Below are 288,358 nucleotides of genomic sequence, written 5' to 3'. Positions count from 1 at the left end.
CCATCATTAATGTATCTATAGCTGTCTCCCTCCACTCTGTTTCTAGGTTGAATGATCTCAGAGAGTCAGCTTGTCTTCAGGAAGAATGGGGTCTATTAGACTAGCCAGGTAGCATCCATGTGCTGACATGTCATTTCCCAGTGTGTATTCTGAGAACAAGCTTCTCAAGATGCTCAGGTGAAAAATTATCCAAAGCTTCTGGAAAACTGTAGACTTTGTCCCTTCTTAAGATTCACAATGAATATTTACATTTTCCCAACTGGTTTGATCTTGGGACCTATTTATTAAGTGGTTTTTATTACTATACCAAACATCTTATATTCTATAGAACATCTTTTGGAAAGAGTAGAGTTTATGCATTTGAAATCTTATTAATGTCTATGTTTTAGGTAACTCCACAAAGTGCTGAAGTGGGCTTTCTGAATTTATTAGCTCCAATAGCTTAAAATTTATTTCTTCTGCTCTACATTTCTGAATGAAAGGAGTGCTGTTTTCACCATATACACAGTTTTCACTGATGAAATATACCCCTGAAATATATACTCTGTTGTCCTTCTCAGTACCAGCACTCTGAAAGTCTACCCTACCCTCTTTCTTTAGCCAGATAACTTCCACTCATCTTTTAAGACCGTTCAGTCATCACTTCTTTTGCATCCTGTGGGATGTCTCACCTTCTCTACTTCCCACCAGCCCTAAACTCTCTCCTCCCCTAGGATGGATCAAGTGTCCCTCATCCACACTTATCTCCACCATTCAGCAAATAAAGGTAAATAGATACTTCTTTATTACTTGCTTGGTGCTTAGAACTTGAAGGTAATTCAACAAATGCTTGGGACTAAATCTCCAAATAATATATTTGCTCTTGAAGGACAAGTAACATTTTACTCATATTTCTTATTCTAGCACCATGCAAGAAGATAGTAGCTATCCAATAAATATATTAATTTCAAAAATACTTTTTGTGTATATTCTATACATATCCAGCTCCTCACATATGCACAAGAGTCAAAATATTAACTTCCTGGATAAATTAATTTATATATTAATAGAAAAGGATTGGGATAGGGGAAGGTGAATCTTCTAGTATAATAAGTGAATTTGAGAAAATATGAAATGTTCATCCTCCTGACATTATTCCACTTTTGCTAATTAGTTCAAAAGAAATTTTTGTTATGAAGTAGGAGAGGAGGAAGGAGACCATTTTTCTAGCCACTGTCCTATGCTTTAAATCTGGATTAGGCTTCTTCTAAAGCTATAATACCGAGAAGGCCAACCTGTGTGCCAAAGGGCCTCTAAAGCTAAACACTGTGGGGTTCTACATGCTATAAGCATTTCCAGCACTCTGGACAGCTGCATTTTTCGTCCACATTTTCAAAGTAGAATTTGTACTATGTCCTGCCTGTGCAGAGGACAACCTAGGGGACTGCAGGCAAATTAATTCACAAAGAGCACTAAAAATTGTTACACAAGGCAATTTGATTGTTTCATCTCTCATGTGACTTTGACGTGTCCATTTGAGAGACACAATTATAATTAACCTTAAAACAGAACTCTAGAGGCCTCCAGATCTGAGTCGAGGAAAACCATATAGCGCTGATGTTGAGAGAACAATCACACAGCATAAGCTCAGTCACTCACCAGCTGTGTGATTTGCAAGAAGGTCCTCAGCTTCACTAAGCATGTATTTCCCAGTCTGAAAAATGGTCATTTGTGGTTAAAATTAATTGAAATGGTGTAAAGTCTTCAGACATTTATTTCTATAGAACCATCTCCCCTATCCCATAATTTGAGCAGTAGAGGATGGAGGTCTGCAAATTGTTGCTTTCTCTCCATGAAGCTCAAATTAAGGTATCCAGCAACCCATGGCATTCAAAAGCATTGTATCTAAAAGAACTGCTAAACTTAAGTTTTAAAGAATTGACAGAAGCCTATTGGGATACAAAACACCAGCCATTCTTAGCTGCAAGTCAGTCATTTACCACCGGCTGGGTGAAACTTCAGGCAATGGACTATTTTTCCCAGGGTACTTCTCCCTTCACCTATTCTTCCTTTCTCTTCCATGTTTATGGGAGAGGGGAGATGGTTCTATAGAAATAAATGCAATAAAAGTATTTAATAGGGAAGCATTTGCTATCTTATTTTCTGAGTTGCTTTCGTTCTCATTTGCATTTGTCTTAGAGAACACTGGCCATCACTTTCTTTTTTTTTTTTTTTAAAGATTTTATTTATTTATTTGACAGAGAGAGAACACAAGTAGGCAGAGAGGCAGGCAGAGAGAGAGGAGGAAGCAGGCTCCCTGCTGAGCAGAGAGCCCGATGCGGGACTCGATCCCAGGACCCTGAGACCATGACCTGAGCCGAAGGCAGCGGCTTAACCCACTGAGCCACCCAGGCGCCCTGGCCATCACTTTCTTGAGCTGGTTTTATAACAATAGTATTAACATCAACAAATTACAATTTACTATTGCTTAAAGACTTCTATACCATTCTCAGTCTCTCATGAGACTGAGCCCTGTGTCAGGACTTGCGTTCTTCATGGAGTCTGCTTAAAACTCTCTTCCTCTCCCTCTGCCCCTCCTCACTGCTCTCTCTCTCTCTCTTTCTCTCTCTCTCTCTCAAATAAGTAGATAAATCTTTACCAAAAAAATGTTTCTGACCTATATCATTTTCCTCCTCTCCGAAGAACTTCTCTTAGCATTTCTTGTTCCGCAGAACTACTGGCAACAAATTCCCTTAATTTTTGTTGTCTCAGAAAATTTTTATTTCTTTTTTACTTTTGAAGGATAATTTTGCTGGAAATAGATTTTTAGTTAATGTTTTTTTTCATACTTGCTTGCATGGTTTCTGAAGAGAAGTCTGATGTAATTCTTATTCTTGTCCCTCTGTAGGCATTCCTCCTCACCCCCAGCTTCATTCAAGATTTTCTCCTTGTCTCTGATTTTCTGAAGTTTGAATAAAATATGCCTAAATGTAGATTTTTAAATATTTGCCTACTTAGTGTTCTCCAGGTTTCCTGGATATGTGGATTGGTGTATGTCATTAATTTTGGAAAATTCTCAACCATTACTTAAAGTATTTTTTTCTGTTCCTTTCCTTCTTCTCTTTTTTATATTCTCATTACACATTTGTTCTACATTTTTTAATTGTCCCACAATTCATGAATGCTCTGTTCTGTTTCTTTCACTATTTTTTTTCTCTTTGCTTTTAAATTTCTATTGATCTATCTTTGAGTTCACTGATTCGTCCCTTGGCTATGTCTAGTCCAATTATGAGCCCCTCAAATTTATTCTGCGTTTCTGTAACAGTGTTTCTGATTTCTGCTGTTTTCTTTGGATTTCTTTTTTTCAGAGTGTTTCTCTCTCCACTTACGTTACTTACTTATATTTGCATGTTGTCCACTTTTCCTCATGAAGCGCTTATTTTATTAATTATAGCTATTTTAAATTTCCAGTTTGAAAATTGCAAAATCTCTGCCTTATCTGAGTCTGGTTCTAATGGCTCTATCTGTTTGGGCTGTGCTTTTTTGTTTTTAGCATGTCTTTTAAATTTTCATTAAAACCTGGACACAATGTTCTCAGTAAAAGGATCTATGTAAATAGGCCGTGAGCAGACGGTTTTATGTTTGCCTGGCTAGGAGTTGAGCTGTGTTTGCTATTTGCTGTAGCTGTAAGTGTTAAAGGCCAAAATTTCATCGGTGTCCACTTTTTTTTTTTTAATCCCTCACGCCTTTGTGTTTTCCTTGAAATTTCTTAAAATAGGACTAAGGCTTATAGTTTTCCCTTTGCAATCTTTTGTGCAGGAGCATTATTGAGGTGGTGGTAAGGAGTGGGGTGAGGAGAAGTGTTCTATAGTCTCAATCTTTTAGTAATCCTATGCCCCTGGGCTTTGACCTTCACAGGTGCTTCTCTGCCACTTCCCATCTCTGCTTAGGTGAGACAGGAGGACTAGAGGAAATTGGAGTTCAATAATTCTCTCCTCCCAGTACTGTCAGTCTCTGGTAAAACCCAAAGTGGTTAGGTTCTCGTGAAATAATTTCCTTTGAGGGTAGGCTTGTGTTAAGAAGTACAAAATGCTCGCGGCATATTTCAGAGTCGTTAATTCTCCTTTCCCTAAAGGAAGCTTCCTGATCTTCAGTCAGAGCGCCTGATGGGATTCATAGAGGTAACTCATGGAAGGGTGGGGCCCCTAAGACTCCAGTCCTAATTTTTAACTCTCCATCATTGTGCATATTGATCTTCCAGGAATTTGTTTATTATAATTTAACTTTTCCTACCTTGGTTGACTCCAGCAGCCAGCTTTTCCAGGGCTTTTGTTCCCAGAAAGCTGTGATTCTCTGTATTCACCTGTCACCAATTTGGGAGGCATTGGTCAACCTTGTGACACAACTCTTGGATGAATCTAAGAAAAAGTCATTGGTGTTCTATTTATTCAGCTTTATTCTTCTTGGAAGTGAGGACTTCCAAGTTGGAAAACAGAAGCCTCATTTAGTTTTCAAGGTATTTTTTTCTCTAAGACAAATAAGAACACACACATTTTTGTACATGTGTACTTTTGATGTACCTGTGCCTGGTTTTCCATTACCAAAAGAGTAGAATAACTGAATACTAAGATACAGTAATTTTCTTTAAATTTTAATTCCAATGCAGTTAATACACAGTGTTATATTCATTTTAGGTGTGTAATTAGTGATTTGACAATTCCATATATTACTCAGTGCTCATCAAAATAGGTGTACTTTTCATCCCCATCACTTATTTCACCCATCCCAACAGCCAATTATCCTGTGATAACCATCTATTTATTCTCTATAGTTGAGTCTGGATTTTTGTTTGTTCTTTAAAGATTTTGTTTACTTGACAGAGAGCACAGATGGGGGAACAGCAGGCAGAGGCAGAACGGAGAGGGAGAAGCAGGCTCCCTGCCAAGCAAGGAGCACAATGTGGGGATCATGACCTGAGTCAAAGGCAGACATTTAACCAACTGAGCCACCCAGGTGCCCAAGAGTATTTTTTGTCTCTTTTTTCCCCTTTGTTCATTTATATTGTTTCTTAAATTACCATGTACCAGTGAAATCATATGGTATTTATTTCTTTCTGGCTGACTTATTTTACTTAGCATTATATACTCTAGATCCATCTATGTTGTTACAAATGGCAATATTTCATTCTTTTTTATCCCTGAATAATATGTAATTGTATGTATATACCACGCCTTCTTTATTAATTCATCTACCAAGGCACACTTCCATAATTTTGCTATCGTAAATAATGCTCCAATAAACATAGGTGTGCATAGATCCTTTCAAGTTAGGGTTTTCATATTCTTTGGATAAATACCAGAAGTGGAATTATGGATCAAAGGTAGTTCTATTTTTAATTTTTTAAGTAACCTTCATACTATCTTTCACAGTGGCTATACCAGTTTACATTCCTCCTAACAGTAGATGAGCGCACTTTTCTCTCCATATCCTTGCCAACACCATTTTTTATTTTTTGACGTTAGCCATCTGACAGGTGTGAGGTGTAATTATGATTTTGATTTGCATTTCCCTGATGATGAGTGATGTTGAGCATCTTGTCACGTATCTGTTAGCCCTTTGGATGTCGTCTTTGGAGAAATGGCTTTTTCTGTCTTCTGCCCATTTTAAGTTGGATTATTTGGTGTTGAGTTGTATAGTTCTTTGTATATTTTGGATACTAAGCCTTTATCAGATATGTCATTTGCAAATATCTTTACCTATTCAGTAGGTTATCTTTCAGTTGTATTGTTTCCTTTGCTGTGTAGTTTTTTTGTTTGTTTGTTTCGATGTAGTCCCAATACTTTATTTTGCTTTTGCTTCCCTTGCCTCAGGAGACATATCTAGAAAAAAAGTTGCAATGGCCAATATCAGATAAATTATTGCCTATGTTCTCTTCTAGGGTTTTTATGGTTTCAGATCTCACAAATAGGTCTTTCCTCCATTTTGAGTTTATTTTTGTGTATGGTGTAAGAAAGTGGTCCAGTTTCATTCTTTTGCATGTAGCTGTCCAGTTTTCCAAAAACTATTTGTTGAAGAGGCTATCTTTTTTCATTGCATCTTGTTGCCTCCTTTGTCATACATTAGTTGACCATATAATTATAGATTTATTTCTAGGCTTTCCATTCTGTTCTATTGATCCTCTCTGTTTTTGTGCCAGTGCCATACTATTTTGATGACTACAGCTTTGTAATATAGCTTGACACTGGAATAGTGTTACCTCCAGCTTTGTTTTATTTATTTATTTTTTTCATGATTGCTTTGATTATTTGGGGTCTGTAGGAATTCCAAACAAATTTTAGGTTTGTTTGTTCTAGTTCTGTGAAAAATGCTGTTGGCATTGTGATAGAAATTGCATTAAATCTCTAGATTGCTTTGGGTGGTATGGACATTTTAACAATATTTGTTCTTCCAATCCATAAGCATGGAATGACTTCCATTTGTTTCTGTTTTCTTTTATTTCTTTCATCAGTGTTTTATAGTTCTCAGTACAGGTTTTTGAACTCCTTGGTTAAGTTTATTCCTAGGTATTTTATTAATTTGGGGCAATTGTAAATAGGGTCGTTTTCCTAATTTCTCTTTCGATTCATCACCAGTATATAGAAATGCAGTGGATAGCTGCATATTGATTTTTTTTTTTTTATCCTGCAACTTTACTGAGTTCATTTATCTGTTCTAATAGGTTTTTTTGGTGACATCTTTAGGGTTTTCTATATATAGTATCATGTCCTCTGTTAAATGGTGGAAGTTCTATTTCTTCCTCACCAATTATATACCTCTTATTTCTTTTTGTTGTCTGATTGCTTGGGTATAACTTCCGGTACTATGTTGAATGAGTGGTGAGAATGCACATACTTCTGTTGTTCCTGACCTTAGAGGGAAATCTTTCTGTTTTTCACCATTGAGTATGAGGTAAGAGATGTATTTTTCATTTATAGACTTTTCTGAGATATGTTTCCTGTAAACCTACAAGCTTTCTATCATGATTGGCTATATTTTTTCAAATGTTTTTCTGCATCTATTAAGTTGATCATATAATTTGTGTTCTTTCTCTTATTGATGTGATGTATCATGTTGTTTGATTTGCAAGAATTGAAATATGTGGTAGAATTCATTTATGAATCCCACTGGTTCTGAACTTTTGTTTGTTGGGAATTTCTTAATTACTTATTCTTTCATTGCTGGAAATTGATATATTCCAATTTTCTATCTCTTCCTGATTTAGTTTAGGGAGCTTATATGTTTCTAGAAATTTACCCACTTCTTCTAGGTTGTCCAATGTCCACGCATGTAATTTTTCATAATATTCTTTTATAATCCTTTGTATTTCTGTGGTGTTGGTTATTTCTTCTCTTTCATTCTGATTTTCTTTCTCTCTCTTTCTCATCTCTCTGTATTTCTATCTGTCTCTCCCTCTTTCATTCTTTCTATCTTTTTGTGTGTGTGTGTGATGAATCTGGCTAAAGTTTTATCAATTTTGTTGAACTTTTCAAAGAAACAGCTCCTGGTTTCATTGATCTGTGCTATCATTTTCTTTGTTTCTTTGTTTGTTTGTTTGTTTTCAGTTTCTATTTTGTTTATTTCTAGTCTCTTCTTGACAGTTTCCTTTCTTCTACTTGTTTTCAATTTTGTTCTTCTTTTTCTAAATTGTAAGATTAGGTTGTTTATTTGAGATTTTTCTTGCTTCTTGAGGTATGCCTGTCTTGCTATAAACTTCCCTTTCAGAACGTCTTTTGCTGCATCCTAAAGATTTTGGACCATTGTGTTTTCATTTTCTTTGTGTCCATGTAATTTTTTATTTCCTCTTTGATTTCTTGGTTGATTCATTCATTGTTTCATAGCATGTTATTTAACCTTGATATGTCTGTGCTCTTTTTAGATTTTTTTCTTGTGATTGATTTCTAGTTTCATAGCATTATGGTCAGGAAATATGCATGGTATGACTGATATTTTTTAATTTGTTGAGACTTATTTTGTGGGCTAATATGTGACATATTCTGGAGAATATTCTATGTGCACTTGTAAAGAATGTGTATTCTGCTGTTTTAGCATGAAATGTTCTGAGTCTATCTGTTAAATCCATCAATCCAATGTGTGATTCAGTTCCCTGTTTCTATGTTGAATTTCTGTTTGGATGAGCTCTCCAGTGATGTAAGTGGGGGTGTTAAATCCCTCTACTGTAATAATTGTTTTATTATCGATTACTACCTTTATGTTTGTTATTAATCATATTATGAATTTGTTTATTTTTGTGTTGAGTGCATAAATATTTACATTTGCTATACCTTCTTGTTGGGTTTTCCTTTATATTATCAAGTACTGCCCTATTTTGTCTCTTATTATCATCTTTGTCTTATTTTTTTTAAAGATTTTATTTATTTATTTGACAAACAGAGATCACAAGTAGGCAGAATGGCAGGCAGAAAGAGAGGGGGAAGCAGGCTCCCTGTGGAGCAGAGAGCCTGATGCGGGGCTCAATCCCAGGACCCTGGGATCATGACCTGAGCCAAAGGCAGAGGTTTAACCCACTGAGCCACCCAGGCGCCCCATCATCTTTGTTTTAAAGTCTGTTTCATTCAATATAAGATTCTCTACTGCAACTTTCTTTTCACACTTATTTGCATGATGAATATTTGTCCATCCTTTACTTTCAATTTGTGTGTATCTTTAGGTATATGAAATGAGTCTCTTGTAGCCAGCATGTAAGTGTTTTTTTCTTTGTTATCCATTCCATCATCCTATGTCTTTTAATTGATGCATTTAGTTTATTTACATTCACAATAATTATTTGCAGGTATGTACTTACTGCCATTTTGTTGCTTGTTTTATGGTTGTTTTTATAGATCATCTTTGTTCCTTTCTTCCTTGTTCTCTTCTCTCACAATAACTTGCCTCTCTTTAGTGATTTACTTGGATTATTCTCTCCTTACTTTTTGTATGTCTATTACTTTTTTGATTTTGCATTACCAAGAGGTTTGTATATAACACCTGCATATAGCAGTCTAGCTTAAGTTGATGTTTGCTTAAGTTTGAACCCATTTTTGCCTTATCTCCCTGTCACATTTTAGGTATTTAATGCTGTACTTTACATCTTTTTCTTTTGTGAGTCCTTTGATTAATTTTAACAAATAAGCTCACTTTTACTGCTTTTGTGCTTCCTGCTTTTCTTAACTTATGATTTTTCTTTCCCACTAGAAGAGTCACCTTCAACATTTCTTCTTGGATTGTTTTAGTGTCATGAACTCATTCAATTTATATCTAGGAAATTCTTTATTTCTCCTTCTATTCTGAATGATAGCTTTGCTGGACACACTATTTTAAGTTGCAAGGTGTTTTTTTTTTTCTTTTGTCAGCATTTTGAATATATCATACCATTCATTTCTGGCTTGCATATTTTCTGCTGAAAAATCAGGCTTATGGGGGCACCTGGGTGGCTCAGTCATTAAGCATCTGCCTTCGGCTAAGTTCGTGATCCCAGGGTCCTGGGCTGGAGCCCTGCATCGGGTTCCCTGCTCAGCAGGGAACCCACTTCTCTCTCTCCTCCCCACTCCTGCTCCCTCTCACTATCTGTATCTCTCTCAAATAAATAAATAAACTTTTTAAAAAAAAATCAGGCTGACAACTTAACAGGGTTTCCATTGTATGGAACTGTTATCTCTTGCTGCTTTAAAAAATTCTCTCTTTACTACTACCTTTTAGCAGTTTTTTTTTTTATATAATTTTTTTTTATTTTTATAAACATATATTTTTATCCCCAGGGGTACAGGTCTGTGAATCACCAGGTTTACACACTTCACAGCACTCACCAAATCACATGCCCTCCCCAATGTCCATAATCCCAACCCCTTCTCCCAAACCCCCTCCCCTCGGCAACCCTCAGTTTGTTTTGTGAGATTAAGAGTCACTTATGGTTTGTCTCCCTCCCAATCCCATCTTGTTTCATTTATTCTTCTTCTACCCACTTAAGCCTCCATGTTGCATCACCACTTCCTCATATCAGGGAGATCATATGATAGTTGTCTTTCTCTGCTTGACTTATTTCGCTAAGCATGATACGCTCTAGCAGTTTTAATTACTGTGTGTCTTGGTGTGGACCTCTTTTGGTTGATTTATTGAGCCATCTCTGTGCCTTCTCAGTCTGGATTTCTATTTCCATCCCCATATTCAGGAAGTTTTCAGCTATTATTTCCTCAAATGAATTTTCTGCCCCCTTTTCTCTCTCTTCTCCTTCTGGGATCTCTCTAATGTTAATGTCATTATGCTTCATGGCATCACTGGATTCCCTGTCTATTCTCACTTTGCCTAAATTCTTTTTTTTTCACCTGTTCAGTTTGCTTATTTTCCATCACACTGTCCTGAGGCCATTAATTCATTCTTCTGCTTCCTCTAGTCTGGTATTTATTCTATCTAGTGTACTTTGAAGTCCATTTATTGTGCTCTTCATTTCTGATTGGTTCTCCTTTATCTGTTTGGTGAGACACTGATGTCCTCCACTCTTTATCTTTATCTTTATCTTTATCTATATCTTTATCTTTATCTTTATCTGTTTGGTGAGACACTGTTGTCCTCCACTCTTTTCTCAAACCCAGTATCTTCATGGTCATTACTTTAAATTCTCTATCAGGCATATTACCCATCCCTATTTCATTTAGTTCTCTTGCTGTGATTTTGTACTCTTCTTTGATGTTTTTTCTGTCTCCTCATTTTATCTAACTCTCTATGCATGTATCTAGGTATTAAGAAAGTTAGCTATGTCTCCTTCTCTTAAAAGTAGTGTCCTTATGAAGAAGAGGTCCTATGGTGCTCTTCAGTGTCCTGTCCCTTGTCCACCAGAACCTGGCACTTCAGGTGTGTTTCCTATATGTGTTACATGTACCCTGATGTTATGGCTGAGCCATTTTTCCTTTAGTCCAGTTGTCTGTAATGGCTCTCTTTGCTTGTTGTGGGCAGGTTTCAGTCAGTAGGCTAGTCTGGGGCCACCTTGGGCTGAAGTTGAGTCAGCCCAGTTGTTTGTCAGAGATGTAATAGCACGCAATTGCAGAGTGTTTTCCCTTGAGAAGCTTTCATTGGTGGGTGGGGCTACATTCAGACCAGCTGTTTGCTACCAGCCCACTTCTGGGTTGGGTGGTCTTACTGTTGTGTGTAGTTATCTTTCACTCTCCCTTGAGCAGGACTCAGTATGGAGTGGTGCTGGCTCTTGTCAAGGCTGCTTGCACATTTCCAGTTTTGTGATACTGCTTTGGTTGGTCTCTGGCCAAGAGTGCATTGGAGGAGACGAATCTGTGGTGTGCATGGAAGCAGGATGCATGCTGATTTGCAAGGTCTTCACATTTGTTTTCTAGGGGAGGGTATCTGCAGTGCTGGGACAGAGGCCCACCTGGATGGAGGGAATGGGGCACACTGTTAATCAAGTTAAGTAGTGAAGTGGCTGTGTGTTTATGCTGGGAGACATGGGGACTGAAATGGTGCCTGCCATTTCCTTTGTTCCTGCAGGATTCTGCCAGTGACCTAATCCCTCTAGGACATGCTCTGAGATGAGTAAACAACTCTCTCACCCATATGCCTCACATGTTTTTCAAGCTGTTACTTCTATGCTGTATCTTGTAGGACTATTTAGTGTGTTGTCTCTTTAAGGGTAGGGATGATTTCCTATGGACCTCCCACCTCTCCCAGAGCCAGGCCCCCTAATTTTTTAAAATCCCAGGCTAAAGTCCCACTGATTATAAGTACTTATAAAATTTGGCCCTTCTGGTTTTCAAAGCCAAATATTATGGTGATTTGTCTTGCCCCTTCAGGTTCCCCAGTGTGAGGGCCTGTTTCTCTCTCCTCTCTTTACCCATGGCATCCCTTCCAGCTGGCGATAATCCCAAGGGACTATTTAGGAACCGTGTCTCTGCCCTTCCTATGCTCTTCCATGTGGCCTCTCTTCTACAGTTAGTTTAGTGGGGTTTGTTTTGCCAGACTTGGAGTCATTTTCTGTGCTATTTACATTGATGCAAGTGTTATTTAGTATTATCTATGGGTTTAGGTGTGCTTAGGGTCCTCTACTCTTATCATCTTCCCAGGTATCCCAGGGTATGCTAATTTTTAGATCTAGTATACACCACCAAACTCAGTGTGCTTCCTCCTGTAGCAAATGAGTTGTTGCTCTGCATCCATGTGAACACTGAGGGACTGTCAGTCTCTTCAATTTTAGCTAGTGTTCTATGTGTGGTGGTGCCTCATTATTGTGATTTTCATTTGCTCTGATATATTTATTAATGAAAGTAAATACCACTTACATACTTTCTTTTGTAAGTTACCCTCTCAGATCTTCTATTCCTTTTTCTCTTAGATCATTTGACTTTTTCTTATTAAGTTTTAGGAGGTTTTTACATATTCTGAATGTGAGACCTTTGTCAGTTGTATATGTTGCATATATTTACTCACACTGTCACTTGCCTCTTCACTCCACGATGGCATCTTTGATTTAAAAATCCTTGATTTGAATGTAGTCTAGTCTATCAATCTCCTCCTTTATATGTATTGCTTTTTATAATCTGTCCAAGAAGTAATTTCTAGGGTGCTTGTGCGGTTAAATTATTTAAGTATCCAACTTGTGAATTCAGTTTAGGTCATGGTCTCAGGGTTGAGATCAAGCCCTACATTGGACTCTGCACTCAGCACTCTGACTTTAGATCTGCTTGGGATTCTCTCTCTCCCTCTGCCCCTCCTCACCTCATGCCTCTCTCTCTCCCAAAATAAATAAAATCTTTTTTAAAAAAGCATCCAACTCTGGGTTTTGGCTCAGGTCATGATCTCAGAGTCATGAGATTGAGCCCTGTGTGGGTTCCACATGCTTAATAGGGAGTCTACTTCTCTCCCTCTGGCCCTTCCTTTTTCCAAATAAGTAGATAAATCTTAAAAAAAAAAAAAAAAAAAAAAAAGGAAGAGATCATTTTCTACCTCTCCTACCTCAAGTTCATAAAAATAATTTATCTTATGAAATATTTATTTTTTACAATTCCAAGCTAATTCTTTCAGGAATAGATTTTTGTAAGTCGTATAAAACAGATCTCAAGATTTACCTTTTACATATGCTGTACAATTGACATAGCACTATCACTAATTTTTATCACTAACCTTTAGTACTTCCTTTGTCATAGATGATGTGTCCTCTTATGCATGGGTTGTTTTTGGACACACCTTTTCTATTGGTTTATTTTCTTTTCTTGTTTCACTCTTACTGTCTTCTTATAGCTTTATATTAAGTTTTGTATCTATATAATACTTTCTTTCATTTAATTCTTCTTTAAGAATGTCATTTCTTGGCCTTTTGCAAATCATACCAAATTTATAGTCAGATTATCAACTTCCATTTTTAAAACCTTGCTGGGATTTTGATTTATTTAGTGTTAATTTTTGACTGGATTTTATTATATTTTAATTATAATTATAATGTAACATAGATTAACATAGATGGTGGGAGTAGGATTGCTAAATATCAGAAAGAGGGGGCAGTATTTTATATAATCTTTTAAATATTAGCATAACCTGACAGAAGAAAGACCTTTCAGTAAAGTTTATAGCGGGTAATTGCAAAAGATTTGTAAGCATATGCATCCAATCAAGATTGTGGATCAGTCTGACATCTTATGGGAATCTCTCAATCCTAGCAAGGACAGATGGAGCTCTTGATTGTTTGTGCAGAAATAAACGATGGAAAGGTTCTCAAAATTTGCAAGAATCTATACATATATTCTCAATGGGTCCAGAAGTCTCAAAAAGGTTTTTAAATGTTTTGTTTAGGTAATCATCTAAAAAAATTGAGATCAACATATTCTGGGCCTTCTAGATGGCCTTTGTTTTGATAACCAAGTTGTTTTATTTCTATGCACAAAATTACACATAAGAAAACCCAGAGAATGAAACATAAATTTCTTGATGAATTCATTTCAAAAGTGACAGAAACCTGTAAGCTTCAACTCACCTGGTTGACTTGAAATGACTACTGTATGAGGGCTTTAAGTTGTCTGAGGGCTTACTTTTCTGCATCAGTAAGCTATAAAATCACATCATATTTTAATAATAGTTGACATTATTTTAAAATATGAGGATAGATTATTGTAATAAAAGTGAATATGACTTTAGAAAAATCTATCCTGGTTTTATAAATTTACTTGTATTTGGGCTTTGTTACCTGAAGCTAGTTTCTGGGACTTGTTTTTAAGTGAATCCCCTGGGGGAAGGGGAGCAGGGCAGTATAAGGATTAGACAACAAGGTTTTTGTTTAACCCCAATGAAAGCCTCTTACTAAAATATAAAAATATAAAATAGGTCCTTACAAATATGAGCACAGTATGAGATTTGACTTTAGGGCTTAATATTCTTTTTGGAGGGGGAATGATGTGGTCCATTTCTGTTGACCCTGACTTGAGTTTCACAGTTCTGAGTAACTGTGTCTTCTCCCAGGAATACAGACATTTTCAATGCCAGGGAGGGAGTGGTAAACATGGAGGAATATTAGACTTATTCTCCAGAAATCTCCTGCTTGATATTCCACTGCTGGCAACATGTATTTTCTGGTACTGAGATTAACAGCAGGAAGGAGCACTCCATGCATGAGCCTAAGCTTCTGGGGTTTTAATGGGTTGCAGGAAACTTCGTTGTGAGCAGTAATGAATCTGCTGGAAATCAGAGCTGGAATTAAGACAGATTCTTTACCATTGGCCTGGTGTGGAATAACTTGGAGGTACACTTGCTGAGGCAATAATGAGTCTTTAGTAATGCAAACTGGTAACTGCTCAAGGCTACTGGGTCTGAGATTTATAATCCTACATCACTGAGTTTTTGAAAGCTTAAAATCAAGCCAATAATTAAGATGTTGACTACTAATATTTGTTGAGAGATTTTTGGTTTTGTTTTACTTTCTTTTTAATCAGGAGAAGTGATAGTAGGGGTAGAAGGAAAAGAAAGAAACCCTAATGAGCATCAGAGTCATTAATTTTGAAAATATCCCATGGGATTATTCTGACTCACAATTTTGGTTAAAATTGGAGACAGATTGACACTTTTAAAGTTCAGATTTCTATTTTGGTTGCTTAAGGTTATTCATTTATACTTTAATTAGAAAACTGTGGTAGAGTACTCTGTAGGACTTAGTTTTAAACCCTCCTTCCATCATTTGCCCTACTCCTCATTCTAAAAAAAAAAAGGGGGGAAATGGGTCTATTGAATATATATTATTTATGATCCATGAGAGCAGGGACTGTATCTTCCATATTCACTGCTGATTTCAAAGCTTAGTATAGCGTCCAACACATACTTAGTTCTCAATAAATATCAATTAAATGAATTTCTACCTTCCAGATTACCTTGCTTCCAACTTCTAAATCACATACTAAGAGCTTCACATAATGGCAGCTCTGGTAAGTTTCACACCAGTTTTCCTTGTGGTGTGACATTTATTTTTAGGCACCAACTCATTTATTTATATTTAAGTTAATGAAAACAAATGAAATGACAAGTGAAAATAACGTGTTATAGACCCATTTAATCAGTGTTTCAATTATATCAGCCATTCTTAATTTTTTAAGACAATTTCTAGAGCAGTTTTAGGTTTAAAGCAAATATGAAAGAAAGGTACAGAGATTTCCCTTCTACCCCTTGCCCTCCCCACATTATCAACGTCTCCCCACCCAGATTAGTACATTGGTTACAACTGAGAACCCCAAATCATTACCACTCAAAGTCCACAGTTTACATTAGGGTTCACTCTTGGTGTATGTTCTGGGGGTTTGGACAAATGTATAATGACATGTATTTACCACTGTAGTATCATACAGCATTGTTTCACTACCCTAAAATCCTGGTAATTCACCTATTCATCTGTCCCCCAACTCCTGGCAACCACTTATCTTTTTTACTGTCTCCACAATTTTGCTTTATCCAAAATATCCTTACAATAATACAGTGTATAGTCTTTTCATATTGGCTTTTTCACTTAGTGATATGCATTTAACTTTCCTCTGTGACTTTTCATAGCTTGATATCTCATTTCTTTTTAGTGCTGAACAATATTCCACTGTTTGGATGTATCATAGTTTATCCATTCACCCACTGAAGAACATTTTAGTTGCTTCTGAGTTTTGGTAATTATGAATAATGTTGCTATAAACATTTAAGTACAGGTTTGTGTGGGTATAAATTTCCAAATGCTTTGAGTAAATATCAAGTAATGTAATGACTAGGTTGTGTGATAAGATTATGGAATATGTTCAGTTTGAAAAAAACAAAAAACAAACACCAAATAATTATTCAAAGTGAATCCACTGTTTTGTATTCCCACCAGAATAAAGAATTCCTGTTGCTCCACAGCCTTGCCAGCCTTTGCTGTTGTCAATGGTCCAGATTTTGGCCTTTCTAGTAGGTGTATAGTGGTATCTTGTTGTTATAATTCACATTTTCTGATGACATATGATGTGCAGCATTTATATCATGTGTATTTGCCATTTATATCTTTTCTTTGGTGAGTGTCTGTTAAGGTCATTGGTCTATTTTCAGTCTCTCCCTTTTTTTTAAGATTTTATTTATTCATTTTACAGAGAGAGATCACACGTAGGCTGAGAGTCAAGAGAGAGAGGAGGAGGAAGCAGGCTCCCTGCTGAGCAGAGAGCCTGATGTGGGACTTGATCTCAGGACCCTGAGATCACGACCTGAGCCGAAGGCAGAGGCTTAACCCACTGAGCCTCCCAGGAGCCTATTTTTGTTTGTTTGTTCATTTGTTTGTTATTATCCTCTTGAGTTTTAGGGTCTTTTAAAAAAGAGTTCTTTATATATTTTGGATAATATCTTTATCAGGTCTATCTTTTATAAATATTTTCTCTAAATCTATAGTTTCCTGTTTCATTCTTTCAAAAATATCTTCCATAGATAGACCAGAAATTAATTCTATTTCATCTTTGATTCCTTTCATCAGAATTTTTGTGTTTCTTCATGTCGATTTTGTACTTTTTATATATTTATATCTAAATATTTCATTTTTGAGGTTTCTAATGTAAAGTATGTTGTATTTTCAGGTTCAAATTTCACCTGTTAGTTGCTGCTGGTATATAGGAAAGCTATTGACTTATGTACATCAATATTATATCTTAAAACCTTATAATAGTCATTAATTAGTTCCAGAATTTTTTATGGATCCATTTGGATTTTTTACATAGATAATAATGCCAAACAAGACATTTTTATTTCTTCCTTCCCTGTCTATATACTTTTAATTTCCTTTCATTATTATATTGCATTAGCTAATACTTCGAGTGCAGTATTGAAAAAGAATAGTGAGAGGGGATATCCCTGCCTTATTCCTGATCTTAGTGGGAAAGCTTCTTGTTTCTCATCATTAAGTATAATATTAGCTGTAGAGTTTTTTAAATAGATATTCTTTATCAAGTTGAGGAAATTCCCCTCTATTCCTAGTTTACAGGGAGTTTTTATCATGAATGGGTATTGGATTTTGCCAAATACTTTTTTTTTTATATGGTCATGTGATTTTATTTAGCCTGTTGCTGTGCAGTATTACATTAATTGATTTTCAGATGATAAACCAACCTTGCATACCTGTAATAAATCCCCTTTGGTCATGGTTTGTATTTGGCCCAGCATGTGATCTATCTTGATTAATGTTCCATATGAGCTTGAGAAGAATGTTTATCTGCTGTTAGATGAAATAGTCTATGGATGTCCATTATAGCCTGGTGATCAATAACAATGTTGATTTCACTTATGTCCTTACTGATTTTCTGCCTGCTAGATCTATCCATTTCTGATAAAGGGGTGCTGAAGTCTCCAACTATAATTATGTATTCATCTATTTCTCTTAGCACTTCTACCAGTTTTTGCCTCATAAATTTTGGCCTCATATATTTTGATGATCGTTTATTAAGTTCACACACACTAAGAACTGTTATGTTTCCTTGGAGAGTGATTTCCCTTGTTTGAAGTTTGCTCAGTCTAATATTAGTATTACAATCTTCACTTCCTTCTGATCAATATTAGCAGTAAATATGTTTCTTTATTCACTTACTTTTAAATTATGTATGTCTTTATGTTTTAAAGTTATTCTCTTATGGGGTGCCTGGGTGGCTCTGTTGTTGGGTATCTGCCTTTGGTTCAGGTCGTGGTCCTGGGGTCCTGGGATTGAGCCCCACATAGGCTCTCTGCTCAGCGGAAAGCTTGCTTTTCCCTCTCCCACTCCCCCTGCTTATGTTCCCTCTCTCGCTGTGTCTCTCTCTGTCAAATAAACAAATAAATAAAATCTTTAAAAAAAATAAATAAAGTTGTTTTCTTACATACAGCATATAATTGAGGGTTTTTTTTATCCATTCTGACAATCTTTTTATTGTCATATTTAGATGATTAACATTCAAGGTGATTACTGACATAACTGGATTAATATTTACCATGTTACTGTTTTCTATCTGTTGCCCCAATTTTTTCTATTTTTGTCTTCCACTCTTTTTCTGTGATGTTGTTTTTAATTAAGCATTTTTCCTTTATTCCAAGTTATCACTTTTCTTAACATATTAGCTATATTTTCTTTTAGTTTTTTTTTTTTAGTGGTTGCCATAGAATTTGCAATATTCATTTACAGCTAATCAAAGATGACTTTCAAATAACACCATACAGTTTCACAGATAATGTAAGTAACTTATAACAATAAAATAAACCTAATTTGTCCTTCCCATATTTTTTCAGTGCTTTAATTCACTGTCTTTTGTATAAGCATATATAAGCATATATTGTATGTTAGATATAGAATCAAGTATATACCATCAAATGCATTGTTGTATTTTGAACAAACTGTTATATATTTGGTCATATAATGAGTAGTAAATAAGCCACAGAGATCTAATGCACAATATAATGAACATAGACAATATTGTACTCAAATTAAGTAATCTAATAAATAGCACTACAATGGCAATCATATTACAATATGTAAGTGTGTCAAAGTAACATGCTGTACACCTTAAATTTCACAATATGTCATATTTATTTTTTTAAATAAAGAAAAACAAAAAAATTTGTTTAATTTTTATTTATTCCTTCTCTAATACTTTCTCTTCTTTATGTAGATCTGAGTTTTTGATACCCATAATTTTCCTTCTTTCTATAGAATTTATTTTAATAAATGTTTCTTGAAATGTGAGTCTATGGGCAATAAAGTCCCTCAATTTTTGTTGCAAAAGCCTTTATTTTTCATTTATGAAGTATAATTTTGTAATATGCCAAATCCTATGTTGGTGGTGTTTTCTCTCAAGCCTTAGATATTTCACCTCACCGTCTTCCTACTTTTGTGATTGCTGAAAAGAAGTTGGACATAATTATTTTATCTTTGTCTTCAGTAGACAAGGTACTTTCTTCTCTGTCTTGTTTGAGGATTTTATCTTTGACTTTTTTATAGTTTGAAAATGATATGCTTAGGTGTAGTGTATGAGGTTTTTTAGTTTGGTTGGTTTGGGTTTGGGTTTGTATTTATCCTGCTTGTTCTCTGAGCTTCCTGGATATGTAGTTTGATGTGCGACATTAATTTGGAAAAGTTCTCAGTCATTGTTGCTTCAGTTTCATTTCTGCTCCTTTCTCTCTTATCCTTTGGTATTCCCATTGCACATATGTTACATCTTTAATGGTTGTCTCACGTTTCTTGGATATTCTGTTCTGTTTTTTCATTCTTGGTTCCCATATTTATTTTACTCATGGAGGTTTTTATTTTTACCTCCTCAAGCTCCATGTGCAGTCCTTTAATGAAACCCAAAAGTCACTCTTTGTTTCTGTCACTGTTACTATCTTTGGCATTGATTTTTTTCTTAGGATTTCAATCTCTCTGCCTACATTGCCTATCTGTTCTTGTATGCTGTCTAATTTATGTATTGGAGCCCTTAGCATATTAATCATAGTTGTTTTTTTATTACATTTTTTAAAATTCCAGTATATTTACCATACAGTGTTATATTAGTTTCAGGTGTACAATAAAATGATTCCAAAATTCTATATATTACTCACTGCTCATCGTGATAACTGTACTCTTAATCCTGGTCACCAACTCCACCCATCTCCCACCCACCTTCCTTCTGGTAACCTTCAGTTTGTTCTATATTAAAAGTCTTTTTTTTTTTTTTGGTTTGTCCCCTTTTCTTTGATCATTTGTTTCATTTCTTAAATTCTACATACAAGTGAATTCATGTATTTGTCTTTCTCTGACTTATTTCACTTAACATTATACTTTTTAGATTCCTTCATGTTTTTGTAAGTGGCAAGTTTTTATTCTTTTTATGGATGAGTAATACTACATTCTATTATATAGATATATAGATAATGTAATATATATATATATATATATATATATATATATATATATATATCCCACTTCCTTAGATGTTCATCTATTAATGAATACTTGGATTGTTTCCATAATTTAGCTATAATAAATAATGCTACCATAAACATAGGGTACATATATCTTAGCAAATTAGTATTTTCATATTCTTTGGGGAAAATACCCAGGAGTGGGATTACTGGATCATATGATAATTCTATTTGTAATTAAAAAAAATATATATTTTATTTATTTATTTATTTGTCAGAAAGAGAGAGAGAAAGCACACAAGCAGGCAGAGAGGCAGGCAGAGGTGGAGAGAGAGGAAGGCTCCCCGCCAAGCAAGGAGCCCAATGAGGGACTTGATCCCCGGACCCCAGGATCATGACCTGAGCCAAAGGCAGCTGCTTAACCCACTGAGCAACACAGATGTCCCTATTTTTAATTTTTTTGAGAAAATTTCATTCTGTTTTCCCCAGTGGCTGTACCAGTTTACATTCCCACCAAGGGTGCATGAGGTTTCCTTTTTCTCCCCATCTTCACCAACACTTATTTTTTAGGTTTTGATGTTTGCCATTCTGACAAGTATGAGTTGATATCTCATTGTAGTTTTAATTTGCATTTCCTTGAGTGTAGGTGATAATGAACATTTTTTCATGTGTCTGGTGGCCATCTGAGTGTCTTCTTTGGGGAAATGCATGTTCATGTCTTCTGCCCTTTTATAAATTGGAATGTTTGGGTTTTGGGTGTTGACTCTTATAAGGTCTTTATATATTTTGAATACTAATCCTTTATCAAATAAGTCATTTCCAGATACCTACTCCCATTTACTAGGTTGTCTTTTAGTTTTATTGATTGTTTACTTCACTGCAAGTAAAGCTTTTTATTTTGATATAGTTCCAATAGTTTATTTTTGCTTTTGTTTCCCTTTGCCCAAGAGACATATCTGGAAAAATGTTGTTATGGCCAATGTCAAAAAAGTTACTGCCCATGTTTACTGTAGGATTTTTATGGTTTCAATTTTGCATTTAGGTCTTTAATCCATTTCAAAAATATTATTATATATGGTGTAAGGAACAGGTCCACTTTTATTCGTTTGCATGTAGCTGTCCAGTTTTCTCAAAACGATTTGTTGAAACTTTTTTCCCCATGGCAATGTCTTGCCTCCTTTGTTGAAGATTAATTGAGCATATAGTCATGTATTTAATTTGGGGCTTTCTATTCTGTTCCATAGGTCTGTTTTTATACCAGTACTATACTGTTTGGATGACTATAGCTTTGTAATATAGCTTAAAATCTGCAATCCTCCAGTTTTATTTTACTTTTTCATAATTTCTTTGGCTGTTCCAAACAAATTTTAGTATTGCTGGGGGGCCTGGATGGCTCAGTTGGCTAAATGTCTGCCTTCGGCTCAGTCATGATCCTAGGGTCCTGGATTCAATCCCTGTATTGGGCTCCCTGCTCAGCAGGAGTCTTCTTGTCCCTCTACTCTCCCCTACCACTTGTGCTCTCTCTCTGTCTCTCTCTCTCAAATAAATAAAATCTTTTTACAAAATGTTGTTGGTATTTTGGTAGGAACTATATTAAATCTGTAGATTAATTTGGGTAGTGTGAACATTTTAACAATATTGGATTTCTCTTAATCCATGAACATGAAATGACTTTTCCTTGGTGTTTTCAATTTTTTTCATCACTGTTTATAGTTTTCAGAGTATAGGTCTTTTACCTCCTTGCTTAAGTTTATTCCTAGATATTTTATTGTTTGGGGGCAATTATAAATTGGATTTTTTATTAATTTCTCTTTTATCCAATTTCATTGCTGGAAATTGGTCTGTTGAAATTTTCTACTTCCTTCTGCTTCAGTTTCAGGAGGTTATATGTTTCCAAGGATTTATCCTTTTCTTTTAGGTTGCCCAATTTATTGGCATATAATTTTTCATAGTAATCCCATATAATCCCTTGTGTTTCCATGGCATTAGCTGTTATTTCTCGTTGTTCATTTCAAATTTGTTTATCTCCTAGTTTCACTGATCTCTTCTATTGGCTTTTTGTAGTTTATATTTGTTTATTTCTGCTTTAATCTTTATTATTTCCTTCTTTCTACTCTTTTGGGTTTTGCCTGGACTTTTTCTAGATCCTTTAGGTGTTAAGGTGAGGTGTTTGTTTGTTTGTTTGTTTGTTTGTTTAGTTTTTCTTGCTTCTGGAGGTATGCCTGCACTGCTATCATCTTCCCTCTCAGAACATCTTTTGTAACATCAAAGAATTTGGATCATTGTGCTTTCATTTTCATCTGTCTCCATGTATTTTTTTTTAACTTCCTCTTTGATGTCTTGGTTGACCCATTCATTGTATTTGTATTCTTTCCAGATTTTTTATTGTGCTTGATTTCTATAGTGTCATAGTGGTGTGGTCAAAAGGTGCATAGCAAAATTTCAGTCTTTTATAATTTGTTGAGACTTGTTTTATGGCCTAACTTGTCCTCTCTTCTAGAGAGTATAATATGGGCACCTTAAAGAATGTGTATTCTGCTGTTTTTAAGTGGAATGTCTTGAATATATATGTTAAATCTTCTAGTTCTATGTGTCATACAAAGCTATGTTTCCTTGATGATTTTCTATTTAGATGATCTATCCATTGATGTAAATGGAGTGTTAAGGTCCCCTAGTATTGTATTGGTATTGATTACTTCCATTAAGTGTGTTATTAGCTGCTTTATGTATTTGGGTGCTCCCATGTTGGCTGCATAAATATTTACAATTGTTAGAGCTCTTTGTTGGATTTGTTCCCTTTATGGTTATATAGTGTCCTTCTTTGTCTCTTGTTACCATCTTTGTTTTAAAGTCTATTTTGCCTGATATAAGTTTGGCTATCCAGGCTTTTATTTCATTTCCATTTGCATGATAAATACTTTTCCTTCTCTTCCCTGTCAATCTGCATGTGCTCAGAAATGGGACTCCTATAGACAGCATATAGATGGTTGTTTTCTTTCTTATCCATGCCATCACCCTTCATCTCTTGATTGGGTCATTTAGTTTATTTACATTCAAAGTAATTATTGATAGGTATGTACTTACTGCCATTTTGTTACTTGTTTTATGGTTGTTTGTGTAGTTCTCTCTTCCATTCTTCTCTTGCTCTTTTCTCTCACAGTTTTCTGGCTTTGTTTCATGATGTATTTAGATCCTTTCACACTATGTTTTTGCATTTCTATTACTAATTTTTGATTCTCAGTTACCATTAGGTTTATACTTAACATTTCATGCATACAGCAGTCTATATTAAATTGATGGTCACTTAAGATCGAAGCCATTCTTTACTTCTTTCCCCACCCCATAAATTTCAGGTATATGGTTTCAGATTTTACACCCTTTTAATTGATGAATCCTTCCACTGATAATTACAGATTCACTTAATTTTATTTGTTTTTTTTTCTTCCTACTTTTCTTATTCTTACTTTTGGTCTTTCCTTTCTACTCAAATGGTCCCCTTTAACATTTCTTATAGAGTGGCCTTAGTGATGATGAGTTCCTTTAACTCTTTATTTATATTTTTATTCCAAATGATAGCCTTGATGGATAAAGTATTTTTGATTGCAGGTTTTTTTCCCTGTCAGCACTTTGAATATATGGTGCCAATTTCTTCTGGTCTATAAAATTTCTGCTGAAAAATTAGCTGATAGTCTTATGGGATTTTCTTGTCCATAACTGTTTTCTCCTGCTGCTTTAAAAATCCTCTCTTTATCACTACTTTTTGTTATTTCAATTACTATGTGTCTGGTGTGGACATCCTTGGGTTGATTTTGTTGGTGGCCCTCTGTGCCTCCGTGATCTGGATATCTATTTCCTTCCCCATAATCAGGAAACTTTCAGCTATTATTTCTTCAGATATACTTTCTGCTCTCTTTTCTCTCTCTTCTCCTTCTGGGGCCTCTATAATGCTAATGCTATTACACTTGATGGTGTCACTTATTTCCCTTCATCTATTTTCATTTATTATAATTCTTTTTTCTCTCTCCTGTTCAGCTTCATTCCTTTCTATTATTCTGCCCTTCAGATTACTGATCCATTCCTCTACTTCCTCTAGTCTACTATTTATTCCCTAGCATATTTTTAATTTTACTTAAGATGTTCGTCTCTGACTTGTTCTTTTTTATGTGGACCTCTTTGAAGTCCTCCATTCTCTTTTCTTTTTATGACAATTATTTTAAATTCTGTATCAGGTGTATTACTAATCTCCACTTTGTTTAGCTCTCTTGCTGTGATTTTGTCATGTTCTTTCATTTGGAACATTTTTTTCCCCATTTCTTCGTTTTGTCTAACACTCTGTGTCTGTTTCCAGGTATTAAAAAGTCAGCTACATCTCTTGCTCTTGAACGTAGTGGCCTTATGAAGAAGAGGTCCTGTCATGTCCTGTAGTGCTCTGTCCCTTGTTCACCAAAAACTAGCACTTTAGGTTTTTCTCCTTTGCGTGTTGTATGTACTCTTTTGGTGTGGCTGAGCCACGTTTGCCTTCAGTCCAGGTTTCTATAATGGTTCTCTTTGCCTGTTGTATGCAGTGTTTGGTCCCTGTGTTGTTAGTGGGTTAGTGTGGAACCACCTTAAAATCATGTTGTCAGACCAGGCATTTGCTAAAGATGCAGTAACATCAAACTGCAGGGTGCTTTGCCTGTGTTTTCCCCTGAGAAGTTTTTATTGGTGGATGGGGCCTGTAGTCATACCAGATGTCTGCCCCTAGCTCATTGCTGGGTCCACAGTGGAACTGGTGTGTGTGGTTATCTTCTCCTCTTCCCAAGGGAGGAATCACTTTAGAGTGGTGCTGCCTGCTGTTGGGCCGCTTGCACACTGCTAGGCTTGTAACACTGCTTTTGATGTTTTGATGGTCTCCAGCCAAGGGTGTATTGTTGCGAGCAGGCCTGCAGAATGTGGGGGCAGGACACATGGTGCCAGCAAGGTTAGAGCTGGCCTGCTGTGGGACAGGACCTGCAGCTACCTGGGAAAATTCCTGGGGAGTCAGTTTGGGATGGAAGGTACGGTTTCACAGAACAGTGTGTGGACAAGGCATACTGTTTGCAAGCTAGGTCTACAGTCTTAATGCTATGCCAGTTCCGTCAGGTGTCCCTGTATTTAGGCTGGGGTGCAAGAGAGCAAAATGGTACCTGCCAGCTGTTTTGTTCTTGGTGAAGTCTCCCCAAAATCCTTGCCCTCCAGCACATGCTCTAAGATTAAGAAATAATCAATCAATCAATCAATCAATCTTCCTGTGTACTCTAGGCATTCTTCAAACTGCTACTTCTGTGCTGTATCACAGGAGCGGTGTTTGTTGTGCTATCTTTGGCTCTCTTAGAACCAAGCTGCTGATTTTTAAAGTTCCAGGTGGAACTGATTGTTTGCCCACTCTGGTTTTCAAAGCCAAATATTATGCTGATTTGTTTTCCCAGTCTGGATTGCCCATGCCTGGGATACCTGGTGTGGGTCTGTTCCTCTCCCCTCACTGAGCCCACAGCATCCCTCCCTCCTGCAGACAATCTCACGGGTCCATTTGGCTCCCGACTATGTCTCTGGCCTTCCTATTGTCTTGAATGTGGGCTCTTCTCTACATTTAGCTGTGGGGATTCTCTTTTGCTAGTCTTCAGATCATTTTCTGGATTATTTACACTGATGCTGGTGTTTTCTAGTTGTATACAGGGGATGAAGGGTTAGGTTAGGAACTTCCTACTCTGAAGTCTTCTCCTGATGTCCAATCCTCATTGTTTTAAATTCCCTGTCTGAAAATTCCAACATCCCTGTCATGTCCAGTTCTGGTGCTTGCTCTTTCTCTTCAATCTGTGTTTATTGCCTTTTAATATGCCTTGTAATTTTCTCTTGATTACTGGATATGATGTGCTCGGGGAAATGAACAACAGTAAGTAGGCCTTTGGTAATGTAGTCGTAGTTCTAGTGAGAGGGAAGCATTCTCTAGTGCAATGGTTAGGTCTCAGTCCTTTAGTGTGCTTGTGCCTCTGGACTGTGAACTTCACAACTGATTCTGGTTTTTAATTTTTTATTTTATTTTATTTTTTTTAACTCCACAAAGGCTGAAGCTGGGTATTTTCTTCCTTAGGTCAGATAGGCTCAGAGAAAATCCCAGCAGGTTAGGCTCTACTTAACTAGTTTTTTTCCCAAAGATAGACCACGTTAAGAAGAGTAGAGTCGGGGGAGGAGTCAAGAAGTAGCAGGCTGAGACTACTTCAGCTAGCCGGAGATCAGCTAGATAGCTTATCTAAAGATTGCAAACACCTGAAAATCCAACGGCAGATCGAAGAGAAGAAGAACAGCAATTCTGGAAACAGAAAAACAACCACTTTCTGAAAGGTAGGACCGGCGGAGAAGTGAATCCAAAGGACGGGAAGATAGACCCCGGGGGGGGGGGGGGAGGGGCCGGCTCCCGGCAAGCGGCGGAGCAACCGCGCACAAAATCAGGACTTTTAAAAGTCTGTTCCGCTGAGGGACATCGCTCCAGAGGCTAAACCGGGAAACCGGGGCGAAGCCCATGCGGGGTCAGCGTGGCCTCAGGTCCCACAGGGTCACCGAAGGATCGGGGGTGTCTGAGTGTCGCAGAGCTTGCGGGTATTGGAACCGGAAAGCCGGCTACAGAGACAGAGCCGACAGTAAGCTCGCAGCTTGGTGTAACCTTGAAACGATGGCAGGCTCGGTGAGCTCGGAGCGCGGCCAGAGGTCAGGCAGACGGGAGTAACTGGTCGCTGTTCTCTGAGGGCACACTGAGGAGTGGGGCCCTGGGCTCTCGGCTTCTCCGGGCCAGAGACCAGGAGGCCGCCATTTGTATTCCCGTCCTCCGGAACTCTACCGAAAGTGCTCAGGGAACAAAAGCTCCTGCAAGCAAACCTGAGCGGATTACTCACCCCGGACCCTGATAAGGGAGGTGCAATTCCGACTGGGGCAAAGACACTTGAGAATGACTACAACAGGCCCCTCCCCCAGAAGATCAACAACCAAGTTCACCTACCAAGGAGTGTGGTTTCAATACCAAGGAGAGCAGCAGAATTCCAGAGGAGGAGAAAGCAAAGCACGGAACTCATGGCTTTTTCCCTGTGATTTTTTTTTTAGTTTTGCAGTTAATTTAATTTTTTTCTTTTTCTTGTTTTTTTTTCTCGCCTTCTGGTTAAATTTTTTTTTAACTTTTACCTTTTTCTTTTTTAATGTATTTTAACTAGTTTATCTACTATATATATTTTTTCTTTTTTATATTTTTCTTATTTGTTTTCTTAATTCTTTTCTTTTCCTTTTTTTTCCTTTCTTCCTATTTGAACCTCTTTTTATCCCCTTTCTCCTCCCTCACGATTTGGGATCTCTTCTAATTTGGTTAAAGCATATTTTCCTGGGGTTGTTGCCACCCTTTTAGTATTTTACTTGCTCCTTCATATACTCTTATCTGGACAAAATGACAAGACGGAAAAATTCAACACAAAAAAAAGAACAAGAGGCAGTACCGAAGGCTAGGGACCTAATCAATACAGACATTGGTAATATGTCAAATCTAGAGTTCAGAATGACAATTCTCAAGGTTCTAGCCGGGCTCGAAAAAGGCATGGAAGATATTAGAGAAACCCTCTCGAGAGATATAAAAGCCCTTTCTGGAGAAATAAAAGAACTAAAATCTAACCAAGTTGAAATCAAAAAAGCTATTAATGAGGTGCAATCAAAAATGGAGGCTCTCACTGCTAGGATAAATGAGGCAGAAGAATTAGTGATATAGAAGACCAAATGACAGAGAATAAAGAAGCTGAGCAAAAGAGGGACAAACAGCTACTGGACCACGAGGGGAGAATTCGAGAGATAAGTGACACCTTAAGACAAAACAACATTAGAATAGTTGGGATTCCAGAAGAAGAAGAAAGAGAGAGGGGAGCAGAAGGTATACTGGAGAGAATTATTGGGGAGAATTTCCCCAATATGGCAAAGGGAACGAGCATCAAAATTCAGGAGGTTCAGAGAATGCCCCTCAAAATCAATAAGAATAGGCCCACACCCCGTCACCTAATAGTAAAATTTACAAATCTCAGTGACAAAGCGAAAATCCTGAAAGCAGCCCGGGAAAAGAAGTCTGTAACATACAATGGTAAAAATATTCGATTGGCAGCTGACTTATCCACAGGGACCTGGCAGGCCAGAAAGAGCTGGCATGATATTTTCAGAGCACTAAATGAGAAAAACATGCAGCCAAGAATACTATATCCAGCTAGGCTATCATTGAAAATAGAAGGAAAGATTAAAAGCTTCCAGGACAAACAAAAACTGAAAGAATTTGCAAACACCAAACCAGCTCTACAGGAAATCTTGAAAGGGGTCCTCTAAGCAAAGAGAGAGCCTACAAGTGGTAGATCAGAAAGGAACAGAGACCATATACAATAACAGTCACCTTACAGGAAATACAATGGCACTAAATTCATATCTCTCAATAGTTACCCTGAATGTGAATGGGCTAAATGCCCCTGTCAAAAGACACAGGGTATCAGAATGGATAAAAAAACAAAACCCATCTATATGTTGCCTCCAAGAAACTCATTTTAAGCCCGAAGACACCTCCAGATTTAAAGTGAGGGGGTGGAAAAGAATTTACCATGCTAATGGACATCAGAAGAAAGCAGGAGTGGCAATCCTTATATCAGATCAATTAGATTTTAAGCCAAAGACTACAATAAGAGATGAGGAAGGACACTATATCATACTCAAAGGGTCTGTCCAACAAGAAGATTTAACAATTTTAAATATCTATGCCCCCAACGTGGAAGCAGCCAACTATATAAACCAATTAATAACAAAATCAAAGAAACACATCAACAATAATACAATAGTAGTAGGGAACTTTAACACTCCCCTCACTGAAATGGACAGATCATCCAAGCAAAAGATCAGCAAGAAAATAAAGGCCTTAAACGACACACTGGACCAGATGGACATCACAGATATATTCAGAACATTTCATCCCAAAGCAACAGAATACACATTCTTCTCTAGTGCACATGGAACATTCTCCAGAATAGATCACATCCTCGGTCCTAAATCAGGACTCAACCGGTATCAAAAGATTGGGATCATTCCCTGCATATTTTCAGACCACAATGCTCTAAAGCTAGAACTCAACCACAAAAGGAAGTTTGAAAAGAACCAAAATACATGGAGACTAAACAGTATCCTTCTAAAGAATGAATGGGTCAACCAGGAAATTAAAGAAGAATTGAAAAAAATCATGGAAACAAATGATAATGAAAATACAACGGTTCAAAATCTGTGGGACACAACAAAGGCAGTTCTGAGAGGAAAATATATAGCAGTTCAAGCCTTTCTCAAGAAACAAGAAAGGTCTCAGGTACACAACCTAACCCTACACCTAAAGGAGCTGGAGAAAGAACAAGAAAGAAACCCTAAGCCCAGCAGGAGAAGAGAAATCATAAAGATCAGAGCAGAAATCAATGAAATAGAAACCAAAAAAACAATAGAACAAATCAACGAAACTAGGAGCTGGTTCTTTGAAAGAATTAATAAAATTGATAAACCCCTGGCCCGACTTATCAAAAAGAAAAGAGAAAGGACCCAAATAAATAAAATCATGAATGAAAGAGGAGAGATCACAACTAACACCAAAGAAATACAAACTATTATAAGAACATACTATGAGCAACTCTACGCCAATAAATTTGACAATCTGGAAGAAATGGATGCATTCCTAGAAACATATAAACTACAACTGAACCAGGAAGAAATAGAAAGCCTGAACAGACCCATAACCAGTAAGGAGATTGAAACAGTCATTAAAAATCTCCAAACAAACAAAAGCCCAGGGCCAGACGGCTTCCCGGGGGAATTATACCAAACATTTAAAGAACTAATTCCTATTCTCCTGAAACTGTTCCAAAAAATAGAAATGGAAGGAAAACTTCCAAACTCATTTTATGAGGCCAGCATCACCTTGATCCCAAAACCAGACAAGGATCCCACCAAAAAAGAGAGCTATAGACCAATATCCTTGATGAACACAGATGCGAAAATACTCAACAAAATACTAGCCAATAGGATTCAGCAGTACATTAAAAGGATTATTCACCACGACCAAGTGGGATATATTCCAGGGCTGCAAGGTTGGTTCTACATCCGCAAATCAGTCAATGTGATACAACACATCAATAAAAGAAAGAACAAGAACCATATGATACTCTCAGTAGATGCTGAAAAAGCATTTGACAAAGTACAGCATCCCTTCCTGATCAAAGCTCTTCAAAGTGTAGGGATAGAGGGCACATACCTCAATATCATCTAAGCCATCTATGAAAAACCCACCGCAATTATCATTCTCAATGGAGAAAAACTGAAAGCTTTTCCGCTAAGGTCAGGAACATGGCAGGGATGTCCATTATCACCACTGCTATTCAACATAGTACTAGAGGTCCTAGCTTCAGCAATCAGACAACAAAAGGAAATTAAAGGCATCCAAATCGGCAAAGAAGAAGTCAAATTATCACTCTTCGCAGATGATATGATACTATATGTGGAAAACCCAAAAGACTCCACTCCAAAACTGCTAGAACTTATAAATTAAAAAAAAAGAAGAGTAGAGTCTTCTGGCATATTTCCAAATAACTCCTTTCCCCTCTCCCTGCCATAAACATGAAGGGAATTTACTGTGATATTTCCTGTGAGCACCACTCAAGCTCCTGACGGTAAGATCACAAAAGTGTGGCAGTCACCTTTGACTGGCTTCCCCTAATGCCTTTAATTCTCAGATTTGTACAGGCCTAGCCTCCAGCAATTTACCAACACACTCAGATTTTCTGACCCTATTACTTGTTCCTTGGGAGGTTTCTACTCCAGTATATTGTAATTCTCTATCTGTCTAATTTTGTTGGAAACAGTTTGCCCCAAGACCTTAATCCTCTTAAAGATCCAAAAAAAAGTGTAGATTTTTCAGTTTGTTCAGTTTTATATCTGTTGTTAAGATAAAGTGGTGACCCTCTAATTTCCTTACATACCAATCCAGAAACCATAACCACCCTTAATTTTTAAGCCTAAATAATTCTAATAAAACATACTTTGGCAATATGTTTATACATTCCATAAACCTGATGTGTCTGTTAATTCAGCCCTTTTGGGATTAACCCAAACATTTGGAATAGGTCAAAAAGACTGAGACAAAGAGACAGTTTCTTATTATGAGGAGATGATGTGCTTCAGGGTAGGCTTTGAATGGAACCCTTCTTGCAGTGATCATCTAACTTTTTAGTTTCACTTTCTGCCTCTGTTCAATGAAGGAGGAGAAGCTCCCAGTGGTGTAACTTGAGCTCATTTCACACTCTTAGGACCTCTAAGAAGCTGGATCATACCTTCTCACGATTATAACTCATAAAGGAAGTGCTTGTCCAGAAGGCAGCTAATTTACAGCACCTTAGTAGGTGGGCATAAACAAGATCTCCATGCAGCAGGAAGGAGAGTAGCTATCTGAAGAAAACTGATCCTGTGAAATTTGGTTTGGTTTGAGTTTAGGCTTGTAGAGAACATCAGCACTTGCACTTCTAGGCAGGAGCATGAAGTAGGCAGAGAGAGTAGTGATAGAAATAATGGCTCATGACAAGCTGGGAATAAGTAGCGACTAAAGCAGTGGCTCTATAACAGTAGTTCCAGCTCTGGCAGCAGTGTATGCCTGTTCATGAGAAGACAGCTAGGAGCTGTTTAATCACAGAGCTGCTATCAGAGGCTGTACATGGCACTCTCCTCACATGACCTTCCTTTCTGGCCCCATATAGCTGTTTCAGATCTTTATTCCTCCTATCTTCTTAGCTAACCTGGAGGAGGCTAATTAGCACATGTGTAAATAAGTAAGGACTTCTTCTGGCTCTAATATTCTAGAATTATTCTGAGCACAGTAGAAACACATTAATTCAGATAATTTGTTCCAAATTTCTAATTATTCCATTTGGACTAAGCTGCAGTTTATTTTTTTTTTCAGCAAAATTTTATTATAGATAGCTCAAATTGAAAAGAAAGGGGGTAGAGGGATTATTAAAATCTTTAAGGAGACAAACTTAATTTAATATGTTAAAACTATTTGATCTGAGATATATATCAGAAACTATCTTAGAAATATATATATATATATATCTCAGATAAAATAGTTTTATATGAGATAGATAAAACTATTTTATCTGAGATATATATATGGAACTTGCATCTAACAGATTAAAAATGGATAGGGAAAACAGACAAATCAACAAATATATTGTTGTGATAAATGCTGAGAGAGAGGTGTATACATGGTGTGTTAACAAAAAGAAGAATACCTCAGGTACACTAGGGTTGGGAACCCAGGGAGAGAGAGACTCCCTGGAAATTACAGAGTGTGGAGGATAAAACAACACACCTTCTGTGTGCTTCTTTCTCATTACCCTTCTAACGCATTAACAGCGCTTCTGATACCAGGTGTGTGTGTGTGTGTGTCCCAAACCAAACAATTCTCTGCAATGCCTGTCGGATATCTTAAAGTTTAATTCAATTTTAATACTAGTTGGAATTAATGTAGACCCCACAAGTTAAGGGCTAATTTCCACAAGACTTCACCTAACTTCAACTTGTCAATTGCAAGTAATAGGTCCCCAGGTTACCCATAGCTTAGCTACAAATCAGAGGTTCCCATGATTTCCCCCCTTAAATTCAACTATTTCCTAGAAAAACTCACTAAACTCAAGAAAACTCTTACTTGCATTTATTATGTTTATTAGAAATACAGTATATGATTAACAATGTAGATAAGCAGCCAGATGAAGAGCTCCATAAGACAAGGTCTGAAAGGGTCCTGAGCACAGGAGCTTCTATCCCTGTGGAGTTGAGTACTCTCCCAACATATGGTTTTGTACACCAACCTGGAAGCTCCCTGAATCCCATACCTTTGGGATTTTTATGGAGACTTCATCACATAGGTATGATTAATTGTTAAATCAATTTTGAGCCCCTCTTCTGTTCCTTGGGGTTGGGGCTTGGGCTAAAAGTTCAAAGCATCTTCCTGGCAACCAGTCGTCATCCAGGAGCCAGAAAATTCCAAAGGATTTAGGAGCTCTGTGTAAGGAACCAGTGCCAAAAACCAAATATTAGAACAAATGCTCCTAGTGCTCTTATCACTTGGGAAATTACAATGGTTTCAGGAACTCTCTGCCAGGAACCATAGCCAGAGGCCAATATATATATTTTATATTATTTCACATGTTGGCCGAGGTTTGATGGTTGAATCTAGGTGTCTAGATGAAGAGGAGAGGGCAAGAACACCACGAAAAGCATTTACAGACAACCACAAATAGTACCATGGAAATGGAGACCATATGGCAGTAATATTGGAGGGCATAATCAATTCTCATTATTCATGATAGTTATATACTTTAAACTTGTGAGCAGTGAACTAGGGAACACTGAATTATTAATTTGTGGTGTGGGTCACAGAATATAGGGTTAAGTTTCTGTGAGTCTCTGGTCAAAACATATTTATCAACTGAAACACAATTGGTGCTACATAGGTTTGTTTGCCAGAATTCTTGTAAAACAAGCTGGTCACATCAGTGTTGAAAGTCTGTCCTTACACATAACACTTTTCTTGTACAGCACTTATCAGGTACTTTTAAAATTTTTCTGAAGCCTCCAGATTCCTTTGGCCACACTGACTCTGGCCTTTATAAAAAAAAAAAAAAAAGAAAGAAAGAAAGAAAGAAAAGAGAAAAAGAAAGAAATGGTATTCTGTTCAACTTAGCTGCTTGAAGTCCTAGCCAGAGCAACTAAATAAGAAAATAATAATAATAATAATAATAATGGCATCAATAGAACTCATACAGCAATTCAGTAATGTGGCAGGATACAAAGTCAATGTACAGAAATCAGTGGCTTTCTTATACACTAACAATGAAAATACAGAAAGGGAAATTAGAGAATCGATTCCATTTACTATAGCACCAAGAACCATAAGATACCTGGGAATAAACCTAACCAAAGAGGTAAAGGATCTGTATTCGAGGAACTATAGAACACTCATGAAAGAAATTGAAGACACAAAATGATGGAAGACCATTCCATGCTCGTGGATTGGAAGAATAAATATTGTTAAAATGTCTATACTGCCTAGAGCAATCTATACTTTTAATGCCATTCCAAACAAAATTCCCCCGGTATTTTTCAATGAGCTGGAGCAAATAATCCAAAAATTTGTATGAAATCAGAAGATATCTTCAATTGCTAAGGAAATGTTGAAAAACAAAAATAAAACTGACAGCATCACGTTACCTGATTTCAAGCTTTACTACAAAGCTGTGATCACCAAGACAGCATGGTACTGGCATAAAAACAGACACATAGATCAGTGGAACAGAGTGGAGAGCCCAGATATGGACCCTCAACTCTAAAGTAAAATAATCTTTGAAAAAGCAGGAAAAAATATACAGTGGAAAGAAGACAGTCTCTTCAATAAATGGTCCTGGGAAAACTGGACAGCTATATGCAGAAGAATGAAACTCGACCATTCTCTTACACCATACACAAAGATAAACTCAAAATGGATAAAAGACCTCAACGTGAGACAGGAATCCATCAGAATCCTAGAGGAGAACATGGGCAGTAATCTCTTTGATATCAGCCACAGCAACTTCTTTCAAGATATGTCTCCAAAGACAAAGGAAACAAAAGCAAAAATGAACTTTTGGGACTTCATTGAGATAAAAAGCTTCTGCACAGCAAAGGAAACAGTCAAGAAAACAAAGAGGCACCCCACAGAATGGGAGAAGATATTTGCAAATGACAGTACAGACAAAAGGTTGATATCCAGGATCTATAATGAACTCCTCAAACTCAACACACATGAAACAGGCAAACATATCAAAAAATGGGCAGAAGATATGAACAGACACTTCTCCAATCAAGACATACAAATGATTATCAGACACATGAAAAAATGTTCATCATCACTAGCCCTCAGGGAGATTCAAATTAAAACCACATTGAGATACCACCTTACACCAGTTAGAATGGCCAAAATTAGCAAGACAGAAAACAATGTGGGTTTTAGAGGATGTGAAGAAAGAGGAACCCTCTTACACTGTTGGTGGGAATGCAAGTTGGTGCAGCCACTTTGGAGAACAGTATGGAGGTTCCTCAAGAAATTAAAAATAGAGCTTCCCTATGACCCTGCCATTTCACTCCTGGGTATTTACCCCAAAGATACAGATGTAGTGAAAAGAAGGGCCATTTGTACCCCAATGTTCATAGCAGCAATGGCCACAGTCACCAAACTGTGGAAGGAACTAAGATGCCCTTCAACAGACAAATGGATAAGGAAGATGTGGTCCATATACATGATGGAGTATTATGCCTCCATCAGGAAGGATGAATACCCAACTTTTGTAGCAACATGGACGGGACTGGAAGGGATTATGCTAAGTGAAATAAGTCAAGCAGAGAGAGTCAATTATCATATGGTTTCACTTATTTGCGGAGCATTACAAATAACATTGGAGGATATGGGGAGATGGAGAGGAGAAAGGAGTTGAGGGAAATTGGAAGGGGAGGTGAACCATGAGAGACTATGGACTCTGGAAAACAACTGGGGGGTTTTGAAAGGGTGGGGGGTGGGAGGTTGGTAGAACCAGGTGGTGGGTATTGGGGAGGGCACAGATTGCATGAAACACTGGCTGTGGTGCAAAAACAATGACTACTGTTATGCTGAAAACAAATTTAAAAAATAATAAGGGCATCAAAATTGTAAAGGAAGATGTAAATTTCTTTCTGTCTGCAGATGACATGACTTTATACACATAGAAAACCTTGGAAATTCTACAAAGAAACTGTTAGAATAAGTGAATTCAACAAAGTTGTAAGATACAAAATCAGCACACAAATATCAATAGAGTTTCTATATATTAACAATGAACAATCTAAAAAAGGTGTTAAGAAAACTCATTTATGAAGGGTACCTCTGTGTCACAGTCAATTGAGCATCTCAGTCTTGTTTTTGGCTCAAGTCATGCTCTCAGGGTCCTGGAATGAGCCCCATGTTCAGCTCCACACTCAGTGGGAAGTCTGCTTGAAAGATTCTCTCCCTCCGCTCCATCCCCCAGTCTCTCAAATAAACAAGTAGATCTTAAAAAGTAAGATGTCTCATTTACAATAGCATCAGAACGAATAAAATACTCAGAATATAAATATAACCAAGAAGCTGAAAGGCTTATATTTTGAAGTCTATAAAATGTTGCTGGAAGAGGTCAAAGACATAAACAACTGAAAAGACACGCCTTGTTCATGGATTGGAAGGCTTAACATTTTTAAGACGTCAATGCCACCCAAAGTGATCCACAAGTTTAATGTAATCCCTATCAAAGTCCCCCCCCAAAATTAGAAAAATCCATCCTAAATTCATTTAGAATCTCAAAGGATTCTATATCACTAACTGAAACAATCTTAAAAATTGGACAAGTTGGAAGTCTCGTGCTTCATGATTTCAAACTTATTACAAATCTGCAATGATCAAATGAGCATCATAATGACCTAAAAACAAATGGTAGCTCAATGGAATAGAAATCCCAGAGAGAAACTCATGCATATATGGTCAAATGATCTTCAGGCAGGATACCAAATTTATTCAATGGGGAAACATGCTACAATGTGGATGAACCTTGAGGCCATTATGCTATGTAAAATAAACCAGACACAAAAGGACAAATATTATATGATCCTACTTATGGGCAATACCTAGAATAGTCAAATTCTTAGAGACAGAAAGTAGAATAGTGGTTACCAGGGCTGGGGATGAATGAGGAGTTACTGTTTAATGGTTAGAGTTTCCCTTTGAGAAGATGGAAAAGTTCTTGAAATAATGGCGGTGATGGTTGCACTATATATATATATATATACTTACACACACACATATATACACATATATATATATTTGAGTGTATATATATTTGAGCTTTTTAAAAATTTTGTATACACACACACACATACACACATATATACAAAATAAAAAATACACACACAATTGTCTATATACACTTAGAACATTGTTAATGAGAATTTATATGCATAGATCGTCTATTGTTAATACTATGTAATGCTGTCTGCTACATGAAGAAAAAAAAGTAAAGTTATGAATCCCAAAATTATATTTTAGAATATTCTGTTACCTTGTTTAAAAAAATAAACATTTCATATTTTGGCTTTCTTTTTCAAAAATTCCAAATTTTAAAAATAGTGAACATTTACACAGTATTAAATCTCCCATAAATTATAATCAATCTATTCCACATATTATATGAGATAGGCTAACAGGTTAATATATATAGAAAGATATTTACTTCCCTTCCCATCATCAGCTGCAAAATATTTGAAGAGCATATATCTAAATACCTTTGCAACTCTGTAAAATCTTTATTTGCCCTATTTGCTGAATTTCAGTCTTCACAAATACACTGAAAAAGGAAAAGCCAGTCCCAACTTGCTTCTTCATGCTAGATTCAGAATTGAATTTTTTTCTTTCTAATATAGTAGAAGACTCTCATTAGTACACAAAACTATTATTGAAATATTGAATGATAATCCCCTCTTAAGACATCAGAAAAAGAAGCCAATTCAACGTGAATTTAATATCAAAATATCCTGAAATTGAACCAAAATCTCATTCTAAGCCTGTACTATATAACTAATGATGTTGAAAACCTGATGATGGTTTGTTGTTTGATTTTTTTGTTCCTTCACCATTGTTATTTTTATTCTGTGATAGATTTTGCTATACTCCCACACAGACCAATTTCCAGTGTCATTTCTAATCAACCAAACTCAAGTTAGGAAAACTTATAATAAGGTTTTTATTCTTGGGATTTCACAATAAGACCTAAGACAAAAAACTGAGAACAGAAAGTTAACTCTTACTCATGCAACCTGACTGGGCATTAAAACATTTAGACATCCTTGAATATTTGCATTAAACATGAGTTTGATATAGAAATAGTTAATTAGTAAAAAAAATTTTCAGCAATACAGAGTTAATTATGCTACTTTATATAGACAAATTAGAGCCATAGGAGGTGTCAACCAACTTTCTCAACATCTCAATAACACAATAATATAGATGCAATCACTTCCATACAATGTTATCCTTAGCTCATAAAAATAAGTTATCTTTCAGCATTTTTTTCTCTTCCATCTTTTCTGGAGATGGTTGAATGTACAAAAGATTAAGAATATGTAGCAGAAATCAATAATTATTCATTTAAGACAATTTGGGAAAAAGGGTACATCCTTCCTCATACCATACAAAATCGATTGTCAATAACTGAAAGATTTAATAACAAAATGAAATTATAAAGACATTGTAAGAAATAAATATTATTGCATTGAGAAATGTCTAAGTACTGAAAGTAGAAATTATGAAAAATAAAACATGGGGTAAGAAAAAAAAAAAGTAAAAACAAAAGAAATAGAAAACCTGTAAAAAATCTGAATGAAGGGCGCCTGGGTGACTCAGTGGGTTAAAGCCTCTGCCTTCAGCTCAGGTCATGATCCCAGGGTTCTGGGATCGAGCCCCGCATCGGGCTCTCTGCTCGGTGGGGAGCCGGCTTCCTCCTCTCTCTCTGCCTGCTTCTCAGCCTACTTGTGATCTCTGTCTGTCAAATAAATAAATAAAATATTTTAAAAAAATCTGAATGAGGCTAGCTGAAATATAAAAGTTGGGAAGCAAAAATCTTAATCCTTTAGTTTATAATTTGTCCAATTCAGATAGTGAAGGGATGGAATAGCCAAAGGACTAGAAGTCAAGCCAGTGGTTGACTTGGTCCACTAGTCCGTAGACCTAATTTTTCTCTCTCCTGTGACAAGTACGTCACTCCAAAAATTACTAGATTTGGATGTTGTACCCTAGGGATATTAACACCAATAATGGCCTTTTCCTGTCATAATTATGTGCTCCCCATGCAAGCTTATAATTAGAATATGACTTTCCTATAAATATCTACTTACAGGGAAAGACTGTGTTGTTACAGTGATACAAGTTTTCTGGTATATTCAGTAACCAGATATTATTCATTTATTTATTCATTCATTAAATAAGCCCAGAACATATCATATGCCCTGGGCACAGCCCTAAGATTATTAATTTAAATAAACATAAAAGAATTCCTATATGACAACAAAGGAATAAGGATCTTGCTTTTTGCTTAGTTTTTCTTTTTTTTTTTTTTAAGATTTATTTATTTATTTTAGAAAGAGAGAGTGTGCTCTAGTGAGGTGGAGGGGAAGGGCAGAAAAAGGCACTTGCTGAGTATGGAAGCTGATGTGGGGATGGATCCCAGGACCATGAGATCATGACTTGAGCCAAAATCAAGAGTCAACCACTTAACTGACTGAGCCAACCAGGTGCTCCATGCCTTGCTTTTTAAATAATTCACTCCATCCTCCAAATTGTTTCAACATGCATAACCATATATAAATTACATATTTGTGACCTTCTATGTGAATAACATACAGTACATATTGTAAAAATATTTTTAAGAAAATCAAATTCCAGGATGACCTGTTGTGCCTTCCATTTTCTTCCTATGAGTAATCCATCTGTATGTCTTTGGAGAAATGTCTGCTCATGGCTTCTGCCTATTTTGATCCATTTAATTAGATTATGAGGGGGTTTTGTTTGTTTTGTTTTGTTTTGTTTTGGGGGGCTTGACATTGAGTTGTATAAGTTTTTTATGTATTTTGGGTACTATTCCTTTATTGGATATATCATTTGTGAATATCTTTTCCAATTCAGTAAGTTGTCCCTGTTTTGTTGATTCTTTCTTTCGCAATGCAGAAACTTTTTATTTTTATAAAGTGCCAATAGTTTATTTTTGTTTTTGTTTCTCTTGCCTCAGGAGACTTACCTGGGAAAATGTTGCTATGGAAAATGTCAGGGAAATTATTGACTGTGCTCTCTTTAAGGATTTTTATGGTTTCAGGTCTCAGATTTAGGTCTTCACTCCATTTTGAGATTATTTATTTATTTATTTTTAGTTTTTTGTTTTTTTGTATGATGTGAGAAAATAATCCAGTTCCATTCTTTTGCAACTAGCTCTCCCATTTTCTTAACACCTTTTATAGAAGAGGCTATCTTTTTTCCATTGTGTATTCTTGTCTCCTTTATCAAAGTTTAATTGACCACATAATCATGGGTTTATTTGTGGGGTATCTGTTCTGTTCTATAGATCTGTGTGTCTATTTTTGTGCCAGTACTATATTGTTTTGATAACTGCATCTTTGTACTGTATCTTGATATCTGGAATTATGATAGTTTCAGTTTTGTACTTCTCTTTCAAGACATCTCTGGCTTTGCAGGGTCTTTTGTGATTCCATACAAATTTTAAGATGATTTGTTCTAGTTCTGTGAAAAATGCTGTTGGTATTTTGATAGTGATTGCATTAAATGTGTAGATTGCTTTGGGTTGTATGGACATTTTAACAAAATTTGTCTTGCAATCTATGAGCATGGAATATCTTTCCATTTTTTGTGTCATCTTTAACTTCTTTCAGTGATGTTTCATGGTTCTCAGAGTACAGGTCTTTCACCTCTTGGGGAAGTTTGTTTGTTAGTATTTTATTATTTTTGGTATAATTGTAAATGGAATTGTTTTCTTAATTTTTTTCTGCTACTTCATTATAAGTGAATAGAAAGGCAACAGATTTCTGTACATTGATTTTGTATCCTGCAACCTTAATGAATCCATTTATTGGTTGTAGTCGCTTTTTGGCGGTGTCCAGGGTTTTCAGTATATTATCACGCCATCTGCAAATGAAAGTTTTACTTCTCTCTTACCAATTTGGATGACTTTTATTTCTTTTTGTTGTGTGGTTGCTATGGCTAGGATTTCCAGTACCATGTTGAATAAAACTGCTCAGAGTGAATATCTTTGCCTTATTCTTGACCATGAGGGAAAAGTTCTCATTTTTTTCACCATTGAGTATGACATTAGTTGTGGGTTGTTCATTTAAAGCTTTTATTATGTTGAGGGATGTTCCCTCTAAACCTACTTTGTTGAGGGTTTTTATCATGAATTAGTGTAGTACTGGGTCAAATGCATTTTTCTCATTTGTCAAAATGACTATATGGTTCTTACTCTTCTCTTACTGATGTGATGTATCAGGTTGATTGATTTGCAAATATTGGACAACCTTTTTTTTAAGATTTTTTTATTTATTTGACAGAGAGAGATAGTGAGAGCAGGAACACAGCAGGGGGACTGGGAGAGGAAGAAGCAGGCTTCCTGCAGGGAACCTCGTGTGGGGCTCAATCCAATGAAACAATTTCATTGTTCCCAGGGTCCTGGGATCATGACGTGAGCTGAAGGCAAACACTTAACAATTGAGCCACCCAGGTACTCCTTCTATTGGGCAACACTTGCATCCCAGGAATAAATCCGACATGATCATAGTGAATGATTTTTTTTAATGAGTTGTTAGATTTGGTTTGCTAGTGTTTTGTTGAGAATTTTTGCATCTATGTTCATCAGAGATATTGGTCTATAGTTCTTTTCTTTTGTAGTGTCTTCACCTGGTTTTCGTGTCAGGGTAATGCTGGCCTCATAGAATGAATTTGGAGATTTTCCATTCTCTTCTATTTTTTGGTAATAGTTTGAAAAGAATAGGTATTAACTTTTCTTTAAGTGTTTGGTAAAACTCACCTATGATGTCATCTGGTCCTAGACTTTTGTTTGGGGGAGGTCTTTTTTAAAATTTTTATTTTCCTAATTACTGATTCAATTTCTTTGTTCATAATCAGTCTGCTAGAGTTTTTTATTTCTTCTTGATTCAGTTATGAGAAGTAATATTTTTTAAGAATTTATCCATTTCTTCTAGGTTGTCCAATTTTTTAACATATAATTTTTCATAATATTGTCACACCTTTGTTTTTCTGTGGTGTTGATTGTTATGTCTCCTCTTTCATTTCTGATTTTGAGTCCTATTTCTCTCTCTCTCTTTCTCTTTCTCTCATTCCAATGGGTTTGACTAGTAGTTTATCAGGTTTTTTTTTATGCTCTCCAAGAACCAGCTACTGATTTCATTTATCTCTTCCAATGTTTTATTTGTTCGTTTTTAACTTCCATTTCACTTATCTCTGCTTCAATCTTTTTTTCAATCTCTGCTTTTAATCTTTTTTAATATTCATCCTTCTGCTGGTTTTGGTTTTTTTTTCCCCCTAGCTTCTTTAGGTTTAAGGTTAGGTTAATTATTTGAAATTTTTCTCACTTCTTGAGGTAGTCCTCTAAACTTGCTTTAAAATTCCCTTTTGGAATAGCTTTTGCTGCTTCCAAAAGATTCCAGGCTATTGTGTTTCTTTCTCATTCATATTAATGTATTTTTAAACTTTCTCTTTGATTTCTTGGTTGACCTTTCCTTGTTTAGTTTTATGTTATTTAACCCAGTTGTATGTGTGTACTTTCCAGAGTTTTCTTATAGTTGATTTCTGAGTTCATAGCACTGTGGTCAGAAAAGATGCATGGTATGATTTCAGTCCTTTTTAATTTTTGGAGACTTGTTTTATGGTCTAATGCATGATCTATTCTGGAGAATATTCGATGTGTACTTGAAAAGAATGTATATGCTGCTATTTTAGGATGGAATGTTCTGAATATACCAATTAGATACATCTGGTCAAATGTGTGATTCAAAGCCATTGTTTCCTCATTGATTTTCTCTTTGAATGATCTCTCCATTAATGTAAGTAGACTGTTAAAGTCCCATATTATTTTGTATCCACATTGATTACTTCCTTTATGTTTGTTATTAATTGCTTTATGTATTTGAAGGCTCCATTGGTGGGTGCATAAATACTTATAATTGTTATATCTTCTTGTTGAATTATTTCCTTTATGGTTATATAGTGTCCTTCTTTGTAACTTGTTATAGTCTTTGTTTTCAACGTCTATTTTGTCTGGAAGAATCCTGTAGATGACAGAAAAGTAGGGGAACTGTGTTTCATCCGGTCTCTTGAATTTACCTAGATATCTAACAGATCATTCAGAATATCTGTAAATTCAACCTGAGATCTAAGGAAAGAATTGCTACCATTCTACAAATAGAAAAGAGACCACTTTTTGCAGAGGAAGAAGGTACAGAGACATGAATTTGAGGGGATATATAAACCACAGCGGGGAGGGAGCCCCTGGAAGTAGGCCACTGCAAAGGGATATAGCAGCAGTACACAAAATCAGAACTTTTAGAAGTCTGCTTCCATGAGGGACATCGCTGGCTGAAATATGCTCAGGCAATGAAGCAGGGCAGACTCTTAAGCAGTGTGGTCTCAGGACCCCCAGGGTCACAGAAAGAATGGGGATGCCTGAGGACAGCAGAGTGCCCAAGTGTTGGAGCAGAGAATCCAACTATAATTAGCGAGCTCCAGAGTGGCTTCTCAGCTATGTGTTTCAATAAACTGTGAACCCCAGCACAATCAGGAAACCACTCTCCAAGCAGGGACCCAAAAAAGAACAACCGCTATGAGACCTGCCTCCTTTTCCCGGGAGGAGTGGCACAGGTCAGAAAAAGATAAGGCAAAGGCTCCCCAAACAGGCTTTGTTGAGGCAACTCTCCTTCCCCTCGGAGGATTGGTGTGGGTAAACACAACAGGAGTCTGGGGAGTTTGAAGCATATGCAAGAGTCTGATTGTCTTTCCCTGAAGGTGCACTGAGAGGTAGGGGACATGATCCTTCAGCTCTGGGGCTGGAGATTGGAGTAGCACCATTATTTTTTATTTTTTTTGTTCACCCTATAAAGCAGCAGGAAAAGACAAATAGAGCAATCCAAATGGGTTTACACTGAGCCAAGCCCCTGGCAAGGAATGGTGCAATTCCATCCAGGCAAAGACACCTGAGAATCAGTGCAAAATCCCTCTTCCCCAGAAGACCATCAGGATCCTCAGGGGAATATCAAATTAATAGATCCCTCAAAACCTAAAAACTCTTGTGCAAATAGTATATAGTATATAGAATTGGGGTTTTGGGCACGAGTGTTTAATCCTTCAGTTTAAGATTTATCTTTTTCCTTTTCAACTAGTTTTTTTATTTTATCAACTCTTTGTTTTTAAGTCTTTTTAAAATTCCATTTGTCCATTTTCACTTTATAGATATATACTTCATTTTTTGCTTCCTTTCACTGTATACAATTTTATTTTTGTTATATATAAATTTTGCTTTCTTTACAATTCTAAGATTCAGTGTCTTCTAACAAACAGGACAAAATACACACAGGGCAAGTGGATTACCCTGTTTTGTCCACCTGTGTCCACCTCACCTGTGAGATTATATTCTTTTTTTTCTACTTTTTTTGTTTTTCTATTCTTTTTTGTTTTCTGGACTCTTCAGATTTGTCTAGTGTGTATTTCACTTGATATTTTTTATTTTGTTCTCCCACTAATCCTTTCTTCTCTGGGAAAATTCACTAGAAGAAAGAAACCACAACAAAAGAAAGAACCAGAAATAATACTTTCTGCCACAGATCTTACCAATATGGACATAAGTGAAATGTCAGAGCTGGCATTAAAGATATCGGTTATAAAGTTACTAGCTCTCTTGAAAAAAAAAACATAAAAGACTTTAGAGAATATCTTAGTGCAGAAATTTAAAAATGCTTTAACTGAGATGTGGTCTAAAATGGCTGCTCTAATAGCTAGGGTAAATGAGGCAGAAGAGAGAGTCAGTGACATAGGAGACAAGACAGTTGAAAGAAAGGCAGCTGAGGAAGAGAGAGAAAAACAATTAATGGACCATAAGGGGAGGCTTTGAGAGATCAGTGATACCATAAAGTGCAACAATATTAGAATTATTGGGGTTCCCAGAGAAAGAAGAAAGAGAGAGAGAGAGAGAGAATGTACATTTGAGCAAATCATAGCTGAAAACTTCCCTAATCTGGGGAAGGAAATGTGCATTCAAGTTCAAGAAGTAAAAGGAATGTCCCCTGAAATCAACAAAAATAGATCAACACCCTGCCCCATAATAGTGAAGCTTGCAAATTTCAGAGATAAAGAGAAAATCCTGAATGAAGTTCAAGGCAGGAGTTCCTTAAACTACAATAGTAGAAACATTAGACTGGCAACAGACCTGTCCACAGAGACCTGGTAGACCAGAAAGGACTAGCATGATATATTCAGAGTACTACATAAGAAAAACATGCAGCCAAGAATACTTCATCTATCAAGGCTGCCATTCAGGATGGAAGGAGGGATAACGTTTTCAGGACAAAGAGAAACTAAAACAATTGTGATCACTAAACCAGCCCTGCAAGAGATTAAAGAGGATCCTGTAAGTGAAGAAAGAGCCCAAAAGTAGCATAGACCAGAAAGAAACAGAGATAATCTACAGGGACTTTACAGATAATACAATGGCACTAAATTCATTTATGTCAGTAGTTACTCTGAATATAAGTAGGCTAAATGCTCCAACCAAAAGACAGAGGATATCAGATTGAATAAAAAAGCAAGAACCATCCATATGCTGCATACAAGAGACTCATTTTAGACCTAAAACACCACCAGATTGAAAGTGAGGGGGTCGAGAAACATTTACCATGCTAATGAACGTTAAAGAAAGCTGAAGTGGAATCCTTATATCAGACAGATCAGGTTTTAAACCAAAGATGATAATAGAAGATGAGGAAGGACAGTATATCATACTTAAAGGGTCCATCCAACAAGAAGATCTAACAATTATAAATATTTATACTCCTAATTTGGAAACAGCCAATTACATAAACCAATTAATAACCAAATTAAAGCAACAGATTGTTAATTATACAATAATAGTAGGGGACTTCTACACCCCACTCACAGCAAAGGACAATCATCTAAGCAGAAGATCAACAAGGAAGTAAGGGCTTTGAATGACAATGACACACTGGACCAGGTGGAATTCACGGATATATACAGAGCATTCAATCCTAAAACAACAGAAAACACATTCTTCTTGAGTGCACATGGAACATATTTCAGAACATACCACATACTGGGTCAAAAATAAGGTCTCAATGGGTACCAAAAGATTGGGATTATTCCCAGTAATTTTCAAACTACAATCTTTTAGAACTCGAACTCAATCACAAGAGGAAATTTGGAAGAAACTTAAACACTTAGAGGTTAAAGAGCATCTTACTAAAGAATGAATGGGTCAATCAGGAAATTAAAGAATAATTTAAAAAATTCATGGAAACAAATGAAAATGAAAACACAACTGTCCAAAACCTTTGGGACACAGAAAAGGTGGTCCTAAGGGGGAAATATATAACCATCCAAGCCTTTCTCAAAAAATTAAATAAGTCTCAAATACACAATCTAACCTTATACCTAAAGAAACTGGAGAAAAAACAACAAATAAAGCTTAAACCAAGCAGAAGAGAAATAATAAAGATTAGAGCAGAAATCAATGAAACAGAAACCAAAAGAAGAGTAGAACATATCAACAAAACTAGAAGCTGATTCTTTGAAAGAATTAATAGGATCAATAAACCCCTCACCAGATTTATTTAAAAGAAAAGAGAAAGGACCCAAATTAATAAATTGAAAATTAATAAATTGAAAAATGAAAGAGGAGAGATCATGATCAATATCAAGGAAATACAAACAATTGTAAGAACATATTTTGAGTTACTATATGCCCACAAATTAAGCAACCTGAGAGAAATGGATACATTCCTGGAGACTTATAAACTACCAGAACTCTAAGAGGAAGAAACAGATAACCTGAACAAACCCACACCAGCAAGGAAATTGAAGCAGTGATAAAATAATCTCCCAACACCTGAGTCCAGATCTGGATGGCTTTCCAAACATTTAAAGAAGAACTAATACCTACTCTTCTGAACTTTTTCCAAAAGATAGAAACAGAAAGAAAATTTCCAAAGTCTTTCTATGAGGCCAGAATTACCTTGATCCCAAATCCAAAGAACTCACCAAAAAGAATTACACACCAACATCCCTGATGAGCATGGGTGCCAAAATTCTCACCAAGATATTAGTAAGGTCCGGGGGAACAAGATGGCGGGGAAGTAGCAGGTGGCGCCTTTTAAACCTGTACCCTAAAGTGAGCTGATTACCAACCAAAGAACTCTGATCACCCATGAAATCAGCCTGAGATCAGAATTATACACGTCTGGATCTCTACAGGGGCAGAAGACGCCAGTGGGCAGGTAAAGCGGAGTGGGACCGGCGGACTGATAACGGAAGATAAACAGAAGGGGAAGGGAGCCACCAGAGGTGACTGGTTGGAAAATAATACTCCTAATATGAGCGAGAGTGCCCTGCGTCTTGGGACCAGCATTAAATTGGAGACTGGTTGAAAGTACTTCAAAAGAGCAAAGGATTGAGGGGAGGATATTGTGGGAATCGGGGCTGCTGGGGACAGGGACTTAAGTCCCCGGTCCCAGGACAGCCTCCCCTGGCGCTGAGCCAGAGAGAATGCGGCAGAGAAACCAGGTCTTGGTCCCTAAGCCACCAGCGTGCCCGAGAAGGCATGGAGTTAGGCTCCTGTGAGGGGATGGGAGCCTCGCCAGACAACAGAATATGCAAGCCCTGCTATAGAGCCTGAGATGCGTGCACCCCTCATCCTCCCCTGAGAGAGGTACACAAAGGCCCAGCCGGCGCTCTTTGATCCACACCATTGTTTCAGAGCCTAAGATGCACGCCCCAAACTCTCCCCTGAAAGAGGTGCATGAAGGCCCAGCCTGGTGCTTTCGGATCTGCGCCCCATTCTCAGAGCCTGAAATGCGTGCGTGACCCACAGCCTCCCCTAAAAGAGGTGCGCGCAAGCCGGCTGCTCTTAGACCCAGGAAGACCAGGTACTCCCAGCCCGGGCCAGTGGGAAAATCTCAGTGTGCAATCACTGCTTGGAACCTCTCTGGTGGTCTGGAGCTGCCCAGACAGCAGCTGCTGCCATGGTTTTGGGTACAAGCAAAAGATCCTATGTCCCCAGGGACCGCGACTTGGAACCTGCACTGCCAGCCGCCAAGGGGGAACTTATTTGGGCTCTGTAGCCAGACTGAGGTATCTCTCTGAGAGGGAGGTCAGGGTGCAGTTTGTTTTCCTCTAAAACTACAAAAACCATCAAAAGCGGTCAAGGTGAGAGAAAAAAAAAACAAAGTGAACAAACATAAAAACCGCCAGAGAACAAAAGCCTGAAAAAAACCAGTTTCCTCAGAGTCTACACCCCTGAGGAGAGTGGGGGGACTTAACTCAGGGAACATCATTGACTGAAAACCCACGTGGCAGGCCCATCCCCCAGAAAACCAACCAAGAAAGGGAAAAAAAAAAGACTACAAGAGAATAACCACGACTACTTCATAGGACTTTTATTTTTAACTCGTTCCCACTATTCTGATTCATTTTTATATATATAGATAGATAGATAAATTTTCAACCTATTTACCATCACAGTGAGCTGTCCAGTACATCAAATTCCATAATAACCTTCTAACATGAACTTTTTGATACATACACCTGTGTTTTTCTTTTGGATTTCTATTTTTTGATATTTTTTTTAAATTTTAGTTTAGTTTAGTTTATTCCTTTTTATTTTTATTTTCTAATATTCATATAGAGTTAAGCTTCAAAGTAATCCCCTTTCCCCAGTGAATACTACCCCTATAGGTTAACCAAATTTTAATCCCCCCTTTATCTTAGGAAAGTTGAGTCCTTTAACAAAGATATCAAGATACATCCAGGAAGAATCAAAATAACCTTCCTCGCCCACAATGAGAATTTATAACCACTCTCCCATCTTTTTCTTCCACCAGTATTCTGTGTTTTTGTGTTTGTCCTAGTAGTATATAAATCTTACAATTGGGGTTCTTTTTGACGAGGTTCTTCCTTTATTTGCATATATATATTTTTTCTCTTGTCATATACTTTTATCTGTCTTTTATCCATTTTGAGTTTATCTTTGTGTACATTAAAAGAGAATGGTCGAGTTTCATTCTTCTACGTATAACTCTCAATGTGAATGGCCTAAATGCGCCCATAAAATGGCACAGGGTTGCAGATTGGATAAAACGACAGGACCCATCCATATGTTGTCTACAATAGACCCATTTTGAACCTAAAGATAGACCCAGACTGAAAGTGAAGGGATGGAGAAGCATCTTTCATGCCAATTGGCCTCAAAAGAAGGCTGGGGTAGCGATTCTCATATCAGACAAATTAAATTTTAAACTAAAGACTGTAGTCAGAGATACAGAAGGACATTACATCATTCGTAAAAGGACTATCCACCAAGATGATCTAACAATTGTAAATATCTATGCCCCCAATATAGGAGCAGCCAATTACATAAGAAAACTGTTAATCAAAACAAAGAGTCATATTGATCTGAATACATTAACAGTAGGAGATCTTAACACGCCTCTCTCAGAAAGAGACAGATCATCGAAGCAGAAAATCAATAAAGAAACAAGAGCATTGCATGACACACTGGACCAGATAGACCTCATAGATATATACAGAACATTCCACCCTAAAACAACAGAATACTCATTCTTCTCAAGTGCACATGGAACCTTCTTAAGAATAGACCACATACTGGGTCACAAATCAGGACTCAACCGATAACAAAAGACTGAGATTATTCCCTGCATATTCTTAGATCACAATGCTTTGAAACTGGAGCTCAATCACAAGGAAAAGTTCTGAAGGAACTCAAACACCTGGAAGCTAAAGACCACCTTGCTTAAGAATGCTTGGATCAACCAGGAGATCAAAGAAGAACTGAAACAATTCATGGAAACCAACAAGAATGAAGACACTTCAGTCCAAATCCTATCAGATACAGCAAAGGCGGTACTAAGGGGGAAATACATAGCCATCCAAGCCTCTCTCAAAAATTGAAAAATCCAGAACACAGCAGCTGTCTCTACACCTTAAAGAACTGGAGAATCAACAACAAATCAAACCAACTCCACACATAAGAAGGGAAATCATCAAGATTAGAGCTGATATCAATGAAGTAGAAACCAGAGATACAGTAAATGTATCAATGAAACTAGAAGCTGGTTTTTTGAAAGAATCAATAAGATTGATAAACCATTGGCCAACCTAATCCAAAATAAAAGAGAGAAATCCCAAATTCATAAAATTATGAATGAAAAGGGAGAGATCACAACTAACACCAAGGAAGTAGAAGCAATCCTCAGACGTTATTATTAAGTTATATGCCAATAAGCTAAAAAACCTAGATGAAATGGATGCATTCTTGGAAAACTATAAACTCCCAAAATTGAACCAGGAAGAAACTAACAACCTGAATAGACCGATATCTCATAACGAGATTGAAGCTGTGATCAAAAACTTCCCAAAAAACAAGAGCCCAGGACATGATGGATTCGCTGGGGAATTTTACCAAACTTTCAAAGAAGAAATAACACCTATTCTCCTAAAGCTGTTTCAAAAATTTGAAGCAGAAGGAAAACTTCCAGACTCCTTCTATGAAGCCAGCATCACCCTGATCCCCAAACCAGGCAAAGACCCTACCAAAAAGGAGTATTTCAGACCAATATCACTGATGAATATGGATGTTAAGATTCTCAACAAGATCCTAGCAAACAGGATCCAACAGCACATTAAAAAGATTATCCACCACGACCAGGTGGGATTCATTCCTGGGCTACAAGGATGGTTCAACATTCGCAAATCAATCAATGTGATAGAACAAATTAATATGAGAAAAGAGAAGAACCACATGGTCCTCTCGATTGATGCAGGAAAAGCATTTGGCAAAATCCAGCATCCATTCATGATTAAAACGCTTCAAAGTATAGGGATAGAGGGTACATTCCTGAACTTCATCAAATCTATCTATGAAAGACCCACAGCAAATATCATCCTCAGTGGGAAAAAGCTTGCAGCCTTCCCATTGAGATCCTAGCAACAGCAATCAGACAACAAAGAGAAATAAAAGGTATCCAAATTGGCAATGAAGAAGTCAAGCTCTCTCTATTCACAGATGACATGATTCTTTATATGGAAAACCCAAAAGACTTCACCCCCAAACTACTAGAACTCATACAGCAATTCAGCAACGTGACAGGATACAAAGTCAATGTACAGAAATCAGTGGCTTTCTTATACACTAACAATGAAAATACAAAAAGGGAAATTAGAGAATCGATTCCATATACTATAGCACCAAGAACCATAAGATACCTGGGAATAAACCTAACCAAAGAGGTAAAGGATCTGTATTCGAGAAACTACAGAACACTCATGAAAGAAATTGAAGAAGACACAAAAAGATGGAAGACCATTCCATGCTCTTGGATTGGAAGAATAAACATTGTTAAAATGTCTCTACTGCCTAGAGCAATTTATACTTTTAATGCCATTCCGATCAAAATTCCACCGGTATTCTTCAAATAGCTGGAGCAAATAATCCAAAAATTTGTATGGAATCAGAAGAGACCCCAAATCGCTAAGGAAATGTTGAAAAACAAAATAAAACAAAAATAAAAACATCATGTTACCTGATTTCAAGCTTTACTACAAAGCTGTGATCACCAAGACAGCATGGTACTGGCATAAAAACAGACACATAGATCAGTGGAACAGAGTGGAGAGATCAGATATGGACCCTCATCTCTATGGTCAATTAATCTTCAACAAAACAGGGAAAAATATACAGTGGAAAGAAGACAGTCTCTTCAATAAATGGTGCTGGGAAAACTGGACAGCTATATCTAGAAGAATGAAACTCGACCATTCTCTTACAATGTACACAAAGATAAACTCAAAATGGATAAAAGACCTCAACGTGAGACAGGAATTCATCAGAATCCTAGAGGAGAACATAGGCAGTAATCTCTTCGATATCAGCCACAGCAATTTCTTTCAAGATATGTCTCCAAAGGCAAAGGAAACAAAAGCGAAAATAAACTTTTGGGACTTCATCAAAATCAAAAGCTTCTGCACAGCAAAGGAAGCAGTCAAAAAAACAAAGAGGCAACCCACGGAATGGGGGAAGATATTTGCAAATGACAGTACAGACAAAAGGTTGATATCCAGGATCTATAATGAACTCCTCAAACTCAACACACACGAAACAGGCAAACATATCAAAAAATGGGAAGAAGATATGAACAGACACTTCTCCAATCAAGACATACAAATGGCTATCAGACACATGCAAAAATGTTCATCATCATTAGCCCTCAGGGAGATTCAAATTAAAACCACATTGAGATATTACCTTACACCAGTTAGAATGGCCAAAATTAACAAAACAGGAAACAACATGTGTTGGAGAGGATGTGGAGAAAGGGGAACCCTCTTACACTGTTGGTGGGAATGCAAGTTGGTGCAGCCTCTTTGGAGAACAGTGTGGAGATTCCTCAAGAAATTAAAAATAGAGTTTCCCTATGACCCTGCCATTTCACTCCTGGGTATTTACCCCAAAGATACAGATGTAGTGAAAAGAAGGGCCATTTGTACCCCAATGTTCATAGCAGCAATGGCCACGGTCACCAAACTGTGGAAGGAACTAAGATGCCCTTCAACAGACAAATGGATAAGGAAGATGTGGTCCATATACATGATGGAGTATTATGCCTCCATCAGAAAGGATGAATACCCAACTTTTGTAGCAACATGGACTGGACTGGAAGAGATGATGCTGAGTGAAATAAGTCAAGCAGAGAGAGTCAACTATCATATGGTTTCACCTATTTGTGGAGCATAACAAATATCATGGAGGACAAGGGGTGTTAGAGAGGAGAAGGGAGTTGGGGTAAATTGGAAGGGGAGGTGAATCATGAGAGACTATGGACTCTGAAAAACAATCTGAGGGGTTTGAAGTGGCGGGGGCATGGGAGGTCGGGGTACCAGGTGGTGGGTATTATAGAGGGCACGGATTGCATGGAGCACTGGGTGTGGTGTAAAAATGATGAATACTGTTTTTCTGAAAATAAATAAATCAATTTAATTAAAAAAAAAGAAAGATACAAATTGCTGCAATTTTATAAAATTGGCAGGAAATCTGTAAGAAAAGATCTAGGAAATCTCAGAATTTAGTGCAAAATGACCAAGAGGTATGAGCCAATACACAAAAGATGAGAAAAGAGGTTAAGTCTAATCCATACAGAATTGTGTATGTTTGAAAGAATGAGTAGAGAATATTCAAAGAAATTACAGGAAGATGTGTTCCCAGAGATAAAGAAAGTAAGTTCACAGCCATGAACTCAAAATGGTCACAGACCTAAGTTGATGAGCCGAAATGACCATTCAAGAAGATGCGCAGGAGAAAATGGTCAGGACTTTGCATTAGGTGAAGAGTTCTCAGTCACTACAGTAAGAACAAAACATGTAAGAGAAAAACATAAGATGACCATGTTTTTTTTGCATCAAACTTTACCACTGAGAAAAGGAACAGAGAAGTCACTGATAAGGAGATGATATTTGCGGATTAAATACCCAAAGAGGACTCCCATTGCAAGACATAAGAGTACTTTGAACTCACTGAATGGGCAGAAGGAACACACTGTTAATAAAAAGGCAGTATAAGACTCAGATACACATGTTACCGAAGAAGACACATGCATGGTTCATAAGCACAGACAAAGGTCATCAATGTTACTAGTCCGCAGGGCAGCACATGTGAAACCAGGGACCATTTTACACCAACAAGTGCGTTCTGATCAAAAGACAATACCAAGTGTTCCTGAGAACATGGAGAAAGTGGACCCTCCTAGATTGCTAGGAGGAACGAAAATGAAAGAGCCACATTGGAAGCCACTTTGAGAGTTCTTAAGAGTTCAACACAAGCTTCCCATAGACCCAGCAATTCCACAACCAGACATCTTTCTTAGAGAAACAAGAACATTTGTTGACTCAAGCCTGGTTCAGAAACCTTTGGGACAGCATGACTCACAAAAGGAAAAACCTGACAGCAACACCAGCCACTGACTGGTGAATGAACAAAAGGTGGTCCATCTGGACCGTGGAATTCTACTCGGCAACAACAGGAGAGAAATCTGACTGAAGCTACAGCATGGAGGACCCTGAAAAGCATGCTACATGAAAGAAGCCAGTCACCAAGGTCTCATTCGATTTATGTACAACGTCTGGAAAGGAGCCATGTATAGAGACAGAAAGCAGATCAGCATTGCTTGGGGCTGGAGAAGAGAGTGAAAATTGTCTGCAAAGGGGCTGGAGGAGGTGTGGGGAGGAGAAGAAAGTCTCTAAAACAAACTAGGGTCCTATCTGAACAACGCTGTCATTGTAGGGAAACCCTTACAATGGGTGAAACTCTTATATGTAAATTTCACCTAAAAAAAAAAAAGAAAAAGAAAGAAAGAAGGTGACAGTCCCACCTCAGTGTGTCCTGGGGTCCCCAGGAAAACACTGGCTGTTGAGGTGCCACATCCTGGGTCTAGCAGTTGGTGATTTAGAGCCTGATGTCTGAGGTCACAGCCAGAGTGAGGGATTCAGGGCCTGTGTCTTCAGCCTCTGGCCCCCGCAGTTCCCCTGGACTCCACAAGAGGGCAGATGACTTAAGGGGGAAGACCTCCAGGTGGCACAAATAGATCAGGGGGCAGGAGGCAAAGAGCGGGGAACCAGCTCCCTGGAGATTTGGGGAGGAAGTGAGGGCTGTAGAACACATGAAAGCAGCTGGCATGATCTGGAAAGATTTTTTTTTAAATATTTATTTATAAATTTATTTATATATTTATTTATCTGACAGAGAGAGAGAGAGAGACCAAGCAGAGGATGCCGCAGAAGGAGAGGGAGAAGCCGGTTTGGGGAGACAGATGGGGGCTCCATCCCAGGACTCTGGGATCATGACCTGAGCTGAAGGCAGACGTTTAACCTACTCAGTTTCCCAGGTGCCCCTGGATAGATTTGAAGTAGGTTTGGTCTGCTGTTTAGGCTCTACCCATCAACTTTTAGGTTAACAGCCAAAGACATAATGACATAATTGATGCTCTTCCTGCACTGGCACTGAGGCTCCCCTACCCCCATCAGAATAGGGAAAAGAGCCCGTGCTGCTATTAAAATTCTTCTAAGTTTAAATGGAACATTTTGGGCTGGTTTAGAGGGAACCTCCCCATTTCTGGCCATCTATATATGGCCAGCTTCTGGGCGCTGAGCCATATCTGCAGGGACTTAGAAGGGGCACCCTGGTCCTTCACATTGGAGCTGGGCTTGTGAAGAAGGGTTCCTGCTAATCTGTATTTCCCTGGCCTGGGCTGAGCATCCTCATCCAAGATCAGGTGCTGCAGTGACCTAAAGTGGGCAACCTCCTGTGTGTCACTGCTTCTCTCTGGCAGAGTCTGAAGGAGGCCCATGGTAGAGGTGGACGGAGAGGCAGGGATAGAATTCTACACTCTGTTAGAAGGCCGTCCACAGTGAAGATTTAAAGAAAAATATTAAGACGATAGATGTCAGATTATATACTTGGTGATACAGTAACAGCTCTGCGTGGTGACAGAAGGTAGCTTACACTTGTAGTGAATATAACATAATTTGTAGAGTTGTCCAATCCCTATCTTGTCATGTGAAGCTGATGTCACATGGTGTATCCACTATAAATCAAGTTTTTAAATAACCTGAAGGTGAGGGGAAACATTTGAAAAAGAAGCAATAAAACTACAGTTGACTGGGGAACAACACGGGTTTGAATTGTACTGAACAATGTAGGTCCACTTAAGGGGTGATTTCTTTTCTTACAAATATAGTATGGTACTGTCAACGTATTTTCTCTTCCTCGTGATTTTCTCAATGACATTTTCTTTACACTAACTCACTGAATTGAAAGAATAAGGTATGTAATACAAACAACATTAAATATGTGTTAGTCAACTGTTTTTGTTATCTGTAAGGCTGTTACACTAAGTACACCCACAAACACCCCACCTACTAGAGTCTATAACTTAAATCGGCCCAGTTGCAGGATATAAGATGGACAAAATCAAGTGTTTCTAAACCCTGGCAGTGAACAATCGGAAAAGGAAATTAAGAAAACAATTCCATTTATAACAGCACCCACCAGAATAGTATCTAGGAATAATTGACTCAAGGAGGCACAAAACCTGTACACTGAAAACTACAAAACATTGCTGCGTGAGATTAAAGAAAACCTAAACAAGTGGAAAGACATCCCGTGTTCACCGATTGGAAGGACTGAAGTGGCTGAGAAGGCAACAACATGTGGCTAAGAAGGCAACACCATGATCCGCAGATTCCGTGGGATTCCTATCAAACTTTTTTCTTCTGCCTTCCCTATAGCACTTTGCAATACATTTCCTCTCAGACATTGTGGTTTCTTTCTTTCTTTCTTTCTTTCTTTCTTTCTTTCTTTCTTTCTTTCTTTCTTTCTTCTTTCTTTTTTAATATTTTTTTATTTATTTGACAGACAGAAATCACAAGTAGGAAGAGAGGCAGGGGGAGAAAGCTCTCTGCTCAGCAGAGAGCCCGATGCCAGGCTCGATCCCAGGATGCTGGACACTGGGATCCTCACCTGAGTCGAAGGCAGAGGCTTTAACCCACTGAGCCACCCAGGCACCCCAAACACTGTGGTTTTCATCTCTTAAACTGAGATTGGGGGTTTGTTTTGTTTTGTTTTGTTTTACATTTTCCATGTATCTGCTGAGTGTTTTGAACTGATGGGATGCAGTTATAACAAACGCTTTCTTGTCCTCTGGTGATTCTCACCTTGGTGTCAGCTCTGGGTCATTTTCAGATAAGTGACCCGTCTCCTCATGAGGACTCATTTCCCCTGCTTGTCTGCAGACCTCAAAATGTCAGATGGGATGCCACACAATGTGAATGCTATCATGTTGGTTGCTGCATATTTTTTGTTTTCTGTAATATTAAGCTTTGTTTAGTGATGCATTTAAATTACTTGGAAACATTTCTGGCATATCCTTAATGATTTATTAAATGGTCCAGAAGAATAAGCCACTTCCTGCAGGTCCCTACTGGTGTGCCGGCCCCAGTAAAAATCAAAGTTGGAAAGCATCAATGTAGATTCCGAACAGAGGCTTTTACACGGGAAAAAGACAAGAGGCCCAATCTTTTCCTGAAAACTGTGCATAGAGGACTCCCGCGTGTCTCCAGTGAGAAAGACCATCAACCAGCAATGCAGTTAAGTGGGTGATAAATTACGCATTCACTGAGTAAGTGGTACCGCTAAAACAGCAACACCAGCAAACGTTCTCTTAAAAGATAAAGCTGTAAGAGAAACTTAAAAATCAGAGCATTCTGTTATTGAACACCTATTACCTGGGGAAAGCGCGAACGCAGTCCCCCACTACCATAAATTATGGAGTCGAGTTTCCCACATTTGGGGAAATCGCAGGGGTCACATGTCCGTAGTGCAATGGACAAGCCTCATCCTGGGAAAATGACCTGCTTGATCATGGTGTCTCCCCTGCCGGGTAAGTATGACCCTCTCTGCCTCCGCCTCCGCCCCACACTAGCCTCACCCGCCGTCCACCCTGCACACATGCTCACTTGCCAACCAACACCCCCAAACCCTCAGCAGCCATTCCTGCTCCAAGCATCTTCACCCTCCACAGAAGTCTTCCTAATACAATGGAAGCCATAGCACTGCTTCATCCTCTGCCCCAGGAATTCTCTGGCCCAGAACCTAGGCCTAATGATAACTGATTTACATCAGACACACCCCATCCATGACGTCAGGGGGTCTCCCTGCCATCGCACACAGACAGGCACACAGAGCACTCAGCACAGGGAAGGCTGCCCCAGCCTGAGAGGAACACGAGGGAGGACTTTCCAGCAGACAGAGAAGCGCAGATCCATCTCTCCCTCTCTCCTTCTCTCTGTCTCTCCCTCTCTCCCTCTCCTTAAAATCTGCTTTGAGGAGACAGAGGGCGTTGGCTACACCTGTGGAACTCAGCCTCCTAGCCAGTCCCCCACGCATCCCCCCAGGTCTGGACACCCTGGGGGATGGAGCAGGGAACCCAAAGTCAGCAACCTCTGGGCTGGCCCTCTGGCTGACAGCTGCTGGCAACATCCCAGGCCCTGAGAACACCGCGGGGGACAGCTTATTTACCAGGCCAGCTCCTAGGGCAATGACGCAGAGTTCCCTCGAGGCTGTCCTGGAGAGAACGACCAAGGATCCCACTGTTGAGGACGGGGCCAAAGGAAACCATCCCTTCCGCTCCCTTAAACAGGGCTCAGAGTTCACAGCAGGGGGTTAGCGGGGTGCCACCTCTGCCACCACCTTCCCTCCCTCCACCATGGTGCTCTTCCCCTTGGATGAGATTTCTGCATCCAAGTCGGGGGGGGGGGGGGGGGGGGGAGGGGAAATGCCAGGTCTGGGAAACAAAGCAAAACAAATACTCCCAAGAGACCAGTACTTGGGCAATTGTATGGCCCTGGATGGAGTGTCTGAGGGTCCTGATTTGCCTTTGTCTAGATTGCGCCTTGAGGGAGTGCTTTTCTTTTATGAGATTGTTGAAATTCGAAAAGATTGGGGGGTGGAGGGTGTCCAACTTTAGTTGTCACCTAGTTCGTAGTGTGGTGGGAGGCAGAATAATGCCCTGTCCCTAGGAGGTGCCCATGGTAATGCCAGTGAGGAGGAAGCAGAAGGCTAGCTAAAGGACAGAGCACAGGCTGACTCCCTGAAACCCTGACCTCCCACTCCTGGGTGAGATCTCTGGGACAGTTCCAGGAAGCTGCCAGCTGTGTTCTTGGTAATGCTGAACTATAGGGAAAAACAACCTTAACTTGACATTGGCAAAGGCCTCCAGGATCTTGAAGGTCCTCTTTAGCATATTCTTTTGAAAACCTCCCTTTCTCCCAACCCCTAATGCCAAAGTATATAATGAGCCTTGGCTCCCAACCCCAGGGCAGCAGCTCTTTCTGCCCAAGGGTCCTGTCCCCATGCTTTAGTAAAATCAACATTTTGCACCAGAGACGTTGCAAGGATTCTTGCTTCATCGTTGGCTCCCAACCTCACTCCGCCAAACCTCACCTGTATTCCGAAAACCCATCACCAGGAACCTGTGCACGTTCCATCAGCAGCAAAAGGGACCCTGCCGAGGTGCTTATGTTAAGGACCCTGAGATGGGGAGATGATCCTGGATTCCCCAGGCAACCTCTGGAAAGACCAGGGGGTCTTAAAACTGGAAGAGGCAGAGAAAGAGGTCAGACAGATGCTGTGTGAGGAGGACTCTGCCTGCTGGGGCTGGGGCTGAGCATGGAGGAGGGGCCTCTAAAAGCTGGAACAGGCAAAGAGACACACCTAAAAAAATAGAAACTTCCAGATATTTTACCAGCAAAAATGGGATTTGTCAGGAATAAAAGGGGAAGGCGATCTGGGATAAAGCAGCGTTGGCAAATCCATAGGCTAGTCCAGAGAACAAAGGGGAGGGACACTCTTTTCTTTGGAGGAAAGGGGTCAGTTAGGAAGATTGTTCTGAAAGTCCATCGGGGTGAAGTGTGAGTTGGAAGAGCACTGCTGTCTCCCTGGGAGGAAAAGCTAGCATTTCTTCCTCTGGCCAGGTTAGTAGAGGCCTATGCCTGTGCAATGTCAAGTCCCTGTAAGGTCAGATCAGCACCTCCCCTGGGGCTGCAGTGCCCTAGGAGGTAAGGAGGGCAGAGGAGCTCTTTTGCTAAAACCTCAGGACTGCATTTATGTGCGGTTTCCCTTGACTCATTTCCACCCTCTCCTAGAGCCTCCAGAAGGGAAGGTACCCAGTGGACATCTCGATCTTTGTCCAGTGAGATCCTTGTTGGGACTCTGCACCCTCAGAACTGTAAGGTTAAAAAAATATATAGATGTGTGTTCTTGTAATGCGTTCTGTTTATGGTGACTTGGTAACACAGTAAGAAGCATCTAGCTCATTCACCTCAGTGGTAATGAGTTCTGGGGAATGCGATAAATTCTGTACAAACTCTGTAGGTTCTCTGTCTTAGGTCCACAGGTCAAGAGCTAGTTTTATTCGGGTTTATGTCTTACTTTTAAGTACCTGCTGATGTGATGTGGGCCAGGAGCAAATGGTCAAGAAAGAATTCTTGAGGCGTCTTCAGGGCAAAAAAGGTGTTTTTATTAAAGTCCAGGGACAGGACCCCTGGACAGGAAGAGGTGGCCTGGGATTGTGAGGAGTGATTTACCATATACTGTACATTGGGGTTGGAGGGTGGAGATAAAGACTTTCCAAAGGGATTTTTAGGTGTTATAAGAGACGGTAAGGAAATTTACTTTTATTCACATTTCACTGGCCTTTGCTCTCCTCATCACCTGCCACCTGTTTTCTTTCCATTCTTTTCTGTGGGATTCACAGTCCGTTCCCTGCATGGGCTCAGCCAGGTTCTTATGGGAATTATGCCAAGTGGAAGCCACTGGAGGCCACACAGAAAGATATTTCAAGAGTGGGCTCTGTTACTCTCACAGGGAGGGTTAGGACATAACTTACAAAGAGGTGAATATTGGACAATATACCCATCAAAGGTACATCTTTGTTGCAACGAGTTCTCTTAAGGCACAAAGCTACTTTTCAGCCTTTCACAAAGGGTGAAAAGCAACTGATCTGTGACTGAATCCTGAGCGGTGTGAGGTTAATACGACATCATACTCTGTTGCTTTCCTAAATGTTATGTACTTAAAATGAATTTTGTAGAAGCAGTGTCTGAGTTCTTCACTGATTACTGACTATCCCATCAGAGTGCAGCAGCCTTGATGGCACAGGGTTGGAGGAGGAATCGCTGGGATGCTGGAATAAGCACAGGGCAACATGGTCTCATGCTTGGTTTCTTTGCCTTAATAGCTTACGGACTTTCATCCATTCAGCCGATTGGGCCAGTGAGTTCCTCTGTATTGACAGCCAAAGGCCTTCGTGGAAATACTTGAATAACAGACTGTGAGAGCAGATGTGGAGTCACTCCATTGACTATAAAAATAGGGGGCATCTCTACCTCCGGTGAGAGTCTTTTTTGGGGTCTTTTTGTTACTGGTGGCTGTGATGGTGATGGTTGTGAGATACTATTTGAGGGTTTTGTTTGTTGTTGTCCGTGCTTATGACTCTCTAGGAAATAATTGTGGAGTGATAGCTTTATAGTAATTCTTGGAAAGCAAAAGAACATAACTAACGACTCTTCCCAAGGAATATTTGCAGATCTCTGTGCCAACATTTATGGAAGGACTTATACACTTTTCAGTTAAAGGTTATCAATCGAAGTGAAACAACTCTATACTTTTGGGTCAATGTTGGAGAACAACAGTTTTAAACTGAGGTCTGCATCAGAATCACCTGGGGTAAGATACAGGTGTAGTGAAAAGAAGGGCCATCTGTACCCCAATGTTCATAGCAGCAATGGCCAGTCGCCAAAGTGGAAAGAACCAAGATGCCCTTCAACAGACGAATGGATAAGGAAGATGTGGTCCATATACTCTATGGAGTATTATGCCTCCATCAGGAAGGATGACTTGGGACAGGACTAGAGGAAATTATGCTGAGTGGAATAAGTCAAGCAGAGTCAATTATCATATGGTTTCACTTATTTGTGGAGCATAAGGAATACCATGGAGAGCATGGGGAGCTGGAGAGGAGATGGGAGTTGGGGGAAATTGGAGGGGCAGATGAACCATGAGAGACTGTGGACTCTGAGAAACAATCTGAGGGTTTTGGAGGGGAGGGGGTGGGAGGCTGGGTTAGCCTGGTGGTGGGTATTATGGAGGGCGCGCATTGCATGGAGCACTGGGTATGGTGCATAAACAATGAATTTGGAACACTGAAAAGAATTTTTTTTTTTTTAAGAAAGCTAAACACACACACACACACACACACACACACAAAATTCTGAAACCCAAAAGGAAAAAAAAAAAAAAAAGAATCACCTGGGGATATTTGTGTAAGAAATGCAGATTCTGGGGCCACACATCAATGAAATACTTAGGATTGGAGCCCAGGAAGTGGCTCCTGTGATCTCCACTGCTGATTCTAAGACTCTCCAAACCTAAGAACCACTCTCTAATATTTTTAAATTGGGAATTCTTACAAAATGACAGAGAAGGCAAAACTCCTTTTAAACTTAGACTTCAACAGTAGTCTATGACCTTTTTAGGGACAGTGTGTCTTTCCTACTCTTACACGCTCAGCCTAGAGACTGGTGCCGAAATCAGAAACAGAGCAGGTGAGGAAAAACCTTTTATTTCTTTGTACACGTTTTACTTTCATAGCCGCCAAAAGGACTGTTTCATTTCCTCTAACAGACCCTGTCCGCCAGTTATGTTGCCCTCGACAAATTACTATAGCAACATAGATAAATACCTATCGTACATTTATACACACATACATGCCTTCTAAAGCACTGTCAGGACACAGACTAGGCTTTCCCACAACTGGTGCTTCTCAGGTGCCTCTTAAAAATGATCACTGGTTTGTCTTATAGGACTTTCAATGGGCTTGGGCTGGCCCTGAGCCTGAGTTCCCCAGAGAGGAGTTAGGGTGATGAAAGGGAACGGCGTATTCAGAGTGAGGTGGCCACACTTTGGAGATCATAAAAGAAGGGAACTGGGAGGTGCTAGGCTAAGCAGGAGATGGCACGTGGGAAGCCACCGCTTTCACCAGGAGCATTCGAAGCACTCAGGAGTCTCGGTGTAGACAGACGCCCAGCTGAACGGCGGCTGGGCTAAGCCAGGCCCAGGGAAGCGTGGATCTGGAACTTGTACTGGCTGCGCCCCACTGGCCCTCGGGGCACTGCTGTCACTCGTGGGCTTTGGAACGGGCTGAGGAGCTCTTATGTGGGGATCAGGGGTCCCATCTGTAGGAAGCAGGGTGCTATGTCCCCTGAGCTGACTGTCTGAGGGTAGGCGTTGGAGCGAGGACTGGCTGTGGCCAGTTTCCAGGCCAGTGAGGCGCGCAGAAGCAGTGTCAGGAGCTCCTCTACAGACCAGTGCTGGGATGAGCAGCCCCTGGCGGGTGGTGCTCCTCAGCCACAGGAGAGGCTGGCTGCCCTTCAGCCTCCTCCACTGGCAAGAGGATGGGACCCTCTGGCAGGTGTGGAGGACTGGGCTCCAGGTCTCCTCAGCAGATTGGGATCTGCACCAAAGGGGGACAGGCCCAGGCTTCCTGCTGTTTGAAGGACCTCTGATGGCTCCTTTTCTTCCGTGGCTCCTGGAAGGCAAGGGTCACAAGACTGGGGTGCACGGCAGCACCCTTAGGGACTTCACCTGGAGACAGAAATACAACAAGGTGAGAACCTAGTATCAGGTTCTGCTGGTGGCTCCCTGACCTGCAGTGAGCACTGGGTAGGGGCTGAGCCAGGAGCTCAGTGAGAGCCTGTCAAAGGGATGAGCCCAGGGGAGGGGGTGTGGAACTGTGGAGCCCCTCATGCCACCAGGTGAGAGGGGAGCTTCCCCACCACCTTGGGTGGGTGACAGCCCTGCTCAGAGCCACTGCACACGAGGTGCTCAGATCTTCATGGGCCAGTCCACTCCCTAGTTCACTTGGAGCAAAACAATGGCTTCTGTGACTTCCCAGGAACCGAAGCACTTAGTATGAAACATGCCCATGAAGAAACAGCCTGTTGTAGGAAGGAGAGGATGTAATGCAGGGAAGTCCCCTGCTCAGTTCATGTCCCATGTACTTAATGAGGAGAGGGAGGGGCCCCGTCAGCAGGGAGCTCCAACAGCCCCTAGTGCCACCTCTTACAGATGGATGGGCCAAGGCCACAGGGCCAGCTAGTGACAAGCCTGGGATTGGAACGCAGGCCTCAAGCCTTTCCATTGGTCTCTGGAAAGTGCAGAGGAAACTTCCAAAGATGGGGAAGCCAGTGGGTGTGTGGGGCCATTGGGTTACCTTTGCTGGGACAGGAATAAGGCTTTACAGAGGTCATCTTGTATGTGTTCTTCTAAAGAGGCTCAGGAAAGAAAGGAATCATCAGAGAAGAAAAAAAAGGGAATTAGAAAAACAAACAAACAAAAAAAAAGGTTGGGGGGAGGGCAAAGTCATGGCCTGACCCATTTTCACACCATGGGATCAATATTCTCTTAGGCTACATAAGGAACATTCCTAGGAAAAGGTCCAATTGCTTATGGAAGAAATTTAATGTCCAACGAAGGGTTTAGTTTCTTTCCCTATTCTTTTTTAAGGAATCTCCTTGGCTAGCGTGGAGCCCAACACAGGGCATGAAGCCTCAACCCTGAGATCAAGACGTGAGCCAACATCAAGTCAGATGCTCAACTGACTGAGCCACCTGGTTCCCCTAGGGTTTAGTTTCTGATTTACAAGCCATTTGGTACACTTCAGCTTACTTGCTAGGGATCGGATTAGTATTTTAAGTAAATGTACAGAATACCTGCCATATACATAAAATGTTTCCCTTCAAGTTTCATTTTTATTTATTACAAATTCTCTTTTAGGTCAAGAAGACCCAATGGTTGGTTTCCTTTGGAAAAAGAAAGACCAAGATTGAATGGCTATTCTCTGCCAATAGAGTGTGCAACAGAATCAATTGATGACATCTCTGGTTTATTTTCTCATGAAGTGAAAAGGGCTACAGGAAACACTAGAGCTGGCCCCAGAGCCCCTTTCCTAGAAGCTAATTCAGAGGCATACTCCCCATGTCCTCTGGTCTTGGGAATCAACTCACTTGCTTTCCTTGGAATCCTGACTTGGCCTAGAGGAGGGAAGAAGTGCGGTGAGGAGAGAAGAGGGTCACGATGTCACCGGGAGATGAGATGGCAGGGAAGGGACTGGGGTGGGAGAGGTGATGGGGAGCGAAGCTAGAAGGACATTTAGTGAGGACGTGAGTCCTAGGAATGGACTAAAATCTCCTGAAAGGTCAGAGTGGGTCGGGGATCATCTGCAGACTCTGGAGACAGGTGGGGATGGATTTGGGCTGTGTTCTGTGGCTCTGGCAGGTGCAGTGGTGTCCTTACCTCCAAATTAGTCCTTGCCTTCTTCAAAACATCATGTGTCCTGGTCACTAAAACAACAAAACAGCCCAATAGGTAGAAGTGACCATCTGGGGCCATACTTGCCTAGTGTGTACCAAAGGGTCTTTTTCTGGCAGCTCAGATCAGGGTCTCCTGCTGCCCCCATGCACCCCTCCCTCCGCATCCCCAATTACTCATGGCACAGGAGGTTTGGGGACATCACACACTGGTCTGCAGCCCTCCTCCCCACCCCACCCCGTCTGTCTGGTCCTGGTCCATCGGCAGCACAAGGGGGGAGCCTGGAAGTCCTCCCACCCCTACTTTCCTCTCTCATCCCCTGGCTCAGGGGCACCCACACTGATTGAAGATGAACTGCTCCATGCTCTCCTTCTGCTGGTTGGCGGTCTTCAGACGCTCTGCTGTGCTCTGAAGGACACTCTCCTGTTTGGACAGTCTGGTTCTCAGTTCCAGAAGTTCCCTTTGCAGGGACTGTCCCTGGGGAAGAGAAACAGACTCTCTGTCACAGGTCAGAAGGCCTCAAGAACCAGACGCTTTGTGGCTCTTGACAATCAAAAGCAGGATTCTATAATCCTATCAATGATTTCTGGACTGGAGTCCCTCCAGGAGAGACACTAGAAGGCTCCAGCTGAGGCCAACTTAGACTAAGGGAGTTAGGTCAGCACACTGAGACCCTGGGAGCCCCCATGCACATGAACACAGGCCTCCACTCCTGTGGCTGTAGAGGCCTTGAACCCCAGTCAGTGCCACGACTCCCAGCGGTGAGTCCTGACCACACATTCAGTGCTCAGAAAGTCCAATGGGCTCATTGGGCTCGATGAGTCCAAGAGCACACATTCAGTGCTGACATTGGTTCTAGTACCGGGCCTCACAGATAAGACTTGCTAGCTGGGCGTGTTTTGCCTAGGGAGACAGTGTGCGATTCTGTAAATCTTTGGAACAACTTCAAGATGGCAGAACACCTTCTGCCTCAGAACCAGCATAGTTGGGGCCCATAAGGTGTTAGTGCTTTAATCTGGCCTCAGGCTCCTAGATGGGGCTGGTAGGGGGAGACGGAGAAAAATTGCTGTCCACACTCCCCCCGACCAGAGTTCAGGCCTCATATCTGAGAGCACCTGGTGGTAGGGCGGCTGACTCTTCCAGGCCTGGCCCAGAGAGGTGGAGGAAAGCCGTGTGTGGGATGCAGTGGGTGGCTCTAGGAAGCTGCTCATCTCATGGTGACATTCTGTGGGGATGACGTGGGGAAAGGAGATGTCGACATTTTCACAGGTCCCTACGTTTTTTGGCTCAGCTAAGTTCAGAAAGGGAAAGAACCCAAACACGGTGGGAGGAGAAGGGATGTCGTAGGACCTGCCCTGCCAGCCGCCACCATGGATGACAAGTCTTCCCCCGGGGACGCTCCCCTAAGGCCCCCCTGTCTCATCTCAACTGTCCAGCCCCTGACGTTTAGGACTTGGGAACTGAGGAGGCAGAATGGCATTTGGGGCAGAAGCGATGAAGGAGGCTGCCACTCACTGTGCTGTCAGACAGGACAGGGCTGGGAGAGCTGGGCAGGGCCGCTCGCCAGAACATGGTGAGGAGGGAGGCCGACTCGTCCAGGGTGTGCTGCAGGGCCTGGGCGCTGCTCCCAAGTTCATGGATGCCTTTGCTGCCCGGCACCTGGGAGAAAGTAGAGATTGCCCTGGGCACCAGACTGAGCGATCATTCCCTTCCCCCTGCTCCGGCTCCCTCAGCACAGGGCTCGGGTTTCCCTCAAGAATGAGGCACAAGCATGGGCCTGCTTGAACGTGTGAAACCATTTTTAAACCTGGAAGCCCTGGATCTCCATTTCAGCAGTGACCCCCAACTTGTAAGAATCACTAGATTCTGACTTCTCTCATACTCTCTGTAAGCTGCTAGTCCTGCTCTGTGCTCTCGGGTCTAATGTCCCTGATTTTTGCTTGGGCACCCCCATGCGTATCTCTAAATCATACCTTCTGCTTCAACTGGGCTGAACCATTTGTAGCTCCAAGGACTGTGATGCCATTCCCTTCACCTGGGATGCTATCCTCCACCAGCCAGAGAAGCCGTGTATCTTGCCAGTGGTTCCTCTAGGACCCTGTGACTTTCCTTGCCTGGACCAAGGACCCCTTCTGTGTTTGCACCCTCCCAACTCAGAGCATGGCTTCTGACATGGAGCCCAGACCCCCTGTTGTCCTTATTTACTTGGATATGTGGCCTTCTCTCTGGGGTGGAGGCTCTTGCAGACAGGGCTGTCCCTGCACATCCATGCACCTCCAGTGCCTCAAACAGCACTGCAGCTGGTACCTGGTCTCTGAATATGGAAACGCTCTGAGAAGGTGTGCTGCCTGCTTCCCTGCCCTGCTCAGTCTGCCCAGAGAAATCCCATGGCTGCCAGGCTTCGCCCCTTCCACAGCATGTGGCCCATGCGGATGCAAATCCTGAATTTCCAGCTGCCTGATTAAGTGATTTTACTCTGCCGATGGATGACCATGTACAAGGCCATGGACCAGATAATAAGCGAGGAAAGGGTGCTCAGTAGAGCACGACACATAAGCCAGTACTCAGCAAATCCCCTACAGATGAGGATGACAATTCTCTTCTGCCTCTTCTGTATTTCTGAGAAAAAAAATGTTAGGGCAGAGTGTAAAGTGAAAACAGGAGATGGAGAAGAAAGGCCCAGCTGGGTGTAAGCAGAAGATGTAGGCTCAGCTATGGGAGATATGCCGTGGGAGAAGGAGCTAAGATCAGAAGGAAAAAGTACACAAGGAAAAGGAACACTTAAGACCTACAGTGTGATTACCTCTGTGCCCTGAGTTTCAAGGCCAGGGAAGGTGCGGGCTGATCTCACAAGATCTGCTATCTTTTTGACCAGCAGTTTTCCCTCCTCTATCTGCTGTCTTAGGGCACTGTAGTCATCAATGTGGCCAATGACATGGCGGCCATGTTTATTGGCAAAGGAGCCATCAGTAGCTTCACCCTCCAGCTTGGGATTCTTCGTCACTGGAGAAGCATCCAAATCCAGCTCTGAAAAACAAGACCAGAACAACATAGAATCCACAGTGATGAGCATATCCTCAGTCCACTTCATTCTAAAATAGACATCAAGGAGTAAAGAGGCCAGGAATAGGAAAGGCACTCTGGGAAAAGTACAGCAAGGTGTGAAGTCCATAGATTTCTGGGTTCTATGTTTTTATGATCTTTCCTACATCATCTCATAATGATCAAATTGCCAGGAGGAAAAATTTTATCCTTACTGACAAATGAAATATCCAGGACAAATATTATTTTAATGAAAAATTTTAAATTTCCAGTTAAGAAGACAGACAAACTAAGGGTTCTGGAAAGGAGGGGGGTGGGGGTTTGGGAAAGCCTGGTGGTGAGTATTAAGGAGAGCAAATATTGCATGGAGCATTGGGTGTGGTGCATAAACAATGAATCTTGGAACACTGAAAAATAAAATAATAAAATAAAATAAATAAAAAATAAACCCATTTATAAAAAGAAGACAGAGACAAATTAAGCCGGACACAGAGAGCACTTTCAAGGATGGAGAGATCACCGTGCAGTGAAGCACAACAGAGCAATAGGAAAACCACAGGAGGAAGAATAATGGCAAAAAAAAAGGTAGCCACAGAAGGTGCAATGAGTAGGGCTAAAGACTTTGGGACCCGAGGAGAAAAATCTCTACATTCAGGTAATGTGCCCATTAGTAACCACAGGCTACGTGTACTGGGAATTCTCCATCATCAATCCCTGAATCCTTCCGTTGCCATATTTACCATTTGTCCTCTTGAAAATGGTGGTCTCTGAGCCAGGAGCAGCAGCAGAAAGGCTAGGGAATGTGAGCACTGGAGAATTCATGCCAACATCTCGGACTGGAGGGGAAGCATTGGAGTCTAGGATGTAAAGACAATAAAAATTTTCGGCAACCCTGGAATCACCACTAACCAAACCCAAGCACAGCCTAGTTGTCACCAGCAGAGACCTAAGGCAGCGTGGTTGGTCCTCATTACACCCCAACTGTGACGGTAAGCAACAGCAAACAAATCCCTTAGTTTGGAACAAGAACATGTCCCTTTAATGGAAGCGAGCTCCATGAGAAGCGACTTCTGGTTTGAAAGATTATTAGGAGCATTTTTCTAGCCTGCGTTTTGAATACAATTATGTGTGCAATTTTTAGTACACTGCCTTGTAACTAAACCTATGATGCAGAGAACAAAGGCAAAAGGAAATGTACATAAAGTTAAATTTCCTTATAACCTGCAGTCCACTGATACACATTTGAGGCAGGCAGAATAAGACATTATAGGAACCCCAACTGTCTTAAACTTAATGACCTACTAGAGGGAAAAACAGTCTTAGCTTGACAAAAGCCAGGTCTCCAGGATCTCATGAGTCTTCTTTAGCATATTAAAGTCCTTTTGGAAACTTCCCTTTGCCTGTAGCTCTCCCAATTCCAAACTATATAATCTATGGCTCCTCACAGCCCCAGTGCCGCTCTTTCTGCCCACTGGTCCTGTCCCCGTGCTATCATAAGAACACCTTTTTGCACTGAAAATGTCTCAAGAATTCTTTCTTGAGCTCTGAACTCCAATATTTCCACATCAATATGTGTAGTATATGTGTCAAAAATACGGAATCAAAGTATGAATGGACTTGTGGGCAATTAAACTAGCATTCCCCCTTTTTTTTTTTAAAGATTTATTTATTTATTTATTTGACAGACAGAGATCTCAAGCAGACAGAGAGGCAGACAGAGAGAGAGAGGAGGAAGCAGGCTCCCTGCTGAGCAGAGAGCCCGATGCGGGTCTCCATCCCAGGACCCTGGGTTCATGACCTGAACCAAAGGCAGAGGCTTTAACCCACTGAGCCACGCAAGCGCCCCCAATCATCATTCTGATGAGTTAGTGATGGGAAAAATGTAGCCAGATGAGAAGGGTAGAGACAGAAGGCACAGCAGGTTAGAGACATCCTCTTGGAAACCAGGCAGCAATCCTACAGTGAAAGAAGTGGAAAATATCAGAGAAGGCAAGAAATCCTGCTCAGGAGGTGGCCTAGAACCAGATCTCCAGCTCAGGCCACTGTGGTGGGTAAGGAGAGGGCACAGTGTCGGAGTCACTGGGGCTGAGCCCTGGCTGGGGTCATGGGGACACAGTGACGGAGGAAAGCTGGGCCAGGAGGGCAGAGTGGGGAGTTATAACTGAACACTACAACCATCACGGCTCCCCCAGGGGGAGCCAGGCATTCACCTATTTATGGCTGAGCAGTTACTATGGGACACAGTTCACGTGACACTTTCTCATCTAATGGCCACAACACAGGATCTTGGAAGTGTCACCTTCATTTGACAAGTGAGGTCAGTGCCTAATTGGTGAAAGTCTAGCAGGACCAGGGGGAAAAGCTAAGGATTAACATGCCCCAGGAAGAGCAGGCAGGAACGTGTCTGAAAGCTCATCTTTAGAGAATCTTGAGAAGAAATGGCTCCTACTGAAATAAAATTGAAAATAGGGTCCTGGGGGTGAGAGAAGATGGCTAATTAAAAAAAGAAAAGAATAAGTTGAAATGAGTGTGTCAAGATGGAGGGCAACAGTACTAACATTCAGACTGAAGCTAGGCGAAGGGGGCTGGATGAAGGACATTGAGAAGAGAGGGAGAGAGCAGGCAAGGCAGTATCTGGAAGGGCAGACGCGGAGGGGAGGGGTGGGGAGGAGATGACAGCCACTGGGAATAAAGGGAGCTATCATCCCCCTGCTTTCCACAACCAGCATTGCCTGCGGGACGGGAATGGTTTCCACTCAGCTGAGCTCCCCTCCAATCAGGGAATGGGAATCTGGAAGGCAAGCGATACCGAGACAGAGGCTGGTGAGGAGGAAGGCCAGCAGCTGGAAATAAAAACATCCAGTTCGAATCCTGGGTCTTAGCTGGTTAATGTCTCAATCTCAAAGTTTTCCCACATTGAAATATGAAAGTAAAACCTCCCTTACCTCAGATGAAACAGTTTGGAAAATTGTTTGAAAACTCGTGGTAAATTTTAAAGCACTCCACAAGTACAAGGAATAGATATTAACTCACAAGCTATTAACTATTGAGCGATGCATACCGTGTCAGGCACTTATAAATTATTGCACTTAAGGCTTAATTACCATATTACCATATAAGATACATATGATTGTCCATAAGATACATATGATTATTGTCCTCACCTTGAAGATGAGGAAAGTAAGGCTTCAGTACCTGGGGACTTCAAACACCTTGCCCAAGGCAAGCAACTTGTACCCGCAAACTCAGAATCTGGGGCCTGAGCCAGCTGGTACCCTCATTCCCACCCTCTCACCCAAGGTTGTAGATTGAAACAACTCTGATTTCACCAGGACCCTAAGGAGTGTGGAAGAGGGAAGATCCCTTCCACCACAGACATCCTGGCCACTGCCCCACTGGCATGGTGCCCCTGCCCTTCCTACCTTGGAGGAGCGGTTGCTGGTTTCCAGGGTCCTCCTGGTGGGTGGAGGAGGGGCTGAGGCTGGCTTTGCTCCCCCTGCCATCCAACTGCTGCTCCAGCCTCAATCTCAGACAGCTGTTCACCTGGATGCTTTGCTCCAGCTGCCCTCGCAAAGCTCGGATCTCTGCCACCAGGTGGCTCAGCTCACTGCTCAAAGGGACCTGGAGACAGGCTTCCCAGGTGGGAGCTGAAAGAAGAGAGAGAGAAGGGGTGTGGTGGCTCAGATCCAAGCTTTTCCAAGCATTTGTCAGAACACTCCTCAGGCATTCCTTTCTACTCTGGACCCTGCTGTCCTCTTAGGGCCCCAGGAGGCAAGGCCTTTGGGATGGAGCTGCCTCCTTTTGCTGCGTGGGTCTCCCACTCACTGAGCGAGATACCACACACTGGAACTGCCTCGAGGCTCATGTGACCCACCTGCATCTGGAGAGCCTTCCATGAGCAGGTGGGGTCAAAGCCTATTATTATTTGACTTCCACGGTCACCCTGGTCCTACAGGCCAGAGAGCAGGGTCTTCAGAGATAGGGCAGTTCGGCACTGGGCTAGAGAAGTCCTGGGGATTTGGGAGGAGGAAAGCTGATGCCTCAGTGCTCAGGGGTCACAGCAGAAAGGAGGAGGAGGTCACGAGGGAGAGGAGACGAGGCACCGGGCCTTTCGCAGGCAGCATGGAGGAACGCGAGTCTCTCTAGAGGCCAGGGGTCACAACTCACTGAACTAGTCTACTTCACCACGCTTTTGTTTTGTTTTAAATCTCTGTTTGCTATCACAGTCTGTTTCTTTGTACTAGGGATGAAGACAGCTAAGAAATATTCTACTAAACCACATATCTTATCTGAAAGCTTGAAGCCAAATAGATTTCAAAAAGTGGAATTTGGTTTGGTGTTTAGGAAGGCCAGAGGATCCGTACGCCATCTCTCATGTAGCCCACATACCAGGTTGTCTCTGGGCCACAGGCCTTTAGGCAAATACATTCATATTTCCATGACGAGCCGGGTGAACATTACCACTGAGTGGGGTTAAGTCAAGTCTGTGGATACCACTTTGGTCACTTCAGACAGGTTTTGTGACCGAATGAGTATGTGAAAGAGCTACCACAAGAATTCATGGTTCTCATGGGATTATAGAATTAAGGATAAGAATCTATGGGGTTTCAGAGATAGGAGCTTTAAAATGACTCCTAAAACAACCATAAGAAGGGAAAAAGGCATGAAAGAGGATGTAGTCAGGCTGAAGGGATTCTTTTTCCTCTGTTGTATGAAAACAAAATTGAAAGGAAAAAAAAAAAATCAAACTAAATTTACAAATGAAAAACTGTTCCCAAGAAGTTCGTAGAGAAAGGCTTCTCCAAGCTGTTACCACAAGTTATAAGGGATAAGAGTTTACTATGAGAAATTTTCTGGAAACATCCCATATTTTCTATTTTTACTCATTTGCATTATGTTTTTATGATCACCATAGTAACCAAATACTGCTAGAGCGTCTTATAAGGAGGCCGGAGGTCTCCTTATAAGGCGGGAGGCAACTCTCCCTGAGAAGTCCTCATGGGGCACCTGCAGTCTATGGTTAGTATCGACCAACCCCAAAGCTCCATGAAGCTCCTTCCTATCTTTCTTTCCCTATATCCAAATCCTCACAAAGTTTTGCTTCTTTCTAAAAATGTTGTCTTCTATCCATTCCTCTTTATCTTCCCAACGGCACCTTAGATCAGACTCTCCTCATGTAAATACCCCATAACCACACCCATTCAGTGGGTTTCCCTTATTTGAGTGTCTCCCGACTGCAGTGTGTCCCACTAGTCTGAGAGTTCTGTTCCCATCAAGTATCTGTTTTGTTTGGGAAAACGTACTTACTCATTTTCCATGGCCCACTCTGTAGAATGTAAACTTCCATGGTACTTCATAGCTCCTCTATAAACCAGCAACCATCTCAACTGACCGGACTTCTCACACTCCCTGATACAAAGCTCTCCAAGGGGAAGGCTGGACCCGGTGCTCCCAGGAGTTCCGGGAGCTATTCTCTCAGCCTGCGGTGCCCCTGATACTTCTTCAAGTTCTGGTTCACCTTCTCATCAGCAAGTTAGGAAATCCAATCAGTCTTTATGAAAATTCAAATTTGGCTGAATATTGAAAATTCTGTATTGCTTAAGGAATTTTTTAACAGATCATTAAAAAAATTAGAATTGAAAGGCCTAAACATCCCATCCAAAGCAAGAGCTGTTTCTATGGGATCCTTGACAAGTCATCCCTTTCTATTTAAAGGGGCTTGGATGGGAGACTTATTCCTTCACAAACTAACAATTCCATCCCTCGAAATCTCTAGTGGTCAGGAAGGCATAAGAATGATGTAAGTCCAAATTCTACAGCCCTTTATTCTTTGATGGCCCTTGTTCAGACCTCTAAAGAGATGCCAAACACAACAGCTCTTTTTCACCTGATAGTTCTTCAAATATTTAAAACCAGGTCTCATCTCCTTGTGATCTTGTCCAGGCTGAAAATTGTTGTTTCTCTGACAGTTCAAGATTTCTGGTCACCCAGCATGGTGGCTCCTGTCTTCACTTTGCTCCCTGGTTTGCCAAAGTCCCTTTTACAAGGTGGTGTCCCACAATCTAACAATATTTCTGATACGGTCTCTCACCCTACTGTGGTCTCAGGTTGAACTGGTTTTTGTAGCAACCTTTGCCTACAAGTTCCTTGTCCCAGCGGGTTTCTAAGTAACTCCCTATTCTCAAGTCCATGAATGGCTAGAGAGCCAGACCTTCTGATCCTGTACCTCTGATATTTTTAATCAAGCTCAGGGTTTCTTTTTATCTTTTCTAAATTTCTTTTATTTTTTTAAAGATTTTATTGATTTATTTGACAGAGATCACAAGCAGGCAGAGAGGCAGGCAGAGAGAGAGGTGGAAGCAGGCTCTCCGCTGAGCAGAGAACCTGATGTGGGCTCGATCCCAGGACCCTGACATCATGACTTGAGCTGAAAGCAGAGGCTTCACCCCCTGAGACACCTACATGCCCCAATCTTTTCTAAATTTCATCATATTGACATCAGTACTCTGTTCCAGCCTGGTTGGAGTTACTAACTTGATGTTCACAATACCCTCCCCAATTTGAACAACAATGGAGAAATAGAAGAAGATTCTCCAACATGAGATCAGTATTTTAAAGCAGGTGGCAAAAAGTCCTCAATAAAACAGTTTAAAATTTAAATCCAGGCTTGGAATTTAGATCCTAACAGAGGTATTTCTGTAGATGTTGTGCATCTTTTAACTTTCTCCCTGGGGAACGCGTCAGGGTAGGAGCAGAGGGCCCGCTGTACTGGCTGCATGGGGGCAATATGTATAACTCAAAATATTCAAGAGCTTCTCACATGATGGTGCCATCAGGACAGTTCTTTGAATTTTTTTTTTAAGTCCCTGTATAACCTGGACTTTGCTCAACTTTTCTCTGGCCACCTAGGCAGGCAGAGTTGGACTCTTATCTAACTACTTTTAAGGATGTCTTGGATGGATCTTGCACATGTCACCAACCTCTGGGCTTTACATGAGAGAACAACTTTGTTCTTACTGGGAGCCCCAGACCTGGCTGAGGCAGAACTCTGTAGCTTTCCAGAGCTCTACGACTCCCAGGGTAAGGACCTCTTCAGAATCCTAAGTAAGGGCAGGGAGCTCACTGGGGAGGGGAGAGGGAGAACACATACCTTTCAGCCCTTTCTTGGAATTGCCATAAAGCGCCTCGTAGATCTGTAGCTCCGACTGGAGGGACTGGAAGAGCTGCTGTTTCTCCTCACACTGCTGCTGCAGGAGGGTGAGCTTGTGCTGCAGCCTGCACGGGGGAGGCAAGGGCCCGCTGAGCGCCTGGCGCTCCCCTGCCACCTGCTGTCAGCCAGCCTTCGCATCATGGGGCTTTAGCCCTAGATGTCAACCCAGGGGTCGTGAAGACCATTACTTTTACTTTACGGATGTGGAAACAGAGGCTCTGAGAGGTGAAGTAACTTTGCTTGATATCATGCCATTAGCTACGTTAGTTGGGAAGTAACTTTGCTTGATGTCATGCCATTAGCTACATTAGTTGGGAGCAGACACACAAGCTCCGTATTCTTCCTGCCCCTATGGTGCTCTATTCCTGGTGATAGGCAGTCATAGGGTTTATGTCGGGGATGCGCATGATGACTGGTGGGGATGCTTCCTACGTTACAGTGAGACCAATATCCTTAAACTAACAGGAAGGATGAGAACATTTTTTTTCTCCAGGATCTGATACGCTGAACCCCCCCCCCCTTTTTTTTTAAAGACGGATCTGAGAGAGACAGAGATCACTTGCCTGCAAGCGGTAGGAGGAGCAGAAGAGGAGGGAGAAGAGGAGGGAAAGAATCCCAAACAGACTCCAAGCTGAGCGCCAAACCCAGTGCAGGGCTCATTCTCATGACCCCAAGATAATGACCCGAGCCAAAATCAACAGCTGGACACTTAACCAACTGAGCCACCCAGGTGCCCCTCGTATGCTGAAGCCTTCTAAAATAAGGTTTTTCTCTCCCAACTTTGGAGTGAAAAGGCATTCTCAGAGAAGTCCTTCCTTCTGCTCAAACTCATCCATAAATCAGGAATAGCAGAGGGGAAACTGAGGGCCCCCAAAGGCTCCAATACCTGTCTTGTCAATATCCCATTAAATCTGAAAACAGGGCCCCCTTCCTTCTTATCAGGCTCCCCCTTACCTGGAGTCTTTCTCCTGGAGGGACAGGCGTTCCTCCTGGAAATGCAAGATCTCCTGTTGCTTCTCCTTCAAGTCTTCCAGAAGCTGCTGCCGTTCCCCCTTTTGGCGCTCCAGCTCCATCTCCAGCTCTTGAAGCCGGGATCGAGAGGACAGCAGGGCCTCTTTCAGGCGTTCCGTCTCCTGGGAGTGCTCTGGGGAACAGAACACAGGACGACTTACACTGTGGGGGCAGAGGCTGGCAGGACAAGGAGCCCAAGCTCCTCCATCCTGACGGGCAGAACTAAGGCAATGGGAATGCAAGCTGATGCCGCATCTGCTTAGAAAAACAGAGGGTGTCAGCTCATTACATCCACACACCCTGGGGAATGTGGAGTCTCCATCTTTGCAATGCCCTTGATCTTCTGCTTTCACAAGGTCTACCCTGCTATTAGAGAAAACGCTGAGGTTTCTTTCTTTCCTCCTTTCCTTCCTTCCTTCTTGCCTTCATTCCTTCTTCCCTTCCTTCCTTCCTTCCTTCCTTCCTCCCTTTTCTTTGAGAATTTATTTATTTATCTGAAAGAGAGAGACAAAGCAGGAGCAGCAGGGAGGAAGCAGAGGGAGAGGAAGAAGCAGACTCCTCTCCCTGCTGAGCAGGGGGCTCCATCCCAGGACCCTGGGTTCATGATCTGAGCCAAAGGCAGGTGCTTAACCAACTGAGCCACCCAGGTGCCCCCAAAGCTGTGGTTTCTTTCTTTTTCTTTTTTTCCAAAGATTCTATATATTTATTTGACAGACAGAGATCACAAGTAGGCAGAGAGGCAGGCAGAGAGAAAGGGGGAAGCAGGCTCCCGAGGAGCAGAGAGCGGGGGATCATGACCTGAGCTGAAGGCAGAGGTCTTAACCCACTGAGCCACCCAGGTGCCCCAAACGCTGTGGTTTCTAATGCTCACTATTTTCTAAGTTCACACACCCTCTGTGTGATAATCCTTTCTTTAATTTTGCCAAAGAGCAGCATCAAGATTTCTTGTCTATAGTTTTTAGAATATATTATATTCGTCAATTTGAAAATGGGGACATCTGTCCTTTTCTGGGCTTGTGGAATCTCAATAACTTGCATGATTTCCCAGACACTAAGGACAGGGGCTCTGAGAACCAGGCTGCAGGAGCTGTCAGTCTACCAGGGGGAAGTCCCTGGGCCTGGCCCACTGTGCTTTTCCACATCTTAGTGACTTCTCCCCACTGAGGTCTGTGCTAGCCTGTCCCGGCATGCAAAGATGGTTTAGCAGTTACGTCTTCTCTCTTCTCTGTTATGTCTCGTTACTTCCCCATCAGTGACCTCTCCCCTCACATCTTCCTGCTCTGAAGAGGCAGATTTAAAAACAACACTTGCTATCTCTTCCTGTTCCACAACATTCTGGGCTTAATCCTTTAGGAAAGTATTAGTCTTTCATGACTATTCAATAAATATTTGCAGATAAATATAATTTTTATTGACCATATATTGATTTGATCAAGTCAATTGACACTAAGGTTAGCTGCCCCCCAGTCACAGAGGAAATGATGCCCCCCCTCCCTTGGATGTCCATCAAATAGTGTTGGGAATGCTCTGGAGGACATCTGGCTGGTGCTTCCAGGCACAGAGTCCTGAGGATTACTGAGCAGAGAGGAGCCGGAACTGGGTGAGTGAGGGGAAGCAGTGAGGAGACGGGGAGAGACACATGATGCTGCAGTAAAGTCTGGACAGGGAGAACAGACACCTAACTGGTAGCCAGTTCATAACTAATGACTGAGTATCTGAGTATCTGTGGTTTGCACAGAGGTGGTGGGTTTCCTAGAGCTATCTTTGTACCGAGTACCTGGGAGTGTGAAGGCCCACAGTTGGGACCTCTCAGGAAGTAACCCCTTCTAGACTGAGAACCACATGGGACCTTGGGTTGGTGGATCTGGTTAGCTGTTATTTCCACCTTCTCTTGGCTTCAACGGTGATTGGTGTGGCCAGGACGAAAGGGACCGGGAAGGAGCGCAGTGTGTGGCTTTTACCACCCACCTCTAGAAACATGACTCAGCTGAGCCTGAAGGCTCCGGTTTTCTTCCTTAAGGACTCTGTTCTCATTGTAGAGCTGCGGTGTGGGTTCTAGGCCAGGGCTGTAGAAACTGGAGGTAGATCCTGTCCCAGAAAGTGTAAGCAGACACATTACACATTAGGGTAACAGATGCTTTCCAGAAACTACCCATTCTGTCCCTCCAGAAATACTGTCCCAACCCAGCAGGAGTGTCTGGGTCCCCAAGACCTGGACCCCAAGCATGGCGGGCCAAGTGCCTGCTTTCTGTTCAGGCCCCACCACGTGCCCGAGCTGCAGCTGTTCCAGAGGCTCTTGTCCCCACAGGAGCCACCGCAGGGCTGGGGGCAGGACAAGGGCATGTAGAAGGATTGGCGTCCAAGGGACCCAAGCCCGAGAGGAGAGTGTTGGGAGAATGGCCGCCTTGGTGAGTGGCTACGGGAGGGCACCCACTGAGCGGGCTCCACCATGTGCCAATCCCATGACAAGGTGGAGAGGTCAGCAGGCACATATACAAGCAGACTAAGGACGGGCTGGGAAGTCAGACGCCCTGCAGACACGCCTTGTTAGCTCTGCCAGGAGGAAAGTTCTCTCTTAGCTCTAAGTGAGGATAAGAGCACCTGCCCCCCCTGCCTTGCCGGACTGTTCGGAAGGAGCAAGTAGAGAAAAGCCCAACACATGCTTTGGAAAGCATGAAGCCCAGCCTCCAGAGGCTCCCCAGTTATGGCAGTATGGGAGGCTCTGGGCCTCTCCTACCGCTCCCACGGGCTGCACAGCTGAGCCGGTGTTCAAGCTGCTCCCGCAGCCGGTCGTTGATGCAGATGGACTCCTCCAGGCGCTGGCGCAGGTTCCGGATCTCTCCAAGATGTTCCTCCAGCAGGTCAGCCCCTGCAGCCATCCCGTCAGGACCGGGGAGAGGTGCGAGATGAGGAATCCTGGTCACCAGGGGGGCCCAGGTGGAAGTGGGGCACAGCCAGTGGCTCCTCAGCAGGATCCCTAAACATCCCCACCCTTCCACCAACTGCATTTTCTCACATGGGCACTCAGGAACACAGCAACTTTGCTTAAAGAGGAAACGGGCTGTCAAACCCAGGAGACCTCGTGAAGCATGCCCCAGGGGCCTCCTCCTACACACAGTTAAGTGTGAGGGAGTTTCAAGATTATTTAATTATTTGAGAGAGAGAGTGCATGAGCAGGTTGGGGGGGGGGCACAAAGAGAGGGAGAAGCAGACTTTCCACTGAGCAGGGAGCCCTCGATGTGGGGCTCGATCCAAGGACCCTGAGATCATGACCTGAGCTGAAGGCAGACACTTAACCAGCTGAGCCACCCAGGTGCCCCAAAATATGAGGGAGTTTTAAATGTAAGTGTACGGTGACCAGTGTAACCGGTGAGGGTGAGGGAGTTCCACATGGTTTAGAAAAATAACTGAAGTGTCGGGAAATGTATGGTGAGTTGAGTGTGACTTTCTCCTGAGTGTGTTAGGGAAGACTTCACTCTAGCCTGATATCGTTATTCTTATGGATACTTGACGGAATAGTCTTTAACGAGGCATCAAGCCCTTCCTCCAGCCTCAGTGAGGAGGCATAAGGTAGAAGTCCATGGATATAAACTTCCCCTGTGTGGTTAATGACATGAACGTGAGAGCACAAGGTGTGTCTCTGACTTTCCCAATTCCCTGAACAGCACTGAGGCCATGGGCAGGGAGGCTGAAGCAGGGCACTTAGGAAGGCCCAGCACAGATAGGACCCTGTCATTTTACCCCCACTCTGTAAGCCAGGGACTAGAGAAATGAAAAACGCCCCTGCCCAGCTAGGAGACTCTAAATGAGATTTCATTTCACAGACCGACCTGTTGGGCTTTATGTTTTACCTGTGGGTTTGGAGTTAAGCTGACACACAGAGGATCCTGAGGACAGGTCGCCTGATACACTCCCTTTCTGAGGCCTCATCACATCCCACTGGCTGCCGCTGCCCAGATAGCTGGGCTCCAGGATTCTGCCCAGTTCTGGGCCGCCCCTCAGTGGAGAGTGGGGCTGGGCGGGGTTGAGATAGTGAGAAGAGCTGGCTTCTAAATGGTTGCTTGGCAATGCAGATGGGGAAGCAGGATGCACGGTGCTGACACCTGGGCAGAAAGAAACCAGAGTGAGGAAGAGAGGATTGGAAGGGAAGGACCAGGAAGGAAGTGTGGGATTGCTAAAAGTGGACACCAAAGGGGACATGTGCGATGTCAGAAATGCCAGTCCATTGTGGAATACCAGTTAGATGAAGACCATAACCTAGAAGCCATAACTTTCACCTCATGTGTTTGCTGGCATGAGACACCAAGAGGCGGAGGATGGACAAAGTATGTGGAAGTCACCAGTGTACACAAAGGAAAAGTCCAGAGGCTGCACTCCTGGCTTCTACTAAAATTCCTCACGATACAGTCCAGGAAAGTTCTGGAAGGAGAACTCAGTCCCAAAGTTGGAGGATATAGCACATTCCTATTCATAGATGTGCTCAATGTTAGCATCCATGGAGGGATGTGGGAACTTTCATTTAACATGAGGCTGATGCTCTCATAGATCTTCGGAAATCATGGGCTTTCCCCTGAGCCAAATCATCTCTGCTTCTATGTGAAAAGAAGTCCAGGCTGTGGGAGAGACAGAGAGAGGTGGGCAGGGCTGTAGTTTAGGATATTCCTATTCAGAAGACTCCTTTCCTTCAGGGATTATCAGCATGGGCAGCATAGTAAGCAGGTAGCTTGACCTAAGCAAAGAGGAAGAGGTCATCATTCCCTCCAACCAAGCCAAACTCCTCTGAGGGGATAATGCAATTGGCTACTTGTCAACTTTTAATCTCCATTTGTAACTGGTTCTCAAACTTATCCACACACTACAGTCACCTCGGAAAATGTAAACAAACACATACTGATGCCTGGACCTCCCAGAGATTTTGCCTTAACTGGGGATACAGCTTGGGCACTGGATGTTTTAAAACCATCCCAGGTGATTCTCATTGGCAGCAAAGTTTGAGAAGTACCCATCATGGGTCTCTCCTTCCTCAATCTGCAAAATAATAGATGTCCATTAGGATCACTGGGGGATGAAAAATGTCAGCATCTGAATCTTTTTTTTTTTTTTTTTTAAGTAGGCTCCATGCCCAGCATGGAGGCCAAAGTGGGGCTTGAACTCATCACCCTGAGATCAAGACCTGAGCTGAGATCTAGAGTCAGATGCCTAACTCACTGAGAGTCACTGAGCTACCCACTTGACCCTCAACATCTAGATTTTAGTTGGGATTTGTAAAGATGTGATTTTCTGCCTCTTTCACACCCCCTTCCTCCCCAGCCCAACACAAGGCAAAGGGGGAAATCAGGGGTAGTCAACCGCTTACATTTTAACCAAGGCTATAGAAGGTTCCAAGTCTATCAGTAACAGTGATCAGCATTCTCATGTTCCTGGTTGCCCAGGCCACACAACAGAGAGCACATGCCCTAAACCATGCAAAGACGCCAGACAGACTCTAACACAAGGAGATCTTTGCCCCACGCTGCCCCAAGAAGCTGCCATGCACCACTGCCCACGTGGAAGCTTGTTTCCAAGTGGACAAGGAACACTGGTAAGCTGCCATCCCTCAGAGAGGCCTGTGCTTGAGGACAGAAAAGACAGGGCTGTCATCTTGCTCACTAAAGCTGGGACCATCCAAACTCTGGTCAATGGCTCAGACTAAGTATGACTTGATCCCATATCAACAGACCCTTTTTCATGCACAGATGTCTCCTATCACTCCTTTTGGACAAAGACAAACTGACAAATGTGGAAAGGTAAAGGAAAAGAAAAGTCAGCTAGAGATCACTCTTGCCATTTTGATATGGGACAAATTTGTTATCCGTCAAATATCAAATTCTAGATCAGAGGTTCTGATGAATTGTCTACTGATCTCTAAAGAGACAGAGAAAAGACTGTTTCAAGGGGCTTCCAGAATTTGTTGAGCTTAGCTCTGAGCAGGATGGTAACAAAACCATCCTAGACAGAAAAGGTATCATGGAAACACAGGACTGGGAGCAGAAGACCTGGACTTAAGCCATCTCTCCCACTGACTAGTAACCTTAAACAAGTAGCTCTACTCCTCTGAGCCTTAGTTCCCTGCCCGGGCTCTACCTATCACACAAGTGGTGTGAGGCTCAGGAAGACCAGGTTTGTGTTGCTGGGTTAGCCTCGACTGCTACACCTGGGTAAAGCTGTGGATAAGCAGGAGGCAGTCTTCTAGACATTTCTGCCTGCAAAAATGGGAGCTGTACAAACTCTCCTAAAAGGGGTGTTATCTAATTGGTTCTGGGAATCAAACTGGGACAGAGTAGACTAGAGAGTGTGGTCACTTTCAGGATTGACATAAGAAACAAGCTGGGCTAAATGACGATGGGGACTTCAGTATGAATTCTCAGCTGTGGTCCTAGGTCACTGGACACTGTGACTGGTTTCCCTTACCATCAATCTCTGGCTCATCTGAGCCTTTATTTATTTATTTATTTACTTACTTACTTACTTATTTATTTTTAAGACACACAGAATGTGGTTTTAAGGTAACATCAAACTGATTTCTAAGTTTTTTTTTTAAGCATTAAAAAAAGAGAGCATTAAGCATTAAGAGAGCATTAAGCATTTAAACATTAAAAAACTAGAAAGCAAATTCCTCATTTGAAGGTTTTTCTTCTTTTTTTCTAAGCTATAAATGACCCCACCAACAATTTTGACAATGAGTCATACAGCCCAGACATATATTGAAGCCTTTCCAAAAAGATGACCATACAGAGCCTATAACGGTTACGATCAATACGATCAAGGATCTCTGGGAGTCAGAGGACAGAATTTACAATCAGGTATCACAGCCTGTGCTTCCAGTCCGAGCCGCCAACCTGTAACCTGTCCCAGGGTAGAAATGAACCCTGTGCCCTAGGAAGTGGGGCTTTGTCACCTCTTCTGAATCCCTCTACTGCTACTACCCTTCACACCCTCAACCTAATGATGTCAGGAGCCGAACTTGATGAAGAGTGTGTTTCACAGCAGGAGACTATCATAGGCATGGAAAGGACTCCCTGGAAATGGCCACTTTGTCTCGCCTATATAGGTAAGGCACAAAAGCTCTCACCCATGCCCTGCCTGCTGACACATCACCGCTGTGTCAGGCTTTCAGGAGACTTGCTGGTATCCCACACTGGCAGCAGCAGTGGGACAGGAGCAGGTCTAGGGCCTGACGCAACGATGAGACACACACACACACACACACACACACACACACACACACCAGAAAAACAACAGTAAAGGTATTTCCCAAAAAAAGCAAGCAGGGCCACTCGCCAGTCCCCTGCTGGCAACGTGCACACCCTAGGTCGTTTTTCAAAACTCCGCCACCAAGCCAAAGCCATGCAGGGCCACATGGGGCAGGGCAGCCTGGCCCAAGCACATGAAGGCCACAGGAAGTGCTCACTTTCTCCCAGTTGTTTCTGCAGCATCTGCAGCTCCTGCTGAGCCTCTGCCAAGGAGACCACGGGGGTCTCACAGCAGCCAAGGAGGGGAGGGCCAGTGGGGCTGAAAGGCAGGAAGCTGGGTGCTGCTGAGGGCAATGGTGCCTGGGGAAGGCTAACCAGCGTGGGTATGGAGGGAAAGTGAAGGCCTAGAAACACAGAGTTGGGAAGAAAGTAGACACGTCATTAGAAAGAAAGGAATAGGGAAAAGTTGAAAATGAAACTATGTCTTGCCCTGATGTCTCCTTGGGGGGAGGCTATCATTCAGCATGGTGACAGCCAACAAGGCGAAGGGCCAGGGTTGCCACCCAAAAGCCGGGCTTAGCGGACCCCTCCTCCTTCTTCCTCGCCGGGGACTTCCGGCATACATACTCTATGCTCATCTTGGAAACAACTGGCTAAAGCAGGCAAGGTGGCATAGCTGTATCCCAGGCAGCTATGAGAGCCTTTCCCAGCTGTCCCAGGCACGGAGGGATCAGGATGTCCGCACGTTAATGTTCCCAATCACCCCTGGGTGGGAGTGGGTCCTTGCCCCTGTGACAAGACTCCCTACACCTGGAACTCCTCTGAGAGTATGAGGGCTCACCCTGAGGAGGGCAGAAGCGGGCTAGGACTGTGGGGAAATGTGCATTCCTCATGTGTGTCATTCAAGTCTCATGGACACAAACCTGAGAATCTCAAATCAACGCATTCATTCACCAAAAGAAAAATCAAGGTCTTGGTAAAGTGACTCAGACACAAGAGCTTGCATGCTGGTCTGGGCATCCAAATCACTTGGGAAAAATTCTTAAGGCGTGCAGTTGCTTCAGGCTCTGTTCTAAGTCATAAACTTTGGGAGGAGGGCTTGGAAACTTGCATTTAAAGTAGATCTCCACAGATGACCATGATGTAGCCCATCTATGAACAAGTCTTTAGGGACCCTGGGACATTCTGATGTCTGAATCTATCTTCTCTTTCCTAAAAACAGTTATATGGCAGGAAGCCTGTGGAGGGAGCAGAAACCAAGACTGATCTGTGGAGAATGCCTGCCGTGGAAAACAATGAGTACATTCTAATCACATCCCTCGCGCCAGGATGCTGATACACTGTCAGAGAAACACTGCGAGGACCCCCACATTGCCCAGTGACACAGGTCAGGCATCCTTCATGTAGGCATTCTGATTTTAAAACCCCTGGCCTTCTGCTCCGTTTGACCCCAGAGCATTTGCACAGATGTCTACAGCACTAGGCAAACAGGTTTTCCCCATGACTCCCTGGGCCAGCTGCTGCCTACTCTGGCCCAGAAACTTCGAGCCCCAGCTCAGAAAGGGTCAGAAACATCGCCTTCTTAAGATTTTGGCTGATGGGCTCTCAGGAGAAATGGGAGCCACAGAAGAACAGCACTGTGCCTTCTGCGGGCACCTTATGACAAACCACACCGAGGGCAGCCAGCTGGTTGTGGCAAGGGGTAGGAGGCAGGGACAAGGCTTGCCTTCTTCTTGCCATCGCTGGTGTGGGGCTCTAACTGAACAGCACACTCCTGGCAATTAGCTTGGGGCAGCTAAATGAAATATACCCCTCCAACTGGCTGCAGGACAGGCACTACATACGTATCAGGAGCTGCCCAGCTGTTCATAAATCCATGAATGAATGGCTATGTAATGTGAACAGAATCTTGTAGGATCCTGAAGCATCCCGAGTTGTTGCAGAGGCTTGCCCTGAAGATAAATGGGTAATGCTTCCAGGCTAGCCATGAAGTGACTTTCTTTTTGTTCTGTGGTGACTATAATCATGGGAGAGACCTCTTTTGCCTCTTTGCTCCCCAGAGTGAAATGAAAGAAAGAAATGAAAATGTTTACTTTAAAAGGATTCGCTGACTACTGGTCAAAATTGGTATTCTGATCAAAGTCTACTGCAGATCTCTGATTTGCCTAAAATATTTAGAACCAAGAAAATGCAGACACAATTGGTGGACTAGGAAGGCCTCTTGATTTCATCTAGGATCTGATGCCTAGAAGCCTCTGACAGTGGAAACATTCGTCCCTGAAGAAAAGTCAAACAGGCTGCTGAGGGAGAGGAGACAGCGCTCCCGCTGTGTTGGCTGTCGCATACCTGGATGGGCCTGGTTGGCCTCCTGGGGGGGTTTCTGGGGAGCTGGCAAGCTGATGGGGTTGCTGCTGGGTTCGGCCTTAACCCCCCGAGGTGCACTGGTTGCTGATGGCTTAGAAGACAGTACAGCAGAATGACTCGAATGATGGATGGAATCTACAAAACCCATGAATGAAAGAAAATGTTTGGTGGTCGACAAAGAACTGGAATCTGGCCTTCTATTGAGCCAGGGGTACCAGGGCAGGGCCTGGCTTTCCGGGAAAGCACCAAGCACAAACACTGTGAGCCGTGTTCATTTCCTTGCTTGCAGATAGCTTCTTGAGGGAGGCAAGCCACCTTAGGGGTGAGAGTGGGGCCCAGACCCAGAAACCATGAAAATGGCATTTCCAAATGTACCAGGTGGGAGCGACAGCATCCGTGACTGCTGACAGATACCCAGGGGACACTAGTTCAGGACATGCAGTGAGCAAGACCTCTGCAGGAGGGAGATGATGTCCCATTTGAAGAAGGAAGTCAGACAGACAGTCTGTGCTCATGAGACAATGGGGAAGAGCCTGCCTGGATGTTCTCGCTCTTCCCACTGTGCTTCCCCTTGGGTCTACCAGCTTGCAAATCCAGTGGAGACCTTGAAACAACCCCTGGAGTCAGGAGCAGAGCAAAGATCCTGAGGCACTGGGGCCTGTACTTGGGGCTTCGTCCCAGGGCCACATTCAGCCTGACACACACCAGGGAGGATCTGCAAGGCCTGGCTAGAGAAACAGGAGGTTACCTGAGTGACCACGCAGAGCCTTCTTCTCTTCGTAGTGTGTGTACTCGCTGGCTACATCCATGTCAGAGCTGGCTTCCAGCTCATCGGACAGGAAGGAGGATCTGCTGGGAGAGCGCTGGGAGTCCGACAAGTCGTGGCTGCTGGAGGGCGTGAGGGACCGGGCGTCCAGCTTGGCTTGCAGGACCTCGATCACTTTCTCCTTCTCCTGCAGCTCTCTGCTGAGCCTAGTGGGGTGGAAGGAGACAATAGGTGAAGCCAAGGGCACTGGCCCAACTTGTCCTGACCAAGGCACATGGGAAAAGCCACCTAAGTCAAGGGAACCATTCCTGTGAAGAACCATCAAGATAGCCTATCACTGATTAGGGGCGGAGAGTAGGTGGGGTGCAGTGGGAGAAAGAGGGGCAATCACTATCCAGGGCACTGGCCACGGGAGACGCTGGGAACTAGCAGAGACTCAGCCAGCCCTGTAAGGCACAGCTGCTCCAAGTGCGGCCCCAAGAACTGCTGGTTACCAGTCTCCAAGAAGGTAAGTACAGTAATGGAAGGTAAGCGGTGACAAACATGCAGCAGTCTGGCATTGCCCTTGACAACCAAGAGCAGGATGCGTGGAATCATGTGGATGATTGAGCTATAGCCCAGGTATGTGTCTGGGATGGATTAGCAATGAAAACAAAACCAAAATGCTTTGCTCTTCACCGCAGGGACTTGGAGCAGCACCACGTGGTCTAAAGCAGGCTTCTGACAGAGAGGGGCTTAGACTAGAGGCTACAGCTACGGATTTTGAGCCCATATTTTACTGTACACGGTAAGATTCTCTGCAGTGACTCATTGAAAACTGGTTCATGAAAGACCGTAGCCTCCCAGGAGTCTGCAACACCCAGGCCTTTCCCCCACCTCCCCACCCCCGAGGAACTACATTATGGTTCTTCAATTCTTTTTTTCCCCCCGGGGGAACTGGACAACTACCAAATGAGCTGCCAACGTAGCTTAGGGTAAGCCAACTCAGCAGCACAGCCTCATCTTTAAACACCCAGGAAGAAAGCAGAGGAGAGCCTTGGGGTGCCAAGGACCCCTGGAACCTGGTTAGTTTACTGTTGGATCAGACTGAGTCTAGGTTACCAAGCCTGGAGCATAATTACACAATAGAAATCAACAGAATTATAGCAAAAGAGAGGCTAAAGTGTCTCATGAATAAATGAACATGTTATAATCAGCATTTCCCTGCCCCAATTTGTAAAGTTACAGTCACCCTGGACCCCTTGGGCCTTGTTCCTGATTCCTTTATCAGATCCTATTTCAAGTTACCTGAGGGCCAGCGGTTCAAGTCCAGCTTGATCTTTCTCACTTTTATGATCCTCTGTAAGCCAAATTTAGAAAAACATGGTAAGAAATTAAATAGATTCCACTTCCTACATTATAAATGCAAGCATCTGTGAGTACAGAATGGTGATTCCTCTGTGTATGTCCAAGACATGTAGGAGAATTACTTGGAAAGGTTGCAGATTGTAGCCTCAGAGGGGAGACCTGTGGGCTCTCTCGAACTCACCAGGCAGATCTCCCCTGACCTCGTGATCAGCCTCAGGACTTCCTCTACCCTAAATCAATGCAAAGAAGTTTGAAGCGCACTTGCTCAGCTTCTCTCTGGAATATTCCACCTTCCAAGCCTGTCATAGACTCACTCCCAGATGCATGCTCTGTGTCCCATCACAGCATTCATGGAGAGCCCACTCTTGCTCTAAGAGATGACAAACCATCCTGTCCCACCTCTGCACCTGCCACCAGTGTGTGGGATGGTTGGCCCCCAAGACTGATCCCACTATCTCTTGGTACTCTCAGGAAATGTCTTCTAAGTAAAGAACTCGGGCGCCTGGGTGGCTCAGTGGTTAAGCCGCTGCCTTCGGCTCGGGTCATGATCTCAGGGTCCTGGGATCGAGTCCCGCATCGGGCTCTCTGCTCAGCAGGGAACCTGCTTCCTCCTCTCTCTCTCTCTGCCTGCCTCTCTGCCTACTTGTGATTTCTCTCTGTCAAATAAATAAATAAAATCTTTAAAAAAAAAAAATAAAATAAAATAAATAAAACTAAGTAAAGAACTCAATAATAACCCATATTCCTAGCGTTGCACTACGAGATTCAGTGCCCAAACTATGTCCAAAGGGCAGGATGCTTTAACTATACTGGAATTATATTTATGTATGACACCATGTGATAAACAAAGAGACAGTGAAAGGCTAAACTATTGCCCAAAGCAAATTAATGGCGGCATCCAGGCCACCACTGGGGTCTTGCAATTCTCAGGTCAGGTTCTTTTCACTATGATGACATCCTCCGATCTCTTCTCCCTTTCTCCCCCTTAGCACTGGATGGACACAGCCTGCTTCCCTAAAAGTCACTTGCCATGAGTGCTCCAGTTTCTGCCATTGCAATCATGACCTCCGAATCCTATGTTTCTCCTCAGTGTTCCCCACCAACCAGTCCTGACCCTGTAATGGCCCCAGGAAATGAAATGGAACAGGACCTGGATTAAAAGACTGTGGTGGAGGTGTGGTGGCCACCTGGGGCTCGGGTTATGGGAGTGACCGAGTGTGTGTCAAAGCCCTGTGGCCAACTTACTGGTGCTGAGTTTGCTGGTAAGCCTCTCTGTTAGCTGGCTTCCCTGGGCAAGTTGCTCTCGGAAGCTCTGCCCCAGATAGTAGTCAATGTCATTGCTCCTAAGAAGGTCCTCAAAAGATTTTACTGTATCTTTCGCATGCTGGGTGAGAAGGTAACAGATGCCTCTCCCTTCTCGTATCTTCTGGCGTAGGTACGACAGCTCTCGGGCCTGATCCTGAATCAGGGAATCATATTTCCTAATACACGAGAGAAGAGGAAAAAGTAAGAATGAAAAGGAGTGAAAGTGAAATTACGGGCCTTCAGTAGAGATTTCCGTGAGAACATCTCAAAGGAGCTCCCCAGGCTCGATTCTGGCGCAGAAACTAAAGTATATAAGAGTAAATCCCCCTCTGATACATGATGTCAGTTTAGCAATTTAGTGGTTCTTACAATGTTTTGTGCATGTTAGCCTTATGTCCAGGAGAATCGTAGGTCCTGTGGAGGTAAATATGGTGCCCAATTTTACATTCCTCATGGGACTAGTAGAGTGTAGATTCACAGCTGATACTTAAGAAACACTAAATGTATTTATTGAGTAGATATTCAATAGACATAATAAATAAAAATAAGTTCAGTGACTAGAATCACTTAATCCTGGGACACCTGGCTGGCTGGCTCAGTAAGAAGAGCTCACAACACTTGATGACAGGGTCGGGAGTTCAAGCCCCACGTTGGGTGGAGACATTATGTAAAATAAATAAATACATAAACTTGGAGGGAAAAAAGGAATTACTTAATTCTAAGTCTAGATAAGATCTTTCATGCCTTCTATTTGGAAAATCATCTCTATTATGGCAGACTGTTTTGCCAAGATGGCCATTACATTCCTGTTCCACATGTTGTTTTGCCAATGTGCCTTTGCTCCTTCTCTCATTGTTCTCCACCTCCTTAAATCTGGGCAAGCTCTATGAGCACTGTGACTGAGGCAATAAGGGAAGCGACACTGTGTTAAGTCTAGGAGTTGCTCTGAACTGTCCTGGCAACTTCTACTTCCACTCTGTTGGAAGCCAGCCACCATGCAGAAGTGGAACAACCTAAGACCACTTGAGAGGCATACCCCAAGAAGAAAGACCCTGGAAGACAAGAAGCCAAGGGGGGAAAAAGAGAAGGCAAGGAGCATCATATCACCAGACACGTGAAGCCATCGGATGGCTGCCCCGGAAGGGATCCCCAAGCAACAGCCATCATGCTGAGCCCTGTAAATCCACATAAATTATTGTTTGAGGCCACTAAGCTTTTGCATGGTTTGGTACTCAGTGCACATAACAAGGACAGATACCCAGTGTCTTCCAACACAAAGTATTATATTCCAACACAAAGTCATACTGAGAGCTTAATGTATGTGAGGCAATTTTGATCACTTGTACTAATTCATTTAAACCCAGTAACCACCTGTTGAGATAGGTTCTCTCAGTCTCCTCATTTAATAGGTGAGGAAAGAGCCCAGAAGTTCTAAGTAAGTTTAACAGCTAGAAAGTGCCAGAGCTAGGATTCAGACCCAGGCAATCTGACTCCAGTCTTCCTACTACACCACATATCCAGTCACTTTACTAATAGATTCCTGAGAGGAAATCCCAGAGACCTGGTGTCTCCCAAGCAAGGCCTACTGACCTTTCTTTGGATCTAGGCCTAGCATTGAAATAGGCACTCTTCTGATCGCCTTATTGGGTTCTCTCTTCTACTGCCTGGGCTAGCCCACCTCCAACACAAACTTAGACATTTTCAATCCTATCGGGGTCCAAAGATTGTCCCCCTTACCCAGGCCAGGAGGCTGATCTCAGTTCCTCTGCCAGCTTCCCTTCCACTCCAGTTTTTGGGAGCTGGGCCTCTAGCTGGGATACTCTCTGGATCAGACTCTCCAGATCCTTTTTAGCCTGAAGCCCCGGGGGGTAGAAAGCCCCAGTGCCATCAGACAGCCACCCCTCATCCTCATCAGTGACACTGTGAGGTGAAGATCCCTCGAGGGTGTCAACGGCCTTCAGCTTTTGCGGTCTCTCCAGACTAGATGAATAATCACTTGTAACCGAGAGAGACCGGACCCGGCTCTTGAGGTTCTGGATGATCTTGTTGGCATTCTGCAGCTGGGCCTTCAGGTCTCTGATGTCCTTCTGCAGGAGAGAGATGTCTTCCGACTTTCCATATGCACGGAACTCCTCCTGCTTCCCTCGAGAGCTCTCCAAGGGCTTCTTCCCTGGGGGGCTAGCCGCTGAGGAGCCCAGGCGCCCCTCCAGGGCTCTTTCCCTGAGGCTGTTGTGTTCCTCACACTCTGAGAAAAGACAAAGACATCTTCCTGAATAAAACTACACGTGCTGCTGAGGCTTGGAGACAGGTCTGGTGCCGGGGATAGGAATCACTAAAGTGAAAGTTGAGGCGGTACTTTATTCAGCCATGCTTTAACCAGCATTCAGACATGGTATTTCCACCCACTCAACAGCCCTGCAGGTCAGGAACCAGGTACAGTCACCTCCCACTGCCCTGAGTGTTTTTTATATTCTCAATTTCAGTTTGGTGGGTGTACCTACAAAGTCCTTCTAGGATGGAAAAACAGATTTTTTAGCTTAGGGTTTACATGTCTCCACAAGCTCATCTGGTCTCTTCATTAAAAAGTAAGCCTTAGATGATCACCAGTTGGACAGAACTTTCCTTCTTTTAATCAACAGCAGTATGTTATAAACTAATTAGAGACATTCCCACTCACACTCAGCCTCGTGTTGGTCCAGAGTTCTCTGCCAAACTTCCTATGCCTCACTGGTCCTGGGTCCCCTCGGCCCTACTCCTCATTAGGTGTGGGACTGGCCAGCAGCTACTGGATGGGAAGGCTGACTCCAGGAAGGCCAGGTGAGCCCTGCCCTTGTGTTCCTACCAGGACTGGTGCTCTCCTCACGCTCAGCTTCATTTTCACTTCGGCCACAGGTCTCATAGCCCAGATCCTGGAGGTCCACCTGCACCTGCTTGCTGTCCTGCTTCACCAAGGATTCACCTGTTCAGGAAGAGACAGAGGGTGTCACAGAGGCTCTCAGAATGTCCCACGTACTCCCTCAACCTCAGGGGCACATGCCCTAGCCCTCAAGGGGCAGGGAGTTTACAGCCAAAGTGGCAAGTGGGAGAAGAGACCACTCACTCCAGGCAGGACTTCCTTCCACCAGGATGAGCTTCTGTGTGCCACTGGTAATCTCACCTACAACAACTGAGGCTTTGTGGGGACCAGATATCTTTGTGTTGGGTATTATATATATTATATATATTAACAACCCTAGAAGCCCCCAGGAAACTAGCAAGTGCTTTATCCACAGAGGCTCAGTAAATATTTAAATGTGGCTGAACTAATTTAGAGTCCTAAAACATCAAGATCTATACAGTTCTATAAGATAGCTACTAGCCCACAGCAAATATCATCCTCAATGGGGCTCACAGCCTTCCCGTTGAGATCAGGAACACGACAAGGATGCCCACTCTCACCTCTCTTGTTCAACATAGTATTAGAAGTCCTAGCAACAGCAATCAGACAACAAAGAGAAATAAAAGGTATTCAATTGGCAAGGAAGAAGTCAAACTCTCTTTCCTTGCAGATGACATGATACTTTATATGGAAAACCCAAAAGACTCCACCCCCAAACTACTAGAACTCATACAGCAATTCAGTCATATGACAGGATATAATGTCAATGTACAAAAATCAGTTGCTTTCTTATACACTAACAATGAAAATACAGAAAGGGAAATTAAAGAATCAATTCCATTTACTATAGCACCAAGAACCATAAGATACCTGGGAATAAATCTAACCAAAGAGGTAAAGGATCTGTACTCGAGGAACTACAGAACACTCACGAAAGGAATCAAAGAAGACACAAAAAGATGGAAGACCATTCCCTGCTCATAGATCAGAAAAATAAACATTGCAAAAATGTCTATACTGCCTAGAGCAATCTATACTTTTAATGCCATTCCAATTAAAATTTCGCGGGCATTTTTCAAAGAGCTGGAGCAAACAATCCTAAAATTTGTATGGAACCAGAAGAGATGCCAAATTGCTAAGGAAATGTTGAAAAAAAAAAAAAACTGAGGGCATCACATTGCCTGATTTCAAGCTTTCCTACAAAGCTGTGATCACCAAAACAGCATGGTACTGGCATAAAAACAGACACATAGACCAGTGGAACAGAGGAGAGAGCCCAGATATGGACCCTCAACTCTATGGTTAGATAATCTTCAACAAAGCAGGAAAAAATATGCAGTGGAAAAAAGACAGTCTCTTCAATAAATGGTGCTGGGAAAATTGGGCAGCTATATGTAGAAGAATGAAATTCGACCATTCTCTTACACCATACACAAAGATAAACTCAAAATGGATGAAAGACCTCAACATGAGGCAGGAATCCATCAGAATCATAGAGGAGAACCTAGGCAGTAACCTCTTCGATATCGGCCACAGCAACTTCTTTCAAGATATGTCTCCAAAGGCAAAGGAAATAAAAATGAAAATGAATTTTTGGGACTTCCTCAAGATCAAAATCTTCTGCACAGCAAAGGAAACAGTCAACAAAACAAAAAGGCAACCCACGGGATGGGAGAATATATTCGCAAATAACAGTACAGACAAAAGGCTGATACCCAGGATCTATAAAGAACTTCTCAAACTCAATACACACAAAACAGATAATTATGTCAAAAAATGGGCAGAAGACATGAACAGACACTTCTCCAATGAAGACATACAAATGGCTAAGAGACATATGAAAAAATGTTCATCATCACTAGCCATCAGGGAGATTGAAATAAAAACCACATTGAGATATTACCTTACACCAATTAGAATGGCCAAAATTAGCAAGACAGGAAACAACATGTGTTAGAGGGGATGTGGAGAAAGGGGAACCCTCTTACACTGTTGGTGGGAATGCAAGTTGGTGCAGCCTCTTTGGAGAACAGTGTGGAGATTCCTCAAGAAATTAAAAATAGAGCTTCCCTATGACCCTGCCATTGCACTACTGGGCATTTACCCCAAAGATACAGATGTAGTGAAAAGAAGGGCCATCTGTACCCCAATGTTTATAGAAGCAATGGCCACGGTTTCCAAACTGTGGAAAGAACCAAGATGCCCTTCAACAGACGAATGGATAAGGAAGATGTGGTCCATATCCACTATAGAGTATTATGCCTCCATCAGAAAGGATGAATACCCAACTTTTTGTAGCAACATGGACGGGGCTGGAAGAGAAGATGCTGAGTGAAATAAGTCAAGCAGAGAGAGTCAATTATCATATGGTTTCATTTATTTGTGGAGCATAACAAATAGCATGGAGGACAAGGGGAGTTAGAGAGGAGAAGGGAGTTGGGGGAAATTGGAAGGGGAGGTGAACCATGAGAGACTATGGACTCTGCAAAACAATCTGAGGGGTTTGAAGCAGCGAGGGGTGGGAGGTTGGGGGAACCTGGTGGTGGGTATTAGAGAGGGCATGGATTGCATGGAGCACTGGGTGTGGTGCAAAAACAATGAATACTGTTATGCTGAAAATTAATTAATTAATTAATTAATTTTTAAAAACCACATTGAGATACCACCTTATACCAGTTAGAATGGCCAAAATTAACACGACAGTAAATAGTGTGTGTTGGAGAAGATGTGGAGAAAGGGGAACCCTCTTATACTGTTGGTGGGAATACAAGTCAGTGCAGTCACTTTGGAAAACAGTGTGGAGATTCCTTAAGAAATTAAAAATAGAGCTTCCCTATGACCCTGCCATTGCACTACTGGGTATTTACCCCAAAGATACAGATGTAGTGAAAAGAACGGCCATCTGTACCCCAATGTTTATAGCAGCAATGGCCATGGTTGCCAAACTGTGGAGAGAACCAAGATGCCCTTCAATGGACGAACGGATAAGGAAGATGTGGTCCATATCCACTATGGAGTATTATGCCTCCATCAGAAAGGAAGAATGCCTAACTTTTGTATCAACATGGATGGGACTGGAAGAGATTATGCTGCATGAAATAAGTTTAAGCAGAGGGAGTCAATTATCATATGGTTTCATTTATTTGTGGAGCATAAGAAAAACATGGATGACATGGGGAGATGTAGAGGAGAAGGGAGTTGGGGGAAATTGGAGGGGGAGACAAACCATGAGAGACTATGGACTCTGAAAAACAATCTGAGGGTTTTGAAGGGGCAGGCAGAGGGAAGTTGGGTGAGCCTGGTGGTAGGTATTATGGAGGGCACATGTTGCATGGAACACTGGTTGTGGTACATAAACAACGAATTCTGGTACACTGAAAAGAAATTTTAAAAATGAAAAATTTTAAAAAATCAAAATTAAAATTAAAAAGAGATAGCTACTAGCCACACGTGACTACCTCATATTAAATTAATTAAGTAAACAAAATTCTGAAGCTATACTAGACACATCTCATGTGCTCCATAAGCATTTCAATCACCATAGGAAGTTCTAGGAGAAAGCATGGATTCTAAACCAACGATGATGGTATATTTTTGAAGAATGTGATTTGATGCCAAGAGGAGGAGAGAAACTATCAGTATATGTTGAGAGATGTAAAGCATTTTGCTGACTATAGCAGAAATCAGCAAACATAAGTGTTGGCCCATTTCTTCCCTATATGCTCACTGCAAACTTGCTTTGTTTTTTATTCTTCTCTGCCAGGTGCAAAAACTGAAGTTAAATAACCATTTTTACAATTCTAGGACCCTGGTCGGGATTAAATTTGTTTTGAGGCTGGGGAAGAAAAGGGAATTCTACAAAGCACGTAGGCAGCTGTCTTGGTGATGGTGAACCTAAGACTTACTAAGCATGACTCTGTATTTCTCCAGCTGGTTGGCCTGGGCAAAGACCGTGGCTTCTGATATCAGCAGCTTCTCCTGGAGGTCCTGGTAGCGTTGTCTGCACTGGGCCAGCTGGGAGCGCAGGTGCTTTGTGGATCCAGGAAGGCTAAATTCTGATGGAGTCCCAGGGTCTCGGGCCTGGGGCTGGTTATCCAGCTGTGAAAAGAGCCAGCATAGGGACCAGGCAGTAACAGTCCTGGGCAGTCCTGGCCCCTTCCCTTTCTGACCCCCGGTGGACTATATTCATGGGTTTGTTTCAGCATTCCTCAAGCCCTTTGGTAGTGCTTTCCAGTTCCAGTTCCAAGCTCCTGCAGAGCTAGGATAATGTTTTATTCATCTCTGTATTTTCAGCACAAAGTACAGTGCCATTAGAGTCTACTGAGGGGCTCTCAGTAAAGGTTGGTTCAGCGGTTAAAGAGAGGAGGGGTAGAAACCTCTCCTCATCTATCCTCATGCTCCTGTCGCAGCCTTGTCCTCCACTCCCCCCAGCCCAAATCCTCTCTAGTCTCCATTTACTCAATAGTCAGCAAAGCCCCTCACATTAGGAGGATCCCAACAGCCCAATCCTGTGGCTCATGAACAGACACCTAGGATGGGCTGTGAAGAAAATGGCAGTGATATGGAGAGATGTCATTACACACCATTGTCAGGGCTGCCTTAAGTCCCAAGCATCCCTATATGGCATCCTATTGAAATGACTTGTTTTATGCCATCTTTCCCCACCACACAGCAGACTTACGGGCAGAGACTGGGTCTTTCTGCCTGCTGCCCAATGCCTAGTGTGCCATCTGGAAAATGAAACACTATTTATGAAAAATTAATTACCCAAGTAATGTTTGTGAGACAATGTTGTAAAAGCATTTCCAAAGGCTGAATGTGTGAGGAATATTACCACTGCTTGGGAGGCAAAGAAGCCCTTCCCTCAGTCCTTCTGACCCATGGAGCAGAACTGTTTTAGGTAAAAACTGTTACCTCCAGGCCTTCTCCACAGGTCTCTATTTCCATCTAAACCCACACTTACTTGGTGGCCATCCACGGCGAGGGCAGCCCCAAGATCAAGACTCTGGGGTCTGGGGCAGGGCCTTATGGTCACGTGCTCCTCTTCCTGGCATTGGGGCTTCTCAGGAGAACAGACCAGCTCTGTGTTCATTCTGTCGATCTCCCGGACCAGGCGTGCAAGGAGCTCTGGGCTAAGCTTACTATTCCCATCCTTGCTGCTCAGCACGAGCTGTTCTTTGAGGAGGCTGATGATGTTGTGGGCATTCTTCAGTTTTCCCTGGAGCTTTCTGAATTCAGCCTGAAGGCTATTCTCATTCAGACCCCCTCTGGCTACCACAGTTTCCACTGCCACCTCGCCCTTCTCCTTGTCTTCCTCGATCTCCCATCCGTCAGACATTGCTTCTCCCATCTGCTCTTTCAGCTCTGCATTCTCAAGGCAAAGGCTCAGCATGGTGTTCCTGCAGGAAACACACACACAACATGAGGGGGTGGCTCCTCTCTCAGCCTCAGTTTCCATAGCCCCCATCTCAGCCCAGCAGAGACTCAGATACACCCCAAAGCAGGAGGCCACCTCAGAGATGGACAAGGGCTCCCTTATTGGATAGACTCAGGAGGAGAGACTCCTGCATTACCACAGCTACTTGGTGGCAACACAGTCCCTAAAAATCTTGGACTCAACACACATGGTCTAGTTGTCTTTACCCTGGTCATCTAGCCTCATGTTCTTTTTTTTTTTTTTTTTTAAGATTTTATTTATTTGAGATAGAGAGAGAATGAGAGCATAAGTAGTAAGTAGTGGCAGAGTCAAAAGGAGAGGAAGAGGGAAAAGCAGGCTCCCCACTGTGCAGGGAGCCCGATGCTGGACTTGGTCCCAGAACCTGGGATCATGGCCCAAGTCAAAAGCAAATGCTAAGCCGACTGAGCTACCCAGGTGCCCACTCAGCCTCATGTTCTCCTTTTCACTGGTCTCTGGAATAAACAACGGTACTTACAGTGTTAAGAAAAAAAAAAAGAATAAGAAAGACCTTTCCTGGGACAAGTTTATTATGGGTTCTACAATTCTATTAATTATCATTGGTCAGTTTTCAACCACTGGATGAGAAATTGGGACCTAGGAAAACAAGAAATAAATAATACCAGTCAGAACTACAATCAAATGTACTTCTGTAATTATTTGCTTTATGTCTGGCTCTTTCAATAGATCATCTTCATGAGGTCAGGGACTCATCCTGTCCTATTCACCCTGTATTCTCAGGGCCTCCACAGTGCCTGCCACATAAAACATGCATACTTGTAGAAGACATAAAATGGATAAACAATTAATTTTCACCAAGACATTCTAGACTCCATCCTTTCTTCACACCGAACCCTTCACCAGGGTTGGATGGAAGTGTTAAAAAAAACAACAATAACATTGCTTTAATAAGGCAATTCATTTAAATAGGCAGTTTGCTTAACCTCTTTGAGCTTCAGTCTCCTTTTACATAAAATAAGGATAACTCATACCTAGTAAAGCTACTGGATGCTTAAATGGAATTGCATATATGGTCTAGTCAGTTCAGGGTCTACAACAGAGGAGTCATTTTATTCTGCTATACCAGCTGCAGACCTGAAAAGTTCTAACATCAGAATTCTATGAGGTACTTGTAAAAAAACACGACAAAACAACAACAAAAACAAAAACCCACAACTTTAGAGCTAAGGCCTATGGATCTACATTTTACTTAAGTCCTGCAGGTGATCCGTAAGCACACTATATTGAGAACTGCTGACTAGAAGAGGCATGGGAAACTAGTAATTCACACCTGAAGAATTAGCAGTTAGCTCTCCCCCTAGATTGAGTTTCTTAGACTCCTGAACTGGTTGGCTCAGTCAGGAGAGCATGTGACTCTTGATCTCGAGGTTGTGAGTTCAAGCCCCACGGTGAGCAGAGAGATTACTTAACAACTTGTGCTTTCACTTAAGTAGAATTTCACTTCAGTAGAAGGAAATATCATGAGGGCACTTGGGTAACTCAGTCAGTTAAGCATCCGACTCTTGATTTCAGCTCAGGTCATGATCTCAGGGCTGCGAGACTGAGCCCCACATCAGGCTCTGCACCAGGCATAGAGGCTGTTCAAGATTCTCTCTCTCCTCTCCTTCCAACCCTCCACCTCCTTGTGCATACACTCTCACACTTACTCTCTCTAAAAAAAAAAGAAAGAAAGAAAGAAAGAGAAGAAAAGAAAAAGAAAGAAAGAAAGAAAGAAAGAAAGAAAGAGGTGTCTGGGTGGCTCAGTCCCTTAAGTGTCTGCCTTCAGCTCAGGTCATGATCCCAGGGTCCTCAGATCAAGCCCCGCATTGGGCTCCCTGCTCAACAGAGAGACTGTTGTCCCTCCCCCTCTGCCTACTGCTCTATCTACTTGCGCTTTCTCTGTATATCTCTATCAAATAAATAAATAAAAATCTTTAAAAAAAAAAAAGGAAGGAATATCATAATTCAGAGTAAAAGAACCAGCATGAGGATGATCATGAGAATATTTCCAATACTGTTCTAAAAAGTATATAGCATAGAAGAAAAGGCTTAGATATTAAAAATTCAGAGGCAGGGGTCTAGCCATGGACTAAAATGCAACTTTGAGCAAGCTGCTAGATCATTGTAGAATGGAGTTTCCTTGACTATGAAATAAGGATTAGGCTAGATGCCAAGGTCCTCTTCAGCACTAATATTATTCTATGACTTGGGGACGTTTAAGTGGCACATAATAGGCAGGGAATCTGTAGGGCATGAATTAGAAATTGTACAACCGCACTGCTGTGCTCTAAACAACAGGCCCCATGATGATTATGACCCTCAGGGATGAACGAATGAATGGATTAGTCCTACCTTATCAGTTTGTTCCCCAAGCATCTTCTGAAAAATGCCATGAAAAACAGAGTGAGCACCTGGGTGGCTCAGTCAGCTAAGCGTCTACCGTAGGCTAAGGTCATGATCCCAGGATGCTGGGATCAAACCCTGTGTCAGGCTCCCAGCTCAGTGGGGAGTCTGCTTTTCCCTCTCCTCCCCACCTGTGCGCTCTCTCTATCTCTGTCTCTCTCTTAAATAAATAAATAATATATTTTTAAAAAAACCCACAGTGGTCAGTCTCACCAATGAATCAGCTATATACCACTTCTGTAAAGTTAACAAAACAGCAGAGATTTCTAAAAGTGCTATTCCATGATTTAGGGATTCATGCAGCTAAGAGAGAGCTGAGTGGAAGCAAAGGGGCCCCAGTATACATCATCTTCCCTCAGGGACTCTTCTGGTTCCACACACAGCAGTGAAGCATCATGGGTAGTAGGACATTCTTCAAAATGTTCCAGTCAATGGAAAAGAGCAATACCTGTCATACACCGGGAGATTTTCACTTGTGACTCAATGGCTAATAATGGGCATTATTACACGGAATTAAGACCAGATTTAAATAATCTGAATGATCACCATTAACCAATATTGAGTTTTCTCTTAAGAATTTGAACCAATAATGCACGGAGCTTGGGATGTGGATCAGGAAGCCCTAAAGCAGCACAAATGCCTTCGTTGCAGCGAGCTGAACTCCCTTGCCTATGGGGACCTCCCGATGGGCAGGCTCTCCTCCTCTGGGTGGTGTCCTACCTGATGTGGGCCACAGAGGAGAATCCTGCTTCCTCAATTTGAGCCTTTAGCTCTTTCAGTTCCCCCTCAGCTCTCCTCTTCTCCTCTAAGTGTTGGTGGATCTCGGCCCTCAGGTGGAGCATTTCCTCCTGAAGACCTCTGTTATTGTCCCCTCCTGCTGAGGAAGGAGGAGGAAGACATACATTTTGGGTCTCCACAGCTGCCAGGCTTTTCTCCAAGGCCACCTTGATGAGCTGAAAGAAAATCATAATTTAAAGAAGTTAGGTCATGAGAGATGATCCAAGAGGAACATCAGATTGCAAAGGCAGCCATTAATGGGAGCAAAAAAGCCCTAAAATGAGCTCTCCCTAAGGACTTTCTCAGCCATAAGCACCCTCGAGACTGGTATGGATGGGGAGGACACGAGACAGCCAGCGTTCGGAACTGCTGCCATGGGGAAGAAGAGCCGCATCCAAATATGGGTGAGAAAAAAACACAAGCCCATCATAAATAAAAACCCAATGTTATTGTTCATTGAGGTTTACACAGGACCAGAGTGTAGATGCTGATTTCTTCTCTCCCTGGGGAACCAAGTCTCCTGAGAGGCTTCTTACAAGACAGGAAACTTCCTTCACGCCACAATATCCAAGTCCTTGACTATAGAGATCTCAGCTTGAGACACCAGCTCTCAGAGCCTAAGGCCAAGCCTGCACCTCATGCCCTAAAAAGGAAGACTGAGACAGGAGGCACTCAGCCACAGGTAAAACAGCAGCTTAATTTCACTGCCGGCAGGAGAATCACACCCCATAACTACGGAGAAGTTAAAGTGAGGCCACCTGCCCACTTGCTTATCACTCTTGCGCTGATGCTGACAGGCAAACTCTCTCTATAAATCTAAGCACCTGAGGAGAAAACAAGGTGGAAACAACTTCCCAACACCTTTCTATGTTCCGTGGATACTCCTGAAGTTACTCTTCAGTGCGTCAACTCAAGCAGATCGTGTAGCTTTTCCTCAAAGAATTGTTTAAAGACTTTCTTATTGTTCATTTTGGGTTCCTCTCCAGTTTCCCCCACACTCTTAAAAATATAGAAACCAGGGACGCCTGGGTGGCTCAGTTGGTTAAGCAGCTGCCTTCGGCTCAGGTCATGATCCCAGCGTCCTGGGATCAAGTCCCACATCGGGCTCCTTGCTCCGCAGGGAGCCTGCTTCTCCCTCTGACTCTGCCTGCCACTCTGCCTGTGCTCACTCTTGCTCTCTCTCTCTCTGACAAATAAATAAATAAAATCTTTAAAAAAATATATATATATATATAGAAACCAAAACCTGAGTATGACAACCCACTCCGTGTATGACTAAGTATTTTTGTGCAAGGGTTTCTTGTCCATCCATCCAATATTAATCTTAATACATCCCAATGCTGTGTTGCTTCTTTCTCCTCTCGGCGACTGCACTTTGGGGTTCTACTTAGCTTCAGGTCTATGTTGACCTCCCAATTTCCCACCTCTGTGCCACAGCTATTTTGGGCTCATGCTGTTTCTTCTATCTGTATTAACAGTGTGGCTTGTACTTGTCGCTGGTAAATTCGTTCTGGCTATCCAGAATCATTTCTCAATGATCAAAGTCTTCAAAATATTTTATGTGCATCTTCATAAATCAAGTAGTAGCCACTTGATTGGGCATGATTTGTAGAATTAATTACATGCTTTATACCTTCATTCAGGTCACAAATATATAGGACAGAACAGGGCCCGAGCTGCTTAAATGGAACAATGACTGACAGAGCTGCTTGGCCTGGCACAAAGCCACAGACTTCTGCTCATAATGGAGCTCAGTAAGACCTAGGCTGCATGGGTGGAGTCAGTTCACAGCATGAATTTGCCAGTAGCACAGCCGTTGAGGTTGCAAAGAAAAGAATGAAAAAGGATGCATAGACACAGCTGCTCATTTGCCAGGCCTTCCTCGGGTTCTGAGCCTGACTTTTGCCTCTCTTGTTCTCCTACCGGGCTCAGTTAGGTTGGCCTATCTCCATATGTGCCACCAAGCACTTGGGACAAAATAAAGGGGGACTGGATAAAACGACTTTTGAATATTTAAGACCTCAACCCCTCATTTAAACTATGAGATGTTATCTTTCTATATAAGCCCTTTCAACGAACTTAACTAAAATAAACATAGGCAGGGCACCTGGGGGTCGCAGTCAGTTAAGCATCTGCCTTCAGCCTCAGGTCTTGATCTCAGTGTCCTGGGACTGACTCCCACGTTGGGCTTCCTGCTCAGTGGGGAATCTGCTTCCCTCCTGCCCCTGTCCCTGCTTGTGCTCTCTCTCTCAAATAAATAAATAAAACCTTTAAAAGATAAATAAATAAACACTACCCTCAGCTTTGAATATGGGCACTTTATTCTTTGCTAAAACCTAAGTGTTCTTTCTCTTTAAAAATAACAACTCACTTTGGGGCTTCTGGGTGGTTCAGTCAGTCAAGTGTCTGCCTTCGGCTCAGGTCCGGGGTCCGGGAATCGAGCTCCGTGTTGGGCTCCCTGCCTAGCAGGGAGTCTGATTGTCCCTCTCCCCCTACCCCCTGCTTGTGCTCTCTCTCTCAAATAAATAAATCTTTTTTTTTAAAGTCTCATTTTAATAATATCTTTTTTTCTAAGTGGGCTCCGTACCCAGGGAGGAGCACAACATGGGGCCTGAACTCATGACCTAGAGATCAAGACCTCAGCTAAGATCAAGACTGGATGCCCAAGTAACTGACTGAGCCACCCAGGTGTCCCATCTATACCTATCTATTTTTAAGCTGCCTTCTGAATGCATGTTATCTTTCACTAATTTAAATACACCTAGTTTCTTTAAAAATAAAAAAGAACCACAGAATGTCAATACCAGAAAGGACCTGAAGGTACACCTGGTCTAATTTCCCACTTTAAAATTAGAAAATAGAGCTATGATTTGTTTCCCAGCTAATTTGGGTTCTGTGTCAGAGGAAGCTTACTTTAGGTTAACTTATCTTTAAAATTGAAATGTAAATGCATGAAAAATGACTCAGAATCTAGCTTTTTAATCAGTTTTTCTTGCTCATCTATGGAAAGTTGACATTTCTATAAATTTTCCCAAATAAAATAAAATTTTCAGTGTGTGTGGTGTTAGTATGAATCCTTTAGGTCTATTGTTAATCATATCTCGTACAGAATCCTCCCCACTGGCCAGTTCCTAATTCATTTATTCTATTGCTTCCATGGTATAATTAAACCTCTTTTGTGTGTGCTGGGTTTCCTTTTACCCTACAGAAATTCATATGCAAGTCTGATCTCCTGTTTGAATCACGTTGTTTTGTTTTTACCCTATGACATATGTTTCACAATGTAAATCAGTTCTCACAAATGTGAAAGGCATTAATGATTTTTTTCAAGTTCTTCACAAGACATCTACTGATTTTTTTCTCCTTCATTGCATTTGATACTTGATAACTTTTTTCTGTTGCACACATTCAAATGAAGAAAGTCAATGCTTGATTCATTTCACAGGCATTTCCTAGTTATTTATTAGAGACCTTACATTTGCTTGAGAATGGGATTTTGTGGGAGATACCTGGAGAAAATTACCAACATAGCCAGACCTGAGACTTCCAGATGTGAATGAGTCTAAAAATAAGGATGAAGCAACTTGTTTTGGCCAAAAGATAGCTCTTGCCTTGGAAGGAACACAATGTGGGATGTGTTTGTTAGGGGAAGTCTGTGTATACTGGAGGTAGAAAGGTAGCTTGGTGTTGAATAAAGTTTACCTTCCAAGGGTGTGGTGAAGAGGAACTCAGAGCCTAACTGTAAGAGACTATTTCACTGGAAACCAGCAAACACAGTTTTGAGAATCTGGACACAACAGTTATGGCAAAACAAGCTTTATTTATTTGGCAGCCAGACAGTCACGCCCTCAAACTCCAGAAAAGCTGAAGTGAATTTACAATGATTTCATACACCAAGGTTCCTCCTACCCAAAACTAGACATTGATTTTCAAGGAAAGGTGATGGAAAGAAAATTATGCTTACCCAAGATATCTCCATCCAACAGGTATATAAATTTGTCTATCATGAGCCCTATCCAAAGGCTAACAATATAAGTATCTCTGCCAAATAATAGGGCAGCCATTGCAAGGGAAATACACTTGCCCCAATGCAAAATGTTTAGTCCAGGGTTGAACTGACCTTCTCAAAATGTGATCTGGTTATTTGCCCCATACTAGGCTATAGGAAGGAAGTTTGAGGAAGGAATAACTTTACAAACCAGTTTGCCTACAACTGAGAACTAGAGCGAAGGGCTCACATGACTACTCATAGTTAAGATCGTGTCAATCAGAATCTGGCTGTCTTCACATCTGTATCTCTTGTTCACTTTTTCTGGAGCTAATCCTGTCCACAGCAGCAATAACCACATGACCAGCTGATACCCCAATCTAAATCTTAGAATGGACATTTGCTTATCTTGTAGATCCCTCTCTTCTTCTCAGAGCCCCTCAGGGACTTTAAGGAGTGAGAGGCAGAGGGATCTGTCCAGAGAGGCAATACTGTACATAATTAAAGTCACAAGCATTGGTTAGGAGAAGTTAGTAGAAGATGTTCAAGCAAAAGGAGAAGTGGAATTCATGCAAGAATTTAAGAGAGAAATAAGCGTCAGGTACGGCTAGAGCAACAAAAAGGGGATCTTGGTAGAAGGGGAAGAAATGGTGTTGAGGGCATGAGGTATCCCAGACAGCTAACTACTCATGTCCTCAAGAGCCAAAGACTATGCCACGTCCAGTGAGATTTGAGGAATGTTCATGTAGGTTCTTTTTGTTGGTCTCCTCTTTTTCTTATACAGGAGGTATAGAGGCAGACCCAGAGCACCTCACTTTCCCAGCAGTTTCTCTAATAGCTCCAAGGAAGCTATCCCTGGAAAAGCCCAGCTACTTCTGCAGAAGGACAGATAACAAATGATCTACTTTCTCCTTAATAACTCAGAGATTCACAGGCACAGTCCATGTAGGAGGTGTGATTGCTAAGTGTCACTGGGCAAGGTAGAGACACACAGGAGTGCCAGTGAGTGTACTGGGATCACTGTCAGTGACTTAATCTCTCAGGTCCAAGGCTTTCAACTCTTGAGCTTGCGAACTGCTGGTTGTACCTTCAGTGATGGCTGGTATGAACAGTATTTCAGCCCTGGGTACCAAGTTCTGAGTTTGATAGGGGCTTGCTCTTGAAGTGTCACCTGCCGGTCACTGATGTGTCCCAACCTGGGTGGTCTGTCAGGTTGTCCAACAGACTTCTCTTTTGGGTAACGAGAGTTCACCAAGACAGAGACCCCTGCTTTGGAAGCATTTCCGATCCCCTTGGAGGTTCTCAGCACTTTCCTGAAGTGGATCTTAGGCCTGCCACCTCCCCCAGCAGCCCTCCGATGAATTCCTGTCTTCGGTGGTGTGTTTCAGTTACAAAAACCCAAGAGCAGAACTGTCCATGGTCTTGTTGTAAGTAAGCATCCTTCTGAAGCTAGAGCTATAGGTGGTACATAGGGGCAAAGGTGGGAAGGAGGAGCAAGAGATAGAAGTAGAGGGGGGAGAAAAGGTGGATTGGAGAGAAAAGTGGAGTGAGGATAGGGGCTGGCTGGCAACGTGGCTGGGAAGCTCAGGGAGGGCGGAAAGAAGTCTGGGAAGTGGTTTTTATAAAAAGATAGCTTCTTACTCTAGGCTTACATGGGCTGCAGGAGACTACCAGACCCCACAGGGCTATGAGCCTGCCACCCTGGGAACCCAGAACCTGACTTGGACTTACTTGCTGGCTACTGTGTGCAGCTTCCTCCTCGATGCTGTCTGTGAACTCAGTGCTAGCGTCTTCAGTATCATCCCCTGCGGCTGCACCTGGAAGTGAGTCCGGAAGAGAAAGGTGATTTCCTTCACAGGTGGCTTTCAGACAGCAGCTAAAATTACACTTTTTGCCATCTGCCTCTGATTTCTTCCTTTCCCATATGCATGGACCCTGGCCAGCAGGGCTGAAGGCAGAACCACTGTACCAAATCTGCAGAAAAGACTTATATCACTGATATTTTCTAATATTTAAGCTTAAGCCTTAAAACATTCACTGACTTTGACTGCACAGACCTGTACCTAAAGAGTGGGCTGTTAGATAGAGTGGTTATCCCCTCACCAATTTCCAGAAAGCCTGAACTATTTCCTGTCCTGTCAACCTGGCTATGTAACAACTTTGTCTTTTGAAACATGGGCCCAACCTGACTAACTTTCTCCCCACCATTAAGTACTGAGAGGGTCCCTGATCAAGGGAGACCTGCTTTTCTCATCCTTTTCCATCTCTGGGATGATGGAGTGACCATATCTCTGAGGAACACCCCTCTAGGGGCTGTGTATTCTACAGAAGCTCAGGACCAGTCAAAACTCAAGGTACAGAATGGTTTTAGTGCTTCCTAATTCCTTTATCCCCCCCTTCTCTCTCAAACTCTTGTTCAATGCCCCCAGCATCTTTTGCCTGAAGGGTTTCTTATACTTCCAAGTGAGTTTTAATACATTCTTTTGTTTCTTAAAGATGGACAGAGTCATCTGAGGACACAAACATCTGCGTCTTGCACTAAGGGAGGGACAATAGCTGCAGTTTGTGGTCTGGGCAAAGATCTGAGACACTGTTGACTGATAGAACTTTTTGTAATTCTATGCATATGCTGCCCAATACAGTAGACACACATGGTTACTGAGCACTCAAAATGGGCTAAGGCAATTGAGGAACTGATTCTTTTATTTAATTCAAATTTAAATTCAGCTAGGCACACAGGGCTCATGGCCACCATATTGGACAGAACAAAGCTGGGGCATTTCTTCCTCTCCATATCTGTTATAATAAAAGACTGTCCATCCAATTTTAGATTAAGACCTGTGGCCCACATTACTGATTTCTTCTGAATTTGGGGGAATTTATGATGGTTAATTCATTTTAACACCAAAGAAAATCTACCATGACACTCCCCATGTCTACAGAACAGGTCTTATAGAAACTGCCTAAGTTAGAGAAACCTGAGATGGCAATCTGATTCTGGCCTCAGCAACCAACCTATTAAAACTATTATGGCCACCGAGTAACCTGTGCCTGAAAGAGATTAGGTGGTTTGTTCACGGTTACACAGATGGTCCTGACAAGAGCTGTGCCAAGAAGTCAGGTCTCTGGACTTTCAGAGAGAGGCAACTCACTGCTCCTTCTGGTGACAAATCATTTCTTTATCTTTGCTTCTTCCTCCAAGAACAAAGAACGTGCTCCTGAGCTCAGACATCCATGGATAAATAATGAGCATCCATTATCCTCTCTGCAGATAAGGTGAACAGGTCCATCTCACATCTTCATTCCATCTCCTGTCATCTGCAAGTTCATGCTGGAGCATTTGCAATGACCCAGGCCAATCTAATTAAAGTACTAGAAGGTAGTAAGTATGTTGCCCTAACAACCTAATTTTATGACTCATTCCATGAATGTTGTATTAACGTTGGACCAAGTTTCTGTGCCCTGTTCAATAATGTCCTACCTATAAGAGGTAACTCCATCACTCAGATTGTTAGGGATTCCTTGGCAGACATTGTACAAGAGGGATTTCCAATACTTACTCTTTCAAACCAGCCCCAGAACCATCTCATTCACAATAGTAGCTGCAGAGAGATGGATGAACAGACTCCCTATGCTTTGGCAACTCACTGAAATCCAGGATGCTAATTCACTTGTGGACATCCATATCTTACTATACTTATTTTGGAAAATCATTCCCTGTACAACAGTAGAGATCAGAATCTTGTATTTTTTTCTTTGTAAAGGAAATGAATGTCCCACTCAATGACAGATTAAGAAAACATGGTTCTCACATTGTTTCTCCTCTGAGCTTCAGGCTAGAGAATGTTCCTGTGGTTGAAGAAAGTTCAGCTGGATGAGTTGAACTCATCTCCATTATTATTCTTGGGGACTTCTGTGGCCACGCTGCCCCACATCCCAGGGGGATTCCTGGGCTTAGGTTCCAGGAGTAAAGTTGAGGGACGATTGGAAAAAGTGACTGTCACTGGTCTTGAAGGCTTTCATCTCACATGTTCTGTCCTCCACTTACCTTTGTTGGCCTTTCTGATGCCTTGCCTGTATTTTTAGATAATTTTCTCTCTGTAATTCACTCAGGGTCACAATACTACGGTTTTGACTTCATCAGGAGTTAAATGGAGACAAAGTAAGCATGCCCATTTCATCCCAGCATTCTACTACATAGAGGTTTTGCTTTCCTTATTTATTTTTAGCTAGTTTAGTCTGCTGTGGTTCCTTTAGAATAGCTTCAACAGTTGCTCAGCCTTTTACCAATTTGAATTAGAATGCTGAAGGCTGTGGGGAGAGGGGGCTAGAATAAAGGTGAAAAAGTTTTATAGAAAAAAATTGAAATGAGTAACTTATTCCACATAAAACCCTGTAGGTTTACACTAGACACCTTTGTTACCATTTTTTTTTAATCAATGACAATAATTTTTTTTTTGAGGGAATATCCTTTCCTAAGCTTTTACAAGGCAACAAAATGCTATCTTCTGAACTAACTGGTGATGTTCTAAATTTCTGATTTAAATCTACTATACTTTATATTGGTGCACCTACTGCTTATTATTTGAGATACTCTGAAAAGTGAGAGTCTGTCGCTTCAAATTTAACTTTCTTCTCTAGGTTTTATATCCAGGTTAAGTTTTACATGTTAGAAGAAATTTCATTAAATTTTTTATTTTGAGGCTTTGATGGCAGTTCCCAAATTGTGGTTTGTGCAAATTTCTACACTTAGACCCATATATGTAATGGAGGGCGTGCCCCAAACTCCCTTTTAGATTTAGAAAATTATTCTCCACCAGCTGACTTGATAAAGTACACAGAAATAAAATATCATAATTCCTTCTGTGAAAATCTAAGTGTCATGCACATGTAATTCTTTTAATCATTGAAACAGAAATGGATGGTTTTGTGGAGATTTTTAAATTGAGGATGGCATTAATTATTAAGAATATGGACCCTGAAGCCCAACTGTCTGGGTTTGATTTTTGCTTCTATCATTAGTTCTGTGACCCTATTAGGCAAGCCACAACCTTTCTGTAACTCCGTTTCCTTACTTACTAAGTAGGGGAAACAGTGATATCCACGCCAGAGAGTCATTCACTAGTGAACTTCAAAGGATTTGTTGTGTTTGAAGTGCTTAGAACAGTGTTTGGCAAACAGTGTATATGCATTAAATATTGCCTTTAAGCATTATTATCATTAGTAAACTGACATGGTCTGTGGGCTGAAAAAAGGTGGCCATGGAACCTAAGTGTAATCTGCAGAGATAAATTTTATACTTAATGTTATAATTGGATGATCTTGATTGCACTTATCTGCACTTCCTTACTTATAAATTTCTGTTTCCCCCAACAGGAGGCTTGAAGTAATGCTTTTGGTCTCTCTCCTTCACAGGACAGTTGAAAAAACAGAGTTGTCAGTAAAGTAGGATGAATTCCTTTGGACAGGTGCTTTTACAAATAGGATTCATCATTATTACATTATAACTGCCTTAAAACTCCATCATGTATGAATAAGCCTTAGAGGAAAAATCATAGACTGTTAATTCTTCAGTAATGAGCCCGAACTGGGTTATGACAAGACCATTTTCTCTAAATTCTACTATACAGTCATTATTGTTTTCCCTTTAAGCTATTTATATTCAACCCACAGAAGAGGAGTGGTATTTCCCATATAGTTACTCAGAACGTAGCAGAAATCCTATTTGACTAATTTTGAAAGGGGATTCAAAGAACAAAAACTGTACAGCATGAGTAAGCATGCGGTGCCAAGCCCCTGGCTGGTCTTCCCTCAGCACCAGGCTCTTGTACCAGATACTCTGGGACATCTCACCTTCACTCTTAGGCACCTGTATTATGAGAACTCTTCCATGTTCACGTCATGAGCCAACTAACTATCCCTGACTTAAGTATGATGATACTGTATGACAGAATCCAACAGAAAAGGTCTCCTGTCAAACTCAGCATCCATTCCCTTCAGGACCATAAAAGAACTTTAAGGTTTCACATAGTCCTCCATAAGCTTCTGCTGAGAAGTAGAAGTCTTCCACTAGACAGAGTCTGCTCATGGGACAGAAGTAGCTAGGAAAGAAAACTGGTGTCTGCGGCTGAGCCCCTGCTGTTTGCTGAGCCCCTTTATGGTGTAGCTTAGTCTATAGAGGGAAACACCTCTCAAGCAGCTTCCTAGCTTGTACTTTATTCAGAAAGCAGTTTTCCAGGGGACTTATAATTCTGTAACATCAAGGAGTTCCTCCTGCTCATGGTTTCTTTTCTTTTCTTCAAAGAACACAAGTAGCAGACCTTTCCAGGAACATTTAGGGGAGAGCACCACCCACCATTAAAAGCTCACTCCTCACACCTCTATCCTGCTTACTACTGCTCTCCTTCAGCAAGGAGAACAAGAAAGAGTTTTTAAGGTAAGGGAGTTCATTTCACATTTGGGGGGGAAATGAAATGCTGTTTCTTTAGTCTCACTTCCTTGAGAGAAGAACAATCCAGGTTTCTTCCTTTTCCCTCCTCTAGTTAAATAAATCACAAAAGCATCCACTCATTCCAGAGCCTTAACTTTGACTTGGATTTTTAATACTGATTCTCCTATAAGGAAACAAACAAAAAAGACTTGAGTTTTCTCTACTTCTCTTCTCATCCATCTTTTCAAGAATGAAACCAAATGGTTACTGTTTGGCCTTTGATACTTTTATTGGATCAGTAACAATTTCCTGTGTCTCAACTAAAGTAGCTGAAATTCTAACACTTATGTATTAAAAAGAACACTCTCCACTTCAGCACAAATGTTAACACAGTTTAACATTGAGAGAAACGAATTTCCAGAGGAAAATATACAGCTTATTTGGGTGAGAAAATGGTCCTATAAATAATCTAACACCAAGTTATTGGACATTTAACATGTCACTTCCTTCTTCATTTAAATTGTTATGAAATCGCTTTACTTTTTCTCAACAGCCCTACGATGAAAATTTTGATGAAAGTAAAACTGCTTTTATTATCAAACTGAATACTTTGTCGAAACAGAAATTCATGACTTTTAGGACATACTTGTACACACACATGCCTCTAAAGTTTACAGACTGAGAGGTTGGTATTTTAGAGCAATGGTTTTGGTAATTGCAAAAGGAAGCACTACAGACTTATGTTATAGACTAAAAGCAAAGCTACATGCATGCGCTAGACAATTATGAGTTTTTAAAGGGAACAACGAAACCAATTTAGCTCATCTACTTAACACCCCTGTTCTTTGTATTATTTTCTATCTAAGATTTTCTTGCCGAACTTCCGGTTATATCCTAGCTTTGGCAAAAGGAAAACAGTATGATAAATAAAAAAGTTTATTTCTGAAAAAAAAAAAAGTTTATTTCTGGAACTTGACATTAAACAACGTAAAGGGGAAGTAATGCAAAAAGAATCAGTACATCACTTTGTAAGTTTAATCATTCTTTTTGGAAATCTGTTAAAATTCATATTGTCAGCTTTACATGTTGTTTCCCTTCCACTTCTCATCCTCTACTGGAAGCAAATTACAATGCAAATTTTTTATCTGGGAAATTCGGCCTGGCTCATGTGATTACATATAAAGAAGTTGAGGACTTACCTTTTGTCAATACTCAAACTACTTAAAAGCAACATTCCTGTCTTCTAATTATAATAAAGTTGTTCAACAAAGTTATTACTCTAAATGTCTAGTGAGAAGATGTCTTAAATCTATATTCCAAAATGTTGTAAGACTCAAAAACTATTAACCTACAGAAATCACTCTGATACATTGTCCCACTCACTCATTCCTTCTAATTTTTATTACCAGGTTGCTTCATATAAGCTCCATATTCCTAGCTACTCTTCCTACAGTACCGATGGTTCTTCATGACCAAAGGGAGAAAAAAGCTCTCTAAATTTTAACCTTAAAAGAGAAAATATTCTACATGTTCAGGTCTCAAATGATGTTAGTTTCTGAAAAAGAAAGCCAATTTCATTTAATCTGCCTGTAGTACTATTTCTACAAGGCAAGATGGAAAGGGCATGGGTTCCTACCATTTCTTCCTAGTTTCATGGGACCGATTGTCACATTTCCCTGCAGGGCACTGGCTCCAGACCCGTAGAATTACTACTGAGGCCCTAGTTGAAGAGGCAACTTGAGTTTTTCAGGGACATCAAACTTATATTTTTCATATTAAAAGACCATGAGGTGAGCCTGGACATCTCAGTCAGTTGGGTATCTGCCTTCAGCTCAGGTCATGAACCCAGAGTCCTGGAATCAAGCTCAAGTTGAGTCAGATTCCCTGCTCAGTGGGGAGTCTGCTTCTCCCACCCTCATCCCCCTGACTTGTGCTCTTTCTCAAATAAATAAAAATAAAAATCTTCCAAAAATTTAAATAAATAAAGGACCACGGAACCAGAAAACAACAACCTTATCCTAACGAACAGGAACTAGGGCTTGCTAATACCAGCTGCCCAAGGAAAGCTAAGGAACTGAAATATGTCCCTTTAAGGTTTATAGTCCAAAGGGAAGTGACCGTAGGTAAGTCAACTTTTATTCCTCAATAAAAAGAGCAATTTTTGGTATAGTCTGATCTGTTTCTCCTTTCCCTGATCAGAGAATCCTAGATCAAACTGGAAGAGAGACAGAACTAACATCAATTTTCTTGAACTGTTTTGAATCTGTGAACCAAACTTCCCAGGCCCACATACCAAATTAGCATAAATAAGCATCAAAGTGAAAGGTCTTTTAGGTTTAGGAAAGGTCTTTTATCTGTCCCAGGCATCTCAGGTATAAACTGTGCAAGGAGAATATACTAAAGAGCCCTCCAGGAAACTTTTTGTGGCTAGGATCTAATATCCTGGAAAGGTCACAATTCTCTTAATCTTTATAGCTCTCTTACTGTATATAAAATGACACTGACAAATCTTTTTAAACTATGAAAAAGGAAGTAGAGGTACCAAAAATATGCTGCTGTCCGCAGTAAATGGAGAAGCAGGTATGGGTGAGATTCAGGATAAGAGCACACCTACCAAAGCAAAAGGCTGACCAATATTAAAATAGCCAAGTAGTTCCTTTCCAAAATAATAACTTGGCTAAATAGCTTACAACAGAAAAATGTTGACTTTTACTAGGCACTAATAATCATCAGACATCTGCAACAGAAAAGCGTTTAAGGGAAATATCGATCAAAAGGACTTCCATTTCACTCTTCAAATAAATGTTCCTGGAGGTCCTTTTCAACTCTTCAGCTCTAAGAACTATAGACTTCATCTCCCCTGACTCTTACAACCATTGCTTTGTATATTTGCTATGATTCAAAAAGGAAATATAAGTAAAAACAAATCTATCAATATTGATTTTTCTCAATTTAAGTTCTGTGCTTCTAATTAATCATGACCTAGGTTTAACTCATTCATTTCAAGATGATTTTCTTTTTTAAATTCAAACACAAGGTTCTACAAGCCCATGATGCTTTCTCTAAAATTATTGTAAGGCTGAAAAATGCCTGATGAAGGTAGAATAATCCAGTAAGAGAAAGGGTCTGTGCTCCTGGAGAGAGAACGGAATCATACTGCATCATGGTAAGTAGAATTCCATGAATGACGTGGCCAATGACAGCATCATCTATATGTGAGTTTACAGAAGAAAATTCATCAGAGCAGAGTTCTCTAATAAGATGCCAAATCATCCTACAAAATTTTTAGACTAGCAAACTCTCTCAAGTAAGCACGGTTGGCAAGCCTCATTCTAGGACGTTAGCAGCAGATTTTAGTCACATCTAGAGTATCAGGATCAACCGCTTAGTTTATCCTTTGCCACAAAAATCACTTAATTATTTAAAATGTTTCCCAAGGACCAATATTAAGGGTGAGTAACTGTAGCACAAGTTAGTCTGTCTCTTCAGGATCCAAATTAGAATCAGAATTCACTTACTTTTTCCCACTAATCTATTTCAATCATTTTTCAATAGGAAGTTGGTTTTCTCAATATTCATCCAGCCACCTTAGTATTTCTAACACTTAGTAACAGTCCAAGATACCAAGGGAAATTCCTACTCTTGGAGGATGATAGGCAATAATTAGAAATTACTGTAATCACTATAAGCCAGTAGAACCCAAGAATCACCCACAGTTGAATCTTAACAGGACACTTAGAAAGCTTCCTTGGTCTATTAGCAAAATTAAGGAAAAACACTTCCTAAATGTCTTATAATCATATGGCAGACTAGTCTTTGTTGGGTTGACATTTTTGTAAGTTCAATTACCCCCTCTTTCCTTCTAGAAAATTACAGAAAGTTTTGTGCAGGAAAAGGTCTCTAAAGATTAGAAGACTAGGAAAGTGGGTGGTTCTGCTTACACTTCCTATTGCTTCCTTAAATGACTCCCCACCCTAAAGGCCAAGAAAAGTGGAAAGCATCTCATTAAGAGGAAGGCTTACAGTTATCAATCTTTTGCAAAATATTTCATCAGAAAATCCCAGGGTGTTTCTCCAGTAGAACATTTTCTTCCCTGCCCACTTTGGTTTGACTGATGTTCTATCTGTTGTTACAGGCACGGCTAAGGTTGCAGAAAGCTAGACAGAATTTAGAATGTAAGGCAACCCAAGTCAACACATGAATGTGAAAGAAATTAAAGAGTCATGTGAATAATGGAGGGAAAACAGAAAACTCATAGTGTGCCCCCTCGTTGAGAAAGAGTACTCTGTCACCTTTATGGTGCTGGAGAGCCTCACTCCCTGTCCACTGAAGTCCATGTTAAAAACCTGAAATCTCAGCTTCTAATCTAGGAAATTTATAACCAACATAAATATGAAACCTCATGGTGTTGAATCTGCGAAGCTCCAAAGTAATCCTGACTACTTTTTATGCTCTTGACATTTAAGCAAGCAGAAACGCAAGCTCCAGAGCACCCTTCCTCATGCCTGTCATGCTGCTGTAAGAAAGCACTCAATGACCGAAACCTATGAACCCAGTCAACGACAGTTCTTTCTAAACTATTCTAACAACACTTCAAAGCCTATTACTTATTTTAATGGAGTAATGTTTAAGCAGTAAAACATGAAAAAACATAGGACTCCATCTCGTGCCACTACCAAATCTCTAGCTGCAATAAGTAATTTGGTGAAATGATGAATTTAAAAGGGAACATTACATTTGAAATGAGCTTTTTACATAAAGAATCATGATTCTGAAATACATGTCGGAAAGCCTCAACCCCTGTTCCCCAAATTCCATGTTTGAAAACTGAAATGAGTTTTTATTGAAATCATGTTCTGACTACATAACACTCTTGGTTTAAAGGAAAAATATTAATGGAATTTAATCTGCACCTAATCTAATTTCACTATCACTATTATTCAACTATCACCTCTGGAACACTCTCAGAAAAGGTTTCCTATAAACACCTGAACTGCCTTTGCCTCCTCTCACTGACTTGACCCTTCTAATACTTGTAGTCTGCTATGGCAAGACTTGGCTTTGATTACTTTCTGATAAGGATTATACCACTTCTGCAAAGTAATTCCTATAAAGACATTTAATCTCTTTCTCTTTCATCTTGAAACTTTTATTTGATTAAAAAAAAATCATCTCACTCAAAGAGCAGAAGTTGGCTGATGGCAAAAATAATACGCATGCATGCATTTATGACATGATATGGAACATATGAAATGGACGGTGAGAGCAGGGGAGGAATAAACTTTATTGGCCCAGGGGAATAGATGGGGGAACAAGGAGGGGCCGAGGAAAAGAGTGAATATGGGTGGGAAAACTGAAATGGAATGCTTTAAAAGGTACACATACACTTTGTAACCTCCACCACTCAACTCCAAGATGGTATGTACAGTGCCATTCAGGTAGACTAAAGTGAGTTTCATTCTGTAGTTGATGCTACTTGTAACAGTTCTACCGTTAGCAAGTCATCATTTAATTCTGCCAGAGTCAGACAAAGCTCTTGGGTTAGTGCAAACAAGGTTTTCCATCCTGGGCTGCAGGCTGACCCGCCAGTGCTCAGAAGGCATGCTTGTGACGAACTCGCACACTTTCCAGTTCCCCACCTCCAATGGCAGCCAGGGTCTCCAGCCTGCTTAGGCGCTCCAGGCTTCTTCCAAGAACTTCTTCTAGCCGACTGCGTATCACCTGGGCCCCTTCTAGTTCCACCTGCAGAGTTCGGTCTCTCTCAGAGCTGAGTAAACATGCCACATGGAAGGAAAATGGATTAGCCACCAACTATAATGAATCCACATATACTTCCAAAGAGCCAGGAGACTTTCTAAAGGATGCTCTCTAGGACACAAGAAGTAAACACAGTCTGTGTTTGGGCACTGTTATCCTTCACTGCAGGTAGTTGAATAGCAAGGCCAGCTCCTTTCTTTAAAGCTTGCCTCTTTATGCTAGATTGTGGGCTAGTATCATGTAAAATTATAGATCCTAGGACTTATGTCTGTATAGTCAACATAGGAGAAATTTCACTTTTTGATGAGTATTAGTTTCTGAAAAAACAAAATCGGAAAAACTAAATGCAAACTGAAACATTACTGAGCCAAGTAGGACTGAGCCAAGCACTACTGAAGATCTGTGTTCTCTCATTTGGTAACCAGACTGGACAGAGCGCTGAAAAGGAATCTGGCTCATAGAGACTAAAGATCCAGAGATTCTTTAAAAAGTAATATAATCAACTGGTCCTTACTGTATCTTTCCCCTGCCTTTATTTACCTGAAGTAGAAAGAAAAAGAATGCTTAAACTGAACAATCACCTAGAAGAAAATGAATAGTAAAAAAATAAAAATTAGGAAAAAGCAAAAGGGACAAGGGGAGAAGGCAGAATGCAGAAAAAAAAAAAAAGGGAATATAAAATGAACCAGAATGATATAATATATATGACCAAAAATCAAGAAGTACAAGCAAATATATTCACCATGATGGCTATCAGTGATTCTGGGTTGATATCAGCCATCATGATAAATATATTTTCTTCAATGATATTCGGTATCAATACCCTTTATATCCTCACTCTTGGAATGGAACAGCCCTTACCAGGACATGAAGCAGAGGAAGGAAAAGAAAACACTGAGTGTTTACTGTACACAAGGAATTGCTGTAGACACCTGACAAGTCTCATTTGATCAGTGTGTAGCTGTATGAGATAGGCACTATTTCTGACTTAACACTTAAACACTAGGCTCTGAGAGATCCACAAACAACAAATGACAAACTGAGTATTCCTAGTAATTGTCTGATTTTTTTCCCTCCCTGCTTTGAAATCATAAGCATCTGAACCTGAAGAGGAACAGAAGGGTAAACACTGCCGTCACTCTCCTACCTCTCTGGATGGGCATGGAACTTCACCAGACTGCTATAGAGCTGTCTCTCTGCTTGCAGAGCCTCATTGAGCCGACTCCGTTCATCTACCAGCCCTTCGAGCATCAGCAGTAACTGAGGAAACAGCAAAAGCAATATGCAGACAGACATGAGACGTGAAGCCACAGCGGATCTCATGTCTGCAGACAGACATGAGACATGAAGCCACAGCGGATCCTGAGAAAGCAGCCAAAGGAATGGACTTGCATGCACTAGGACCAAAAAAGTTCACTCTCTTCTACTTGCTTAAAACTTTCTATTATATTTTACAGTTTTCAAATCAATGGCACATTATCTTTTTTTTTCTAATCTTTAAAACTATAGGGCAGAAGTCAAACATGAGAGCAAGAAGAAGGAGAGAGATGCCAGAAGCACAGGGAAGAGCTGAGAGAAGGGAGTGCAAGGGAAAGGGAGGAAGAGCAGGAGGAGACATAAAGCAGGACTTACTGGTATTCTTCATTCATTCAATAAATATTTACTGAGCACATTCTATGCGCCAGGCTCTATTTTAGGGATAAGTGTACTATGTGTAATGGGTGGTGGGGACACCATCAATCACAGACCTGTGTCGCAGTAAGCCCTACAATAAGTGCTGTACAGAACATGAGCCATGACGTATCACAACCAGCAGAGAGGTCTTGTAAGTGAACTGCTTGACTTAAAAGCCAGGATTGGAGTGAAACAAGTAGTTTGTGAGAGAGAGGATAACAGACAGGAGCACAGGCAAGCAGGTCTTTTTTTAAAAGTCTGGCACTGAAGAGAGGTCAGCTACAAGGTAGTAGCTAGAAAGGAATTACAAATGTTAGGGGCACTTCTTGCTGAGGCTGACCAAGGCGAGGGAACTTCAGAGCAGAGATTCTCTATGAAGCTCCATTAACAAACCCCTTCAGAGGGTTTGATCTCCTTCAGAGATCACTGAGATTGACAGGTTTTCCACCATTTGTTCCACCATAAAAATGCTTATATTCCAATGACTTACTTGTTGTCTTCGATTTCCTAAAGTCTCTTGACCCTGTGATTCTACTGAAGCGACTTTTTCCCGAAGAAGTAAGACTTCTTGGGTCAGGCGTTCCATAGCTGGTATGTCTTCAGGATCAACCAGTTGCATCTGCAGATCCTAAAAGTCAAGAAAAAAACTAGTAATAAAAATGTGGGGTGCCTGGACGGCTCAGTCAGTGGAGTGTGCGACTCAATCCTGGGGCTGTTGATGGCTATCTAGCAGAGGAGAAAAGGAGCAGATTTCCCTGAAACAGTCTGCTGTACTTGCCAGCAGAATATGGATAAGCCATATGAAACAGTACATTCTTTGTGAAATTTCAGCAATGCCAATATAAGTCAGAAAGAATATGGTGATATTAAGAGGCTCAAACTGACAGTGCATCAAGGAACTAAGGACTGGCCAAAGGGACTCAGGGTATCCAAGTGTCATTTGAGGATGCCCTACAGGTATTCTGAGCTGTAATCACTTCCAAGGATCTTGAGAAAGCTGGGAAGGACCTTTATGAGGTCTTCTTTAATCTGTATGTTCCTGGTCAGGGACTCCATGTCGGCAGCCTGCACCTGCAGCTCTTCCTCTTGCACGGCCACCATGGACTGTAGTGCAGAAAGTTCCATCTGTGGAGAGAAGAGATCCTGGAAGTCAGTGTGCAGAGGAAGCAAGATATGTCACATTCACATTTTAACCCTGAGGCCAAGGTTCTTCCATGTTGTATCACCATCAGCCTATCATGCAAGTGCCAACTACAAGATGAATAGTGCTCAATCGGGTCAGATCAATAAACCACACGGTGGGGTACCAAAGGGTGTTCCATGGGAGTAATGGTAGATTTAAGGATGTCCTCCACTTTAATTAGCACTAGAAAATATTTCAAATTTGCTTAATTGATGAGATTATGCTGCTTCAAAAATGAGCAGATGGGTGAATCCTCCCACCAACTCTACAGGATCACTACTCTACTATTCTCCAGTTTACAGAGGAGGTGACTGAGGTGTAGAGAACTTAAGGACCCTGTGCAAAGTCACAGAGCTAGAAAGGGGGAGATCCAGAATGTGAACTCCCCAGGAAGCAGACTCAGAACTCAAGGTTATAATGACTTTCCTGTAGATTCTACAGATCAATATACTCTTTATAGTAAGGGCAAGTTATTTGTAAGTACACATTGTAAGGAACTTTTGGTGGTGGTGGGGGTTACTTATTTATCTGTCAGAGAGAGATGGAGGGAGAGCACAAGCAATGGAGAAGTAGGTAGAGGGAGAAGGAAGCTCCCCGCTGAGCAGGGAACCAGACGCAGGGCTCAATCCCAGGACCTTGGGATCACGATCTAAGCCGAAGGCAGAAGCTTAACTGACTGAGCCACCCAGGCACCCCCTGTAAGGAACTATCTGGAGATAATTAAAGGAAATAGGTGTGACAAAGAAGAGAGATAACACACAGCTAGTTTAAGGTATAGCCAAGCTTCCTAAAGAAAGCAGCACCTGTTTCTTTAAGATATAAAATGTAAGTTATAAACAGTAAAAATTTTATTTTGAATTCCACCGATGCTGATAGTTCACTATATGGGCTGGTAATAATTTATAACTACTCAAAGTATTTGATGCTCTGAGCTCCTGCGGCATGTTAGGAAGAAATGCTTCTCCCGTTTCCTTCCAGGTTGAAGGACCTCAGTTAATGTAACTCCTGACCTTTCTCCACTCCCTTTAGCCAGCGCCAGTCAGGGTAAAGGACTTATCTGAGTGGTACGTTGGGGAAGAATAAACCAAGCATGCTTGACTTAGCTCCAGCTTTCTTTTTGGGAGGCACCTGCCTGCAGCAAGCCTGTTTTTGCCACTGCTTCTCCAAGAGCAGGCTCTTCCTCACCATGTAGAGTGGCTGCCAAGGCCCAGTGTCATCTGTGATTAGGCAGGTAAGTCTACCAATTCTGGGAAATTGGCTAACAGGCCTGCTGATTCTTGGATTAAATTCTCTACTTTATCAGTAATGCAATCGATAAAATACCAAACTGTCTGCCATGACCTTGTTTTATCTCTCCATTTGTTCAGATCTTGGGTATGGGAAATGAGTGCTATTAGTAGTCCTCTTCAGAGACCTCTATCATTATATAGCCAGGTATTTGCTCCATAGAAGAAAAATTCAAACATGAGGAAGAAAACATTATTATAGCAAGATAAAGGTCTGCAGTCAGGCAGACATGGATTTTGGGTTTTAAATCTTGGCATAATCTCCCTATAAGGCATTTAAACTGAGCTTCAGTTTCCTCAATTGTAAAACAGAAATAATACCTACCTTTTAGCGCTATGTGAGAATAAAGAAAATGTATTTAAAAGCACCTGGCAGGCAATTAGTGAATGTTAATTAACTACTACTACCACTACTACTCAAGAGAGTAGGAAAAAAAATTTTTTTTTCTTAAAAAAATCAAGAAAATCGACTTGGCTTTTGGTATACATCTAGTGTCAGAGGGCATGTGATAATGTGTGTGTGTACACACACACATTGAACTAAGAGGCTGGTGATTAAGGACACAAAAATAAGCAACACAGCCAAATATAACTCACTCAAAATAACCATTCATAGTCTTATTAATTTTATGATCCCCCAAACAGGACAGAACCAAAAAGTAACACTACTCTGAATCAAGTATATATGAGAAAAACAGGAACAGCACATGGAAACCAAAATCTCCTGACATGAATAATCAGATAATGGCTAGGGAGAAATCCCAAAAAAGGAGGGGAGCTAGGGGATTTTTAAAACTGGTATTTGTAAATGCCACACAATTTCATATCCTCAAAACTTGAGGCATATAACAGGAAGCTGGTTATAAGAAGAAATATAGTAATGAGAAGAGAAATTAAGAGGTACAAGATAATTTCACCATGAATATGAACACGGGTTTTATATTCTAGATCTAACTCTGGCTAAGAGGTGGAACAAATCTGAGAAGCCAAGTGACTAGCCAGGTAAACTTCATGCACTTTTGATCCTCCAAAATAGATGCCCTGGCAACATAAAGCTTTTTAGTTTTAGTGGATAACTCTGTCCTGTGGCCCTAATACTTCTTGCAAACCACAGCTGGACATACAATTGCTGTAAAGGGAGGGAGAAGGAGAAGGGCTTCTGTAAAGCCAAGAGGCCGCTTCTAAGAAAATTCATGAAAACTCTATTGCTAGAAATACAGAATAATGGAAAAATGATCTGCTCCAAGTAATGACCTCTTGGCAAGTATTTTGAGTCGCAAAAGACCTGAATTTAAATCTTTGCTTTGGTATGTCTTAGTTACATGACAGTTCCCCACCTCCATGGTTTGCTTTCATTTTGTTTTTTTTGAGAGAGCATGCATAAGCAGGTGGGGGAGAGGGGAAGAGGAAGAAAGAGAATCTTCAATCTCATACCCTTGAGATCATAAACTGGGCTGAAATCAAGAGTCAGGCACTCATCTGACTGAGCCACCCAGGGACCCCTTCCTACCTCCACGTTTAAAAAAAAAAAAAAAAAATCAGTGTTTCACCTTCTTCAAATATAAAATAGGGCCAATACCATCTAGTTGGCAGAGCTATAAGCTTTGGTGCTAATTTAAGTACTCAGAATAGTACACTGCATATAGCAAGTACTCAATGAACATTATCGATCATTCCCCAAATTCCTCTGTTCCATGTTTCTAAAGTAATTTCATGGATCTAATGTCATAAGTCCAAGCAGCAATTATACAGTATGTCATTTTTTCACCAGTTCTTTACAATTATTCCAGTCTGCAATGGGCAAAGAAAGCAGCCTTTGCCTTTTCAGCACTTGAAAGTTTAATGGTCTCCATTTACCAAAGAGCATCTTTTGAGAAAATGTATATATAAAGCAATTTCTATTTTTCTCCAGAAAGGAAACTCTGCATCTGGACCTAGATATTACATTTGGACAACTATACTCTTTTAAATATAAACTATTTTGGAAGAAAATAATAGTAATTTTAAAATTAGGGTCACTAGAACACTCACCCGACTTTCTCTTTCTTTTTTAGCCATGAGTTCAAGTTCCTCTTTGGCATTATTCAATTCTTTTTCCAGCCCGGCAACTGCGTCCAAGTCTCCTAAAAATGACCACATAGCACTCATTTTAATCACCCTAACATCGCTGACCTCTGCTGCTTTGTTCCTGTGGAATCTATTCTGAATACACAATCTCATGACAACAAAAATATATGCACAGATTGTTCATTGCAGAATTATTTGTAATAATAAAACACTGAATCAATCAACATGCCTATAAAAAGAAGACTGAATAAACCACGGTATAGCCATGCAATAAGGTACTATATACAACTTTAAGAAAGGATGAGGAAAGTGTTTATGAACTGATATGGAGTAATTTCTAAGAAACATTGCTAAGTAAAACAAGTTAGGTACAAAAGAATACATCTAGTGTAGTCTGTTTTATATTAGAAAAGGGGGAAATAGGAACATACACATACACACCACATATAGACATAGGACTGTTCTCTTACTTTGCAAAAAGAAACACAGGAAGGATAACCTAGAAATTAAATTGGTTGCCTTCAAGGGAGGGGTGAAAACCAAAGAGATATGTTAGGGAAGTTGATGGGTCTTCTGAGCATACTTTTTTATATATTTGAATTTTGAACCACGTTAATGTGTAAAGTTAGTTCAATAACAATGGGGAAGAAAAAGCCTAAAACTGAAAATTAACATAAGTAAATGAACCTATATAATAGATAATATAAGCACCCAAAATTTTAAAAAACTAATCCAAATAATTTTTGAACTCACTATTCTAACTGTATACCCTCAGTGGGAGATAGTCTAAAGATTAAAAAAAATTTTTTTAAATCTTAAACATTATTTATAGACTTATTACTGATAGTGGTACTCATGTAGCAATTCTAAACTACTTCTATGTATTATGCAAGTGGGTAAATATTTCATGATAGAGGTAACCAGGTTTCTCAAGGTCAGAAAAAGGGCAGATACAAATACAAAATCAGGCAAAGAAAGAACTTGTGGTATTAAATTAGAATGAGAGAAATCAGTATCAAATACAAACACAGACCCCTTAGCTCTGTTCATCTAAAAGGGCCTAAAAGCAAATGATACCTGTGGCCAAGAGCCCATCTCATAGCCAGATATTAGTACCTAAATGCCATTACCTACTTAACCAACTTCAAGGAACCAGAGCTCTTTGAAGTAACAGGCAGTTCCAGGGCTGAGGCAGGAAAGGGAAAGGTGATCACAGGACACCTTATTGTAGCAGCAAGTGTGGAAGTGACGAAAAACTGATAACAACATACTGAAAGGACAAAGGAGCAGCTTGAAGGGGCCCCAACTGGCCAAACTGGGGGTAATTTGGGCATCAAATGAAATAAAGACAGAAACAGACAATAAAATATTTTTTTAAAAGAATATATTAGAACATGTTGATATTTTAAAAAATGGAGTGGGGGAAAGGGTACCTCTTTATGAAAGAACATGTGCTAATTAATACACAGGAAGAAATTTTAGAAATATAAATCACTTTTTTAAATGTAATTGCTGCTTCAGGCAAGGCTGACAGGATGCTGGAAGCCCTGGGTGAGTAGCCATGGGGACAAAGTCAACCTCTCGGGCTGCTGGGTTGCAGGGAGAAATGGGAGAAATGAGTCTTCGTAATGCAAAGTTCTGGCAGATACAATCTTAACTAAGGAAAACACAAACTGCTATCATATGCTCCTGATGTGGGTGCTGAGAAAGACCTCACACTTGCAGTCTTGCCATAAATGCTGAACTTGAATTGAACCATGAGGAAACAATCAGAGCCAGATTGAAGGTCATTCACTGGCCCAGAGTCTTCAAAAATGCCAATGTCAAAAAAGACCAAAAAAGGCTAGAAAACTGTCCTAGACTAAAGGGACTAATGAGACATGACAACTAAATGCACACATGGTCCCAGAGGGGGAGACCCAATCATCAGGAACATTCGTGGGACAACAGGAACTCTGGATATGAACTGTACGTCAAGTACGAGGACTATACCAAGGTTCAATTTTCTGAATGTGATAACTGTACTATAGTTATGTAGGAGAAAGCCCTTGCCCTCAGGAAATACAAAATGAAGTATTTAGAGATAAAGTGTCATGATATCTAAGTAATTTTTAAATGGCTTAGAAAAAACATTCGTGTGTGTGCATGGGAAGAAATAAGGCAAATGTGGCAAAATGTTAATAGGGGGTAAATCTTAATGAAAGTCTTTGTGGATATTCACTGTATGATTTTTACCACTTTTCTAGAAGATTGAAATTTGCAAAATAAAAAATTGCAGAAAGGTACTTTTTAAAAAAAAAAAAAAAAGTAAATAGGGAGTAAATTAAATAAATCTAGCATTCTTTACCTTTAGCTAACAAAGTTTTCCTGAGAAAAAATAACTACTTGCATGACTTACCTATGGAATTCCATAATACCTTACACTATAACAAAGACACAAACTTTTTATTCTTTTTTTTTATTTTTATTTTTTTTAATAGCTCCATGCCCAGCCAAGCATGGAACCCAACATGGGGCCTGAACTCATGACCCTGAGATCAAGACCTGAGGAAAATCAAGAGTTGGATGCTTAACTGACTGAGCCACCCAGGCACCCCCTTGCATTTTTTAGTATCATTAAAAAAAAATCATAAGTTAATTCTCCAAATCCACAACCTTTCTTACAGCATTATAATTACCATTTCACTAATAATGGTGAGCCCCTATTTCTACAACTCACAGGGCAAATCTCTTCCTTGAAGCTACCCTAGATCCCAACCTTCTGCTCTATGAAAGTCAGAGACTCTAGTACCCAGCACTCATTTAAATTTTGCTCATACTCTTCCCAAAATTCATTTGTTTTTAGGGAGTTCAAGGCCTACAATAATCTCTTAGATGGCTGTGATCTTGGCAAATAACTTAATGTACTCTGCCTCCCCCTCCTAACACTATAATACAGGTTAGGTCAAGTTACTGTGAGTAGCCTCGGCCTGCTTGAAAGATACCCAGGAGAAGGTGTCAGCCCTGTGGTCCTATTGTGTCCTATTGTCCTATTATGTCTGGAAAAACTACCTCTTGCATTTCTGAATCCCTGCAAAGCTATCTGTTAAGAATAATCAGGAGGCAGTTTCCCTGGACCAAACTGTGTACCCAAAACAACAAAATAAGGGTAGTTCCTTCTAGAAGAGAGACATGTCTTCAGACTTTCAGGGGGAATCTAAACTTATTTTTTTCCATTAAGGTAGGAAAAGAGAGCCTTGGCCAAACCTATTAACAAAGTTACAGAAAGAAAAGACAGAAGATTCCTTAATGAAATTAAATTTGATACTCACCTAATGAGGACCTGGGTATACTGGTATCCCCTTTGGCAGTCAATGAAATGCTATCATCTTTGGAGGGTATATGCACTGAACCCTAAAAATCGGAAGAGCCAAAGAATTTAGAAAGGCATGGAACCACGATCACAATGACAAGGATTTGGAATATTCTCACAATTTGGTATTAAAATGACCAAACTTATGCCTCTAACACAAAAAGGCAGTTAGCATGAACATTTACATAAGCATGTAATTCTTACTTGATCAGTCTGTTCTCCAAGATGGGGGAGGCTGGAGGTAACTTCGGTGGGTTGGTTAGAAATAAGGGTTTGGGACACCATGAAGTCCTTCCCTCCTAGATACTGGCGCAGGGCCTGTAATTCTGAATCTCTTTCCATCAGGGCTCGTACCATCTTCTCTGCAGCGGCCTAGTAAGGAAATCACACACACCATTAGAAAGATACTCTAGAGAACAAAATTTGTGTTCTGAAGTTATTCATTAAAAGACAATTGTTTATGAAAAGCCAGTGCACCCCCCTATAATAGTTCCCTTGCTTTCAGTTTATAGGGAAAAAACAGCAGATGAGTAGAAAGAAAGTCTCTCAGAGGAAGAACATTGGAAAAACTGAATATAACATACCTATTATGGATCAAACAATCTGAAATTGGCTCTGCCAGAACTCTATCAGGCTAAATTACTAGATTCTGGTTTGATGTCCTTTACTCTGGGAAACATGTGCCTGTGGCCTGGATGTTCTTTACCCACCCATTTGTTTGGTTTGCTCCCTTTACATCATTGCCTACTGATACCTTATCGGATTGGCCTCCTCTGCATATCCTGTCTACAACAGCCATCTTTCTCTACTCCCAGTTCTCCCTGTCCTGCTAAGTTTTTACAATGCACTTATCATTATCTGATATATGTTCATTGTCTATCAACCGGATATAAGTTTCCTAAGGGCAGGTTCTATGATATTTTCTGCTGAATCACAAGAGCCCAGAACAGTATCTGGCACGTAGTAGGGACTCAATGCACATTTATTGAATGAATCAATTACACAGAAACATTTTTATCAGACCATACAATCAGGAAAATCTGAACCTCAAAACCATCAAACCCACTTTATTTAATTTCAAATCCCACTTTTCTAAGACAGATGATGGCAGAGTAAAGAAAAAATTTAGAACATTATTTGTGACCATTACCACATTGAAAGTCTGCATTTAATAAAAAAAAATCTGGAAATAATAAACTAAGACTAAAATTACTGGGGGTAAAAGATGATGAATCAGAACTATACTAGCTGTACCAGCATCCACTGTTTCTGGGGACAATTACTACTGCTTTAATGAGATGCTGAGCTCTTGTCACAATTTCTAAGGGAAATAAAAAAAATAACCTTACATTTTTAGTAAGTAAAATTTGGGCTCCTCAGGGATTTGGACATAACCAAGGTAACAGTACATTACTAATTTGCCTGAATAAAAATTTGTAGAAGCTATTATGGGAAAAAACATAATAGAGAACATATAAGACCTCTTATGTATATGAAATACCTGTGTACCAGTACTGTAAGATTAATATATCACATGTTACTATAAATTATTTATTCTCATCATGGCCTTTGAAAAGAACACCATCTTTTTTCCTCTTAAGATAATTCATATATTTTTTAAAGATTTTATTTTTTTTATTTATTTGACAGACAGAGGTCACAAGTAGGCAGAGAAGCAGGCAGAGAGAGAGAAGGAAGCAGGCTCCCTGCTGAGCAGAGAGCCCAATGCAGGGCTTGATCCCAGGACCCTGGGATCATGACCTGAGCCGAAGGCAGAGGCTTTAACCCACTGAGCCACCCAGGTGCCCCAAGATAATTCATATTTTATAAGAATTTTTAAAAATGGGAAGCCTTCAGGGGGCTCAGTCAGTTGAGCATCTGCCTTCAGCTCTGGTCATGATCCCAGGGTCCTGGCATCGAGCCCCACATTGGGCGCTCCGCTCAGCAGGGAGCCTGCCTCTCCCTCTGCCTGTGCTCTCTCTCCCCCTCTCTCTGACAAATAAATAAATAAAATCTTAAAAGAAAAATAGAGAATTAAGAAAAATATGTCAAGTATAAGTTCTCCCACAGCTTGGCTAGAAATAGAAAATATCACTCAAGTCTTGAGAATGTAGAATCAAAATACTCCAGAACCTTGTATTGTCTTCTGTCAAAATTATCAGAATATTAAGGAAAGGAAATGTATAATGAAGTTAATGGGTACATGTACTATTTAGGCACCCTTCTCAATGCAAAGTGCTCTACCAATATTGCATGCTCTGATAACAGATGTAAAACTGTAATCTAGGAAACAGACTGTTCCTAACAGAGCAGACTGTAAAATGCCACATACGTACACACTACAATGTTCAAACACTCCCTATTCACAGACTAGAAACACACTGACACTCTTCTGGTCTGCACATTAGTCCTTACCTGGCTCTCCTGCTCCCTGGTGCTCATAGACTGAAGCAGGCCTTGAATCTCAATTTCATGTTCCACTGCTTGTTTGTTTCGATCACTCAGCAGTTCCTGCAGCATCCTTTCCTTTCGTTGTAGGCGCTGGCACAGCTCCTCTGCTATCTCACTCTGCCCTGGTCCAAGTTTACAGAGCAACGTGGCACTAAGATCCTAATATAGAAGGGACAGTGTAAGTTCTGGAGGAAAGAATGTCCTCTACTACATATCAAGGGGTTTATAAGAATCTGCTATAGGAGAAAGAGCTATGAGATTCCGGGGAGCAAATATCATGTTTTATTCTCCTTTGTTTCCCCAGATCTTGCACAGGCCTGGTACACAGAAGGCTGTAAATACATGCTCAATGAATGAACACTCACAATACAGAAAAACACTCACAATGTCAACTTACATATTGTTTTCTGAAGTAGGCCCTTTCCCTATTTGCTCAGGATACATAACAGATGAAGATAAATGGACATGCAGTCCGTGTATTTTTTTTCCCCAGTATAACTTTTATAAGGCAACAGAAAATGATAAGCTGAAAAACAATAATGAGCACTATATTTCTTAGCATGGTGATGAGGTTCCTACTTCTATACTGAGAGGCTGTAGATGGCAGTTAAAACTGTGGAACCACACTGCCTGGGAGGCTTACTGGCTTTGTCACTTTCTAACTTGCCCAGGCACAGCAAGATGGTATTTAAGACTTGGGTCACTGGCACCCCCAGACCTAAAGAGTACCAATCCAGGACTGAGATAATGTAATCACTAAACCAACTGCCTTTAATTAACTAAAGTCTTGCCTCCACTTCTTTGTTCCTATCATGCAGAGATGTCTGTAACTGCTGAATGATACTTTCTTGTTCCTTCTGCCAATGGCTAAATTTGGTTTCCCTTTCTTCTTTCAGCCATTGCAGGTTTTGACAGGTGGCAGATAACTGCTCTACTTCCAGGCCTTTGGCCCTCAGGAGACTCTCCATACTCTATAGTAACAAAGGAAACAAGGATAAGTCAAAGGACCACCCCAAACTCAGCAAGATAAATAAGATACTTGATCCGCCTTCAAATTATCTTCTAAAGTATCCATTTTTTGCAAAAAGAGAAAACTTTAAATCTGATCTAGCAATGCCATACTAATCTTCGGTTTTAGAAACTCTCATCTAATTTATTTAGAGAAATAAACATAATGCGTATGAAAAATGAAGTTTTTTTGAGGAGGCAGGCTATGCTACAGAGGAAGTGAAGAACTTCTTTAAGAAGTGGCAGATGGTTAAATATATAAGCTTTATATATAAGCTTCTATAATCAAGTGTTCTGACTGTGGCTATACAAGGATATGCATATAATATTAATGAGAAAACAACAGCAAAACAGCTGTATGGGCAATGCTTACATAAAAGTATTCAGATATTGATGAGGATTAGAAATCAGAAAGTGTGCCTGGAAATCCATAATCACTGCTTCCCCCTATGAACTCCACAACATAAGTACGAACACTTCTCACTTCCTAGTCTACAATGATGAATAACTATTTTTGTTGTTTTCGTATTTTCTTTCTTATAAAGCAAATACCTTGGTTTTCAGAAAATGAGGGAAAGGGTGGATGCTTCAGGCTTAGCATCCAACCACGGCAGACTGTGCTCTTACCTGCATGGTAGCTTCATTAGAGGAGAGAATACCACGCAATCTCTCTAAGTCATGATCTCGCTCTCGCATAGCAAGATGAAGTTGACGCAGTTCTTTTTCTTTCTCTTCCAGAGTGGAGAACTTCTCATCTATAGCCCGCTGCAAGGAAAGTAAGGATCTTAGAGCTCCTTAGGATTCACTATTGTGATCACATTTACTCAATAAAAGTATAAAGGAAGGGAAGACCAACTCCAAAAAGCAGCAAATTAAGGAGACACATATTTCTGAGTACCTATGTGAAGAGAATAATCCATAGCGCCATAAACAAAATTAAAGTGCATACCTCTAGAGCAACATCTCGATCTTGTATTCGCTGTCGAAGTTTCTCAAGCAACATTTCATCTGCTTCAAAGGTTTTGTCTGACTTATCTCGATACTGCAGGAGCTCCCGAAATTCCTAATGAGACCAAAACATACTTCTCTTTATTCATTTATCCAATATTCAGTGAATTCCTACACTTTGCCAAACAATTTGTTATTCAGGATAAAAAACAAAATGTGATCACTCAAGGCAAACACTGGTTAGCAGAGATAACAGATATACAAATCGTTAACTACTGTATACATGTGTACACATGTGTGTGTATAAATATATGTACACATTATGTATATGGAGTGTATATGTCTATATAGCTAACTCCTGGGAATACAGGCTGCACTGTCTAAATCTGCCTGAAGGTGTCACTAAAGATCTCACAAAAGAGGTTATATTTGCTCTGTGAGCCTTAAGAACTAGGAGCTTCCCAAGTGAAGAGCTGGTGGGGTATTTCTAATCAGAGGAAAAAAATGTATACACAATACACATACACTGTGAAAAAACTGCATGCTCAGCAGAACGTACGGGATTCAATGGGACTGAAGCTTAGAGCAGGAGACCAATTACAGTCTTCTTCAGTATTCCATATTTTCCCTCATTCATTTATTATGTAAGTAACTGGAAACTTCTATACAGATGTCCTCATCTACTAGACTGAGAACAATGGTCACACCTCTGTCTTCCCAGCACTAGCATAGTATCTGTTTCACAGAGGTGTTCAATAACTACTTCCTGAATATTGCTTAGATCTTTTAGGTCTATATTTATTATCTCGTACACTTGCTGGTTAGCATTGTGCTTCGTGAATCGTACTTTCGATTTATTTTGAATCCTCCTGGTTCCCACCTCTCAATGCTCTACATTTAACAGGTACTCAACACAGGTGAACTAATCTGAGATCACGTGAATGGAACTTTCAGAGTTCTATGACCCCTGTTTCAGTTAAAATCATTATGTAGACTCACCTGAAGCAGCTGCTCTTTGTGACTCAGACTGTGGTTTAAGTGTTGAATGTGTTGCTCATGGGTTCTAATCTCATTGTATTTTTCAGTCTCCAGGGTATGAAGCTGTTGGCTCTTACTCTGTAATTCTCCTTGGAGCTGCTGCAAGGCTTTTCGTAATTCCTGAATTAAACAGATTCCCTTTTTCATGGTTAATAGGGAGGCCTTAAAACTTTTAAGGCATACAGAATAAAATAAATATAAAATAGCAGAAAAGTTCCATTCTTACAATTACTCTAGAAATATTATACACAAATCAAATAGGACATGGGAAATTAAGGGAACTGTGAATGATAGGAAGATGTAAACTTCATATTATATAGTTCAATACTTACTCTCTAGTTTAAAAATGATAGCTCTATATAACTACTAAGCAGAACCCTGTTCCACTGTAACCTTGGATAAGCTCAAGAATAGAGTATTTCTATCATCCACTTACATCTTAAAAAAACACAAACTGATAGCATATGCTCCAACCTAACAAGATAAAGGAACCAATTAAGAATGTTTTATATATTTTTTAAAGATGGAGCTAATTGTGCATGCCATTCCTCTGACCTTGTTTGTTGTTCCCCACTATTCTGTCTTGCTAAATTTTACCACTCTTCAAGAATAACCCCAGATAGCTCCTCCTTCATGAAGCTTTCCCTCTTCCTCAGCACCTCCTATATATTCCTGTAGGGCCAAAATATAGTTCCTTTACCTTATTTCAGTATTTACACAAAAATTCTGTTTATGTGACTGTCTCATAATAAATACAGGTAACTTCACAGGAAAGAGCTTGTGATATTGACTCTTGTTATTTCCAGAACACAGCCCAGTGTCTGGCACATGGTATGAGGGCAATATACGTAGAACTGAATTCTTCGATTAAGCCAGTGACTCAACAAAGGATTCAACACAAACCGTCCTGATAAGAAGTTATTATCAGGGCAAAGTCAGCATCTCGGACCACAAAATGACTGCCAATTTACCTGGTTATGTTTCCAAGATGCCTCTTTCTGCTGTTCTCTTTCATGGGCGGCGGCCTCTATAAATTGCACACATCGTTTGGCATCAGCCAGTTGGCGTTCTTTTTGACGCAATGCCCTCTGGAGTTTCTGTATTTCCAGCTGGCTATAGAATAAAGCACTCTGAAGATCAAGCAGAGCCACCTGTTGCTGGGCTGGGGAAGTACCCTCTGAGTTCTGAAAAAAGAGGAAAAATCATCCTCACAAGGAGGGCAAGCACCGAGCTGCTGAGAAGACCAATCAAATCAAAACCGTGACCGAACACGGCACTTTCTCAACTGCAGTCTTGCCTCCCGTCCTATGTGACCCTCACGTACATGAAGTTGTCCAAGCTGGCTTTGGTGCAGCATTTCTCGAAGCTTTGCCATCGTGTCGTTTTGACCTTCAATCACCTGGTACAACTCCTCGGTCTGAAGATGAGACAGGGAGTACCAGCCATATTAGTAAACTAAAAATAAATTCCATGATCTCACCTGTACATATTTTAGAAATACCAATTTAGATTACACTACGGTTTTTCTAGGCTCACATCTGTTAGTCTGATGATCTGTTTCTACAAAAACACAGATTACCTACTTTGATGGAACAAAAAATTTCCTCAGAGATCCCTGACTGCCCAATATTTACCTCATTTTCCCTGCTTTTCAGAGTTTCCTTGAGGCTTTGAATTGTACCATCCTGCTTCTGAGATGACTCCTGAGCAGACTTGAGTTCACAGCTCATTTCATTCAGTTTCTCTTGAAGAATCTGATTTCAGCAAAGAAAAAGTTTGTTAGGTCAACTTCTTTTAATTTCAAATGCAACCAGAAAGTCTTTCCTCAAGTCTAGGCTTCCCCACATGTAGTAACCATTAAACCTTAAATCATCCATTAAGGCAAAGTAAAAGGAAAATGAAATACTTCCTTCAATATTCAATTGCTTCAATTCTCATGTACTGCGCTTTCTCTATAATGGGCAGCTATACACTTGTCCACACGAGTCACTGTGGATTCTTTCTCTCTCTCTGGTTTTTTGGAGAGAGAGAGAGTGGGGCAGGGGGTAGTAGGGGCAGGGAGAGAATCTTAAGCAGGCTACTACCCAGAACAGAGCCCATCACGGGGCTCGATCTCATGACCTGGAGATCATGACCTCAGCTAAAATCAAGAGTTGGACATTTAACCCTTAACTCTTTGTTACAAAGGATCCCTCATCATAGGTCCTTTAAACAAAGCCCAAGGAGCTCTGCTATCTAGAACAGGATGGAACACTACAAGGGTACAACAGACCAGAAGCTCAGCATTCAAATTGCAGGCTCTGATAAAATTTTCTCCTAAGCAAATGCCTCCTTGGGCTCTAAGGAGTAAGAAGTTAAGCTAAAATCAAAAGCATAAACCTCCTGTCTTGGTGCCTTATACAGGTAAAGACCACATTCAAGTTTTAATTACAGATCTAAAAGGCACCAGAAATTCTGACCTATGCAGAGCAGGCTAAAATCTTGATGAGAGCTAAAGGAAAGAACTACACTGTTAGGGACATATGAGTGGCTCAGATGTTAAGCATCTGCCTTCAGCTCAGGTCATGATCCCAGAATCCTGGGATCCAAGTCTCTCATCAGGCTCCCTGTTCAGCAGGGAGCCTGCTTCTCCCTCTCTGGCTCCCCTGTGCATGTGTTCCTTCTCTTGCTATCTCTGTCACAAATAAATAAAATCTTAAAAAAAAAAAAAGAACTACACTTTTAATTGAAAGTATTCCTCAGAGCAATGGGAATACATAGTACCCACCTCCCAAGTCCCACTCAGAGAGGTTAACAGCCTCAGCTAGAGCCAGTCACATCCTCAGGAAGACCTGTCATCTCCAAGAGCCTGGACTGATCATACCTTGTTGGTGGCCTCTGTTTGCTGGATTTTTTCCTGGAGTTCTGCCAAGTGGGAATCAGATACAGACTGCTGAGTTATAATGGTCTCATCTGAATTCAGCTTTTGTTGTTTGAGTAACTCTTCAGTCACGGGCTAGGAAGAAGCAGTAAGACAAGTAAGTTGAGTTAAATGTAGCCAACAACATATTTTATCTTCAAATGTCTCTAGCATCTTTTGGCAGAGACTTAGAAAACCAAAGTTTTTGCATGGCTTATCAGTACAAATTCGTAAAGACAGTCCTAAGCAAATAATTCAGAGTTTAAAGAGAAAAGAGGATTGAAAAAAGAAAATGCTTTAGATAACCAAATATACACTTTATGCTATTTCTAATCAGGGAATTCAATAATTAAATCTCTACTATCCCTAAGAGCTAGAAAAAGTATAGTTCAATTATGCCTGTTCACATTATTAGAAAATGGGCAGATTTTGAACATGGACTATGCATAATAATGTTTTATCAGTACTATATTTCCTAAATTTGGTAATTATATTGTAGTTATATAAGAGATATTCTTGTTTTTAGGAAATATATGCTTATTTAGTATAAAGACTCATTAATATCTGCAGATGGTCTAGGAGTAAAGAAAATAATGTGTCTATATAGACAGTGGGAGTGGAACAGCAAATGTAGCAAAATATTTGTAACTGGTGAATCTGGATAAATGTTAGCATATGTGAATGTGGGAGTTCTTTGTATTTCTCTCATGACCTCTCTACAAATTAAAACTGATTTTGAAATAAAAAGTAAAAATAAATTAAAAACAAATTTCAAAATCCATGATGGTCTGGGAAAGAGGTATGTTTCACAGGAATATCAATTCATCAGAAAGATTCAGGAGAAAAAAACACGTATTGTTTATATAACAATGAATCAGGCTTAGATAAACCTAATGAACTGAACCTAATATTCATTATAAGTGTACTAAAATAAAACTAGAGGAATTCACTGTGACATGAAAATCCATCTTCTTTCTCCTTGACCCTTCCTACTCACCCCGACACCTACTCCAGTTAGGAAAAATTTAAATCCATTAGGAAGAAGAAAAGGGCAACTACTGTTCATTTTCCCTTTCCTTCACACTTCCAAACCCTTAACACCACCTTCTCGACAGTGGGGTTAGAGCTTACCTTAAATCCCTTCCTTCCAGCAACTAACTGAAAGTACAGATTTCAGGGGAAAAAAAAAAGTTTTTTACTCTTCCAATGCTATTTATCAATTTTTTAAAACATCTTAAGTATCATAATATTCAAAGCACTGTGGGAGCTGGGAGTGAGGAACAATATAATAAAGGAATAAGGAAATACATAAAATACCAGATAGTGACACACCCTATGTTGTAAAACTGAGAAGCATTATAGCGTAGTAAAGTTACTCTAAGTTGGTTGACCAGTTAGTTACTTTAAACTGGTTAAATGGAGACCTGCAGGAAAGAAAGCCAATCCTGCAGAACAATCTAGGCAGAAGGAACAGCTAATGAAAAAGGTTTACAGTGGCTATGAGCCTGGGACAGAAAGGTCTATGTGGTTAGAATAGCACTTTCCCATAGAAATACAATGTGAGCCATGTATGTAATTTAAAATTTTGTAGTAACTTCATTGACTAAAGTAAAAAATAAATAGATGAACTCAATTTCAATAAAATATTCTATCTGAACCAATGTATTATATTCAAAGAATATAATAAGACAGGTAGTCAATATAAAAATTACCAACAAAGTATTTTACTTTCTTTCATACTCAATCTCTGAAACTCATGTCCTTTATACACAGCATATCTCAATTCAAACTAGCCACATCTCAAGGGCTCAATAGCCCTGTGCGGCTGGTGGCTACCTTGCTGGCTAGCTCAGGGCTAAGGCAGACTAAGCACAGGGGAGAGGAAGCCAGGGGCTAGGCCAAACAGAGCTTCTACAGTGGGGTTAATGAAGCTGGAATTCATTCTCACTGAAATTCGAAAAGGAATGCAGTTGTATTTATATTTTTAAAAGGTCCTATAGCTGTGGTGATTGGACTGGGGAAAGCCAGTAGGAACAGGGAGACCACACAGGCGACTGCTTCAGCAGCATAAGTGAAAGAGAATAGTGGCTGGGATGATAGTGGTAGGAATGGAGTGGAAGAGAAATAGATCTATTTGGATATTTGTTGTTGTGGGTGTTACAGGGAATCTTGCCCTGAAGCACTGTGAATTATGTCACACCGTGGGAGCGGTAACTTTATGAACAGATATTCAAAACAATTGTAACTGATAAATAATTTTATCCTTCATTTAATGATAAAACACTCTACAAAACTCTGTTTCTCAGTTCCTCAATGTAAAACACCTTCCCAGTGATGTCTATTATAAATATTTTTCAAATTTAAACCATAACAAGCAGAATTCAAGAAAATAGCTGCAGGTTTAAAATGGCAGGGAATAAATATTCACTTTATTTTTTTAAAGATTTTATTTCTGTATGTATTTGAGAGAGAGAGGGCACAGAGGTAGAGTGGGAGGGAGAAGGAGACACCCCACCAAACACAGAGCCCAATGTAGGGTTCAATTCCAGGACTCCAAGACCATGACCTGAGCTGAAGGCAGACACCCAACCTACTGAGCCACCCAGGCTCCCCTATTCACTTTAAATCAAAGAATCTCAGAGCTGTGAAGGAAACTTTATAAACTAACCATCTGGAATAATCCCGTCATACTTTGGAAGAAACGGAGACTTAGAGAGAATAAGGAAGTTCCCAAACTACACAGGAAATCAGGAAAAGGGTCCTGTTAAACCAGATGCACTAAAGCTGGGAATGTGTAGTATTCAATCTTTCAATCTCCATATAAACCCATTGCCTACCATAATGCCTGGAATATTGTAGGGACCAAAAGTTTCTGTTTAATAAGAGAACAAGAATAAAAACGGGCCTATCTCCTAATGTCCAGTCTATAATGCTCTAATCCTTCAGTGGCTCTTTAGAAATAAGACCAGATAGATATTTAACAAGGACATTTTAACAGCAACTTTAAACCCAAAAATTGCCACAGAATAGTACGTGATGAATCTGATTTAATCTGAACCCATCTTGACATTAATAATCACAGGAAACCTCTAATTCGGTAAATGTGATGTACTGACCTAAAGGCTGGAAGATGTTTACTCTGTCTTTATTTATAACACTTAATTATTGAACATCTCAGAAAAATGTCCTTTCAGATAGCAGTCTGCCAAAAGACCACTTAACAAAGTTCCCTGAGTTAATAGCTCAGAGTGAATTCTTGAGAAGTATCAAGTACATAAACCAATCATCTCTAAGACAATTTTATAAAACCTGAAATCAGTAATACGCAATTTAGCCAAATCAGTGCTAATTTCCAGACTACAGGTTAATAAAATCATGTTACAATACTAATGTAATTTTAAATTAGACTCTCTGACTCTTTTAGGACAAAAAGCTTTCCAGCATCAGAAAGGAGAATTGCTTCCAGGCCTGATACTGCATAAGATGAGACCTTTAGGCTAAAAAGGCAGTTATTTAGATCTTCTGTATTAACAGCATTTTCCTTGGCACTTCTTAGTCCTCACAAGAGGACTTGTCTTAGATCTGGAACTGCTGTGGTTTTCTATCCTATTGTTTTAAAAATGGGAAATACAAAAGAGTTATCAACTAGCATAAAATTAAAGGCCTAATCTTTGAGCGGCACCTAATGCCTACACCTTCCAAAGGGCCTATCTAGATTAAGTAGCTAAACTATGAGAGGAATAAATTTCCCATAGCTACACAGGGCCAGACCCTAGTGCTGCAAGGCTCAGAGCAAAAATCTGCTCTGTGAATTTAGATGGAATAGAAAATTGCACATGAGCCAGAGCTGAATTGATGTTTACTAATCGAACACACCCCTGCTATCACTTTTCTAGTTCAGGGCCACACAATAAAGAAGTAAATTACCAGCTAGAATAAGGCTTCAATAGCTTTCTTTAGATATTTAAACTACCTTGGGTTTTCAAGCATAAATTCTGCAGAAGGCAAATAAGTCAATTTGCATAATTCCAGAAAATCAGTAAGCAGGAATACTGCATTGTTGTTGTTTTTCTTTAATATGAGAAAGAAATGCAGCAATCAGAAGGAACTCTGATGATGATATTTAATAGTGTATAGAATGGGTATGTGGAGGAATAGACAAAGGAATCAAAATGACCTTCCAGAATAATCTTCCTCTTTAGGATGGGAGCTTTTCTTTGTTTTTGTAGCAGAACTTAAAGAAAGAAAAAAATTTTTCTTTCATGGTTTTATTCTTTCTATAAACTAAAAACAGAAATACTTAAATTAATTTACATTTATTTCTACTCTTTTCACCTTTGTTCAGAGAAATAGACAAAAACCAGTCTGCCTTTGTCCCAGTTGGCTGGGGTTCAGACATACAGCACAACAGGCGTTAAGGAGCTTAAAAGTCAACTAGACATAAAACAACAGATCAGGGGCCCCCAATACAAATTTTATTTCCAAACACTCTGAGTCTAATTTAATTTATTTATCCCCCACATCCTTAATTATTGAAGAAAATGGCATAGCAATTAAATGCCATTATTCATATTCTCAATGCTCTGTTTTCATTACTCTACAAACAGTAAAAAGAATGTAAGCCAAGTGACAGCAGAAAGATCACACACTAAAGTTGTAAAGGTCTATTTTTTTCCAGTGTCCAAATGTAATGAAGCAAAGGGACTTGACCTAAAGGCAGAGTTATTATAGTTTCAATGTGCTCATTAGGATGGCAATTTTCTTCACTGATTCCCTCAAGAATCTCCTTGGAATCCTTAGGTTGCAGAAAGAAGGTTCTTTATTTAAAATAAGTATTATTTAATTCAATATATATCAGGAAATGTGATTTCATATACAGAATAAAAAAGTTTTGGCTAAGAATGGTTAAGAATCTTTGGCTCTTTCTGAGTCATTTAAATCATGAGCTTTCCTTACCTCTAAATTGAAACCCTGCGTGAGACGGTATTTAAAATCCTTCCCAGTCCTCAAACTTGTTGAATCCAGGCACCAAATGATAGTATTTTTAATTAAGTGTGGAGAAAAACAAAAACAAAAACAAACTCTTGTTTTGACTGCAATTTCCTAATTTTCTTTACCTTTTTACAATATTGTCCATATTGGGGCGGGGGGGGGGGCGCTTATCTGCCATCTACACTGTCCAGACTATCTATAGATCCTAATATGAAAACACCATGTTTAATTTGTGACATCTATGTCTGGTTGCAGAAATACCATTAAGACTCAAATTCAACTGTGATGCTCCACTGAAAGAAAAGGAAGCAAAAGAAAAGACCTATGGAGCATTAGACCTTCTAAACATTCTATTCAAATGAAAACACATTTTAAACTTTTTGTTATTTCTCCTTTTTCTTAACACTTCAAATGTGTTTCTGACAACTTTATGTAAATTTAAAACTATTTCTCCAACCTTTCTGCTAAATTCTAATAATCTGTATCAAGTAGAAGATGCCAGATGTTTCACAAAGTTAATTGAACTCAGCACTCACTGTTGCTGCAGAAACAAAATAGCATCTGTCAGGTTCCTGTATGTAGCTGAATTTAAAAGGTTGGTATGAAATCAACTGGGCAGAAATGAATAGCTCAAATTAAGATTAACTGCCATCTTCTAGTCACTAAGAAATTCAAGAGTATAATGGATGAAACTCCTATCACCCAATAACAGAGACAACCTTTCTTAATATCAAACATCCTCTTAACAGAGCTCTGTAGGCAAACTGGCTGTGAACAGTTTTTGTCTTAGTGTTTAAAATGATGACACTTGAATTCCCAGTTTCTTTTATGAACAAGTCATCATTAGTCCTCAAATGACTTACTACAATATTGATTGCTCAGATAGTACAATACTTTGATAACTAGGTTTTCCCCAAACCTCTGCCCTATGCCCTAATCATTTGGAGACACACCTTTGGGATGAAAACACATGATGCTCTAGGGAGAACTAACTAGAGAACTACCTCACGGAATGTGAGAAAACATCTGCAAATCTAAAAATGAAAACAAAGCAAAAAAAGGAGGTGGGGGACAAAAGAGGAGGTAAGAGGAAAGAGTTCTAGTGCCAGATACAAGATTAAATGTTTTCTAATAGGGTAAAAGTCAATTAAAAATCTCTTCTTGCCTAAAAAATTCTGTTGTTTTGGTCATTAGCAGGAAGGCCAATAGATAATGTTACAAGAAGGGCTGTGAAAAGTCAGTTATTTGTGAATCACGTTTACTAAAATGAGACACAAGCAGAGGTGCAGGAAAAATGGGCTCAACGATATTAGTTTTCTCAGGTATAGAATTTTAACTTTGACCTACACAGAAATCATGTGAAGCCTGCAGCCAGCTAACTATAATCAGAAAGACACTATGTAGCCATTTTGTATACCTGGACCCGAAGTGGCAAATAATCTTCACAGAGATCATCCCACAGCTCCTGGAGGTCTGAAAGCTCCAAGGGATAACTCACAGGTGACTTGTAAAGGGGTTTCAAAGACCGGTTAAGGAAACCGGAACTAACTCCATCTGTCATGATATGGCCAGGCCTGCTTCCAGGTGGGCTGGATTTCACTGGAATAGGAAGCCTGCTCCCTCGGGGACTCTGGATAGGCTTATAATCAAGACCTTTAATCACATTAAGAGCTAGCTCCAGCTTGTGGTTACACATAGGCTGTGGAGTCTGGTCATCTGAACAACAGTCACACTTTGCAAGTTCCTTCGCACTTCTCTCCGTTTCCTCATCCTTTTGTTGTGGAGGACTAGCCTGGACACTTGCATCCAAAGATTCCACAGAGGATCCCGGTGTCCCTTCCTCCATGCTTTCTCCATCTGGGGGTACCTTTGTACTTGGTAAATCCGGTGGCCCGACCTCAGACAATGCCGGTTCTTCGGTGCAAATGCTGGTGGACCACCTAGAAGAAGGACCACACGAGATACTTCTGGCCACCTTTCGAGGCACCTTACAAATGGCTTCATAGTCAGAATCAGCAACCCGCAAGGCTGCACAACCACGGCATCTCCTGGGTCGGTTTCCAGGACCTTCCGAAGCATGACAGCTGTGTAGCTCCTGAATCTGATCCTCATTTTCTACCCAACACTCAAACCCTGAATAGGCGAAGTCTTCCTGGAGCAGTGCAGAGTACCGTACATCGGGTAAGCCGGAAATGTCAACCGTCCCATTCCCCGCCTTGGTTTCCGTGCCAGAGTCATCGTTATTCTTACGATACATGCTAGCAATGCAGAACTTGAGGCGGTCCTTCTCCAGCAGCAGCTTTTGCAAACGCTCGATAGAAAGAGCTTCGATCCGGGCAATAACGGTATCGAACCTATAGATCCGATCAAGCATGAAAGCACACTTGCTGCAAGCAAATTCCGCTTTGCCATCGCGGGCGACATCCTTGCCCAGGACGTGCGAAAGCAGAACCTGGAGGTTGAGCTTGGATGCCGTGTGGAAGATCCAGCGCCGCTGGTTTCCACACAGCTCCCGGGCACAGATCCTGCAAATCTCCTTCATCTTCTCCCCTAGCGATTGCCGAGCTTCCCTGAGGCGGCTGCTGCTTGGTGTTCAGTCACTGGCTCTTGGCTGCGCTCCGTCTCCCGCCTCGGAGGCCTCCGGCCAGCATGGCAGAGTCCGGTGGGTCCCCACTCTGCCGGGGCTCACCTCCGCCACCCGCGAGCTGGTTCTGGGTACCAGAGTGGGCAGCCCCGCCCCTCGGGAAGGGGGCGGGAATAGAAACGCCTTAGGGGGACGCTGAGTGACAGCAGCGCAGGCCACGCTCGCAACCTGCCATGTCCTCTCCAGCTGTCTCTCCCACTAGCCGCCGCGTCCCCAACGTCCTCCCTTTTAGCAGGCTGAGTTCGCGGTACACTATCAGCAGCCCGCGGCTGACGCAAAGACTCGGAGATCGAGGATCAGATTTCAAGATGGCGCCAGCGGCTCGGCGCCTGCGGCCAGCGGCGCGTTCCTCTGGGAGCTGTAGTCCAGTGGGCCGCTCCCCGCTTTGCGCATGCGCGGTGGCGAGTGCCCGCCCGCTCGCCCTAAAACGAGTAGCCGCTCCTGGCAGTGGACTCGAGACCCGGCCCCCTGTGGGTACCGGCGGACAGCATGACGAGCGCTGGCCACCGCCAGACTGCTTTCATCTGCTAAGATTTCACTCGACGAACGCACCAGTTCCCTCGTGGTTCCTCCCGCCCGCCCTAACGGGATGACCCAAGGATCTGCGTGGGGAGGAGAAAGTTGAATCCCCTCCCCGTCTCTCCACGGTAGTGCCACGTACTCTGGATGGAGCAACTTGGCAGCGCCACTAGGTACCGCTGCGCGCCGCCTCCCTCCCGCCTGCAGCCCCACCTCTTCTCCCTACCCAGGCCGGTGCCGGGACTAAAAGGCCCTGGGGCTGTACTGCAGCTGCGGGCGGGTAAGCCGGGTTAATAAATCAGAGGTGGTGGTACCGCGGGTTTTAGAAGGGTGCTTCAAACCTCTCCCTCGACAACTGGGATTATCTAGAGGACAAGTTTTTCTCTTCCTTGCAGTGTTGGGGTGGGCGTGCGTTCAGCAATTTCTAGACGATTAATCAAGAGAGGACACAAACCAGTCACCTGAGAAAGAGTATGGCAAATACCACGAGGTTGCCGCAAGTTGACCAGTATTTTTAAAATAAGAGAAAATGGGCTTTTTCAAGAATGTAAACACCTGAGAGTAGATTACCATCACCAAATTCTCTTTCAGGTTCAGGTGGATTGCAGTCCCTATTTTGGGGGTGGGAGAGTACACAAACTTTAGAACAAAAGACCTAGCTTCTTTGAGCAAGAGTAGAGGGTCGGGGATATTGATGTCTGCAGAACTAGGCCTGGACATTTCAGTGACTTCAGTTAGTACCCTGTCTTATTCAACAATATACAGTTGTCACCCCGCCGCTAGGTATAGAACTTGGAATGCACACAAACTGGGGGGAAGCAGGAGCTCTGAGTAGGAGGAATCCAGGTGCCAACTTCGATTTATAATAAAGAATTCCCTTCTTGGCTTGAGTGGCATGCAGACACGGGACTGGAAGAAAAAGAGCCCCAGCAATACCTGGAGTCTCCCAGAGCAGGACATTTCCTGGTTACAAAAATGTTAAATTTTACTGGCTTGTCCTTGGGAGAGGTTAAGGCCAGTAACAGTCTTAAGTATCTGAACCTCACCTCTGGGACAGAGCCCATACTCCTCTAAGCAGGAAGACATTAAAATGCCTTCAGTAAGAATTCAGAATAAACCAAAAAATTCCTAGGGAGAATTAAATGATTTAGAAGTGTTTTAACAGTGTTTGGCTCACTGAATAATAGCTTATACTGTTATTTCAATATTATAATGGGAATATTTTAAAATAATATTAAAACATTTTTTTTAAAGATTTTATTTATTTGACACAGAGAGATCACAAGCAGGCAGAGAGAGAGAAACAGGCTCCCCCCTGCCAAGCAGAGAGCCCAACGCGGGATTCTATCACAGGACCCCGAGATCACTACCTGAGTGGAAGGCAGAGGCTTAACCCACTGAGCCACCCAGGCGCCCCAGATAATATTAAAACTTTATGGAGCTCTACACACTTAAGACTGTATTGTTCTCTTATTTAATCACCAAAACAAAATCTTGGTAGCTCCAATGTGAGAGAAGAACAGTCCTTTGATCTTTGGGTTTGGGAGGCTACAGAACTTTACATATGTTATTTCACCTAAATATGCATGTTCTTGCAGTGAAACCAACAATGTAAAATTAGACTTCCAAGTAAAACTCATTACAGCTCCATTTTTGCCTGCCTCTAGGTATATGAACTTCAAAGTCAAAAGAAAGTAAACAATCATCTTTGAAATCTGTAGTGATCTATAGAGAGGCAAGGAGTTTCTGGACTCACCTACCAACAGACTGCCTGTCAGGACTATACCCTGCTGTACCCCGTCTGAAGTATAGTATAAAGTTTAGTATAAAGAGCTAAAAGAACTCAAAGTTCCAGAAAAGTGAAAATTAAGACATTAATCAAGTCCTCATCCTCAACTATCAATGCAAGCCACATTTTCTTGCTGGGGAAAAGGCTAATGAAAAAAGTGCTTTTCAGGAGCAAATTAAATAATACTTTGTAGTATTCTCTATTCCTGATTAAGATTTTGCATCTAATTAATAGTCTCTAAACTTTAATGACAGTATATAGGTAGCTTGGTGTAGAAGTGCAAATCCGTAAAAATGGAGAAAAGGTAGTTTATCATTGAAGAATAGGTTTGCTAGATATAAGTAAAGATCAATATACAGATAGAACTACACGTATCTGGGCTTCCAAGAACTGATAGGAATAAATCACTCAACAATCAAAGAAAATTTGAAGATAGCACTCTATTCACTCCTAGGAAATATATTTAAAAAACATTATTTTGAAGTAGATAGTAAACTATTATAGTACTAGAACTGGTCCTAATACGATTATTTGGTATTATAGAATTTCATTCCAACTAACTGTCATCCCAACTAAAAGACCACTGGTGTATAGACAACAAAACTGGAACATAAAAATTAAAAAATAAAACTTTAACGTTTAAAGTTTAGAGAGTATTAATTAGACGCAAAATCTTAATAAGGAATAGAGAATACTACAAAGTATTATTTAATTTGCTCCTGAAAAACACTTTGTTTTAACACCTGAATGGCTCAGTTGGTTAAGTATCTGACTGGCTCAGGTCATGATCTCAGGGTCCTGAGATTGAGCCATACTTGGTTCCCTGCTCAGTGGGGAGCCTGCTTCCCCCTCTCTCCCTCTGCCCCCTCCCCTGCTCTTACACACACTGTCTTTCCCTAAAATAAATAAATAAAACTTTTGGAAAAAAAAAAAAAAACCACCTTAGAAAAATCAGGTGATAATGAATTCAGAACTTCATGGTCCTTATCAATATCACCTTGGTCAAGATTTTGTATTTGGGGTGCCTGGGTGGCTCAGTGGGTTAAGCCTCTGCCTTCGGCTCAGGCCTTCTGGGATCGAGTCCCACATCGGGCTCTCTGCTCAGCGGGGAGCCTGCTTCCTCCTCTCTTTCTCTCTCTGCCTGCTTGTGATCTCTCTCTGTCAAATAAATAAATAAATTCTTTAAAAAAAAAAAAAAAAGATATTTTGTATTTAGTTAATACTGGCTACCTATGGGGAGGGGAGTAAAATTGGGGGTTGAATAGAAACATTTACCCTTTTTTATATACCATATGTCATCTGAATTTTGGGAAATAGATGTGTATTCATGTATCTTAATTTATTTTTAAAAATTAGAAAATATTCAATAATTAAAACTAAGACTTGTGTGGCACCTGGGTGGCTCAGTGGGTTAAGGCATCTGCCTCCGGCTCAGGTCATGATCTCAGGGTCCTGGGATCAAGCCCCGCATCGGGCTCTCTGCTTGGCAGGGAGCCTGCTTACTTTCCTCTCTCTCTGCCTGCCTCTCTGCCTACTTGTGATCTCTATCAAATAAATAAATAAACTCTTAAAAAAAAAAACGCAAAACGAAGACTTGTGCCTATTTAACACACTAATCAAAGTGGTAACATTTGAACCTAAAATGGAATATATATGATAACTACATGTGTTATATATGTGGACAACTTATATAAACAGATTCAGAGGGGATATACAAGTTAGTAAATAGTGATTATGTCTGGGGAGTGGAATTATGAATACTTATTTTCTTCTTCATTTATGTTCTATAATTTTCTACACTAAGCATGAATTGCTTTTGTGATAAGATAAAAATTGCTGCTAAGAAATAGGTAAAATAAACACATTTTGATATATTTGTACAATACTAATTGGCAGTAAAAAAAAAAAAAACAAAAAAACAAACAAGCAAAACTGACACCCACAACATGAATGAATCCCAAAAGCATGTTAAGTGAAATAAGCTGTACACAAGTCCGTACATTCTGTGTGATTCCTTCTAATTTATGTTTAACAACAAGAAAAATTGAATCCATGGTGACAGAAGTACAGAAAATGGTTATGAGAGATGAGATAGTATAAGAATTGATTGCAGAGGAACACAAAGGAATTTTCTGGGGTGATGAAAACGTTCTATGTATTGTTTTGAGTGATGGGTATATGGATGTGTACAGTTCTCAAAGTTCATTGAACTGAATGCTTAGATCTGTAGATTTTATGTTAGAATAGTTCAATAAAGAGTAACAAAGAGGAAATAAATATAAACTATGTATTACCCCAAAACTTTTAATCTGAGAGGTTTTTTTGTGCGGGCAGGTAGGAAGTAACCCCCACTTTATTGTAAGAATAGCTTTGAAAATTGGAAAGATAAAATATGGCCTAGAAAAAGTTCTGTAAAATTCCCGACTGCAAATTCAAAACTTTTTATTTCCTAACCATAGGAGCTTTGAAAAACATTTTTTTTAAAATTTTATTTATTTATTTGACAGACAGAGATCACAAGTAGGCAGAGAGACAGGCTGAGACAGAGAGAGGAAGCAGGCTCCCCACCGAGCAGAGAGCCCGATGCATTGCGGGGCTCTATCCCAGGACCCTGAGATCATGACCTGAGCCGAAGGCAAAGGCTTTAACCCACTGAGCCACCCAGGTGCCCCTGAAAAACATTTTATATGCATATGCACACCACACATACATGATTGAAGCAAGGCATGCTGATAAAGTAAGACTTGGGGCTTCTGAGATGATTTAGAATAGGATAATTACTTCTAAGACTTACCAAAGTTACATATTAAAGGAAAATTGGGACTAAGAACAGATTTCATATTATGATAAGCTGTTATGAATTAAATTGTTAATTTTATATATCAGCAGTTTGCCCTCAAAATGTATTGATAAACCCATTCACAGCACTTATTAGCTATATGTGCTAGTTAAATCATTTATATCTGGCCCTTAATTTTCTCATCTACAAAGTAAACATGTTGAATTTAAAAAGTAGTTTTCAACCTTTGCCAGGCATCAGAATCCCCGGGAGGGCTTGATAAAACAGATTGCTGGGACCTACCTCCTGGAGTTTCTGATTCAGGTCCTCTGGGGTGGAGCCCAAGAATTTGCATTCCTAACAAATTCCTAGATCCTGCTGATGCTGCTGTCTGGGCAATCACACTTCGAAAACCATTGAATAAGAGCTGTCCTAAATTATATTCTGAAAAATCTCAGTCAAAAGATTAAAGATTAAAAGTACTGCAGATAAATAGAAAAACCCTTCAGTGAAGAACTACTTACAGATTGTTGAATTTAGAGAACTATATTCTCATTTGAATCAAAATTCCTAAGTAGTGTTATGTTAAAGACATTTTGCACTATCTCTATTTTGACCTCTAGATTTTGGGGCCTGGGAAGTATCTCTTAGAACCAAAGCCACTTTTGTAACCACTATCTTGTAGTGCTCCTAAAACCTAATTCCTGGCTGGCAAGGCGTTTCCAAGAGAATTAGAGATGGAAAATCCCCACGTCCCAAACAGTTGTGTTAGGTTTCACTGCCCTAGTTATGACATTGGAAATAGCTGTTCTAATTACTTAAAACTATGCCAAAAAAGAAAAAAAAAAAAAAAAAGAGTGATTTTGGCAGAGAAGCTAAAACAGATGAGGAAATGCAAGAATATCAAAGTAAAGCCAGTTAGGCTTCATGGAAACACAAGCATGTGCATGACTCCCCTGTGATGGCTGGAAATTTTTAAGAAGCCAGAAGCAATCATGCTTTGCATTAATTAATAACACAGCTGCAGATTGCCATGTGATGACCACATCAGCAGAATCCATCTTAAAATAGTAAAGAGTCTTTCAAGTAAAGTTATTAAATACCAGTAGCTGCTTAAGTGAATTTTATACTTTTTTTTTTTTTTAAGATTTATTTATTTCAGAGAGAGAGGGAGTGGGGTAAGGAGCAGAGAGAAAGGGAGACAAACAGACTCCCCCACTGAATGGGAATCCATGACCCAATCCACCCCAGGACCCAAGATCATGACCTGAGCGGAAAGCCAGACTCCAAAGCTCAACTGACTGAGCCACCCAGGCACCCCAAGTGAATTTTAAAGCACACGTTAAGTCAGTCAACCAAGGAGCAAGAATTTGCATGAATTCAGTGTGTCATTTCTCTGTCTTTAGTGAACTTTTAGTTTAGTTGAAGGGAGAAAATATGCATGCTAAAATTAGTGCAATTGATTGGTAAGTGAAATGGTACTGATGAAGTCAGCATGAGTGCAGAAAAAATTGAGAAATAGTTGAAAGGGCAAGAGTGACACTTGAGATGGGTCTTAGGATGATGGAAACAAAGAAAGGGACTCCATTAAAAGAAAAAGGCATCATCAATAGTCTTAGAAGTGGGTTAGATACAGTGCTAGCCTGTAGGTAAAGGCAGATGTTGGGGATTTTGAGGAGCATCTAAATGGCCTGGTTCATCCTACTTTATAAAACTTATCCTCTATAATTGCTCATTCAGAGAATACATACGGAGAGCCAACTGTAAGCCAGATGCTATGCTGTGGTGCTATGGAAGTTTTGGCAACTAGAATTTAATGTTCAGAAAAGACAAAAGATTTTGGACTTAATGTTATGAACTTGAACAAAGAATGGCATGGTGAAAACTTCACCTTGGAAAGATTAGCCAGAGAACAGGATGAACTGGAATTTCAGGGCAAGATTTTGGAATGGTTATAAGAAGACCTGCTAAAAAGCCATTGTAGTTATTCATCTGTGGGGTAATAAAAAAAAAAGTCTGTGGGAATGCAAGTTGGTGCAGCCACTCTAGAAAACAATATGGAGATTCCTCAATAAGCTGAAAATAGAGCTACCCTGTGACCCAGCAATTGCACTATTGGGTATTTACCCCAAAGATACAAATGTAATGATCTGAAGAGGCAACTGCACCCCAATGTTCATAGCAGCAATGTCCACAATAGCCAAACTATGGAAAGAGTCCAGATGTCCATCAATAGATGAATGGGTAAATATATATAAAATATACATATATATATATATACACACACACATATATACACACAATGGAATATTCTGCAGCTATCAAAAAATGAACTCTTGCCATTTGCAATGATGTGGATGGAACTAGAGGGTATTACACTAAGCGAAATAAGTCAGAGAAAGACAATATATGATCTCACTAATATGTGGAATTTAAGAAATAATGCAGAGGATCATAGAAGAAGAGAGGAAAAAATGAAATAAGATGAAACCAGAGAGGGAGACAAACCATAAGAAACTCTTAATCAAAGGGAACAAACTGAGGGTTGCTGAAGGGTGGGGGTATAGGGATGAGGTAACTGGGTGATGGACATTGGGGAAGGTATGTGTTGTAATGACCACTGGGTATTATATAAGACTGACGAATCACCTGTACCCCTGAAACAAATAATACACTATATGTTAAATATTTGAATTTAAGTTAAAAATAAATTAGTCTGGTGTATAAATAGAAAGTGGTAAATGTGAGAATTATTTTGAAGGAATGAACAGCAGGACTTGACGACCTATAGAGGATGAAGGAAAAGGATTAAAGATGAAGATTAGGTTTTTGGTCTCAAAGACTGGTAGAAAACATGATCTAAATGAGCAGAAATGTGAGAGTTGAGTCCATCTACAAAAAGATAATGAAAAATTTGATCAGGAACATGATGAGTCTAGGTGACTGAGAAAACTAAGTGGAAAAAAAAACAAGTGAGGCTCTTCTACAGTCAAAGCACAGGTGAGATGGGGACAGAGTTTCAAGAATGAGAGAGACAGTTAACATTTGTCAAAAGCTAGGGAGAGATTAGCAGGAAAGAGAAGGTCAGGCATATCACTTTCTGTAACTGTAACTTGTACACTTGTGACTTGTAAATTTCAGAGTTGTTACCTTTAACTCCTCAGAATCCTTCCCTATCAAGTTAAACACTAAATTTGGGATTTTTTTCTCTGAACATCTCTAGCATGTTCAGAAATGTTGCTTCACATTTTCACTACATTTTCTATTTCAGGCTCTTGAAACCTAAAACCTGAACCATGTCACTAGGCTTAGAAGCTTACCCTCTAATCATCCTCCATACTATTTCCAGAATATTTATAGTAAAGATTCATCATTATCCACTATAGGATGAAGTCCAAAACTTCATCAGCATGGCATTTCAATCTCTCTACAGAAAGATCCTAATCTACTTTTCAACTGCATCTCATCTTTCAACTACATACTCCTTCCCTAATCCTATGGCGTGATGACAGGATATTAAACTGCTTTATTAACTGTATGCCCCACCTTCCTCTTTTATAATCTGATGGTCAGGCCCTTAACTTGGAAATTTTTGCAGAGCAAAGAGCAGAAGCTGAAGTCAAATGCATTTCCTGACTTTAATTAAAATTCTAAACCAAGTGAGAAGATTAAGCCAGATGTCCCAGTGGGGAAGAGGAGAAAGAGTTCTTTGAGGTCAACAGAAAAGGAGGGTGTTAGATTTCACTCATTTCAGAAAGAGACCGGGGATCAGAGAATAACAGGGAGCCACCTCCATTCCATATTAATGTGCAGAGAAGCAGCAGGACCTGGGGTGAGAAGGCAGTAGGTGACTTGGAAAGGCTGGACTCTAGATCACGGGGTTCTGGCTTCATAAAAGACTCTAATAAAGCAAGCTGTTAGAGTTGGCAGAACCATGCTTGTTGGGGAAGGGGTACTTCCAGGGCAGACCAATGGTAAGAGTAATCCCTTGATTCTTTGGTACCTGATAAAAACCTTCACTTTCATGTAACTGAGAGAATAGGGAGGAATATATGTACCAAATGGATGATTTTGAACTTCCTGCTAGCCTGATTAAGATAAGGACTCAGGGTAACATTCAATCGATTGAAAGAAAGTGAAGAAACGTGGTATTTCCTGCACAACTGAATTTGTGAACTAAGAGTCATACCCACTTCGAACTTTTGGTAGGTGTTCACTGAGGCTCAGTCCTAGACCTTTTTACCTATTTTTATTTTCTTTCCATATCATCTTATCCTTTCCCATCTTTATACCAGTAACTTTCCATTTATATCTTTATCCCAGAATTTCCTCTGAGCTCAAATCTGAAATAGCCAACTACTTATTCATATCTGCATATGATAGGTCAGAGACATCTCAAAATTACCATCTTCCAGAGCACCTGGGTGGCTCAGTTGTTAAGCATCTGCCTTTGGCCCAGGTCATGACCCCAGCATCCTGGGACTGAGCCCCATATTAGGCTCCCTGCTCATCAGGGAGCCTGCTTCTCCCTTTCCAGCTCCCCTGTGCTTGTGTTACCTCTCTCATTGTCATAAGTAAATAAAATCTTTTAAAAAAAAATTTACCATCTTCCTTACCTATAATACCCCCACACTCATTCTCCCTAATTCTCTTTTAGGGTTCAGCAAACTATGAACTGTGGACTAAATTTCTCCCCGACCTATTTTTGTAAATAAAGTTTTATTGGAACATACATGCCAACTCATTTATGTATTGTGTATGGCTATGTTTGTGCTGATGGCAGAAACCTTATGACCTGCAAGGTCTAAATTATTTGCCATCTGTCCTTTTACAGAAACAGTTGGCTAATCCCTGCTCTTTGTTTTCTTCAAAGTACTTATTACAATTTGCAATTAGTTATTTGTTTGATCACTTGGCTATTTATCTTCCTTATTAGATACAAGCTCCTTAAGGGGAAAGGCTCTTGCCTTTCTTCTTTCAAGTATTTTTAAAGTATTTATTATTGAAATATAGTTGACATGTAATAGTCTATTAGTTCCAGGTACATAACATAATGAGTCAACAATTCTATACATTATTCAATGTTCACAATATGTACAGTCACCATCTGTCACCATACGATTATTATAGTATTATCGACTATATTCCCTATGCCATACTTTTCATCTCTGTGACTTATTTATTTTATAACTGGAAATTTGTACTTCATAATCCCTTTCACCTACTTTGCCCTCCCCTCACCACCCTTATTTGACAACCACCAGTTTGTCCTCTGTATTTAAGAGTCTGTTTGTTTTGCTTTTGAGATTCCACATATATACAAAATAATATGGTATTTGTCTTTCTCTGTCTGACTTATTTCATGCAGTATAAAATGCTCTAGGTCCACCATGTTGTTGCATGACAAGATTTCACTCCTATTATGGCTGAGTAATATTCCATTGTATATATATACTGCATTCTCTTTACCCATTCATCTATCAATGGACCCAAGCGCTGCTTCCATATCTGGCCTAGTGTAAATAATGCTACCATAAATAAAGAAGTGATTTATCTTTTCAAATTAGTGTTTTTGGTTTTTTTTTTTTTTTGATAAATACCCAGTAACAGAATTACTGGGTCATATGCTAATTCTTTTTTTTTAATAAAATGTTTTTTTAATTAACATATAATGTATTATTGGTCCCAGGGGTACAGGTCTGTGAATCATCAGGCTTACACACTTCACAGCACTCACCATAGCACATACCTCCCCAATGTTCATAACCCAAGGTAATTCTATTTTTAATTTTTCAAGGAACCTCCAAACTGTTTTCCACAAGGGCTGCCAGCTTGCATCCCTACCAGGGTTCCTTTATTTCCAAATTCTTGCTCACCAAACCTTGTTATTTCTTGTGTTTTTGATTTTAGACATTCTAACAAATGTGAAGTGATATCTGATTGTGGTTTTGATTTGCATTTTCCTGATGGTCAGTGATATCCTGATGATCATGTGTCTATTGGCCATCTGTCTATCTTCTTTGGAAAAATCTCTATTCAGGTCTTCTGCCCATTTTTTTTTTATTGGATTATTTGGGGGGTTTGGTGTTGAGTTGTATACTATCTTCATATATTTTAGATATTAACCCCTTATTAAATATATTATTTGCAAATATCTTTGCCCATTCAGTTGGTTGATATTTTTATTTTGTTGATGGTTTCTTTTGTTGTGCAAAAGCCTTCTATTTTGGTATAGTCCCTATAGTTTAATTTTCCTTTTCTTTTCCCTTGAGTAAGAAGACATATCTAGGAAAATATTTCTATGACCAATGTCAAAGAGATAACTGCCTATGTTTCCTTCTAGGATTTTTATGATTTCAGGTCTCACATGTCAGTCTTTAATCCAGTTTGTGTTTATTTTTGTGTATGGTGTAACAAAGTGGTTCAGTTTCATTCTTTTGCATATAGCTGTCCAGTTTTCCAAGCATCATTTACTGAAGAGACTATCTTTTCCCCACTGTATATTCTTGCCTACTTTGTCACAGATTATCTGGACTCTATTCTATTCCAATGATGACCTAAGTGTCGGTTTTTGTGCCAGCATCATACTGTTTTGATCATTACACCTTTGTAACATATCTTGAAATTTGTGATTGTGATCCTTCCAGCTTTGCTTTTCTTTTTCCAGTCTGCTTTGGCTATTCAGGGTGTTTTGTGATTCCATACAAATTTTAAGATTATTTGTTCTAGTTCTGTGAAAAATGTTGTTGGTATTTTGATAGACACTGCATTAAATGTGTAGACTGGTTTGGGTTGTATGGATATTTTAACCATATTTATTCTTCTTCATGAGCGATTGTACCTGCCACACTATATCTTACCAGGAAACAAACTGAGGGTTTTAGAAGGAAGGGTGGTGGGAGGGATGGGTGAGCCTGGTGATGGGTATTAAGGAGGGCACGGATTGCATGAAGCCCATATATACAAACAATGAATCATGAAACACTACATCAAAAACTAATGATGACTAACATAACACAATAAAAATAAATTACTGTGAATTTAATAAATTAATAATGATTATTAATTAATTTTAATTAATAAATATTGGTTCTTTCAATCTATGAGCATAGAATATCTTTTCATTTGTGTCATCTTCAATTTCTTTCATCAATGTCTTTTTTATGAATTTTATTTATTTTATTTATTTTTATTTTTTTAATTTTTCAGCGTTACAGTATTTTCAATTTCATTGCTAGTAATTGGTCTGTTCGAATTTTCTATTTCTTCCTGATTCAGTTTTGGAAGATTATATGTTTCTAGAAATTTATCCATTTCTTACAGGTTCTCCAATTTCTTGGCATAAATTTTTCAATATTTTTTTTTAAGATTTTATTTATTTATTTGACAGACAGAGATCACACGTAGGCAGAGAGGCAGGCAGAGAGAGAGGAGGAAGCAGCCTCCCCACCAAGGAGAGAGCCCGATGCGGGGCTTGATCCCAGGACTCTGGGATCATGACCTGAGCCGAAGGCAGAGGCTTTAACCCTCTGAGCCACCCAGCGCCCCTCAGTATTTTCTTATAATCTTTTGTATTTCTGTGGTATCAGTTGTTATTTCCCTTCTTCTTTTCTGATTTTATTTGAGTCCTCTTTCTCTTCCTCTCCTTCTCCTAACTCTTGCTCTTGCTCTCTGTGTCTTCTTTTTCTTTTTCTTTTAATGAGTCTAAGTGTTTATCAATTTTGTTTACTTTTTCAAAGAACCAGCTCCTGGTTTCATCCATCTATTGTTTTTTTTGAGGTACTTTGGACAATATGTTTCTAGATATCAATAAATAGTCATTGAATGACTAAATGAGTAAATCAATGCCTTTCCTTTTCATCTTATTAAAATTCTACTCATTTCTTACAGATCAAAATCTTCACTGCCTACCCCAGCTCATGACCTTTTGTTCTTTCTCTACTGCTTTATATTTTGTTTCCATCAGGGGCTTCCTTACCTTCCAATTAGACTATCATCTCTAAAGGCAGAGACTAAACCTTATGCATCTTTGTGTTCTTTATTCCTTCATGTTACAGTAATTTGTGCATTATAAATTCTCAGTTAATAATTTTCATGAAGTGGTAATAAAATCCCTTATTTTTCCACCACCTTTGCTGCTCTAAAGGGTCAGGACTACAATTGCCTTAGATGATGAGGCCTTTTGCTGAGACACGTTACCAGTAAAGGTTATGTCTGGGAGACAGTGAGGTTGAATGAGGATTTATAAGTCTCCACCTTCAACATTCACCAGTTTTAAGAAGAAGATACTGTAAAACTGCTTTGAAAGATCTCCTTATATGAAGTTAGTTGGAGCTGCCCAAGCTCCTAATCCCTGCAAGGTTTTCAGTCTCTGCCATGAGCAGTGAGTGTTCTTGTTTTAACCTCCACATCAGATCTCTCCATGGTAACACTGGAATGTTTGCTATTTTAAGAATACGCCTCACTGCATGCAGTGTTATTTACATTAGGTTCCAAACAAGGCATAAATGCAATGGCTTGAGCGTCTGCTGATTTGTATGAGTGGGAGGTCCTGATTGCTTACTGGATATCTCACCCTAATTCTATTGTCCTCTTTCATTTTGTAAGGCAACATTTCTTTACATGTTAATAAATATTACACTGGGGGAAAACTGGAGAATGGAAAAATGAAATAAAACAAGAATTCTTCCAGACCTTCCTCTGCAAGTACATCGTTGCTCCTTGCATTCATACCCTGTAGGTCTGGTTTCATTTAAAGGGTTCTTTGAAATGAAGCTTCTACTCTCCCATAAAAGGGAATCATGTCAGTAACTGGAACTATCACCAGTTTTTCAGAGTGCAGGTCTTTCATCTGCAACTTTGTGAATACACTCACGAAGGAAGAGAAAAATGCTTTGTAAAACTTCACTTTGTTAGCTTTTCTTTTTACTAAAAAAGATGTGGACATGTTGCTTCAGCATGGCAGCTATATCCAAAAGCTCCTGAGTTCTCGGCTCACAATGACATGCTCTTGATCTGAATGGACAAGGGGTGATTGGAAGCAAACATGGAATGATGTCAATTGGTGGCGTGTCAAGTTTATGGCTTTCTTTGTTGCTGTTCTGTGGGTTAATTATATGATAGAAGGTCATACTACTGTATAAGTATGGCTAAAATGAATGTACAATATTATGGTGGAATGGAAAAAGAAAACAGCTAGAGGGATAGTAAAATCAATTAAATTAAATAATCTTGATCAAAACTGTCTCTTTTTGAGAAATGGAAGGCTCTGAAATGAAACTTCCTGTACTTAGAGATTATACTCAGTCCAGACTTTCAGATTTGAGATTACATGAGAAGTACTCATCTATGGGAAATGGCATAAGAGAAGAGTTTCCACTTGGACAACTCAAACCTAGATGTGTAACGTCTGTGAGCTTCCCTTCTTCTAAAGCCCAACTGTGGTATTCTCAGCTGTGAGGGGTCAGAGGAGGTAGAGGAAATGAGTCAGTCTCCAGAACTCTAGGGATGGCTTTGCTGGAGATGAGGGAATTCTTAAGTGTTTGCAGAGCAGGCCCAGAGCCTTGAAAATGAACTTGGGCCTTCCACATCGTGGGGGTGTGGCTTCTGTGGTGAGAGATGGCCTGGCAGACAAAGGTTGAGGATACGGTGGGAGTAAGATGCTGCTCCTCCTGGCAGACAAGGATGACGCCCACAACGCAGGCTTCAGTTATCACAGATAGCAAGAGTTGTCACACATGACTGTAGACAGAGGGGGGAGACAAAGTACTTTATAACTGGTTTTCTAATGTTCTTGGCCCCTAATTCAAGAATGGATTAGATCAAGCAGTTAATAGTGGTGTCAAACCAGATTTGCTCTCATGAGATGACATCAATTATCTGCTCAGTTAGTCCTCCTTCTAAAGAGCCCACAGGATTGTCTTTCTAAAATGCAAATCATATGCTTTTATTCCCCCTAGCTTAGCTTTTTTTTTTTTTTTCTTTCTTTAACTCTCTGTTTCTTATAACAGGAAGTCCTTAGCTTGACACGGAATGTCCCAGTTATGTCTTCTATCATTCTATAACACTTAATATATACCTGGTAATACCAGTTTCTCCCAATTCCTTAACTATGTTCCATATCACTGTATATACTGTACCTGCCTATGATGTATTTCTATTTTCTGCCTGGAGTACTCCGCCTTTAAGGTCCAGGTCACGAGCAACTTCCAGGTGAGGCTTCTTTGACTTTCAAAGGTAGAGTTAATCCCTGCCATCTGTGGGTTCCTTTCCCACTGTACATATATTTCTATCTCTTCATTTATCATTCTGTATTTTGTTCTTTGTTTACATGCCAATCTCTTATTGGACGATAAACCCTTTGGAAGCTACAGCCCCCAGACTAGTGGTTCTTACTGAGTGACTATATCATCTCCTAAACCGCATTTTGCAAATTCATGGGGTGTTTCTTGTTTTTATTGTCATCACCATGATGACTGGAGCAATGGGTGCTATGTAATTTGCAATGAGCCGGGCAAAGCATTGTTCCAAATTCTTAGTGACATCTGTCTACCTATCTATCTGTCTGTCTATCTATCTATCTATCTATCTATCATCTACCGGATTCCAGTCTGTATGAAATGCATAACACAAGCAAATTCATTAAGGCAAATTCATTAATTCATTATAACAGAGGTTATCAGGAACTAGGAAAGGGAAGAATGAGGAATTATTATTTTATGGGTAGTTTCACTGAAAAATTCCAGAAATTTTGGCTCACTGATATTCTGAGAGCTGGTTTTGAACTTTGTCAATAGATCTCTTTTGGTCAGTCACACACATGTACATTTGTGATACTAGCTCTTCAGAACAGCAGTGTAAATATGGGTATGAACCCACATAAACCTATGTTCAAATTCTTACCTCACCACCTACTGCCTTAATAACTTAGGTTACATCACTTAATCTAAATATTTGTTTCCCTACTTACAAAGGGAGCTTTATCCTACCTAGTTCACAGGTTGTAATGAAAGCTGGAAAAAAACTGAATGTTCAGGCCTCCACATGGTGTTTAGAGCAGGATCAGGACTCAAAAATGGATCCTTCCTCTTTTCCATTCCTCTTTCCCTTCACTGGCTAGCAGCATCACACGGTCTCATGGACACTCAATAAAAGCTGGGTCTCCAGGGGCACCGCTCAATTGGTTCAGCGTCCGCCTTCAGCTCAGGTCATGATCTCAGGGTCCTGGGATCAAGTCCCATGGCAAGCCCCACATCTTGCTCCATGCTCAGTGGGGAGTCTGCTTCTCCCCTCGCCCCATGGCCTCTCCCCCAATCTTGCACACACTTTCTCTCTTTCTCTCTCTCTCAAATAAATGAATAAAATCTTTAAAAAATGTATTTTCACTGTAGGGGTCCCTGGGTAACTCAGTGGGTTGAGCGTCTGACTCTTGATTTCAGATCAGGTCATGATCTCAGGGTTGTGAGATGGAGCCCTGTGACCTGCTCATGCTGGATATGGAATCTGCTTAAGATTCTCTCTCTCTCCCTCTCTCCCTCTCTCCCTCTCCCTCTCACCCCTGCTTGCACACTTAAGTATGCACACATGCACACCCATGTATTTTCTCACTCTTAAAAAATTTTTTTCCACTTCCAATAAAATTATGTTGCTTTCCATTACCAACATGTTACCATTTTGATTGTAGTAGAAACAGTATTAGTATTATTGGTAACTCTGTAGGATTAAAATGTGAAGTTTTGTTTTGTGCTTTCATTACTGAATGACTTTTAAATGTTCCATGGGGCACTGGTGAGGTAATACAACTTTATATAATCACCTGAACATACAATGGAATTCTGCTATATATATTTATATATATATATATACACAATGTTAATATACAATGAGTTTTCCATGAATGGAACTGCTATGAAAATGAAGAAAGAGTTGATTTTTCTACTGTTTGGAAATTTACCAAGAGTTTTTCACCTTGGCAATGTCACCCTCATTTACTAATCGCATTCCCCTTGCTGTTTTTGAATCACCAGTATAACATGACTGCATCAGGCTACATTCGAAGCTATGACAGTCGCTTAGTTTTCCCTACAGATACAAGCACCTGACTCTTTCTTTATGTCTGCTAATATAATTGTGATCATGTATGTGTGTATGTGTGTGTATGCATATACATACTATACATATGTATATACTCGTGTGTGTATATATATATACATGTGCAATGTATATTTTTAAATAAACACCATTTTATTATAAATTATTCTTATTATATCTCATATGTTAAGGGCTTATATTAATTTGAGTTAATATATAAGGTTGGTAGAGCAGCACCGAGCCCGCAGAAAATGCTACAATATGTGCTGAACCATAATTACATGTATATGCATCATTTCCCGAATTTGTTAACCAAAGCTTTCTAACCAAAGTCACAGTCCAAGAAGTTTACAAGTACAGCTGAAATAGTGATTTCTTCCGGCCTTGTCATGGCTCAAGCGCCCAGACTGACAACCTTCAAGTAAGAAGCTCCATCCACTTACCACTGTACCTTACAAATATCATCATTTCCTGTTTGTGCCATGACACAGAAAAGATAGGAAGCACTGCTTTAGCCTAGTTCTTCTCCCTGTTCCTTTCATCCTTACTCCCAGCTCTCTAGATGTGAACCAAGAAGTTAAATCCTACTGCTCTAAGACCTGTAAGAATACTCAGTAATTGTTTATGCTGCTTGGGCAAAGATATATTCTAGGGTTCTTTTAGGAAATACCTTTTTACAAAGTTAAAAGTTGAAGGGAAGAGGAGAGTTTACTCTGAGGTAACTTCAAGGGCAACAATATAGACTAACACAATTTTTATACCACAGTAAGAATTCTTCAATATTAAAACAGCATTGGGGCGCCTGGGTGGCTCAGTGGGTTAAAGCCTCTGCCTTCGGCTCAGGTCATGATCCCAGGGTCCTGGGATCGAGCCCCGCATCGGGCTCTCTGCTCCGCAGGGAGCCTGCTTCCTCCTCTCTCTCTGCCTGCCTCTCTGCCTACTTGTGATCTCTGTCTGTCAAATAAATAAATAAAATCTTTAAAAAAAAATATTAAAACAGCATTATGCACACTTGAAACTAATATAATACTGTTGGTTAATGATACTGGAATTAAAATGATAAATAAATAAAAACAACATTAACTGAGAAAGAACCCACATTAAACATTCTGTACAATTATAAATCACTCAGGGTGGTGGGCAAAATTCTAATGGCCCCAGTGCTTCCCACCCCGGTAGCCACCACATCTTCACATAATCCCTACTTCTTGAGTGTGGGTGAGACCGACAACTTGTTTCTAAGGAATAGAACATGGCAAAGATGAGGGAATATAGTTGCATAGTTGTGCTACGTTACATGGCAAAAGTGAATGGATCTTGTACATACAGCTGAGGTCCCTACTCAGTTGATTTTCAGTTAACCAAAAGGGTTATAACTGTCGGCCTGACCCAATCAGGTAAGTCTCTTAAAAGACTGTGTAGAGGTAGAGAAGCAAAGGAACCCCCTTTTGCTCTGCTGCTGGCTATGAAGAAGCAAGCTGCCACAACCCCTACAGCCACTCAGAAATAAATTCTTCCAACAATCTTAGGAGACTTAGAATACGATCCTTCCCTAAGTGACTCTCCTGATAAGAAAGCAGTTTGCTCATACCTTGATTTCAGATTTGTGAAATGCTGGCAAAGAGAACCCAGCGAAGCCACGCCTGGACCCCTGACCCACAAACTGTGGTACGATGAATGTATGTCATGGTAATCTACTAAATCTGTAGTCATTTCTTATGCAGCAAGAGATGATGAACACAGAGGCAAAAAGCTCTGCCCACACCTCACCTGCACATCCATGCTAGTTGGCTCCTCCAACAGATGGAGCAGTTGTTGTTTCTCTTGAGACAGCTGTTCTACGAGCTGCTTCTGGGCAGCCAGGCTCTGATTCAGTTCTTCAATTCTTCTGGAGCAAAGAAAAAGTCAGAACAACACTTACGGTCATGATACTATTATTGCCTTTATTATTCAGCCCATTCCAAAGACAGCATAATCGAGTCCAGTCAGTTTTTACCTTTGTGGGTCATGGAACTCATACTTTTTCTCAGAAGGCCACATATTCTCTGCTGTAGCCCCCTACTATGTACACACATGAGCTTCTGCTTACATATTCACTATGTTCACAGACCTCCTGAAGCTGACCCATGGATCTACAGACCATAGGTGTGTAACTCTTATAATAAGAGCCCAGAAGCCATGTTTCTGGTTGTTATTGTTCCATTCAAGAAATTATTTCTGGATAACCATTATATAAACTCACATACCCTACCCAATACCTGGGAATATAAAGTTGGAAAGCATACAATCTCTGCTTTGTAGAAACTTTTTACAAGATTTATTTATTTATTATTTTAGAAAGAGAGCGGGAAGGAGAGGCAAAGAAAGAGGGAGAGAGAATCTCAAGCAGACCCCCAGCTGAGCACAGAGCCTGATGCAGGGGTCAGTCCCACAATCCTGAGATCTCATAACCTGAGCCAAATCAAGAGTTGGATGCTCAACTGACTGAGCCACCCAGACAACCCTCTGTCCTGTCGAAACTTAAATTCTTTTGGTGTGTGTGTGTTATGTCAGGGGTTTGGGAAGTGGGGAGACACAGCTACAGAAACAAATAACAGGAACAGAATGTAAGGAGTGCTACCACGACACAGGTGCCCACCTTATATAGAGTACACTGAGCGCTGGCGTGGAACTGTAGGAAGAAAGAGTGAGTCACTGAACTTGAAACAGTCTGTGGGACTTCAGGAGACAAGATTTGGAAAACTGCACTGTTTTCCAGGTACAGGGAGGAACTTGAATCAAGGAACAAAGTCATAAAGATACAAGATATTTTGGGGGAAGAGTCACTGAAACAAAGGCTGCAGGGGAGAGGTGAGGCTAAAGAAGAGGCTGGAAATTCAGACTTGGATTTAGATTATCAGACCACGCACAGCGTGCTGAAGTATACAAACTACAGCTTCCAATCAACAGCTATTCCTCATCTGCTATGTGCAAAGTATATCTTGCTGTTTCTCTTGAGTCTTAGATTACTAGAGATAACTGTCCTTGGAAAACACACTGGTACTAAACGAAATATTTCCAATTGTCATTATTATTCTTATGTAGGTGTGTAAGGTAGGGATAATACCTTGGGAGGGAAATAGTTGGGAGAAATGTGAGATGTGCCCTAAAGTCAAATAGGGAGCACATAGACAAATTATAAATTTATTTAAATTTTATAATTTATTTAAAATTTATAAATTAATTTATAAATTATAAATTAATTAAGGCTTGAGGGTTAGCTAAGATTTGTGTAGGAACTTTAAAAGAACTTTAAAAACTTAAAAATATCATGCAAATGCAAGCTATAATAGTAATTATGATGATGAGGGGCACCTGGATGGCTCAGTCAGCTAAGCACCCAACTCTTGATTTTGGCTCGAGGGGTGAGATCAAGAGTGATCTCAGGGGTGAGATTAAGCCCTGAGTCAGGGTCCATACTGGGTGTGGAGCATGCTTAGGATTCCCTCTCTCCTTCTTCCTTTGCTCCTCCTTACCCTCCCCACCTGCTTGTGCTCTCTCTCACTCTCTCTCAAAAAAAAAAAAAAAAAAAAAAAAAAAGTAGGGCATCTGGGTGGCTCAGTTAACCAACTTCCTTCAGCTCAGGTAATGATCCCGGAATCCTGGGATCGAGTACCACATTAGGCTCCCACCTCTACGGGGAGTCTGATTCTCCCTGTGACCTTTTTCCCTCTCATGCTGTCTCTCAGTGCCTCTCTCTCTAGGTAGGTAAGTAAAATAAATAGGTAAATAAAAAGGAATAATTATGATGATGAATATGGATTCCATATCAAATTCCCCATGGTATCTATGCTAGAACATTCATTTTTTTCTCAAGCCTCCAACCTTACTTATCCCTTTGACCCTCAGTCTTTATAGATGATCTATTCTCCTATTTTACAGTACAAAGTTGATAAGGCCATTTGATATAAACTCCCTAACTTATTGGTCACATGTTTCGTTTGTTTAACAAGTGTTTGTTGGGACACGGACATGAGACATGAATTTCAGGGAACCTAGCAGGGAAAATCTGAAATCAAATATAATATGACACTGAGAACTGTACAATAATGGTTGTGTGCATAAAACAAGGCAAAACTATAGAGACTTAATTCTTCTGTCACAAAAGCACTCACAGAAGTGATGCCTGTGTGAGTTTTGAAGTATGAATAGGAGTTCACCAGGAAGGAAAAACACAGCAGATGCTTTCCACAGAAGGAAGAGCATAAGCAAAAATCAGGAGACCTGACATAGCAGTATTTGCTTCTGGAGGCAATGTGTGAATTCAGGATTTAGATGCCTACAATGCTTGCAGCCATGTTACACAACTTTCTCAATGCCAGTTTCTTCATTTATAAAGTATAATAATCCCTACCTCTAGGGTTGTTAGGAGAACTAAACAACATTATAGTGCTCAGCTCAGTTGTACTGTAAGAGTGAACCAAACTTTAGTCATCATTGTTATTACTAGTCATGTAATGACTAGTGAAGTGTGAAGGGTTCATGGTGGGGATGAGTCTGGGAAAAATCAGGGGTCAGATCATAAAAGGCTTTGACAACCATGCTAAGAAGAATGGATCTTACCTCCTGAAGGTGTTGGAGAGCATTTTATTTTAATTTTTTAAAAATATTTATTTATTTGAGGGAGAGAGAGTAAGTGGGATAAAAGACAGAGAGACAGAGTCTTCAAGTGGATTCTCCGCTGAGCGCAGAGCCTGACACAGGGCTCGATCTCATGACCCATGAGATCATGACCTAGGCCAAAACAAAGAGTTGGACACTTAACTGACTCAGCCACCCAGGCACCTCCGGAGAGCATTTTAAATGACTCTGCCATGTCAGTAATCAGATCTGTGGCTCAAAAAGATCACATTACTCATTGTAGGTACACTGTGTGTTTTTCACCTATATAGTTAAAAACTACTGAATGCTTTTTTTTTTTTTTTTAGATTTTATTTATTAATTTGACAGAGAGAAATCACAAGTAGACAGAGAGGCAGCCAGAGAGAGAGAGAGGGAAGCAGGCTCTCTGCCGAGCAGAGAGCCCGATGCGGGACTCGATCCCAGGACTCTGAGATCATGACCTGAGCCGAAGGCAGCGGCTTAACCCACCGAGCCACCCAGGCGCCCCACTACTGAATGCTTTTTAAGCCACATAGTACCATGTATCTAAGGGCCTAAATTATGTGTCAGTTTGATACTGTTGAATTTTCCACTTCAGAACTTTTCTGAATTGTTAGATTATAATAAAATAGAGAGTGACAGGGCAGGAAGTAAAGAAACAATTGTGAAGTTGCTGCATTAACCTAGACAGAGGTGACCTCAATAATTGCCCAGTTACTTTTAGAAGAAAACTCAACTTCCTTAACGGCATACAAAGCCAGCACAATCAGACCTATTCCCAGTGTAGCTAGCCTCCCACTAGTCTTTCCCAGACCCTCTGCTCTAGTTATGTAGAACTATTTGCTGGTCTTGAAACATGCCGTTCCCTCTGCCTCCCTTGTATAATTTCTCATCGGCACAGAGCTGTTCCCTTTCCTACCCCTTTCCTATATTATTTCTTTGAACTCCTATTCATTCTTCAAAACCCAGCTCAGATTTCATTGCCCCCAGGAAACTTTCAATGGCACCTTACTCTTTTAGTCTGGAACAGATGAGAATCCTCTATGTTCCAAGAGCATCCCATGCTACTTCTATCAGAGAACTTCTTAAAATCACATAGCATGTTTTTCACCGAGAGGACCTGGGTGTTTCATCTCTGTGACTTTTGTGTTTAGGCCAGTGTCTGGCATGTAGGAGGTGCTCAATAAACATAACTAAGTGAGTCCATGTCTCTTTTTTGCCACCATCTGACCATTGTTCTACTAATACCTGACAGCTAAGAAGTGAATTCTGTTAATGGATACTGTGGAAGACTCAACACTAAAAAGAAAATCCTTGGTTGTGGTGGCCATAAAATCTTGGAAATTATGAAGGTCTACTCTAGGGCCTTAAAATGGACCAGCACAGCTGATATATGCTTTTGTCACCTCAAAAACAAGCAAAAGACAAGTGACAAACAGAGCACCAGAGGCACTTACTTGTCCCGCTGGGCCAGCGTCTCAGTGTATTGGTCAGGATCAACCCGGTCCGTTGATACCTCGTCCCTGTCCTTGGTGACTCCCTTCAGTTTCTCAGAGAGCTCCAGGTTACACTCTTTCTCTGCTTCCACCAGAGCTGCCATGCGCGCGGCCTCATTCTTTGCTAGCCTGGATTCCTGCAAAAAAGAATGAAAACTCTTTTGCAGAGGCTGTGAAGTCCCACCCAGGTTAGGAACCCAAGACTGTGGACACTTGGATGAGTCTGGGAAGGAAAGGAGGGAAAGAAAAGGTGAATGCCGGGAGGCAGAGCAGTCGGGAAATGGATGAAAAGGGGTCGGGAGCCATGGATCTCTGAAGGTCCGGCTCACCTCCTGCAGCAGCTGAATCTTATTCTCCAGGAGCTCGTGAACATGCTCCGTCTCCTGCTGTCTCTCCTCAAACTGGCGCCGGAGCTCAGCTTCATTGTGGCTGTTGAGATTCTCCACATCAGCCCTGAAACCACAGAGCATTTGCCAGTCAGATCTAGTCATATAATTTACCTAATGGACCCATTTAGGTTGTTTCAGCAATTCAGAGTCACACTGATGAGAAAAAAAAAAAAAAAATGGAGTGTTTTTCCCTCTGAAATTACTTGTGGAATTTTTTTCAAACTTTTCAGGTAATCTTTCAGGAACTCTAATTTTTTTGTTGCTTGTCAATCGGAACACACTTGACTTCCTAGAGGCTTCATTATCACTATCACTTCAAGAGGAGAATCTTTCATTTGGGAGCTAGGCAGGCATCAAATGGTTCAGAATTCAACATCCATGTTCCTCTGTCCCTGGTCTCTTCCATTTAGACTGTTCTCCCAGAGTGCTTTGCTAATTCCCTGTCTTTCTTGCTATTTGAATTTAAAGTGTGCCTTCCATTTAGGGTGCTGGGACAGAATATCCATTTGGACAGGCACAGAAGCGCTCTCTTCCTTTACAAACAGTAACCCACAGGCTGTCCTGAATTTGGGTTACCTATCCAGTTTCCCCATGGTCCCATGCAGAGAGCAGACATTTAATCTATGAAGCTCAGGGTTCTGGCCCAGCTTTGCTTCTCTGATGTCCTTAGGAATGAATGTCCAGGCACTAGCATGAAGCGGGTAAGGTGTCACCAGCTTATTTATAGCTAACAACAGCTGCCCTTGGATATTTGAGGATTAACAATTTGGAGGCAATATCAGGTGCTGAATGATCTTAATTCCGGTTTGGTTGTATTCCTGTTTTAAGCCATTTGTTGAGAACCATGGACCATCTTCTTGTTCTCAAAGCAGAGAACAATATTATGCCTTCATAGGTTCATGATAAATTGAAGTTTCTCTAACCAAGCCCAGTGGTACTTTAATGTTTGACCCACAAGTCTGTGTCTATAAAAACCAAAGGGGGCTTTCCCAAATTATGGGATTCTTTGGTTGATAATGGACACTACTCGGTACCATCTCAGAGGCTCTATTTTCTGGAGTTCACACATCATTATACAGATTGGGGGTGGGAATAGAGGATCTTGGTTGTACAAGGGACACAACTCAAGAAAATAACTCGAGACCTGCAAAAAAGGCAGACTTCAAGAATCATCAACTTTAACTTTGACTTCATATTCCTTGATAAATGCAACAGACAACAGCTAACTACAATATCTTGAGAATAGAAGTTACATATTTTCAGAGTAACTTGGCAGGGAATGCCTGATTTAATAGGCTACAGCTGTTGTAAATTCACAAGGGCGTTGAACTTGATGCCAGAAATGTGGGCTCTGCCACTCATTTGAGAAGACTTTAATGTACCTTAGTTTTCTCATTTCTAAAAATAGGATAATGTCATCCAATTAGAAGTTAAACTGACATAAAACATGTTTTAAAAGCATTATACAAATCTCAAAATTAATTTCTCAATTGTAAGTTTTCCTAAAGTCTGTTAGCTCATTTAATGACTTAGTAAATCTTTAGTAATACCAGTATCATGTGTACAACTGAGTCTGATTTTGAGTATTCTGATCTTGCTGGACTGTCATCCTAAATATCAAGAAATACTACAGAGGAGCACCTCGGTAGCTCAGTTGTTAAGCATCTTCCTTCAGCTCAGGTCATGATCCCAGCGTTCTGGGATCGAGCCCTGCATCAGGCTCCCTGCTCAGCTGGGAGTCTGCTTCTCCCTCTCCTGCTCCCCCTGCTTGTGCTCCCTCTCTCACTGTCTCTCTCTCTCTGTCAAATCAATAAACAGAATCTTAAAAAAAAAAAAAGCAATACTGTAGAGACAGAAGGAATGCCAGATGAGATTAAATGCATACAGATCCCAGAACAGAATCTAAAAATTATTTTAATAGCAATTTTAACAATACTTGTTATTGAAAACTAAGGGGTTTTTAATGACAACATCAATAAATTATAAAAGTAACCATTTTAACAATACAAAAGTATATAAAGAAAAAAATGAACAAGTCTTCTCCCCAACAAAAACTCTTAATCCCATTTCCCTGATACAATTAATGTTAAAAGTTTGGTATATAAATCTCTAGGTTTTTTGTTAGTTAGTTTGTTTGCTTGTTTGTTTTTAAGCATAATCAAGCAAACACATGTAGACGCAGAGGAGACTATCTTTACACAAAGGGGTTTATATCGTAAATATCACCCAGCACTGTTGCCCACATTACTTAGTCTACCAGGGACCTCCCACCAAGACAATAATATAGTACTAACTCATTCTTTTAAATGATTGAAAAATATTCCACAGTATGGTTATATCAAAATGTATTCAACCATTGCCCTGGTAATAGATAGCTATTTCTAGGTTTGTGCCATATAAATGTTTTTGTAGTAAACATCCTTCTGCATTTATTCTTTCATAATCGTGCTTTTATTTTATTTTATTTTTCTTCGTGCTTTTATTTTTGAGGGATAGAATCATTTTAGAGATTATCTGGTCAAAGGTAACATGTATTTTTCCCTTTGGTAGGTAGTGCTACGTACAAAAAATGTTGCCATAATTCACTCTCACCAGCAGTGTATGAGAGTGTCCACTTTTCCCCAAATCTATGCCAGCCCTTGATCTTATCAGCTGACTGTTAAATATGAAGTTTATAATCTTAAGCCAGGTAAATTCCCAATCTACCTCAAGGTCTGTCAGATCTAGTAACAGGGAGAGCGAAAGGGAAAGAAAGCACATTGTCTGAGTTTCTAAATTGGCCACAACAATCACATACCAGAGTTAAGATGAAGGAATTTGGTTCCAAATCTACTGTTTTCAGATTAATAAACCAGACTCTTGAAAGTACCAAGAGTTCAACCACTTTAAACTGCAACTCACCATGTTTTATCTAGATGCTGTTTCTTGTCCTGGAGTTCTCGTTTCAGGCTCTCTACTTCAACCTTCAGCTCGATGTTCTGAAAAGCACACCGGTATTAATTGTCATTGACTGTCCCACACCCTCTGTCCTGGAACCAGGTTCCTACTTGAGTCTTGTCTTGGTCTACAGCTTAACCCAGCCCTCTTCACGACCCATGACATAAACAAGATTCAGATGGATCAGTAACCCAGTCAAGGATGAATGGACTATGCAGGTTTAGGATATCCCTGGAGCTACTTATCTGTTCTCCCAAGCCATTCATTCTTGCCCCTGGATGAAGAACACCACCAAAGTCTGTTCTCTGAAGCAGCGGAGGATAGCATGTATATTAAAATAACTTTTTCTTACCCATGTAAATCTGCTTCTGAATGCCAAATTGCTATATATAGAATTATAACTTAAATATAACTGGGGACTTAATTATTTAAAGAAATTATGTTGCAAACGTTTTTGAAAACAATACACTGCCCTTACCATTAAATTGGATTTTGAAAAATTGCAATTGCCTAAGGTGGTAAGGGAGTCTGATGGTAAATCTATGAAGGAGACAATTTTTGTTGAGGTGAAACAGCAACAAATTACAACTTGACAAACACAAAAGGGAAATAACATCCCAGGAGAAGTAAAGTATGAACAGAGATTGGTGTAATGTTGTCCACGGAATGTCCAATACAGCTTGAATGGCCTGGTGAACTGTGAAGAGTGGAAAATCAGTGCAGGAAATGTTTACAACTAGTTTGTGAAAGCCATGCTAAGACAACTGAATAGCAGTCAGTAGACAACAAGAACTCATCAGGGAGCTTTAGGCAAAATATTGCCATGATCAGGTCTGTGTTGAGGGAGGAGTTCACAGTAGATGTAAAAAAGGTGAATGAGTCAGGAAGCAACTGCTCAGAATAGAGACAGGGACTGTCTGGGGTCAAAGACGTAGAGGGAGCAAGACTCAAAAGGCATTTCCAAGGGGAAATCCATGGGGCTTGCTGGTGTGTGTGTGTGTGTGAGAGAGAGAGAGAGAGAGAGAGAGAGAGAGGAGCAAAGACAATGCTGAGATTTCTAGCATGTGGGTGGTAATGCATACTATTAACTAAAATAGGGAACAGAAAAAAAGGAGCAGGTTTGTCAGGGAACCTAACGAGGAGTCTAAAAATACTAGTCAGGCTTAGAGGCTTTATTAAGGCTTAGAGCAGCGTATACAGAGAATGTACTCACTAGAGACTGTATACACTAGTACACACACAGGAGAGTGTACACAAAGTTAGTCCCTTCCCTGAATACATAATATGAAGCAGGAAGCATTTCATCAGTGTATGTTATGGACTCCATCACATGCACCTCGGTTTTCCCACAGGTATAGTGCGGTTGCTTTTCTTTAAAAAATGAAGATAATGAAGTCTATTCCACAGGGGGCTTTGTGCAAAGTCATTGGGATAAGAGACATAATACACCTAGAACTCTGCCTTGCACATGGCTGCTCAACAACCTATGTTCACTGGCTAACAGGTGCCAGTCAAGAGATCTCTGCCCCACCAGGAAAAATATCTAAATCTGAAGGAAGAAAAAATGGAATGTTAACTACCCTGGAATTAATAGAGAAAAAAAGAAAAAAGGAAAAAAAAATGGAGGATGCAAATTCTGTGGGCTCTCTCCGTTCCAAATCCTAGATAAGAAAATGAAGCCAATACTTGAATTAATTCGGCAAAAGATTCCAGGTCCCTCATTTTAAAGATAAGGAAACTGAAACTCGAAGACTTCCTCTAAGATAAAAATAATAATAGAATGTAGCATTCAACTTTTGCTCCAGCATTTCAGCCAGAGACCAGCCCAGGAAACACTGCCAGTTTTTGCTTGATTTAGTAGAATGTGGTAAATTATAGAATTAGGGAATGTGCTACATTAGGCAGTTAAGTCTAAGTATAGTGGTCAAGAACACAGGCCCTGAAGGTGAGAAAAACCTCAACCTTCTCATCTATCCAAGGAGGACCATAAATCTTACTAGGGTGTTAAGAAGATTAAATGAAATAATGCACAAAACGAACATTACACAATCCATGGCATGCAGTAGCATTCAGAAAATGTTAGCTATTATTAACCATAAAAACAAAAATTCAGCCTCTCTGACTGGGACAGCTGAACTTCTCAACCAATCCTGTGCTAAACTAACATTATGTCATGGAAAGGAAAGAAAGTTACTACACCAAAGTTAGGCTATCCCAGACACCTGTACATGAATACACACCCAATCTGAACAGCCTTCCCGTGAGCTTTTTCCTCCTGTGATAAATAGAAAAGACAAAGGAAAAACAGGGAAAGAAAAGAAGAAAGAGGAAAGATGAAAAATAGAGCTTCTTCTCCAGGCTTTGGTATTGAGTCCACTGAATCAAACAGACAATCAAGTTTATAAAGTTCAGATAGAAATGCTATAATAGTTTCATCTCAGGGCGCCTGGGTGACACAGTTGTTAAGCGTCTGCCTTTGACTTAGGTCATGATCCCAGAGTCCTGGGATCTAGCCCCACATCGGGCTCTCTGCTGGGTGGGAATCCTGCTTCTCCCTTTCCCTCTCCCCCTGCTTATGCTCCCTCTCTCACTGTGTCTCTCCCTCTGTGTGTCAAATAAATAAAGTCTTTAAAAAATAATAATAATAAAAGAGTTTCATCTCCACAAGATGAGAGCCTGAATCTTATATCAGTTATTCCAGGGGATCAAAGTACTTTCACGGGTGTTAACAAAATCTACCACATGGAAATTTGAGTTCATAACCAACTGACAGCATTATGGTCTCACCCTTCTGTAACCTCTTTCTGCAGAAAAATCTCTGTGTGATTTATCCCATTTATTCATTCTCCATTAGCAAATATTCATATGTAAATTGTCCGATTCTAAGTACAGCTGGAGTGGATTCCAAATTAACCCCATCTGTTTGCTTGTCTTATCCCCAAGTCTTGTCAGCTTTTGGTTACGATAGCTGAGGAAATTTTTGTACTCAAGAAAGGCGCAGCTGGGCTGGCGAGGGGAGAGAGCTTCTTTTTCTACATGTCCCCAGAGGAGTATTCACCCATCTAAGTGAAGAAAAATTTCACTGATGAAGCTAAAATTAAATGATTGGGAATACAATAAACCTTCATTATAACGTTAGTACCTAGAGCTTGAGAACTGGGCTAATGATGAGTTTGTAGATCAACGGTGTTTAATCAGACTTTCTCTATGTCACAACTTGTCTTATTTCCAGAAAAACTGCATGACCAGAGTCTTGACAGCAATTAGTGTTAAATACAGGATTCTCCTGAACTGATTTCCACCCTGGTGTTTACTGCAGGGTCCAACACAGAACTGGGTTAAAAGCAACCAATGGTAACTAATTACCTAACTCCTCTCCAAGGCTTCCCCTTAAAAAAAAAAAGAAAAAAAAAAAAAAAAGATTTTACTTACTGAGCCACCTGGCACCCCAAGACTTCCATTTTAACTCTACAAATCGATCCACTGCTCATAACTTCATATTCATGCAAGTGTGTGTGTGTGTGTGTGTGTGTGTGTTTCAATTACTCTTCAAGCACCTTGAGAACAGGGACTATGTCTTATTTTATATCTCTCATAATTTGCTGCTGGGGTAAGAGCAGGCACTTAAAACAAAAGGAAAAAAAAAAAAAAAAGCTTGACCACAGTCATTGATAAAACCAGCAAGCAAAGTATGTGTTAGAGATTAAAGGTTCCTGGAACCAAAGTTCTTCCCATTGCCATTCTTGACCTCAGGAAGTTCTCTGTGTTACAAGATGTGAATTGGGATCAGTGAGTGAAGGAAATGGATATCACATCTTTGCAAGACAGTAGGTTATATGCCAGAGAGGAGCACAGCCTTCCACAGAAGAATCCTTATTTGCGACAAAAATAAATATGGCCAGATCTCACTTTAAATCAATTCTGTAAACTAAAATGATTCGAGAAGAAATAGGTTAGCAAGAAAGAGTCTCCAGATCTTATAAGCAGACCCTCTTGTAATGTGTAATTATTCAAAGTGAAAACTAACTCTAAGTGGATGAGTTTTATTTTAATTTTTTTTCTTTTTAGAATTGTAACATTCAAGGAAAAGTGTAGCTCATAAATACTTTTGCATACAGAGTAAATTTCTTTTCCGGACCTCTCTGATACCACTGGGGCAAAGCCATAGCTCTATAAAACAGGGTGAATTATTGACTATTTTCATAAGGGGTTCTATGTGTCCTGACCAAGGGACAAATGACTGGTCCCTACAAATCCCTAGAAACATATTTGAGTAGCTTCCAAGCGAGTTATTTGTAGATGAAGTTACTTTCCATTCACCCAGTTTTAAAGCAAAAATAGAACTCTAGTGGGTCTAAATATCTGGTTCTGTCATTAACTAACTGTGCGACGCTGAACTAATCATCCTCCAAATTTTCTGCTTTTATACAATTAATTTAAATCAGAGCCTCCCCCTCTTGCCCATAAGAATTATAATACAACCCCCATTGCTCATTTCAGTTGATGTGAGACACTTAGCCAGAATGTGTTCAAATGCAAAACATAAAGTTCTTACACCCTAGGGTAGAGAACAGACTTTATTCTTTCTCCTGTCATCTACTAGCACAGTGAAGCCCCAAATTAGACACATACGTTGTCCCAACATGTGACAAGTGTCCTTCATTGTCCTGGAAAGGACAATACGGCAGTGTCTTTAACTTCAGTAATCAGAAGACTACAACACAAAGGCACTCTTCTTTCAGAGACTGCCTTTTGCGTCCAGTCCCCCAAAGAGATGGAAAAAACCAAGTGGAAAAGTTTCGATTTATACAGTACAAAATACAAGGATCCACATTCAAATAACAAAACTCCTCTATTCAGGTCACTCTTTCAAGCCCTACACTTGTCAGTCCTTAGCAGAGGCCTGAAAACTATACCATTTCCTTCCTAGCCCAGTTTACCTTGGTTAGACAAACACAGACTGAATCCACATGGAGGCCACGGATGGGTTCTCAGATGACTGGGTATTTGGACAGATGTAGCTAGGGTTCGTGTGTGTGTGTGTGTGTGTGTGTGTGTGAGAGAGAGAGAGAGAGAGAGAGAGAGAGACAGAGACAGAGACAGAGACAGAAAGGGTGCTCACTGGGAAGAAGACAGGGTAGCTGACTTGTGAGATTTGTATTTTCACCTAATTCTAGTACTCTAATAGGTACTAGAAAGAGCAAGGCAGTCCCAACCACAGTCCTTAGGGAACTTGCTGCCTATAGGGGCCATTAACCAATTATAATAGAGTGTGGTAAGCAGAGGAGACCTAACAGCACTGGGCTGGCTCAGTCTGTGGAGCATGCATGCTTGATCTCAGGGTTGTGAGTTCGAGCCCCAATGACATCTTAAAAAACAAAACGGAAACTGAGGAAACCTAGCTTCAGATAGCTGAATGGAAATGCATGCAGGTGGGAGGTATAAATGGCAGCACATAGATAAATCCTGTAACTTCTAGCTTTAACCTCCAAAGAAATAACTCCTAGACTCAACTCAGGTATGCCCCACCTTGGGTTGCCCTTCCTCTCAGCTCCCTCATTCTAATCTTTCAGGAAGAAGACCTAGAAATCAGAAACCACAGAGCTGCTGAGGGAACATGAAGGAAGGGGGTACTCAGGGCAGCATGGGGTACAATGCAGTGTCTGTAGAGGCCTCTTATAGGCTGAAGGGATGGAATGTAGAAAGGAGCCATAGGGACTCCCTGGCTGGATACAGACAGGCCCCTCAGAGAACCCCCCTCAACACAGCCATAGGCCCTCACTGACCAATGGGCTGCTTACCCAGGCACAGTTACCAAAAAAGGGAAGATTCCATTCGTGGCCATCCTTCCTCACCTTCCCACGTTAAATCAGCCCCTTCCCACGTTAAATCAGCCCCCACCCACTGTGGACAGTCTCTCCTCTGCTGTCCTGCCCACTGCTCCCTTATGGTGTATTCAATAAACTACTATCTACTTTGTTCTGCCTCAAGTGAACTCTTTCACCATCTGTGCCACCGGTTTCCGCCCAATCATTGCCCCACATTTGGAGGCCCCTGTCCGGTCAAGAGACACCCATTTAGATACTACTGGTTGGACTTTAGAATGAAACTGTCCTGGGTTCAAATAGAAACTCTCTCACATTCTATTAGGTTGAATCACATGAAAGTGCAAATATTCAGCCATTTTTTACAGTCTCACATAGCTCATCCTCTGCATTCTAGAGGCAAAACATGTAATCTAAGTTTTCGTTGCTAACAGCACTTCAGGGATATTGAGAAATTAAAGGAAAAGACGTAAGTGAAAATATTTAACATATGGTGGGTGTTCAATAAGCATTAGTTTCCCCAAAGGGAGTAAGATGCATGAATCATAGAAAAGAGAGAATACTCTTTCTGGCCAACCCTGAGTTTAGGAACCTAAGAAAAGGTAAATGAAAATGAGCTGTCTTAGGACACCTGGGTGGCTCAGTTGGTTAAGTGTTTAACTTTTGATCTCAGCTCAGGTCTTGATCTCAGGGTTGTGAGTTCAAACCCTGCACTGGGCTTCACACTGGGCATGGAGCCTACTTTAAAAAAAAAAAAAAAAAAAAAAAGGTGTTTTTGGATTTTGATGGTACAGGCCCTGTGGGGGAGAGAAGAGGGACGGCCTGAGTCACAAGAAACCATTGTACCTTCTGCTCATTTTTGCTCTGCACCTAAAACTGCACTAAAAGACAAAGTCTATTTTAAAATATGGGGGGAAATAGGAGAGGTGTCTCGGGCTTGTTTTATTTAGACTCTGAGCTCAGAGATCCCGATATATACACTGCCTTGGTGTTCACACTGATCTGTAACTTAAACCCTTCTCAGCCACCCTTTAAAAATCTTGGTGGAGTCCCAGAAGCCTCTGTTGATGTGGCCCAACTGAGCTGGCAAGTGAGAAAACATACACAGAAATACCAATGATCTCAGTGATTCTCTCCCCCTCCCAGCACATTCCTTAGCAGGACGAATCTCTCTCACTTTAGCTGGAGCCTCTCTGTTCACAAATAGGCTTGGCTGGGCTTAATTTAGTGAAGTGCAGGCCTCCTTGTGAGAGCCAGGGCTAAGGCTAGAGCCCCTGCAATCCCCAGGACACCTTGTATAGAGACAGGAATGTAGCCCCACCGAAGGGGCTGAAAGGATTACCCAGAATGATCTGTTTCCTTCAGCTCTTCTCTTCGGCCAGCAAGTATAGAATTGGGATAAGTAGGATTGTTTGGGTGGCTCAGTCATTAAGCGTCTGCCTTCGGCTCAGGTCATGATCCCAGCGCTCTGGAGAGCCCTGCATCAGGATCCCTGCTCAGCGGAGAACCTGCTTCTCCCTCTTCCTCTGCCTGCTGCTTGTGTCCCTCTCTCCCTATCTCTCTCCCTGTCAAATAAATAAATAAAATCTCACTAACTAAAAAATGAGAAGGGGGGGAGAATTGGGGTAAGTAAAAATTTACTCGAGTTAAAATTATAAAATCTATATTAATTTTTCTATAGCTACACTGGCGCACAGGACATAAACGGCTTACTAAATATTTTAAAGTTACCTGTGCCATTTAATCTAACATGATCTGACATTCATGTCCAAACTCAGCTCTCAGTTCTGGATTGACACTTGCTTCAGTGCATTCTCCAAAAAGGACAAAGCCACTCGTTAGTGTTCTGCAAAGTGCAGGACAGAGTCCATTTCTCACCCTGAAGCTTGCATTACAAACTGGAATCAAAGTTCGAACACCTGAGTCACTTCTCCAAAGTTTCGCTGTGCCCTGAAGCCGGGCGCTCTGGTCAGGCAACTCTTCTGAATTAATACCTCTGCTTGGGGCCAGGGACAGTGCTTGGACTGTAGACTCCAAGCTGTGTGGTCCAGGATAGCAACCACGAGCCACATGGAGCTACTGACCCCTTAAGATGCGACTAGTCCAAACTGAGATGTGCTGTAAGGATTTCAAAGATGTAATACACAGTGGGTTGCAAAAATTAACCACAACTGAAGAATATATAAAATCTCAATAATTTTTAAATATTGACTTCATGTTAATAATATTTTAAACATATTATTAACACTCATTTCATGTGTTTCTTTTTACTTTCTTTTGTAATGTGGCCACTAGGAAACTGTAAAGTACATCTGTGGCTCCTTTTACATTTCTGTTAGACAGAGCTATTCTAGTAAAAGGAATACTAGTTTCAAGTACAGTGCACGAAGACATGCTCTGACCTGCATCACGGTTAGCTCAGCAGTGTAAGAGCACCTTTCAGGGTTTTCATGGGCTTATGGCATTCATCAACCAATGTAATACAAGTGACTCTAGCTAATTATAAGTGTAGCAAAACTATCTAGGGAGTTGATAAGAGGTGATACCAGGTGACTGAACAAAAGTCAGATCGCAGAGCGCTTGGGTGGCTCTGTCAGTCAAGCATCTTTGGCTCAGGTCATTATCCCAGGGTCCTGGAATCCAGCCGAATTGGGCTCTCTGCTCAGTGGGGAGCCTGATTCACCCTCCCCCTCTTCCTCTGCTCCTAACTCTTGTGCCCTTCCCTCTCCCCCTCTGCCCCCAACTTGTGCTCCCCCTCACTATCTCTCTCTCTCAAATAAGTAAGTAAAATCTTAAAAAAAAAAAAAAAAAAAAAAAAGCAGATCACAGTACTACTCAAACTACGTCAGACAGTGAACAGCACATGTCAGGAAGGAGGACCCCCTCTGCCTTCTCACCCATCATTAGCACAGTGCCCATACACAGAAGAATATTATATATTTAGCAAATGAAAAGATGTTCAAAATAGAAATACAACCCACTCAATTCTCACTGTCAAAAATTTCCTTGTCTTATACCCTCTTTTCTCAGTTCACTGGATTTCCACTTTGGGCAATCCTTGGAGAGACTGCTCAGTTCTAAGATGTTCACCTGGAACACCAGCTTCTGGATCTCTCAGGTAGAGGAAACAGCAAAGGAAGTCCCCTTTCCACCTTTTCTGTACAGATGAGATGGCCCTCACTGGCAACTTCTGGGCATTTGAAATTGATCAGCAAACTTACTAAGTTTCCATGATGGGCTCAACCCTGTTGAAGATTACGTTGGAGCTACAGAGGAAGTTTGAGATCAATCCAACCCACAGAGTGTTTCTAATCTAGAAGGAGATAAGAAATACAATCATGGAAAGATGATTGCCAACTGGGGGTTAAATAATGGGTGCCACGGGACTCCTGGGTGGCTCAGTTGGTTAGGCTGCTACCTTCAGCTTGGGTCATGGTCCCAGGGTTCTGGGATCGAGTCCCGCATTGGGCTCCTTGCTCGGCGGGGAGCCTGCTTCTCTTGTTGCCTCTGCCTGCCACTCTACCTGCTTGTGTGTACTCTCTCTATCTCTCTGACAAATGAGTAAAGAAAATCTTTTTTAAAATAAATAAATAAATAAATAACTGGTGCCAAATAATGCATCTGAACTTTAATTGCGGGAAGAGCAGAATGAAAGATGATTTCAGGCAGCAGTGATGAGAAAAGGCTCACCCGAGCAGATGCATTCTGAGTTGGACTCTGAAACCCATGTAGGGTTCAGATAGGCAGAGAAAAAGGATACAGGTGTTCCAAGTATGAACAAGGATATGTCGGCAGGAATGAGCACACATGAGGAGGAGTGACTCACTCCAGGAACATGTTTGCAAATACACAGTGTGAGACTAAAGCTTGCTTCCAACTTCATTAAGATAACTGAAATATCTGGAAGAAAACTGACAGTCTCCTTCTGCCACATCAATCCACTCACCAGCATCTGTGCTCATACACTGTCTTTCTACTTGTGACCACAGATCAACTGTCCATGCTCCTGTCTAAAGCCAAACCTCCCACCTATGCACTGGGTCTCATTCTCTCTACTGCTCAAAAAAAAAAAAAAAAAAAAAAAAAAAAAATCCAGGGACACCTGAGTGGCTCAATTGGTTAAGTGGCTGCCTTCAGCTCAGGTCATGATCCCAGGGTCCTGGGAAAGAGTCCCACATTGGACTCCTTGCTCAGAGGGGAGCCTACTTCTTCATGCCTGCCACTCCCCCACTTGTGCTCTCTCTCTGACAAATAAATAAATAAAATCTTAAAAAAAAAATCATGTCCAGAAAGTCTCCCCTCTCTTCTCTACTAATATTTCACTTTCTACTGGAAGATTCTGTTGCTATATAAATGTGCTATCATTCATCTGTCTTTTAAAAAATAATCTTTACGGACCCCACACTGCTACTAGTTGCTTTCCTGTTTCTTTGCTCTCTGCAACAAAAGTCCTCAACCTACTGGGTCATACTCACTGATTCAACTCCTCCTCCTGGTTGCTGTTAAACTATTGCAATCAGGCTTTTGCCTCTCCCAGTCCACCAAAATGACTCAAAAAGATCACGAAGGGCATTTGTGTTGTTAAATCCAAAGGTCAGTTCTTAGTCATCATATTACTTGACTATGATTTGGCATTTCAAAAGGTTGATCCCACCCCCCTTCCATTACACACTTCCTTCATTTGACCTCCACAACTCCAGACTCTCTTGGTTTTCCTCTTACTTCACTGGTTGTATCAATCCCTTTCTCCTTTGCTGGTTCTCCCTCCTTTCCCCCAACTGTTAATGTTAGAATGACCCAGGGCTTAACCTTTGGTCCATTTCTCCTCCCCCTTGGTAGGTCAAACTGCCTTGGTGATCTCATCCAGTCTCATGGCTTTAAAAACCAACTATATGCCGATACCTTCAATATTTATCTCCAGCACAATGCTTTGCCAGAACTCCAGACTTACATACTCAACTGTTTACTTGATATTGCCACTGGCAATGTTCAACAAATATCTCAAACACAAAATGCCCCAAATTAACTCCCACTCTCCACCCTCAAACCTATTCCGTATCTAGCCTTCCCTATCTCAAGAATGACAACTCCATCCTTCCATCTTCTTAAGCCAAAAGCCCTGGGGTCTTCCTTGACTCCTTTCCTTCTCTCATTTGCTCCTTTCACAGCCAATCCATCAGCAGCTTCCTTGATGTTCCCCTCACTGCTTATCCCAGCGTCACTGACTGCTCTTACCCTAGTCTGATCACCACCGGCTCCTATGTTAACTACTACAATGGCCTCCTAGTCACTGTCCTGGTCTGTACTCTTGTCCTTCCTTCTACAGCTTATTCTCAATACCAGAGCCACAACGATCTTTTCAAAAGTCAGATAGGACTGTTATTCATCAGATCATTCCCCTGCTTAAAACCCTTTAATGGCTTCCCTTGTCACTTGGAGTAAAAACTGAAGTCTCTAAAATTATCTACAAGGGCAATTCGGATCTACACCAGCCCCTTTACCTCTAAGGCCTCACCTCCCAACATTCTCACCGTTTCTCATGTTGGTTTGGCCACAATGGTTTTCCTGCACTTTCTCTGCCTGTAATGTTCTTCCCCCAGTTATCTGTTTGGCTAACTTCCTCATTTCCTTCAAGTCACTGCTTAAAAAATAGTTTCCTATGGCATAGCTACTCTGGAAAACAGTTTGGCAGCATCCTCTAAGTTGAAATACATGATGCTTATATGTCCTAACAATTCCACTACTGGGTATTTACCCAGGAGAGATAAAACAAAGACTTGGACATGAAAATTCACAGCAGCTTAATTCACAACAGCCTATCACTGGACACAACCCATATGCTCATCAACAGGTGTATGGAAAAACAAATCGCACTGTATTCCTATGATGGAATATTATTATATTATTCAGCAATAAAAAGGGATGAACTACTGACATGACAACATGGATAAACCTCAAAATCATGGTAAGTCAAAGAGGTTAAATACCAGAATCTATACCATATTACTCCATTTACGTGAAATTCTAGAATAGCAAAACTAAGCTACAGACAGAAAGTAGATCAATGGTTTCCTGGAGCCAATGGTGTGAGAGAATTGGCACCAGTGGGACATGCAGAAACTTTTTCGGGTGATGGAAATGTTTCACCTCTCAATTGCGTGCTGGTTGTGGCATGGTTATAAACATTTGTTCAAATTCACCAAACTGTAAACTTAATACAATAGATTTAAACAAAAAGATCAAAGGGAAACAGAAATGATAAAAAAAGCAAGTGGCAACACAAACAACCAAGTGCAAGGGTAAGCATGGAGCTCAGCAGGGACCACCAGTCTGGGATGCCTTCAGTGTCAGGTCAGCCTCGAGGACTATAAATATTGTAAGGGTAAAACCCAGTAATGAGTCTTCCTCTGTTGGCCACTAACTTCCCTTTCCATCTTCTTTCTGCAAAATAAGTGGGAGGTTTGGACAGACTCTCACATGGTTCCCCATGATCTCTGCCTCTCGGTGTTTACACCTTTGTGTAATCCCTCCCCCCTGAGTACTGGCAGGACACATAACTTACTTCCTTTTTTTTTTAAGACTTTATTTATTTATTTGACAGAGAGAGACACAGCAAGAGAGGGAATACAAGCAGGGGGAGTGGGAGAGGGAGAAGCAGGCTTTCCGCTGAGCAGGGAGCCCAATGGGGGCTCGAATCGAGGACCCTGGGATCATGACCTGAGCTGAAGGCAGACGCTTAACTGAGTCACCCAGATGCCCCTTGCATAACTTACTTCTAACCAACAGAACATGGCAAAGGTGACAGAATGTCACTCCTATGTTTATGTTAAGTTTTGAGACCCCTTTTTGCTAGCAGACTCGCTCTAGAGCCTGCTGACTTGATGAGATAAGTGGCCATATGGGGCAAGCTCACATGCCAAGGAACAGAGGTGGCTTCAGGGAACTGCGGACAGCCTCTAGCTAACACCCATCAAGAAGCCAGTACCCTCCATCCTACCACCACAAGGAAATGAATTCTGCCAACAACCCACATGACTTCAGAAGCTGATTCTTCCCTCGTCAAGCCTTCAGATGAGAACTTGGCCTGGCCAATATTTTGGTTGTAGCCTAGTGAAACTCTCAGCATAGAACTCAGTGAAGTCCTGCCTTTACTGCTCACAAATGAATGGTGAGATAATAAATACATATGTGTTTTTTGAAATTACTTTTGGGGCGCCTAGGTGGCTCAGTAGATTAAAGCCTCTGCCTTCGGCTCAGGTCATGATCCCAGTGTTCTGGGATCAAGCCCCGCATCAGGCTGTCTGCTCAGCAGGGAGCCTGCTTCCTCCTCTCTGGCTCTGCCTGCCTCTCTGCCTACTTGTGATTTGCCTGTCAAATAAATAAATAAAAATCTTTAAAAATAAATAAATAAATAAAATCACTTTCTAAAAAATGGCCTCCTGACTACTTTTTTTTTTTCTCAAAGATTTTATTTATTTATTTGAGAGAGAGAGAGCACAAGCAGAGTGGCAGGGGAGGGGCAGAGGAAGAAGGAGGCTCCCCACTGAGCAGGGAGCCAGATGCGAAGCTTGATCCCAGGACTCTGGGATCATGACCTGAGCTGAAGATAGGTGCTTAACCCACTGAGCCACCCAAGCAACTCCTTGACCAGTTTTTTTTTTTTTTTTTAAGATTTTATTTATTATTTGACAGAGAGAGACACAATGAGAGAGGGGACACAAGCAGGGGGAGTGGGAGAGGGAGAAGAAGGCTTCCCAGTGAGCAGGGAGCCCAATGTGGGGCTTGATCCCAGGACCCTGGGATCGCAACCTGAGCCAAAGGCAGATACTCAATAACTTCGCCACCCAGGTGCCCCTCTTGACCACTTTTTAATACTGCAAACTTCCCTCTCCTCTTACACTTTTTGACTCCCTCACCCTGCTCTAACTTTTTCTCTTTTTCCCCAAGAAGGTTTATTACTTTCAAATATTGTACATATTTACTTATATTTACTATTATAACTTACTATAATATTTACTATTCATTGTCTGTTTGCTCATGCCAGAATACAAATTCCATGAGGGTAGGAATGCTAGTCTGTTTTCTGCTCATTGATATATAATCGAACCACCTCCAATAGCATCTGGAACATAGTATGTGTTCAATAAATAGTTTTAAATGAATGAAGCCTAATGCTTGGGTTTGAATGAGGATTAATCTATTCTAATTGTTAGCAGAAACAGAGCACTAATAATCACCAACAGTCACAAACGGAAATATCTCAAATCTACTATTAGGTCACCTCTGAGTCTGTTCTTCCCCAAATTAAAAAATCCAATTCCATTGCCTTTTTCAATCCAACTCCTTTTTCTGATTTTTAAGCTTCATTCTTCTGATTTCCTCTGTACTCCTGGTACCTCTCTGTACTTCCACACAACTCTGACAGGGCAGTGTACAGGCAAAAGGACAGTCTGGTTTCTATTACGTTCCACACGGCAATCTGCACCTGTTTCACAAGTAAAAATAGAGGTCGATTCTGCCTCTCAGTGTAGATATACCAATGAGACAATGTCACCTCTTCCTGCCACAATCTTGGTGAAAGCCACTATGAAAGTAGATAGCATTTTATTAGAACTCCTTCTTTTCTTGGGCGCCTGGGTGGCTCAGTGGGTTAAGCCGCTGCCTTCGGCTCAGGTCATGATCTCAAGGTCCTGGGATCGAGTCCTGCATGGGGCTCTCTGCTCAGCAGGGAGCCTGTTTCCCTCTCTCTCTCTCCCTGCCTGCCTCTCCATCTACTTGTGATCTCTCTCTCTGTCAAATAAATAAATAAATAAAATCTTTAAAAAAAAAAAAAAAAGAACTCCTTCTTTTCTCATTGGTCAGTCCTTAACACAATGTAGAGTTCTTCACTAAAAGGCATCATTTGCATCTGAAAGAGTGACTAACTTTAAATTCTAAACAATGTGCCAAGGCCTTGCTTATTAACTGAGGAATCAGGCCATGTAGCTTCTGGTCTACCAGGTACAAGCCCTCAGGCTATTCATGGCACATCTGGTCCTGTGAAAAATGAGGACAAGACATCAACTTCCTGGAGCTATAATACGGCTGAGATTAAAATATGTGTAAAATGCGGAGAATGGTGCCCGGCATGTAGTGAACGCTAAATGGACAGTAAGCTTAAATGGGAAGCATTTAGCATCTATGTCCCATGTGTCTGTGTGAGTTTGGGGAAAGGGAAGAGAGAAGGTCGGACAAAGAAGGACAGAAAGGGCCTCCACGAGGGGAAAACACGGACACCAGAGACAGGACCAGACCTGGGTCTAGAAACTCGGTCTAGAAATAGATAGAGGAGGCGTAATCAGGCTGTTTTTCTCACGACCGCGTATTTTCCTCCCACTTATATCAAGACACCGTAGGCCCTGGAGACATACTCTGGCACCTTGAAGAGGCAGGGGAAACAGAGGAAAGAAGGGAGAGGGAAAGTAGGAAGCTAGCCCTTGAGGGTAGAGAACACCTCAGGAGGAGTTCCAGTTCAATCACTAACTGCAGTGATTCACACCAGCCCCCTATATGGCCCCTGCATGACCAACCTTTCTCCAGCTGAACTAACTGCTTGCTCTCACCCCAGTTACTACTATCCTGACTCTCCCTGGGTCCTCTGAGGCTCTAATGGGTTTGGCAGCGAGGTGGGCTTCTCCACAGTCCCACAGCCTAGAAGGGATCAGCGAGAAAGAAGACTTCGAATGGACGCTGCTCCCCACCTTTAAGCAGAGCTCTGAGGTCTGCTATCTTCCCTGCTCCCCTGAGCTCTGAGGTCTGCTATCTTCATTTGATTTCTGTGTGAGAAGACCCTAGGCTGCAGCTCTGGACACAGATGTTCCCGACTTCGGAGTGGACTGACGGCAGCACCACTTGTCATCAACCAAGTTGTGCCAGTGGGAGGGACAAGACAGTTTGTACTGAGCATTTACTCAGCTTGACTAGGGAGGATCTGGATAGGGAGGCCTGTGGCCCTGTCTCTGAAAGGGACAGCCTCACACAGAAGCTCTGAAATCTGTCAAGAAAAGTGCCCAGAAGGATTTGCTTCCTTCTGGCCCTCAGCCAGAACCTAGACTCTCTGTTTGCAGCTCCAGGCCATGGTCCCCTTCTGGCAGCCGCCTTCCACTTGCACAGCTGGTTGGAGGAGGGCTTCCCCCTCAGGCCTCCATGCAGGCTTTCTAGAGCGCTATGTGCTCAGAGAGATGGTTTCCTACCCTTCACGGCAGCAGGGCCTTTCCTGAGGTCTGGAGATGAAAAACTGGCATTACAAGGCAGCCAGTGCCTTTCATTTGCTCCCAACCTCTTCAAGCCAAGTTTCCAAATAACAGGGACAGTAACTGCCCAGTGCAGCCCAAAGTCCGCTCTCAAGCTGTTTGGCAAAGGGCCACCTGACTATTACTAGCTTTCCACAGAACAGCATGTACCAAGTTGGAGCACTGTCTTTTGATGTGTGGGTGGATTAGCTGCTATTTAACATGATAGGGCGGACTCCTTTCCAGTTTGCACCAGCCCTCAGTATGCACCTTCTCTGTGTATAACAGAGCTGCATTTTTCTGTGAAGTTGAACTTGCTTACCTGAGACAGCAAAGGCCAGGAGCAGGAAGCAGAGCCAAAATAAAAAAAATAAATAAAAAAAGAGAGCGAGAGAGAGAGAAGTTCATAATGGCTTTTGGAAATATAAATGACATAAATGAAACTCCTGGGAGAAGGGGTATGTAGGCTGAGGAAATATATATTTTCTTTTGGAAGCACACACAGAGTAGAGAATCACTTATCTGGGAATTGCTCTAGCTCCTGCTGTGTAATATTCTATTTTAGCTCAGTAGTGCAAAGGGGAAGAAAGCATCTGACAAGTATATAAATCCCTTGAACTTCTGCTGAAGACCAAGGAAGTCACTGCAAATATGGAGACAGGCAGCAAGGCCTCTATCTAGAAATAGACCATTAGCTTGTTCTGTGACCTTAGGCTAGTGACTTTACTATTCTGGACTTCAATTTCCTTATCTTGAAAATAAATTAGGGAAAGCTAAGTGAATGGTATATAGAAACTATATTATTTTTGCAACTTTTCTGTGAATCTACAATTATTCTAAAATAAAATCTTTCTTAAAAAGTAAAGGGGTTGGGGCGCCTGGGTGGCTCAGTGGGTTAAAGCCTCTGCCTTTGGCTCAGGTCATGATCCCAGTATCCTGGGATCAAGCCCCGCATCGAGCCCCGCTTCCTCCTCTCTCTCGGCCTGCCTCTCTGCCTACTTGGGATCTCTGTCTGTCAAATAAATAAATAAAATTAAAATAAATAAATAAATAAAGGCGTTGCCATATGATCCAATAATTCCATCAACGGTATTTACCCAAAGGAAATGAAAACACTAATTCAAAAAGATATATGCATTCCTATGTTTACTTATTGTAGCATTATTTACAATAGCTAAGATATGGAAGCAGCCCAAATATCCATCTATAGACGAATAGATAAAAGGATGCAGTGCACGGGGTGCCTGGGTTGCTCAGTGGGTTAAAAACTCTGCCTTCGGCTCAGGTCCTGGGATTGAGCTCCGCATCGGGGTGTCTGCTCAGCAGGGAGCCTGCTTCCTCCTCTCTCTCTCTCCCTGCCTCTCTGCCTGCTTGTGATCTCTCTCTCTCTGTGTCAAATAAATAAATAAAAAATCTAAAAAAAAAAAAAAAGATGCAGTACACACACAGACACAAACACTCAAATATTACTCAACCATAAAAAAGAATGAAATCTTGCCATTTGCAACAATATGGATGGATCTAAACGAAATGTGAGATAAGTCAGTCAGAGAAAGACAAATACCAAATGACTTCACTCATATGTGGAATTTAAGAAATAAAACAAAGAAAGAAAAAAGAGATAAAAACAAGCTCTTAAATACAGAGGGAAAATGTAGTTACCAGAGGAGAGATAGGTGGAGGGCTAGGTGAAAGAGATAAAGGGGATTAAGCGTACATTTATCATGAAAAGCACTGAGAAATGCGTAGATCAATCATCATATTGTACTCCTAAAAGTAATATAACACCGTATGTTAGTTACACTTGAATAAAAATAATTATTCTTGGAATCACACTGAATTTACAGATAAAAATATCTGGGGAGGGGCGCCTGGGTGGCTCAGTGGGTTAAGCCTCTGCCTTCGGCTCAGGTCATGATCTCAGGGTCCTGGGATCGAATCCCGCATCGGGCTCTCTGCTTGGCAGGGAGCCTGCTTCCTCCTCTCTCTCTCTCTGCCTGCCTTTCTGCCTGCTTGGTCTCTCTCTGTCAGATAAATAAATAAAATCTTTAAAAAAAAAAAATATCTGGGGAGATGTATCATAGTATCCAAAAACTTTTGATTAATCATACCACTTTTAGTTTCAAAGTATAGAACAATCTATTTTTGCTATTAATAATTATTCTTATCAACAAAATGTTTTGTGATTGTTTATGCTGATAATCTTCTAATTTTTCTGTAATTTCTTACATGCAGTGTCTCATCCATAGTAGCAACTGAAAAACTGCTCTAAGAGGCTGCGGTGGAGGGAATTTAAAAAAAATAGAAACAAACAAGAAAAACTGCTCTCTAGCACATTACATACTAATAAGCTTTCTCTATGATATGTAGATTATTTATTTATTAATTTTGTTTTTATTGAATAAATGATTTACTTTTATAAAGTATGAATGGATTTTTTGGTTCTCTAACAAATAAAATATAACTTAAAAAAATAGTAAAGGGGTTATATAAATTATCTCCAAGATCTCTAGCTCCAACCTGTCATTCTGTGTTTGTTTACATCCATTCAGGTGAAAGTAAGTATCTTTCCATCTATCCAAATATATTTGTGCCCACTCTTCCTACCGCAGACAAGATATTGATTCGCCCCAGCTCAAATCTATTTTTTTGCTTTTAACATATCCCACAGTCTAGGCAAAACCTGAATTCTCCAAAAGCACATTAAAAACACTCCATCCATATCCACTTTTTCCTGTAAACAAGCGAATTCATCAAGTTGGGAAAAGCTGTTGCTGGCAGTCCATGTTTACCGAATCTCAGTTTTTCCCTAGCAACTGGGCTAATTATAACTCCAGCTACCTGGTAACAGCACTAGATTTCCCTGACACTGGCTGGCAGTTTTAAAGCTGTCTCAGCTCTGTTGGCACCTCCTTTACTGAGAAAGTATCAGAGGAGCCGGGAGATGCAGAGACCTGTGCTAGGAGAGAGTATGCAGAGGCTGCTCAGAAACAGAGCTTCAGCGGCCGGGAGGGATGCTAGTGACCATCCAGGTCAAGCCCTCTCATTTTATACATAAGTAACCAGAGGCCCAGAAAAAGTGACAAAAGTGACTTGTCTTAGTCAGGAATCTAGCAGTCTTCTGAGGTCTTTCTCTTAATCTTCCCACCCCATCTATCACCCAGTCCTACAGATATTTTACCTCTGTATTTCGCAGATCAGATCCCTCCCCTCTATTCCTATTCCCCTGGCCCTCATCATCTCTTGTCTGGCCTGTCCTGCAGACTTCCTGCTTATCTTTCTGGAATCTACCCTCCCCACCCACCAGAAGGATCTAGCACTTTCCCTGCTGCTTGAAACCCATCAGTGGCTCCTTATCATCCTCAGGATAAAGTTTACAGTTTTTTTTAAATGGCACAAAGAATTATGGCCCGCATACTCTACAGCCTCATTCTGTGTCTAGCACTTAAATTTAGCAACACAAAACCACTTAAAATTCTCCACGCATTCCATGTGGTTTCTTGTCTTTGGCATTTGCTTCTGGCAAAAGCCCTTTCTTTCCACCTCACCATCCACTGACTAACTAATGATTACTCTCCTTTGAAGACAAAACTCAGGCACCATCTCCTCAAAGAATCCTTTGTGGATTTTCCTTCCCTCTAGTCTATTCAGTTGGATTAGAGTTGCCTCATTTGAGTTCACTTATTCTCTGTACACCTCCTTTTTACTTTTTTACTGCTTTTTACCACACTCTATCACTTGTGCTTTACTCATCTTTGAAGCCCCAACTTCCAGCACAGTACTCAGAATACAGTAGGCACCCAATTAATGTTGATGAATGAGCAAATGGATAAATCCAAAGCCCTCCGTGATCTATCTCTGCTTATCTTTCCAGTTCTCAGCTTACAGCTGCCACAAGCCCCTGAGACCATGTTCTAGCCCAATAGAATGACTCAAAGCATGCCAACACAACATGCTTTCTCATGACTTTGTGCCCTTGTATATGCTGTTCCTATTGTCTAAGATGATCTCCCATTCCTTGTTGTGTCCTTTTAAGATTCAGTTCAAACTTCACTCACTTGCAAAGCCTTTTCTGGTGGATTTTGTCATTCTCCTTAGGACTTGAGAGCAATCTTACATGTCTCTCTTTTTTTTTTTTTTTTTAAGATTTTATTTACTTATTTGAGACAGAGAGCACACATATGGGGGGGGAGGGAAAAGGGACAGAGGGAGAGGGAGAAGCAGACTCTCTACTGAGAAGGGAGCCCCACAGAGGGCCAAACCCAGGACCCCCAGATCCTGACCTGAGCCAAAGGCAGTTGCTTAACAGACTGAGCCACCCAGATGCCCCCATGGTAACCTTTATTATGCCATTTTTATTTATTCGATATCTTTCTCCACCAGCATCTGGCACAGTCTCTGGCATGTAGCAGATAGTCAACAGATGCTTCAGTGAATGAATGCATGTGTACAAACCTGAGTAATTGAATGGCCAAAGTGATAATGCAAACAAGGGAAATATTGAGAATGCCTACTCTTTCAATAATATCATGTTATTTCTATCAGTGTGTAAACTTCGATGTACATACCCAATAAAAAGAGGAAATAGCTTTATAATAAGTTTATACAACAATACAAATTTTGTAGACATAGTTAAGGAGATAATCAGAAATGGATTAGAATTAAATTAGACTTCAGAATTAAGTTTTAGATTTATTTTCTAGTGATTGGAAGAAAAGGTCTTAAATATTCAAAGAAAAAAATGTCTTTTTTCCAACAGGCAAGTATTATGACTTCTAATTAAAAGCTCTTAAAAATGAGAAAAGTGGGTGGCTTTTCTCTCTGGGTGGCTCAGTTGGCTGAACATCAGGCTCTTGGTTTCGGAGCCCCACATAGGGCTCCATGCTCAGCACAGAGTCTGCTTGGGATTCTTCTCTTCCTCTTCCTTCCCTCTCTCACACATGCATTCTCTCTCTCTCTCTCAAATAAGTAAGAAAAGTTTTTAAATGAGAAATGCTGTATCAAGCAAAAACAGAAAACAAGTTGTTTTTGGTTGAAGCTTCCACAACATTTTAAAGTAACTATAACAGTTATGAGAAAGTTGCTTAAGAATTTTTTTCCTGAGCTTTTCCGCTAAGGTCAGGAACACGGCAGGGATGTCCATTATCACCACTGCTATTCAACATAGTACTAGAGGTCCTAGCCTCAGCAATCAGACAACAAAAGGAAATTAAAGGCATCCAAATCGGCAAAGAAGAAGTCAAATTATCACTCTTCGCAGATGATATGATACTATATGTGGAAAACTCAAAAGACTCCACTCCGAAACTGCTAGAACTTATACAGGAATTCAGTAAAGTGTCAGGATATAAAATCAATGCACAGAAATCAGTTGCATTTCTCTACACCAACAGCAAGACAGAAGAAAGGGAAATTAAGGAGTCAATCCCATTTACAATTGCACCCAAAACCATAAGATACCTAGGAATAAACCTAACCAAAGAGACACAGAATCTATACTCAGAAAGCTATAAAGTACTCATGAAAGAAATTGAGGAAGACACAAAGAAATGGAAAAATGTTCCATGCTCCTGGATTGGAAGAATAAATATTGTGAAAATGTCTATGCTACCTAAAGCAATCTACACATTTAATGCAATTCCTATCAAAGTACCATCCATCTTTTTCGAAGAAATGGAACAAATAATTCTAAAATTTATATGGAACCAGAAAAGACCTCGAATAGCTAAAGGGATATTGAAAAAGAAAGCCAACGTTGGTGGCATCACAATCCCGGACTTCAAGCTCTATTACAAAGCTGTCATCATCAAGACAACATGGTACTGGCACAAAAACAGACCCATAGATCAATGGAACAGAATAGAGAGCCCAGAAATAGACTCTCAACTCTATGGTCAACTAATCTTCGACAAAGCAGGAAAGAATGTCCAATGGAAAAAAGACAGCCTCTTCAATAAATGGTGCTGGGAAAATTGGACAGCCACATGCAGAAAAATGAAATTGGACCATTTCCTTACACCACACACGAAAATAGACTCAAAATGGATGAAGGACCTCAATGTGCGAAAGGAATCCATCAAAATCCTTGAGGAGAACACAGGCAGCAACCTCTTCGACCTCAGCCGCAGCAACATCTTCCTAGGAACAACGCAAAAGGCAAGGGAAGCAAGGGCAAAAATGAACTATTGGGATTTCATCAAGATCAAAAGCTTTTGCACAGCAAAGGAAACAGTTAACAAAATCAAAAGACAACTGACAGAATGGGAGAAGATATTTGCAAAGGACATATCAGATAAAGGACTAGTGTCCAGAATCTATAAAGAACTTAGCAAACTCAACACCCAAAGAACAAATAACCCAATCAAGAAATGGGCAGAGGACATGAACAGACATTTCTGCAAAGAAGACATCCAGATGGCCAACAGACACATGAAAAAGTGCTCCATATCACTCGGCATCAGGGAAATACAAATCAAAACCACGATGCGATATCACCTCACACCAGTCAGAATGGCTAAAATCAACAAGTCAGGAAATGACAGATGCTGGCGAGGATGCGGAGAAAGGGGAACCCTCCTACACTGTTGGTGGGAATGCAAGCTGGTGCAACCTCTCTGGAAAACAGCATGGAGGTTCCTCAAAATGTTGAAAATAGAACTGCCCTATGACCCAGCAATTGCACTATTGGGTATTTACCCTAAAGATACAAACGTAGTGATCCAAAGGGGCACGTGTACTTGAATGTTTATAGCAGCAATGTCCACAATAGCCAAACTATGGAAAGAACCTAGATGTCCATCAACAGATGAATGGATCAAGAAGATGTGGTATATATACACAATGGAATACTATGCAGCCATCAAAAGAAATGAAATCTTGCCATTTGCGACAACATGGATGGAACTAGAGCGTATCATGCTTAGCGAAATAAGTCAAGCAGAGAAAGACAACTATCATATGATCTCCCTGATATGAGGAAGTGGTGATGCAACATGGGGGCTTAAGTGGGTACGAGAAGAATAAATGAAAGAAGATGGGATTGGGAGGGAGACAAACCATAAGTGACTCTTAATCTCACAAAACAAACTGAGGGTTGCTGGGGGGAGGGGGTGGTATTATGGACATTGGGGAGGGTATGTGTTTTGGTGAGTGCTGTGAAGTGTGTAAACCTGGCGATTCACAGACCTGTACCCCTGGGGATAAAAATATATGTTTATAAAAAATAAAAAATTATATTAAAAAAAAATCCTCCAAAATAAAACAAAGCAGAGAACTCTTAAAAAAAAAAAAAAAAAAAGAATTTTTTTCCTGTAGTAAAATATACATAATACAAAATTTACCATTTTAATCATTTTTAAGCATGCAGTTCAGTGACATTAAATACATTCATACTGTTGTGCAACCATCCATCTCCAGAGCACTTTCCCCAACCTACTGTACCCATTAAACAATAACTTCCCAAGATACCTGGGTGGCTCAGTCGGTGAATGGAGCCTGCATTGGCTCCCTGCTCAGCGGGGAGCCTGCTTCTCCCTCTGCCCACCGCTCCCCAACCTGTGCTCTCTATCTCTCTGACAAATAAATAGATAAAATATTTGAAAGGAAAGAAGGAAGGAAGGGAGAGAAGCAGAGAGGGAGAGAAATAAGAAAAAAGAAAAAGGAAGGAAGAAAGAAGGAGGGAGGGAGAGAGGAAGAAACAAACAAACAACCTCCCTTCCAAATCCTCCCCCAGCCCCTGGCCACCCCCATTCTACTCTATGTCTCTATGAATTAGGCTATTCTAGGTACCTCATATAAGTGGAACCATATAACAGTTGTTCTTTGTGGCTAGTTTATTTTACTTAGCATAATGTCCTCAAATTTCATCCATGTTATAATATGTGTCAGAATTTCCTTCCTTTTTCAGGCTGAACAATATTCCATTGCAGGCGTGTATCACATTTTGTCTGTCCACCTGTCAATGGATATTCAGGCTGCTTCCACCCTTTGCCTACTATGAATAACTTTGTTATGAACATGGGTGTACAAATACCTGTTTGAGTTCTCTTCTTTCAGGTATATTCCTAGAAGAGGACATGTTGGATCATACAACAATTCTATGTTTAATTTTTTTAGGAATCATCATGCCATTTTCCACAGCAGCTTCATAGGTATATACTGGGTTTACAGTTTTTCTACAGCCTGAACAACATATGTTATTTTCCAGTTTTTTATTTCTTTGCTTTGTTTTTATAGCAATCATATAATAGCTGTGAAGATTAAACGTTTTTTATTTTTTTATTTTATTTTTATTTTTTTAAGATTTTTATTTATTTATTTGATAGACAGAGAGAGATCACAAGTAGGCAGAGAGGCAGGCAGAGAGAGAGGGGGAAGCAGGCTCCCTGCCGAGCAGAGAGCCCGATGCGGGGCTCGATTCCAGGACCCTGAGATCATGACCTGAGCTGAAGGCAGAGGCTTAAAACACTGAGCCACCCAGGCGCCCCGATTAAACATTTTTTAAACCAAGAACACAAATACCATTTACAACGATTTAAGGACAGGGTCTCCCTACTTTCTTCCTACTTCTATTCCGAAAAGAAGAGGAAATAGGCAAGCATGCCTTTGCAGATCTCAGGAAGCTGAGAATGAGGAATCACATACACAGTGTGCACAGACATGGGCTATGTTCACCCCAGGCTTCCAGAGAACTATTTTAAAAATAGTTTGGCCAAAGTCGTCCTGATTTCTCTTCTCTCTACTTGTATTTCTCCCTTCCCTACTATGCACATTTCTTAGACTTCCCGAAAGTGAAACACAGAAGGAGAGAAAAACCTTAGCATCTAACTAAACAAGGGTTTAAAGGTTTACTAAACTGTACAAAGAAAACAAGAGTCAACTCTGTTAAATATAAGAAGAAAACCATTCACTGCAACAGCGACTGGACCATCCCATATGCAATAATCCAAAAGGTGTATCTGGGCTCCAGGATGTGTCCCCAGATATGCAGGATAAAACAGTCCTTCACATTGATTTAACACCTAACACTTTAAAACAGGTTTGCCTGTGGGGAGGATGGCAGGGCCGGAATTCGGGCCTCTATTTTAGGAAACAAAGGCTCAAAGGAGTTGTGGATATGGCCAAGGTCACGTAGCAAGGAATATTCAGAATTCAGGTCTTATAATTGAGTCCAAAAGTTGTCTCCCTACATTTTGCTATCCCTCAAAGATAAAGGTCTTTCTCTAATTGCTTTCCATTGATCCCAAAGTTCCTAAACTGTATAGCCCGACAGATTTCCTTGGGACTTCACTGAACTTTTGGGTGCTTAGCACAGTAACGCTGCACGTAGGCTGTTCTCATTATATTGTCCAAAGCCTAAGAAACTCTGGCTAGAACTAAAGAAAATCAGTTGGTGAACCAAAGAGCAATTTAACAAAGAGAACGGATCTTAAGATTTCTTGTTGCAAGAAAAAAATATTTTAGTAACCATGTGTGGTGATAGATGTTAACTAAACTTATTGTGGTGATTGTGTTTGCAACATACGCACATAGCAGATCATTATGTTGTATGCCTAAAATGAATTTAATGTTATATGTCAACTACATCTCAATTTTAAAAAAGGATAGTTCTTTTTTTTTTAAGATTTTATTTATTTATTTGACAGACAGAGATCACAAATAGGCAGAGAAACAGGCAGATAGAGAGGAGGAAAAAGCAGGCTCCCTAATGAGCAGACAGCCCAATGCGGGGCTTGATATCAGGACCCTGGGATCATGACCTGAGTCGAAGGCAAAGGCTTTAACCCACTGAGCCACCCAGGCGTCCCAAAAAAGGATAGTTCTTAAAAAGTGAAAAAATTAGGGGGACCTGGGTGGCACCATCGGTTAAGCGTCCAGCTCTTGGTTTGGGCTTAGGTTGTGATCTTGGGGTCGTGAGATTGAGCCCCACATCCAACTCCACGTTCAGCATGTTGTTGCTTGAGACTCTTCCTCTCCCTCTGCCCCCAACCCTGCCTGTACTCTCTCTCTCTATAATAAGCAGATAAATATTTTTTAAAAAATTTAAAAAGACAATAAAAACTTTTTAAAAGATAAAATGAATTAAGAACCAGACCAAGCTATATTACAAAGTATTAAATCAAAATGATAAAAATTTTTGAATTAAAGCCAATCACAGTCAATAATTTTTGTGAAAATAAAGGACTTTGTACTATAACTAAATAAAATATTTTCTTTAAAAAACCCAGAAATTTAACAAACCCAGCCTTTCTTCTTTATTCTCTTTGAAGGAACATTCGTATTTGAGGGTGACAGATTTGCTGCAATACGGGCACTTGGATTGTATTATGTTATTTATTTATGAGCAAACTAAAATAGAGAATTAAGACAAAAAGGACAAATGGTCCCAAATCCACTACTGAGGAAAAAAACTAACTAAATAAAAAATAATTGGATTTATATGGGCAATTCTGTCATCCCTCAATTTACCACGATAATGGCAAACATTTCTTAATGGCTTACTATATAACAGGAATTCTGTTGATTTCAACTAATCAGCTCATTTAATCCTCCCTCAGATCCTAAAAGATTGGTGCTATCACAACAACACTTCAGCTCAGAGAAATTACAGTATTTTCCCAAATTAACACAGGTAGTGAGTAGTAGAACCAAGATTCTTTCTCGGGTCTGTTGGGTCCATCTCTTAACCACTACTTCCAGTGATCACAGAATAGAAGAAATGATGAAAATTTCAGATGCAAGTAAAGTCAATAGGCTTATGTTTATCATGATTTTTAAATCATGTTTATCATGATTTTTAAAACCTGCTACAGGGACGCCTGGGTGGCTCAGTTGGTTGAGCAGCTGCCTTCAGTTCAGGTCATGATCCCAACGTCCTGGGATAGAGTCCCACATCGGGCTCCTTGCTCGGCGGGGAGCCTGCTTCTCCCTCTGCCTCTGCCTGCCATTCTGTCTGCCTGTGCTCACTCACTCTCCCTCTCTCTCTCTGATAAATAAATAAAATCTTTAAAAAAAAAAAAAAAAAAAAACCTGCTACAGACGTATGCTATGTATAAATTCCAAAGTTTGCTCAGGAGAAGTATCATCCAGTCTCAAAGATGAGAAAGCACAGCTCAGAGAAGTCAGGCAGTTTAAGAGGCTGACATATAAGGAAATATAATGCTTTCAGTTCCTATATAAAGGCCAAAACCAATTTAACCTTCTAATATCAATAATGTCTCACTTAAACATTAACTTTATCTGGTCCAGGAAGACACCATTCAATTTTTCCTGATGGTGTTTTTATCTGATCCGGCCAGATTTTAAATTCCGTTCCTGAAAGGGAACCCTAAAATTTTTTTAAAGCAATCTTAGTGGGGAGGGGCACACCTCGGTGGCTCAGTTTGCTAAGGGTCCAGCTCTTGGTTCTGCTCAGGTCATGTTCTCACGGGTCATGAGATCGAGCCCTGCATCAGGCCCTGTGCTCAGCTGGGAGTCTATCTAAAGAGTCTCTCCCTATGCCCCTCCCCTACTCTCTCTCTCTCTCTTTCTCTCTCTCTCTCAAACAAAACAAATATTTTAAAAAAAATAAAGAAACCTTGGATAATAATAAATTCACACAAGCTGAACAAGTAAGTAGTCATCATGGGGCAGAAACAGTTGATAGTGGTTTCACATGCTCTTTGTGGACTGGATGTTTACCACATAGCAGTGGATTTCATAAATTCCAGGGTTGGGCATATTTCTAGTGGCAGCACACTCAGCAATCACAAGAAGATGCAGGATTAGATAATCAACAACAACCAGGAAGTCAGCCAAGTGGCCATCCAGAAACTATTTACCAGAGCAGCTGCAGTCCAGAAATGCTCCCAGCCAGTCTCCCTAGGAGTGGGCCATACTCAGCTGTGGACCACTTACGGCATTTTCTCACTTAATTTTGCTCCATGATCAGGAGCTTTAGGTACTGCAGCGGTTTCTCCCCTTAGTGCTTAGACCTTCAAAACTGTGTTCCCACAAAACCTGAACCTACAATTAATATTTGCTACCAACAGGGGGCAGTGGTACCTGATTATGCCCCAGTTTATTTGGGCTGAAGGTAAGCAGCCTCTTCTGTGTTGTTTCTTTTTAAATTGCTTACAAAAATTGAAGGTTAAAGGAGAAACACACAACAGAAAAGCCTCCAGTCTCACAGAACCAATTTTTATGTACACTTTAATAGTATTTTATTAATCTGTAGCTAGCATGAGTTTTAAGATTATTTCTGAATTCTCTGAACATCTCAAAAGACAGAAACCCTAAACTCCTTTAATTTATTTGCTTTGAAGTTGATTCTTCTAGGTTTTTACACAGTCCTCTAACTTTTATAACTTCTCATACAATTAAACATCCTTATAGCTGCCATTACAATGAAGGATTATGTCTAATTTAGGTTAGTCTCTCCCTCACTCAGTTACCTAACTGAGGACTTGTCACTTGGTGAGAGAAAGATTGAACCCTTTTCCAGTCATTTTCTCCTAAAGTTTCCCATATTTCCCTTACCTGCAGTCATGGCAAAATACTTGATTGTCTCTCACTAAGATAGTAGTATTTTACTCTTTGGTACATATATTTAACAAGAATCTGCTGTTGCAAAAATATGTAAAATGATAAAATAATTACTATTCACAAGAGACATTATGTAAGTTTTACAAACAGTGGTTTTATCGAAAAGAATCATGCACAGGGGTGCTTGGGTGCTTAGTCGGTTAAGCATCTGTCTTCAGCGCAGGTCACAAACCCAGAGTCCTGGGATCAATCCCCACATCTAGATCCCTGCTCAGTGGGCACTCTATTTCTCCCTCTCCCTCAGCTGCTCCCCCTGCTTGTGCTTTCTTTCTCAGTCAAATAAATAAGTAAAATCTTAAAAAAAAAAAAAAAATCATTCATCCATCACCCAAGTTAGTGTGGGTTCTGACTCGGCTGGGGGTGTGATTTAATATATTTACTTTATTTAAAGAAGTGACCTTCCGGGACACCTGGGTGGCTCAGTGGGCTAAAGCCTCTGCCTTCATCTCAGGTCATGATCCCAGGGTCCTAGGATCAAGCTCCCCATCAGGCTCTCTTCTCAGCAGGGAGCCTGCTTCCGTTCCTCTTTCCGCCTGCCTCTCTGCCTACTTGTGATCTCTGTCAAATAAATAAATAAAATCTTCAAAAAAAAAAAAGAAGTGAACTTCCAACGCTGAAGAAAAATCAAGCTAAGTTTGCTTACACAACAGGGCTCTAAATTCACATCTGAACTACTTGACTTACCATGTGATGCCCTGCGTTGTCACCCTCGGTGTCTCTGCACCCACATTGCTACTAATCCATTGTCTTAACCTTGTGGAACCTCAGTAAGGCATATTCATGGGAATATCTGCAGGTGAGATTAAAAGAGCCTCTTTCTCATTTTACAATCTCATAATAACTACTACCATTGGTAAATGTATAACTACTACCCCCTCATTTACATAATAAGCTATGAAGTTTACAAAGTGCTGTGATAGAAGTCTTCTCATTTAAACCTTATGACTGCTATTTATTCATACTCTCAGCAAATAATCTTCAGTGCTCAGGGACTTGTGTGGTATTCTGCATGCTAATTCTACAGGGGCTGGCACAGACTCAGAAAGGTTAAATAATTTGCCTAGATCCCCTGGTTGTCCAGGGCTCTGGCTGGGATGGTTTTCTGATGCCTCGTCCTTCCATCAAAATGGAACTGCCCTTGCTCCTATCAACCCCTCATCACTGCATAGTATGATAAATTCATTTCAACTATGATGTTAATGATCAATCATGGCTTTATGGGTTTTGCTTCCCAAATAAGAAGAGCATTTTAACTTAAACCTTCAGTGCTTCCCAAAAAAATCACAGCCAAATGGGATGAGTAATATGACAGATGGATTGAACAAAGACTTGGTAAGAAGGGAAAGGAGGGGACACAGTAGTCTGCAATTCCTCAAATCATAGGATGCCAGTAGGTGCCTGATGACTCTGGCTTAAGACCAGGAACAGACAGGGCTTAGTGGCAACACTAGGCTAATAAAAGGGTTAGCACCTTGGCATGTGACAATGTCCTGTGACTGCTCCCCCAGACTGCCCCTCTAGAATCTTTTTTTTTTTTTTTTAAAGAATCTTCTTAATCATACTTCTCTAGGGATGTAACGGTGCCCTCCCACACCCCACCCAAAACGTGGCCCAAGGACAGTCTTGTTAGTCATATAGAGCACAGGGTGAGACCAAATGATTAAAGCAGTCAGTTGATTGAAGCTTAAAAAATTCCCTTCCCTTAAATAATCCAAGACACTGCCCATTCCTTCTGCCTTGCTTTGGAGACAGCTAATGAAAAATGCTCCTCCTTCTGTACAATGAGCAAATTCATTCACTATTTCTACCCTAAGACAAAGACTGCCATTCCTCCTCCCCGCCTCCTCTCCTTCCCACTGCATTACCAACCCTCCCTTGAGAACAGCTTCCTTGACATCACCCCTGGCCACTCTATTCAGGCATGCTTACTCTATAGCCACGTAAGAGATGACAGATGAGTCTGGACGAATTTCAGGAAGATGCAGGTTAAATAATGAAAATCCAGGAAAGACAGAAAACAGGGCTTAATCCCCCAGATTTAGCTGCCCACATTAATTTACCAAATAACTGTTTGGATTTCAAAGACACCAGTTATTCCTCTGATCCAGCCTATTATCTAGCAACCTGCAAAAGCTTCCCAAACCTTCTTCTCGACAGGACAGGGCACACACAGACAAAGTATAGTCTGCTGGTGTAAACAAATGAGAGATTTAGAAACTCTGAAAAAATCAGAAGCCACCAGCTCCGGGTCACTCGGGCCCCTTTAGAGATTGTCCAGACACTAAGAAGGCTAAGGAAGCCAACATTATGGTAACCAGGAAACTTAACCCAAAAGCCTCTTACCAAGGCGCTGTCTCTTCTCACCCTCCCCTCAACCAATCCCCCTCCCTCTTCCTTCCCTACTCCAGTCACTCCTGCATCAACCCAGACCACCCTCCCTCTCAGAGAAGCACCACTCCCTCCCACCCCTCAGGCCAGCAGCACCCTTTCCTTCATTCTTAGGTGAACTAGTCCTAAACCTGAAAACACCTAAGACACTACAGATTCGCCTTTCAATCTTATCTGCATCATCTTCAAAAACAAACACGAAGTTCTCAGGGGCAGAACCCTGCGCAGCCCTGCCCTTTGTTCTGTCCGCTCATTCCTTGAGGTCACTGAGCCAGAGGAGAAGGGGCCCTTCTCTAGCTGAACATTTACCCTGGAAATGGCCTGCTTCAGTCACTTCTGTGGCTTTTAAAAAATGCAGATTTCCAGAGGGCGCCTTGGCGGGCTCAGTCATAAGACATGTGCCTCCTGGGGTCCTGAGTTCCCGCCCATGCTGGCTGCAGAGATGACCGAAAAAAAATTAAATAAACTTTTAAAAAATGCAAATTTTCAAGCTCACCTTCCCTTGCATTACTCAGTCAGAATCCCTGGGGGGGTAAGGCAGGGAATCTACATTTCAAACCAGTTCCCCAAGGTGACAGTTCTGAACAGTTCCACCGCAGAGCAGACTCTGATTTAACCCAGCTCCCTCTCCTTACACACCAGGAGAGCACAACACAGGCACTATTGAGGCAAAGTGGGCTGGTCCAAGGTCATCCGCATTCCGGGGGCCAGACCCGGTGTGGAACCTGCCTCCCTCCCTAGTTAGCACTGTGGGAGGTAGGAAAAGCTGAGGATCTGAGAGTGGGCCACCAGCCCCCGGCCCGCCGGAGCATGCGGCTCCTGCACTCACCCGCTTGTAGATGTCATCCCGGCTGGCCTCATACTTCTGTTGCATGCGCTCCTCCAGGAAGTAGATGCGCAGCTTGAGGCTGAAGTTCTCCTTTTTCAGGTCATTGAGATGCTGGGACAGAGTGCGATATCCATTAGACATGGTGGGCAACCCATGGGGAGCAGCATGCCCAGCCGCCCCCTCACCCTAGGAATATAGTGCGGCTGCACGGCGGCATGAAGCAAGCCGCTGGGACGCTGCTGGGGCTATGGCGACATGACCCCGGGGGCTGGCGCTCTCTTGGGGACCTGGGACTGGGCTCACTGCTCTGGGTGCTGGAGTGCAGCGCACTTTCCTTTTTTACCTCTGGGAGATATTTGCGGAATCCCTGACAGAGGAACATGCTGCGTGAACTCAGACACAAGTGGTGTAACCCGACTCCAAGCCGGGACCGGGCTGTCACCCTCCCCAAGCCTCCCGGGCCCAACAGTAGGCAGTTAACAGTTTCTTGGAAAAGAGAGAACTGACTCCCCCCACCCCCCAGCCAGACACTTCCAGGAAATGGAGAACAGGAATACTTCAAGGTGCTGGGGGGCTTGCACAAAAGGGAGGAAAATGAAGGGCTGTGCGTGTGAGTGGGCACTTAAGTCTCCAGTGGCGATCTGCACAGTAAAAACCCTAAGGGGGCACCTGGCTGGCTCAGTGGGTAGAGCTTGAGCCTCTTGGTCTCAGGATCCCGAGTTTCAGCCCCACACTAGGGATAGAGTTTACTTAAAAATAAATAAATAAATAATAAGCAAATGAACAAACAAAAAATAAACCAAAGGAGTGTGGCCAAGAGCAAGAAATCGATTGCTATAGGAAAGAGCACATGTCAAATATCCCCTTTCCATCAGGTGCAGATTTTAAAAAACCTATAACAGGAGGCCTCTCCAATGTTTCTCTGATGATCCAGAACTCATCTCTAGCCAATTCCTTCCAAGTTTTCCTCCCTGGACTTCTCAAGTCCTAAAGCACTTACATAAATGCCTTCCCTACCATGGGCCTCCCAGCCACACACACACACCAAAGCCACCCCCAAAGTAAGAGTAAATCCAGTTCCCAGGGGGTGGACAAGCTCACAAAGAGGCTGGGCCAAAGACTCCTTCCTCCAAGGGATGAGGGAAAGAGAGGGCTGAGGGGGGTGGGGAGGCGTCAGTCTGGAGCCCAGAGATTTCAGCCAGTCACTGGTTCTTAACTCTGGCACCTGCCAGGCACTCATCACCAGATCCTGCTCACAGAGCAATTTAAGATCCTTGAATAGCAGCTGCAACATGAGCAGGAAGTATTATTTATACCATATCACCCGGAACATTGAAGGTGACTGGGAGACCATCGCACAGCACATATATGAAACACCAGTTCTTAGTTCCAGTAAAACGGGGTTGAAAAAAATGTTAATCTTGGCAGGTAAAGTAAAGAAAACTAAAACCTTTATACTTAGATCAAGTACTCACTTCTTCCCTAACCTACCAGCTCTTCATTGTTTTAATTCTATCTTACTTCTTCATAATAATTCTACTCAACATCTCCTGAGTATCCACCAGGTAATATGTTGGGCATGACAGATACAAAGATGAAGGCATTCCCAACTCTCAAAGAGCTGGGTGGCCGTACAGATGTAGAGATGTAGTTTCCACTGCAATCCTCCAGGTTTGTGTTAGTCAAACATTTTACATCTTATACTGTAATCCAGTACAAACACACACACATACGCACACAGATATAACTAAAGTAAAAGTTTCACAAAGTAGTGTTATCACTACGTGTGATTTTCTATTCTATACTGGTGTTTTTCTTTTGTTGTTGTTGTTGTTTTGTTGTTGTTGTTGTTTTGTTGTTGTTGTTTTTTCCCAAAAATTTTATTGGGGGAAAACTACAAAACATTTACAGTACAATGTTTACAGTCACAATTTGTAGTAAACTGATTCCCCAAAATATATTACAACTCAAGTTGACTTATCTTGTTACATTCAAAAACCTACTCTGTCAAAGTAGTCTCACAGTGCCTTTGGAAAGGGCCAGAACTTGCCTTAAATCTTCCTCAACCAAATAAGTATTTTCTATCAGTGCTTGAGAGCATTTGAATGTAGGATGGGTTCAACTGCACAAAAGGAGAAAATATTTACCACTTTCTTACATAGATCTAAAGTGAAAAGGCCACCTCTTAGTGCTATGAATGGTATGTAGTACATGAATATGCCTTGTTTTTTCATTACAGAAAATTCCAAAAGTTGTACTTTTTTTTTTTTTTTTTGCATGTGTAGAAAGGCAGGAATGCTTTCCTGGACAGCAGATGAATGAGCAGTAGCTTTAGTTTGTACGTAGGTACAGTTGGAGCACTATGTATGTATATACTGGTGTTTTTCTATTATTCTTCCTGGGAGTGACCCACTGAATTGATTTCATGATCCACGAAGACGTTTCACACCTAAGTTTGAAAAACACTGCATGTGTGAGAACCCAGAAGAAAGAGTGATTCATTCTTACTGGAATGATGAGAAAAAAGCTTCACTAAGACTTGCATGGCCCGGGGTGCCTGGGTGGCTCAGTGGGTTAAAGTCGCTGCCTTCGGCTCAGGTCATGATCCCAGGGTTCTGGGATAGAGCCCCGCATTGGGCTCTCTGCTCAGCAGGGAGCCTTTAAATTATTAACAACAAAAAAAAAAGACTTGCATGGCCCTTTGAAAGATGGAAAAAGTTGAACTGAATAAAGTGGCCTCAGGCGCGCATAATTGGAACTGAGCATTCGCTCAAATAGATTTGGATTATACGTGGGCAACACGTTTCTTACTGTCAACTGTAATCGAAGACAAAATATTCCTCCTTTCTAAAAAGAAAAGTACACATTTAAAACTCATTTATCTGTTTTCATTAAATCTGTGCTCTTGAAATTAAAGAGTATTATTTAGGCTGAGAGAGAGTGAGGAAGAGGAAAGTCTAAATAAAAACTCAAAAGATCCTTTTCTGGTCTGAGCTCTGTTACTAAATAACTGTATGACCTTGGAAATGCACCTCTCCAGAGGCCTAAGTGTCCTCATTTTTTAAATGAAGTGGTTGGAAAGTAGGTGATTTTTAAGGCCCTTTTTTGGCCTAAGCTCCTAGAGGAAATAACCTACTTACTATCTCCTTATTATCTACTACTACCGTTTTGCACAAGGGGAACTGGGCTGCCAGATTCTACATTAGGGTTTAATCATCCTTTCGATGTCTACTTAGATTCTTTTCACATAAAAGTCACATAAGATAGTTTAATAAAAGTTCATGGAAAGTAAAATTGCATATGAATGCAGGGATCCTTACCTAACCTAGATATTTCTTTCTACACATAAATGCCTGTTTCATCTTACTCCCAGTGATACCTTGCTTTTTTATCTCTCTGGCCCTTTATCTGGTTTCTTTTTGTTTGTTTGTTTGCCAGCTCCTTAAAGTGAGTGCTTAAACAATGGTTGTTAGTTCACCCCCTTCTCATGTTTTTCTCTCCATACTTTCTCCCTTGAGATTTTATCCACTTTTAGAGCTGTCGCTGTAGCCTCCCAAACAACCCCCAAACCTTCACCTGAGCCTTCTCCCCCAAGATCTAGCCCTCCATATCTAGGTTCTTGCTAGATAGCTCAACTTGTATATGTCATTCTCACAGCAAACCTCACAGCAAAGACTGCGACAGCCTGTCATGTCTGCCAGACTTCATTCCAGTCATCCGTTCTCATATTATAGGCACAGTAATGTTTTCAAAACTCAAATCTTATCCTGACATCTCCCTTACTTAAAACTCTTTACAGGTACCTCATCACTCTTAGAATAAAGGAAAATGCCATCATATCCCCTCAAGAAACACCGCCTCTTTTTTTTCAAGTCCTGAATTCCAATCCCACCCAAACAAAGCCTTCTCTGCTATCCCAGCCCAGAAAGGAAAGACGTCTCTCTCTTTTGAACTCCTCAGGCAAATACCAACATTGGGCAAGTGTTCTTAGGGGGCCTCATGACAATGTTTATATGTTGTCTGGGGGGGATTACTTATGCCTCTTAGAGCTATTGAACTTTTCCTGTGTTTATGTCTCTCCAGCTAGTCTCTGAGCTGCCCAAGGAAAGGGTCAACGACGCACACATCTTTCTCTCCTCCTCCAGCTCCCACAACAGCCAAGAAGCCCTTCCCAGTAACACACAGCCGGGTTTACAACCACCTCCACCACACTAGAGAGTTTTTCTGTGGGCTGACAAGGCATATTTGGAGTCTTAGCACTCTCACTGCGTAGTATTTAGGAAGCACTCCCTAAATATTTGTTGAATTAATGAATAGATAAGTATTCCATATATACTTTACTTTTTGCTGATCTGACCGGATGGGGCTAGCTTGCTTATATTATTCTCACAATTTTCCAATGATACAGAAAAGTTTGTTTTAATAGCTCCAAAGAGATTACATTTGCTGGAATGGTTCCTGTAGAAAATTTCTAAGTTTACATACCTATCTAGACCTTCCTCTTGGACTCCAGTCTACACCTAACCTCCCAGTAGAAATGTCGACTTGAATAGAGACCTGTCATCCTTGTGGCATCTGAAACTGGAGTCCTGATCTTTCCCAGCACACGTGTTCCTACCCCAGTGGATCCCATTTCAATTGGTAACAACCCAGTATGTGCAGTTGTTTGGGCCAAAACCTTTTGAGTTATTCTTGTCTCTTCTTTCTCGTATACATCATTGCATCTGTCCGTAAATCTTATTATTTCTACTTTCAACAGAGAGAGAATCCATCTACTACCATTGCATGTTCATTTCCGCAACTCTGGCCCAAGAGGCTACGATTGCATGCTCCCCTAAATTACTTGAATAGTCCCGGTACCTGGTCTCCCTGCTCCCACCATAGCTCCCCTATAAAGTATTCTTAGCACGGCAGCCACAGGGACCCTTTAAAATACATCACATTCCTTCTCTGCTGGAAACCCCCACTATTTAATTTAATTTTTTAATTTTTCCATCAAATTAAAAGTGAAATGCTAAGTCATTTCACCAGCCCGTTAAGGCCCAAGGCCCTAATCTGGAGCCAGGCTCCTCGCCCCGTCTTTTCCCTTTTTCTTACTACTCTCCTCCTACACACTTTTCTCCAGCCATAGGCTTCCCTTTGCTCCTTCTCAAAAACAGCCAGCACCTTCTTTCCTCGGGGTCTTGAGGCTTGGTGATCCTCCTGTATGGTATGCTCTCTCTCTAGCAGATTCTGTTCCTCACCTTCTTTAGGCCTTTGATCAGATATCATGCCCTCAAGGAAGTGACCACCCTATTTAAAAGTGTAACTCTCCCTAGACCTCACCTCAGAAATCCCTTCATTGTTTTTTTTTTAATCTGTACACTTTCAGTGCTTAAAATATTATATTTCCTTGTTTATTTTGTTACTTATCTGTCTCTGCCCACTAGCATGTGAACCCCATAAGTAAGGCAGGATTTTTTCCCATTTTGTTCACTGCTCTATGTCACTAGTACCAGGAACGGAGCCTGGGATACAGTAGGTGCTTAATAAATATCTGTTGAACAAAAGAATTGAGGAATTAGGGCACCTGGGTGCTTCAGTCGGTTAAACAACCAATTCTTGATTCTGGCTCAAGTCATGATCTCGGGATAGTGGGATGGAGCTCTGCGCTCAGTGTGGAGTCTGCTTGCCTCTATCCCTCCCTCTGCTTGTGTGCTCTCCCCCTCTGAAATAAATAAATAAAATCTTTTTAAAAAGAATTGATGAATAATTAACCTGCTGACTTTGACCTCTCTGGACTCAATGTGAGTGAATGAGAAGGAGAGAGCACTGCTCCCCCCAAAATTGAGCTCAATCTCACCACCCTGAAGTCATGACCTAAATGGAAACCAAGAGACGTATGCTTAGCCAACTGAGCCACCCAGGCGTCACTCTGGATTTAATTCTAACAGAACTCAATCTGTATACAACATAACATAGGTGTTTCAGGATGAAGAGCTTATCTAAAGTCATTCCTCTTTATGTCATTTTTAAAAAAAGGATTTTATTCATTTATTTGCAAGAGAGTGAAGGTGGGGGCATGCTAGAATGCACAAGAGGGTAGGGAGGGGCAGAGAGAGAGGGAGAAGCAGACTCTCTGTTGAGTGGAGAGCTGGGTGAAGGGCTTGATTCCCAGGACCCTGACATCATGATCTGAGCTGGAGGCAAACACTTAACTGACTGAGCTACACAGGTGCCCCTAGAATGTTATTTTTATAATTAAAATAAACTTTTCAAACAAACTAACTTCAACATACAGGAGAGAATGTGAACTTTGAATAAGAGTTCTGAGCAAATGGAGAATGACACATTACTACCAAAGGACAATATGAACTATACGAATAGTAAAAACTATAGAAAATAGGAAAGATAGGCTGTCAGAGAAGGTTCCACAGAGAACAGGCATTATAGCTCTCCTGAAAGGATGAATCAGGTTTGGCTAGGCTCCAGGGAGAACATAAGGCAATCCAAGAAGGTAGAACAGAAGCAGAGGGCAGAAGGCCAAATGGACTAAAACAAAGAGCCCATGATGTCACAGAACTGGGGGAAAGTACACAACCATTTTCGGAAATACACAACCGTTTTCAGAAGTACACAATGATTTTCAGAAGATCCTTTTTATTTTTTTTTTTGAAGATTTTATTTATTTATTTGACAGAGAGAGACAGCACAAGCAAGGGGAGTGGTAGGCAGAGGGAGAAGGAGAAGTAAGGTCCCCACCAAGAGGAGAGCCTGATGTGGAGCCCCATGTGGGGCCTGGTGGGAGGCTTGGTCCCAAGACCCTGGGAACATGACCTGAGCTAAAGGCAGTCACGTAACAGAATGACACACCCAAGTGTCCCCATTTTAGGAAGATCTTAAAAGCCAGGGTGAGGAGCCTGAATTTTTCCTACAGGCAGATCCTGGCTCTCAATTTGCACGAGTGAAGAAAAAGGCAATGGGGGAGGGCCAGGGGCTGCTTACTAGAAAGACTGGTTGGTTGGTTTGTTGTTTCTGTTTTTACTTGTTTGCATCTTGTAGCTTTAACAAACAAAAGTGTGCATCCCTGGGCTTCACGCTAGACCCACCTACTACTACTCTATCTGGCCTCTTGCGGGCAGTCCCCGGGTCTGTATGTTTTTATAAACTCTGCATCTCTGGGGAAATAAAGAGACACTGCAGGTTCCCAAGCAAGAACAGCAGGATTGTCTTTGTTCCTCCTTTCTTACACAGAACATGGAAAATCTTTTCTCTTCTCTCAAAATACTTTTTTCAAACATTAATGGCTCTTCCCTGTTCTTTTTTTAATTTCTTCTTTCCACCGCTTCTTAATGTATTAGTTCACTGTGGAAATAAGACTTTAATAAGGACTCAATCAATGCCAACAATAGTAGGAGGATTACAAGCCAGCTGTTGTATGTCATGCCCCATTAACATAACCAACTGGCAAGCCGGACTTTAAAAAAACTCAGCTTCACATTTCCTTAATCATATTCAGACCCCCCAGATTGTTCTCAGAATGGAAATGGCTAAAGACATATTAATGGCTCTCCAATCTCTCTCCTAAAAATAAAGGTCCACTCCACTCAAAATGATTAATCATTTTTATTGACATTCTTTTCAAATATAATACTTCTGCAACAAGCTCTGTTAGCTTGATATCTATAATTCATATCTAAAATTCATGAAAATAAAATTATTCTTTAGTAACTTAATATGGCAAATAGAGGAGTAGTGTTTTCAGTAATCCTTGACAAAATAGGTAATAAATATTATCATTATTATACATATTTATCCAGGTGGGATACATGGCATTATGGAAAAAGCAATAGATTTTGAACTAAAGAGATCTAGGTTCAAATCCCAGTTCTGCAATTTTTAAATTGTGTATCTCTGGGAAAGATACTTAGTAGTAATTAAGCTAGGAGACTGGGATCTGGGTAGGGTACTAAGAGGGTTGCAACTGTATGTTTTTTAATCTGAGACAAATAGAGTGAAAATAGTGTTTGTTAAAATTTAGATATGAGAGGGGTGCCCCTGGGTGGCTCAGTCACTTAAACTTCCAACTTTTGGTTTCCATTCAGGTCATGATCTCATGGGTGGTGAGATGTGGCTCTGCGGCTCATCGGGGAGTCTGTTTGAGATTCTCTCTCTCTCTCTCTCTCTCTGCCCCCCTTCCCCAATTATGCTCTCCCATTCTCCCCTTAAAATAAGTAAATGACTCTTTAAAAAACTTTTAGATATTAGGTACATGGTAAGTATTTTATTGTTCTTTGTATATTCCTGTTGTTTGTGAAATAGGTCATAATCTTTAAAAACTATTTCAAAAGGAATGAAACTAGGAATTATAGGGGGGCAGCTATGAATTAGATAGAAGGATAAATTCTCTAGTAGAGTTGGATATAATGAACTCATTGCCATACACCATCCATACATTCATTCATCAAATATATATTGAGCACTTACATTATAAGGGACAGTATATTTACTGTCACCAAAGGGACACAATTGAAATTAAAGGACCACTTGTCAGGGATTTTGTGAAGAGTTTTCACACATCAGGCACCCCAAGCTACAAGTTTCTGAAGAAATCTCAGAACACGCCACTAGCTCTCTGGGAGTAGAACCCTAAAATGTGGTGGCAGTCGACCTGTTCCAACAGAGCTCAGGCTGCCTTCACAGCAAGGTGTAAAGGAGAAATGAGCATAAAGGACATCAAATTTCCAAGACAAAAGCAGCAACGACTGGGACCCAAGGATGATCCCCAATAGATGATTTAACCTATAACTTTTCTGACTGTCATATTTTCCGAGACAACCCCATGGAAGGGGCATACAAATAGTTGGAGACCATTTCCTGCTTTTTGACATCCAGTGGAATTCAATCCAGGAGTCTAACTTGTTTTGGATCGGAGGTTAGGAGTAGACAGGAGAGACATGGCAGGGAGAAGGAGGAGGGTAGGTTTTTATCACATATAAATATTTTCTTTGTAAAACATATATGTGCCTGGGAATTCCTATGCTTTTCTGATAAAATCAAAGCTGAAGAAATAAAAAAGTTTAATTCCTGGCTGTTTTGAATGACTTGAACTTGTATTACAAAATTAATTGGATACGATTAAGCTGTCTTCATAATGACAATCACCTGCATAGACTCTGACAATGTACAAAGGATGTCCATGTGTATGATTTCATTTTATTTTGTGAAAAAGTAAGCAGATTAGATACTTTTATCTCCATTACTATCCAAGAAAAAGAAACATCAAGAAGTTAGCTGCCTTGATTGTTGAGAAAGAAGAGAAACACAGACTAAGTCATCCAAGAGTCTGACCCATGTTGTATACTGACCAGGATCTTAATCACAACACTAGATGACCCCTGTGAACCTGAGAATCCCTGTGACTGATAAAGTACTTCCACTTCTACCTCACGTCCCTACATTTTTTTTTAAGTATTCCTCACTATAAATAATCTTCCTCGTGATCTGACCCCCTGAACCTATACAAAACATAGTTTTCCCCATTTTCAAGATGAACCTCAAAAGGTTAAACAGAGTTACCATATGACCCAGCAATTCTATTCCTCATTATACACCCAAGGAAATTGAAAGTGTGTGTCCACACAAGGTCTTGTATAAGAATGTTAATAAAAGCATTATTAATAAGAGCCAAAAAAAGTAGAAACATCTCAAATCTCCATCAACTGATGAATGCTAAGGACAAAGTTGAGTATAACCATACAAGAGAGTATTTTTCAGCCATAAAAAGGAATGAAATAGTGATACCTTGTACAACATGGATGAACCTTGAAAACACTATACTGATGTGAAAGAAGCCAGGCACAAAAAAGTCATATAATATGATTCTTTATATGAAATGTTTGGGAAAGGCAAATACACAGAGACAGAAAGTGGATGAATGGTTTCCAGGGCTGGAGAGAGAGCAAATGGGGAGTGACTGCTAAGAGGTACGAGGCTTTTTGTGGGAGGAGATGAAAAGGCTGTTGAACTAGGTAATGGTAATTGTTGCTCAACTTAGTGAGTATACTAAAATCGTGGAGTTGTACACTTTAAAAGGGTGAATTTCACTGTGTGCAAATTAAATTTCAATAAAGCTGTTACTTTAAAAAGAGGAAGAAAAAAACCCAAGCTGGAAGAGGTAACTTGCTCAGTGCTTTGCCTTTTATAAGGACTTTTTTAAAGGATTTATTTATCTATTTATTTGAGAGAGAGAGAGGGAGAGAAGCATGAGTGGGAGGAGGGACAGAGGGAGAAGCAGACTCTCAGAGGAGCAGGGGTCTAAGATTCTGAGATCTCGATTCTCGACTGATTCTCAATTCTCGGGGCTCAATCCCAGGACTCAGAGATCATGACCTGAGTCCATGTTAGACACTTAACTGACTGAGCCACCCAGGTGCCTTACAAAGGATTTTTAATGATGGAGCTTCAAAGTTCAATTCATCTCAACTCAGTTAAAAGCCAATGGTTTAGAACTGATCATTTCTAAATGTTCTGTACATTAATCTTTCTTAGATTATAAGGCCCTAACATGGGAAGTACCCTATCAGTAGCCCTCACTACCAGAAACTCATGGGTTCCCATGTTTTATCAAGTTAATGTTTTACATAACCTTTAGATAAAACAGAAATGTAATCCACTCCGTATTTTGACACAGGAAAAACATACTCATTAGGCTATCCTAAAGAACATGCATAAATTTTGCACACCATTTTAACAAGGAAAATGCCAATCAAAGTCAATCAAAACGTAGTTTTCCACTCATCAGCTTTCACTTTCTCTTCTGCACAGGGTTTCTGCCTAGTCTTCCAGAAGTTAACTATTCGTACCTGCCTCAGAGAGCAGACGGCAAATGCTATAGAGACCTGGTTTGGGTTCCACAATAACCAAATCTTTCTTCTAAAACTCTGCTTCTAAAATTTCAACCTGAAGTCTGCAAGTCTTTTAAATGCTAAAATATTAATAACATCATTCCATTTTCTCCCCTAAAACTCAGAAGCATACTGAGACCCATCGTCCACAGAGCCTTTTCTTGATATAACTGACGTGATGGCAAGAGAGCTAACAACAGGGTCACTACGTCAGGTTGATAAATAAACCCTATCTTTGGTGGCAGCAGCATGTGGATAAAGGACAGGGATTCAGACGGCGTTCCTGCTGTATTCCCCCATCATAGATACACACCCACACCACCCCCGATCCTAGAATAACAAGGTGTCATGGTCACCATCACATTAGAGCACTGTGAACTATATAAAACCAAAACAAAACAGATAACAACTCCCTTGGACACCAAAAATAAATGGGCCAGCCAGAAATAGTGCTGTCAGAGACACTGAAATGAGCTCCATGGCAGAAAGGACAGTTGAACTGCACATATACTAGGAGATCCCAAGGACTCCTAGGCTCCAGACTCGCTCCTCTATTCATCTGGCTCAACCAACACCAGTGGGCCTTGGTGCTCTTTGTTCACAACTGGTTCAACCCAGACAGATTATTTGCTGAGGTCCTAGGATTCAGGGGGTGACATCAATTTATGGCCTCAGTTCTTTTTCTAGCTTTTCAATAATTCTTCCTCCATCCTTCTCTAGGAAAGAAGGCGATTTCAAAGGCACAAGAGCTAAGAGTTTACAGTGATACCATGAATGATCGTGGTTGTAACAAGAAGGCTTTGACCATGAGGAAGGGTGGGTGGGGGAAGACGCAGCCAGCTCAAACGTCAGTCGACACGCTAGTGCTCCGGCCATGACAAAAAGCCCATTTCTGAACTCACTATGCTCTCTGCCGCCTCTGGGACATTTCTTGAGTGGCAGCATTAGCCTGGAAAGTCACTGCTCTTCACCTCACACTCAGCTCTGACTGAACTATCTCCAACTTGCCCTTGGGACTTGATTTAGGTATCACCTAGTAAAGGAAGCCTATCTGACCCAAGGCCTGGGTGAGGGCCCCTCGCAAGTGCTTCCACAGCATATTGGGGACCTTTTTTTTTTTTTTTTTTTGACAGAGAGAGAGAGAGATGACAGGTAGGCAGAGAGGCAGGCAGAGAGAGCGGAGGGAGCAGGCTCCCTGCAGAGCAGAGAGCCCGATTCGGGGCTCGATCCCAGGACCCTGAGATCATGACCTGAGCCGAAGGCAGAGTCTTTAACCCACTGAGCCATCCAGGCACCCCTGGGGACCTCCTCTTATTATTGGAATTATCTGTTTGACTGTCTTGACAACTAGAGTTAGAATTTTTCAAGAAGAGGAAGGATCTCATTTTTTTCCCCCTAGAATGAAACTCATCTTACTGGTTTTTGTTGCTGTTTTAGTAATCATACAAGTACTACGTGTGATTATACCAGTTGCTCCTTTTCCCCAAGGATGGCATCACCCAGAAGTCACCCAAACAAGAAAGCCTGGTCTCATTCATTCAACCAAAACATAACAAAAAAGAAAGAGGCATACCTAGTCTCTATCAGATACTACACTAATCACTACATCTAGTAGTGAATAAGACAACCCTGTTTCTGCTATCACGGAGCTCCGATTCTAAAGAAAAGGCAGACCTTGAACAAAGAACTCATAATGTTAAAGAGAAAAGTGCAAGGTAGTGGGAAGTTTACAAGAGTGGAAGCCTAGCTGAGATGGGAATGGAGAGATGAATTGGTGGGAGGTCATCTGCTGGCTTCTTCTCCCTCACTGGCTCGGCATTCAATCAACAGCTTAGCCCTGTCACTTCTACTTCTAAAACCACCTGCTCTCTTTCATCAGTCCATCTCTCCCGCTCCTACACTGTCAGCACCACCAGCCGTTGCCCAGAATACTGCCACAGCCTCCTGACTGCCCTCTCTGCCTTAGACTTCCCTCCTCCAATCCAGAGCCCCTGCAGAAGCCAAAGGGAATACTCTGCAAGGAAAATCTGATCAAGTCACCACCCTGTTCACAAACTTCCCACAGTTTCCCACTGAGCTCTGTTAACATTTAAAAGCCTTTACAAAATTGTAAGGCCCAGGGACGCCTGGGTGGCTCAGTTGGTTAGGCAGTTGCCTTCGGCTCAGGTCATGATCCCAGTGTCCTGGGATCGAGTCCCACATCGGGCTCCTTGCTCCGCAGGGAGCCTGCTTCTCCTTCTGACTCTGCCTTCCACTCTGTCTGCCTGTGCTCTCTCTCGCTTGCTCTCTCTCTGACAAATAAATAAATAAAATCTTAAAAAAAAAAAAAAATTGTAAGGCCCAGCATGTTGGCTTCTCTCTTTCTCCAATCTTAACACTTCTCTGCATTCCTTGAACCCACTCCCTAGGGTGCATTAACTTAGTGAGGTTCTTTCTAAGCTGAATCAGGGTACCTGGCTGGCTCAGTCCATTGAGCATGTCTTCTGACCTTAGCGTTATGAGTTTGAGTCCCACATTGGATATAAAGATTATTTAAAAATAAAATCTTTAAAACAAAAGAAAGGGCACCTGGGTGGCTCAGTTGGTTAAGTGTCTGCCTTCAGCTCAGGTCATGACCCCAGGGTGCTGGGATCCAGACCCGCATCAGGCTCTCTGCACAGTGGGGAGTCTGTTTCTCCCTCTCTCTGCCTGCCACTCCCCAGACTGTGTTCTCTCTGTCAAATAAATAAATAAATCTTTAAAAAGAAAAGAGAAAAAGAGGGGTGCCTGGGTGGTTCAGTCAATTAAGCCTCCAACTCTTTGATTTCCACTCAGGTCATGATCTGGAGCCCACATGGGGCTCCTTGCTGGGTGTGGAGACTGCTTAAGATTCTCTCTCTCCCTCTCCCTCTGCCCTTCCCCCCTCCAGGGCTTGGGTGCCTGCTTTCTCTCTCTCAAATAAATAAATTATGAAAAAGAAAAAAAATTATTTCAGGCTTATGATTGCTCAAAGTTTAGGATTGCCCCTGCCTTTTGTTGTTCATCTAACAACTTTTTGAATGTCTGAAGACACCAGGGAAAACAAAACCAGTAAGCTTGGGCACTGTGGTTTGGGGAGCATAGATGTCATTTTTTCCCTTTCCTTTCCTTTTCTTTCTTTCTTTCTTTCTTTTTTTTTTTTTTAAGTGAGAGCATACTTCTCTGGGAGCATTCCTTTCCCCAGGCCGTAAGGACAGAGAAACACTGCAGAGGCTCTGGGAATGGCTGGACCTAAAGGCAGCCATGACGTGGCAAAGAGTCACCTCATCTAGGCTAGGAAACACAAACTGTGCTAACTCAGAGCTCCATAAAGGCAGAAAAAAACCCTTTTAGGGCTTTCTCCCCTACTCCCTCCCCACAGACTTCAAGATCCAAGTGAAAAAATTTGCCAGCATGGGTGGGGCCTCAACAGGCTGAATCACTGTGACTAGGTTGAGACTGCCCAAGAAAGCTGGCTTCAGACTATCACTAGGCAAACACGGCAGCTGGTTTTGCTCGCATTTTCAGCAATGTGCTACAGACGACATTATTAGAAAATGTGCAGATAGGAGAAGGCAGTGGAGGCCCCCTCTACACCTGGCAGTCACACACCCCCACCCCTCCATGGATTTTGTGTAGGATCTGCCATTTTGATTGTATCTATAAAACCAAACTGTAGACGTTCCACCAATGTAACCTCTCCTTCTCTGAATGGTCCTTTCATTTCCCAAGAATCTTGAGAATCCCTGGAGTCATCCTGGCTGCTACTTTCTATCTGCACAACTTTACACAAGTTATTTGAGTCTTGGTCTCCTCACAGGCCTAATGGATATAATAATACCCATCTCATCAGTTAGAAAAATGAACTGAAAAACAGCTGAAATAAAATATGTTAAACATCTAAAAGGGTGTTCAGTATGTAATAAACACTGCATAAATATTATTTATTATTATCAGCTAGTACTATGATCTTAATAAGTCTGGTCAAATATTAGAAAAGGTCTTTTACTTTACATTTATAATTTTATCATCCCAGTTTAGGGGGAAAATTGTCTTCTTTTAAACTCATCATTAAAGGGGCGCCTGGGTGGCTCAATGGGTTAGAGCCTCTGCCTTTGGCTCGGGTCATGATCCCAGGGTCCTGCCACATCGGGCTCTCTGCTCCACAGGGAGCCTGCTTCCTCCCCTCTCTCTCTCTCTACCTGCCTGTCTGCCTACTTGTGATCTCTCTCTCTCTCTGTCAAATTAAAAAATATATATATATATTTTAACTCATCATTAAAAACAAACATGTTTTTCTTGACTTCTCAATTTCCTATCCTAACCAGTCAGTTAACACACTAGTAGCCTCCCTAGAACCATTCAATTTACCATGAATACATCCAGTGACTACTGAGTGGAGGCTGGCGGAAACACAAATTCACTAGAATCGGCTGGAGGAAAATAGGGTCGGGAAAATCCAAATCCCAGTCCAACAAGTTTAGTTGATGAGCATTTATTGAGCCCTTACTGCATATTGATATTACACTAAATGCTAGAAACTAGAAAAGCACGAACAAGTGGTGTTTTCTGCCCTTCAAGAGCTTATAGTCAGGGTCATATTTTGAGACTGGAGAATCAGGGAAGGCACCCTAAAAAAAAAAAAGGAAATGGTACTTGAGCTGAGACTTGAAGGATGAGTAGGCTGGCTGGCAGGAAAGAGGAGAGGAAGGGTATTCTAGGCAAAGGGAACCACCAGAACAAAACCTGGAAGGATAAAATAGCTTCAAATTACAAGCAGTTCAGAATTAATGGAGCAAAAAGCATGTGATGGAAAACATTGGGAAATAAAGAAGATTCACTGTTTACTTAGAGAAGATGGGTACCACACTTCGCCCAGCTAAGTAGGAGGAGCTAATGTTTCCAGTCCTCTCGCCACCACACTTTTACCAGGGGAGCTCCCCAGCCTAGAAAGTACTCACTCTTTTAGGTCACAAAAATAAGGAGTTGTTTTTAAGGTCCACATTAGGTGACATTGGTTAAGTTCCTTTGTTACTCTTTGAGACTTTATTTCCTCACTTTTAAATCGGGATGGTAGTTCTATTTTTTCGTAGGGCTATGGTGAGCATTACACAAGGTAGAAATTGCCTGGCATATGCTAGCCGGTCTTATCCACGTGCTGCTGTGGTCTTATCCCAGATATGCTGGGGGCGGGGCAGGGGGGCAGTTTGCGAGGACCCACAAGAAAGCACATGGCAAGGAGCCTATAAGCGAAAATAATTCTGACTCAATAGCCTGTCCAGGGTTTATGATTATAGTACATAAAGTTTATGACACTAAAACAGTCATAATTTCTATGAGCCCTGGCAACCTCCTTTCTCACACAAAAAAGTGTGTGGTCACCTTGTTTTTATTTATTTATTACTTGGCACACAGGGGGAGAAATATGAAATATCCATTACTGGTCTTTTCTCTGTGTTCTCTCTTGGTTGCTGTCAGTGGTTTCCAGCCCTGAGAAGGGAGGACCAATCCTCAATCTTAGACCAGGCTGTGGAGAGGAAGGACTTGGAAGGCCACACCTGAGAAGTCAGCGAACTTCTGCCTGAGGACCAACTCAGCCTGTTCATTTCCCTCTGCCCTCCACCTCTGGCCACTCATTCTTTTTTTTTTTTTTAAGATTTTATTTATTTGTCAGAGAGAGAGAGAGAGAGAGGTAGAGAGAGAGCACAAGCAGCGGGGGAATGGCAGGCAGAGGGAGAAGCAGGCTCCCTGCTAAGCAAGAAGACTGATGTGGTGCTAGATCCCAGGGCACTGGGATCATGACCTGAGCTGGAGGCAGATGCTAACTGAACCGGCTGAGCCACCCAGGGGTCTCTGGCCATTCATTCTATCAGGGGGAAGTGACTCCCTCATTTCTCTGTTACAAATTACCTCTTGACCAAAAGGAACAGGTCTGCAGACTGCCTTTCAGAGAGCAAACCACACTGCACTGAGGAGCACTGCAGCTCGGCTCACCCATTCTGCATGGCAGCAGATGCAAAAGGTGAAAAAAGAGGAGGGATTGTTAGCACCCCTCTTCCCACCACCAGCACCACACAGCTGTTCAGAAGTTTAGTCTTCAAAACCACTTAATACTCCTGCAAGCTCTCTGCATCTTAAAAAAAAAAGGGGGGGGGGGACACACAACAGTATCCATGACAACTGAGAAAAAAAAAAAAAGTAGGCTGTTTAATTCTCAGCCATGGTTTATATATGGATGGAGCCTGTTTTTTGTCCACAGGATTATCTGGTAGGATGTACATTAGGTCCATGTGAAACATTTCTATTCACAAATTAAGAGTAAGCCCATGTCAATACTGCTTTATTCATCTTTTTTTGGACATGGAATTTCATTCTTTTACATCAAAAGCTATGAATCGAAGAATGAAAGAAAGCCACATATCTGAGGGCGTATTTACACACTACTCATGTGTGTGGCCTGATTCGTGGGCAACCCCCAGGGGGCACCAAAGAGCCGTTTCTTTTTTTAGCACACTGGGATGTAAGAAATCTGGGGTACACTTTCCAGGCCATATAAATCCCAGTAGACGGGTTCTATTGTGCAGACTTCCTGGGATCAATCCAGGGCGCAGGGAGGTAGGGACTTGAATTACATTATCAGTAATTTGGTTCTTGGCCAAATCGAAGGATAAACCTATCAAGACACTGTGTACTTCAAGAGTCCAATCAGAAGTTTCAAGCAACAAGGCCAGATTCTTTTTGAGAAACAAATGGTTGTGGCTGAGGCCACTTTATACTGCAGACAGTACCCAGATCTTTATACTTTATACTGCAGACAGTACCCAGATCTCTACAGCCACTGAGAATATAATGCTTAGGTCACCTGGGCCCACTGTGGTCCAGTTACAGATTCTCAGGGTGCCATTTAAACTCGATAATTTGGGCACCTGGGTGGCTTTGTCTGTTAAGCGTCCAACTCTTGATTTCAGCTCAGGTCATGAGACCAAGCCCTGCGTTGGGCTCTATGCTGGGCATGGAGCCTGCTTAAGATTTTTCTCTCTTCCTCTGTGAGTCCCCGCCCAAACAACAACAACAAGACTCCCTAATTTATTCAAGAAGTAAACCAGGGGTAAAAATGGAAAGACAAAATCATTGGTACAGGCAATTGTCCATGAACCAGAGTGCTCAGCATATATACATTTATTGGGATAAAAACTCTTAAAAGAGACATCATTATGGAAGAATTCCCACAGTCCAAACTAAGCCAGGAGTCATATTTTTGTGAGACATCACTATCCCTTGGTGCTCCTTCTAATCAACATATCAATTATCCATTCACATGACTTACCTTTTCAAAGTCTCGAAGAGCCTGGGTCTGCACCTGAGGGGGGTTTTCAAATGCTCTCAAGGAAGGCTGCTGCCCAAAGAGGGTCTTTTCACCACTTCTCCAGACCTGTGATTGCACTGGAGGGCCTCGATCTTTAGTGTCACTAAGAAAAGCTACCAGTAAAAGAGAACAACAAAAACATTTTCTATAACAGTAGCACTATGATCATTCTAGCTGGCACAATCCAGCAGAATTCCTCTGGAGGAATTCCTCAGCAGAATACAGACCAATTCTGGGCCACATGGAAACAGTTTGCATAAAGTAGCCTGTTGTTGATCATATTAATAATGTTGGGGTCTGTGATCAAAGCATCAAGACTGATACAAAGGGAAGGTCAAGCAAAGCTTTATTTCACGCCAGCACCGAGAATCAAACCAACCGTTCAGGGCTGCCTCTCACAGAGAGTGTGACCCCTCCCAGCCTTACAGACTAACTTATAAATAGGGCAAAGGCCATGTGGTTGAGCCTGGCCAAACACAGGTGGCCAATGAGATTGTAACACACAGAGAAAGTTGCATAGTCATGCTAGGTCACAGCAGGTGGCCAATTGAATTACAATGTACCCTATAGTAGCTGTTTGAACTAGCCTATCACTCTGGTCAGAATCAGCGCCCAAAAGGCGGGGTTTACATTCTTCTGTGGTTCGGAAGACAGTAGGTGCGCTCTACTGATTGGACGCCTCCACCTGGCCTGACTTGTCCTTGCATCTGGGCTCTGTTATCTCCGCCTGGCCTGACACGTCCTGGGATCTGGGCACTTTTATCAGGGGCTGGTCGGCCATATTTTACTGGTTTCCCAGACTTGTTTTTAAGTAAGTTCCTCTGGAGGCGGCAGGGTCAATCTAAGTTCACTGCATAAACAACAAAATGGCTGTTCTACTGAGATGGGGTCGCTCCGGCTAAGTAGACCCTTACAAATAATGGTCCCCAAAGGGATGCCTGGGTGGCTCAGTTGGTTAAGCATCTGCCTTCAGCTCAGGTCAAGATCCCAGAGTCCCGGTGTCGAGCCCCACGAGCCCCACATCCCCCACATCAGGCTCCTTGCTGAAGGAGACTGCTTCTCCCTCTGCCTCTACCTGCCAATCCCCCTGCTTGTGCACTCGCTCTCTCGGTCAAAGAAACAAGATCTAAAAAATAATAATAATAATGGTCCTCAGTGAAATGCACTGGTTTATGTCTGTGCTCCTCTGTGATTTGATCCTCTTGCTACTCCACTCTTTCTCTAGTCTTCGGAGACATCCGAGTGAGGTGGGCTTAGGGTTGTAGATTCAGGTAGAAGATGTAGAAAAATACATATTTTCTTGGTTGACAGAAGGAATCAATGACCCCTTATTACTATGCATTTATTTTAAGTCAGAAAAAATGACAGCCATTGCAATCCAGTGAGCTCCATAGCCAGCACCAGTGTAAGAGCAAAAGGGGCTCTGGGTCAGTGTGCCTCACGAAGGAAAAATTAACTCGACATGTGCTTATGAACAAAGGAGCCAAGAAGCAACATGTCATCATATACTTTTTCTATCCTTTCCTTATTTTTCTTTCTCTTTTTTCTTTCCTTCCTTCCTTGTACATTCTGGTCTCCTTTGTCAAAACTTAATTGACCATATATGCATGGGCACCAGAAGCAAAGGCACCAAGAGCAAAAATAAACAAGTGGGGCTACATCAAACTTAAAAGCTTCTGCTCACAAAGGAAACCATTAAGAATGAAAAGGCAAGCCACGGGATGGAGCAAACATCCCTCCCTCCCTCCCTCCTTTTCTTTGGGCAAACTTGCCAGAATGAGCACAAGAAGTCTCCAGATAGCGCAATCAACTCAGACTTTTTTCTCTGCTAAGAAAGAAAAAGAGGAGGAAGACAGAAAGAATCAGCAAGATGATGGTAAGGAGAAAAATGCAGAAGATAAAATATGATGAAGAAAATAATCATGAGAAATAAGATGATTCTACTATAGCTTTTTTTTTCCTTGTCTAAAGGAAAAAAAAATGTTGATTTTAAAGAAAAAAAAAATGTTGAAATGTAAGGCCATATAATTTGTTTTTAAGCTGCACATTGTACAGTGTCTTCATCTGTGTAAAATTAACACAGTATCAGGCATGCCTTAATGGTATTTTCAGAAGCCACAAAACTTGCCTGGTGGAAGATAGAGGTGTAAATTAGAACAGAAATTTAAAGCAGGTTTTATTGGTGCACAGCACAAATTAGTGGTGGCATTTTTTTCCATATTCAGCTGTCTTTGATTCAGCTTGTACAAATAACTGTTGTTCTGTTAATTGTATACTACTCTGTGATTATAAATTAATAATAATTACAGTAATGTTGCACCTGTTTTGTTGATATTTATTTCTAAGTAAATGTAAATGCTTTACTAAAGAGAAATTGGAAAGATGAAATTAAACGGGCCGTTGAATGGAAGATGATTTGATGAAACAGAACAATACACTATAGTTAAATTAGTGGGATGTGATAGAAGATAAGAGCCTTTGAAACTTGGATATGAATCCTGACCACTTGCAAATTGTGGGGATTTAGGCAAATCTCTCTTTTTCAAAAAAGATTGTATTTATTTATTTGACATTGAGATGGACAGACAGAGAGGGCGAGAGAGACCAGGAGTAGGGAGGGGAAAGCAGGCTCCCCACTGAGCAGCGGAAGGGGTGGGGCGCTCCATCCCAGGACCCCATCCCCCATCATGACCTGAGCGGAAGGCAGAGATTTAACAGACTGAGCCACCCAGGTGCCCCAAGGCAAATCTCTTAATTTGGTTGAGCCTCACTGCCTAGTAAAAATGGGAATAATACTGACCTCCCAGAGCTTCTATATGAATTAATGGAAATAAAAATTAAAGTACTCAACCTAATATCTTGCCTGTAGTACATATCATCTCTACCCTTCTTCCATTTTTGCCGTAGTACTTTGATTTTTACCTCAAAATGGAGGATCTTGAAGTTCAGAATAAGTATGGTAGACCCTTGGAATTTGGAGACTTAACATACACAATTATAAATGCTAATTTAAAGTGACTGAAATCCTTAACACATTCAAATTAAAACCTTTTTTCATGTTGTGCATATGAACCATCTGTGCTCAAGGCTGGTATGAAAAAGGCAAATCACTCAGCAAAGTAACTAGAACCCTTAAGTGATTAAAAGTTTTTGTGAAAAATGCTCCCCAAAGGAGAACTATCTTCACCTTGGTTTCATAATTCAGGTAGATCCCTGGCTAATGTTAGTTCAGTAATGATACGATAGTATTATAACTACAATATTAATAACAATAATACTTACTGGGTGCTTTATTCTTCGATAAACTGTACTAAGAGCATCTCTCACTTAATTTCACTTATGAGGCTGACACTATTATTGTACCCATTTTAATGGTATATGAGTAGAAATTTCGTTTTGGTGGCAGAGTCTATTTTAATCCTTTTACAAGTGACTTTAACCTTGCAATTACAGAATCATTAAAAGCATGAAGAGTTCACATAGTATTTCAATTATGATTTATTGCACTATGCTGGAAAGGTGGGGAGTTATATGTTACAGTGATACATGCAAGTCTGGAAATTCACAGACTGTCTGAGAATATTGCCATAATGACTTTAAAGGGGTCATAATTTAAGGGAATTATGATCAGCAAGCACTCAAGAATTTATCAAGGTAAGGCCCATGGCCTCCTTACCTGCCGCATGACTTGTTCTAGGTACCATCTCCCCTTCATCCTCTGCAAAATAATCTCTGTGGAAAGAAACATATTGTTAATTAACGAGATACCACCCCACATGGTCCCCCATCCCTGTGCAGCAAGACACCATGTTCTGTTTTCTTTTTTTTTCTCCACTTTTTTTACTCATTAAGCTCCTACTATGTATCAAGGGCAGTGTTAAGTGTGGGAGATACAAAGACAAACACCACAAGAAGGGTCCCCATCCTCAATAAGGACATATGAAGATAGCCATTGAACAAACAATGCCATCATGAGGGAACAGCAAAGACCCCGAATCAGGGAGGAAATTCATCTGTTAGAAGAACAGAAAACCAGTGTTGCCAACCAACCATGCAGGACCTTGTGAGATGGGGTGAGGAGACTGAGTTTTATGTGGAGGGCAGTGGGAAACTACTGAAGGATTTTAAATGGGGGAGTGTAGTAAATGACCAGATGAGATGTTAAATAGATGATTCCAGCTGCTGAGTGAGACAGTGTGGAGGGGAATACAAGTGGATGAGAAAAGCAAGAAGTTGTGATGGTTTTAACTAAGAGAAAAGACAGAGGAGATGGAGATAAGCAAAAAAGTTCAAGATATGTGTAGGAAGTAGAACTGACTCAGAAAGCTTGGAAACCAGATAAAGTCTATTAATGGTAACGTTAAAAATACCACAGTTCAGTAGCAAGAGGTATGTTTGCCCAGCACAGTGAAAGTCACCATCCCTAGCACAGAAGGGAAAAAATTTTCAAAATATATTCAACAAATACTTGTCAAGCATCTACTATGTTTTTAGGCATTGTTTTAAGCACCGCAAATACAGCAGTGAATAAAACTGACAGAAATGCCTACACACATGGAACTTACAGAAAGGGGAAACAAGTAAGTAAACAAGGTCTATAAAAAAAATTGAAGTAGGGAATGGGGAGAGGGAATGCTGGAGGTATGGGGAGGAGGAAGGGACTGCAGTTTTCAGTAGGCTACCATTTCTCTGAGAAGCAAGAGCGTAATCATGAGGGTATTTGGGAAAGAGTCTTCTAAGCAGAGAACATCAAACACAAAGGCTCACAGGAGGGAGCATGCAGAGTGTTTGGGAGCAGAAAGGAGGCCAGTCTGCTGGGCAGTGAGGGTGAGCACATGGTGAGGAAGTCGTAGGAGAAGTAATGGGAAGGCTGGGCAAGGGTCAGATGGCACAAGGCCTTTCAGGCTGCTGTGAAGCATTGAGCCACTGGAATCCTGTGAGTCAAAAAGAGGGTTGAACTGAGTGATGAATGTTTTAAAAGGACCGGCTACTGTTTTGACAACAGACTATCTGGGCGGGGAAGGCAACACAGAGAGCAGACAGCAAGAATCCTACACAGAGATGCTTTCAACATTTAGTTTATTCCTTAAACACTTGGTTACACCCGGTTTATTGTTCCAAAAAGGGTTCTGTAGGCAGAGGTTTAGAAGGCTTCTCTTTTTAAAAACCAGAACCCATTCACAGGGAAGCGGAAGAGAGACTGGCATTTGTTTAGAAATTGTTGTTCTTCCTTCTGGGCCGCAGGGCTGGATGCTGGCATGAATCTTCACTTTGTTAAGTTCCAGATGGACATCAAAGTAGCAGACAAGGCACATTGGACTACACACACCACCTGGTGGTTTTTTATTATTCAAAAGCAGATCACCAGCCTGTGGTTCTTCCAGGTCATCTGCCTCTCTCCCTCCTTTACTTCCCATTAAAAACTTTCCCAGAGAGTAGAGCAATTAAAGAGAGGAAGGTAGAACTCACGAATCCTCCTCTGTTGAGCTAAAGTAGGGGAAGGATGTTGAAGCTATCAGCCAGACCAATGTATTGAAAGATTTGTGGTGAGAAAACTTACACTTAGCTGCTGTTATTCAGCTATTGGATGGATTCCCTTAGACTCAGCCTGTAGACTTGGGTAGGTGACTGTGCATCTGTCATCAGCAACATGGGCCACTCCTCAGGCCAAATTCAGCCCAGCCAACATGAATTTTTTTTTTTTTTTTTTTTTTTGGTTGGCACAAGGCTGACCCACTTCTGACTTCTCTTAGAAAATAAATGGGTCGGGGCACCGGGGTGGCTCAGTGGGTTAAAGCCTCTGCTTTCGGCTCAGGTCATGATCCCAGGGTCCTGGGATCGAGCCCCACATCAGGCTCTCTGCTCGGCGGGAAGCCTGCTTCCTCCTCTCTCTCTGCCCGCTTCTCTGCCTACTTGTGATCTCAGTCTGTCAAATAAATTAAAAAAAAAAAAAAAAAGAAAGAGGGCGCCTGGGTGGCTCAGTGGGTTGAGCCGCTGCCTTCGGCTCAGGTCATGATCTCAGGGTGCTGGGATCGAGTCCCGCGTCGGGCTCTCTGCTCGGCGGGGAGCCTGCTTTCCTTCCTCTCTCTCTGCCTGCCTCTCTGCCTGCTTGTGGTCTCTGTCTGTCAAATAAATAAATAAAATCTTTAAAAAAAAAAAAGAAAGAAAGAAAGAAAATGAATGGGTCTAGCACCACTGGGCCTGCCTTTCCGCCTAGGGGGATAACCTGCCTCCTTTCTACAGAACAAACACGTGATCTCCAGTTCCTCACAGTCCCTGTCCTCCTCATCTTTGTAGTCCCAGCTCACACACTCACTTATGATACCCACCTGACTCCATGTAGGTCTCTGAGGCTGTTACCCTGGTATAGATCCAGGGCAGACAGAATTTCATTTCTGTTTTAATGCATAGTCTTGAGAACAGATAAGGAATATGTGGTATATATACACAAGAGAATATTATGCAGCCATACAATGATGAGATCATGCCATTTGAGACAACAGGGATGGACCTAGAGGATATTGTGTTAAATGAAATAAGACAGACTGGGAAAGACAAATACCACATGATTGCACTCACATGTGCAACCTAAAAAAAATAAACAACAAACAAACAAACAAAAAAAGCCCAAATGAATAGAGAAACAAAATGCAGAGTCAGACCTATAAATACAGAAAACAAACTGATGGTTGCCAGAGGGGAGGGAGGAGGGTTGGGCAAAATGGGTGATAAGGAGTGGCAGACCCAGGCTTCCTGATACAGAATGAATAAGTCAGGGGGTGAGAAGGTACAGCATAGGGAATGTCATGGATGACCTTATAGCAGTGATGTGTGGTGACAGACAGTAGCTACACTTGCGATGAACACAGCATAATACCTACACTTGTGGAGTCACTGCTGTATATCTGAAGCTAACATAACATTGTGTGTCAACCATACTCAAATAAAAGAAAAAAAACCCCACAGTCTTGAATAACCTAATTGCTTCAGCATGTAATTCACTAATCTATGATGATAAACTACTAAAACTGGTTCATAAATCACTTTTACCTCTTCAGCTTCAGTTTCCTCAAATGTTTGTAAAAGAAGTACATGGATTTTTCTAAGGTCCCTCACAGTAACTGTGCCATTCTACTCCAACAAACACTTCACCATAAAACTCATTTTGATACCTTCCAAGGATCCAGGGAACTTTCCAGACATGACCTCATTCAATCCTCTTTGCTCTGAAGATTCTACAGTATAGATCCAGAGCCGGCTACAACACAGGGTACACACACCCCATGAGATACTTGACCTTGTAAGCCCACCCACACCCACGCTGAGCCAGCTGTCTTCCCACTAGGAATCAATAAATGGAAGGAGAGAGAGGTCACTTTGGATGGGTACCGAGTCAATGGACATACTTATACAGTCTCGGGAGATTTTTTAAAAATCACTTTAACTCTATTAACAGCTCAAGTTCCCTCTCTTATTGCCCAAGAGTGGGCTCATCATCTGCTCCAAAAGGTTGAGAAGGAATTTGATGCTCCCCCAGGGAAGGGGCTCATAGTGAAGAAACACAGGGTGTATGTCTAGGGGATTGTAATTCGCAACAACGTCTGATAAACCAAAGTGCAAAGAGAATTGAGGTATCTGAGAGACATATTCCTAGCTAGGCCCTACAGACACACACACACACACACACACACGCACACGCACACGCACATGTACATGGCCTTGTGAAGCAGTAATATAGGTTGGTAAATTCTTCCATACTATCCAAGACCAGAAAACACTCATACGACCTTGTCCTAGTTTCTGAAACTGAAGTGTTTGTAGATTTATTTTTTTAATAGCAGTCCATGAATAACTCATGCTCCACTAGCATATGGTTCACCAGGGTAGGCAACAGCTCTCTCGCTAGATGTACATATATAATCTTTCTCGCTAGATACTTTTACCTTAAAATGCTGCTTTTCCTGTATAAATGAACTATACCTCAAGGGGCCTTATTATTCTTTTTCTCTTGGCCTCATCAGTCTGTCGGTACTGATACCACTTCCACTAAAGTTACACTTACTAAATTTTGCCAAACCACTCTCTGGCCTAATCTGAGGAACCAAGCGTTTTCCAAGTACAATCCACCCACAAGCTGCTTGCCTACTTATTGGTGCATGAGATCTTGCCCACGATTTCTTGATTTGCTGATAAGTAGCTAAGAAGATATTGGACTCAAACAACACATCGACATTTAATATCCCATATTATTAGCTTTTCCTACAGTTTTCCAGGGTGATTAGGTTGAGACTAATCAGAAAATAATTGACTTCCCCAAAGCCATCTGCTACACTCTGATACTCTGCTGCTGTCAGACTGTGCTCTGATGATTTTTTTCCAGTAACTTCCTAACTTTAGTAGTTCCAATTATGTCAGGAATATCCAAGCATTCAGTTTTATTTTGCTTGAAAATGGCTACACTGATGTAGCTCTTTTCCAAAATGTATGCAGCTCAGTGGTGCCACTTGTCTCTTTTCTCCTAACATTGTGGAGAGGGTAGAAACCCCCTTCCTTACCAAAGGGCAACACCACGATGGCGCCTGCAGAGAGACAGTTTCTACAAAGCAGCCATTGGCCTTCTTCTGCAAAATGCACATTTGGTGTTACTGTCTTATATTTTGGTCTATTTAATTTGTAGACTGAGAAGAGCAAGGGATCGTGTTATCAGACCATGTTATTCACGAGCAATGGCAAGGTGGTAACCACACAACTTTATATTACAAACGGGTTGTGCAACAAGTCTGAACAGTTATGAGCTGGTGGCATCCCAGGACCGAAGTCATCCCAAATTATTTTTTTTAAAAGATTTAATTTATTCATTTGGCACAGAGACAGAGCACAACAAGCAAGGGAAGTGACAAGCAGAGGCAGAGGGAAAGAGAGAAGCAGGCTCCCCACTGGGCAGGGAGTCCGACGTGGGGCTCCATCCCAGGACCCTGAGATCAGGACAGGTGCTTAACTGACTGAGCCACTCAGGTAACCCACATCCCCAAATTATTTCTAGGGAGCTCAAGTCCGCCCAGTCCCCAGTACTTCCTTCTTCTTGGGCTCACCTATTAACAATTTTAACGGAGGGATATTTCTACCCATATGAGTGTCCAAACTCCCGAAGGGATGGTTATTTCCAAGTCCTCTCCCCAGGGCAATCAAATCTATCAAGGTTGTTGGAGGCCACACAGTCTGGGTCCCCTCCTTCACACCTACCACCACTCTTGCTGAAGATCTCTAAGCCTGTGGACAAAGGCCATCTCTTTGAGGCATTTTCTATCTTTCAGACTTCTTTTTATGTAGTTTTTTTGTTCATAAACAAAAACTCAGAGAGGGGAAAAACAATCTTCTATAGCAGTACTTAGAGCGAAAAACTGAGCCATGATTGACATTTTTAAGTTTTTTCATTCCTTTTCATAAACATTTATTGAAAAGTGACTTATATGGTAAGCCCTGAAAACATGAAGATGAAAAAGAAATATACTCCATCATGAAGGTGTTCAGAGTCTACTGGGGAAGGCAGCTAGCACTCAATGAGATAACCGTAAGAATAATGAGATTTAAAACAGAGATTTGGAGAGAGGACCGAATTCAAGAACTTTTACAACTCAAAAAAATAAATAAATAAAACAGATTTCAGAACATAAATGTGATAGCAGTTATTTTTGTCCATCTTAGTAAGCATAAACTGCCCCCATCACCCCCACCCTATCCCCTGGCAATGTTTTTTTTTTTTTTTTTTTTTTTAAATTTTATTTATTAATTTGACAGAGAGAAATCACAAGTAGACGGAAAGGCAGCCAGAGAGAGAGAGAGAGAGGGAAGCAGGCTCCCTGCCGAGCAGAGAGCCCGATGCGGGACTCGATCCCAGGACCCTGAGATCACGACCTGAGCCGAAGGCAACGGCTTAACCCACTGAGCCACCCAGGTGCCCCCCCTGGCAATGTTTTTACCTTTCCCTCTTCTCAAACCTTCCTTCTCTAAGTTCTAACCCTCAGGTAAGAGTATTAGGGAAAGTTAAGGGTGGAAACTGGTTCTTCATTTGCATGTCCTTCCTCAAACCCATCAGCTTTATCTAATTACTTAGAACCTCCAAAGATGATTTAAAATGTCAAGCAAGGAAAGATCAGGACGAAAATTTGTACTATAGTAAAAATGCCTATAGATATGGACTAGAAGAGAATCTGCACAAGAGATAAGACTGGAGGTTTAGGGGGCACCTGGGTGGCTCAGTGGGTTAAAGCCTCTGCCTTCAGCTCAGGTGGGATCAAGCCCCCGCATGGGACTCTGCTCAGCGGGGATCCTGCTTCCTCCTCTCTCTGCTTGCCTCTCTGCCTGCTTGTGATCTCTGTCTGTCAAATAAATAAAGAAAATCTTTAAAAAAAAAAAAAAAAGACTGGAGGTTTAGGACGGTGGAAAATACATGTGAATCGCCCTTTTTTCTTTTTTTACTATTTTATACTAAAAGGTTAATTTAAAAAAAAAAAAACTAGGCGCCACACCTAGCATGGGGCTTAATGCAAGGCTTGAAATCATGACCCCAAGATCAATACCTGAACTGAGATCAAGATCACCTAACCAACTGAGACACCCAAGCGCCCCTAAAGGTTAATTTTTATTTTTTAAAGAAGATAATTATTTTGATCCAATTTACACTGCCCTTCTAATGAAGCCCTCAATAAAAGATAAACAGTGTAAGAGATTAGGCTGAGTCTGACCTCCTCAAACAGTGCAGATTATGTGGTGTGACAGGAAGATTGTTGGAAGTTTGCTTAGCACTAGACACTGAACCAAATTCACATTCCATTCTAATTCCTATATATACATATATATTTTTAATTTCATTTATTTATTTGAGAGAGAGAGAAAGATAGAAAGAGAAAGCATGATCAGGGGTTTGGGGTGGGGGGTTGGAGAGAGAGAAGCAGGCTCCCACTAAGCAGCCCCATTGTGGGGCTTGATCCCAGGACCCTGGGATCATGACCTGAGTTGAAGGCAGGGGCTTAACGGACTGAGTCACCCAGGTGCCCCTAATTCCTATATTCTTTTTTTTTTAAGATTTTATTTATTTATCAGAGAGAGAGAGAAGGGGAGAGAGCGAGCACAGGCAGACAGAGAGGCAGGCAGAGTCAGAGGGAGAAACAGGCTCCCTGCTGAGCAAGGAGCCCGATGTGGGACTCGATCCCAGGACGCTGGGATCATGACCCGAGCCGAAGGCAGCTGCTCAACCAACTGAGCCACCCAGGCGTCCCCCTAATTCCTATATTCTTAAAGCACATTTGACATAAGTAACTAAATTCTGGTTCAAATAAAAGCAATCTTTCTGATGTTCGGAGATCATTTTTAAAATATTTTTTATTTGTATCCATATTCAACACTTGCAAATAGAAAAGGGTTGGAAGGAGAAGAACTATGGCCTACTTTCTCTAATGTGTGAAGCTTTGGCTCTGAGAACTTTTAAATGGTAAGGTTTCACAAGCAGAGACAGCCTAGGAACAGAGACATCTACAGGCGACTGTCTCGGGACTGCCTGAGCCCAACTTCACAGTTCACATTCTCTTCCAGTGGAATTCTCCTCAGCACTAATCTCACATTAAATATCCTCTTTACTGTGGACAACCACCACCAGCCACCACCAATGCCACCACAATTCATTAAGTGCCCGATGCATTCCAGGCAGCATCTCATTCAGTCCTCACAAGATCCTGTATCACAGATAAGAAAACAGGGACCCTAAAGGATGAAGTGACTTGCCCAAGATCATACAGCTTGTTAGTGTCAAGCCTGAACTTGAAAATGCCACTTGACTCCAAACCTTTACTCTTTCCACCTATACCTTTACCAGAATCTTCCTCTGTATCTGGCTTGACTCCTGGGAAGTGACCCCCTGAGAATCTGAAGGGCAAGGAAGGGTGGACAGTGATGCTGTGTCAAGGGATTTAGACTCAAATCCAGACACAGATATGTTCTTTGAGATGCCAACTCATCCCCGCTGGACATAGCTCACACTTGAGTATTCAAATACTGGTGTCATAGATACCATGTGACAAATGAGTAAAATCCTAAAAGGGAAGTGCCTGGTATGACTTTTTTTTTTTAATAGGTTCTATCCTGAAAAGTGAGTCATCCATAATTTTACACTTCCCAACTCTACCCAAATCTCTCTAACTGTTCAAACCCTCCCTGAACCTTTTTGTTGCTAACCCTTGCCACCATCCCCAACGGATAAAGGGAAGAAACTAAAAGGCAGAGAAAGTGATGGGATAGACACAATCAAAACAGGACAGGCCAATAGTGAACAAACTATGAGACTTCTCCTCAGATCTTTTTCTCTCGCCAACAGAGACATTGAGTGTGTGGTCTACGTTCCACACGTTGCCAAATCCCACCCCCATTTGGCACCAGAATGGCAAAAACATATTTGAATGCAAATAGGGTAGAAGTCACAGATGCAGAGCACAAATACCAAGAGATTATCATTTTTTCTCATCTCAAGACCTATCATTATAACCTCTGCAAGCTAGGATACTTAATTGGCAAATCCCCCTCAGAACAGACAGAGCCTCGCTCGTGAGGCCCCCTCTGCATGCTGACCAAGTGTGGGCTGACTTGGCACTGCTTCAGCAACATCCACTTTTCTCCAGTACATCCTGAAATTACACCCTTCACTCAACAGACTCTATTCACTGTGAGTGACCACAGCCAAATGGGAACTCTTGAGACAGTTTTCTATAGTGCTACTAAGCCCTCAACAGCAACAGGGAGCTACAGGCATCACTATGCACCTGCAACAACTGATCCACGTTTTATGACCTTTCTCACCCTTGTACTAAGTCTTTGGCCTAAAAGGAACAAACATTCTATTTCTTGCTCTTATCCATCAAGGCTCAGAGAAACCACTTCATGACATAAAAAGGTAAAGGAAATTCAAGTAATTTTTTCTCATTGGACACACAAATAGCTAATAAATTCTCTTCCTTCACCCCGAATCAGCCAAGACACTGATAGCACTCTTTCATAAGAGACGCGAAAAATGATCTGCTTCAAATTCAGTCACATCCACTGGGGGATGGCGTATGGTCTCTCCACCCACTTCTCAAACTTAGCTTGTGCTTTCAACTTTTGGCCCTGATGATGCATTCTGTAGTGCTCAGTCTTTATTAACAACCACTACTCACTAGGCACTATGGTATGCCAAGGCAGCTGGCACACAGTCCATCTTGGAGCCCTAGCCCAAGCACCAGGAGATAGATTTTTTTTTCCTGTTTCTATCTACCTTTTTATTCACATAATCCTTTGTTGTTTCCTATCTTTACCACATCTATTTTTAATTATTTAAAAAGAATGACATGCTCCTTCTAGAAAATTGTGGAAAGGAAAAAAAATGTATATAGAAAAGTAATAAAAAATGTTACCACTTAAAGACCACATCCATGAAGATATTTAATGTATTTACTTCCAGTTGTTCTTTAGTTCATATGCCCATGAGAATTCTACAAAATAGAAATAATACTGCATGTGCAACTTTGTATCTTGATTTTATTTATATTATTGAACTCAAAGGTTTTGAGGAGTGCATTTTTAGGGGAAGAGAGTGGAGGAGGCACATAAGAGGAGAAGGAGGAGAATTTCTTAATATTATATTTCTTAATATTAAAGATCTGTAGAATGTATCTAGAGTCTTCTTTTTCAGTATAGTTCCATGATGTATTTTAAAAAGAAGTTTATATTAAAGCTTTATATTAAAGCTTATATTAAAAAAAACTTATACCTTGTGCACTGTTGGTGGGAATATAATTGGTGTAGCCTATGGATGAGAGTATGGAGGTTCCTTATGAAATTAAAAATAGAGCTACTAGGGTGCCTGGGTGGCTCAGTCAGTTAAGACTTCTACTCTTGATCTCAGCTCAGGATCTCAGGGTCGTGAGTTCAGACCCCATGTTGAGCTCCATCCTGGAGCACTACTTTTTTTAAGCTCTACTTTAAAAAAAAAAAAAAAAAAAAAAAAAACTAGAGCTACCAGGATTCCCACTACTGGGTAGTTACCTCAAGATAATTTGAAGAGATAATATGCACCCCTGTGTTCATTGTAGCATTATTTACAATAGCCAAGATATGGAAGCAAATTAAGTATTCATCAATAGATGAGTGAGTAAAGAAGATGTGGCATATATACACAATGGATATTTCTCAGCTATAAAAAAAAAAGAATGAAATCTTGCCATTCATGACAACATGGTTGGACCTAGAGCATATTATGCTAAGGGAAATAAGTCAAGCAGAGAAAGACAAATATCATATGATTTCCTTTTATAAGTGAAATCCAAAAAATAAAACAAACACACAAAACAAAACAGAAACAGACTCATATATCCAGAAAATATATATCCAGAAAACCCTCTGGTGGGTTACCAGAGGTAGGGAGGGGTTGAAGGTATGGGTGAAACAAATGAAGAAATTTAGGAAGCACAAAATTTACAAAATCTTTTTTTTTTTTTAAGATTTTATTTATTTATTTGACAGAGAGAGATCACAAGTAGGCAGAGAGGCAGGCAGAGAGAAGGAGGAAGCAGGCTCCCTGCTGAGCAGAGAGCCCGATGCGGGACTCGATCCCAGGGCCCTGAGATCATGACCCGAGCTAAGGCAGCGGCTTAACCCACTGAGCCACCCAGGCGCCCCTACAAAATCTTATATAAAAGAAATAAGTCATGGAGACATAGGGTACAGCATAAAAAATATAGTCAGTGATACAGAAATAATTCCATATGGTGACAGATGATAAGTAGACTTACCATGGGGATCATTTCATAATGTATAAAAATATTGAATCACTATGTTGTACACCTGAAACTAACAGGATATTGTATGTCAATTTCACTTCAACCAAAGAAAATAAATTAAAAAAAAATAAAACAAAGATTATAGACTCCTAGAGGATAATAAAACTGACAGAGGGTTACCAAGGTTTAGGGGTTATTAAGGCAGTAAGAGACTCTGAAGTGGTGCTGAGAGTGCTGAGAGTGATTGAAGGAGCTGCCCCCGAGGTCCAGGCTCAGGAGGGAGATGGACAAAGAGCAGGTAGCCTGGAAGATAGAGGAACTGGAGTATGCAATAAGGTGAACTGAACATTCAGAAAGACTGAGAAGATGGGGAGACTTGACCTTGTGGTCAGGAAACATAAACTCAGAGTTAAGGATCCTAAGGGGAATTTGGACTGAGGATGAGCTGCAAAGCTGGCTTGCTGAGGGTGTATGGCAGTGGATTGGCAGAAAGGAATTGTGAGGCCCAGGCAGAATAGTAATATATATTCATGCCTAGTGACCCCTCTGGAATATCAGTCACTTACAGGCAGAGTTTTTATATCATTCACTATTATATAGCTAGCATTTAAAAAGCCTAGATCATAACAGGAACTTGATGCATATAACTTAAACTACAAATAAATGCAATTTGAATCTATAGTGTCATCAAGCTTTGGTAACCTGCTGTGTCCATTCCATAATAGGGAGACACTTACCAAACAGATGTTCATATCAACCTTGTGGGGAGTGTTCTCTAGAAAGTTCTAAATTGCGGATCTTCTAAGTGCTAGAAACAATGTTAGATGCTGAAGATTTAGAGACAACAAAAGTCCTTTCTTCCAATAAGCTTAGAGAATGGAGAATACCATGTAAACCAATTAACTAGCTGCAAGCAACAACAGGATAGACAGCAGAACACCCAGAATTAGGTTCCAAAAACAATTGCAAAAGGATGTAATGCTGAAACTAATCTTTGAAGAGTAAAGCTATCCTAGCAAAGGCAAGGCTACATGTGTAGGTGGGAACAGCTGGTATAGGAAGGCCCACATAATAATTTTAGCTCAGGAAGAGTAAAATGACACTCTACAACCAGCTCCTTAGGTGGTCTGGCAATAGTGCTGTTCCCATGGTGGCAATAACCTGGAAATCTCTAAGTAATACAGGAAGAAGCATTGTCAGACCAACTCAGTTCCAAGCTTTATTTGTTGTCACTTGATACACATAAATGTAAATTCCTTCCTGCTATAAAAACATATATTGACTGAGTTTTAAGGCACCATGTAAATGATATTGCCCATGATCCCACCACCAAATACAGCATCTATTTTCTTTTCTCCTCTCCTTGCAATAGATATCCCAATATGTATAGATAATTTTTAAAAATTGTTTTATTGATTTGAGGTTTCTTCTTTTTTTGAGGGGGGGAGGGTCAGGGAGAGAGGGAATTTTTTCTTAAAGATTTATTTATCTATTTTAGAGAGAGAGCATGTGCATGGGGGAGAGAGACAGAGGGAGAGGCAGGATCTGCAAGCAGACTCCCCACTGAACACAGAGCCCCATGTGGGGCTCAATCTCAGGACCCTGAGATCATGACCCGAGCTGAAATCAAGAGCCAAACGCTTAACAAACAGAGCCACCCAGGCTCCCCAGTATGCATAATTTTGATGTATTTTATATCCACTTTTACTTTATTACATTAAAATTTTCTGTCTATTACCATTTCAGGAAACATTTCAAGATTGTAACAGATATTATTAGCAAGAGCAAAGCACTTTACTCCAGAGAGGAGTAGAAGATGGGAATGTTGCTACTGATTCACCTAGGATACATCACTTTAGGTCACTGTACCTCTACTTCCCCTTCTACAGTATAGGGACTCAGGTCTTGAAAAAGATGGTTAAATTGAACTGAAATATCCTCTATATATTTATGAGTTATACGAGTCTAAATGCTAAGCAATCTGCAACATATATTCAACAACTACAAATGTTTGATATAATTATTCTATTTCTGAACATCTATCATTCAAAAATAATCCTATGGAAGAAGATGCTTTATGTACCAAGACGTTTATCACTGATTATTTATAATAGTTAAAAACTGGAACCCTAAAGTCTTCATTATAAGGGAATGATGGAGTAAAGGTTTTTATTTCCACATATTCTACATCATAAATAACAATATTCCACATTATGACATGGAAAATAAATACATTTTTCCCCTGTGTAAAATGCTAGAAATTACTCAATTTTCTTTGTCAGTCAATGCTTTCTATATGTCAGCAGTTATTGCTTCTTCATACCCCTTCCATCTTGCCCATAATGAAGATACAAGTAGCTACTGTCCCTAGTTGGCATTGGAGAAGACAAAGGAGAAAGAAGTTTCTGGAGAGTTGAACAAACAGAGGAGGACTGGAGATAATGAGGCTCATTAAGGGAAAATGTATTGGAAACTATTAAAGTGCCATGAAAATACAATTGTGATGCTGATGATGCTGATGACAACAATGATGGTGAATAGTATATGGATAATAAAGTGCTTCAGCCATGAGAAAAAAAAATTCAGATCATGCTTGTTTGCTGACCACAGAACTCAGAAGATGTTCTGAGACTAAGGAAAACAAGTCCTCAGTATGTCTGAATGTTTTTAAATAGAATTTGGATAGAGCCACCTTGGGTCATCAACACATCTCTTTTATTCTGGACTTTCTTCTAACTTTAAAAGCTATTTGGATTTTTGCCAGAGACAACTTGTGGAATGTTCTGGGCTTATTTTGGAATTTTATTTATAAAATAGGATCAACTTCAACAGGAGTAGTGTCCCAGGGCATCCACTGAACGGATGGATGCTCTACACAGCTTTGTATAAATTATCCCTGAGCTATTTGACAGGAGAGGGCACAATGATGACAGTCACCCAATTTATCCTTTCAGAGACAAAACGACCCCTTCCTAGTCTTCCTGTATTTGAAATCCACCTTAGCATGTAAGCTGAAAGAACTACAGGGGTATCCGGTCTGATCTAGTATGCCAGAAATAAGCAAGTGGGGATGAAAGCACTGATTGAGATAAATTCCTCAAGCCAAAAACCAAGTACAGGCGTATTTAAAAGTAGCTCAGAGTTTCAAAGGCAGAGATTTTTCTTTCCACAAATGCAGAAAATTAATTGCCAAAGATGCTGAATGTTAAAAGAGAAATTCAAAGACCAAAGATGTTTCAGTAATAGGATTATGAGAAGGAGCATTTTCCTAATTTTAAAAAATGCTATATACAAAGCAGCAGCAGCACAGTGGGCAAAGGTACTGAAATCAACCAGGACTTCATGCTCCAATGCTTAATCAACCTCTCTGGCCTCAGTTGCCTCACCTTCAAAATAGAGAGAAATTTGAGATTTCTGGTTGTAACTATGCGGTAGTAAATGGGACTCTTTGCCAACTTACTATGAATTCAAAGAGAAATAAATGTCTTGCTTTCTCTACAGTTAAGAAGGAGTGAGTGTAGAGTTAAGCTAAGAGTTAATATAGAGCAGAATAAATGCAAATAAGCTATCAATGGGGATCATTTTAGTGCAATATAACCATGGTAAATGGGCTTCTTGTCCTACTTGAAGGCTGCACTTTATGTGGGGGAGAAGAAATAAAATCAAATTTTTGAATTTTGAGACTGAACCACTATTTTTCTTGGATGTTACTTCCCTTCTTCAAGTTTGCACAGCCACAGCAGGCAAATACAATCAATGCTTGCATTGTGTTAAATTAAATCACAAGGTTACATAAAACAAAATAAAATAGACTATTCAATTCCTTTCCTAACCTTTAATCTTATAGGTAGCTCTCACATAGTTCAAGTTCACTTTTCCTTGAGTTATTTGTTTAGGGAAGTTGACTAAGGTTCACATATGATTTGCCCGACTTTTGCTCAGCTTTTCCATATACTACAAACAAGAGCATTTCCACCCAAAAGGGGAAGAGAATTAGTAATGACTTTTCCAGAAATTCGTGTGATAGACTGGATAATCACCCTCCAAAGAAGTCCACATCCCTAATCTCTGAGACCTGTCAAAGTGCCACTTGACATAGCAAAAGGGACTTTCAGATGGGATTAAGGATTCTGAGATAGCGGAATTATCCTAGATTATCCAGTTGGGCCCAAGGTAATTACAAGGGTCTTTGTAAGAGATATACCCAAGAATCAGAATTAGAAGAGGAGATGAAATAATGGGGCAGAGACTAGAGTGCTGCCATTGCTGGAAAGGGTCCAAGAATCAAGCAATATGGACAGCCCCTAAAGCCCGAAAAGGCAAGGACTAGATTCTTCCCTAGAGCCTCCAGGAGGAACACACTCCTGCAGACATCTTTACTTTAGCCTAGAAGACCAATTTCCAGACTTTTGACCTCCAGGACTTCAAGATAATAAATTTGTGTTTTTTTCTGTCACTAAATTCATGGTAATTTGTTTTAGCAGCAGAAAGAAACTAATACAATCTAAGGAATCTGAAATACACACTCTTCAGGGAGTTGCTAGTCCAGAAACGGAATTTGAAATATGTTCGCAACCTTCTTTAGTGAGCTGCTAGCTCTGATAAGTGAATGCTAAAAATTCAGAGTTGTAGAAGCCGTTTGCCTGATAGATACAAGACTTGCAAGGTGAGCAAAATTATCCTCGTCATTTCCATGAGCTTACTCCTTTGATAACTCTTACCTTATTCATGGCCATTAGCTTGATTAGTGACCAAACCAGTTTTTTTGTAAGGCCAGTGTATTCATAGGAAATTTGCTATTCCAGAACCAACGACGTTCTCCCCAAATGATTTAACCAAAGAGTCTTGGCAAAGGTCAGGACACATCATTGAGGAAAAACACTCCTGTTAACCTCTAGCAGGGCAGATGGTGCACAGTTAGCAGTAGGGGTATTCTGCTGTGAGAACTCAAATACTCAGCACCCTGTTCTTTGTGGATAGACTGAGCAAGATAAAGAGTATGGAGGCTCATGTGAAAAACCTTTCAGACAGGAGGTTTCCAGAGCTGCCAAGAATGAAACTTGGGAGTAGAACCACAGTCTTCAACTTATTCATAAGCCTGAGTTATCAGGATAAGGAGGCAGCTCCAGAACCAACTCAGAAACTGAATCACCAGCCAAACTCAACCCCATTTTCTTCTCAGTATTTTTTTCTCAGTTGTGTGTGTTCCCAGGGCACATTATTTAATCCCTGAAGTTAAATTTTTCTTGTCTTAAAAATTATGACTATAATAACATTTCCCTCGTCCCTCAAAGGGTTGTGAGGATTAGGTGGCATGAAGTCTGCGAAGGGGTCAGCACACAAGTTAATGGATGCAAGCCTCATAAACAGTTGCTTTACACTTAATATTTACTCTTTGAATTTCTCAAGTTGTGCTTCTCCCCTGTGCTCTCACGCATTTGTCTGCTTTAGCCTCTCTTAGAATTATAGGCAATGAGAAAGTACAATGTTGGAAGGCAGAAGCCCAGTCTCATTCACTGCTTCATCCTTAGCATTTAGCACAGTGCTTTGCCTGTAGTGGGCTTTCACATTTAAAATAAATGGTTAGGAACTGATCTTAACTGCGCATTAGGAAACATCTGAGACATCAGTTATGATATATGATTATAGGATTTTTCCATCTATGATCCACTAGGCGGTGAAGTAAATTGAGTTACACTAGCATTTTCTCTTTTTTGAAGAAAAGGAGCAGGGCAGAAAAGATCAGAGTACAAAACACAAAGTAAGGTGATACTCTTGTTTCATTTATATATGGGAGTACGCCTGGTTGTAATGTAAATACATTTCTCACTGTGAGTAATAGCAAAAAAACCAAAAAAAAAAAAAAAAAAAAAAAAAAAAACGAACATCCTGATTCTTCCACCTCACCAACATTTGGTATTTTCAGTCTTTTTCATTTCGGCTATTCAAGTAGGTATACAGTGTATGGCACTGTGGTTCTAATTTGCATTTCCCTGATGACTAGTGATGTGGAGCACTTTTTCACTATATCTCAGTCCATTGTCTATCCTCTTTATAACCACTTTAGAAAACTATTTGGCAGTATCTACTGAAGCTGAACATGCATTTCCTATTACTCAGAAATTTTATGTCTACGCATTTCCCCAACAGCAATATGTACATATGTTCACCAAAAGACATGCCCAAGAATGTTCATAGATAACAACCTATTTGTAATAGCTCCAAACCAGAAATTGCCCAAATGCTCATTAATAATTGACTGGATAAATAAATTTGATATATTTACACACAATAGAATCCCACACAGAAGCAAGAATGAATGGACTACAACTACACAAAACAATATGGGAGAATCCCACAGGCATCAGATGGAATGAAAAAAGCCAGATATACAAGAGTACACAGTGGATAATTTCACTGACATAAGGGGTCAAAGCCAAGCAAAACTGATCTATGGTGTGAGAAATTAGGATAATGGTTATTCTTGGGTCACGAGGGCTTCAGGGGTGCTGGTTATATCCTCTTTTTGATATGAATGTCTAAAATATGGATATACTCAGTTTGTGACATTAATAGAACAATGAACATATTATTTGTGGCTTTCTAAATTATTTCTGAATTTATCTGAAGTCTAAATACACATGTAAATATACAATTCAGAAAAAAAATAATCTTTTTTTTTTTTTTTTTTAAGATACAGTGAACAACACTGCTCACTCTTGTTACCATCAAGTGGTCATCTAGCCTCTGCTCAAATAATGTCAGGGACCAGAATTGATTTAGTACCAGGTGGGTCACTTATTAGGAAGTTTTTCCCTAGGGTGCCTGGGTTGCTCAGTGGGTTAAGCCTCTGCCTTCAGCTCAGGTCATGGTCTCAGGGTCCTGGGATAGAGCCCCACATTGGACTCTCTGCTCAGCAGGGAGCCTGCTTCCCTCTCTCTCTCTGCCTGCTGCTCTGCCTACTTGTGATCTCTCTCTCTCTCTCTTTCTGTCAAATAAATAAAAATCTTAAAAAATTAAAAAAGAAAGAAAAAAAGCTTTTCCCTTACACAAAGCCATAACTTGCCTCCTCCATAATGTATTATGTCCTCCTAAGGGATTCCAAATCCATCCAGTCCCACTCCCACCAATTGCTCTTCAAATATTTGAAGGAAACCACCATATCCACCACCACCCCAGCCCCATCTTCACTTCCTCAGAACCACAGATCCTTTGGTGACCCTTCAAGGTGTGGTCTTCATTCCCCTACTGTCTCTTGATTGCACTCCTCTATCTAGTGATGCCCACAACAGAACATTGCTCTGTAGGAGAGGCCTCAGAAGAGCAGAAAAGAGCAAAAAGTAGAATCACTATTTGTAATTCTAGAAAGCATGTGTCTACCAACACACCCAAAGCTTCCATTTTTTAAAAAACTGACACGTTGTAGATCACTTCTATTGAACAATCAGCTGAACTCCTTCAGATCTTTTTCACACGGCCTAATTTCCTTTCTGTGTCTGTATAGTCTGCCTTCTCTTAGGAGTCAACACACATTTGGCCTCACTCCAATCTCCAAAGCTAAATCCTGGAGGTGGAGTGATATCGATTATAGAGACACCTCTGGAATACAGCCTCTCCATCCACCCTCTCACTGGCAAAAATGAAGTCTTTGTCCTAACACATTATCTTTTATCCCTGAATGGGTCTGTTTTAAAGCACACTGAGGGGAAGGAGAAAACACAATTCAGCTGGGCATCCCCAAAATCTGACCTAAAACCTCACTGCCACCGGGGTCTCAACAAAGCCTGGGCAACGAAGGGCACCGTGGTCTCTTTCTTCCTTCTTCCCTCTCCAAAGTCACTCCAACTGGAGACTCTGGAGGTGAGCAATGCTGGGCTCTGCTCACTCAGGGCTTTGCCTTTTGTGTGACTGTTGGAGGATGAGCCTAAGGAAAACGTGGCAGGGTGAGGAGGAGGAATCTGATATTTTTCAAGGTATCTGAAATCCTAGGTATCTCTGAAGAATGACTTACGCCCATCTCTCTCATCTGTGGAACAGCGAAAAGACAGAGAACCATTTCTACAAAAACTTCCAGGTAAGCCCCACTGGGTATTTTTACTATCAAGACTAGGTGGAAGAGAGACGCATTCGGCAAGGAAAACGCCAGAGAACAGAACATGTGCGGAAGGATCGAGAGAAGTTGGAATTAGAAGGGTATTTTTTTTTTTTTTTTTGAAAAAAAAGAGAAGATCTCCCAGGCCCCTAGGTGAGGGGCGACCTCTCCTTAAGGGCGCGGGGGTGGGGGGCGCGGTGGGAGGGTGGGGCGTATCGGGAATGCGGGGAGAAAGCAGCAGCTCACCTACCTCATCCACGTCTGCTCCATTCTCCAGGCGCTTCCCTCACTCTCAGGGCGCTCCTCACCCGGGAGTGGAAGCAGCCTGGGAAAACGAGAACCCTTGCCCACGAATCTCCAGTGCAAAGAGCGGCAGCTTTTCCCTCCCCAGCTTCTTCTTTCTGTGTTGGCGAAGAGAGGGCTCGGCTCCCTGTATTTTGAGAAGACCGATTTGACGTGGCCGAACCTCCCCCCAGCTAACGGGGCGACGGGCAACAAGGGAGGGACTGTTCTCGGTAGGAAGCGGGACGCGGAGCCCAGCTGAGAGGCGCCCGGAGCTGTTTGGGGAACTGGGGCCCGAGGCGGCCCGGCAGGGCGCGCACACACTCCCAGGCTGAGACACGACTGGCTGGCACGAGTTGCTCCGCGCCAGCTGAGCTGTCAACCGCGAGCGGAGGCGGGGCTCCCGGCAGCCAGCCCAGGTGACACGCCTCCCCGCCGCGGTGATGGTGGCGGAAGGGCAGAGGGCTCCCAGGGCGCAGGACAGAGCGCCTCTGTTCCTCCCCTGTCCCACTGAGGGCGCTGTAAAAACAGAACAAAACAAAACAAAAAACAACTAACTGTCGGTAGAATTTGGAGCGAAGATCCTCTTGTGTGCCTGCACGACCCCACCCACAGGTAAACCCCGCACCAGAGCTGGGCTCTAGGAGGGTCGGAGGTGGCAGTCCTGGCTGAAGGCAGATGCACAACACTAGATGGTCATCGGCCATGATGATATTTTCCTAGAGATCTGACACGTCAGTCTCAGAATTGATTGGGGGACAGGAACCTTCCTCGGAATGGGAAGCAGCATCCTAACGGAACCCAGCAGCCTTATTAGCTGCCTCCATCTCGGCCAGCCCCTGATTTTATACTGTTCTACCTTGAGTCTCCCAAGCACAGAGGCAGCTGGGCTCTAGCTTCAGAGGAGGGCAGAGGGTTCCTGAACTTCCCAGAACTCTAGAAAAGTTTCAAGACAGTAGCCGACAGGGCTAGAATCTCCTCCTTAATTATTCTAAGATCATGGAAAAGGGCCCTTTGATGACGGCACTGCCTGAGACTCTGTACCATCTATTTATGTGATGAGGTTTAAACAAGTCAGACATGCTATAATTAAAGGGCTTACAGCCCCAATCCCCTTCTTAGCTCTAAAATAAAACCTTTTTATTAAGTGACATGATCACCGTTATTATTAGTGTTACCAATGACCTTTTTTAATTTGCAGAAAGCTTTATAGTGCCCACATGTGGCAATGTTGGTTTAGTTATACTTATTTCACAAATGATAGAATTGAGATCTTAAAAAGCTCAAAGTCTCTGCTAAGGCTCTGATACAGGTTATCTTCTCCATGGTGTGACCCTGGATAGTTACTCTCTAAATTTCTGAAAATAAAGCCAACAAGATGTCTCTACAGAGAACTGATTCTTTTAGGTATCCTAGGATACCTAGGACTAACTCAGGAAGGGCCCAGCATGCCTGAGAATTGGCGAAACTGTACGGAACCCATATTCCTGGAGCTGTCATTGAGCTTACTATGTTTTGATTTCCTCTAGTTATCAGCACAGAAGAGGGGTAGGGAGGGCAGTATAATAATAAAACATCTGCGGGTTCAGAGGAACCATCTAATGGGCCCTTAATCTAGAATTCCCGAACCCAAGCACTAAGCTTGGATCTAAGGCCACACTGTTCCTGAGCTTAGCATGTTTCTAGGAAACATATTAAGGCCCAGTTTGACCTGTGACAAGGCTTACAGGCCACCTGTCTTAAAAAGAGTCTAGTACTGCAAACACAACAAGCAAAAAAGGGTGAGAAGAGTCAGATTTCCACCCTCCATACCAAAGTTGGTGCTATATTTAGTTTTGTCTCAAATCAAATTACGGGCTACTGAGTCTGGAGAGGAACTGTATTTACAGCAAGACATACACTGCATCCAAGAAGTGATAGCATTAACTGGATGAACTATGGGGTTTCAGAAGTGAGGCAAGAAAATACGGCAGTTTCTTTTACAAAGCATAGTACATTCTTTGTAAACAGTTGAAAAATACAAAAAGAAGTATATAGAAAGTAAACTACCCATAATACCCAGAGACAATCAATATTAAACATTTGTTGAAATTTCTTTCCGGTCTCTTTAAAATGTATCTTTTAACCCAAAACACCGACTCTTTCTTACACACCCAAGAATATATTCTTGTAAAGGGATTTCATTGTTGTTTTCTGGATTATAATTATTGCAAAAGAACAAAGTTTTTGTGTTAGATTGTAAAAAAAAAAAAAAATCAGCTATATATCCACTCTGCCAACACAACTTTAAATTTCTCTACACTCCATCTCCTCACTATCTGCACATATTATGTATCTATTTCTATAATTATAATTACAGCCTAGACATAAATTTATGCCCTCCTTTTCTCATTATTAGATATCTGTCCATGTTGTTAGAGAGTGTTTATTATTTACTATCCTAATATTGTATAATACTATGTAGTAATGATAAAACTATAGTTTACTTAATAATATTTTGTTACTGTTAACAGTAACTATTTCTACTAGAAATAGTTACACTGTTTCTAATATTAGACTCATAAACAATGCCTCCATTATTTTATTCTTTTGAATTGTTTCCCTAGGATAACTTCTTAAGACAAAGGAATGTGAGGATAAAAGCACTTTCCAGGGATGCCTGGCTGGCTCAGTAAGTTGAGTGTATGACTCTTAATCTTGGGGTCATAAATTCAAGCCCCACATTGGGTGTAGAAATTACTTAAAAAATAAAATCTTTGGGGCTCCTGGGTGGCTCAGTTGGTTGAGCTTCTGACTCTGGATTTTGGCTTGGGTCATGATCTCAGGGTTGTAGGACAGACTCCCCACCAACTCTCCGTGCTTGGTGGGGAGTCTGCTTAGGATTCTCTCCCTCTGCCCCTCTCCCCTGCTCTCTCTTTCCCTCTCTCTAAAATAAATAAATACATTTTTAAAAAATAAAGTAAAATCTTTAAAAAGAAAGGACTTTCAAAAAAAAAAAAAGAAAGGACTTTCCAAATTTATCATTTTACACAGCCTGAGTAACACTAGGATTTATCACTTTAACTGTTCTCTTTAATAGGTAAGAAATTATTTAATAGTTATATATATATATATATGTATCTATGCTTATCTATATGGTATATAACTAATTAAACATAATATCATTTTACTTTATATTTCTTAGAATACTAACTAGTAAAATCCTCTTTCATAGGCGTTCTTTCTTTTTTTTTAAAAGTAGGCTCCAAGCCCAGAGCAGAGCCCAACACAGTCCTCCAACTCATGACCCTGAGATCAAGACCTGAGCTGAGATCAAGAGTCAGATGCTTAATTGACTGAGCCCCCAAGAGCCTCTTTCATAGGCTTTCTTGCAAACCATTATCTCTAGTAGCTAGTCATTCTAAAATCCTGTTGTGTTGTCATTGTATTAGTCATCTTTTTGTTGCAACAATGCTGTTTAACAAAGACCTCCTAAATCTCAGTATCATACCGCAAACATCCACTCCTTACTCAAAGATCTGGACTTCAGGGATGGATTGGTTGAGCATGGGTTCAAGACTATTCCAAGTAGCTCTCATTTCAGGACCCACACTGAAGAAGCAGTGGCTACCTGGGGAACATTCTTCCCATGGTGGGTTGCAGAAGAGGTAGGTTGTAGGAGAGTTGGCACAGACTCTTAATGTCTGCTCTCAGAACTGGGATCTTGCCCTTTCTGTAATATTTCATTCCCCAAAGTAAGTTACATGGCCAAATCCAAAGTTATTGGTAAAGAAAAGTGCACTCTGCCCACAGACTGCAGGAAGGTGAGTAGCTATAGAACAATAATGCAGTTTACAATCTCCCAGTCCCTGTATGCTGTGCTTTCTGGCTTTTTGTTCAACTTTTCTCCTGGTCCATGAATGGTCACTTCACCCTTCCCCACCCCATTTAAAGTTAGGTGTGGCTTTTGGTCAATGAAAGGTAACTTGTTTTGGTCACTGAAATATGAAAGGAAGTCTCATGTGTCCACTTTTAAGCAGAATGTAAAAGTTTTTAAAACTTACACAATCAATTGTCAGTACACAATCAGCAACTGTCAGTTTCCACACTTGTATGGACCTTTGAAGATTAAGAGGTGTCAAGAAGAAGCGTTCATCCACTTGGGTCTCTGAGTGATTCTGATGATCCAAGGGTTCCTTCTGGCCCAAACTGAACAAGTGGACTGACCAAGAAATACATTTTTGTTGTATTAAGTTACTGAGATTTGGAAATAATAACTGTAGTGTAGCCTTGCCTACCTTGACACATTTCTTACTTCCATTTTGAGTTACAGAAGATTATGGATCGCATAAACATGCCTAACATACTTTCTCCAGATCCTAAGAGTGCTATAGCTACTGACTCCTTTCATCTTCCCCAAAACCTGACGAGCTGGGCTCTAGTTACCTCTGTTTTGTAAATGACTAACGTGGAGCACAGGGAGATGAATATACTGCCTCCCTTCACAAAGCTGAGATGTAAAACAGCTTCACTCCAGAATGTCACACCCACCCACTCACTATGCACACTGCTCCCCTAATTCTGACACCCAGAAGTCACTGAGACTTAGGTAAGAGGACACTCTGTCTGTGACTCTTTCACTCCAGTGATCGTTACAGTTGATTCAGCTGACTTGGTCAGTCAACAGATGTCCCCTCTGTCCCTCATCACTCCACATCCATCTCTCTAACCTTGCGGTTTTCTTTCTTTGTTTTTAAATGCCCTTTCCAGACAGAGAGGAATCATTCCAATATTAAGGATGAGAGTGTCTGTGGCACTTAAAGATGGCCAGGAATTCTTTCCTCCTTCTTCCATTGAGAGATGGGATCTAATTCTCCTCCCTTTAATCTGGGTCTGCCTTGGAGATTTACTTGACTGATAGAGTGTAGTAGTAAGAGATGTTCTGGAACTTGCAAGGTTAAGTCATTAAGAAGCCTTGTAGGTGTCCCACCTGCAGGGTCTTTTAACTGAGTTAAGATATGCCTGGGGATACCTGGGTGGCTCAGTCAATTAAGTGCCTGCCTTTGGCTCAGGTGGTGATCCCAGAGTTGTGGGATGGAGTCCTGCATTGACTGGGCTTCCTTCTCTCCCTCTGCCTGCTGCACTTCCCTTGCTTATGCTCTCTTGTTCTCTCTCTGACAAATAAATAAATAATTTTTTTTTAAAAAGAGGGAGACAAGCTGGTAAGAAGAACCCAATCAATTAGAAAATAAAAACTGAGGTCAGAATGGAAATAGATGACGTCTTCTTTCAAAACCTTGTGGAGAGAGGCCCCGAGCCTACACAGAGAAAGGGAGGTGCCTAACTGAACCTGCCACCTGGCATTTACCATAAAGGTGCCAAGCATGTGAATGAAGTGTTGGAGCTTCGAGATCAGTCCCATCATCTACTGGCCCTAATGAGCAGCCCCAACTCTGGCTATATGGAGATTTGCCCTGCTGAGTCATGCTAGGATTACTGACCCCCAAATCATGAGATATAAAAACATGATTTTCTTGTGTTAAGCCATAAGTTTTGGAGTAGTTTACTAAGGGGGAGTAGTTAACCAAGACAGTTTGGTCCCTGTAAATGGGGTATTGCTATAACAAAAACGTAAAACAAGTGGCAATGATTTTGAGACCTGGATACAGCAGAACCTAGAAAGGCCTTACGGAGACAGTTAGTGAAAGCTGGAAGGGCACTGAGGGAACTACTACGGAGACTGCAGACAGTGAAGAAAATACTAGGGGCTTAAAAAAAAAATGACCTGTGTTATGTCATGGCAGAAATTTAGCCACTTTGGGGAATGTGGAAAAAAGAAAATATCCTTAATGAGTGGGTGGATCTGGCCAAAGAAATTTTTTTTTTTTTTTTTTTAAAGATTTTATTTATTTATTTGTAAGAGAGAGAGAGAGAGTGAGAGCAAGCACAGGCAGACAGAGTGGAAGGCAGAGTCAGAGGGAGAAGCAGGCTCCCTGCGGAGCAAGGAGCCCGATGTGGGACTCGATCCCAGGACGCTGGGATCATGACCTGAGCCGAAGGCAGCTGCTTAACCAACTGAGCCACCCAGGCGTCCCTGGCCAAAGAAATTTTTAAACAGAATTTTAAAAGTGCTTAACTGGCTTTTTGTAACCACATATGACAAGGTATGGATAGAAAAAGCTGGGTTGGGATAGAAAAAGCTGGGTTAAAAACTGCAGTTTTTAAGCAGACTTTAGGGGAAATATAGAGTCAGGACTTGCTATGTTCAAAAATTAAGCTGCCTCTTACCTGAATCTCTCCAGATAGCAAAAGTTTTCAAATTAACAAGTAGTTTCAGGGCAAAAAAACCAAATCCAAGATGTGACTGTTAGACCCATGGTTAATACCTCAAAATATTTAAGGTGCCTCATGTATCATTTCAGTTACACAAAAAGGCCTGGAAGAATTTTGAGGGTGTGCCTCTCTACTAGACAAAGAAGCTTCTAAGAATCTGAAGGGCCCTTTGTCTCACAGCAGCCTCACAGATGCCCAAGGTAGAGCAGAGCTTGCTCGGGAATGAAATGTGGGCATAGCTTTTGCCTAGAGGAGTTAATTATAATTAGTACAAAAGATGCCTTCGATGTTTTTACTCAAATTGTACCAGCATGGACTGAAAGGGATTAAGACAGGACAGAATGAAACAATGTTTTTGGACCCTTAATCTGCCAACGAGAGTAAACAAGTTGAGAAAGTCACCCAACTGCAAACCAGGACTTTTTCTTATGGAAAAAGAAGAATAACTTAAAGAATTGAAACCAAAACCCCAGAAGGCAGGCCAAGAGGTCTTCAGATATAAAGGAACCAAACTCAAGGAGCTATACCCTAGAAACCTCATCTCCTGAACTTGATTTACATGGTAAGATTCTGGATTTCTCAGCTGCTTCAGTAAATGTTATGAAATTTGGGGGAACTTTGGGAGGGAAGGAGTTATGCATGTGGTAACATTTGTGACCAAAAGGTGCAGGACTGTGGTATATTAAGGGTAGTGGAAAATTCTTTGTTACTTCTTCCATTACAAGGTGGGATCTAATTCTCCTCCCCTTCAATCTGGGATGGTTTTAGTGAATGGCTTGACCAAGAGAACACGGTGCTAGGCCGTAAATTCTGAGGTGGGGTAATAAGTCTTCCACCTGTACCTCTTGAGATCCTGAGCAACCATGAAAGAAATCTGACTACCCTGAGGAGGGACCCCAAGGGACCCCAAGACCACCCCAAGACCAGCAGCCCCCGTGAAGGCAGCAGGCATCACACACATTCTATGACTGAAGTAAGTGATGTTGTTCTGGGGCCCCCAGAGCAGCCTTCAGTCAAATACCACCAAGTGACCCAGTCCACACCACAAGGTACAGATAAATTGCTCAGCAGAGACTTACTCAAATTCCCAACCCACAAAATCACAAGGTATAATAAAACAGTTGTTGTCGTAAGCCATGAAGTTCTGAAGTACCTCGTTATGCAGAAACCAATAATTAGAGCAATGCCTTAAAATGTGCACAATAATTCTGATACATTATTCATTCATTCAAAAAAAACCAACACTGAGAACCACTGTGTGTCAGACACTCTTCTGTATATGAAGGCACCGCAGTAAAACAAACATACAAACAAACAGAAAAGACCCTGTTTTCATGGAGTTTACAGTCTACTTGCATAGGTAAAGAATAAACGAAAAATTATCTACAATATGACAAATGGTGGTAAGTATGATAAGGAGAAGCCAAACAATGTTAAGAGAGCATCCCAGCAAGGCAACCCTTCTTTTATAAAGGAGGAATTGGGGCCTTAGAGAGACTGACAGGCTGGTCAGAAGCAGGGTCCCAGGTATGATAAAACTGGAGTTTCATGTGAAAAACTGTCCAAGTGACTTCACAAATTCAAATCCCATTATTTGTATTATTAGTGAAACACAGCAACCTAAATGGGCAGAACTGAGGCTGGGGTGGATGTGCCTGGTTTCCCAGATCATGCAGGTAACCTGGACAGAAAACGTCGCACGTGTATGAATTAGAAGATGTGCCCTTCAGTTGCCAGGGGCAGGGATAGGGGGTGTGTGACTCTAGGACTATGTGTAGTAGGCAAAGCCACAGCTCTACCTCAGAGCATCAAGGATCGGAACCAGGAGGGGTTTATGAGATACTGGGAAACAGCCCTTCGGATAAGCAGAAATACTTGTGCACGGTAGGGGGACTTCGAGCAAGACTTCCTCTCCAGAAGGAACAGGTGCAAGTTCAGAAGTAGCTAATGCTCGTGGGACTTAATTTACTCCCACGGGCTGACAAAACTCTGGGACAATTTGGTTACTTTAGCTCACTCAATTCAACATTATTAGTTCCCCAAACAGGTACAGAGCACATGTTAGGCATTGTGCTATGTGTTTAAAATCTAGTGTGGGAAATTAGGCAGGCAGTGATTGAACAATAATACAAAATCAGATTATCCAAAGTGCTATAGTAATGGTACAAAGAGAAACTTAAAGTGTGATTAATTAAATATGATTAGAAAAGGTTTCATAAGAGTGGTAGCATCTGAGTCAAGTCCTGAAGGATGCTAGTAATTCAAAACTTTATCACATATTAGGATTGCAGTGCTTTTATTTAAAAATTTAAATTTTCACTGGTATGAGCACCTGGGTGGTTAAGTCAGATAAGCGTCTGCCTTCAGCTCAGGTCATGATCTCAGGGTCCCAGGATAGAGAGTCCCTCATCCAGCTCCCTACTCAGTGGAGATCCTGCTTCTCCCTCTCACTCTGCCCCTCCCCTGCCTCATACTTGCACATGAGTGCTCTCTCTCTCTCAAATAAATAAATTTTTTTTAAAATAAATTTTCACTGGTAGAAGAAATAGTCTCAGCCTCCCCTGACTGGCTGCTTGGGGTCCCCTTCATCTGGAAAAGCCTGTCACTGACAGGCGTCACAACTTTAGATTCCTAACTCTAGAATCAAGATTTGAAAATCTCCCCTCCCCCATCAGTTTCTAGCCCTGTGATTTTGACAAGTCAAACTCTATGCTTTAACTTCCTTGTTTGTAAAATAAGGTTAATCATAATAACTACCTAATAGGGTAGTTGTGAGAACAGAGTGAGGTAATATATGACAAGTGTTTAATTCATTGCCCAGCACATTTTAAGCATTCAATAAATCATAGCTGTTTTTTATTAATGTTTGCATACCAGGCAGGATTCCAACCCCCCATAGGAGTTGTGAATTTTAATTTCAGTTCTGCTCCAAATTGCACTCTAGGGCTAGGCCAGTGACCCAGATTTTCCATTTCTTAGCTCTCTGATTTATCGTATGAGACCAAAGCACTGACAAGGAAGTTGGATAAGCTGCTTCCTTCACTCCCTGGCTGGAGAACTAGGGGGGAAAAGTGGCTATTTCCTCCATCATGCATTCTTCCCTTTGTCTCCCAACCTTCTTCCCCTGTCTTGAGGACTGTGTGTGTGTGTGTGTGTGTGTGTGTGTGTGTTTATTCAGATCAGTCTCAGTCATTAGTTAGCCTTGTCTGTCAGCTGTAACAAAAACCACAAGGAAAGAAATTATGACCAAGCCTTCAGACAGCTGGTGGTAATTTACTCCTACAAACCCCCTCATTCTTTCAACACCCACTATTTATGTGTATCTGATGCTGGGGGAGGGGGAATCATGCAAGAACTGTGGTATGCAAATTTCTAGGAACAGTGAGGAGGAATGTGTGTGAAATTACATGGATAACTCTCCTTGCTTTAAACATAGAAACTGGGCCTTAAAAATTAAAGTGACTGATGTGAGCGTTAATAAATAAATTTTTGGAACCAGAAACAGTATTGGAATAAATTGACAAATAGCTTTGAAGGCACTTATGAAAATTGCACCGTCACTAAAACTTGAGTCATTTTCCAGCAAAGGGACAAGCACTTCCAGTCCGAGGCCAGGGAGCATGTTTCAGGAAATCCACGCCTTTCCAAAGACCCATAGAGATGATAACTAAACACAGCTCATGATCCTGGCTTAGAGTTGGGTTAGATTCTGAATTAGAAAACATAACGCTTAGGAGAAGGCAGCCAGCCAGCTATGGTCTCTGCTTTTGTTTCTTGTATCATGCCACCTACTAGCTTGTCCTCAGATCGACCAAGATGGATTTCTCTGGATTTAAAATTCTGGCAGACACTGAAAATCCCTGGTATTTTGTTCCCTCTACAGATTGGACCTAAGGATATATAGATATTATATATAAAGTTAAAAAAATTCAGTGTTTTGCTTCATATATATGTATATATATTTTCATTTATATATAAGTATATACATAGATTTGTTTATTAAGAACATAAATCAGTTTTTAAAACTTGCCATCTTGAAAAAATGTAAAAATTTTATTTTATTTATTTTTAACGATTTTATTTATTTATTTGTCAGAGAAATAAAGAGAGAGCACAAGCAGGGGAAGCAGCAGGCAGAGGGAGAAGCAGGCTCCCTGCTGAGCAAGGAGCTCAATCCCAGAACCCTGGGATCATGACCTGAGCTGAAGGCAGACGATTAACCAACTGAGCCACCCAGGGGTCCCAAAAATGTAAAAATTTTATATATATGAAAAAGCTGCAAAAATAGTACAGTGAAGTCCTGTAGATTCTTCATTTGATTCACCAGTCACTAACATTTTGCCACATTTCTTTCCCCCTCTCTCTATACACACACACAATTATTGATGAACCATTTGAAAGTAAGATGCAGACCCCTATATTTCAGTGTGCATCGCCTAAGAATAATTAAAATCATTAAATTATTGTGATTATGTAAAAGAATACATCACCTCTCCCAGGTCCACTTTTGTCACTATTAAATAGAATCTGAATTATTTGTACTGAATTACTTAACTAATATCAGGAGCTATCCCTGGTAGATTTCTGGCTCAAATCTGCACAACTAATGGGGCTCATCAAAGTAATCACTCCCAGGACAAAGGTAAATATACAAGAAAGATAAATTCCCTCTCCTACACTTAGAATTACTGGAAGCCAATTTCTCGCCAATTTTGAACAGCTGTTTTGTCCTGTCTTCCAGCTGGCAAGGATTCATGCATACTGACAAGTAGCCTCAGAAAGACTCACATAAACAAGAAAAAATTTTAATGAGAAAAGCTCCACATGTGTGTATTCACTTTTGTCTTAATTTCTATTTTAGCATATAAGAAGCCGAAATACTGAGCTGTGGATTTCAGTATCAAACATCTGGCAATCCTAGACAAAAAAAATTAGCATACTTCAATAGTCTTTCACCCTCGTGAAGTCCCACACTTGCGTAGTTCAACCACTATGATTCATTTTAACTAAAATAATCTTTTATGAGATGAAAGTATCCCCATTTTAGGCGAGGTTTGTGATACAGCAACAGACACAGAAATACTAGCTGGCTCTAAAGTGGAAGTTGTGATATACAGAGAAGAATGATTGCATCCTATATTTATTGGCTTTGGTAAGTTCTCAGGAGATAGAGGGAAAAACCAAAGCCAGATGATCCTGGTGCTGATTCAAGCTTTTCTTTTCTTTCTTTTTTTTTTAAATTTATTTTTTATTTATTTTCGGCATAACAGTATTCATTATTTTTTCACCACACCCAGTGCTCCATGCAAACTGTGCCCTCTATAATACCCACCACCTGGTACCCCAACCTCCCACCCACCCACAATTCAAACCCCTCAGATCGTTTTTTAGAGTCCAAGCTTTTCTTTTTTTTAAAGACTATTTTATTTTGTTTTAGAGAGAGATGGAGAGAGCAGGAGTGAAGGGAGGAGCAGAGAGAGAAAGGGAATCTCAAGCCGACTCCTTGCTGAACACAGAGCCCAACAGTAGGGCTTGATCCCAGGACCCTGAGATCATGACCTGAGCTGAAATCAAGAGTCAGATGTTTAACTGACTGAGTCACCCAGGTGCTCCATCAAGCTTTTGATTCAACTGTGAAGGTGTTCAAGACTGGGCCTCAGGTAAGGGGAGAAGGGCACCATCTTAGCTGTGGTGCAAAATTTGAGGGACACCAAAGATTCAGTAACCAAGATAACTGATACCTTACGGCAATATTTTTTTTAAAGATTCTATTTATTTATTTGACAGAGAGAGATCACAAGTAGGCAGAGAGAGAGAGGAGGAAGCAGGCTCCCCACCAAGCAGAGAGCCCAATGCAGGGCTTGACCCCAGGACCCTGAGATCATGACCCAAGCCGAAGGCAGAGGCCTAACCCACTGAGCCACCCAGGTGCCCATCTTATGGCAATATTTTTCAAAAACAAAATTATTGTGAAAAATCCATGATGAATGAAATATCAAAATTTTAAGTAAAGGCAGGATCTGTCTCTACACTTGCAAGACCTGGGGAGTGAGTGCCTTACTTGCCCTTCGGTCGGGGCCCTGGTTACTCATCCCACATGGTGTGACAAAAGCCAAATTCTTAGATGCGTCTGCTGGTATTCTCTAGTGTGGCATTCTGCTGACCTTGTTGGCAAGAGCTCTCTGTGTATCATGAACTGCCACATATTAGTGGCACCTTGAAGATACCACAAGGCAATATTGACTATCCAACCTCCTCCCAAACTCCTTCCCAAGCAGCTGCAAGGCTCAAAGGCAAGTTACTGTGATTTATAGGGCACTGGGAAGATGCTGAAGAGGGTGGGAAGGGGAGATGGTGGGAGAGGGTAAAAAGAACAATTTATCTTACAAATTGCTGCTAAGGCAATTACACGAGAATGCAAATTTCAAGAACCTGGCCTTTGAAGAAAACCTTGAGCCCTAACTCTCAGTTTGTAGCACCTATCCATTCAACTCAAAGGTGAAATCCACTTCACCATTAGCCTTCCCATAATTTGGGCTACACTTGGCTCTGGAAATCAAAGTAGCCATGCTATATCCTCCATGCAGGTTCTACTGTATTCAGCTGCTTAGGAGATTTCATCAGACGGGAGTCTCTCCTTTGGCAAGAGCTGCCTGGCCATAAGACCATGAACCTAACCTTGTGCTAGTGCTAACCATCTAGAGGTCCCCCTTGCTGGCAGAACCTTATAGAATTGTGCTCACAGATGTAGCTTGGCCCTTAGATGGGTCATCCCTGCTCCAGGTACTCACAGTCACCAACACAACCCCATATGGTCTTACACCTGACCTGCTGCACTCATTTATGTTACCTGCCTTGTTTTCCGCAGGCCCTAGGCATTTGCATATCCCTTCAGGACTTGCCTGGTTCCTAGCAGTGGGGCACCCGAGGCCTGCTTTCTGCCTCTGTACCTAAATCTGTCTCACAGGATCAGTCCGCCCTTCGAAACTTGAGTCCTTTGTGCTACCTTTTTCTTAATCCACCCTCTGGACAAGTCAGGGGAATCACAGCTCAGAACCTCAGCCTGAAGAGCTGACCCATTTGCCAGGCTCTTGACAGTCTCTTCACCTCAGGCCAGGCTCAGTGTCCCGTGTTCTCTTACTGAAGTATAACCCAGTGTACTGTTGTAAGGACCCGGTCCAGTTGAATGCAGAGCCCCAGGTGTCTACCTCAGTTTCTGACATCTTTATTTTCAGGAACTGGGCCCTCATCCTGGTCTTCCATGACATCCAATTTCTGCCTAGCAGATGAGAACAGACCAAGTCCTGAGAAGACAGGGAAAGGATGTCCTGGGGGCCAGCTGAGACAGAAGGGAGGTAAGATACACAAAAGTCTTAAAAGATGCAAAAGGCTTTTAAGGTCTCCCTGAAACAAGGAAGGGTGAAAAAAGTTGCAGCCACTGAAGAGCTAAGGTGAAGGCCAAGAAAAACTAGCCTCTGTGTCAAACCAGAAGAGTAGAAAGAGGGTAAAAAATTGAGAGATGCACCAAACTTCAGCATTGCCAGTGAGCCAAAATCTGCCAGCTGGCTTCGGTTTTAGAAAACCTAATAGCTGAACACTGACTTCGTGTGGTTTCTTGCAGCCTGAACTTGTGTTTACGTGGGTACCATAATATCGGATGAGCCTACCATTCGTGATACAAGTAGAGTATGCTACTTAGATGCGTGTTACTATCGGAACACTCACCTTCAAATACAGGCAAGTTTTCTAAGTGCAATTTGGAGTGAAAAATCTTCTTATATGTTTTATAGGTGGCAATTCTGTCAATCCTTCAAAGTATAAAAGTTTAAGTATTACTTCAAAAGTGAAATGATGCAATACTGAAAAATAATTATGGAAACTTTGAATTTAAAAATCCAGAGTTATTAGTTTTATTAATAACATAAGCAACATTATTAATAGTTATTTTAAAGGCATATATGCCCCCCAGTTTCTGGCTCTATTAAGCTCTGACTAGGATGAGCCCTGTTTTGCTGATTTATGTTAGAAACATACTCCAATTCGGTGGCAAGTACTGCTACATGGTAATACATAGGAGAGACAATGTATACACCAGTTAGGATCTTTTCTTGGTCCAACTTTGATAAACAAATAGTGGTTGGTTGTGGGAACCATCACTATAAACTACATATACAGGATGGTCTCCTGGGGTGCCTGGATCACTCAGTCAGTTAAACGTCTGCCTTTGGTTCAGGTCATGATCTCAGGGTCCTGGGATGGAGCCCCACATCAGGATTCCACTCAGTAGGAAGCCTGCTTCTCCCTCTGCCACCCCCACCAGCTCATGCTCTCTCTCTCTCTCTCACTTGCTGTCTCTCTCAAATAAATAAAATCTTTAAAAATAGAAAAATTAAATAAAAAATAAAAATAAATTTCAAAAATACAAGGTGGTTTCCCAATAGTTTGTCTAAGGCAGAGCTTTCCGATCAGTGTACCTCTTGTGCTGCAAACAGGTTACACTGTCCAGACATTGACCTCCTCAACCCTTAAGCCATCCAAGAAGATAGCCAGAAGCAGTCCTTGCTGGCAATGTCTTCCAGGAATGCTTGGAGGGCTAACTGAGCAAGCAGAGTCTGATGTTTTTTATACTGTGGATACAGATGGAAATAGCTTGGTATAGTCTTTGGCCTCAGCTCTGGTTCCATTCATCCTTTCTTTTTTTTGTGCTTGATTTGTAATAGGCCTCATTACAAAAGGAAGGAAGAGGGGCACCTGGGTGGCTCAGTGGGTTAAAGCCTCTGCCTTCGACTCAGGTCATAATCCCAGGGTCCTGGGATCGAGCCCCACATCGGGCTCTCTGCTTAGCGGGGAGCCTGCTTTCTCCTCTCTCTCTCCGCCTGCCTCTCTGCCTACTTGTGATCTCTGTCAAATAAATAAATAAAATATTAAAAAAAAAAAAAAAGGAAGGAAGGAAAGGAATAAATCCTGGTGTTCCTCTAATGTCCAGGAGTTTCTTTAATGGATGTACAATGTGTAGGCACTTTCTAGGGTAGCCCCTACGGATCCCTGGTAATCACACTCTTGGTATTGGAAACAGATTTACTATAAGGGGTTGGCTCATGCAGCTGTGGAGCCTGGGAAATCCCATTATCTGCTGTCTAGAAGCTGAAGACCCAGAAAAACTGATGCTGTTCTCAGAACCAGGGTGCCCATGGTATAAAACCCAGGGTGCCCACTCCTGCACTCAGGCAGGGGGAGCAAATTCTCCCTACTTCCGTCTTTTTGTTCTATTTAAGTCCTCAAGGAATTGGATGGTGCCCAGTTACAGTGGAGAAGGCAATCTGCCTTACTCAATCTGCCAATTTTAATTGCTAATCTCTTCTGGAAATACCTCACCAACTCACCCAGGAATAATGTTTCACCAAATATCTGGGCACCCCAGGAAGTGACAGTCAAGTTGACACATAAAATTCACCAACACAGCCACTAAGTTTTGAGGTAATTTGCTATGCAGCAATGGACAACTGATACACAGACTCCTAAACTTACCCTCAATCCAAGGTGATGCTACAGAGTTCGAGACCCAGCCCTCCCATTCACAAAGAAGTTATTATTCTTGGAGCACTTATTTAAGGCTGCACAGTAGGACCTAGATTTATGGTGAAAATTAAGGGAGCAATAAATAGTACTTGTATAAGACCATTCTGTATAATACATTGCCTAAGGATTCTCTTTCCAGAATGTGCTTTTAATTATGACGAAGAATATTTTTTTTCTTTTAGAAGATATATGCAATTCATAAAAACCTTTTTATTTAATTTTATTTTACTTTATTTTATTGGAGAGAGAGAGCGAGAGCACACAGCAGGGGTGGGGGCAGGGAGGATCAAAGGAAGAGGCACACTTTCCGCTGAGCGGGGAGCCCTCTGCACGTGCTGGATCCCAAGATCCCTAGCTCATGACCTGAGCCGAAAACAGGCAGACACTTAACCGGCTGAGCCACCCAGGTGCCCCCATGAAAACCTTTCTTGGTGAGATTATAATAAAGCTGTACATTTGAGTTGCAGTTGGAGATTCCAAAGTCAAGATTTACATAACAAGAAGGCAAAAAGATGCTATGCAGATTTGAATATTATGGAGACAAGAAGGATGCTAAAATATGGTCCTGTTTCTGTTTGTACACAAAGGTCACTGGTTCATGTTGACATTTCTCTTATTGGTTCCACTTTCTGTGAGCTAATGTTGTACAGTTGAATGACACACACAGTGGACAAAATGCCCTCCCCACCCCGCTCTGTGAATTCATGTGCCTATTGTTCTGGGCAGGGAGCCCAGTTTGCTTTAAGTCTTTGTTATTTGAACAGTGTCCCAGATTCTCCTTTGAAATGTACAATTCACCCATTTTTATTAACCTGAATATGGAACTCTGATGCTTTTTTGATAGATTTTCAGTCACGTCCAGGTATGCTCCTTTTTGTTTTAAACAGGTCCTTCATTTCTCCTTGCTTTCAGAACTTATACCATATGAATTAGAAAGCAAATCCTCACAAGGTCAAATGTTAATAATGGAGTTTATTATATCAAAACAGATGACATTTTACACTTACGCTAATTTGGAAACCAGACCATTTTTGTCAAAACTCTAGCAAAGGCTTTTTGTTATTGTTTTGGTTTGTTTTTGAAGAAAAAGAAAATCTAGGGTCACTGAAAATAAACATTTTAAAAGCAAGATGGACAAAAATAATTACAGCAATGCAAATGAAACATACATTGAGCACCTAGTTAAGCAGCCCTTCTACCATTTTCTCACTGTGTCATGGTGTCTCAGTATTTAAACTTTCTATAAAAAACGGGGATAATAATAATATCTTTCTCACAGAGTTGTACTGAGGACTAAATGAGATTATGCTGATAAATTACTTCAGATATGGTTTGCCATGTAGCAAGTGAGTGATAAAAATTATTAGAGACGTAAATTATATACACAATAATCATAACAATGATACTGCAGCTGCCATGAATGTCGGTGATCAAAATCTAACTCACAGAATTCTGTTCAGAACTCTTGTGAGATCTAGTATTAATCCCCTCCCTTTATTTATGAGGCTCTCCATCTGGTCATCGTATGCAATCCTCTGCGAAGGTATTTTTTCTACCATCCAGAGTCCTCGTTGTTGAAGAGAACTCCATCCCTGTCCCACATCACCTAACCATCGCTACCCCCATAACAAGTGGAGGAAAAACTTCAATTAAGATTAAGCAAAAAACTTCAACCAGAAGTTTCAAATACAGCTTAATCCAGAGACCCCAACAGTGAAGTTGTCTTCCTCCATCTCCATCGTTTTCTGTTCTGGTTTTATTTTCAGCATCTGCAAGGTAGTGAATTACCTGCCAGGAGACCCTACATTCTCTCTGAGGCTCTCATGCATTAGAAGAGAGGCTGTGTCTTTCAGGAGGCCCCCAAAGAATCCTGTTTGAGTCAAGTGTATGCCTATCTCCGAACTAATTCCTGACACCATGGGGGAAAACTAATCTTTTCTTTCATCAACATAAAACATTTTTTTGTTTAAATAGACTTAATTTTCTTAGAGCAATTTTAGGTTTAAATTATTCTTTTTAAAAAGGTCTATGATATCTCTTTTTTTTTTAAACAAAAATTTTTAAAGATTTTTTTTAAAGTTTTATCCATTTATTTGACACAGAAAGAGAGCACAAGTTGGGGGGTGGGGACAACAGGCAGAGGGGTGGGAGAAGCAGGCTCCCCACTGAGCAGGGAGCCCGATGTAGGAATTGAGATACCAGGACCCTGGGATCATGATCTGAGCAGAAGGCAGACACTTAACCAACTGAGCCACCCAGGTACTCTGCGATACCTCCTTTTTAAACTTCATTCCCCTCATCCAACACACCATCAAATTCTGTTGGCTCCACTTCCAAAACTTACTTTGACCCTGTTCACTTATTGCCAGCCTGACTGCTACCACCACAATATGAATCACCGCTATCTCATCTCTGGTCTACTTCCTGCAACAATCTTCAAAGCAGCCTCCTCTGCTTCCGCTCTGGGCCTCCTAAAGTCTCTTCTACAATAGCAGAGGGGTATTTTTAAACATTTTCCAGATCACATTATGCTTACGCTTCAAACCCTACGATGCTTTCCCAATGTCCTTAGAATAAAACCACCTTCCTACCATGGCCTACAAGATCTCAGCTCACCTCTTGCCTTCATCCGCTGCCACTCTCCGTCTGTTCAGCATGCTTCTGCTGCTCTGGTCTTCCTTGTGTTCCTCAAACACCCCCAGCTTCTTTGGACTTAGGGGTTTACAATGGCAGTTCTCTTACCACTTGCTCGATCCCTCACCAATTAATGATTTTTTAAAATTTTCCTTGAGAAATCACTTTGTTGTATTTATATTCACTTGTTTACTGTGTATCTCCTCACCATTCCTACGACTTCATTAGACTTAACCTTGTGAGGGTGGAGCCTTTATCTGGTAACCTTGCTCTTCATTCTCTTCCAAAACCCAAAAGTATTCCTGGAATTCCAGACATACTTTTTTGAAAAGATGAATGGGCCAACTTTGGCTAAATTAAATTTATTTTTTTAAAGATTTTTATGTATGCACTTGACAGAGACATAGAGAGAGCCAGAGAGCATAAGCAGGGGGAGCAGCAGAGGGAGAGGGAGAAGCAGACTCCCCGCTGAGCAGGGAGCCCCACAGGGGGCTGGGTCATGATCTGAGCCAAAGGCAGATGCTAAACTGAGAGAGCCACCCAGGACCCTGTTTTTTTTGTTTGTTTTGTTTTTCCTTTAAAAAAGATTACTGGGAGGGAAGTCCCCCAGAATCAAAGGGAAGGTTGAAGACTCGAAAGAATAGGCTCAGAAAGGACAGAAGAAACAATAAGGACCCAGGGAATATCTGGTTCTAGCCATTTTTCCACATTATGTGGCTTCACTGAAGACGCGATCTTATGAAGAGAGTCAGATTTTCCTAGTCTGGGTCTCGTCAGCATCATGTAGTTAGGAGATGTTAATTGCCTTTTCCTTTAATAAACAATGGGAAAAAGGTAATTCTCTAAAAGAAATATAGGGTTATTGTCCATAAAGGGGAGAAATGAATGTCCCCAAAGGCAAAAAAAAAAAAAAGGCATTAACAAATCTTTGCAAAAATCCTTGACCTTGTCATCTACATCTACTTGATTGTAATGTTAACTGACGCATTTACAAGAAATGTAAATAGATTTTAATATTAACCTACATCAAATAAAAGAGTAAAAATCACACAGCACATTCAGAAGATTTGCTTCTGAATGTTTTCTCTCCCCTAAGGCTCAGAAAAACTTAAACGTCAGAGATGGTTCTACAAGTCACCTCCTTTTGGATGTCCCAAACTGGAGTAATTCATTTCCCTGATACCTGCTTCTCCTACCATATTATCTATTTCAGTTAATAATATTATTATTCCTGCTATGATGACCTAGAAATTTAAGAGTAACTCTTGTTTCCTCCCTTTTGATCAGCAAGTCCTACCAATTCTACTTTAGAAATTCTCAAATGCATCCCTTCTTCATCTTCCTCACTACCACTGCCCAAGGTCAGACAGGCCATCATTACTTCTGACCCTGAGTAGCTTCTCAATGATGCCCTGTGTCTTCACTCAACCCACCTAACCCCATCTACCATACAGTTGTCACACTTACAATTCTATTTTTTTATTTTATTATTATTATTATTTTACACTTACAATTCTAAAGCAAAGATCTAAATATGACAGTTCTCTACTTTAAAAGTTTCTATAGCACCAAACTGCCCCCCAACCACATGTCTTGGTTGGAGTGACAGAACACAAACATCTTTCAGAATTGTTTATAAATGCAATAGTTCTTTTTTTTTTTTCTTTCTTCCTTTTTTTTTTTTTTTTTAGAAGGAGAGTGTGTGTGTGTGTGTGTGTGTGTGTGTGTGCTAGCTGGGGGGACGGGCAGAGGGAGAGGAAGAGAGCATCTTAAGGAGGCTTCAAGCACAGTGTGGAGCCCAATGTGGGGCTCGATCTCGCAACCCTGAGATCGTGACCTGAGCCAAAATGGAGAGTCGGAGGCTTAACCAACTGAGCTGCCCAGGTCCCTAACTAAATGCAATAGTTTTTTTTTTAAATCTAGTGTTCTTTAACCCTGCTGTACATGAGAAAAATCAGTGTTTTTAAGGCATACTGATGCTAGGGTCTCAATCTAAAAGAATCTTTTTTTTTTTTTTTTAAGATTTTATTTATTTACTTGAGAGAGAGAGAGCGAGCGAGCATGGGGTGGGGGGTGCGGTCAGAGGGAGAAGCAGACTCCCTGCTGAGCAGGGAGCCTGATTCAGAACTCAATCCTGGGACTCCAGGACCATGACCTGAGCCGAAGGCAGTTGCTTAACCAACTGAGCCACCCAGGCACCCCTCAATCTAAAAGAATCTTATTGAATTGCTCTGGAATAGAGCTTGTACATCCATTTTTAAAACTTCCTTCCCAACCACAGGTAATTCTAATGTGTAGTCAGGGTTGAAAACTACTAATCTGAAAGATACCTAAAGAGATACTGCTACTTCCAGACAGCATGAAGTAACAGCATGAAGTCATATTTATTGCCCCTCACTCTCGACTGAAATAACTAAAAAATCAAACAATATATTAAACAATGATTTTTAGGCACTGGTGATCAGGCAACATAGACAGTGATCCCAGAGACAAGAGAAACAAAATGAGCCCTTGCTTATTGTCTGAAGAGAGTTTACAGGTAGCAGCAGTATTCATTTACACAAAAACAGTATCAGTAATAGGAGATAGGAACATGATTATATACTTAAAATTAATTTTCCATTTTGGAAAGCTTTAGGACTTTTTCTTTACTTTATATCTTACTTCACTCCAGCAAATAGGAAAAAAAAAAAGTTTATATCTTCACATTTTCTTAATGTCATATTGGTATTAACTAGAGTTGGTTCTTTAAAATTTAAGTATCATTTCTATTAAGCTGGAGATTTAATCACAGAATAACACCTCAAAGAATCTTATAGTACAGAAAAAGTACAGAAAAGTTTTTAAAGGACAAATTTCAGGGCATTTTCAAATTCTAAAGTGTAATAAAGATCTCTTGGGTATCCTTCAAAGTTAAAAGATTTTCCTTTCAGATTAATGAAAATATTAGGATTTATAAACCACAGTGGGCACTGGAGATATAACCTATGGTAGCTGCATTTGCTAAAATATAAATGGAATCGCCACATTGCAGGAACAGGGCCAAAAAAACATTTTAAACTCATGTCCATGGCAGGTCAAATGATGCTGATCCAATTTAGAAAAGTATTATTATCTCATTGCTTATCTTCCCAAGGCTTAGTCCTCCAAAGGTTCATACAGCTACTTCTTTTCTTTACATCACCAGTTCTACGAGCCAACCTTCTGGAAGAATATGGTATTACAGATTGAATTCAAAACCGTGGGTGGTGCCCTAGTTGTTTGCCACAAAGTATAACAAAAGGAGACCAGCTTATCTAGAAATGGATTAACTCTGCCTCTAGCACAATCTTGGGATGTGTTCATTAAAAAACTTTTTGTGCTTTAGAAATGCCAAGACCACCTACTTTGACTCTTCTGGTTACATCTTATTTTCAAAATAGAAATATAATAAGCTAATATAAAATATATTATATTCCATAATATAATATAAAGTAAAAATCTATTTGCTCTGTAACAATTAATATTTTAATGTTTTTATAACATCAGTTCCTTTCAGATGTTTCAATTAACATTTGAGTGACATAAAGAAAGTTTCAGTGTTCTTGTTTTTTTTTTTAGTAAAGTGATAGTAGTTTATTAAGTGATGATACAGAAAAAGCTCTCAAGAGTGAGAGGGGTCCTAACAGGATTGCCCAAGTTTCATCATTCTTGAATATAATATTTCACACAACTTAAGATAAAGTCATTGAGTTTAGCATTTTAAAGAAAAAAATTAAAATAAAAAGGAGAAGGGTGCCGAGGTGGCAGATGGTTAAGTGGCTGCCTTCAGCTCAGGGCATGATCTCAGGATCCTGGGTTCGAGCCCTGCATTGGGCTCCCTGCTGGGTGGGAATCCTGCTTCTCCCTCTCATAATCCCCTTACTTGTGTTCCTTCTCTCACTCTCTCTCTCTCTCTCTATCTGTCAAATAAATAAAATCTTTAAAAAAAATAAAAAAGGAGAATAATAACTCACTGAGAAGCTATGTACCTAGTAAATCTCGCTTGATACAAGAAGCAAAAGACATGAATCAAAGAGAAATAAATTCAAAATTCGTATTAATGAATTTCAATATACCTCTCTCAATAATGATTTTTTAAAAATAGACACACGATATGGAAAACTTGAATAACATAATGAATCTACTTGATCTAACTGATTTTTATAAAACACATCAGGACAGCAGCAGGACACATATTCTTTTCCAGTACACAAGGAACATTTACCAAGACAGATCATAATCGGTGCCATAAAACAACTCTCAACAAATTAAAAAAAAATTTCAAATCATACAGGATGCCTGGGTGGCTCAGTGGGTTAAGCCACTGCCTTCGGCTCAGACCATGATCCCAGGGTCCAGGGATCAAGTCCCACATTGGGCTCCTTGCTCTGCAGGGAGCCAGGGAGCCGGCTTCTCTCTCTACCTCTGCCTGCCACTCTCCCTGCTTCTGCATGACCTCTCTCTCTCTCTCTCTCTGCCCCTGACAAATAAATAAATAAATGAAATCTTAAAAAGAAAAAAAAGAATTCAAATCATACGAGACCACGACAGAATTAAATTAGAAATCAATAGCAGAAAGAAGTCTGGAAAATCCTCAAATGTCTTAAAATTAAACACTCTTCTAACCCAAAGAGCAAAGAAAAACCTAAAAGTGAAATGGGAAAGCATTTTAAACTGAATGAAGATGAATTCATGAGATATCAAAATTTGTGGGATAGAGTTAATGCAGTACTTGGAATGAAATTCATGGCACTAAAACATCAGTATTGGAAAAGTTCTTAAATCAATGATCCAAGCATCCACTTTAAGAAACTGGAAGTGGAGGAGCAAATGAAATTCAAGATAAGTAGAAGAAAGAAAACAATAAAGATCAGGGGTAAAGCAAATAAACTAAAAACAGAAAAACAATAGAGAAATTAATAAAGCAAAGCCGGTTTTCTTTTTTTTTTTTCAAAGCCAGTTTTCTGAAAAGGTAAATAAAACTAGTAAACTTCTAGTCAAATTTTTCAAAACAAAAAGAGAAGACACAAACACTACTGAGAATGAGAAAGATTATTATCACTACAGAGTCTACAAATATCGAAGGACTAATAAGAAAACTGTATTTTTGGGGTGCATGGGTGGCTCAGTCAGCTGTGTCTGCCTTCACTCAGGTCATTGAAGGACCCCAGGTCAGAATTATACTATAGCCTATAGGTTTTAACATTAATTTTATAACCAGCTTATGCTAACTAAGAAACTGTGGCCAGCTGACCATAGATAAGGGAGTCAGCAAGCAGCATAACAGGATAACGAATAGCAAAAATCTGTGTTTAACCCAGCTGTGTCTGGCTTCTGTATAATCATGCTTCTAATAATTTGCTAAGAAATGAAAAATTGCTTAAACCCTCGTTCGCTGTGTAATCAAATAAAGTTATACCCTTCCCCTGTTAAGAATTTCCCCTACTACTAAGTAAAATTGATAAGGGTTGCCTCCCGTACCAAGGCCGGAGACGCAACCCGTACCAAGGCCGGAGACGTATGGTTCAGCACGTACGCTAGCTGGAGACGTGCGGTTCAGCACGTATACAGATAAAGGTTAGAAACGTGCAATTCAACACGTACCCTCTACTGAACGGTGACTGGCCAGAATGTATGGTTGGTTTTAAAGGATTGGCTACCTATGTGTAGGCCTTACTGTAATGCTTTGAAATTACTGGCTAGAAAAGTGAGGGCTCTGATGTAATGGACTGTAAAATTCTATATTAAGGGACTCCCGAAACAGATCGGGGCTCTCAGGCACTGACCCATCCTGGTCAAGTGTCCCTGGGAGTCCGAGCATGCCCGAATAAAATCCTCTTGCTTATTGCATCCAGTGGTCTGTGAGTGTGTCCTTGGGTGCGGGTCCTCTAGGGTCTTTCATCATGATCCCAAGGTTGTGAGAAGGAGCCCTTGTGACCCTGGGCTCCCTGTTCAGCAGGGAGTCTGCTTTTGCCTCTCCCTCTCTCCCTCCTCCTCCTCTTGTGCTCTCTCGATTTCTTTCTCAAATAAATAAAATCTCTTTTTTATAAGTTTCTTTTTTTAAAAGCATTTTATTTACTTATTTGTCAGAGAGAGAGAGAGAGAGAGAAAGAGCGCGCACAAGCAGGCAGAGAGTGGCAGGCAGAAGCAGAGAGAGAAGCAGGCTCCCACGGAGCGAGGTGCCTGATGCAGGATGCGATCCCAGGAAGCTGGGATCATGACCCGAGCGGAAGGCAGCGGCTTAACCAACTGAGCCACCCAGGCATCCCATCAAATAAATAAAATCTTAAAAAAAAAAAAAAAAAGACAAATTCGTGGGGTGCCTAGGTGGCTCAGTGGGTTAAAGCTCTGCCTTCGGCTCAGTTCATGACCCCTGCATCGGGCTCTCTCCTCAGCAGGGAGCCTACTTCCTCCTTTCTCTCTCTCTGCCTACTTGTGATCTCTGTCTGTCAAATAAATAAATAAAATATTTTTTTAAAAAACAGATAAATTCATATTTCAATTTTCAAAACTGAAGAGTTTATGGCAAAGTTGACAACTTAGATAAAATTAACACATTTCAGGGTACCTTGGTGGCTAGGTTGGTTAAGCATCCAACTCACGGTTTCAGCCTAGGTCACGATCTCAGGGTCTTGGGATTGAGCCCCAAATTGGGCTCCATGCTCAGCAGGGAGTCTGCTTCCCCCTCTCCCCTACCCCTCTCCCTATTCAAGTACTCTCTCTAAAATAATAAATCTTTTAAAAATTGAATAAATTTCTTGGACTACACAAATTAGCAAAACTTTCCCCAGAAGAAAGAGATAAAACAAATCATCCTATATTTATTAAGGAAATTGAATTTGGGAATGCCTGGGTGGCTCAGTCATTTAAGCATCTGCCTTCAACTCAGGTTGTAATCCCAGGGTCCTGGGATTGAGCCCTCCTCAGGCTCCTTGCTCAGCAGGAAGACTGTTTCTTCCTCTGCCTCCCACTCCCCCTGCTTCTGTTCTTTCTCTCTCTGACAAATAAATAAGTAAATATAAATATAAGGGAAATTCAATTTGTAGTTTAAAACCTTCGCACAAAGAAAAACTAGGCTTAAAACTCTTTCCTAGTGAATATAATCAAAGATTTAAGGAAGAAATAATGCAATTTCTACCCAAACTCTCTCCCAATATTGAAGGGATGGGAATACTTCCCAACTCAGCTTTGGAGGTCAACATTATCCTTATTCAAAATTTGGGCAAAGATATAAATGAAGATATAAACACAAACCAATATTGCTCATGAACAGAGATGCAGATCTTCTTAACAAAATTTTAGCAGATCTACTCCAACAATATATAGAAAGTATAGTATATCTTAACTAAGTGGGATTTATCCCAGATGCCCAATGTTGATTTTAACATTCTTAAGTCAATCGGTGTAATTCACCAAATCAACAATATAAGAAAAGAAAAATGATACAGTAATCTCAACAGATGTGTAATTAGACATCGATTCCTAATGAAAACTCTCAGGAAACTAGGAATAGAAGGGAACATCCTCAACCTGATAAAAGGTATCTATGAAAAACCTACAGGTTTTTACATCATTCATAATGGCAAAAGACTGAATGAATGCCTTCCTCCTAAGATCAGGAACAAGGCAAAGATCTTTGCTCTTACTATTTCAACTTAATTTTGTGCTGGAGGTTCTAGCTAGTATGACAAGGAAAAACAAACAAACAAATAAATAAATACAGACATAAAGATTGGAAAGAGGAATAAGATTTTATCTCTTTTATGGGGGGATGACATCATCATGTAGAAAATTCTATGGATCTGTTTAAAAAATCTATTAGAACTAAACAGTGGATTTAGCAAAGCTAAAGGATACAAAATCAATATAAAAAGAGCAATATAAAGTAGCAATGAATAATCAGAAATTGAAATTTTTAAGATGTTATCATTTATAACAGAATTAAAAATATCAAGAATTTAGGCATAAGTGTCTCTAAGATACATAAATAGTGTACACTAAAAACATAGAACATTGGTGAAAGAAATTAAAGACATAATAATAATTATAATTATAATATATAGTATAGTATATCACATATAATATATTATACTATATTATATACTATATATTTTATTATTAACATATGTGATATATTATATTATTTATTATTTATTATTATTATCATTATTATTTTGGATTGGATAATTTCAAATATCCAATTGGATTGGATAATTCTTCATTGTGGGAACTATTATTGTGCATTGTAGAATGCTTACCAGCATTCTTTACCTCCATCTGCTAGATGCCCCATCACCCTTGCCCTGAGTTACAATAAACAAAAATGTGTCCAGATACTGTCATATGTCCCTTGTGAGGCACAATTGAGAACCACTAACCTAAATAAATGAAGATATGCACCATGTTTACGGATCAGGAGACTCAATATTGTTTTTTATTTGAGAGCGAGAGAAAGCACGAGAAGGGGAGAGAGAAGCAGACTCCCTGCTGAGCAGGGAGCCTGGTGTGGGACTTGATTCCAGGACTCCAGGATCATAACCTGAGGTGAAGGCAGTTGCTAAGCCAACTGAGTCATCCAGGAGCTCCTCAATATTATTAAAATATCAATTCTCGGGGCGTCTGGGTGGCTCAGATGGTTAAGCATCTGCCTTCGCCTCAGGTCATGATCCCAGGGTCCTGGGATGGAGCCCTGCATTGGGTGCCCTTCTCGGCAAGGAGCCTGCTTCTCCCTCTCCTTCTGCTCCCCCTGCTTATGCTCTCTCACTCTCTCTGTCAAATAAGCAAAATCTTTGAAAAAATATATCAGTTCTTTCCAAATTAATCTAGAGTTTCAGTATACTCCCTCTCAAACTACCAACAGGATTTTTGTCTATACTGACGAGTGGATTCTAAAATGTGTATGAGAATACAAAGGACCTAGAAGAGCCAAAATGATTTTAAATAAGAAGGACAAAACTGGAGGACTTACACTACATGATCTTAAAACTTAAAAAGAACAGCTGTGATCAAGGCAGTGTACAGTGGGGAAAGGTATCTGTGGGAGCACTCGGGTGGCAGGAAGAGCCATCCATACAGAATCAGGAGCTGCTAATTAAGCTGTCAAGATAACAACCTCCCCAGAGCACCGTGACTTTGTGGGAAAGCCCACAGAGGAAGGCCAGTGGGGAGCCTGGCCAGGATTGGTGAAGTTCTGGGCAAGAAGCTGGAGGAAATGGGCTTATGGTCCTATGTGGCTATGTAGTCCTTGGCCAGTTTCTGATGCTAAAGAAAGATGAAGATCTTTCCTGCCAATGGCTGAAGGACACATGTGGTGCCAACGCCAAGCAGTCCAGGGACTGCTTCTGAGAGTGCTGCAAGGCCTCCTCCTGAGGCTCTCTGGATGGGCCCCCAATTCCTAATCTCAGTATTGAGTCTCCAGAGTTTGCCTTGCGTGTCCCCTCCCCCATCCTCTACAAAAGAAGAGATGCTATTGTCACATTCACCTGTGATGTTCTTCAAGGTCTTTGGGACCTAGAAGCCTCATAGCCAAAAACTAGAAACAAGACAGCTGGTGAGTTAATAAACTGTGCATATTCATACAAGGGAATACCACTCAGCAACAAAAGAAAATGAACTATTGATACCCATGACATCATGGATAAATCTCAAAATAATTATACTGAGTGAAAGAAGCTAGACAAAAACAAGGAGTACCTACTATATGATTCCATTTACATAAATTTCTAGAAAATGCAAACTAACATATAGTGACAGAAAGCAATTCAGTGGTTGATTACCTGTGTGTTAGTGGGGGCAAGAAGAGCCAGGAGGGAGGATTATAGAAGAGAAGAAGGAAACTTTGGGGGATGATGAGCATGTGATAATTTGACAGATAGAGACATATGTCAAAAAATTTCAAATTTGCCCAGTTTGTTTTATGTCAACTATATCTCAATAAAGCAGTAATAAAATAATAATGACAAAAAGAGAGATGGCTAAAGGCATACTGGTTGAAGTGTGATGTTAGAAATGTAACCTTCTCTGACATGAGTCCTCCCCACAGTTGTCTGCTGGTTCTAGGCTATCTACCTAGAACATGAAATCTGCTAGGGTTCGAAAATGCACCTGAGGCAGGTTGCCATCAGTTGGCAACTCACTTAATTCCTCCTTTTAAATAACTGCATACTTAAAAGAGAATCACTTATGAATTAAATCCTCATTGAAAAGTTCTATCACAGCATGGGTCACATTTCAAGAAAGCATTTTCCCAGGGCGGTACATTTGTTTTTGTCCTTCTGCTAAAATTTGCCTCCCATCCAACCCTGGATTCACTATTTTGTTGGGCCAGACAGAATTTGCCTCTTGTTTATATGTGAAGCTCTCGCTGGTCCTCTTCTTCTTAGTATCACATTCAGTAGCCATTAATTACCTGGCTCATATTGCCAGCACGTAGGGGCTCTAACAAAATGCCCACCCCACTTACCTACTCCTATCATGAATTTTACCTAAAAGAAAGTGAGCTTAGATGTCTGAAACGTAAACTTCACCATTAAGACAAACTGATTTAGAGAAAAGATGCACCATCACTTGAAATGGACACGATTCCCAGGCCAAACAAATTATTATTACCTAACTGAAAATACTAGCGTGTCAGCAATAGAAAAAAAGAAGTCCGTAAGAAGAGAGGTTGATCATGAATGACAATCACCATCCGGGGAAGAAAGAACCTGTGTGTATACCCTGTGAACTCTGTTTAAAGGTTTAAATTTTTTAAAATCTGGAATGCACTGATTACTTTCCCTTGTTCTTAATTCATTTTACAAACAGCCTTTTGCTTATAATTTGTTTTTCAAACACAGCGAGTACGCCAAGAGAACTCACTAAGTAACAGAAGAGGGTCTAGTTTTCTGAGATGTGAGGGATCCTCATTTTAATTTTTTATAATAAATCCTCATTATAATAATTTGCCATTCTGGATTTATATTGTAGTCTTGTGAGTTTAATACCAGCCTAAAAAACAGACTCAACAAGGTAAAGACCAGATTCTAACATATTTTCCAAGACAATGTCACTTTGTCTGACCTCTTGGGACACAGTTTACTTTGCCTGAAGTCTGCTTTCCTTTCATTTATTTGTTTATTTATTTATCATTTCCACCATTATCTTTCTGCTACATTTACTCCATACTACAGTTAGAAGAGCACAGTTTACAAGCTCTAGATTCTGAGCTACCTGAGGGTAGTTTTATCCAGTTCGGTACAGGTGTCCACCACGCTGTTCAATCAATCACAGAACTATCTGAATCCAGATAATGTGTAGAGGTGTTTTCTTCCATTTTTTAGTTGATTTGATAGTTAGAAAACTGGACACCAAAACCAGACCTTCCCCAGTACAAGCCTCTTAGATTCATAAACCTCTAATACTATAGATAAGACAGGTATGTTTTTGAAAGTTTTAAAAGGGTGCCCTGCTGACACAGTTGGTAGAGCATGCAGCTCTTGATCTCAAGCCCCATTTTCAATGGGTGTGGAGCCTATAGATAAACAAACAAACAAACAAATAAATAAATAAATAGGTAGGGGCAATGCAGAGCTGACACAGGGCTCAAGCTCAAGACCCTGGGATCACGACCTGAGCCGAAATCATGAGTCCAATGCTTAACCAACTGAACTATCCAGACGCCCCCAGAGAACTGATTTTTTAAATGAGGGCCAGAGTAGCACCAACCTCAATGAAGTTCTTGACACTGTTTATGTTTGGGAATTCCTGAAATATTTAAAAACATTTCAAGGCTTGTCACTACATCAACTAGGGAGAATGTAGAGGTTTGTCAGATGAATAACCATTAAGGAAATAATGAAAGTATGCTATGTACTTTAACAATTAAACCACAATGTAGAGAACCAAATGCTAACCCTATAAACTTTTTGTTACCAAAGATAGTAAGAAAAATCACATCTTTATAAGGGAGCCCTAATCCATTTTAAATTTGCAATAGCAATGCTCCTTTTGATGAAAAGAATTCACTTCAGTGCATATAAAGCAGTTAAGACTTTATGTCATAAATTCATATGCAGATAAAATTTTTTTGTTTCAAGCTTAAAAACAAAATCCAAAGTAGTCTGTAGAAAATGTTCAATACCACAGAGGTATACATGTTTAAAAAAAAAAAAGTAATTGTTGAGCTAAAATTCCATGTTATAAAAAATCAAATAATGAATAATTCATGCCTCATTATTCCTTCTTTTTTTGTTTTTTTTTTTAATTAAAAAACTTTTTTAAAAAAGACTTTATTTATTTGAGAGAGAGAGAGTGTATGAGAGAGAAAGCACAAGCAGGGGGAGCTGCAGAGAGAGAGGGAGAAGCAGGCTCTCCACTGAGCAGGGAACCCAGGGCCAGGCAAGATCCCAGGACCCCAAGATCTTGATCTGAGCCAAAAGCAGATGCTTAAACAACTGAGGGACCCAGGTGCCCCAGTTGTTCGTTTGTTTGTTTGTTTGTTTTTTAAGACTTTATTTAGGGGTGCCTGGGTGGCTCAGTGGGTTAAAGCCTCTGCCTTCAACTCAGGTCATGATCCCCGGGTCCTGGGATCGAGCCCCGCATCGGGCTCTCTGCTCAGTGGGGAGCCTGCTTCCTCCTCTCTCTCTCTGCCTGCCTCTCTGCCTGCTTGTGATCTCTGTCTGTCAAATAAATAAATAAATAAATAATATTTTTTTTAAAAAGACTTTATTTATTTGAGAGAGAGCAAGAGGTTGAGCATGAGCATGCACATGGGGGAACGGAAGGGGGAGAAGGACAAGCAGGCTCCCCACTGAACAGGGAGCCTGACATGGGCCTCCAGCTCAGGACCCTGGGATCATGACCCCAGCTGAAGGCTAACGCTCAGTGACTGAGCCACCCAGGTCCCCCCGACACCGTCCCTTTTTAAAGTTTTTATTTTAATTCTGATTAGTTAAAAGACAATGCTATATTAGTTTTACGTGTTGCCCCAATTCCTTCTTAAAAGCAATAATTTTTTTATGAGCTTCTTTTTTTTTTAAGATTTTATTTATTTATTTGACAGACAGAGATCACAAGTAGGCAGAGAAGCAGGCAGAGAGAGAGAGGAGGAAGCAGGCTCCCCGCTGAGCAGAGAGCCCTATGTGGGGCTCGATCCTAGGACCCTAAGATCATGACCTGAGTCGAAGGCAGCAGCTTAACCCACTGGGCCACCCAGCCACCCTTTTTTATGAGTTTCTTAATAGAAATCTAATTTCTTTAAGCACTATTAACTGATTGCCTTTGACTCAGTTTTCTCACAGTGGACAGTGTAATGAATAAATACAATTAAGTGTGAATAAACTAGTTTCCTAGTCCATAAATAACAGAGTCCTAAACCAAGAAAAGAGTTTTCATTAATATTTAGTTCTGTAATCCTCAAAAAATTGTGATTTTTAGGGGTGCCTGGGTGGCTCAGTCAGTTAAGCATCTGCCTTCGACTCAAGGTCATGATCTTAGGGTCCTGGGATTGAACCCCACATCCAGCTCCCTGCTCAGCGGGAAGCCTGCTTCTCCCTCTCCCACTCCCCCTACATGTGTTTCCTCTCTCACTCTTCTCTCTCTGTCAAATAAATAAATAAATTCTTAAAAAAAAAAATAAAGATTGTGATTTTATGCAGAGGAAACTGAAGCCTAGAGAAATGAAGTTACTTTTTCACATCCCAGTTGGTTAATGGCAGCTTAGAAACCGAAGACATCATTGCCTTGTAGTATGATTTATGAGTACTGGGTTCCCATAAAAGAGGCCAAGAAATGCTTATTTCAAAAAAGGCAGTAGCACAATCTGTCTCTTCTCCGAAAAATCATATGCATGGCAGATTTTTGTCCTACCGAGGCTACATGAAGAAAATGCAGGCCTAATCTGCCCAGTCTTCCATCTCTGCGCAAAGGGAGGGGCTGGGTTTAAGAGGAGCTTGTCCTGCACGGCCTCATAGGCCAACAGGCATGGCTCCAGCTCTGCAGGGCAAGAGAGGTAGCCTAGGAAGAAAGAACCATCACCAATGCCTCCCCCTGGCCCCCCTTGTGTGTATCTTGGATAAATAAAAATTATACCTATAGAAAAAGGGGTGGGTGGGTGTAAGAGAAAGCCGTGGGTACTCCTTCAACTGGACACCCGCGCGCATTTCCTGATCCTCTGTCCTTAGGCTTTCCCTTAGGCTTCCACCCTGGCATGGCCTTCTGCATCATGTGTTCATCTCTCCTTTGACTCAACCCAACAAGCATGGCCTCAACCTCATCTGCACCAACAAAGCGGGTGTCTACACACACCAAGCAAAGACCTTGGGAGAGAGACGCGTTTCCCAAGCCTTAGCCCCGTACAATCCAGCGTCACACCTTTATTTCTAGGCAAGTCCCCCTCTGGCTCTTCTCCCTCCCTCCCCCACCACCAGCCGCAGCATCCCACGCAGTCTCCCCGGTGCCCTCCAACGCTCTCCAAACTAAGGACACTCGGCGCCAACCCTCTCAGGCGCCTGGGGATTCCAGCCCCCTAGGTCCCAGCTCCCGGAGCGGTGCTCCTGTCCAGCGCACCGCGCGCCGCAGCTACCGGCGCAGACCGCAGCCTCCCCGGCTCCCACAGTGCTCCTGTGGTGCTCTTACCTCATCCAGGGTGCGGCCGCCGCGGCTGCCTCTTCCTCCTCCGCCGCCGCTGCCCAGCTCCTGGCCGGCTCCGGCTGCCGTCGCTCCCGGCCAGGAGACTGCCGCGAGGGCTGTGGGGCTCGCGCCGCGTCCCCGGACCGGTAAGGCGCGTGGTGCGCCCAGCTGGGCGCGCGGCAGCAACAGCTGCAATCGCAGCGGCGGTGGCAGCAGGACCCGCTGTCGGTCCTCTTCATGGATTTTCTGGGCCCGGCCTCACTAGTCCCGGTTACCGTGCCTGCTTGGCTTTCCTACGGTCTTCCCGTACTGCCAAGGAGCATCCTCCGGGCATGGATGGTGGCGGAAACCCGGAAGGACCAGGCCTCCTCCGCGGCTGCCTCTGCCACCTGCTCCGCCCAGATTGCTTCTGTCCCTCGCTCACAGACACCCGCCGCTGTAAACCTGGTGATTCACAGACCTGTACCCCTGGGGATAAAAATATATGTTTATAAAAAAATAAAAAATAAATAAACTAAAAAAAAAAAAAAAGTTTCTCCTTTTCTCCCTCCCTCTCCCGGTATTTTCCTGGGTTTTGTCTTCCTCCTCCCTCCAACTCAACCGCCCTCTTCTATTTTACATTATTCTTTGCTCAGAATCACTACTACTCCAGGCAGCTGGCTAACCCCCTTTCTCCCTCTTAAAATATCCCACCCCAAATTTTCCCTTTAGTTGTAAAACAAAAACAAAAACCTTTCTCCTAAATAACCTCAGTTTTCCTTTCCATTAAGATTTTCTTTCATTTTTCATGAAGAATTCATAGTAAAGTATATACAGCTTGGTATCCAATATCATGTAAAGGGGATAAATTCAAGGTTAAATAAAAGTTCATAGGTCAAATAAATCCTCCACTTAATGCTCATTCTGAAAAGCCTTTGCTTATATTCCACAGTGTCCTCTAAGAACGGAAACTAGTCAGGATCCAGCAAAGCAGAATGCTTCTGCTCCGCTATAAACACACGGCTTGCAACAGAAGCTCATCTTTGTAGTAGGCACTATATGGATCCCAAAGTTTATAGGCAAAGGTCAATAGGGAATAGCAATGGATTCACTGTAAACAAAGAAACTTACCTTAACATGTTTTCCTCCCAAGTCTGCTGTTCAGTCCTCTGCTGCTTTTTTTTTTTTTTTTTCAAACCCCAACACCATCATCCAACCAGTTGAAGAAGCCCCAACCCTGGGAGCAGTAAGACTTATCTCCCTCACTCATTCACCTCATCCAGTCTTTAATTCTACTTCTTTACTATTTCTTTATCTTAATTGGTCCTTCTTATCATGATTCAAAATGGTGCCATAAAAATGACACTATCAGATATTTCATTCTTTCTTTCAAACCTTAATCTATATCTTTACCTCTGTTTTTCCCCCCAGTATATTCTACCAGGGCAATTTACCCTACCACTCCCATCTCTTCTAGATATTTTTTTAAAGATTTTATTTATTTATCTAAAAGAGAGAGTAAGAGCATGAAAGGGGAGAAGGACGTAAGGAGAAGAGTCCTCATGGAGCTGGGAGCACAAAGCGGGACTCGATCCTGGGACTCCAGGATCATGACCTGAGCTGAAGGCAGTCGCTTAACCAACTGAGCCACCCAGGTGCCCATCTTCTAGAGATTCTTAATTATCTTTTATTGTTTTTATATCTTCAGCCTCACCTTCTCCTTTGGGTCCAGTCCCCCCCCCTTTTTTTAAAGATTTTATTTATTTACTTAAATAAATAAAAGAGCGGGAGCAAGAGCAAGAGAGAAAGCATGAGCTGTGAGGAGGGGCAGAGGGAGAGAGACTCAAGCTCTCCACCAAGCAGGGAGCCTGACCCCCACCAAGCAGGGTCCTGGGATCATGACCTGAGCCGAAGACATATGCTTAACTGACTGAGTCATCCAGGTGCCCCATGGCCCACCCTAGCTCTTATAAACATGTTCAAGTCTCCTCAACTCAAAAGTCCTTCCAGCCCTAATTGCCCTCATATCTCTGGATTAACCAACTTGCTTAAATGCACTGTATATATCCCATAGCTATACTTCTTGACTTCCATTCATTCTTTTTTTAAAAAAGATTTTATTTATTTATTTGAGAGAATGAGTGAGAGAGCACCACCAGGTGGAGGGGCAGAGAGAGAGGGAGAAGCAGACTTCTCACTGAGCAGGCATCCCAATGGTGGGGGAGGGTAGGCTCCATCTCAGGACCCCAGGATCAGAACCTGAGCCAAAGGCAGATGCTTAACTGACCAAGCCCTCCAGGTGCTCTTCCATTCATTCTTTACCATGTCTCTCTGCTGTCAGTCTTCTAATCCTATTAGAAGCTGGTCTCACAGTCCACTGACTTTGGCTTTGCCCAAAGTAGTAGACTTAATCTAATATACAAAATAAAAGGAATGAGGTTCCTAAATTAATTTTTTGAGGTTCCTTAATTTGAAGAGACTATGCCATCTTCATTGGTTCAGGCAAATAAATAGGTCAGTGAAATTACTGCAGACTCAAGCGGCAAAAAGTGCTGAAGCTTCCATTTCCCTCCAGGATGAAAGAGCATGTCTCAGACTAAGCCCCTGGGTGGAGGGTAAGATAGAATAGAATAGAATAGAATAGAAAATATAAATAGGGGCGCCTGGGTGGCTCAGTGGGTTAAAGCCTCTGCCTTCGGCTCAGGACATGATTTCAGGGTCCTGGGATCGAGCCCCGCATCGGGCTCTCTGCTCAGCAGGGAGCCTGCTTCCCTTCCTCTCTCTCTGCCTGCCTCTCTGCCTACTTGTGATCTCTGTCAAATAAATAAATAAAATCTTTAAAAAAAGAAAAGAAAATATAAATATTTATAAATAACATTAAAACAACTCTTTGAAGATACTGAAAAGTAACCAAAGCAGGCAGGGCTTGAATCTATGATCCTGAAAGAGGAGAAGAACATGAAGTGAGCTCCATATTCACCCTGAAATTTTTCTCCTGAGGGAGTTTTCCAAATCAAGTGCTAGAATATAAAGGCAAAGTAAAAGCTGGTAGTATTACTGGGCTGAAGAGTCAAAGATCAAAACTCAGAGCTGCTAAGGTGGCTGGGACTTGAGGGAGAACTTCCAGAGCAAGAAGAATGGCAAAGATGCAGTTCAATAATCTAGTGCAGAGACATCTGGGTGGCTCAGCTGGATCTCCCTTTGGCTCAGATCATGATCCCAGGGTCCTAAAATTGAGCCCCACATCGGGCTCCCAAGGAACCTGCTTCTCCCTGTGTCTGCCCCTCCCCTTTCTTGTGCTCGCTCGCGCTCTCTCTCTCTCTCTGACAAATAAAATCTTAAAAAAAAAAATCATGTGTAAAAAAAAAAAAAAACAATCTAGAGCAAATTGTCCTCAGAGTAGTGGCCAGAAGCCCAAAATGCACAAAGCAAGATTAAACACACACACACACCAGAAAACAGCAGTTTAGAGGCTAATGAACTAAGTAGAGATTTCAGCACCTAAAGATGAAGGATAGTTGGAAGGCTGGCAAAGCAGGGATAAGACGCCCCCAACCTAAGAGGAAACCACCCTTAGGATTTTACACCGCCCTTGAAGGAGCCCTCCACCCTTTCCGATGTGATAGATAGATGGCAAAAATCTGATAGGATGACAGGCACATGGAAGGTTTATCATTATCAAAACGGCCCACCAACAAGCCCCTAAAAACCCTGATACTTAGAAACTCCAGTGACAACTCTTTCGTTGGTGGGGGCTTTGAATTGTCATTTTGTTATCCCTCAATAAGCCTTCCGTTGCTGTCCACCACTCTGTCCAGTCTACTTCTTCATTCTTTGAAGCAGTGTGTCCAAGAATTGAGGCCACCAACACATAGGAAAAGAAAAAATCCTGGGGCGCCTGGGTGGCTCAGTGGGTTAAGTCTCTGCCTTCGGATCAGGTCATGATCTCAGGGTCCTGGGATCAAGTCCCACATTGGGCTCTCTGCTCAACAGGGAGCCTGCTCCCCCCACCCCGGCCTGCCTCTCTGCCTACTTGTAATCTTTCTCTGTGTGTCAAATAAATGAATAAAATCTTTTTTAAAAAAAGAAAAATCCTATAACACTAATACAACTTGGACTTCAAGCCTCTCCAAGGTAAAAAGACATCTGTGGCTTTCAGTTGAGACCCAAAAAGGCTGTACTCTTAAGAGTAAGGACAATACAGTCCTGAAAAAGGATAGATCTAACAAAGCTTGAAGCCAAGTCTTTACAGGATCAAGGTGATCCATTGGTAATTTTTATGCTTACTAGAACAAAACTTAATTCATGGAGGTAGATAACATCATCCACAACATCTACAATTATTTCCTCCCCAGTGTTAAAGATCCTATATATATAAAATTAAGAGGCACGCTAAAACCAAATCCAAATGACTAAACATGAGGGGAAAAGTTGTGTGTGTGTGTTTTTTAAATATTTTATTTGAAGGGGGAGAAAGAGGTGGCACATAAGAGAGCACAAGCAGCGGGGGGCAGACTCCCTACCGAGCAGAGAGCCCTATGCAGGGCTCTATCCCAGAATCCTGGGATCATGACCTGAGTGGAAGGCAGATGTTTAACCAACTGATCCATGCAGGCAGACACCTGCCATGAGAAGAAAAATTAATAGAAACAGACCCAGAAGTTAGAATGGACATGACTTTAAATAACTATGACTAATAGGCTTAAGAAAAAAGAGGAAAAGATGAGCAAATACTAAAAGATAAGTAATTTATAGAATTATAACTTATTAAAAACAGATGGACATTCTAAATATAAAAATACAATAACTGGAAATAAGAACCCATTTGGTGTGTTCAACAATAGTCTGAATGCAACAAAAGTCAGGATCCATGAAGTAGAAGAAAGGACAATAAAAAGTCCAAAAAAGAAAAAATAAAATAAAAAAATAAAAATAAAAAATGAAGGACACATACAGATGGCTATCAGACACATGAAAAAATGTTCATCATCACTAGCCTTCAGGGAGATTCAAGTTAAAGCCACATTGAGATATCACCTTACACCAGTTAGAATAGCCAAAATTAGCAAGACAGGAAACAACATGTGTTGGAGGGGATGTGGAGAAAGGGGAACGCTCTTACACTGTTGGTGGGAATGCAAGTTGGTGCAGCCACTTTGGAGAACAGTGTGGAGATTCCTCAAGAAACTAAAAATAGAACTTCCCTATGACCCTGCAATTGCACTACTGGGTATTTACCCCAAAGATACAGATGTCATGAAAAGAAGGGCCATCTGTACTCCAATGTTTATAGCAGCAATGGCCACGGTCACCAAACTGTGGAAAGAGCCAAGATGCCCTTCAACGGTTGAATGGATAAGGAAGATGTGGTCCATATCCACTACACACTATTATGTGGTCCATAATACACTACAGTATTATGCCTCCATCAGAAAAGACGAATACCCAACATTTGTAGCAACATGGACGGGCCTGGAAGAGATTATGCTGAGTGAAATAAGTCAAGCAGAGAGAGTCAATTATCATATGGTTTCACTTATTTGTGGAGCACAACAAATAGCATGAAGGACATGGGGAGATAGAGAGGAGAAGAGTGGGAGAAATTGGAAGGGGAGGTGAACCATGAGAGACTATTGGCTCTGAAAAACAATCTGAGGGTTTTGAAGGGGCGGGGGTGGGAGGTCGGGGTACCAGGTGGTGAGTATTATAGAGGGCACAGATTGCATGGAGCACTGGGTGTGGTACAAAAACAATGAATACTGTTATGCTGAAAATAAATATAAAAAAATTTTTTTAAAAATGAAGGACAGTAAAAGGGGGGTTTGAAAGAACAGAACATAACAGGCATTTGGGATACAGTCAAAAGGTATAGTATAGTAACTGTAGTCCCTGAAAGAGAGGAGAGAATGGGCATGAAGCAATACTTGTGGAGAAAGAGACCAAGGATTTTTCTAAAACTGTGAAAGACATTGACTTCTCAGGTTCCAGAAGTTAAGCAAATCCCAGGTAAAATAAATCACCAATATATCTCAGAAATATAAGAAGCAGTTGCAATTAAAAGTTTGATGAAGGCAACTCTGTCATTGAAATGAAGGAGAAGATCTTGACCAGGAGATAGCTCTCATTTACCTAATGAATTCCATAGCTTTTATACAGTAGCAGGAGTCATTATGCAGGGTCTCAAAAGGAACACACACAAGAAAGGATGGAAATTATGTCACTAAACAGAGGTTATACTCAAATCAGTCTTGGGGTGTCATAAAAAGAAGAGGTTGAAAGGGGGAAATGAAAATGAATAGGTTTAATTTGTTGGTAGAAAATCTATAAGCTCATAAAACCATAGTTAGTAAGCAAACTAGCCTACCAAACTGTAAATTTTCTAAATTTTGTATAACAAGGCAGAAAGATCTCAAATGTCCTACCCCAAAAGAGGAAATTATTTCTACAGGAGTCTTCCACATGCACCTGCCACATATTGAACACCGTACCATTAACAATTGAAACTGTGTTTACAAGTCACAGGTTCAGATAATTGGCATAAAATGATTGGTAAGCCATAGAGACTAAAACTGAAAAGGTTTTCTCTTCTTTCTCTACTCAACATTGAATTTCTGCTATGATATTTGGAAACAGCTATGTGGTTCTGAGTTCTCTCAAGAATTAAACTGGGTTCTGATTACCTGATTTTGCTTGGGTAGCTCTATGGCCTTGGAACTAACTTGAGAAAAATTTTTTGACTTTGTTAATATTAAGTGTCCTATTACATTTTGTGTTGATTGAAAGTGGGAGACATCAGAAATTTGGATCGAACCAATCCAACCTGACGATGCTATGGAAAATATCCAATAAAAACAGCTGAAACTATAGCCAATGAAAGAAATCTACCCAGAGACCTGATTAAGAATTCTGCTGGCTGACAAAATACGGGAAGCAACCCAAGTGTCCATCAATAGATGAATGAATAAAGGAGATGTGGCATATATATACAATGGAACATTACTTAGTCATAAAAAATAATGACATCTTTCCATTTACAACCTGGATGGATTTACAGCATATAATTAAATGATATAAGTCAGTTGGAAAAAGACAAATACCATATAATTTCACTCATATATGGAATTTAAGAAAACAAACAGGGGGCACCTGTGTGGCTAGTTGCTTGAGCATCCAACTCTTGCTTTGGCTCAGGTCATGATCTCATGGGTCATGGGATGGAGCCCCATGTCGGGCTTCTGCTCAGCAGGGAGTCTGTTTGAGACTCTTTCCCTCTGTCTCTTCCCCTACTTGTGAGCTCACTCTCTCTCTCTCAAATAAATAAATCATGAAAAAAAAAGTAAGAGAAACAAAACAAACAGAAAAAAAAGAGACTTAGAGAAAAAACCAGACTCTTCAATAAAGAGAACAAACTGGGGACGCCTGGGTGGCTCAGTTGGTTGGGCAGCTGCCTTCGGCTCAGGTCATGATCCCAGCGTCCTGGGATCGAGTCCCACATCGGGCTCCTTGCTCCGCAGGGAGCCTGCTTCTCCCTCTGCCTCTGCCTTCCACTCTGTCTGCCTGTGCTTGCTCTCACTCTCTCTCTGACAAATAAATAAATAAAATCTTAAAAAAAGAGAACAAACTGATGGTTGCCAGAGGGGAGGTGAGTGGCAGATATGGGTGAAACAGGTGAAGGGGATTAAGACTACCCTGAGTAATGTATACAACCTACCCTGACTACACTGAGTAATGTTTACAACTGTTGAATCACTATATTGTACACCTGATACTAATATAACACTGTATGTTAAGTATATTGGGATTAAATAAATTAAGAAATAATAAAACAAGTTAAAATAAATAAAAATTAAGAAAGCCAATTCTGGGGCATACCTGGCTGAAGAGCATGCATTCAGTCAGAAGAGTGTGCAACTTTTATCTCAGGGAGTTATGAGTTCAAGCTCCATGTTGGGTGTAGAGATTACTTAAGTACATAAATAAACTTAAAAAGAGGGGAGGAAAATGTGGTGGAGGAGTAGGAGACCTAAATATCATCAGGTCCCAGGAGTTCAGGTAGCTAGTTATCAAACCATTCTGAACACCTACAAACTCAACAGGAGATCCGAGAGAAGAAGAGCAGCAATTCTAGGAACAGAGAAGTGACCACTTTCTGGAAGGTAGGACATGTGGAAAAGTGAATCCAAGGCAATATATGGGAAGAGAGACTGTGGGGGGAGGGTCCAGCTCCTGGCAAGCAGTAGAGAAGTGGAGCACAAAATTGGAACTTTTAGAAGTCTGCTCCACTGAAGGACATCACTCCAGAGACTAAGTGGGGGTGGAGCCCTCACAGAGACAGTGTGGTCTCAGGTCCCTCAGGGTCACAGAAAGACCAGGGGTGCCTGAGTGTGGCACAACTCCCAGGTGTTGGAGCAGGGAAGCCGGCTACAGAGATGGAGCTGAGGAGTGCTCTTTCAGCTTGGAGTTGCCTTCAACTGTGACCCCAGGCATAGTTGGACCACCGCTTTTTGAGCAGGAACCCTACGGGTGGCAGATCTGAGGAGACTAACCTTCCTTCCTGGAGAGAAGTGGCATGGGAGTGCACTGCAGGAATCTGCTGGGTTTGGAGACTCAAAATGGGGTCATGGGCAAAGATAGAAATGCTGGGTCACAGACCAGGTGAGCACAGAGCGTGGCTGGAGACCAGGGAGTTGGGAGGTATTGACTGATTTTCTATGAGGGCACATTGAGGAGTGGGGCCCTGAGCTCTCAGCTACTCCAAGGCCAGAGATTGGAGGCTGCCATATTCATTCCCATCCTTCAAAGCCGTATGGAAAGCGTTCAGGGAACAAAAGCTACCAAGAGCAAAAAATGAGCAGATTACTTAGCCCGTCCCCTAGCAAGGGCAGTGTAATCCCACCTCAGGCAAAGACATTTAAGAATCACAGCAACAGGCCCCTTCCCCAGAAGAGTAGCAAGAACATCCAGCCAAGACCAAGTTCACTGATCAATGAGAACTGAGGAACTCCACAGCTAGGCAAAAACAACACATAGAATTCATGGCTTTTTTCCCCATGATTCTTTAGTCTTTCAAATTTTTTAAGTTTTATTTTTTTCTTATTCTATTTTTAAAATTTTTCCTCTTTCTTATTTTAACATTTTTAACTATTCTATCTTATCAATATCTTTTTAAAAATCTTCTTAAATTTTCATTGTTATAGTCTTAGTCTATCCCTTCATTGTATTTAACCTTATTTTTTGTATCCATATAGGTTTTTCTTTCTTTAAAATTTTGGGGTACAGTCTCTTCTAATAGATCAAAATATACCCTAAATCAAGCGCATGGCTTTGTTCTCGTCTTGAGCCTGATCACATTCTCTCCTCTTTTTTCTTTTTTCAACCAACTTCTTATCTTATCAATTCCTTTTTTAGAATCTTTTAAAATATTCATCTTTATAGTCATATTCCATCCCTTCATTATGTTTACCCTTATTTGTGTGTGTGTGTGTGTGTGTGTATGTTTTTCTTTCCTTAAAATTTTGGGCAGTAGTTTCTTCTAACAGACCAAAATACACCCAAAATCAAGTATGTGTCTCTGTTCTAGTCACCAGTCTAACATATAAAATATATTTTTTTTTCTTTTTTTTTCTTTTATTCCTCTTTTCTTCTTCCCCCGCCCCCTGCCCTGGTTTCAGGTCTCTTCTCATTTGATTAGTGTATATTTTTCTGGGGTCATTGCTACCATTTTAGTATTTTGTTCTCTAATTCAGCTATTCTTAGTGGATAAAATGACAAGGTGGAAAAACTCACCACAAAAAAAAGAACAAGAGATGATGGCTAGGGACCTAATCGATATGGACATTAGTTATGTGTCAGAACTAGAGTTCAGAATGCTGATTATCAAGGTGCTAGCTGGCTTGAAAAAAAGCATGAAAGATACTAGCATCTCTTTCTGGAGAAATAAAATCCCTTCCTGGAGAAATAAAATCCCTTCCTGGAGAAATAAAAGAACTAAATTCTAACAAAGTTGAAATAAAAAAATAAAAACTATGGATGAGGTACAATAAAAAAAATGGAGTCTCTTACTGCTACAATAAATGAGGCAAAAGAGAGAATTAGTGATATAGAAGGTCAAATGATGGAAAATAAAGAAACTGAGAAAAAGAGAGATAAACAACTACTGAACCACAAGGGGAGGATTCAAGAGAAAAGTGATACCATAAGATGAAACAATATTGGAATAATTGCAATCCCAGAAGAAGAAGAAGAAGAAGAGAGAGAGGGGCAGAAGGTATATTGAAGCAAATTATAGTAGAGAATTTCCCTAATTTAGCAAAGGGAACAAGCACCTAAATCCAGGAGGCAAAGAGAATCCCCCTCAAAATCAATAAAAATGTCCCACACCCCGTCATCTAATAGCAAAACTTACAAGTGTCAGGGACAAAGAGAAAATCCTGAAAGCAGCTCAGGACAAAAGTTCTGTAACATACAGTGGTAGGAATATTGAATTGGCAGCAGACCTATCCACAGAGACCTGGCAGGCCAGAAAGGACTGGCATGATATATTCAGAGCACTAAATAAGAAAAATATGCAGCCAAGAATACTATATCCAGCTAGGCTGTCATTGAAAATAGAAGGAGAGATAAAAAGCTTCCAGAACAAACAAAACTAAAAGAATTCCCAAACACCAAATCAGCCTTACAGGAAATATTAAAAGGTCCTGTAAGCAAAGAGAGAGACTAAAAGTAACAGGCCAGAAAGGAACACAGACAATATACAGTAACAGTCACCTTACAGGCAATACAATGGCATTAAATTTATATCTTTCAATAGTTATCCCTAATATAAATGGGCTAAATGCACCAATCAAAAGACACAGAGTATCAGAATGAATAAAAAAACAAGACCCATCGATATGCTGTCTATAAGAAATGCATCTTAGACCCAAAGACACCTCCAGATTTAAAGTGAGGGGGTGGAAAACAATGTACCATGCTAATGCACATCAAAAGAAACCTGGGGTGGCAATCTTCATATCAGATAAATTAGATTTTAGGCCAAAGACTATAATAAGAGATGAGGAAGGACACTATGCTATACTTTTAAAAAAATATTTTATTTATTTATTTGACAGCAAGAGAGGGAACAAAAGCAAGGGGAGTGAGAGAGTGAAAAGCAGGCTTCCTACTGAGCAGAGAGCCTAATGCGGGGCTTGCTCCCTGGACCCAGGTTTCATGACCTGGCCAAAGGCAGATGCTTAATGACTAAGCTACCCAGGTGCCCCAACACTATATCATACTTAAAGGGTCTGTCCAACAAGAAGATCTAACAGTTTTAAATATCTATGCCCCTAACATGGGAGTAGACAGTTATATAAACCAACTAATAACAAAATCAAAGAAACACATCAACAATAATACAATAATAGTAGGGGATGTTAACACTCCTCTCACTGAAATGGACAAATCATCTAAGTAAAAGATCAACAAGGAAATAAAGGCTTTAAGTGACACACAGGACCAGATGGTCATCACAGATATATTTAGAATATTCCATCTCAAAGCAACAGAATACACATTCTTCTCTAGTACACATGGAACATTATCCAGAACAGATCACTTCCTGGGTCACAAATCAGGTCTCAACTGGTACCAAAAGATTAGGATCATTCCCTGCATATTTTCAGATCACAATGCTTTGAAACTATAACTCAATTACAGAGAAATATCCTTGATGAACATGGATGCAAAAGTTCTTATGAAAATACTAGCCAATAGGGTCAAATAGTATACAAAAGGGATTATCCACCACAACCAAGTGGGATTTATTCCTGGGATGCAAGGTTGGTTTAACACCCACAAATCAATCAATGTGATACTATATGTTACTAAAAGAAAGAACAAGAACCATAAGATAATCTCAATAGATGCTGAAAAAGCATTTGACAAAGTAAAGCATCCTTTCTTGATCAAAACTCTTCACAGTGTAAGGATAGAGGGTACATACCTCAATATCATCAAAGCCATCTTGAAAAACCCACCACAAATATCACTTTCAATGGAGAAAAACTGAGAGCTTTTCCCCTAAGGCCAGGAACACAGCAGGGATGTCCATAATCACCACTGCTATTCAACCTAGTACTAGAAGTCCTAGTCTCAGCAACCAGACAACAAAAAATAATTAAAGGCATCCAAATTGGTAAAGAACAAGTCAAACTCTCACTCTTTGCAGATGATATAATACTTTATGTGGAGAACCCAAAAGACTCCACTCCAAAACTGCTAGAACTCATACAGGAATTCAGTAAACTGTCAGGATATAAAATCAATGTGCAGAAATCAGTTGCATTTCTATACAAAAACAAGACAGAAGAAAGAGAAATTAAGGAGTCAGTCTCATATACAGTTGCACCCAAAATCACAAGATACCTAGGAATAAACCTAACCAAAGAGGCAAAGAATCTGTACTCAGAAAACTATA

At 41.1% G+C, this 288,358-nt stretch overlaps 1 protein-coding gene and 1 non-coding gene across 29 annotated transcripts; both read right to left on the bottom strand.

The window, feature by feature from the left end:
- Window positions 1-57,652: 57,652 nt before the first annotated feature.
- LOC131810724 (U1 spliceosomal RNA) lies at window positions 57,653-57,815 on the bottom strand. Its single transcript, XR_009345703.1, has one exon. It is a non-coding gene; the product is annotated as a U1 spliceosomal RNA (small nuclear RNA).
- Window positions 57,816-62,531: 4,716 nt separating this feature from the next.
- Window positions 62,532-276,314, bottom strand: PDE4DIP (phosphodiesterase 4D interacting protein). 28 transcript variants are annotated; one of them, XM_059138369.1, is made up of 49 exons: window positions 275,929-276,314; window positions 223,262-223,317; window positions 219,547-219,698; window positions 201,337-201,447; window positions 169,406-169,482; window positions 166,445-166,568; window positions 166,077-166,252; window positions 161,749-161,866; window positions 135,130-135,261; window positions 133,901-134,020; window positions 133,591-133,683; window positions 133,238-133,450; window positions 132,228-132,386; window positions 131,230-131,343; window positions 130,908-131,045; window positions 130,064-130,243; window positions 129,237-129,431; window positions 127,026-127,193; window positions 126,781-126,862; window positions 123,434-123,525; window positions 119,942-120,058; window positions 119,424-119,561; window positions 118,407-118,519; window positions 117,142-117,269; window positions 106,804-106,889; window positions 101,028-101,260; window positions 97,413-97,848; window positions 96,355-96,547; window positions 92,414-92,530; window positions 91,309-91,816; window positions 89,512-89,747; window positions 88,207-88,258; window positions 86,902-87,125; window positions 86,136-86,288; window positions 84,008-84,193; window positions 80,409-80,660; window positions 79,295-79,426; window positions 78,526-78,645; window positions 76,501-76,690; window positions 75,487-75,611; window positions 71,759-71,983; window positions 69,077-69,193; window positions 68,098-68,321; window positions 66,810-66,953; window positions 65,633-65,771; window positions 65,280-65,326; window positions 64,991-65,017; window positions 64,198-64,249; window positions 62,532-63,513 (listed from the first exon to the last, which is right to left on the bottom strand). In XM_059138369.1, exons 1-49 carry the CDS (start codon window positions 276,159-276,161, stop codon window positions 63,356-63,358), a joined length of 7,605 nt encoding a protein of 2,534 aa, XP_058994352.1. In that variant the 5' UTR covers window positions 276,162-276,314; the 3' UTR covers window positions 62,532-63,355. The 28 variants fall into 28 exon arrangements, with proteins under 28 accessions (XP_058994352.1, XP_058994353.1, XP_058994362.1 ...); XM_059138370.1 differs by having other exon boundaries at window positions 161,749-161,863; XM_059138379.1 differs by lacking the exon at window positions 275,929-276,314 and adding an exon at window positions 242,735-243,114.
- Between the last annotated feature and the right edge of the window lie 12,044 nt (window positions 276,315-288,358).

This window comes from Mustela lutreola, chromosome 10 (assembly GCF_030435805.1).
Source record: "Mustela lutreola isolate mMusLut2 chromosome 10, mMusLut2.pri, whole genome shotgun sequence".
In the NCBI taxonomy this organism is placed as follows: domain Eukaryota; kingdom Metazoa; phylum Chordata; class Mammalia; order Carnivora; family Mustelidae; genus Mustela; species Mustela lutreola.
The sequence above is the reverse complement of the archived record's forward strand: the minus strand, read 5'-3'. Positions and strand labels throughout refer to the sequence as shown.

Coding starts and splice junctions, on each gene's coding strand:
- PDE4DIP (XM_059138365.1), bottom strand. CDS start 142,699: ATGAAGGAGATTTGCAGGATCTGTGCCCGGGAGCTGTGTGGAAACCAG. Junction 130,244..130,907: donor CTAATGAAGCTACCATGCAG/GTAAGAGCACAG, acceptor TTGTTACTATAG/AGTATGGAGAGTCTCCTGAG. Junction 101,261..106,803: donor CTGCACACAGTAGCCAGCAA/GTAAGTCCAAGT, acceptor ATTTTCTTTCAG/CTCATCAAGGTGGCCTTGGA.